We start from the raw sequence: 267,570 nt of genomic DNA, 5'->3' as shown, positions 1-267,570 counted from the left end.
CGCCTCACACAGGCTAATGGCTAGCTTGGTTAGCAGTCATGTAATAAACCTAAATTAATATATCAAATAATAACAAACCACTATGATAAAAAGAGTACCTATGGATTATTCTCCAACAAGGGCATCTTGAGAGTAGATGCCTGTCAATATTTGCTTGATCTCAGATCTGACAGGCTGCATAACAATGCCAGTTAAACTGGAACTGTGGGATGCTACTAGCAACATAATCTGCAACTGTAACCTATGGCTGAAGAGTGAAAAACTGCACATTTATTTTGAGAGCTGTCTGTTTTTTTCCGTTTAAAATCCTTTCAGAAGTTTAGTTACAGGTTACCTTTCCAATTCAGGTTGTTCATACAAAACATCTTCCTTAAACTACCCCACACTATGCAAAATAGTTCTTATAACCCTTTTTTGTTATGTAATAGGTAACAGGTGGTGGTGGAAAGTAATGAAATAAATGTTCTCAAGTGTTGTACTTAATGAAAAAATTATTGTTTACTTTTCTCTTGTATATTACCATGTATGTGTATTTTCTTTTTTTATTTTATTTCCTTGTAAAGCAATTCGTAATCTCAGGTTTTGATAAATGTTTATACATAAAGGTTATTCTTATTCTTATTATAATATATAGCTCCAGCTAAATTAAAATGTCGTTTATTGCATAAGTAATAATAATGTAACTGTTTGAAGGGGGTCATTCTGTCTAGTGAGTACTTTTAATGTTATGCTTTAAGTACATTCTGGGCGGCGCGGTGGTGCAGTGGTTAGCACTGTCGCCTCACAGCAAGAAGGTTGTGGGTTAAAACCCCGGTTGCCCCGGCCATTCTGTGTTTGCATGTTCTCCCCATGTCCATGTGGGTTCTCTCCGGGTGCTCCAGCTTCCTCCCACCATCCAAAGACATGCATGCTAGGTTAATTGCTGTCTCTAAAATTGTCCTTAGGTGTGAATGTGAGTGTGACTGGTTGTTTTTCTATGTGTGGCCCTGCAATGGACTGGCGACCTGTCCAGGGTGTACCCCGCCTTTCGCCTGATGTCAGCTGGGATTGGCTCCAGCCCCCCGCGACCCTGTACGCAGGATAAGCGGTTGACGATGGATGGATGAAAGTACATTCTGATCATAATATTCATGTCACACTGTCACATAAGTATATTTTTGAATTCAGGCCTTTAAATAGAGGATTTTTACATTGTGGTCCTGTATTTTTACTTCATTTAGTAAAGAATCTGAATACTTCTATTGACCATTGCAGTTTTGCTTGCTAACTGACTGTTTCGGGCGGTCAGATGTCCCATCATCCCAAAAAATTTAGAAATGGTTGGATAACCAGGGATAACCCTAAGCGTTCACAGGGTAATGTAGCATGTGGATTACTATAGCTGCAGTGGTAGCTCACTGCTCAGCCCTATGCAGGTCCATGGGTCTAATTATCATCACCATGTGGGATGGGAGGATCCCTCCTTCACTGACTCACTCAGCCAGCTGTCGTATTTTGATAAGGTGTCTGATGAATGTTTCCTGTTTCCTCTGTTGGTCTGTCATTACAGTGTTCCTCAGTAAGACTTATTCAGAGATGCTCCCCATGAAACATGCTACTAGGGTCCATCACAAAAACACTAAAACTAAGAATTTGTTTTTATTGATTAATCTGCCAATTATTTTCTTAATTAATCAATTAATCTTTGGTTTCTAAAATGTCAGACAGAAGTGTAAAAAGCCCATCACAAGATCCCAAAGTCCAGGGTGACACCCTCTGTTGTCTTGTTTTGTCTGACCAACAAGCAAAAACCTAAGAAAGATTTTAATTTTACAATGATATAAAACAGAGAAAAGCGGGCCGCCACAAACACATCAATGTATGGGAAACACTGACTAAGTGATGACGTAAACGCGCTCCGGCTCAGATCGTCAGGTGCAATGTGAGTGCAGGCCAGCGGGTAGTGGGGAGGGGGGACCATCGTGCTCGGGCACGGTACAAGGCAACCGGGGCTAGTGTTGAGTAAGGCCTTACATGATTGCATTCACAGATAAGAGATGACATTTGAGTACTCGTTTGCCTGACTTTACCAGAGGCTAATTTAAGCAGACAGGAATACAGTCTTCTTTGTTTGATTTGTAACAGTGGTGGAATGTAACTAAGTACATTTACTCAAGTTCTGTAATTAAGTACAATTGAGAGGTACTTATATTTTATTTTTACTTATTTCCTTTTCATGCAACTTTATACTTCAACTCTCTGCTACAATACATAGAGAATTTTTATACTTTTGCCTCCACTTATTTCACAGCTATAGTTACTCTTCAGATTATGATTTTACACGCAATGCATTGTTTCAGATTATACTAATATTTTACACTAATATTTAAGTGTATAAATGAATTCCACCTCAACCAGTTACAATATTCAAATGTTATTTACACATTAATCATGCATTAATTACTAGTATAATAATTATCCAATGATAAGATATCTAATACCATAAAACGGTGTAATATTTGAGTACTTTTGATACTTCCACACAAGATTTGATTGAAGTGACATTTTCAGTGCAGGACTTTTACTTGTAGGTGGAGTTTTTACAGTGTAGTATTTTTACTTTTACTTAAGTAAAGGATCTGAAAAAAATTCCTGACCACTGAAAATAAAATTTTGTGGTCTGATGTTACCATGTGCTTTCTTTTAGCTGCAAAGCATCAAGTTGTGTCGAAATGATACTTTACTACACAAGAGGGCAGCAGACCTCTGTTACGTGAACAAAAACTTGAGTCTGTCCTGTGTGCAAGCGATGTTGCTGCCTACACCGCAGTCACGGGACTTGATTTAATTTCTTGATTTAAGTTAATTGTGGCCAGTTTCTCATTCTCAGTTCAGTATCCCTAATTGCATTGCATTTGGTTGATGCAAGTCTGCTTCTGGTTGTTTACTGTGTGAATCTTAGATTTACAAGCAGGGCTTTCTCTTGTAAGCAAGTTGCACATTTTGTGACAAACATGTGGCAGTGCAGCGTGTCCTGTTAGAGCTGTGGTATGTCTGATGGTTAAAAGAAGAAGTATTCTGTGTATCCATAGCTGTCCAAGAGTTTTTCACTCATCAAATAAAGTACAGTGCTTCATGTTGTTTTTCACAGAAAAATGCATGCTAGCCTGTGAGGATATATTTTGTTTATTGAATGTGACGCTCATCTGTTTTCACTTTTTTATCTCCACATTTCTATATTTTTTCCCCCATTTTCTTCCCAACAAACAACATGTCATGTTCATCCCAGCTGACCAGCTGCTCTCCATATTGGCTTTCTTATGTTCCTAGCAAACAGGCTCGGCTGGTCTTCAAAGGGAATGATTTATGCCCTTAAATGAATGAATGAAAAGCCATATCTTTCCTGTTTTCAGATTTGGTCTGTTTAGAAGCTTTAGACTGCGCTGCATCATTTCAGCCTAACACATTTATCTAGTTTTAACAGCACAAATGCTAATTATTATGATGATTTGTTTTTCGCTGTAACCAAGCATATAGGGTTACTTTTTTACAAAGACGGTCAGAGTAAAACATAATGTAACTTAAACACTATTTTAAGCCTTCATTTGTCCAGGCAATTGAAATATTGGGTCGAGTGGCTGTATTTCAGACACACCCTGCTACACATTCACCCAGGAGCTGCCTAGTACAACCACAGATTTCCTCTGTTGGCTACCGACCAACTCCACTCCAGTGGTTGGAGCTTGAGTGCCTTCCTCCACAGCACATCAACTGAATTTATAGGGAGTGGGGTGTGGGATATTTGCAGCTCTCCAGCTTCTGGCTGTCACTGGATACCTAAATTTCCACTTACAAAACAACATCGCCATGGCCAGCTTACTTCTATCATTATTATTATTACTTTTACTACTAGACATGACATTGAAAGAACGGGTTACAGGTTACAGACAGACAGAGGTGATCTGGTTATCTCCTTCTTATCAGTCACCAGCTCCTATTAGGATGTTCCATGTGGTTCCAGGACATTACCCATTTCCTCCTCTGTATATCAAAGCCTCTAGGTCCCCCTCCCTCCCTCAGCCTAATTCACTCCAGATGAGCACAATGGGACATTTGATTTAGTGTGCAAAGACACATGTATACAGCTGTGTCAGCCGGCCTCAAACAGCTGGCGTAGAGCTCCAGTACAACTTTTAATCATGCATTTGTTTATGTAATTAAGATTTTATTTTATTTTTTTAAAACAGCACTGAAGGCTGTATTGTATTGTCCTCAGCTGCGGACCGATCAGATATTTCACTGTGATGTAGGTCCTGTCTTTGTTGTAGCACACACTGCTTGCAAACGCACATGGTTTAATGATATGCAGGTGATACAAATCATGTGCAAACTGCAGAACGTCTTCCAAGTGTGTGTCAACACGCGTGACAGCTCTCCCACCGAATATATTTATGCTGAATATGTACTTTGGATCCCGGACAGGAGGCTCAAATGACCTGTTGCAAAGGCCTAAAGTCTGATTTTCTAACATGTAGTTCACTTATTTATCGGCTTTTAAAAGATGTTTAAAACTTGAGACAGGAAAGAAAAAATTGAGGAAACATGAGCTATAGGTATGCAGAACACACCTTATCTTCACTTCCCATTTTTGTTTTGTGGCCATCAAGTATTAATGCCTTTATCAGCACCTTGCACCCTATCCATGTGTTAGTGTGTGACCTCATGGACATCAAGAGTTATCATACATACTTCCTCCGTCTGGGAATGTTGATCTGAAAACCATAAGGGCTTGTCTCTATTCAGCCTTTATTCACTGTACCAGGTCTCCTTTGTGGCTTCATGCAGGGCATATCCACGCTTTTTGTCCTTTGGCAGGCTCAGTGGTGCACTACAACATAAATGCCTGTAATTTCACAACCACAAGATAATGTATTCTTACCAACAGAGGATGGTCTCAAAGTGCTCAGACAGTTGCACAGGCAGCTAATTTGGGATAGATTCACAATATCCCTTTGAAGTCGTGCTTTAGTGCTAGTGCTTAGAAATTCACCCCCTAGAAAACAGCACATAACAGCTTTTCTGAAGTATACTGTTTTAGTTGCTTAAGGGAAGGTAATGTTGCATTTGATTAAGCGGAGGGTTGATTCATTAACAAAACAGGGCATGCATGAGGGAGTATAAGTATGGCAGGAAAGTGATCCAGGTCACCTTGCCAGAGTTACACCTCTATGTTCCATTTCAAAGAATTGTATTTTCTTCTTTAGCTGACTGAACCATGTGGGGGGTTTTTTTGTTAGTTTTTTATTTTTATTTGGATGTATTCAGTGTTGCCTTAGAAGTTTTTCTCCAGTTTTTCTCCAGTTTTTCTCCAGTTTTTCTTCATAGATAAGGCGATTCATTCTTACTGGGAGGGGTGAAAATATTGGCCAAGGCAGCGCAGACACAGAGAAACCCAGTCAGTGTCTTTTCCACTGCAGCGTTTCAGAGATGGCAGAGATTGTGGGAGGATAACACTGCACAACATGGCCGCCCCAAACCAGATCAAAGCAAAGACAATCAAAGCCAGAGTGAAAGCTACAGCAGTAAGCTCTTTTAAATGTCTGCCTCCCCCGCCCCAACTGAGCAAAAGTGTAACCCTCAACTCAACTATTTCCATCCCCAATCTTTCCACTTCTGGGACCGACATAAGCCCCTTTTGCATGAATGCTGGACAGTGAGTAAGGCCGGACATAAATCCTTCAAAGCAATGCAAACAGCACAGTAAATGACCTATGATAATATTAAACCTGAGCCGCCGTGCTGTAAAGCCTATGTAATGCCAGTACTGATAAGACATGACACTGGTCATAATCATTTATGGTTCTGGGTTTAGGCTATATAAGATCATCATGACAAACGACTTGTCATGACTCATGGATGGTTTTACATGAAAGGGTGTAACCACAGGGCTCGCACACTGCACAGTCAAAGCAGAGTCGAAGTTTTTTGACCCACTTTCTCACATAAGTTATAATGCATGCTTTAGAAATCCAGAGACACCTCACCATACATCTCAGAAGTCAAGCCTCCTTGACTTTTCAGCCTTTGACATTTGACCCCTCTCACTTGTGCCCATATGGTTTTAGAATGATGAATGCATTTTTTCTACCTCCCAGACAGCTACTGGTTTCAGTCCATTTCAGTGTGGTATGAAAATCAACATCAGACGCTTGAAAAGCGTAATCCATCATAATGGACGTTTAGTCATCATTGTTCTTAGTCAAGGTTATGTTAGTGGTTGCATGGTAATGCACTTGAAAGGCTTGGATTGTTTTGAAAACACTTCGATGGACGTGCTGATAGGAAGCCAACAGGATGGCCAAGTTCCGATGTCAGCTGCTTAACAGCAAATGTTTTAATGCGTTATTTTCATTAAGTGAATTAAAATTACATTAAATCTGATTTTATATTTTGATATTGCATTTTTAGGAATAAGATCTAACTCTGCAGCTCATAGTCTGTAGATGTATTTAGTTCACTGTTTCTTTTTTTCCATTCCACAGCAGTACTGTATGGTTGAGTCTCAGTGCTCTCATCAACCCTTCTGTATTGAATTCAAATTCGATATGATAAAACCTTGAGATGTATCATCTCATTTTCGAGGTGGTCCTGCAACATTCATGCATGTACAGACACAAAAGTAAACCACAGAGTACAGATTCATAGACATACACACAATACACAAACATATATACAAAATAATAACTCGATCGCCTGCCCTTACTCCCCCCACAATTAATATAGCAGAGGATGTAAACACAATCACATTCACTAAGTGATTAACAGAGTGCAGTAAACAACTATTGTGTCTCTCTATGCCTTATAACAAATGTACCATACAGGATTAAGTCACATCACCACAGGAACAGATCAAAAATAAAAAAAATTATTATCATACTGCTGTATATCCCACGTATACCAATTCTTATTTGTAATACAGTTGGTATCCTTTGTAACAAGAACATGTAGTTTTAAGAAAAGAAAAAAGAGATTGTTTGAAGAAACAAAAAGTAGAAATTGATCTCAAAGAAAGAAGAAGGGTTATTCCAGTCTTGAGGGGCTTTGTATTGAAATGCTTTAAGGCCAGCTACAGAAAACAACCTTGGTACCTTAAAAAAATTTGCACATTGCAGTTGTCTAAGTGAAAATACAAGGAATTAAATACTGTTTCAGGAACGCAGGACAGTTGAAATAAACACATTTGAAGATAAACACAATCCAGTGGAATTCCCTTCATGATTTGGGGTGCAACCTGTTGAATGAGTCATACATCAAACAATGATGTGTTTTAAATGGACAATTCAAAATAATTCTGCAAAGGGAATTAAATACAGCATTCCGGGTCTAAGGTTGGACTTGGAGGTATTAGTGTAAACTATGTCTGCATAATCAATAATTGGTATTACAATTTGGGAAATAAATATATTAAATGCAAATATTTTTCAAAGCAGTTTGTGGACAGTTTGTGTCTACTTGATTTGTTGACATGTTAGCATATTAACATGATAAACAAAAATGATCTCAGGGCTGTTCTTGCATTAGTCCATCTGCCCCCTGGTGGTCATAAATAGCTTGACGCACCTTTAACACTTTAAACCCAATGCTTTATCTCTCAGAATTTTATTTAGGCATGCTACATATTGTTACTTTCAGGATAAGTTAGACTCCTCAGTTTGCATGAGTTGTATTAGTTATTTTTTAATCCAAAAAAGGTTTATGATCTAAAATTGTTTGAGTTGTTTGTCTGTAAGTCCACAGGTTTTGTTTTTTACACATGGCAAATATCTGTATACGAATGAGGTAGGTTGTCATTGTTCCAGGGATAAGACAGCTGTGTTGATAGGACATGTTGAGCCTTAGTAATGTCAAAATATATAAAAGAAAGAAAGAAGTAGAGGAAATGGCAGGAGTATGTTTATTTACAAAATGTTTGTCTTCAGGTTAGAATCAGAGACTCCTGCCAACATTTGAATGCACCACCTGGAATACGCTTCAAATCAATCAATAGTGTCAGTTGTATTACCATGCCGTGCTACTATTAACTCAATAATTCATAAATAATGTCAAGAAATATTTGCTATAATAGATTAAATATCTGAAGCAAGTTTCAAATTTGACATTAAACAGTAAACAGTGGCTCCCTAGAAGGCATGAAAAACACATTGATCAATCTAAAAAGCTTTGGTATGCTTTGGGAAATGTTTTCCAGAGGCAAAGAATATAGACAATTTACAGTAAATGGGCCATGTGCAAAAACACACATACAGTCCTGTAGAAATACCTAGACTCTACCATCTGACTCTCCTGCCTTAGATGCTTGATTTCACCTCAAGAAAGCAGTGATAGGTTTACTTCAGAGAGCATGGATCAAATGTTTCACCTGGACCTGCAGCAGTGGGGGACAAACCTGTATCAATTAAGAGCATCGTAATGATTAAGGCCAAGATCAAACACCCGACCTGGCACTGATTGTCAATTCCACAGACAGCAGCTTTTGGAGTGCCTGTAATGTCTGTGAGAGCAGGGATGAGCATGCTGAGGGGGAACTCTCATTTTGATGATGTTTCATAAATCTGTTTGAAGTTTTTTTTTTTGGCCGCTTTTTCTCTTTGACTTGGCTCTTGCTTGGTTTGCAAAAGCTTTCAGTCTTGGTGACTCATAGCAATATTTTGCTGTCCTAAGTGTCTGTGAACCTGGATAAAAAAAGCAGACAGATATTCATGGTGTTACCAGAAATTCTGTAGTATCCAAATGTACAATTCATTTAAACTGAGCTACAGGTTAAGTGGTTTGCTGGCTGGTTTGTGTAGAAGTTTCCAGAGATAGGTTGAATGGAAAATGACTATATAGATGATAGAAGTCTAATCGCATTCATCTTGGGTAAGGTTTTTGACTTAATGTTAACTCTGCAATTTTTCTCAGTAGTGCTTGAGTTACCAGTCAGTCAGCTGCTGCTTATTTTTATCTACAGAATGGCCTTGGATTATTTTAATTATTAGTCTCATAGTCAATATAGTTTCTATGTGACAGTTGTGTTTAGAACTTTTGTATTGTTCTGTTGTCCCACTTCTTGGTTTTCCAAGACTTTTTGGCATCAGCACAGCAGACTGCGGTTGTGTGTTTCAAACAAACAAAACGACAGCTGCCTCTGCTCTAAATATTGAGCCACTGCGATCCTGCAGTTCATGCACTGCGTCTGCTTTAATAAGATGTGACTATGTTTGGATTTAAAGTCCATTCACATTATTACAGTTTTCAAATAGCTAAAAATTTTGCCATGGACATGAGAGACAGTTTTTGCCTTAGGTACCGGTGTTCAGCAGGGAATTAGGTTGTTAAATAGCTTAAAATCAGAACTGAGAAGTCTGCACAGGCTTCTCACACATAGTGTTCAAGACATTGCCAATTCCTGGACTACTTTCTGATCTTTCAGTATCATGACTCGAACGTTATTCTCTCCTGATAACTCTGCTTCCTATGTTCAACATCTTTTTGTAGTCCAGGTCTGCCTGCTACCGTTGCAATTAAGACCAAGAATTATCAGACCCGATTCCTGAATAATATGAAAGGCTCATAAAGCACTGCTGTATTTAGAATTCAGTATGCCAGAGGCCAGTTCAGTTACAGACTTAATTCATATTCCCTTTGTTCGTCTCCAATCTTTCAGAGGGCTTGGGGCAGCTGAAGGACTGGTGGGTCTAGTGACAATATAACAGGTATTAAATAGATCATTTCCAGTGTCACCATGTGGTAACTCAAGGCTTCAAAGAGCCAACAATTTGCTATGAAATTAAACCAGGGATCAGTCTGGCCCACATGATATCTTCAGCACTGCAATGTGAAATGTTATGATGCAGACATTTAGCATGCCCACAACAGAGACCCCTAAACAACATTGTTTTCTTGAAGATATTAGTCCATGGTGGTAATCATGTGAAAGAGTTATGTTCCCTTGCTGTATATAAATCATGATGTGTTTCTCGAGTACGTGACGTGGACTGGAGCGTGTTTCATCCTCCTTTTTGTTTCTTTCTCTTGCCTCAAACCCTCTAATAGGCTGTTTCAAGTCTATTTCTGTAAACACGGCAGAAATTATGCTAGCTAACCTCGCAAGCAAAATGATTCTGTTTGTAAGGCCTGTTTGGTATTCCAGTCATTCCCAGCTGAACCATCTGGTGGTGGTCTTTGCACTCTCCCAGTGGAAAATTACTCTTAGTGATCTTGTTGTCCTATGACTTGCTACCTCATTAAAATGAGTGATGATAATAAATCCCACAGGCCTCGTGCAATGAAATCATATTGATCTGCAAACACACACGCATGCAGATCACCACCGTCATGTGCATACATATCAGTTCACAAACAAGCCCCTGCAGAAGCAGTATGAACCACTCCACTATTAAAATATTTCATTTGAAATTCCTTTTCACAGTCCAGTACCTTCGTAGGTGCTCAGTACATGCACACTATAGACACATAGAAGGTTGAGTTTTCAGAATACAAACCAAAGAGGAATATTTAATCAGCCAAGGTCACTGTGTGTTGCCATACACTGTTGTTGAAGGAGGATGTGGGAAAATGGAGGGAACATCTCTCATCTGTATTCTCCTCAGATGGCTTGCGTTTGTAGGATCATGCAGATATGGGATTTTCCTCCCAGAATTAAAACCCAGATGTCATGCTAACAGACACACACGTCCTTACCACAGTAAAATAGTATTTCTAGTGCTGCAGTCAGCAATAATGTCTCACACTCAGCAATCATTCACTGTGAACAATGCAAAAATGGTCTTCCATTTGAACAATAATCCACTTCCACCCATGTACCAGAATTGATCTGTCCCCCTACCTCTGCACACACACACACACACACACACACACACACACACACACACACACTCACACACTCACACTTGAATGGTTAAACATTAGATGATTTCACAGAAAGCAAAAAGAAAGATTTTAATCTTATCATGGCCTGTCATTTTTAGATGTTAGTGTGGTTGTCAAAAACACTGAATAAAGGGACCTTTACTGTCCACTGCACAAATACAGTAGGTTAGACTGGTGAGTAAAATAATTCCTTCACTTTATTATTATCCATAATGTTGAATGTACACACTGCACATTGCATTGAATGTTTCATGTAATGTTTGAGGTGAAAAGTGTGAAAAGTTAATAATTTCTTACTAAGGATTAAAATTGCTTTTTTCGCTTTTCAGAAGGGATAAGTTACACATATACAGAAGCTCTTCTCACAGCGATTTTTTTAATGCATTTCTCTTCATTTAATGTAGTTATGATAAATTCATGTTTGCAGAGCATCACTGTTTCTGCAGATAAATTTGACAATATGACATGTTCATACATTTTGTTGTGTGGCAGAAATCCCAGATCCATCTTGAAGTGGCAATTGACTACAGCTACAGATATGACGTCTGTTTTACATAGAGAACAGAGGCTTTGATGTCCCCCAATGAATTGTGCTGCAATAACTGTGTCTGAACATAACAAATAACATCAACACATCGCAGGTACAAGCAATGCAGCAATATGACAACTGTGTTCCATGCAATATCTGATTATGCTAATGCACCAAACAAATAAGGCCATGGTATGAATATAGACACCAAAGAGAAGTGTAATATGTCTGTTCTTTTGCATTGAGACCATCTAGAAGCTACAGCAATTATTCTTGGAATTTCTCTTCTGCAAAAGAGAACAAATATCCGGATTTTTCACCCGATAAAACCCCAACTTGTTTTGAAACCACTGATGCAATAGTACAAACCAACTCCCAGCTAGTGTTTTCTTTCAGCACTCTTGCGTTAGCGGTTACTGTGGCAGCCTATACTGTATGCTCCCCAGCTCAGTATCCTCTCTGAGGTCGATCATATGATTATTCGTAATTGATATGTTATTCGATAGCCTAACAAGTTGATAGTAGCCTATTTCCCAAGAGTTTTCTGGCAAAGGAATTAAAGGCTTGTCCCATATAGAAGTTTGGCCCAAATATAGGCAGGGTGAGTTCAGTGATTTAAGCAAATAAAAGCCCAGGATGCTATCAGTTGAAGTTTTACTCAGGTCATTTTCAATTTTGATCAATGAGTGCAACCAATGACAAAAAGACAGACTACAGCATGCAGAGGTGACTTGTGATGTTGTAGCATCGAAATATCTGTGAATGAGTGTGAACCATTTTTGCCATCAGAGGTCCAGTTTGTTTAATACTGACGCAATAGCGGACTCATCAGAAGGTTCTAAATCAGAGGCGGCCATCTTGGTTGTTCACACAAATGCCTCAACGTGTTCTTCTGTGCAGTCGTCCTATGAAAACTACCCCATATTAGAGCTTGTAGATTTGTCTGCTTCCCAGGCTAGTTATAATGACATTGATATCCACTGATATTGAGATTCACAGTGGCTGAACTGATTTTTATCATTCAAACTGATTATGAAACATCCATTTCCCCTCCTTCTTTTGCAATGTGAACTGTGAAGATAGCCCTATCACCTACAGCTCATACATAGGACCCTGGGAAGATGGGCACTAGCCTGTTGCGCAGTACCTGTATTCTTACTGTGGTTTGGTTTTTAGCTCTTTTTTGTAGTGGTTTTCACAGAAATTACACATTTATATGGTACAGTACAATATGTTGTTTTTTCATAGTAAAACAGAAAGTCATATTCATGTCTTTTGACCAAATACGTGGAGACTGCATTTTGCCTTTGTAGGGCAGTATTTATGTATGTTGAATTAAAATACTGATGCAAAAGAGATGAGGGTCTTTATCATTTTAATGTTGTCCTGACATTTTTTGAGCAAAATAGTTCCTTTTGGGTACCCTGTGAATAAAACCTTTTTGAGCGTATGCCAATTTTATTGCTCTCTCTCCTGTCATTATAATTATACATAACGGGAAAGCACTCTGAGCTTGTGCCAGCCACCTATACTTAGAGCGGAAGACATTACATTGAGACATACCTGAAGTGACACAAACTTGGCAGGGCCAGAATAGTTTCCAGATAGTTAATTAACCTCAGTGACTGGTACAGCAGTCATGCACGGCTGGTCAGTTGCAACCTGTGCCGGGATAAATACAACCAGTCATGTTGACATGTCACAGTACATACATGTCATGTGTGTACGGCCAGACTTTACACTTTGTTTAGAGCTGAGCTCACAGGGTATTTTCGTCAAGGAGGGGGAAACGGTGCATAGCCGTAATGTTATGCAAACATACCAGAAGTCTCTCTACCCATAATTAAGCCATGTAGCTTGTAAAATAGCATTTATGTAGACTGGTGAGACAACCTATGTTTTTGCTAATTTTTGATCGCCTTAAAAAATATTTATGATATATACTTAAAAGGTTAGTTCACCCAAATGACAAGAAAAACGTTTGTCACTTCCCTAGAGCGGTATCTAACCATAGAGTTAGGCTTGGATTTACTTTCCCAGGTTTTGAGACTTTTGTTTGTGGTGCCAACAGCATTAAAACATTCAATTTAAAACATTAAAAAGCAATACATCTCTTTCCAGAAACATTGTCCCATTATGCTAAATAATCCACATACCTCTGTCAAAAGTTTTAATTGTTACTTTCTGCATGTCTAGATACCACTAGAGTTAAGTGAGAAAATATATTTTTTTTGGGTACTAACTAACTAAACATTTAACAGCACAAATTACATTACATCAGTTTAGAATGTAATAACTATATTATCTTGAAATTAGAGCTGAAACAATAAGTTGATTAGTTAGTCTATAATGAATCGCTAAATTTTGATGTCATCATGACAGTAAACTATATATCTTTGGGACTGTTGATCCTGTTGTTACCTGTTGGTTGAACAATACATGACATTTAAATGTGTCAAACTCTGTTGTGGGATATTGGGACATTTTTTGGCATTTCATAGACCAAGTAATTAATCAGTTAATTGGGAAAAGAAATGGCAGATGAATTGCTAATGAAAATAATTGTTAATCTTAAATGAGGTTCTTTATTTCTAGGATGGCGAGTGAGTAAATACATTATTGCATTACTCTGTTGGAGAGCAGTTTTAGTGCAGTTAGGTTGTGAAAGCCACCCAGATGTTTGAAGTATTACAGTGGTTTTCTGCATGAAGTCCAGATGTCACTCTGCTGTGATTTTATGGAGAGAAAATGTCAAGCTAGGAGGTGGCAGCCCAAAGTAACTATTAAGTCCACAGTGCGACATAAATATTCATGTGGATCACTCTCCTGGTTTTGAACATTTCCATGTTTCTCACAACCATCACACACATAACTGCATTTCGACAAGTTCTTTAAAAGCTATGTCTCCAAATCAAAACGTCTTCATGAGTGAAACATCTGGTGGGTAACACCTCACAGCTCCTGGGGGGAAAGAGATCGCATGTGTGCGAAAAATGGATATAAATTTGATAGAACGAACCTCAAACTGAAACGAGCGAATGATGACACTTGCATGGCTGCGATCACACAAATGGATAGAAAACAGGTGGAAGTGGCATGCACCCACCAGAGACGCTCAGTTTTACTGGTGTTAAGTTTTGAAGGCTGTATCCTAACCGAGTTTTTGTGAGGAGAATTCATCTTTTTTTGGTTGTGCACAAAGAATTCACACGTGCTTTCTTAGCCGCAGAGCCTCCATTTAGCTTTCCAAGTGTATTTATGGCATGGTTTCTCGTACCAGTTTCATCCTCTTAGTTCAAACGCTGAGGATTGAGACCGCTCTGTCTAGACCTGGAACAAGGCCAGTTATATCAGTGGAAAGTTCAGCACATGACTGTTCAATTCCTCAAATAGATGCCTAAAGACTCTTGTCCAGACAAACAAAATGACAGCAATATTTTGTAGCAATTTGTTGAGCAAACCTTGTCAGTTTGAAAAGGTATATTAGCATGATATTTATGCCAAGAACAATCATGGCTGACACGTTGGATATTCTAACTTATTTCCTATGTAAGCACTATGAACGTCATACCCCTACGTCCACTGCCTGACTTGTCCATGTCAAATTGCACCCTGATATTTTGTTTTAACAGAGCTGAGGTGATTTAAGAAACCCTAACAAAAGAAGACATGCGGTTTGTATTCTCATGGCTGTCTCAGCTTAAATGTCTCCAGATTCTTTATGGAACGGATTGTAGGGGGTGATTTGCTGACGTTATTTACATGGAGAAGGTTTTGTTGCCTCCCAGTTGGCCAGAACATCAGGATTTCGGAATTTTTTGGCAGTGACCTACATCTGGATTTCTGCACTAGAGGGTGCCCCACCCCCTGACAGCCTCTCGCAGAGCCACAAGCCTGATTTCTCTCTCTTTCTCTACACTGCAAGCCACGCAGTTGTGAATGTAACCCTTCAGTATTTCCTGTCACTCCTATCAGAGCAGAGTCCAGTTAAGTCCTAAATCAACACTTCCTCACTGCATCTCTGTTACAAATGTGAAGCAAAGGAGAAAGAGACAGAAAGCCTCCTTCGGGCTCTATGTGGAACAGTATGTGGAGCACCCAATCTGGTTTTCATCCTCAGTGCCCCACCCTGGCTGAAATACAATGGATTGGGAGCAGGCCTGTGACTTTTAACTCACTCTGCAGATTCTATGCTCTGCCGCCAGTCTGGCCAATCTGCAGCCCAGAAAATTCCCCTTGATGTGTCGGCCAAAGCAGCTTTGAATCCAATCATAAGGCCATAGGTTCCCTTGTAATCGTGCATCCATGTTCTTTCACTTAGACACAGGGGAATTGCGTTTATGGTCAGCAATGTGGGAAAAGACAGATTGATTCTAGCCATGAATCTCGGCTCCCAAAGTGATCTAATGCATGACACCGTTAGCTTAGTAAACCTTCTCAATAGTTAATCAGTGAACTGCTTCCCGTCCTTTGGCTGGAAAACAGTTAAAATCAAATTTCTTCTGTCAGCTGTTGAATTTTAATCATATTTTTGATACACAGTCAAACACACTGATTGGCATACCGGCCAGGGAGTGTAATCAAATCTATATTTGTCTTTGTTACTCCCAGTCTGTTATTGAGGCACAGTTTTCCATAATAGAACAAGAGTGGACACTTTAATTAAAAAAAGCTGGGATGAATGAGTGAGTGATATGTCGGTCTTTGAAAGCCCAGTTGTTTGCCTGTCTAACTTTGAAACGCTGTTCTACAGACTTAAGTGTCACCGCAGTGGGTTTTGAATGATTTTCTTGTTGTAGCCACCGTACAAACAAAGGCACCCCTGTAGATTTATGCCTCATCCCTCTCTCTCATATTGGACTCTGAGGGCTTTAGGGCTGTAATTAAATTCCAATCCCCACTCTCACTTCTCCACTGACTGTCCCTGTCTCTGTGGGAGGCTGAGAAGCTGGGTTTACCGCCTGTTGTGGTTTGTTTGAAAGATCCAGAGTTCTCTGGAAACCCCAGCCATTACAATAGAATTCACACATGTGGTGCAGAGAGAGAAAGAAAAGGCCTGTTCCTCATGCACAAATGCAGGACTGGTGGGACATCCGGTCTGGTCGAGCTGTTGAGACGTGTGTGCGTGTTTTACCCACATCGCAGTCTCTCCCTGTGAACTGCAGGATTTGAGCATTCTCACGTCAAAGTCAGAGACTGCCATTCCAGCACGCTGCTATTTCATGCATATGATAGTGCTTTTGGGGTGTTAAGATGCCCATATGAATAACTCCATCACTGTACCTATCAAAGCTTTTCCTTACCAGACGGCCACCCACTGCCAAAGCACAGATTGCTGGCATCGGCCCATAGCAGGGCCAACAAACTGGAATCGGCTGCAGCAGCAGGCTGTCAGTTGGGACTCCTGACAGCGATATGAGGGGCTAGACTGAGCAAGTCCAGTCCAGTGGGGACCAGCGGGAGAGGAAGGATGAGTTCTGCACCACTGATCCAGAGTGACAGTGATGGACAGGTTTAGAGAGGGGAGTTGATGGCCAAGGTTTTTCTCTGTCTGGACAGTGTTTGAAAAGATGGACATGACGGTCGCAAGGCTCCGAAGTCCAACAGGGCATGTGTGCCTGAGTGCATGTGTGTGTGGCGGGTACATGTGCATGAGTGCCTGTTCCAGAGTGTTGATGTGGGTGTGCATGCGTGTCAAACAGTCAAGTAGAGCAATAAATGTGAAAAGTGACACCGGAATCTGAGATCAAAAACTTGCTCATGTTCAATTGTAGGTCAGGTTTAGACAGAGCGATGTAGTAAATTCACAGCATGCGATGTGAAAATACAGGAGGGCTGCAATTAATTGCCATTATCTATCCACCAATTATTTTTTGGATTAATTAATTGCTAATTTGGTTCTATAAAATTGTGAAAAATAGTGAAAAAAGACAAATTACTGTAATCCCAAAGTGATATCTTGTTCTTGTCTGACCAACAGTCTATAAAATGAAAGATGTTCAATTTACTATCACGTGATAGAAGAAAGAAAAGTAGCAAATCCTCACACATGAAAAGCATGAACTAGAGCTTGTTTGGCATTTTTGCTTCAAACCTTGAAATGATTAATCAATTATCAAAATATTAGCCAAGTTTTATTGCTGTTAGAATCGATTAATTCACTAATAGTTTCAGAAATGTATATAACAACATTAAAATTGAACAAGATTTTGATGTTTTTGGCTTAGTCTACGCTAGAGCTGAAATTGCTGTCCAAGCACCAGTAACGGAGGGACACATTTACTCTTTATAGTGTTGGGAATCAACTCTGTCTTGTTAAAAACCTGAATTATTTGTCACAAAGCATGCTTCTCCACAGCTCATGCTTCATAAGAGAGTCAGGGTTCCCTCTGACAAGTAATTACGTCAAGAACAAACGTTCCCAAAGGCAGCAATTAATGCTGAACTCATAACACACAATGATGCCCCAGGGCCCAGGATCTAATATGAACGTTGGCACCCCTTGTTATGCCATTTACCCAGTTGTCTGCTTTGATGACTCACATTCTTATTAAGTTGCATGCATGTGTGCGCATGTTTCATTCACTCTCAATATTTCTTCTGTTTCCTTAATTCTATGGACTGACTAGAGACACATTATACGTGCTATGATACCCAAGGACGAGTAATATAACAAATTTTATTTCTAAGGGAACGGATTTTTTAGACACATACATTATATAAGGGCGCAATTTCCAGAGGCAGCCTGGCTGTATTTCCTCTTGACGACAAAATTAATCTTTTTTGACTATGACTTCTCCTTTAAGATTTGCTGTTCCTCCAGGAAATATATGCCCAGTACATCCAGGACAGATCCCTCTCCCCCTCCTCTGGAAATAAGCTACAGCACAACCCCTTTCCTCCCCATTTCTCCTGGATGCCTTCAAGGTCTCCACTATATCTCACACACCACATGTCCAAGTTTGAATTATGTTTATTACAATTCAACCGTGGTCACAAGATGCTTTCAAAATCAATACTTGATAGGCTCGGTCAGGAAAATGAAAGTGAAATGACCATCACATCTGCCCGATGTGGAAGATTGACATACAGCATTTGGAGCCTGCGGTTTGAGAGACTGCTTCCTCTTTTGCGTGAGGTGGTCAGAGGCAGCTCTGGGTTTAGGCTTTAGGGGCTTTGTGAGGTTGTTAAAAAATGTTCCTGTTCACTTTTCCAGCTGCAGCCTTTTAACGGTGCATTAAACGACAGTTCTCTCCAAAAAGTCACCAGGGAAAACAAGAAATGCCGTTTGAAAATCAAGGAAGGGTCAAGAACAATCCTTTTTCACTAGTCAATCTTTTTGGGGGGGAGTTGCTTGGACGTGAGAAGAGAAAAAACAGATATACTTTTAAGGCCATCTTAGATAGGAAAAATATAATTTCAACTTCCCAAGTCATCAAGAAAGAACCCTCTGAATAAAACACTTTTATGAGTGTTTAATAATTTTAAGTGTTTGTCAACAATTATAACTCCTGTTAAGACACATTTTATATTATTACAGCTTAGTTTACTTATGGGTGCCCACAGGAGGAGTCATAGTTGACAAATATGTCTGCTTACAATTGCATTATAAGTCATTATTAATTAAATGTACTGCTTATATGCTAAAAAGGAGAACTTAGAGGGTTGCCCAGGGAAAGCACATTATTTTTATTTCAACTTTACAAAACTAGCATAATTTAACTTTAAGGTTGCATATTTACATTCTAACACCTTAAAAGAATAGCATAAGCAGGCATGTTTAGAAAACCATACAAACAAGACTAACTACAGCGCAATGCTAGCAGCTCTGCGAGACAGTGTGCATTGGGCTAAATGCTAATGCCAACATGCTAAAATGCACACAACGACAATGCTAACATGCTGATATGTTTACTATGTTCACATCGTACTTTAGTACAGTACCATGCTAAAATGTGCTAATCAGGACTAAATGCAAAATAGAGCTAAGAGTGTTTGCATGCTAACATTTTACAATTTTGACCTGATAAGGAGCTAGTGTACATGAAGGGATCACGAGTTCCAGGGATCATCATGTGTTACAGTTCATCCTGGACGGGAAGAACCTCTGTACAATACTTGTCCAGACATTAAATCTCATGGTGGCACCAAAGTCATTAGAATTAATCGCCTGAGAACAATAGCTAGTAGATGTAAACATATTTCACTGGAGAAAATTACAGGAAGGAGAAAGTGAAAACTACAGGAAAACACAGGGGATCACTAAAATTAAGTCGGAGACCATGAGTGTCTGTACAAAATATCACAGAAAATGATCCAGTAGTTGTCAAGATATTTTAGTCTGTACCAAAGTGTTGGACATTACTTAACCCATAGAGCCATGTTAGGAGCTAAGACTCCACTGTTACTCAATTCTGCACATTATATATAATATTTACTATATTTTGCTGTAAAAGCCTCAAAGCCATATTTTGATTTGGAACTGCTGAAAGAGGTACATTTCTTCTTAGACCTCAGAGAAAACACACTCAAGGCCACATACTGTATATTTATCTTCTTAATGGGTATAAACCCAAAGAGAAATTATACTGCCATTGCTGTTTATTTCTGTTATTTCTTTCTTCCACAATGTTTCATTAAGTTAACGTCACTGTACGTAGCATTCTCAGCACTCTTAAAGCAGTCTTGAGTCAAGACCTTTCTCAATGTAGAAAAAGCAAAGGGATAAAGCAAGAAACCAAGGGCACACAAAAACGGCACAGAGACTAGTGAGAGATTTTCCTTTATACATTTACTGAAAAGACCCTTCTTGCTGACCCTTCTTGCTCTGCCGAAGTTAAAGATGTGAGTTCCTAAAATGCACCTCTTCAAGAAGTTTATTTATGGGGGGAATGTGCTTAATCACTGCGGGAGATGGGGGCTCATGTGACGGGTGCTCACGTCCCTCCCCCCAATAGTTGTAATGACGAGTCCTCACATGCCTCCATAAGCAGATTTTCTTCTCTCAATATTTAGAGTTAAATATGTAGTGTTAGTGTTTGTGTTCATGTCAGCCATTGAACACAACAGCTGTGCGCTTGGCTTTGTAAGCTTGTGCCAAAGTTTTTGGCCGTTCTGTATCCTTTGCGTGCCAGCGTTGATCACTCACAGGTCTACTATCCAGGTAAAACACAGTCTCAAAACACACTGCATCACAGATGGACACGTTAAATATAAACCACTGTGTTCATGTTGTTGATTAACACATCTGGTCGGGTGTTTTTCAGTGCAACAGTCCGAGATACAAGTTTCACGCACATGTCTTGTCGTCTCTTGAAAACAGGGTTGATTTGTCACTAAACTGACCAGGTTATCATGTGTTGTTGGTCAAAACCATAGACTGTATATACACACATGCTAGCAAAGCAAAGCACCTGCAGCACTCATTGTCTGTGGTGCACAGTACTGGCAATCTTACCTGAGTGTGTTTTACTGAACATCCAACATGCAGCTGCTGGTTAGAGGGTTAGTAGACTGAAAACAGACTCAGGTCTGTGTACATTTGGATACCAGTATGAGCTAGTACAGTGCTTTATTTTTATATAAGTTTTTTTTTTCAATTACTAACATGCATTTTTTATACAGTCTATGGGTCAAAACTGAAGCCACTGTTTCGACTCAACTCTATACAGTTAGCAGCTACCAGAATTACAATGTTTCTGCCGTTGCTGTAAGTCATTAAACCACGGTTATGCTGTGCAGTAGACGCTGGTGCCGACAAGAAGTAACCCTGTAGTAGTATTTTATTGGTCCAAAACTGGCTTCACTGCTCTCCATTCAAATCTACGGGGTGGCTTCATCCAGTAATATGCTGTCTATGCCTCCAACTCCTACTATTCCTCTTCCTTCATCTCTTCCTCTTCTCCATACTGCTCTTCTTCTTCCTCCTCCTCTCTGGTGTCCTCTATGTCTTCCTTTAGATTTCTCTGGATCATTGTTCCAAAACTGAATGAACTGACTCCGGCCCTTTAATCTATCTATTGAAGGTTCTGATTGGTGTGTTATCAATTTTGACTATTTGTGTTTCCATCTGGGTAGCTGTGTGCTAATTGAGCTCACCCTGTTCTGATTGAGTGAACAATATTGAATGTTAGTGCTTTCTCAATGACCACATGGTATAGGCAATGAGAAATGAAGGGGTTTGTGTGTAGAGTTTAGGGAAATGGGTGTTCTTTTTGAAAAATTAAGTTATGGTTTTTACCTCCAAAACTCACTCAAACCACCAAAACACTTAATTCATGTCTCAAAATAAACTTTTTTGACCACAGTTCTCTGTGCACATAAACATAAAATCTACTGCTATGATTTTCTATATATTTCAGTCCGGTTACTGAGAAATGCATTTGACATCATTCTGTTTTATATGTTTTTGTCTGTTTTTTTATGTTAGCATTTGAAAAATGTTTTGCAGCTGGTGGAGTAGTAATGAGAAAAGAGATCATGAGAAAGTGGTCATTGAATGCATGTTGTGTTAAATCAAGGAAAATTGATTCACAGTTTGGTCCACATACACTTCTGTTTCGATGACTGTATGAAGAGTTTTGAGAATGGGACTTCAGTTTTGCATGTTAGCAGTTGAAAAAAACTGTAGTTTATTAGCACTGTTCATTACCTTAACATTAAGGGGTTGTAAATAAAAAAATCCCCTCCCCAACACACAATCCCGGTCTGGTTGTCTGACTGAAGATTTAGCCCCTGGATGTGACCGTGGGGGCACTGACAAGTGTTGCACTGGGCTTTCCATAAACTGAAATGTGAAAGACATATGGAGACTTGGAGATTTCTCGGGCCGCCTCAAGCTTTCTTAGTCTGATCTCTCACAGAACAGAGAACACAGAGCTGCAGCTCAGAGTGACTTTACATACAATATCATGTTTTTCTGCTGTTGAACTCTGTTGAACGGTTTCTCTTTCTAACATTGCAATCTGATTCACAAACAGTAATTCACAACCGGGAAAAGAAAATGCAGCAAATGGAGGAAAAATTAAGAGGGTACCTCTTGTCTGGGGACCCCCAGGTCTGCGAGCCAATGAAAATAGAGTAGGGGTCCGCACAAAATGAGGTGCGTGTCTTCCTTTTAATTTTTTTTAGTTTAGAGTTTTATTTGACCAGACTTGAAAACCGCCACATTTCTCTGCCCAAGACATTACAGTTTTTTTGCTAAAATACACTGGTCAAAACTGAAGTCACATTCTCAAAACTCTTCACACAGTCAGCGAAACAGAATGTGGACCAAACTGTGAATCAGTTTTCGTTGGTTTCACACAAAATGCATTCAATGACCACTTTCTCCATGATCTCTTTTCTCAATACTTCTCCATCACAATAAACCAAACACTATATATTTGCAGCATTTTTCAAATGTGACACTGTGTCCAAAACTGTTAAAAACACATTCAAAACAGAATGGAGGCAAATGTCCAGCATTTCTGCAGTAACCAGACTGAAATATATTAAAAATTCATAGCAGCATTATGTACGGTAAAGTTTACGTCTATGTGCGTAGAGAAATGTGTGTAGCTTTTTAAAAGAAAGTGTGGTTTAAAACTGCAGTCTGAGTGTAAAACAGGAAAATATGCTTGTATTTAGCCAAATTGGTTCATGGGGTGCTTACATGAATTACAGGTTGGAGTCATTGTCTCCCAAGTGCCAGTGCTGCAATACAAATTGTATTACAACACGTAAATTTTAGGAATTTGTTTTTTCGTTTTAACTTTTTATTTTTTAAGTTAATTACTATATGCAATGATATAATAATAATAATAATAATAATAATAATAATTGCTGTATTTCTGATTCATTCTTGTTACATTACACTTTAGTACAGTCAATAATGTGAAAAAATGTCATTCTTATTCTATAATAAAATAATGATTTATGTAAAAAAAATTCAATCAAACTTATAAGATAAAAGTTCATCATTTATATAATGCTCCCTGTTGATAGTGTTTTGTAGGTCGGTGTGTTATGAGTGACTTTCTGGGTGAGAATTGTTGGCAGTGTTTGGTTGAACGAGTTTATTCTGAGACATGTATCAAGTGTTTTGGTGGTTTGAATGAGTTTTGGAGTTGAGATTAACTGTTTGGCTAAGATGCATGTTGGTAATGCAGACTGTTTAAAACGTTTTTGGGAAACGTGGCTTCAGTATTGACCAATGCTTTTTAGCAATTGAAAAAAAAATAATTAAATTTTTTGTTGTCAGGTTAAAAACTAGATAATCTTCTTGTAATTTGTTAGGTGTGGAAAAAAAGACTAAATTACAGTATGCTAAATTATAACATAACATGCAGGTGATATTAACCTTGAAAATAAATTGTAAAGTAATATAAACTCTGGAATAAAACAGCTCTTGTTGTAGTGAAAGTGTGTGATTTTAGTAAATTATGTGTGCCTAAACTCACACTGCCTTCTAAACATATACATAAAATATTGAAATATAAAACACAGATTCCCGAGACCCTGGACGCAGGATAAGCGGTTGACGATGGATGGATGGAAAATACAGTTTTTCCAGTATTTTTTAACTCTTTGCTGCTCAGGATAAAAAGGTAAAAACACACACCAAATCATTATATACAAACAGCATTTAATTGTGTGGGATCCTGCTCTATTTTTTCGCACCTTGAGAATGTTAAAACTGCCAATGTTAGTTACAAACATCTTTATTAAAGACTGAAGATAAACTTATATCTGATAGTACTTGAATATTTAACCGGTTGTGTGGCAGTAAAACTAGTAGCCTATTTGCTTTTACACTTTTCTGGCAGAAAAAGAAATGTTGCCTCTCACTTCTGGGGATCCTACTCTCCTTCCATTGGCTCACAGATGTGGGGCCCCAGATGTGAAGTCCACAGTTGGACCTTTCTTGGAATGATGCCTTGCTTCCATGCACGCTGATAGCAGGAAGGTGAAACAGCTGAGGAGCTCCTTTCTGAAATTTGATCTTTACCTCCTATAAAAGTGTCAGGAATTTTCCCAGAGCATTGAAGTAAAGAATATTCTGTTTAGTCATGAGTCCAAAGAAGATCTTTTCTAATTTTTAAAAATGTTGTGTTTAAAAAAAAAAAATTGTTTAAATAGCAAAACATTTCCCAAACAAATGTCACACTGAAACATTTTTAGTTATTTTGTTCTAGTTTTTCTTTTATTTGTGGTTTGGAGCATATGTGTCTGTCCTAAACCAAATATTTGGATGAAATATGAACCTTTGTTGATGTAGTCTGTAGTAAAGGTAATTTAGTGACTACATGAAAGCAATAATAAAACATGTCACCATGTGTAGCAGCTCAGTTTCATCACAGCCCAACAATGTGAAGCCAAACCTTTATTCAACTCACTTTTTTTTCTCTTTGAAATGCGTCGCTTTGATTTTCAAACCAATGGCCCAAGAAAACATTGCTTTGGGCATCCTTTGAATGAGACTTAAAGCATGACATTGATTATCTTAGCTTCATAATTATCTCCACATGCTACTGTACCACTGTATTTCACGTTCAGATGAAGACCGCGTACATCCTGGGTGAGCGATAGTAACAACTGTAAGTAAATTAGCTGTGAATAAAACCCCTTTAAATAAAGCATTTGTCAAAGACACCCTGCAGTTTGATGTTATAAATGTTCTCAGTCATCCAACAGTGAAGTCTGCGGCAACACAAAAAAGCAAAACAGCAACAGTGTCAGTCAGAAAATGAGTTATGTACAACTTCTGCAGCAAACCTGCTATAACATTCAGTTTTCAGTCTTGCACTTTAAATTTGAAGCACTATTTTAGAAAAAAGAATCAAATCTGACATTATTTTGTCTCTCCTGTTCTTTATTTTGTGATAAATTGGCAAATGCAAAATAGGTACAGATGTGTTTGTATGATGGTGGTGTTTTAACTAAATAATGTCTATACTGTGTCAGAGATGATTTGCGAGAATGATCTGTAATTGTCACTCCGAAACACAGCTGAATAAAACGAGAACTGGGCTTTTTCTTAAAACATTTATATTCTATACTATCCGAGTTTCAATGAGGGGGAAAAAAACCCTCTTTCTTATTTATGAAAGATTTTTCTGTCAGAGTTGTTTTTGACAAATACTGTCTCCATGAACTGACATATCAAAAGGCACTTTGAAGGGGGGGATATACAGTAAAAATGACCATATTTAATGTTCAACTGTGATTTTCACATGTTTGAAGTCATGTTGAATATGATTGACTGGAATTTAGTCACAGTTGGCGTTTTTTTTCTCCAAGTTCTGCATCTTTAAATTTACTTTTAGTCTCTAATGCTCCAAAAACTGTGGGACCAATTGCTTAAATATGGGAAAATTCCTCTCTTGAGCGTTTTACGAATAGCATTCATATGTAGTGTTTGTGTCTCAGGGGAATGCATAGCTATTATTTTAATAGAGACAACCTAACAAAAACACGGGGCTCGGTTGAGTGTTTACTGTATAATGGGCGTGACAGTCTACCTTAGCCCAATTCTGAGGTCACTGCTGGTGTTTCCTACGAGGTACGACAGTTTTATAACTGCGGGGCTCAGACTCGGATTGTTTCTGACATCTTAGACTGCTGCTGCTCTCCGTCTGCCTCACGATCTCTCCCATTCTTTTCCTCTCACTTTTTCCTCTTCGGCCTCTCTGACTCTCTGACTCTCTGACTCTCTATCTGAAACACTCTCCTTTTCTCTCTTTCATTTCCTCACGCGTGCGTGCGCACACACACACACACACACACACACACACACACACACACACACACACAGGCGAGAAATTATATCAAGCCTTTCTCAGCCGGACTCAAAGAGGACTCTTGAGCATATTTTAAGCCTAAAGTATTAATCTCTCATAATAGGCTTCTTTGTGGAAGTCGAAGAGGAAGCCCACTTTTCTTTTTAAACCCTCCGTTGGAGGGGACTAGTTGTGGTGATAATCCTAACAAGCATTAAAACAACAAACTAGAAATGCCATAAGGCTGAAATTAAAAATTTTGCAGCACAGTTAAATTGCAATAATTGCATCGGGAGATTATGCAAAAGAAACCCCACAAAGGCTAATTTGAACAGGGCAGCAGCATTTTGTGGTTACTATATTGGTATGGGCAGCTTTTCCTCAACACACATGCTCACAAATTTACATCCACCCTATAACGCAGCCTGTAAGTGTTATATCCATTATGTGCCAAGCAATAAAAATGTGAGGGAACCTGATTTCGGCTTGTTTTGCTGTTTCTGCAGGCAGCAATCCTCGGTCTGCACAAGAGCTTTACATGCACACAGGGAAGCAGAGTCAGCCAAGGTGGTGCAGTGTTGTTCGACGGGATGGTGGCAGCAGAGCAGGAGCGATTCAGATGTTCTTTATCTTCCTCCCGCAGAATAAAATGTAGAGGAATGTAAGCTGTACATTTACAGAGGCCTTGAGGAAATACAATACTCCTTCTACATTGTGGCAGTGCTAATGTAATTATGCATAATTCCTGCACTAGCTAAAGAAAAGATTGCATAAAATATTGTCTACAAGAACACCTTTTCATTTTAATAATAATGTTGTTATTATTATGTTGTTTTTTTTCTAAAGCAACACATTAGTGATGCGGGTCAAAAAGCTGATTCTGTAAACATAATATTAATTTCAGTGAAAAGTATAGGATAATTCATGAAGGGGGGGGAAATGTACAGGCTACCTCAAGTGCACACACACACACACACACACACACACACACAAGTAAGTATATGCGTGTATATATAGGCTACATGAAGTCAACACACACACACAAACACACACAAACACACCCACACACCCTTTTTGGCTCAGGCTCTGTGATCTGATTCTGAATTCAGCATCTTGTTTGATGTCTTTTTGATGATGGACATGAAATAATGTCCAAATCACCAGAGGCTGGAACATCAAACAGATTCAAATGAAAACACGGTAATGTCTTCTCGGACTGAGCCTTATTGCGCCTTCACTTGCCACTGCCCCATGGAAGCAGGGCTTTGACTGCGCTGCAGATAAAAGATGAGTCGATAAATGAAGCACTTTCATCTCCAACAAACTTTGACAACTTTTTATTTTCATTTGCAACGCAAACACTCCACCGCTAATATGCTGCATCATAATATAATCAGATAATCACAGATGGTAATGTCGCGACTCAATGAAAAGTCAAAGGTGGGGGGGAGTATCTTTGAAGAGGATGAATGGCTGGAAATCATCGCAGCAGGATAAGTAGAGCTCGGGATATGCTGATCTCTTTATCAAGAGCCCCCAAGTCTTATTGGGGAAAGGACGTGATCATCTATATATTGTTCAATTTCAGAATCCAATGTTCTTAAAGACAATAGGGTGAGAGAGCTAATACAGAGCACAGGTGACTTAGTGATAATGAACCAATATATATGCATCATGCAAAACTGATCCTTATGCTCTGCGATGGAATCTCTGCACATTCGTTCATCCCAATTTTGTCTGTTATGAACACGCAGATGGGGGAAACTTCACCTCCTCAAAGTGACATCATCGCACACGGCCTGGAGAGTTAGTAACCCTAACCCTAGTGTCACGTGAAGCCGACTGTGAGCTGCCAATTCTGATTCTCAAGTGTTTACGGGAAAGAAGCTTTCACAGACATTGCCGGACCGTGAAACGGTGAAACGTGAGCGGGTCATTGACTATTGCATTTAATTTAAATTTATAACTGAACAGAAGCCAAGTTTCCCTATATATCCACAGACCGGTTCTCTCCCTGTCTCCGTGGGCTTTTGGACGGCTCTGTGTAAACCGAGAGGCTGATGTTCAAACAACAAGGCAGACAGCCATGGTGGACTCATAGCTTTGCTTTGGCCTCCGTGTCAGACTCTTGACAGCAAACTGGCGCCCAGCTCCAACTAATAAAGTGCACCACCCAGATCCTACTGCATGTACTGTACGTCTGAGTGTGTGTGTGTGTGTGTGTGTGTGTGTGTGTGTGGTCAGTTGGAGCAGCATACTCCTGGAAAGCCACGAATGAAAGGCATATCAAACGCGAAATCTGCTAACTCTATGATGCGTCTCCTCTTCGGATGATGTGCTACAATTCAGCACATGGAATGATTTAGACACTGATCAAAAATGATTATGTTACATCTTGTTAAACTTGCATAATTACTGTCATCATGTATTCTCACAGTGGCAGTTAGCCTAAAGGATGAGGCTGGAAATAGTCTATATTTTAGTTACTGTTGACAAATCCCATGAAAAGAAAAAAAACAATAATGAATTAATCCTACTAACAAATATGTAGCCAAAGCCTCATGTAGCTCATTCCTCTGTACCATGGAGCTTCACTGTTGTCCACAAACTACTTGGCGTTTTAATCAGTTGCTCTGGAACAATCATCGACTGACGGGAGGGTATCTATGTTCCTAGGGTCCTAAATTTCCTAACCCCCCAACCGTAACCCTAGCACTGGGGAAACATAAGACCATTTGTCATGTTCCCATGATGTGCTATGGGGTGCTATGTGGGTGACACAGGACTCTAGGAACATAGGAATGACCCCCCAAAATACAATCATCATTCTCAAAACACAAATCTGTTGTTCACAACAATTTGTACATTTCTTGTTGCTCTCATACAAAAAGTTAAATGTACAAGGACAAATATCTTCATATAAGCCAGTGACGCACTGCGTTAGGATCTGCTTTTCTATGTGTAATTCTCAGACGCGTTCATCAGCATACTCGCTGTGTAAATCGTCACGTACAAAATATTGAGCCAGCAGTCGTCAAAGTGTTTCATAGGTTTAATTATTTTGGTTTTGACATTAAAATGAGATGAATCTTTAAATTCAATTAGCAACATGTTCATTCTGAACTGTTTGTGTTATCACATGCTGTCACATGTAGAAAGTGTATTGCTGTTGTAAACATAACTGCTGCTTTAGAAATAACATTTAGTTATATTTAAAATATTCAATTCTAATTCTGTTCTGAATTTATTCTTTTTTTTTCTTAAATATATTTGTAAAGCACTGTTAGTGGCCTAATAAAAAAGAACCAATAAGTATTGCTAAAAGAACTGAACCAGTAAGAGTAGTATACCCATGCCTAAACACCACTATAATTGGTCAAAAACACATTTTAATGGTGACCCACCATTAAATGATCACCTGTGGGTCACGTGGAATCTCTACATTAAAAACCTATCAACATCACTGAAGCTGTTGAGAAACTTAACAAATTTACATTATGTTTTTAATTTCTAAACAGTTCATTATTTATATGAATTAACTGCACTGAGACGTTTGTTTTTTCTGTTCTTTCATTTTATCTATTTCCTGTTTTACATTACTGTCACATTTAATGTACAGAAAGGTCAACAGTGACAGTGAGAAGCCCGTGAACAGTCTGTTGAAGCTTGTGTTTGTATGTCATTAGTTAATTTGTCAGCTGTAGTGAATATCTGGCTTCATTATTGGGATGCTGCATGTGAATACATCCCAATGAGAGATTACATAAAGAAACACAATTTTAGTGTCTTCTGTCAAAATGAGACTGTTCCTTTTGACATTTGACCATTTTAACTAAAGCAACGATAAAGGGACATTTTTCAGTTTTTAGGCAGCATTGATGAAGTTACTGATGAAGTTATTTATTTTTGACACACAAGTGAAATGTTTTGAGTGTGCAACCTGCTTTTTAGAGGTGAAGCATTGTGCTTTCTCAGTATAAAATGTGTGGCGTTTGCTGTGAGTTTTGAGAACTGCAAAAGTATTTCATAAAATGTGCTAAAACATTGGAGAAAAACTGTAAAACATATCACACTGTTGCACCGGGTGACTTGTGTCATTACAATGAACACAGGGCACTGAGTCGAACCCACATACAGCGTCCTGCTGTTATAAATCCCCACTAGTGCATTAATACGCAGCAGAAATACCCCCCCACCCCCCCCCCAAAAAACAACAACAACCCCACTATACATTCCTGTTTGAATAAAGTTTGATTAAAAAAAACAATTAACGGACAGGATTCCAACAGGCTTGGAAAGTTAGACTAACACAGTGTCAGTCTGGGTAATATTCTCAGCCTTATTTTTTTTGTCATTTTCCTACATGAATGGATCATTGCAGATTTTTTTTATGCAAAGCATGAATAAACAGCCAGACATCTGCGAACAAGAAAAAATTTCACATTTATTTGATATCAAACAGGAGTTGAATTAAATATCAGCGGATGATGGGCTCTTACAAAAGAAATAAAATGAACCTAATCAGTGCTGCAACAACTTTTCACACTTTCCAACCATGTTCTTTTTTCCCCCATTTTCTACGTTAATAAATTAATTAGTGTCAAAGGATGAAACATGTCCGCAAAAACTGCAGTATCGCATTGACACGAACATAAGTCTTTAAACCTGACAATTTCCTTCAAGTAAAATAAATTACACAAGTTTCCAATTCACTCCAAATCTGTGCATGGCCTGGTGTTAACAAATATACTACTGGCAAAAACTCATCATTCATGAAAGCAAAAGCACTTCACAAGCAGAGACGTGAGCATGATTTCATTTCATATGGATTGATATCTCTCGAAACTTCTTCTTTTTTTTTTCATTTTCAAACATACTACAACGAGTCAAGTGTGAGAGGAAAAAGGACATTTCCACCATTTTGATTAATTTTGTTTGAAGAATCTTATTAACATTGAAAGGGCATAACTACTGAATGGTTGCCGTTTCTATTTTTTTTCCCTTTATTTCTTTTTTTTTTTACTTTTTACACTAGTGGTACAGCAAAATATATTTTCTTTAGCTGTTACTTTGACAACAGTTAAATGTGCAATAGAGAAAATATAAGGCCTGAGTCTGAATTAGTGGTTTCTTAACTTTACAGTCCTGACTGTGTAGTGGAGCCACACTAGTTCTGTACTTCATGACTAAAAAGACCCTGGCTCTGCAAAGTCCTCCAGGAATATGACAGGAGTTTCATAGTTCTTTGCTTGGTGTATTTATTTTTTTATCCCTTATTCTTTGACAGAACAGAACAACAGAAATGCCAAACTTATCTCTGACACAGCGGCCTGTGTGTTATTCTCTGCACCTCTTTAGTCCAACAGCAGAGCTTTCACAGTCCACATTTGTCGGGCCTTGGGTGGACGTGTTTTGTGTGTTAATGAGATCTGTGTGCAAAAGTCATTTGTTCATTACTTTTTTCCCCACCCAACAACATTTCACTTCCTGTCCTAACAGGAAGGGCATGTAGAGTGTGGAGCCAGACTTGCCGGCTCTCTTGACATCAACCGAAAGGACCCATCTGTTAAAACCTGTGCAAACAAAGATGGCCGGCTCAGAGACTGGTAATGAGCTGCATCTGTCCGTCGCTGGGCGCCTCGCCCTCCTGGGCGCAGCCTTCATTGTTGGGTGGGAGGATGCACCCATCACTGGTGCCTCGGTTTATGTGGTAGTAGGACATGGGCTGTGGAGCATCACCCAGCTCTGGCATGCTTTTATGATATGCGTCCTCGCTCTCGCTTTGAGGTGATGGGGAGAGCTCCTCCTCCTCCTCCTCCGGGGGGTACGGCGAAGCTGAGGGCGAGGGTGAGTCTCTCAAGTTTGGCATGCTGGTGTAAAGGGAGTCTCTATTATTGTTGGGTGAATGGGAGTCCATGTCCTCCACCGTAGTAACAGTCTCAGAGCCATGGCCGCCCTGCCCCTCTAGACGCCTGGGGGCTTTCTGGGCGCTATAGAGCAGGGAGTGAGTCCTCTGGGGCAGGAGGGGGGCCTCTAGCACCTCCTTATGATTGGGGTGCAGGAGCAGCTCCAGGGTGGCATGGCCTCCTATTCCGCTTCCTCTTTGGGGGGATGAGGCCTCGGCGTGATCCGCCACGATGGCGTCATCCTCACTGCCGCTCCCACCCCCTCCTCGGTCCACTGTCACCCTGGTCTGGGGAGGCAAAGCTCTGTCCCGCTCCCTCTGGCCGTCGCGACCTTTGGGGGCCCCGCGGGGCCTAAGATTGTTGTGGACAATCTCAGATATGATCATCTTCTCAAAGGCGGCATCGTCCAGGTTGAGGCCCCCCAGTTCACCCGGGGCTCTAACGCCCACTGTCTCATAGTCGTCGTCTCGCAGGGAGTAGCTGTTGTTGAAATTGCCATTGAGGGGGAGGGTGTCCATGGCACTGATGTCCCTGCTGTTGCTCAGAGAGTGCTGTCCTGCAGAGAAAGGCAAAAAGAGTGCGTGAGGTATAACTTTTTTGCCTTTTGAAAGAACAAAACAGTCTCCACTATGCCATCCACATACAACTTGATACTGCTCAGGACACTTCCCTCTTGTGCTGTTTGATCTCGGGGTGAATTTTAATTTTATGCAAATACAGAAAGTTTTACAATTCAAAAGAAAACCCAATTAGCTTCCCACCATGTCCATCCTCATCATGGCTGAATATCATTATAGCCAATCTAAGAGATTATCCTGAACAATATTGGGAGAAATGAGAACAAAAGATGAGTCAAAAACTTGGAAAATATAGCACGGCAACACGCTACAAAGTAGCTGATGACCAGGTCACAACACGGCAGCACAAACGACGGGGTAGGATGGGAGTTAAAGAAATATATAAATACAAGCCGATGAGGAAGTGTTGTGACATTAACAATGAATAAAACATTCCACCTGTTAAAAGAAGGCAAGACAAAAGAGTAATGTCCAACACAGATGGCCAGCCACCTCTCTGCACTGGGGCCCCAACAAGCACAGCAACAATCCCCACACACCACGACAGACAGGCACGGTGCAATGACTCACTTTGCCACCACTCACATCAAGTGTGTCTGCTCAGGCTATCTGGCCTAAGAACAGCTGATGTGCAAAAAAAGTAAAACAGATGCTTTTTTTCAATTGCAGCAGAAACAACAAAATCACTGAAATAAGACAAAAGTGGAAGCTTGTAACATCCAGCCTGGATTCAGTCGATCCCACTCGGATTGTGTCCTTGCAATTGGATGCTTTGCTTAAATTGTTGTCGTGGATGGAGAATGACAGCGAAATGATGTGTTTAACAGTTTGTGAGAGCTAAAGGACAAACCAAGGACAACTGAATCCTGGACTCAGCAGGTGACAGGGTTCAGCAGCAAGCGCAGTCTTTTTCTTTTTTTTTTTTTAATCTACAGTAAAACGAGGAACATTTCCTGGTGAAACAATTTCTTTCTGAACTCTACATAATTTTTTTCTCCTTTTATAGGAGTGTACATCTATTACTTTTATGTGAACAAAATAGACACACACAAATACACACACACACAGACAGCGGAGTACTCAAATTTTGTGCAGCCCTGTGACTAAGCTCAAGTAGCAGGATGGAAGTGAAGGGGGCCAGTTTGATTTGATATGAGGATTTTATTTACCGGGTACACTGTGAAAGGCTGACATTTTGTAGGGTGAGGGGGATGTCGTCACAGGGAGTCATTGCACACACAAAAAAAGGGGAAACTAGTCTTAGCTTTCAAACGAATGTGTTAGAAAATGGATGATAGCGACTAAAAAAAAAGCTCTAAAAACAACATCACAGACATTTCTAAAACGGGTGAAAGGAGCACAGAGAGCAAAAGGGCCAAAAAAAGGAGAGGGGGGAGGGTGAGGGTTATTAGACACATCTCTGAATAGAAGCTACTTCCAAATTTGCATTTGTTTATGCGCAGGCAGTGATTTTCATTGCAGACAGGTATTGTCTACCGGGAGCAGGGGAAATGATGTGAACAGAATTCAACTGGACACGACGACAGCTGCACTCTGGGAACCGTTCCAGCAGAGATTCATCCAAGATGTTCCCCTTACCGATTTTACTGCATCGGATGAACATCTGCAGAGTATTACTTAGTATTAATACACTTATAATGGAAGACACGCTCATCCTTTTGCAGGAGCTAAATGTAATGACTATAGCAGACAGAATTTCTGACAAAGCTTATGTTAAACTTGACAGTCTCTCGACGCGTATTTCATACTTGGTTGGTGATCTTCACACCAGGTTTTGACATTTGTGTGTCATACTGTGCCTGCTACCCTCAAACTAGTTTCCACATGTTAAATCTTTCAATTCTTTTGTCACTGCTTCCTGATCTCCTGCTGCTCCTGTGTTTGAACACGGCTAAGTACAGCGTTTTCGCCTCAGGGGGAGAAGAAGTGTTTCTACAGGTAAAAGGAGGATTTTTGTGCTGACTTTAAAGATGACCTGCTAATTAATTATCACCACTTCTTTTTCCATGTCCTGAAGTGCGCCAGCGCTAACATGCAATCATCCTACAATGATTAAACAGGTAAACATTTTGGGGCAATAAAGCACAAGCTGTCTGCACACACACACACACACACACACACACACCCCACACACACACTGATTTCAGAGTCTGAGCTGCTCGGTTGCTGCTGAGCTCACACACACACGCGTGCGCACACACACACACACACACACACACACACACACAAAAACATTCACAAAAGGTCTTTGATTTTCTGTGCAGACATTGTTTATGTTCCATCCCTTCTTCATTATCTCTGAGTTTGCTGTAAGCGAGCTTGCAGCACAAAACAAGACCATGATGACTGTAGCGGGTTAAAGCTATATGTTCCTGCATATCCTCTCCTTACACATTTTCGCCATGCTGTTTTTCTATATTCTCTTTTATCATCAAATGCCTGTGAATATCTGAGGGCTATGACTCTGCCCGCATTGCGTCATGTGCTTCTGTTTTTTTTTTGTCTTCTTTGATTGGGTCTCTTCTGCTCTGCCAGTGAGGAACTAGGTCATCATAAACACTGACACGATTTAAATCGGTATAATTTGAAATTAAACTAAAGAAATTGTAAAGATTTCAACATTAAAAATACTGTATCATCCATGAATGCAAGGTAACTGCATAAATAATCTGCACCATCGTGTGCAGCTCACATTCAACAGAGAGGAATTCTCAGTAGACGATAAGATAGCATTGACGTCTCTGAGTTTATCTCCTTCTGTGTTTACAAAGGACAAACCTGCGTAGATAAGAACTACTGGAAATACAGAGGAGGTGTGAATGGAGAAGAACAAACAGTGAATCTAGAGTAATCATTCTCAGCATGTTCAATGTAGGCTGTGTCAGAGCCACAGATTTTCATGTTTTTAATAAATCCAACACACTTAAAAAAGGAGAGAGTTAGATGAGAAGATACCACTCTCATATCTGTCCGTTTGAAATTAAGCTACAGGCAGCCGCTGGTTAGCTTGACTCTGTCATTTGACATCAAAATCCACCTATAAGCACATCTAAAGCTCACTAAGAAACACATTATATGATCAATTAGCACAAAAACTGATTTGTAAAAAATCTAATTCAACATTTTGTGCCCAGTAACTTCCCCATTGGTTACCTAGCAACTGCTTACAGCAAAGAAATAGTCACATAACACCCCCTCCCCATAAAACAGTGAATTGTTAAACAAAACAAACAAGATATAAACTATAAGTGATCTTTAAAGGTGCTGGTAGGTGGAGTTGCGATTTCAGAGCCAGGCTAGTTGTTTCCCCCCTTTTCCAGTCTTTATGCTATTCTAAGCTAACTGGCTGCAGCCTTATATTTAACTGACAGACGTGAGAGTGGTATTGATTGATCGATGTGTATTTTCCAAAATGTGGAACTTTTGCTTTAAAACAAAACGCACATCTAAACAGAATAAAGGTGGCGGGTGAATGTGCACCTGGGGAGTGAAAGGCCGGTGGAGAGGGAGTGTTGCACACCACAGTTTCAGCCAGCAGGTTGTTATAAGGGTTAGTGTCGTGGGTTCGGAGGAGAGGGTTAGTTAGGAGGTAGTTGCCAGTCATCCCTGAAATAACAGGAAGAGAGAGAGAGAGGGGAGGGGGAAAAAACAGTTGAGGAAAAAGAGCTTGAGGTACTGTACTTCATGGTCTGTGGTGGTGCACTGTGTCGACATAAACAAACACTGACATTTGCTGTCCAAAATCTGACACCGCAAAAGATTTATGACCTGCAATCTGTCTGCCTTCTATTATGGACAAAGCAGCCATAGAAACGTTGCAAGACATTATCCAAACAGTCTGCTGATGTAACTGACAAACAATATTGTCACGACAAGTGTTGACCAAAGCATAGCAACACAATCAACTCCAGAGTTTATGTGAAGCAAATTCATCTAAACAAACGCATCCAGTCGAGACAGTAGACAAAACATGTCTAAGTGGCCTGCCATGAATAATACAGTATCCCTATCATCGTCAGCATACTTGTGTAAATTCTCAAGAATGTAATAACTATCCTCAGTCATTTGGACAGATCGTTGAGACACTCTGCCATGTGTGTGGTTTTGAAAAAAACAAACTAAAACGATTCATAACTACAGCCAATCTGCACTGGCACAGTGTGGATCCTGAGCTCCCCCAGCCCTACCTTCATCCTGAGTTAGGAGGCTGCTGCACAGTCAGCCTCTCGAGTCATGCTCGTTAGGATTTGAACTCAAGTCCTCATCTGTAACATTTTATGCCACGCTATATATCGCACCTCTTTTCTGCCTCTATTCCTCTTCTATTTGCAAGATCCTAGTGAAGCTGGAAAGTGCACGAAAAATGCTGTGAACTTTGATACACAGGCAGCATTTAACACTGCTTTTTTTGATTGCTTAACAGTAAGAGAAACGCAACATTAAATCTGGTCTTATCTTCCTCTTTTTATCCAAGCTGCCACAGAGCCATGTAAGCTGCATCCATTGAAGTGTTTATTGTGAATTCAGAGCTTTGCTACAAAGAGAATAGCGTATGTGTCTCGTCTGGTGGCAGTGAAAGTAGCGGTTGCTTACCCTGGTTGAGTGTGGAGGTGCTGTTTATGTCTCCCGAGATGAAGGAGGACTCCGACTGCTTCCTCACAGTGTCGTTCCACATCCGCCTGATGCGGCTCTGGGTGGAGAGAGAAAGCAGCCATTGATCAGGGCTCAACATGGTGCTGCTGTTATTCAAGGCTTCGGGCCCCGAGGATTGAATGGCTATGTGGGTTCGTTGTATACAAGATTCAACAAACCCACTGCTCAATGACAAGGCCGTGCAACGGTAAAACAAAGCATGAGCTATTGATTCAACTAACACCAATAATTGATACTACGAGAATCTTACAGCTTGTAATATGAGAGATCTGCCCTGAGCTGCTCTTTTTTTCTCTGGACAGTTAGTGAAGAAAACACTACCAAATTCTCAGACGTCCTCGGTTTCTCTCTTTAAATAGGTTCTCTCTCCCAACCATGATAGGTATAAAAGAAAAGTTCATATATATATAAATACTAAACTACATTTCCTAATTCCCATCCCTTGTTATATAACCCCGTCAGTCTAACAGCTTTATAGCAATGTCAAACAGTACTAAGTGAAATATGAAATTTCAATGTTAAAACTGTGTATTTAGTTTAAAAAATCAAAAGGTTCTGCTATACAATCATAATAAGCAGATCATTTTGCATAAGGCTGGCAATATCCAATTTTTTTTATTGTCAACAAATCCTATGAAAAGACCAAAACCAACACTGTGTTAGTCCGTCTCTCAATACTTTGACTTCCCCAGCCTCTCTGTGGCTCTCACCCACAAGACCATTTGTCCCTTAGGACATAAATCTTTAGAAACGGGGGGGAACAAATACATATTTTTTTAAAAGGCTCAATGATTTCCTAAAGCAGCTGGTCCCTGTAGTTTTTTTTTAACAAACATTACTCAAACAGAAGTAAATAGTGCATTCGTTGGGGACTAGTCTCAGCTGTGAATTAATACACATTTGGTGCTCTAGTGAGTATTTACGGCGACAATATGGTGTATGTGGGGTCGACTCAAAATTAACTACAGCGCTCCTGTTTATCATAATGAAGGAACATGTCACCCAGTGCGACAGTGTGGCTCACTGATGTGTTTTTACAAGTTTTTAATAATAATAATGGAGCTCTAAGGCACAGAAAAATAAGCTACAGTAAATTAGGATGTGAATACACAGACAAAAACTTGTTAGTAGGATCAATTCATTGCTGTTTTTTCTTTTTTCATCAGATTTGTTGACAAGTAAAAACTAAAGAATATCACCAGACTTTTCCTTCAGATCTTTTTTTGCTAAAAACCAAAACAGCCCATAGAACACTGAAACGAAATCCCCTGACAAATAATTAATTGGAGTTCATTTACATACAAACCTTTTCGCACAATCCTAAACCCTGACACATCTGTTACCGGTGGTGTACACATACCTGTGTTGCAGATGAATAGCGGGCCGTGGATCGAGACGTGGCTGTCTTGGCTGAACTGTGGGGGCCCTCAGGCGGCAGCGCGCCGCAGCACTGGGACTGACGGAAACATTTGCTGTACTCTTTGCGGACCTGCAGAGGGACAACAGATCAGGACGGACTGAGTACACACAGAAAGCGTACCCCCCCAGCCAATCACAGGGCTGACACCTAGAGACAGACAACCCTTCGCACTCACATTCACCTACAGGCAATTTAGAGTCGCCAGTTAATCTAAATAGCAAGTCTTTGGATTGTGCGGGGGAACTGGAGCACACAGACACAGGGAGACAAGTCCACATCCAGCTGACCGGCCGGCAGGTTTGACCAAGTGGCGACAGTGCTAACCGCTACACCACCATGCCACCCCCCCATGAGAGATGCAAATCCCCAAATCTTTATCAAATGCCATCCAGCTGACAGCGGTTTAAATGCCATATCTGTGTGGACAGGGATAACAAACACCGTGATAACATATTGAAATTTTGTAGAGAAGACGCCCTTTGATATCGCTGTTGCTAAGTGAGAATGTGTAAAATATGATGAAATGCCTTGTGTAAAAACTCAAAATGTCACAATATAAATATTTACAGACCCACACCTGCAGTACGAGGATTAGATAGATGTGGAATGAAACAGGGAATTTTTGGCAGTGCCATGTTTCAATTATCTGAAAGTTATCAATTAATCTGCAGATTATTTCCTTAATTAATTACTCCATTTGTTTTGTCTATAAAATGTCAGAGAAAGAATACAATCAATTTCCTGATCCAAAGTCTAAAACCTCCCAAACCTCAATTTACTATATTTACTACTTAGCAACAAATGCTTGAAAAGCTGAAACAAGCTCATTTTTTTGTATTTTTGCTTACTTGAAAAGTGGCTTTTATGATTAATTCAGCTCTATTATACTGTAGATCAATCAATCACATTTTTTTTTATTAATTCATTAATTGTTTAGTCTATAACGTGAGAAAATAATAAAAGATGACACAAGGTGCAGCCTTCACATTTCTTGTTTTCGATCCAAAAACCAGAATGTTAATTTTACAGATATTGTTGGCATTTTTCCACCATAAACAAAATTAGTTGTGTAATTGATTAGAATTAATCCACAACAATTTCAGAATTGTGATGGAGGATGAAATCATACCTTTTTCTGGAGAAGGCAGTGGAAGATGAAGATGAACATCCCTTGCAGAGTGTTGAAGATGGTAAAGAGGTAAGCCATTACAATGGAGGATTCATTGAGGAAGAACAAGCCAAAGGACCATGTGAGCCCCAACAGACATAGTAAAGCAAATGCTCCCAACACCCACGACCTGCGAAAGAGAAAAAAGAGTGATATTAACTAGCGAAACAGCAAAACTGCAGTAAATTTCATCTTTGCTATATTTGACGACTTGTTAAAAAAAAGCAATACCCTCATTTGCTATTTTCCTTTAAGACAAGTGCATAGTGTATAAATGCTGATACAATGTTTTAGAATGAATGTGCATTCTGTATTTGACACCGAGTCAAAAAATATTTCCTTGCTACTCTTCGGAGTTGTTGGCTACAGAGACTGCAAGCGCAGCAGGTTTCTCCTTGGCGGCTTCCAGGAAAGCCTAGAGGAAATAAGATAACTTCTCATTTTCAATGACGACGGCTGGTCGTTATTGATACACGAGAGAAGTGAGCCATCTCGAGAGAGATATGACGAGCATCGAGAGGAGAGAAAAATTGGGACAGCGGCGTGTCACTGAGGGAGGATCCACAGAAAAACCAGAGGCAGTGCTGATTAGACTTGCTGATCCGTTTTTGGTGCTTTTTATACAAGAATACCATTTTTTGTCTGAATAATCTCACAAAATGCAACCAATTATTTCACCTTTTTTCCTTTTTTTTTACGTTACTACACTTGCCACAGAAACTAAACACAAAGCAGATTGAGGAAGACCCTAATTAATGACAGTTAATGAGTTTTGACTTCTTAAAGAGATAATGTGTGAAATCCAGCACATCCACAAATGCAGGTTTTCTGTGTGCTAAAAACAAACCTGAAAGCTTTAATGCCTCTTTTTTTTTTGGCTAAAAAAATCATGCGCCCACACAACATGTGTTGGCCTGCCCTCAAACATATTGTTGAACAAGAATCCAGGCATAGCAATGTACAGGGATTTGTGTCTTTATCAAGGAAATGCAGCCCAGTGGAAGCGGAAAGATGGAGGCGGGCCCTTTTTTTCCCGTTTTTACCATCTTTAAATCTACGAGGCATGTGGTTGAGTCTGTCGTCCAAGGAAGCCTGTAAACTATGCCAGCGCAGGTGCAAAAGGATTCCAAAGGTCAGAAATGCAGTTATGAAGAAATAAAAAAAGGCAATATAACCCTGCATAGTGCAAATACTGAAATCATAAACTGAACTAAAAAGGCACCACCTATATGGACTGAAATAAAATCAGAAAGGGAAAAACATATTGGTGTGGTCGGGTTTAAGAGAAGAGAAAATCAAATAAACTTGTCTGTCAAATGCAGCTTTTGCAATTTCAGAATTTTTTCTTTACACACAAAAGTGACAAACCACTCGCAAAACACACAGAGGCCACCTAATCTCCCAGAGCAACACCCCTCACCTGATACCCCCAAGCCTGGACGAGTCGGGTTTCATGGAGGTGGAGTGCTTCACCATTTTGAACATGGTCACCACCAGGAAAATGACGTTGACCTGTCAAAACAGACACGTATCAGGGTTAACAGACTGCATTCAGAAAGGTATTAGGCATTCAGATCCATTACTGCATCTAAAAGAAGAAGAATATATCACAATCACTAGTTAACAACAGAGGACTGACAAAATAAAAATTGTAAGACAATTGTCAAAATGGCACCGTACAGACTGACAACAAACAAAACAAACTAAAGACAAACTAGATACATTAATTAATGAAAACCCTGAAAACATTGCAACCACAAGGTGGCCAAAGTAGTCAACAGTAGATAAACAGTAGAGTGTGAGTGGATCACCTACTGCAATCAGGTCTAAACATATGGTATAAACAGGGACAGCTTCATTGATAACAGGGGCAGTATATCTAACATTAAGAAGACAGGGCTTGCTTAAGCATACCAAGTGATGAAATGTATATACACAGACCAGGTAACTTATTCCAATCTGCTGGGGCTTTAAACCAAAACGCTTTTGCCAATTGTTTTCTTAACACAAGGAATAGAGCTGAGCAGAGTGCCTAACTTGAACATCTAAAGTACAAGATACAGTTCTAAATAAGGACAACTGAAATGAATACATTTAAATGTAAGTTGAAGCCAGTGACTGTCATTGTATCTTTTTACAAATGGCCATTTAAGTGAATTGTACATTGTACAATGATGAGTGAGAAAAGCACAGCCAAGGACAATCTGCCTCTATAGTCTATTATATGCTGTGTTAAGTGGAACAAGGTCTGATTGAATGCGTTTTGATAGACAATATCACAATAGTCAAGGAAGTCGGAAGTATAAAATATATAAGAGTAGTAAAGATATGTACAATCAAGAAAATGTACTTCTAGTTTGCACAAAAATATCAGAAAAATTACCCAGAGCCCAAAGTGACACCCTTCACAATGCTTGCCTCAAACAATTTCAATTATCAAAAAAAATTATTGGAAGGAAAAGCAGCAAATCCTCACATTTGAGAAGCTGAAACCATGAAATATTTTTGCATGAAAAATGACTGACATTATTATTAAATTAGATGTCAATTGATTTTCTGCCAGTCAACTAGTTGATTAGCTGACTAATTGTTTCGGCTCTACTTGTATATCATGTTAGGTGGGTTCATCAATAACAAAGGATCATATTTTAAAATCTCTTCATATGTTTTGAATTCAAAACTCTTCATTTGTAAGCTGGAGTGCAATGTGATTGTAGCTGAGTGGAAGTATAAAGTGGCATGAAAAGAAAATACTCAAGTAAAGTACAAACACCCTCAAATTTGTACTTGAAAGTGTGCTTATTTACATTCCACCACTGGTTGCTAACCCCTGTAGACTTAGACTTTGACTTAAGAGTACTGCTTAATCTTTGGTGGTTTTGGCTCCATAGCGAGTGCCAACACCAGCATACCTTCACTGAGAGGAATAAGAAAATGTAATGCCTCAGTGCATACCATAAAGTACACTGCCTTCCAAAGAGAAAAACAACAGTAAGAGGTAAATGCTTTGGTCTACTTCACACAGCTCTCGCCTTCAACATAAGCTACACTGGAAGTTTCTCCTTCCTCTCTTGTTTGACATTATAGTTAGTCCCAAAGTACAAATCCTCACCGAATATGAGAATGTATATCTGATGATGTCCAAACACATCTGATGTACCGCGGACAAAAGCTCCAGAAAAATACAGAGAGGAAAAAACGGAGCTGAGTGCCATATTTTAGAAAAAATTTTTAGTGAAGGCAGGAAAAACATTTAAGTGATTCAAGCTATACGTCCAGAAAGGTTTCCATTCTCTCAGGATGTCTTTCTGTAAGCACTGGAGGGCCCGTGGCCTCTGAGGGAAAGGGAGGAGATGTTCTTCAATTTGGGTCGATACCATATTAAACCTTTGAAATGCACTTATGTAAATATTCAATGAAAAATAGGTATATAGCCGGATTTTATATGTTATTAAAAACTTCTATTCCATATCTGCTCCGAGCGTGCAGTTTGAAAGCGTGACCAATCTGCTGTACAAGAAGGAAAATAAACGTCAGAAAGCATGCGCTAGCGAGAAAACAAAGCATAATGATCTCCATGTAGCGCTCTCAGTTTATCAAATACTTCATTTTCAATTCTTCATTCACAAATAAGCAGAAAGTCCTTGTTATATCCCATATTGATGCCTTCTGAAAAACTACAAGGCAACAGAAAAAGGCCTCTTTACATGGAAACAAAGAGAGTGTGAGTGGAAAGCAGATGGGAACCAACAAGGGAAGATGGAAAAAAACGAGTGGCTAAGGACACAGAAAGAGGCTTTTAGATCACAGCTTACAGTAATGCAGAGTTTTGTCTCCCAGCCACTGGGGCTGATCTGTGTCCCCATGAGTCAAGTGGCTGGAGATGCATTTAATGCAGCCGCAAGAGATGACACAGATCCAATGAGACAGACAAGCGGACAGACAGCGAGGCAAGGACGCAGTAAGGTATTCTGCTGAGGCACACTACATATGGACTCCCCCTCATGCCTCGTCTCCAAGGGGCCGTCCTCTACAATATTCAGGTCCCTCACTTCCCTGCCAAATATAGTGAAACAAAACCAGCACTGCAGATGCAGCGCTTCTCTGGGTTTTACATGTATTTACAGCCTATGGACAGATTTACCGTATGCGCCTATATGGAGACACAGTTTGTGTTTGTTCAGGGCTGGGTGCAGGCGTTCCTGCATGCATGTGTGCGTATGTGTCTATGTGCATTGTGAACAACCAGCCATCATATGAAATATTAAAAGGTGAAGATGGAGATGTCCGTGGCTGGGATTGGCTGGGGATGTGTCATGATCCTCAGCAAGACTATGAGCTATGGTAATGGTTGTCTGGCCCACCCACTCATTACTTCCATGTTCGACCCCCCACCACCATCACCCTTGTTTTCCCACTGAGCAAATGACCTTCATGCCTGAGATGATTTTTCCTCCTGATTGCTGGAGGGGAGTATTCTCTACAGCAAGGACCAAACAGCTTTAAGTTGTTACCGCTCACCAATTCTGATTTCAGAGGATTTCATAGCTGAGTGGACAATGATGTCCTCGTGTCAGCTATAATGGGACCACTTTCCTTTCATGCAAATTGATCGGAGAAAGCAGAGTTAAGAGGCTGCCAGCACTGACAGTAAGAAAATCTATGAACTGTTTTCAAAGCTTTTCTTTGAAAGATAAAAAAGCAGAAAAAGTTATCACACACGTGCACAAAACTACAACTTACCACAATTATGAAGGTTACGGGTCCAATGAAGCTCCAGATGAAATGGTTATCAACCCTCAGCCAGCATCTACAGGGTGCAGAAGATGATACTCAGTCCATTAAATCATCTCATTGCCAAAACAAAGTTGTGTCTCATCGATCAGGGCCCAGCAGAGCTGGCTGGATGATAGGCCACAGCAACAGAATAGAGACTCTTCTGACCACAGAGAAGAAAACCCGACCTTGAGGGAGTATTGGCCGCGTGCCATGAGAAGCTGCAGTCTAAAAGCCAGTGGTTATTGGACTCATGACTTCACAGTCTGCAAATGTCTACAAATGTGGGATGTCGGACTGTGTACCAAAGACTCTGAACAGTAAACAATGTATTGTAGAAGAGAATGAATTGCACCTCTGTCTCTGTTTATCACCAGGAAACAGAAATGAAGTGAATACTATAGCTATAAAATAGAGTTTGAAAAAAGGCAGTTTACTTAAATCCAATAAATTAGAGGATTGCAGTCTTACAAATCATAAAGCTTGCTGCTTGGATGAAGACCAGAGGAGAAGTGCATAAACTTTTAACTGACAGGGGCAGCAATTATCCACATGCAAAGAATAAAAAACCAGCAAGCCAGTGCAGCAAGCCAGCACATTCATTAATGCTGCGGCTTTGCTCGCAGCCTCTTCTTTTTGCTGTGACAGAGTGTAAATTTGCCAGGGGGAAGAGGTGGACTACTCTTTGTGATATTACTATCATTAGCACATGTATGCATGCTGTGGGGGTCTGTCTTGATGGGGAGAAGGGAGGACAAACACTTCTCGTTTTTTTATGCCACAACAGAAGAATCTCTGCACACTTACGCCCGCTGTGTGCCGTAGCTCCTGTAGTCGATGGCTGCTGAGATGCCCACCACCACAGCCGGGATGAGGTACCCAGACACGTAATAGTACTTCCTGCGCGAGAACTCGCTCTCGAACACCTCAACCAGCATGAGGTACAGCTGCACGCCCTCCAGACACATCCAGGCGAACGCACCCAGGAAGCAGAAGTGGAGAACGCCGGCGATGATGGAGCACACAAGCTGACAGGAGGACATATGCAGGGTTAGTTGAATCTGAGTTACTCAGAATCACTTTTTGGTACTAGTCACCCAGACTGTAATGCTTTTGCTTAGATTTTGAAAGAAGGACCAGGTAAACCCAGCTTCACTAGATTACAAAGTCTATGGGTTCAAGCAGTGGCTCTGTTTGCAGCTGCTCTAAACAATATTTTTGATTGGATCAAATGACTACATGTAATGTGAAAGGGATCAACTGAGCTTATTAGCATCTTTCAGGTCAATATTTTGGAAAGCTAAACAATAAAGGCAGCTCTTTTAAACAAATACCCTTTGATAAACCTACTTTGCGCTATCTGCCAGGAACACAGGGAAACTTAGTTACCAGCTGGTGAACACACTGGAGCATTAAGAGCCTGATATTTCCCCCAGGAGTTCGTGGAGACAAAATCAGAGCTAAAAGGACAGTGATTATTGGCCTTACATTCATCAGGTGGACAGAAACAATGCTCCAATTGAATGTTAATGTTGCTAATGTTCTTAGGAAAGAGATTACAGTATTTGTGGAAATACATATTTGGTAAAAAAAAACCCAAAAACATTAATGTTAGACCTAAGAGCATCAACACTTGAGAATTTGATAATGTGTATATTCCCACCCTAAAAGGTACAGATCCTATAACAATTCACTAAATCAGCTAAGCTAACTATCAGTAGCCCACAAACAGCATACAATATTATACATACATATACACCCATCGATTTTTCCTCATTCTGGGTGAGTGGAAGAGGGTGGGTGCATTGTTAAAATGTACTTTGTCCCACTAAGCTTTCTTCAAAGCCATAGCACTTTATTTTCAGCTTTCGGTTTTTGTGAAGATCCCAACGTTTCTAAAGATAGAAATGATCTAGGAGAACAGTGTATAAAACCATGCAGTGAATGTTTCTTTTTTTGATAAAATGGTGCAGCTGTTAAAAACAAAACAAAAAAACCCCGAGTTGAATAATTGAATATTTCACTGAGAATCGCAGATCTTCAAATGTTGGAACAAGCATATACAGAATAGATATGTGGTATTATAATCTAATGTAGATTTATTGCTATCTTTAAAGACACTTCAAGGGAAATTGAAGGAGGAATTCAAGTGTTTAAAGGTTAATCACAGCATATGAGCCCATTCATCAGTTGCATGAACATTAAACCCTCTGCAGTATAATTTCCACGGTACCTTTGGTTCAGTCATGTTGATGCCCACAAGGTAGACGAGCTCGCCAATGAAGAGGTTGAGGCAGAGATTTTTATGGATAGTGTTGCGGTCACTTTGCAGGCCTCTGAAGAAGCAGAAGGTGAAGAGGCTGATGGCGAGGCAGACAAGAGACACGGCGATACCCATCCGTGTGATGACGGTAAGAAGAAGCTCGTGGACGCTACCATCCCCCTACAGACAAAGAGAGTGACCTTCAACTCCACACTTTTCATATTGATTGGTGGCATTTTATGACGTTGTCATCACCCAAAAAATAATAATAATAATCCTTGAACAAAGACTTCAATTTGAATAAAGATGATTCCAGCAAGCAAAACCCATTTCAATGTTGGCACCTGGCTATTGTTTTAAGACACACATGAATAATAGGGAACCTATCCTTTAACCTGATCGTACCTGATGACATCTGGCACTCAAACTGAACATGCTTAGATCACATCACGGGGCCCGCGTTGCAGAAAGTGACATCAGCTGAAAAACTGCCACAAAGACAGAGCGACCAAGTAATGTGATGTCCCCATGTGGGTTCCCTTTTTGAGGTAAAATCTTGCCGTGTTTCAGAAAATCTAAAACTGAGCATGTTTCAAGATGGGCACCAGGCATATGTGAAAATAGCAGACCATGCAAAATATCACTCAAGGACATGGTGGTTGAAAGAGAGGCAATTCCTTCTGCGATATTTGTAATTTTATTGAGGGCAGGAGTTGCAGTTGAGGTGATGTGTAGGGAATTGGTGTGAGGCTAAGCCTAGCCTCGGGGCTCTGGTTTCAAGCTGTGGTTAAGGTTGAGGTTAAGACAGATGACAGGGACAGAGTTCATGAGTTGGGACATATTATTAAAGCAACCACAAACTTATCCTCCACATTTATTACTGGCTAGGTCCTTGCTACACATGCTATTTATCATGTAATTGGATTGTAATTGCATTTTGCGACCAAATAGATCCTACACCACTTCAAGAGAGGTGGAAACATAAGTTAAAGCTGAGGTTGTACTGTTTCCCATGATTCTCAGGGACATACGCATGGTGGACGATTAGACATGAACCATAGGTAAAACATAATTATTTCTGATAACGGTATGACACTTCCTGTCCTGATCCACATTTTCACTCTGACAGCCCAGCTTCCTTTCCTCCACCTCTCCCCTACCTTCTCCTCCAGCAATAATCTAATTAATTTCCGCTGAAATGCCAGTCTTGTTCTTGCCGTGTGTGCACAAATCTATCAACAAGACGGGAGAACAACTAACTGAGACAGAAAAATAGCTTGTGCAAACCACAAGGAGAGGGCCACTTACCACATTTCCCCGATGAGCCATGAGGATGGCAAAGTTGGTCAAGTGACTGCAGGAGCAAGTGGTGTGGCTCTTGTTGGTTTCCAGCAGTTTACAGCCCTGAGTGGACCAGTATCCCATCATGCTTCGCTCTGAGTAATTCCAGAAGGAACAGTTGGGATTGTAGTAGTGCTCTTTCTACAAAACATAAACAGAGAGAAAGAGTGATGAAACATATATGAACATGCACTGCAATATGAATGACTGTACACAGGCACACCTTGTATGTTTCATATATATAACTGGAAGAGACAGATGTCAATGCACCTGATGTGTAGACTGTGTGACTTTATGTGTGCTTGTTTCACCAATTAGTACCCGCGCAATTAAAATGATGTAAGATTGTTGGGAGAAAAGGGATCTAAATATATAAAACTGAATCTTAATTTGTTGAGGTTTGAGAAGGGTTACTATGGCAGTTACCAAGCACAAGGCGAAACAAGAGACAGAAAACGCTCAAAGTGATTCTCTAACTCTTCTAGTCTACATCGCTGATTGGTGCTAAATCACCACCCATGACACACTAGCATAATATAGATCTCTTTACTTTTTTTTTCAACAGTAACACATCAAACTGCTGTCCTGGCTGTGCAGACGTTTGAGTATTTTAACAGCCCAGCTGTATAGTGCAGACTGGGGGAGTCTCAGGAGGAGGCTTACATCCAGGTGTTCCAGTGTGAATATCACAGGGTCGGCCACAAACACACGGCTGGACTCCTTGGTTATAGAAGCTGACAGGATGTGGGAGTTGACAGTGAGGGAGAGGTTGCGTTTGTTCAGGTCCCCCATCCCCCTCAGTGTGGCGTTCTCAGTGCTGAGGAACTGACCCAGGTGTTTGTAGAGCACAAATACCAGCTTGGCCACACCTGCAACCGGCAATAATAAGTCATCAGACATACAGAGGGAGCATAAACAAGCAATGTTCAAATGATCTAGATATGGAGGCGTGCCAAAGTCTGCTTATAGTCCTCAGTGGCCAATTGAGGAACTCCTACAAAATGTGTATAAAAGACATCTCCCCTAGCTTGGCTTTTACATTTTAGCCTTATTTCAGCGATGCATTAAAACAAGATTTTTAGACAATTTTTAATCATATGCGCCAGTATATTTTAACTTTGGAAACATCCAGGCTAAGCAAAACTAATAATCAGAATCAGAATCAGGTATGTGTACACATACAAGGAATTTGACTCTAGATTGTACATTGCTCAGGATGTGCTTACTCATACAAAAATACAAAATCACAATAATAAGTATAAAATAAAGTCAGACACAGACTTCAGTGTAGACAACACAAATATACACACTATGAACAAAAACAATATATTGACATATTGACAAATAGTGCAATGAATAACCTCATGCCTTTAGCTCTATAGTTGATACAAGAGTGGTGTCAATCTTCTCATCTAACTCCCAGAAAGAAAGTGAGTTTGCGTATTTCCCAAAATCTCAAAATGTCTGTTCTTACCATTTTTGCTGTTGACTTTGACCGTGTTGGAGGAAAGCTGAAGAGTCGCTCCACCCTTGCTTGTCTGAGGAAACCTGAAGTCTTGCACCTGACCATCGGTGCTCAACACGTACACATCCAACACTGTGATATGGTAGAAGGTGAAGGGAAAGCGAGAGAGAGAGAGAGAGAGAGAGAGAGAGATGTATTACTCATTTCAAAAGCAGTACATGGAGTTTCATACAACTCTACCCAGCAGGGTATGCTTAAAGACTCGAGGTTCATTGTACCAGGAACAGAATCCAATCTTATTGGCAAGACCCCGTAGAGTCATTTACTTAAAAAAACATGTCACTAAGCTGTTGGTTGGCATTGAGAAAGCCTCCGAGGCAAGAGCAAAAGAGAAAATAACAACAAGGGCGGCGATAGAGGATGAGCAAATGCAAGCACACAGCCTACTGCAGCATGAATGTCAAATATTCATAGGATCAAAAATATCATTGAGCTTTTACTTTTACTTTTTCTTTCCCCTGTGGGTTCAGATAACTCTGGGCTCGACGAGCAAATCTCTGAAAATCCTCCAAATTCCTGCAGCCCCTCTCTCCGGTATGCCAGCTGCCGGGTGGTGCTCCCTTTGATGTGTGAAATTACTGAAGGGTCAGGAGGACACACGTATCAGCACACTCCCTCCCATCAGAAACGGCCTCACTTCCTCAGATAGATGGCTTCTGACAGACGGAGATGAGGAATTGTTCTCTAGTTGCTCTCCCCCTCTAGTTTTTAGCTCTCTCTTTGCTTTCCCTCCCTTTTCCCTCGTCTTGCCCTTGATGCTCGCCTGGAGGTGCCATTTGGGCTTTCGACAAACTGCTAATTAGGAGCAACAATCATTTTCACATTTTTTTCAAACTCTTCAAGGGAGGTCAGATAAACTGTTCTCTAGGGTTGTGTGTTTCTTCATATGGTTGTATTTATGTTTCTCTGCTGGAATATTATCTCTATTGTGCAGATAAGCGAGAGCTTGACAAGCTCATAAAAACTGCCTGAATGCGGTGATTAAGTAGCCAATATACAGCATATTACACAATGTATTAATCGGTGCTTTTGGTAGAGACAGAGCAACTAGTTCTTATCAGCTTAGCTAACTACCACTTAATGGGAAAGGCTTGGAGAGAACAGATAGAGTGCTGTGTGAATGGAACAATGACATTCAATTGGTTTCTTTGTTTTCCCCCAGAGGTCTGGACAGTTCATCTTGCAGCACACATTCAATGAGGTGACTTTACCATGCAAGAAAAAGATTAAAAATCAGTGAGGTATAAGACAAAAAGGTTGAGTCGGAGACCATAACCATAGCAACAAAGAGCTATGAGTAGAAATATGACAGTTCACTGCATAAAGGTGACTTAAATGAATGAGATCATGTTGCAAAAATATTGCCTATGAGGATACACTAGTTTTTTGTTTTTTTGGTTCTGTTTCGCTAAATCTTATTCACAAGATGTGGCCATTTTTAAAATGATATTCTCTTTGATAAAAAAAAACAACAATTTTACCACTGAGTTTGAAACAATTTTACTGACAGGTGGTGCACAGCCAAAAAAGAAATATAACTGTCAGCATCATAAATTGTGACTGACAGATGTGTGCGTGTTGTTTTATCTGTTTTACAGTTATCGGAGAGGAACTTACTGATATTCTCTGCCGGCACTTTTACGATCGCCGGCTCGATCAGGTTTTCTGCAAGGACAAAGGCCCCTTCCTCCAGGGTATCCAGTAGCATTGTGGCCGCATGACTTTGTTCTGTGGAATTCATGTCTTTCCAGGATTTCAGAGCTTCTGGCCTCAAGAGGTTGTCAACAGTGTCCACAATTGCCTGTATCCATGGAGACAAGTGAAATGTCAGCATGCTGTTTCTTCCCATCATAACTTCAGTTTAATAACAATGAGCGGGGACTGGGCAGCAAATGGTAAAAAGGGCATGCATGGCCAACAGTGATAGTAGCAACAACGAGTGAAACTGAAATATCAAGATCGCTCCTGCTGAAGACACAAGGGTTCAAGGAAGTCAGGGGTAACTAAAATAATAATGATGATAAAAAATGCAGTATGTTTTATTTAATATTCTGTTTACAGAAAATAAGCATAATCTGAGGAAGCCTCTTTTGGACCAGTTTCTTTATTGAATAATGTAAAAATGCTTGAGGGGAAAAAGAAATACAAACCAAATGTGTTTTTCCCTTCAATGAATGAAGCTGTCTATAATGCTGAATTCACTGTTTAAAGCAGCTATTTTCCAGCAACAATTATCACCATGAACAATATGCTTATTTCCCTAACAGGATCTGACCATAATGGCCTTGAATACCATTCTCCTGGAGGTAAGAGGGCATTATCATGAAATCCATGTCCAAAATGGCCATCTGAGTCAAGATTGGGGGAACATTTCTGCTTGTTTTCAATGGCAATCCTTTCATTTCCTGCTTTCTGATAAGCAGTAAGAAAGCAAAACATTCCACAAAACCCACACAAGTATCATATGTTGATAAAACAAGACTTTCCTGTGACCCTTGAAGAGTGAGTTCATGACTCCTGCGTGACACAATCAACCACAACCTTGCTAACTTTCTGAAATCCCACTAAAAACTGACAGTTGTACAAAGATCCAGAATCTAGAGCAACCTTTTGGTATGATAAATCAGAGTGACAATTTAACCATAGGTGCCATTAACCACAGCAAGGCCCACCACAATAACTGTAATTAACCACAACAAGCCCTTGCTCACTGTACCAATTAGTCACAGCTGTGATTATCCAAAACACTAATTGACCACAGACAGGATTATCCGTTTGCCTGGAATAACAAGAAAGGGCATCAACCAAAGTCTGAACCAATAGATGATTAACCGCAACATTTAACCACTGAGCTCATATCAACCACAGCAATGATCACTGTATCCAGACACAGGGCTCTCAGCGTGTCTTTATATCACGGGCCTAGTACAGAAATCAATCTCTGTGGCCCTAACCTTGCAGGCAACTAGAAGCTTGCGAGCTGTGACTATGATGGAAGTTAAGTGTGTGTGTGTCTGTGCAGGAGAGAGTAGTGGCTATTACAGGGTCGGAGCCATTACAACCAGACAGACACTAAATGGTCCCCCCCCCCCCCCTCCCCCCCCCGGTGAGCCATCCTCAAAGGAACCATGAAATCCAAAAGGGGAGAAAAAAAGGTCGGAGCTGTCTCTAATTTGTGTAGCACAGAAAGAATCAGTGTTCAGACTGAATCCTCTTTAATTCTCGCCTGGGTGGAGGTCACTTTACAAATCACAGGGGTGCTACCAGCGGAGCCCCCCATGGCTCGCTCTCGCAAGAGAAAACAAATCACGAGCTCGGTGAACACACCAGTGAACACTCAAACAGCGCTGACTTCAAGATGATGAACAGAGACAACCTAGAACCCAAGCTGGCAGCCCTGTGAGGCTGTACTTACAGTAAGAAGTGCTTTGAGCTAAATGCTAACGTCAGAATGCTAACATGCTAACAAATATAATGCTCCCATACAATGCTGCGTGTTAACATGCTAACATTTGCTAATTAGCACTAAACACAAATTACAGCTGAGGCTGATGTAAAGTGAGAGTGAGAATGTCTGTGCCAAAGTTTATTTAAAAAAAACATTGAATAGTTGTTGAAATATTTTACTTAGAGGGGAACTGGTTTTACACATGAAAGTCTGTTTACAGGTCTTGGAGAGCCATAGCGCACTTCATAAGTGAAGTAAGTTGTATATTGCATTTTGTCGCTCCAGAGAGAGTGGCACACAAGTTTGATAAATTAGAAGAGAAGTCGGGGTATCACCAAAGTCATTAGGATGCATCCTCTGGGAATGAATGTCTGTACAAAATTTCATGTTCATCCAAGTCCAGACAACAGCAGTATACATAATCCATCATGAAGGAGTCATGAAGCTAGCATGCCTAAAAAGACATTTCTAAATCAGTTAAGGGAAATGATTGCCCTTTTCTGTCAGTAAAATGAGACCTTAAGTAAAAACAACCCAAACTTATAGAGAGCCCCTGCGAGCCACTCAGAAATACAAAATCAGAACATTTGTTTTATGCAATGCAAGGCATCTCCTCTCAAGTGTTTACACCCTGCCCTTGTCTTTCAGCACAGCCTACCCAAGGAAATAAACTCTGCCACAGCACAGGAAAAGCAAAATGTCTGGGGAAGAGACTGAAAAATCAGAATGGATCACAAACATATTAAGGGGCTCAGAAATTAATCTCACAGATAAAACACAACTGCAACATGAGAGAATTTTTTTTGCTAAGGGGACAAGGGATACTAGAAATTGTACAATGTAAGCAAGTGAAAATTGAACACGCTGCCACTTTGATCACACTTCTGGCTGACAGGGAGGTGCAATTACTACCGTGGGAAGGCAATTATTCACACAACTTATAAAAAGCAGACAAGAGAGATGGGGAGAGAGAGAGAGAGAGAGAGTGGGGGAGGAAGAAAAGAAGAAGAGAGAAAAATGAGAAGTGATAGCACACAGAGGAGGAAAAAACAGGACAAAGAGTGATATTGACAGGATTGGTGTAAGACAAGAGAACAGACAACTGACTCAGATGAGTGAGCAGCCATATTTTGTACAAGCAGATTACCAGGCACATACTGTAACAAGACAATGAAGGACACAGAGACAGTTCTGCATGCTGCTGGTCAGGTGTTGGGGATGGGGGTAAAAAAAGTAACATGGAAAGCCTACAGTAGTAGTTATACCTTCATATACGCCCTGCATGTCTTCTCTCTTTTTTGAAGCTTTTCCACACAACAAGAGGATCAAGCACAAAAGACAGATCGTTGGAAGAGGTGGTAAGAAAAGAGGAAGCATTAAATCATGCCACTTACCATAAATAACAGAATTAATGAATAGAAGAAAAGGCACAGTTCTATAAACGACAACTATAAAATGATGCGATAGCTCTAAATGCTTTTGGGGGGGGGGGGGGTTTGTTTGAATTCTAAATATGAATATGGATCACATAATAGCGAGGGGGAAGAGATGAAAAATGCACAGCAGTGTGGAGGAAAAAGTGCTGAGACCAGATTCTGATGCTCCCTATTAGTGATGCTTTAAAATACATTGAGAAGATAAACAATGTAGGATGAGGTCATTTGTACTTCATGGCATGGAGAGGATAATATACCATTCGCACTTTTTGTTGGTCTCTTGGCATTAAATAAGTTGCCTTCGCCTCCTAATTGAGTCAAACCAGAGAAAATCATACATACACACATACTGTAGCTCTCACACAGAAATGGAAAACAAAGACATAAAATGTTCTTGCTATCCAGACAACCTCCACATCATAAATACCTCTAGCAAACACACACAGGAATCAAAAATGTTTCTTCAACCAGGACAAAATTGCTCCCAAGGGCTGCATGAAATTTAAAGGACCATACCAGTGTCTTTGTAAAGCTGATTTCTTGGCCATATATATGTATACGTATGTGCGCGACAAAGGCTGCAGATAGGTTAACAAAATTAAATTAACAAATACATTAAAATTAAATTAAAATATGAATTAAACTAAACATTGAAACTAGCTAAAAGTAGCTTCTTTAAAGTGCACCACCATGTCAAAAGTGTCCTCTGTTGCACCTATAACCACACCCAACAGTGATGTCACAGGGTACTGGGATACACCTGTACATCACTGCAGAAATGTTAAACTACTGGAGTGCAGCAAAAACAAGATTTTCAGGGGCTGTATAGTTTAAGTATAAATCAGTCAGTTTTCATTGCTGAAAAGTTGTAATAGCTGTAAGGAAAAACTGCGCTCTACCTTTCTCTTACAATAAGTAAGCCATGGTTTCAAAAAAAGGTCGGGGTTTAGTGGAGAAATCGGATTAGTGGCCTGCTGCACGTATATGTGGTTTCTTGTGTGCAAGTAAACATCAATGTCTGCATTCATTTTTGTCAGAGTTGCATTATAGTTGCGGAGTAAAGTAGTGCATACTTTTTAAGTCAAACTGCACTAACAAGCAGCAATAATGTCATTTTGACATTAATGCGGACTTGATGTTCACCACATAGGACTGCACAACTCACGTTTGCTAATAGATTTTCATATGAAATGATTGAAAAGCAATGGCTGCCTGGAACAGGAGAAAAAAACAACCATAAAAAAATCTAAAACTCAGCAGCTTGCTTTGCAGAATATCAAGCTGTGATGTAAAGTGTATGTGATTTCTAAAGAAGACAATAAAAACAACTGGTATGGTCCTTCAACTTTTGTCATTGTTGCTTGTAATCAGCCATGGTGTTGTGATGTACAACTCACCCTAACACTATCGATCCCACAGTGAGAAACCTGTTAGCTCTTATCTTCAAATGCACAATAGCAATGTATCTGTCTGAACATTAATGCACAAACGACGGGCGTCATGTTGCTGCAAATCACCTTGTTTACAGAGCAACTGTTTTGTAGAAAGTCTGAACAATGTAATTTTTCAGACTGTCACTCATTTCTTCATGGGACTGCCAGCAGCTGAGAGATGCAGGTACATCTTATGCCTACTCTTTTTTCGCCGATTGCTTGCAGAGGCTCTGGGGGAAAGTAGTTCAACACTTGTCAGCAATGAAGAGTTATTCTTTGTGTTGGTGGGGACCTCATGGCCATTAGCTCCTTAAAGGTAGAACTGCCAGGTGAGCCTGTGCTTCCAAAGCCAGTAATTACCAGCGAGCTGTAGAGGAATGAGCCTCCCCTGAGGGCTAGACCTGCCTCCCAAGCCCCCTCACCTGGGACTTTGTGTGTCCATGAATGTGTGTTTGTGCATGTAAGTGAGTGCATGCATAGATTTGTGTTTGTTGCATGTTGGTAGGTGTCCTGCTAATGAATATCCTGAGTCATGCTGACACAGAGTTGGGCCAAAAGGGGGACAAAGTTCAGGCCAGAAAGGAATTTTCACAGTACCTTGTTGAAGCTGCGTCCAGCTGAGTCCTTCTCGCTGGGCCTAAGCTCCTGCAGCTGAGCATCCAGGATATCCACGAGCTGCTCCATCAGGCGCACCGAGGAGCTGACGTCTCCGGCAAACACCGGGCCCTGTGTGTGGCGTGCCAGCTCATTTGCTAAATTAGCAGCATTTTCGCCACTTCGAATCTAAAAACAGCAGCGAGGAAAAGATGGGGGTGTCACTGATCCATTGCGACAGTGCTTATTCAGAAGGAAAGTCAATGTGTGCAGAATTAATGTAAATGTGAAGATTGCATGTTAAGCAGGGAACATAATAGCATAACTGTAACATACGTGCTGAAGAAAAGAAAAGAATAAACTGACTTAGCTGTGACCCAATGTCATACTACATACTAATTATATATAGTATATACTATGAACTAATGTTTATGGTATGATGCTTTTGTAGTTAGTGTACAAGAAATCAGCATACTTTTCCTTTTTGTACTGTAAGTGGAAATGAAACAATACATGCACAGGCATCAATCAAAATGCTACTTCGGAATTCCACTGCCAATTAAAGTTCACATAGAGAAAGTTAATGCAGCGATCATATCTTATCATCAAGTGGCCAAGTGGGAAAAACATTCATACCATTGAGCCTCAAAGGTGTAATTCAGAGTTAGAGATACCAGAAATCTCTGACAGCTGCAATATCTCCCACTTAGCAAAAAAAATAACTACAGAAGTGTCAACAAACCAGAGGCAATTTATTTGAATTTTTGCAGCTTCTATATGTTCTTTGTGCATTGCCTTTTGGGTCAACCACACACTCAAACCTGCATATAATTAGTAGCATAGTACGGACTTGGGGCACAGTTTTTCATAAAGTCATGTCTACATTTCCAAAAATGACCACTGCCAAAACTCAGGAACCCTTTACGCTGCACATGGAAAGTGTTATTCAGGTTAAGAGAAAAAAAGCATCTCTTCCTTACAATGCAATATGTTGTGTGTTTGTGTTGCATTATGGTCCGTTCAGGCAACTGAAACTGGTATCTGTGCATCTACATTAGATATCCACCTGCATGGCTGTTGAACATCAAAGCAGTAGAGTGAGTGAAGAAAGAAGCTTTGGCTCTTTGATTCTCACTAACTGACTGCAGAACTTGGCATTTATTCCTGATGTTTTAGATAGGTAATTTATTTCTGCTACCATGCTGTACTTTAGCTTCACTTGAAAAAAGCTAAAGTACTTTTATATGTAGCCATGACCAGTTCTCTGGTGGTATATATAAAATACACCAAACCAGCAAAAAGGTAAAAAAAATAAATGCTATAGATGTTTGTCTTTAGCCGTGTAACATCTTTGTTTGCTGCTATATTTTGTAATTGACAAATTTCTGTGTTACCTTTTGTGCCACTTGAGTCACCCAGTGGGAGGTGCAGTTGCTGAGGTCTGGGCCTTTTGAGCACCAGGTCCCGGCCACAGTGCAGAGGAAGGAGGCGATGCCTGCAGTACCACAGAATAAACATGACAGTTGGAGAGAAGCCAAAAACATTGCTCAGATAAAGTTTCTCCTGCTGATCCTTCATTCATACACACTCTCTGGTGCAGGAAACTAACTGTTAGGCATGAACAACCATTTCTAAACAATTTGAAAGCCTGCAAGCTTTGTACAGTCTACACAAACAAAAAAGATAAATGTAGAAGGGACACTAAAACACTATCAGGTTTCTACATAGCTTGGGCAAAACTGACAGAAAAAAAACCCCCAATGGACTCTGGATTGTAATTGCCTGTAAACATTTCAGAACTGTAAACATTTTATATGCTCCCAAACTATGCTTGTCTAAATAAAATACAAGATTAGTCCTTATGAGTGCCTTATCACTGACAACAGCGACAACATATGTAATCGAAGACACATTCCCTTTTTACCCCAACATTCAAAACATTGTCTCTTTTTTGCTTTCATCCTCCAATAGCCCTGCTTTATATTTTGACAGTTCTGTCACTCTCAGTGATAGGGTGTTAAGGTAATTTGTGAGACATTCCTGTGTGAGTGTCATTGTCAGCTGAACTGGTATAACGATCATCAGCAGAATGTTCCTCTTAGTGCCGACTTGCTACACTTACAGACACAAGCAATTTTAAATGTGAGAAATAACTGTGAATATACTGTCTGGATGTAATTAAGATTAATTAGTAGACTTTGGACTTTGGTAGAGTTTTCTATTTTATAACTTTGCACATATTGTGCATCATTGTATTGGTTTCTGCGCTTTGTTGGGACGAACATGGGCAACAGTATTTTTGTCCCTCCATGCACTCTCAGTTAACAGGAATAATTTACATTATGCCATTATATTTAAAAAAGTTGTGTTACCTATTTTCAGAAAGTGAAAAGATCTACTCTGCTCAATATATAGTTTCAAATTTGACACATATTTTAGTTCACAGAAGTAAAGAAGGCAATAGCAAATTTAAAGCTGGGGCACAGGGACATCTTAACATATTTTGTCAGAATCTTTGAAGCTTTGTTCTTGATCATTTGTATGCTGAAAGCGTGATTATGAGACTCTCTTTGAAATATTTGATTGTTAATGGAAAAAGAAAAAAAACACTATGCCTTTTAACCCCCTACAGAGTTTGGTGGGGAATAATCAAGATGAATAAAAATAGTGGGACTTACACAAGATGAAAAAAAATAGCAGAAACACATGCACATGCAAATACATTCAAATGTTGTTGGCCTTGTGAGTTTCAGCAACAATGAGGTGCTCGGTTATTTTGTCTTTTAACTTCCTGTCTACAACAGAAGTGTAATAGACATTAATGTGTTGGTATTTGTGTTTTATCGTCTTTTTTAATCCAATGTCTCAGGTAGATCGGATGTTATCAGGCAACATGACCTTTTCAAAAATGTGGACCGATCAGGACTGGAACTTGTATTCACTATAGCCAGCAGAAATGGCAACCGGAAGTTAAGAATCAAAACTAGAAATGGAAGGAATGAAGAAAGGGGCAGTCTGCATAAGGTCAATGGCCTTGCAAACATAAACAGTGAGCAGAAAATTTTGTTCTTAAAGCACTGCTGTGATTTAGCCTTTAAAAAAGTAGTTGGACATTTTGCTAGTATATGCTAGTATAAAATTCCGCCAAGTAGCGTCTCCTCTAAAGTTCACTAATTCTTACACATTGTAAGAAACAGTTACAGCACAAAAAACACAACTTGTCTCTCTACAATTTCTGTTCATGTCCAGGTGAAACAAACAAGGTACAACATGTTAATTGGCAGACTTTTAAGCTAGCTCTTTCCCCCTGTTTCCAGTCTTCCCCCCCTGTGCTAAGCTAAGCTAATCACCTCCTGGCTCTAGCTCTCCAACTTTGCTTAACGCACAGACATGAGTCGTATTGATCTTCTCATCTAAAGTTCAACAATGAAGCACATAACCGTATTTCCCAAAATGCTTCTGCGGAACATGTTTAAATCTATGTAATAGATTCAGTAGCTGTAAAACAGTCAGTAGCTAGTGCTAGCATCCTGCAGTGGGTGGAAAAAATAATAAAATACGGTGTAAATTTCAAGAACATTTTGGTTTTCAAACAGTTTTCACATGTCATCACCATGTGTCAAACACTAAGAAAATCACACCAGATGGTGGCCCACCTCTGGTTCCTTTGGGGCAGGGCCTCTCCACTGTGCTTCCAGTGTGGGTCTGGGGCCAGTCAATGGCTCTCCTCCTAGTAGCATCACAGAAGCGTCTGGGCGTTGGTGGCAGCTCAGGGACGGTAGGTTCTGCTGTACCTGTGCCACGATTGTCCTCAAATGGGTCCCTCCCGTCTCTTGGATCTGCGCCAGCTACAGTGACGTCAACCGGCCCCTTTGCAGTGGACACGGTGGTGGTGACAAAAGAGGTGGTCTTGGGTATTGATGACGAGACGGAGAAATCCTCAGTGGTTGGCACTAGAATGAGAGAAGAGAGAAGCTGTTAGAGCTCGATTCATAAATGGCGCCTTGAACTCCTTTTGATTCTAGCAGTGGGGGAACTGCAACTGTTTTGAATCCCATGGCTTGTTGGTATTGCTAAAGTTGCTGCTGCCCATAATTCCTGGAAATAAAAAAAAACCATGCAGCTTTCAGCACTCCACCTATTTTCTGCTATCTCGCTAAACAAAATCAAGGCAAACCTGCCAAAGCAACACCACATTATCTATCTCTTGCTATTTTAAGGTTTACTTGAGCCCATAAATAAGACAAGCAGTGGCAGTGGCATCCTTTGACATAGCGGTGATTTCCTCCCAACAGAATCAGTACCTTGTGCTGATTAAATGTCAACAATGAAGACAAAGCCTGCCTGCATTTTACTTTATTTCTGCCTAGTTCATCTCTCTCACTTTGATAAAGCTAGTGTGCGGAAGGAGAACTGCATTGCTCAGAGCAAAAACCATACATCAGCAATAATCCGATTCCACTGTATTCAGTCCACGCCTACCCGGCAAAGCAAATCTATGTGTGAATGTGCACATGCACGTGTGCAAGTGCACTTGTGTTTGCTCCATTGCTCAGGTGTGTTCCTGCTTAAGACCACTGCGTGTGCAGAGATGGATATCTGCTACAGAGAGCCTGGAGATAACTAGGAAATGAGAGCAGAAATAGGAAATCTATCAATTGTATACAGTATATGAATAGCAAATATGAATACAAAAGAAAACACAGTGAATGTTTGTGTGTATGTGCATGTGTCTACATGGATATACTAGTCCCCTGCATGAATGATCATACATTTTTACCCACAACCCCCGATTGTATTTGGCGATAAAAGCAGCTTCCCACAATGAGATCTGCCCTTGTGAAAGGCACTATAGTGTTTTCTTCAGGTACCCTGGGTGTTTCTGGGAAAATGCAATATCATGCTATCTGATGCTCCATCATCAGACACATATCTCCATTTCCTGAGAGAGAATGGTGACAAAGCCCACATTTCACATTTCACCCTAATCAGCCAGTCAGCAGGATCTTTGCTTTTTCATTCCAGTGAAATCTCTGAGTTTATTACAAAGCTGCTATCTAGTGATGTGACCAGGAGCCCCATCAGGGAGAGAACAGTGTTCTTGTGATGCTCACTATAGAAAAAAACAAACAAACCACGCTACAGTGAGGCTGAATTGTGACATTTTACTTAGTGACCTTTTCCCCTGGCAGGAGCCCGGGCTAATTACCTTACACTCATTCAGTCATTGTGTGTCTGTCACCCAGGCATTCACAGGTTGCCCTGGCCAGCATGGCTATAAAAGTAACAGCTGATGTGCGATTAGCATGAGCAGGTGATCATGAAGTCTTCAGTTAGCACCCACAGCTATGAAGGTGTTCAGAATTACTCCAAGGAAATCAAGTAAATATAACAAGTTTTAAATATGACCAAAGTTGCTGACAGTTACATTACATTACAAATGGCATATTATATGTTTAAGTGGAAAACAGGATTTCCTCTTTTTACTGTTTTTGAAAGATATATAAAGTACACTGAGGGAAATGTGGTAAACAATGTGGTAAATCTGGTATTTTTTCCTAAATAGAAACATAATAGTATAACAATGCCACATTGACAAAAAAGGGTGTTTCAAATATATTATGTATTGCGAGTGAAGTTTTTTATTGACTCAGGAAAAGTGAGATGATTCATAGGCTGACTCGGTTGATTCAATATACGCATATAATGCAATACAAGGGCAAGTGTAATTGGGTTTCAGAATATTAAACCTCTCCATACCTGAGCAAACTTCTGCTTTCCACAGGCTGATATGAGCCCTAATATGCATTTGCCTGTAACAGCATGCTTGCATCACCTGATTAACCTGCTCCTGAGACCATATTGCTCCAACTTAAGAGTCCAAAGTCCCATAACACCCACATTTCAGCACAAATTATCACACAGTATTGAGAAATATTTTCTATGAAATAGTTTCTTTGTCATTTTGACATATGCAGAGTTTTTGGGGGGATTGCTGCAAATAACTGGGAATAGCAAGTCCCAGTCAAGGAAAAAAAAAATCTGTCCAACTATTAGGGCTGCAACAAATGACTAATTTCATTATCAATTATTTGAATCATTTAGTCTGTCACAAAACTGAGATAAAATGTGCACCATGGTTTCCCAGAGCCCAACGTGACGTCTTCAAATTCAAACAAACAAAATATTCAATATGTTATCACTGTAGACTAAGAAAAACAGTTAAAATTCACATTTTAAACCAGACAAAAGCTGGAGTCAGTGTCTTTTTTTGTTTAAAAGGTGACTTTAAAGCCTATTCTAACTTGGCTTCAAATCATAGGTATTTCTCTGTAACACTAAATATTCATGACTAAAAAAGCAACCATAAAAGTTAAAAAACAGCTTGAACAGTTTCACCAAGTGTCATCAGATTCTGATTCAAATGTTGCTCATTCCTGATTGGTGCAACGGAGTACGTGACGTGCATTTTCTAAATAAGCCCGGCCAACTTCAAACCAGTCATAAGAGCCCTACTCAGCTCTACTTCCTGTGTCAAAGAAATTCTAAACAACAATATAGATGTAATTCTTGGTATTTCCATCATGTTCATGTTTGTTCACACATACATACATTTCCAAATGATAACCCATCCCGAAATATGATTTGCTGAGACATTTTAAAATTAACTGGCATTCCTGTATGAGCTAAACAATTAGTTGATAATCACTTAATCGTTTTTCCAAGCATAAATACTAAATATTGCCTGGTTCTATCTTTAAAACAGGGTGAAGATTTTCTGCTTTTCTCTGTTTATTTCATTGTAAATTAAACGCTTGGATTTTGGACAGCTGATTGGAAAAAAATTACCAATTTGAAGACATCACTTTGTGATCCAAATGAAAATATTCGTAAGTTACAGCCTTAACTCACAACATGTTCCATCCTAGTTTAAGAAAAAAGTACATTTTCATGCTATAAGACACTAGGTCATTATCTCTCTCATGTTCATTCTTAGGCAGAACCATGTCATTTTAATTAGGAGGGGCACCCAAACGTCGACTGAGTGATTTTTTTTTAAAGACAAGTCACAATCTTTTTGGATGTTGTCAGTCAGCATGTCTTGGTTCATCAGAGTGTGATTGTGAAGAACATCAAAAATACAACATATCTATTTAACACTACAACAGATATGCTTGTCAGATGTTGATGCATTCGTGGGCTTAATTTGATGTCTCTTCACCAGGCGCCCTACAATTTTCTTTTGATTGCAAAGAGCAAATTCCCGTCCAGTAAGAGCCCTGTGTCCTCTGACAGCACTCAACCAAGAGAGGGCTGCACCAATTAGTTATCATTTCTCTCAAGAGGCAATGAAGTCACTCTTTATGGGCAATCTGACACCAAAGGCATACTGTTGCCATATGCCGAATAATACCTCTTGTAAATAATGGAAGCGTTTGAGACTGAACACTTGAAAAATGGCTGTCACCAGAGTCTAAACAGAGTGTGTAAATGAAAACTGAGCTAAAAAGGAAGGAAAACCATAACGCATGCATGACCATCAATCAAGACATCAGAGATGAAGCAGAATTAGTTTTATCACTTTATAGCCCCCCAGAGTCATTTAGATATTTGCAAGGAAGATGACAAAAACATTTCAATCATAATCAGATGATCAGAGGCCTAAATATTATGTTTGTCCTTGCTTTTGCAGATAACACCCCTGCACCAAAAGAGCATTTTTATCTCAAATTACATACATACTTTCAGAGCAATAACAATCTACCTGTCCATACAAACGCCAGGATAAATGGATCATGAGCGGCCTAATACCTGCAATTAGGTAAGAGCAATGACAACTCGCAGCCAAATCAAGCTGTTTTAATTGGTTTACATTTTGAAGATGAATGACTTACAAGGCTAATCCTCATAGTACAATAACAAATAGACACATATTGAATAAGCAGGGCTCAGTTAAAAATCATCCTTACTTTAGCAGGGTGTTATTAAATGCTCCAGTGTCCTCCAGTCCCCTTTTTTACCTTGGAAGTTTGCTGCCCTCGAACAGAGAAGCACCTGATTCAAATCTGTACTGCTAGAAAATGAGCGATGAACCTTGTGTCAGTTAGCAAGGATCCATTTCTAAACCATATGAGATGGTGAGCAAACTCCCTATTGTCAATCAAAATGAAAAAGAAAAAAAACATGCGGCAGCTGTGGTATAATTTTTTTTCTTCTCTTTTTATCGCACTGTGACCATGAACAAATGGAATAACAAAAAAAGAGCATGATAACTACACAGCACCGTAATTGTAAGGCCATAGCCAGTAACTGGTAGGATTAGCTTAGCATAAAGACTGGGAACAGGAGAAAACAGCTAGCCTGGCTCTGCCCAAACATAACAAAATCCAACTGTCAGAACCTCTAAAGCTCACTAATTAACACATTATGTCTTGTTTGTTTAATCCTCAAAAAAAGTGTAAAAATGACAATTAGTTGTTTTATGGTGGGATATGTGCCAGACTATTTACTGGCCAGGGACAGTAACTTCCTGGAGTCTCCGCTGGATACCTGGCAACTGCTCAGAGCCAAGAAAACGTCCGCCATATAACCCCCAGTAGAACAAAAAACTGTCACAAAAAACACTCTTTTCTAAGGATTAAACAAACAAGATGTTACGTGTTAATTAACAGTGTTCATAAGTTACTGGACAATTACTCACTACATATTACTTATTGAAAAACAAACACTAACCATTCATTACTTTCATTCTCTCAGCTCCCCTCTGTCAAAGGAGCATTTAAACAACACCAAATCCCCCACATCACATATTGTACATTTAACACCTGTAGAAATAGGAAACGAGACATTGTGGTTTAACAAGCAGTATTTATTGATCATCTACAGCTAGTTTAATGTTAACACACAGTAAGGCCGCCTGGTCCACACCCCCTCCAAACAACCGATTCTTAAATGTTGGATTACCAGTGTGGTGGTGAACGTTAGCAAGCCAGCTAAAACTCAAAACATGCAAACTATAATCTCTTACACTGCGTGTTGCTGAAAAAAGTAACCACCTTACTGTAACAGGTAATTAAGTTATGCAATACTGCCTAAACACTCTTCATTAGTGAGGTTCTGGTAGGTGGATTTTGTAACCTTGGGACAGAACCAGGCTAGTCGTTTGCCCATTTCCAGTCTTTGTGCTGAGCTAAGCTAACAGGCTGCTGGTGGCAGCTTCATATTTATTCTATTCATCCTGTCATCTAATCCACAGAAAACAAACAAGAGTGGTTCCCAAAATGTCGAACCTTTGCTTTAAACAAACTAAATGTTAAATGTTGTTACGCTAATGATATACAACAAGTAAGATGTGGTATGACTCCATGTGTCTTTATTCATTGTGCATGCATGCTTTATGCATTCTAGCTTAGACTCAATAACAAGACTGTCTCAGAGGATATGAACTGTGTAAGAGCTACAGTTGGCCTTTTTTCCTCTTTACCTAGAGCCAGTGCTGGTAATTAATGACAGAGAAACAAATCCCACAAGACATGAATTTTGCATTAGGCTGTTTATATGCACTCATGATGTTCTGCTTCATTCAAGCCTACGTGATGGGAGTACATGGCCTGGCATAGAAGGTAAAGGCCAAATCATGTGCAGTTTCTTATCCAACGCTGCACACTCCTGCACAAACTGTACCGTTCTTTCATTCTGAAAAACAGATATATTGTAAAACTTTTTTTAAATTTTATTGTCAAATTTGCAATGTATTTTATTTTTGCAGTACTTGTTTTTTAAACTTTTTTTCTTCCTATGTTTATTCTTATGCATCAAAACACCAAAGCAAATTCCTTGTATGTGAAAACCTCCTTGACAATAAACCTGATTCTGATTCTGTGGAATAAGTCACTATTTCTGCTAAATGGAAAAAACTCAAGCCATCAAGACCTCGTTGCAGGCCTCACCGCTTTACTGGCACTTGTTCTTTAAAGAGCAGTAGACAGAAAAAGCTCGGCCGGACATATCCTGTGTCTGTGCCGGGTAATTTATGAGGCCTGAAACGGAGTACTGTGGAGGAGCAGACATAGTGCAGTCACAACTAGGCGGTCTGAGTCAGAGGAAGGTGGCAGAGCAGTTCACAATAAAGACACACACATACAGACAGGAAGATATATGTGCAAACAGAAATACACCTCAGAGCAAAAATACTCCAAAACTCTCTGTCGTGAATGCCTGTAATGTCCACTTAAACAATTCCCTTCCATGTTCTCGCCAGAGCTGATCCATGGCAAAAAGGAGAACAATTAGAGCTCTTGCAAATCTCCTGACACCTTTACTTCAGCCTCTATTTCAGTTGTCGAACAGCATTCTTCAGAGGGTAGAACACAGGATTAGTGCATGATACATCTATAAATGTCCTCTGTCTTGAAGTCTCACCTGGAGGCGTCTGGGATATAAAAGCAAACCAAAGTGCAGCAAGGTGCACAGCTGGGTTTAGCCACAAAATGGCTGAGCAAAAAAAAGAAAAAAAACAGCTTTGTGTTGATAGATATCTATCATGTGGCATGCAGGATATGAAATAATGGTTTTTCTTGACATTTCAATTCAGCGCAGAGCCCACTTGCTCACTGCTACCAGATTACACCGAGTTGCAAAGCCTTTCGGACAAAGTCATTAATTTTCTGCCAATCGTCTTTAAGGCCTCAGATCAATGCTACCTCAAGACAAATTAATTTTCTCTCCTTCTTAGTTTGAAATACTGTCGACAATTACCAGCTCTTCTGATTGGTTTTTTGAATTCATTGGACTGAAATCAGTTACTGCATCTGCACATCACAGAGAATAGTAACGGTTGGCACTTAGGTGTGCTTTTTATTGGCATGCACCTCTTTTAGGGAGACCTCTGAGGAGGGGGACTCTCTATTAGTATTGATCATTGGTGTTTTGTGTTCACAGTGCATTAACAGAGCATAGACATTTTCTTTAAATGCGTGTGAATTGTTTGGAACAATAAGCAGAAAGATCAATATGGGGAATGATCTTAGCTAATGACTTCAAACGGGGCGAGAATTAAGAAACCCGCAGTGTAACAAACACTCTACATAAGGTAAAGGCAATACCGACATGTTGCTAAGGTCAATTATTTTCTGCTTTGATCACTTAGTTGAACTCCCTTAATATAAACCCCTAATCCTGCCGGCACTTCAGTGCCTCTCTAGGATGAGCACTATAGCCAAGGTTGATGCTTCTGACAGAAAAGGACACAGGCGCTCATTGTGTTACATGAGTTCTACAAAGGAGAGAAATACACTGGGTTTGGTGTTCGACGTAACTTCACTCTGTGGTCGATGAATCTTAATGGGCACAATTAATTTCCTTTACGCCTCAAGTGGCCCTGAGTTTCAGAGAGAGAGAGACATTATTTCAGCGCCATTAGATTACCCTGCAGAATAGGTTGTTTAATTCAACGCCATATCATGGGCAGCAATAAATCCTAATAGCTACACAGTAAAGAAGTTAAAGGTGTCGATCTGAAAAAACCTAATAAACAAGAACCAATTATTTTCAAGTGCCATTCACAAAGCCCGACATGCTGCTGCTGGCCATGGCATCTCGAGATGCCTCCTCTCTCCTTCTTGTTGCTCACAACATCCCAAAATGTTCCCATAAAACACACTTAATGATCCACAGTGACAAGTTCTGCTGCAAGGATGCATTTCTGATTGGTTCCCAATAACAAAACAGTGGCAGGACGGGTACTTAGAATAATGAGTGAAATCAACAACTATGTTCTGTGGGGTTCCTTGATTAAATGCACTGTTCCTGCACCAAGTGGCAACACTAAGCCTATGTGGCATTTATGTTTACCGAGGCATTACAGTAGCTGAGAGAGCACATTAAAACCCATCATTGAAAATGCTCTGTGATGGCCACTTTCCTCCTCTCCCTGAGTCTCTTTTGAGACAAGGAGGGTAATTATGATAATTCAGTTGTTAATTACATTTACATACATCAGGACGTGAACAGTCGAGCAGGCAGTTTGCATGCATGGAGAACTGATTAAAATTTGAGTATTTTTCATATCTTGTCTAACATACTCTTAATTGAGGCTGTAGTTGTTCAGCAAAACAGACACAAACTTAGAGCCCCCCCTTGGGTGTTGAGTTTTCATGCTAGGGAGATTCCAGGGAACGGCAGGAAAACAAACAGACGTGTTGACAAGAGGCCAGAGATCAGGAGCACACAGCCACCATTGAGACATCAACGCCAACCCGCCCCCCCTTCAATAGCTCAGGTCAAGAATCAGATTTCCCCCTGCTAGCCCCTCCTGAATATCCAGAAGTTAAAAATCATAAGCTAATCCAGACCAGTGCTCAGAGGCAACCTGAGCCTCTAACATAACATGAAGTCGGGTCAAGCTCCTTGTTTCCCCACTTCATACAGGAGACTTAGCCCAGCAGCTCTATGGGGTAAGGTGGCTGCTGTCAGGTAATTAAGCCCATCATCACTTTAATGTAAGGTCTCTGTCTGATGACACATATGTCGCCTCTCAGCACTTCACAGATTAATTTAAACCCCCCTAACCGCCTGACAAGATCCTTCACTGTAATTGATCTCTGTTTCTAGCCTCTCTTCTGCCCCGATTCACCATGTGGTCCATAATTTACACACACTTCAGGCTGGTGGTTTTAGAAATATTATCGCACAATAGGATGTCCATTATCTCCTGATCTATAGCAAAAAAAAGGCTTCTGTGAAGTTGCCGAGAGTAACCATGGCAACACAACTTGAAATCCCAATGTAAGGAGGAGAGGATAACCTCTGACATACTGTGCACAATACTTCTTAAACGTATTCCCAGAAGTGTATATATAATGGTTTTGGATGAGGCCTGAGATTAAAGAATTTGATAGGGTCCAAGCTTCAGCTGCAGCGAGTGCCTCAGTTTGCCTCATGGTAATAAAGACACGGGGATTTGAAACGGCGCAATCCCACTGGGAGCTATCCCTCATTCTAAGGTGAATCTGTAATTTCTGTCTGCAAATTAGCCCTTTCCCCAAGACTAACACAACCCTCTTTTCTTTATCACACCTGAATTACATCCAAAATTTAAAGGCAGCCATCTGTAACATGCCACGCTGCAACCAAACAATAGAAGAATTTCACAGAGACAATGAACTGCACAAATATAGTGGAGCAGCACTCACCTTCAGCAGGATCTGGTGGCCCGAAGTCCAGGTCATAGCGCAGGGTATAAAAGTTATTCCACACGTATAGCTGGTTGTCCCTGGGGTTGTAATCCACTGCGGTGATGTACTGGTACTGGTTGGGGAAGAGAATGTCAGTGTACTCGCCCTGGCTCAGCTTGGTATTGTAGATGTAATCAATTTGGCTCCTGCTGGCCTCGCTCTCGTTCTCTTCGTAGGTCGAGCGCACCACATGTAGCACGCCGCACACCATAAAGGCGTTAGAGGCAGAGCGCTTGTCGTACGCTGTCTCCCATGTGGCCTCAAAGCGGAGAGTGTACGGGTTGAGCTGGCTCACCACAATGCGCCCATTGTTCTGCTCCGTGGCGTAGATTACCCATAAGCCCCTCTCGTCTACTGCCAGGTCAATGTCAGTCTTGCCACCCCAGCGATAAGGTGAGGTGTCATGATAGTTGGCATTATTAACAATAGCCTCGCCACTTTTGATGCGGGTGCGCAGGTCAAACTTGACAATGTTGCGAGTGCGTTCCTTGTTAAAGAAGATAGCACCATCATAGGCAACGAAGCCTGTTCCATCAACACGGTGCGGCAGTTTATAGGTGGTCGTCTGGCGACCATTTTTGAAGTCCTCCAGAGAGGCATACTCGATGAGGGTATCAGTGCGGTACGGCGTCCACGGCATGAAGAAGACTTTGTCACCGGCCTGCAGCGGGTCCTTGCACCACGACCCGGCTTGCTGCTCTGCCTCAAACAGGAAGGTGGCGTCTCCTACACCCTTCAGAGTCCCGGGACAAATGAAGACTAGTGACAGAGAAGAGAGTGAAACAAAATCCAATAAGGCAAAATATTTCACAACACACATAACACATTTGACACGCATCATTCTCGCTGCTGTACAACTCAAGTAAAGGACAAAAAGATCAGGGACTGTGGATTTGGATGATTTTTTTAACTAGTGCTTTTGAACTATTGCTAACGAATAGGGAAAAAGGAAAATAAATGAATGTGTCATAGTGATGATTCAGAATGACAAATGTGAGGTTGAGAGAACTTGCATCTCAAGGGTCTGCCGCTACATCCTAACAGGGACAAAACAAAATCAAAACGTGAACAAAAAAGGTAAAAATCCTGCAAATGAAAGACAGGGAAAATGGGAGAAGTAGAGGTCAGGTTTTTTTCTTTATAAATACCAGCCTGTCTCTGACGTCAAATACCACACGAACAGCTGCGTATTATGGACATACTGCACATGCATATTCACATGACTGAGGTCATAAATCAAAATGATAAGGGAACAGACTTCACATCTTGTGATAAGAGTGAACAACAGGTTGTCAATGGTGGTGGCGGCAGCAAAGCAGAGGTAAAATGAAAGTGAAGGTTGGGGAATAGATCAAACAACAGTGGTAAAGGATTTTCACTACTTCTGTGGCAAAAGACAAGAGTAACCACTGATGGGTGAGGGAGGCCATGGCAAGGTTCCCATTGAGATGGTTTTGAAGTAATTGGTTCTGGATAAAGAAGGGACAAAGTGAATTCTTGTTTTCCTTTCAAAGTTTTTTTTGTGTCTGTGCCAATCTCACTCAGCCATCACTGCTATTTCACATCACGTGCTATGGGTGCAGCAGAAGTTGGGCCAAGCAAACTAAGACTTGCCAAACAGGAATATATAAGAATATATATACACAACTACTCATTCTTCAAGGGTTAACACAGGACTAGGCAAGAGTCCCTGGAACAAATCAACACCTAACAGTTGGTGTTTTCTTTCACGTTGCGAGAAATAAACTACATTTGATGACCGTTGGTGTCATTTGAAATTCTGTTTAGAAATTCATTTGGACTCCATGGGTGCAAACAATCCTCCTACAAGTTTAGCATTTAACAGGAGAGGCAATCAGGAGAACGGGGAGGAGGAGGAGACGTGAGGGGAGCTGTACTCAACACCACAGAACAAGGAGTCAGAGGAGGAGGAGGAGGGGGTGGGGGGGTGACCAGACCACTCATTTACCTTTTTGCTCCACTTCTATTTCAGGCATTGGAAAAGAAAGCAAAAAAGAGTGCAAAAGGGAGAGAAAGGTTATCATGAGTCAACTACCAGGTACAAAGAGAAGAGTTAGTTGGAGGTTATGACCATGAGATGAACTGCAGGGCTGCTTAGAGAAGAAGAGCTGGGTGGGGTGGGGGCAAAAAAAGGTTGTTTGTTAGTCAAACGGCCTCTCATCCTAGGATATAGAAGCAGACAAGTTATGGCTGGAGACAAGCTATGTGCCATGCTTTCTAGCACATTAAACTTTTCATCCCTACTTTTAACTGCCAACAAAGTAATGCATTGGCCACTGTAAAAGCAGAAAAAAAACCCTCTAAAAATGCTTCTCCTAAGTGGCAGGATTAAAAAAAAATCTCCTAGTCATATTTAGATGGATAACATTCTTGGAGAAACAGCACAAGGGTTATTTTGGCATGTACTGACTGAGGGTGGAACTTGTTCAAACTTTATAAACACAAATCAAAACTCGATTCCAAACTCGCTCGCCCACACACGTAAAACATGACACGGTGCTAATGTTACAGACCAAACTCTTAAATGAGCCAAAGAGAGCAACAGCGCATGAGATGACTGATGAATAGTCAGCCTAATATGGAGTTTCTTTAGTGGACTGTTGAAGCTGCATACACTGGGTGGAGGGGGAGAGGCTGGAGACAATATGTGAAAGATTGGAAGTTGAAAAAAAAATGAGAGCCAAGAGGTTAGTCGGAGGGGGAACGGGACAGGAGGTGAAAGGGAGGTCTGTTTGAAAGAAGAAAAAAAAAGAGGTGAATATTTTTGAAAATGTTTATAATTCATCAATTTGAATACTAAGTACTTTCACAGGCGGGGATGAAGCCCAAAGCTGCTCTTGTAAACTACTCTAAAACACAATTTTAAGGGAGATTAACTCAAATCTGATACCTTGGACAGTTTAATATAGTGCCGGATTTAACCAACTCCACAGTACATTTAATTAACCAACTCCACAGTACTTTTAATTAAACCATTTTTACAGCGAAACACTAAAGCCGATCCATGACCGGATACAGGAATTTGGTTAAAAGATGTAGAATCATCTCAGACTTTTAGGATTTTTATCATTTATGCTGTTTTACTCCAGTATCCTCTGTACTATGTTTCCACAGAACATTAGTGAACATAATTAAATAATGTAAGACATATTAATGTACCCATTTCTTTGTTGTTATCTCCCCTTTATTATCTGAGCAAAAAAACATCAAATCTAAAGTCACGGTTATTAACGCCATTTAAAGGATCGGGTCACCCAAATTTTATATATATATATGTTCTCAGTTACCCCCAACGTATCTAGTCATGCAGTTTTATTTGCCCAGGTTTGGAAATATCTGCCTCTTAGATTTCCCCCACCACCCAAACACAGCAGAGGTGAATGGAATTTTGTTTGTGGTGCTCACAGCAGTGAAAAAGAAAACATTTTTATAGGGACTATTTCTTATGTAGGAAGTTGTTCCAATCCAAACTTTTCACAGAGAGTTATGTGGATTATCTAGAGAAACAGGGTTCCTGAAGCAGAAATCTTACACAAACATTGATGGGGTTCGTTGAAACTGAAATGAATCCAAATTCAGTATTAAGCTAATCAGGTCTAGCTTTCAACATTTGTAAGTAACTAAAGTTATGTATAACTAAAACTGAATCGGTAACCAGTCACCTACTGTGATCTAAAACACTACTGTTTTAGAGGCTGCCAATTTGCAACCTGTAGCTACAACCTGAAAAGACATGAAGATTACTACATTTTAAAAACAGAACTAATAAGTTGATGAGCTTCAAATATTGATGTGATGTGTATAAAAGTAGGTCATGTTGAACTATAAAAATATCCAGTCTACTCGTGGTCATAGGGTTGTGTTAGAGTGATGTTTTCCTTCACAAACCACTTTGGCTGAGAACCGACACCGGCTTGCAGAGAGCACATTACCCAGACAAAAGCTATTAGTTACATTTAAGCTATTTCAGAAATAACAATATGTCTAATGTAGTCTAGTTTGGGACTGATTCGGCCCTCCCGACAATCGTGGGTTGGTAACGACTGGTTGGTAACGATTATCGGCCCAAATGATCCTGTAGTGAGAGGGGTTTACAAACCTAACTTTAACAGCCAATGAGAGCTGACCAGGAAGCGTCACTAACGTGTTTGCTACTCGCTCACACTATAAAATGTATAAACCATGCTGATTCCCTCTTCTCAATCCTTGAGTTTATCAGTCCATCCACAGTTTTATTCTCTTTTTTTGTCTTGTGCAACTAGCTGAGGAAGACAGTCGGGCTCCATCTTTGTTTATATCTGAAGTCATGTTTGTTCACGCAAGTTTCTGTGAGCTCCCAAGTCCCCAGAATCGGCACTCTGAAATCGTTCAATATAAAGTGTGTGGTCCTTGCTTTTGACAGAACCTTTTGGTGGGTGTGTTCTTAAGATTAAAATATAAAAAAATCAGTTAATTCTGTCTTTATTTCTGTGATATACCATATATTTTTTAAATCGGTTAAGATTTAAAAATCCTCTAGTGTGGTAGGGTCTTTTGCCGACCGGGAAGCAGATTCAAAATGGAAACAAAACCCAACCTGGATAAATAAAATCAAAAACTAGAGGTAACTGAGAAATTTGCTTTGGTTTGTTTTTAATTTTGGTGAACTGGCCCTTTAAATGACTGCACCACGCAACCCTTCAACTTAATTTATCATCATTAATGCTAGTCTCGTTCCAAATCCTTCCAGTTTCCAGCTGAAGCATCATCTGTAAGACAAACACATATTTGCAACTGGAGAGAGACTGTGGTTACAGCAAATCTGTCTATTCTACACACACTTTAAAAGCACACAATAAGAGTTCAGTATGAGATTTGGATGGCGATACTTACTATAGGGAACACACTCATACTGGACCTCTAAGTACTTGTAGGTGCCAGGGCATGGATCAGGAAAGACATCAGAGCCAGTGACAACCACACACTGCGTACGGTTGTTGCACCTAGAAAGAAAAAAGATTGACCAGAGATTTCATCATGACTACCCACACCAAGAGTACTCGGCAAAGACAACATTAATAACACAGAAGGGGGAAAGTTCATCATTACGGCTACAAAGGAATTGACGAAATCCCAGCCAGGACTGTCACATATGCATTCTAGTTTAAACCTTGGCAAACAGAGAGAGAGGGATGAAAGCATTAAGGAAGAGTAAATGAATGTGAATGAATGTGGTAATGAATAACTGAGCGAGAGAGCAGCGAAAGGCATGTTAAGAATTAGCGATGGCATTTCCTTTAACAGCGTCTTCATAGCGCTATTGAAAGGGAAGACATTCATTAAAACACACACGACAGGTGGCGGTGACATGCAGTGGACTGGAATGGTGGCCTCTGGTGAAACGGAGCAGCTCCTCTGCATGTATGCAACAAACACGACGTGAATGTGTCGTTTCTATGAGAGGTTATTTGCATCCCAGAATGAAATAGTGTCCCTCAGTGAATTAACAGTCTAATGTGTGAATTGCAAAGTTAGTGTATGTGTGTGTGTGTGTGTGTGTGTGTGTGTGTGTGTACGTGTGTGTGTGTGGTTGCAGATGTTTCTGGGTAAGTAAAGAGGGAGAGGGAAAAGAAGAACAGCAGAGGACTGAGTTTGTGCAAATACTCTATAGGGTGAAATTGGCTCCACTTCAATCAAGCTCTCTTGAGGCCGAGGGATTGAGAATAATTTCAGCAGTAACAGAGGCAAACTGGGAAAAAATTGGCACCAAAATAGGACATTCAACAATTTGCAAGCTTGAGATAAATATTACAGAAGGTCAGTAGCAGTCATGCAAGTTGGACATACATTTCAACATTGGACATGACTTTCAAAAAATCATTAGTAATTCAAGAGGTTTTCTGTGGCTGCAAAATGGGATTATGTTGCACAACCACACAAAGCCTTGACTGTGCACATTTAACTATGAATGAAGGACTATGAAGAATAAAAGGTAAATATATGTACAAGCCACACTCTAAATCCAGCTATGCATTCTCATAAAAAAAGACCTTCCCTTGAAACTAATGGATTATTAAACATTACATATGAATAAAAAGGGGCAAAGTCCATTATGAAGTTAACAAATAGTATCAGCATCATCAGCAACATCACTGACAATATGGTGCCAGCTGCACTTAATAAGATCCACTTTTATGGCCTCTCTGCAGTGGGAGCTGCTGCGGGAGAAGGGTCACTGCAACAAAATGTGAATGGACTGACAGCAGAAACACTTCTAATCCATCCGAGGTACTCTATTTAATTCTGTGTTTAGAGTATAAGTCTGACTGACACTAGTTCCAAATAGCAGAAAGAAAGTTTGCTAAAGTACTGTACTTATGTACAATTTTGAGATACTTGTTGTTTACTTGTGGATTTCATTTAGTGCTACTTTGTGCTTCTACTCTACATTTCATTTTATAGGAAAATAATCCACTTTACCCATCTACATATAAGTGACAGCTATAGTCATTTAACAGATGAGAATTTAACATACAAAATGTATGATTAGCTCATTAGATATAATGCATTGATATGTGTTATTATAATAACAATTACACATTGTAAAATTTGCTTCACTTCCACCAGTTATAATATTACACTGCTGCTTACATGTTGCCGCATCTGTGATAATCATCCAATTATAAAATACATATAATAATGCACACTTTGAAAGAAGGAGTAAGCATCATAGTTGTTTTTACTTTGTGCTGTTAACAAAAAAACTTTTAATGCAGGGTTTTTACTTGTAATGTAGCATTTCTTTCATTTCTTTACTACTTTTACTTAAACCTGCATTAACTAATAAACCTTTTTTTTGCCACATGAGGGGTGTGCAACAAGCTATAAACACAACGCAGACATATTAACATCATATCATGTGTTTGCAAAAAATTGCCTATTTACACGTACATAAGGACCCAGAGCAACATTAGCATTCTTTTGGGGTCGTGTTTCTGGCCACCTGATGCATGTAAGTACAATATTCACTCTCCTTTAGTCCTGTTTTGGTCCCCACCAACTCCAGAGGGAAATGTCTGCTTCTTTAGCTGCTAAATGTCTCACTATGTTCACCAGCTAGTTGCTGAGCAGGTAGTGTAAGGTCAGTTAATCAGACATTTTTCACTGAAAACACAAAGAGCACAATGAGGGCGGTTAGACTGAACCAAAACAAGTTGCCAGCTAAATAACCAAAACACTGTGCTGAAAAGGGAACTGCAGAGTGTGTTTCTCTGCGGGCTTGTCACTACAACTGAGCCTTTTCACATTGCCCAAGGTCATCTCATCCATTGTTAATATACAAATACTGATTAGTGCAGCTTTAAGTAAAAGATCTAAATACTTCAATGCTACCACTGCTGCTAATTTCTTTGAGATTCTAAGAATCCACACTAGCATTTATTGTACTGCAATTTTTGGATGCTCTTGTTTTGGAAAAAGGGGAGGTGTTGTTGCTAAGCATTTTGTCACACTTCCGTTGTTTTAAACTGCCACTGAAATCACTGCATGTAATCTCCATTGCACTGAGCACAATCACATGGTAGTAAAGCAAGCAGGATTCAAAGAGCTGCACCTCTGACTGGGTAAAAGATTTATTCTGTTACTTTCACTGGGTCGGAGAATAGATGGCCATTGAAATAAGGTAATGCAAGTCAGCAAAGCAGCCTTATTTAGATTGTCCTCTTCTGTGTGAATAGTTTTTTGTACCTACACTAGTAGGAAACAGAGAGGTTGAGACGACAAGGGCGGCGGAATGAGAGGACAGACATACCGTGCATTCACAGTACATCTCTGACGGACTGATCGCCTGAAAGGCCCAGTAACCTGAGTTTCCATCAGTTCCTTCATACATTTTTCATCCAGCCAACAATCAAATATTTTTCTTCACAAAACACTTTTTGATGTAGATGTTGAAAATCAAACCGTTTGATTCCTATGCAGTTGTTTTCGTTGTGAAAAACCGGCTGTTGATGAATCCTTGGTGTTCGCAATTTTCAACCAAGACTGCCACTCTGTGCTGCAGACGTCCCACTGTTTCTATCTCCCCAATCGTGTTTAATATGTTTGTTTATCTGTCTGTGGTGCTACTGCCTTTTGTTAATCTCCCCAATATTGGCAGCACATTGTTTCTTAATGTGACGCAGTTAAACATCCTCCTTGCTATTAGTTTGCTGCAGACTGAAGGAGGACTGATTAGAGTCTCCCAAAGCTTTGTGACCGTCCCTGGTTATCACATCAACCTTAATTATGGTCAGGAGCCCATTTCCTCTGATCTGAATCATTAGAATAATTCTTTTTAAGGGCTTGCAGTGCAGAGTCTTCTCAAAGCCTTCGCTCGCTCACTGCCTCCAGGGGATATTCGATGGAGATAAGTTTGAAGTGCAGCTCTAGCAAGTGAGAGTCTGACTTGTCAACAGATGTGGTGCACACTGTAGCAGGTTGCAGTCAAACCAAAGGGCATGGACCCTTTCAGAACAGTTACTATATGAGAGTACTGGGACTCAGCTGTAAATTTAGAAAGACAGCGTAAGACAGGAGGACTTGATCTATTCCTGAGATATTCTGTAGTGCTGCATCTCGTGGGAGTAAATACAGAAGTGAATGAATCAGGGTAAAATCCAGAGGTGTAAGATTGTGGGCGATGATGCTCAGAAGCTAGCTTCAGGGAGGCCAGGTTAGGACAGATCAGTGCATTAGAACATGAACTGCGCTGGTTACTATTTATGAATAGTTCATCCGGTGCCCTTTAAAAATACACACGCCTCTAGGGGTAAGCAGCAGTCAAGCTGAAGTGTTGCTGTGCTGTCGTTTGACAGGAAAGCAGCATTCTGTGAGAGGGTAACCGCGATAAAAGGCATGATGATGGGCATTGCTCACTACCTGAGGCAAAGCCACTTCAATGCAGTGTGAGTGTTTGAACAAAGCAAGTCCAATGTTCCAGATAGGGAATTAAGAGGGTGCTCATGTGACTCGCAGTGTCTCTGAGCTACGCTGATTATGACTCAAACAGGAGCAACAACGCGCAGCTGGTGTGAAGAGCTCTGCCGCACGGATGTCAATTCCTGCCTGTCAAGAATTAATCCAGTTTTCTGAATTTCAAAATGCCACCTACATGATTGGGGTAGATGAAATAAAAAAATTTAAAAGGTGTGAGATGTTGATTAATTGTCCGGTATGTAGGTGGCTGTACGAGCAGGGTGATAATTTAAACATTTCTTTTGTGTGCAGAAATGCTAGCGCAGGGTGGGGTGGGGGTGGGTCCATATTTTGAATCCCCAGCTCCTGGATGTGTTTGTGAAATCAGATCCCTCCTCTCCCCAGAGTCTTACCTTTGTGATATAATCTTGTAGGCATCGGGGAGGTAGCAGTTGACGTTCTCCATCTGGAATGGGTCAGCGTCACAGATCTTGTCATCAGTCCGGCCGTAGTTGGCCGTCTCGATCATAATGACATCACTCCCCGGGCAGCGGAGATCAATTGCATATCCCTCACACGAGAGCTCCCTCCTGACCAGCCCGAAAGGCAAGGCTGCCCGGCTGAAACCTGATGAGATACAAAGACAGAGAAGAAACTTTAGGAAAATAATAAAAATTGATGAGTGAAAGGGATCACTGCTTCAATACAGTAAGACCACACATCATGTGGTAAAAATCCACTGGCACAAAATAAATAGGCAACAGGCGTCCAATGTTTACCACAGTTTTAAACAGACGGGCCATTACATGCGATACAGGAATGAAGGAAGACGTAACAATTCATCTCTCTGTGGTCTTGGATGTTGGCTAAGATATCAAATCTAAGTCATTGGAGAGCAATGGTAACCTCATAAATTCTTGAGCAAACACAAAGGCTACAGAGCATCAGGAAGGCCTCCACCCAGAGAACATCCAACGCACAGCCAAACCTTTCTGGACTGAGAATAGTTTGTTTTACGGCCGTACAAGCCCCCTCATTTGTTTCTTCTGTTTTAGTTGCCCTGTAAAGGAAGATAGAGAAAAAGACAGAATCCCGGCAGAATGAAGTGTAATATAATCCATTTTATAGTGTCGGCGATCGAAGAGTCCACACAGGAGGAAAAATCTATACATGGAACACAGCAGATGGGAGCGCAGCCAAATAGCTCTACATTGGGGAAAAATGAAATATTTTACTCAAATTTGCTGCTCACATCCCCACCCCCTTCAGCAAATTACAATGAAATAGGTTATTCCTCTGTATTTCCTCTTTCTAAGTAATAAAATGTCATGTCACAAATGGGGTGGAACTACAGATAGGGAGATTTGCAAAGAGAGAGAAAAAAGAATACTACAGAAAGAAAGAAAACTCCATTAGCTGAGTTTAAAATGATCCAAAGTTAAAAAAAGAAATGTAACTGTCTGCAATTCTGAGAAAACAATTAGGTAAAATCTAAGTAGAACATGCAAATGTGTTCCATTTAAGAAGTGCAAGCAGAGCGCTGCATGAACTGTCAATAATCGCCGTTGTTTGCAGCAATAGTGGGTCCCTGAGGGGGCAGCTACCATTTGTATTTCCTGCACTGCTCTCTCCTAATTAGCCCTCCTTTCAGCCTGTTACCTTTTCCATGCTCCCATTGGCTCGCGAGCATTGTCATGTACTAACACTTACCACCCCAGGTTCACTTTGCCCCCTCACTCTAATTATCCTCACACTTTTGACAGTCAGGGCCTGACGCAATTAGCATTGTTTGAACTGCTCGAAGTTGAAGTGATACCGGCTTGAAATTCCTACCCTGAAACCCCAGACGCAAATGTCTGCTAGTCATTCCAGCCTGCTGTGCCTGGCTCAGTTATAATGATATTCTATGTCAGTCTGCACATGTCACACTACCAAACAGAAAAAGAAAATCCATCCACTGTTAAGAATATAATGTTGAAGACATCGCATATTAGGAGAAACCTCTGCACACACAAGTAGTGGTAGCCATATAACAAAATATGAAACTAATGGCATAAATTCTCTGGCATTCGGCCACAAGACATTTCATTATAATACCATGATCTATCTAATGGCCAGTAGATTCTGCTTAGCTGGACTGTTTATCACCTCATTAGGAGACGTCACTGTAGCCGAACCATAAGTGGAGGGCTGTGGGGTCACTCCATCTATTCCAATAACTACTACAATTACCCAAACCTTTCAGAAAACCTGTCCAGAATGGTGAATGATAAAACACAGAGTGAAGTCGCCGGCTTTACTGCGAAGACTAATGATTGTCCCGCCTGCCATTGCTCATGGAAGGAGTGACGGGTTTATCACGGCAGCTACAGAGAGCAGACAGAAAGAATGCATTTCATGGGGTTTTAAAATTCTGAGCCGAGTCTTTCGGCTAAAACACCCTGACGGACACACACTAGCACACGCCATCTGCCTTCATAACCTCCTTTCTCTGGCTGTCCACTGGCGAGCCTGGCCATCTATCAGACCACTATGGCATGATGGCATGCTGCTGTCAACGGAGTCCTAGCGATTGATTAGGCTTGTGCCTCACTGGCCTCCTCCTCCCTCGCCTGTATAGATCTCTGGTCATAGGCTAACACTACATCAATTAGGGGGAGTTTCGAGACCGTACTGGCCACCTAAAGAACAAATTGCTTCTTCTCCGAACTGCGGATAGTCTCTGTCTCATTAATGACTGTCTTGTCAACTTGTAATTGGGCAAGTAATGACAAATCTGTCTAAAAAGTTAAAATATATATGAAGGAGATTTTTTCGCTCTGCATGAGGAGGAGGAGGAGGAGGAGAATTCAAAGGAATATATTTTTGGTTGACTTAACTTGATGTTGCTTAAGATTTAAAGATTTAAGCACAGCTAAGAAGGAAAAGCCTTGCGACAACAAAGGTTTCTGGATGTAGGTATTCTTGATTTTCTCGGTTTTAAACAAGTTTTGTGAGATTTTGGAAAGAGAGGAGGATTGTTTGTGTGCACAAATGTCAATGTCTTAGGGAGGTATGAAAAGCTTTTCATCTCACACTCTGTGCTTTGTTTGACTGCACAACTTTGCCGAAGACTGCGACAGAAGGGCACCAGCTGCAGGGAAAACGGTGTCAAGAAAGCTGCAGGAAAAAAATCCATAACACGATCCCAGTGTGTGCGTTGAAAGAAAAAAGCAAGTGGGCTGCTCTCTCTGTATCTGTACCTCAGATTAAGGTTAAATTACTCAATCAGTGAGGGAACTGAATAATGCTTTATTTAGAGCATTTAGTCAAATTGCCATGGAAACCACTTTGACTAGAATTATCTGTGATCCCTATTCCTGGCCTTGTTGACATGAAACCTTATCATGCATTCTGGTCAGAGAGTGACTGTGAGGAAAGTAGCTTTTCAGATTCCTCCCCCAACCTGCCTGCTAAGCCATCTATTGAGCTCAAGAGAGCAAAGCATGGGCCGGGACCGCTTCTCAATATGTTGCATTCTGGGAGTTTTTCTTCTCCAGTTGACAGCCTATAATTCACTGGCGACAATTCCCCCCACCTCATAATACATATTTTGTTTTCTATCAACACCCTTGAAATTGGAAGTGGCACTGTGGCTCAGATGGGTGCATCTGAAATCATCTGCAGAGTTACACTCGGTGGCTTTTAAAACCCTGGAGATGAAACAAAGATATAATAGAGGTTTGGTGTCAAGATATTGCCATTTGGTGACTGCAAGCACCAGACCATAACACACATGGTGAGGTTCACTGTTGCTGTTCTGTGTGTTAGCTCTCAATAGTGCAGTCGTGACTAACTTTTAACCCTTCAAACTCCACTGCATCAGGCGATCAGACGGTGGGAGACAAAACCGGAGGAATGTTTGATCAGTCAAAAAAAAAAAAAACTGGGCCACTTTTGGAGGCTAGACAGAGTGGCGAGGGCTGGCACAGACAGAGAGCAAAGGCGTTGGTTGACGCTTGTCATCCTCCATTAAGGTTCCTTTGATTGGCCTTTGTGGTCCTGGAAACGGCAAACAGCTGCATGCAAATAGCCCTGTTTCCCCAAGGCTGGCCCCCATTGTTCTGGGCTTGGGTTTGACAGGGACGCTTTCTCTGCAGCATAAAGGAGGGTGTAGCCTTTAGTCAAATAAGAGTGCCCCCACCGTGGTCACAGCAGGAGTGCTTCAAGATTGTTTGTCTTTTTAAGTTGTTTTATTCCCGATATTACTGGTAGCCAACATCTTTGGAAGAAAGAGCAGATCTTAGAGTCAAGCTTTTCCTCCAACAGCGGGGGATGCCTCCATAATCCAATATCCGGAGTGACAGAGTGGTCATACAGAGTGTTTTGCTCTGGTGGAGTAAAGATTTTCAATGTGTGTTCATAAAGTAGGACAAAAAAATGGAAAACACATTTGAATTCTTAATATTAGGGAACAAAGCATCATCAGTGTTTTTCCTCTTTTTTCCCCCTTTGTTCTTCACTGCAGTATTTCTAATCTGTTCAGTGGAACGTTTTGATTTCTGGCCAAGGCATAAAATTAGTTTAGAAAAAATAAAAATTCAAGAAACCACTGCGGTAACCCTTTTATGTATTATATAAAACAAAAGTACACTTCACTGTACCTACACATGCCTCTAACCTGACAAACTAAGTACTAATTCAGCTTACACTGTACTAAGACAGCACTCAAAATGTCCATTTACACATCCCTGAATTTTTAAGGTATCCAGTGTGCAAAAATGCACATGACCGCCCATCACAAGTGACAGACACAGGAGCAAGGTGGGAGATGAGAAAAGAGATTTGGGACTCGCAAAATAACACCTGCTTTTCAAATACAGTCAACACCCCAAGATCTTTTCACTATGCCACAGCGGCTCATGTTTCATTTCAACTGTCGAAATGAGGTGAAACACTGAGAATCTAGTTGGACATATGGCACCATTTCCCATGACACTTTAGTCCCTGCTCTAGTCCACCTTGCTGGGAATTGTTTCTAAAGACAGTGTCAGACAAGACCACAAACCCCGGGGCTACACCCGCCTTTCCCAGACAACTGCTATCAGACACTCTTGATTCCGATACAAGTATTCTAAAATAGAAACTGGCAATATAGGACTGAGTCCATTTGTGGTTAGACGAAGTGCTCTGAGTCATATCTCTTTTCTCTTTCTGGTGATACATGAATTCAGTGTTGCCACTTCAAATTCCAAAGCCATCATTTGTATTCATGGCCATGGCCTTTTCTCTACCGCATCTCTTGAATGTTTTCTTGACTTAAAAAACCCACAGTAGGTGGGAAGAGAGAATCACATGCTCCATGTTGACGCATGTCTTGTTGAAGAGGTTTAGGGGTACGGATTTGTCAATTTGCTAAGGCTAAGTGTGACAGACCCTGCTGCTACCTCTTAACTCCTCAGGTGGGTCCATTTAGAGACAGCTAGATCCTATCACGCTAGATGCAGGCGTGTAATGCCTTCTCTTTTAGGTGAGCAACAAGAATTTAAAGGGAAAATCCAGTTTTCAACCTGGGTCTTATTCTTGTAATTGTGGCCACTTTGACAACTGGGTTATTCTAACTTTGCACAAACCACATACATTCATTGTAAAGATTTGGGAGACGCATCTCAAAACAAATGATATGTGGGCTAACTGCACGAGCACGAGAAGTAAATTTCAATTTAAATAAATAGCATACTTTCAAGTTTTGGGGAAATATGCTTTTTTTTTCTTGCTCTGAGTTAGATGAGAAGATTGATACCACTTACGTTTGTACAGTAGAATATATAGCCAATTAGCTTGATAAGCACCAGCAGCCTATGACTAAAAACAGGGGAAACAGCTAAGTTAGCCTGGCTCTCTTGGAAGGTAACAAAATATCCCAACCTGCACGTTTGGATTGTGAAACAAAACCCATTCAAAAATGTGGGGGAGATTCACAAAGAGTGGACTGCAGCTGGAGTCAGTGCTTCAAGAACCACCACGCACAGACGTATGCAAGACATGGGTTTCAGCTGTCGCATTCCTTGTGTCAAGCCACTCTTGAACAAGACACAGCATCAGAAGCGTCTCGCCTGGGCTAAAGACAAAAAGGACTGGACTGCTGCTGAGTGGTCCGAAGTTATGTTCTCTGATGAAAGTAAATTTTGCATTTCCTTTGGAAGTCAAGGTCCCAGAGTCTGGAGGAAGAGAGGAGAGGCACAGAATCCACGTTGCTTGAAGTCCAGTGTAAAGTTTCCACAGTCAGTGATGGTTTGGGGTGCCATGTCATCTGCTGGTGTTGGTCCACTGTGTTTTCTGAGGTCCAAGGTCAACGCAGCCGTCTACCAGGAAGTTTTAGAGCACTTCGTGCTTCCTGCTGCTGACCAACTTTATGGAGATGCAGATTTCATTTTCCAACAGGGCTTGGCACCTGCACACAGTGCCAAAGCTACCAGTACCTGGTTTAAGGACCATGGTATCCCTGTTCTTATTGGCCAGCAAACTCGCCTGACCTTAACCATATAGAAAATCTATGGGTATTGTGAAGAGGAAGATGCGATACGTCAGACCCAACAATGCAGAAGAGCTGAAGGCCACTATCAGAGCAACCTGGGCTCTCATAACACCTGAGCAGTGCCACAGACTGATCGACTCCATTCCACGCCACATTGCTGCAGTAATTCAGGCAAAAGGAGCCCCAACTAAGTATTGAGTGCTGTACATGCTCATACTTTTCATGTTCATACTTTTCAGTTGGCCAACATTTCTAAAAATCATAAGTCTTAAGTAATATTCAAATTTTCGGAGATACTGAATTTGGGATTTTCATTAGTTGTCAGTTTTAATCATAACAATTTAATGAAATAAACATTTGAAATATATCAGTCTGTGTGGAATGAATGTATACATTATACAAGTTTCACTTTTTGTAAGGAATTACTGAAATAAATCAACTTTTTGCTGATATTCTAATTATATGACCAGCACCTGTATAACTGCATTCACCATTCACACTGGTGGAACAGCTACAAGGGGCAATTTCGGGTTCAGTATCTTGCCCAAGGACACTTTGACATGCAGCCTGGAAGAGATAGGGATTGAACTGTTGACCTTCCGATTAACGGGCAATCTGCTCTACCTCCTGAGCCACAGCCGGCCCACCAGGTTGTAAAGAACCAGGATGTAAAATATACCAGAATTCTCCTTTAAACCGGCAAACTTCTTTATAAAGTATCTAACAACCCCACAACGTAAACAAAATATTTGACATGCAAAGAACATTCTGTTTTGATGTTGCAGAAAACCAGTCTGGAATTACACAACACACAGAAAATGTTTAAGTTTTGCCACAACTGAACAGTCGACACGGTGGATTATTTTGGTTCAACAGAACAGCTCAGCTGCAGAAGACTGCAGATGAAGAATTTCCCCCAAGGGAGTGAGCACTAAGGAAAAAAGCCAGAAAGTGGAGGCTATAATGACTGTGTCTTAATTTGGCCGCAAGAATCAAGGTTTTCTTCTCTGTCGATTGATTGGATGATCCTTGACCCTGTGGGCACACATCAAAGAAAACTAGCAAGGAAAGAGGGGAGCATCATTACATTACTAATACGTATAATCCGCTAAATGCAAAGACGGCCGGTGCTTAATGTAAGTCACACTGACAAAAATTATATAGTTGCATAGACATTACCAGGTGTCTTCTTTTGTTCGGTCCATGGACACATCACTCGGATTAAAGCAAAGTATAATTCAACACCTTGTATAGTCCACTGAGAAAATCCTTTCTTTATAATACAAATAACTGTCACAGAGGCTAAACATTTGAAAGGAAAAAAAATGTTCGAAGATGGAAGATGAAAAAACCTATATGTTCCCGGGAGAGTGCCATTTTGACAGAATTAGATCATTGCTTGTTCAATATGTAACACATTGTTGCATCTCTTTTTGTTGGGGAGTTGATGAAACACACAGAAAGAGGTGAGTTAAAGAAACTCTCCCAAGTGCATCAGAGGTATAGTTTCACAGGTTTGATCTACCCTGAGTGATGCTTAACTCCCCTCAAAGCCCATATTTTACCCCTGCACTTAAACCCCAGCTGGATTTTCCGCTCAAGAACACATCTCAGAATAAGTCAGGTGCCTCCCTTAGGGTGGGGATGGAGAGGAAAAAAACAGAGGATGAAGAGGGGGAAAGAGGAGGAGGATGTGGGTTTGTCTCCATCACATGCTTATGTCTCTGTTCTTGTTTGCTGGGGCACAGTCTCTCCATTTCACCCTCCTAATCAAACCCCCCCATCCCTCCACCCAACCATGCCTGTACAGAGCCAAGCCCAGGAGGCTTACTCAGTACGTCACATAGACAAGGTGTCAGGAGAAGCTGCAACTGGAACACGGATTACATGAATAATGAACCAGAGACTACAAGGATGACTAGGAACAGAGATCAGGGTCTTGAGACGATAATGAACCGACAATTTCGATAAGAGACACAGGCTTCCTCTTCATGGAGACGCAGAGCCTGAAGTAGCCTTTAATGCAGTGGTGTTATCACTTTCATTGGGCACAAGTCCATTTCGCTAATTTCGTGTCTCTACACAAACCCACTTGTGTTGAAGTGGATGGAGTTGTGTAGTTGAGGTTTTGCTTATACAGTTTCATCCCAACACAAGACATTTTTGTGACTTTAGTTTGTGCACACAAAAAATAAACCCTTTGATGTATGTTTTGTTTTTCCTCTTTCATTTTGTCATATGTTTTTCATCTAGTGCACATTTCATTGCACATTAAAATACAATTTTTAATGCAATTAAGGAAGAGTCTGTGTTGGCTTAGATTAATGGATGATTCTTATCAGGAATGTCCTTAGGACACTTCCTCAACTTCTGCTACCAATGTTTGTCCTTCTGTAGCCCCTTTTTCAGATTGCATATGGCTGCACCAGGACTGGTCAGACAGATTTGTACTGGCACTCCATGTTTCCGGAAAAAACAGTCTTTGGTTACAGAGCAGACTCTCACAGACTCTGAGTGCTGCAATCTGCAAGGCAAGGGTCCCATGACGATGGTAGCCGAGCTAACATTACCATCAGCAAGCTAATTGGGTAGCAGGTTTACTGCAGCAGGTTGGTTAACAAAATTGGCTGAATTTTTCCCTTTGCAGTACATTTTCAAGCACTGTTGGAATGCCTTCCATCAGTGTTTACCTTCTTCTACAGTAGTAGCCAAGCTAGCAATGCTACCAAAAATTAGCCTACGGACACTTTGTTCTCCATCGAGCATGTGATCGAAGTAGTGCCTCGAGAGTCTCTCGTGCATACAAAGGTATTGCTAACACACTGCATAGTACACATTCAGATGTACATACGTACAGGGGATGCCTTTGTGGGTTTTTATACAGCTCCGTTTGAAGTCTCTCTGAGATGTATCAGGAAAGTCACAAAAAAACACATCCATGCGCATTCCTTGGCAATAACCCCCTGCTATCTCTGGAACACTGACCACTTTGATTGGCTAGAGCGTGATGACCTTGCCTCAATCCCTTCCACCAGCATTCCGGTCAATGTGAGCAGAAAACAGGAGCACTGATAAGAGATTCACAAATGGGGAGATCTTGATGACAGACAGTTTCCTGCACCTCAACTTCGATGAAGCCATTGTGCCTCGCACAATCAAAGGGGATATATGCTACAAGAAGGGGTCAATGCCGATAGCGCAAGGCAAACAAAAAGGTTCTTTGTGCTTCGCTGTTTCTGACTTTTTTCTTGCTGCGTATTTATTCAATTTCCTGCGCGGCAGGAGAGGGCTTCCTTATCTTTGACTGTTTATACCTGCAAATCGGGTGGTGGCCTTTTGTTTGCTGGTGACCCACCCTGAGGTGACATTTAATTCCTGGACAAAAAAATGTGTGGTCATGCTCTATGGCGCAGCCTCTCAGCCCGAGGAGATTACTAATATAGTGAATGCAACAGAGCTGCATTCATGGCCTGTAGTGAGAGCTAGCCAGCAGACAGAGAGAGAGAGAGAGAGAGAGAGAGAGAGAGAGAGATCCAATACAAGCTACTACACCAATTCAAATATGACCATAAGCCTTGCAAAAGTGAGTGAAATGAACAAGAAACTATTGGTAAGCAAATCAAAGTGGAACCAGTTTCATATATATTACTGATGACTGATATTTACACATCAGTACCTCTCTGTTTTTTTTTCTCTGTCTCAAGAACAGACACATCAGAAAATCTATGCGTACACTAAAACACACACTTGATTTACAGAAAGCACATAAAAGCACATTTACAGAATCCATCATAATTTATTTTATTGATTGCCATCCTTTTCCCCACTGCTGACATTAGTTTTAACACCAGCATTTACTGTGTAAATCATAACCAGCAGTAATAAAAAAAAAATGCGAGACCTGAGCTGTTATGACATTTCTGATAAGGAGCGAGGAGGACAGGCAGAGACAAATGCATCATTTTAAAACAATTTTCACACAGAGTAAATATAATTGTAGCCTTGCTCTCTTTTTCTTTTCTAACAGTGAGGGGCTTTTGTTCAAATGGCCTTTGTGGTCTTTCACACATGTGACGTGTCTCCAAAATCAAGCTCTCTTTAACAAATTAATGCTAAAAATGTATGTGACTAAAAAACAGCTGGAGTGGCTGTGCTTAAAAAAGAAAATTCACTGCCGCAGGTATTTAGTCAGAGCAACAATCTGCTTTGATTGCTTTAGCACAATGTCCCTTTGGTGTTAAATGTTATGTGCCTGCTTTTGTTTTTGCATGTTTGTTTAGCTCTTGTACTCTTGTGTGTTTTTTGTTCAAATTAAATTAGTTCTGACATGCCTCCAAGCTATTTAAAAGTATTGGGTGAACGTTAAAACCACACTAAAATCCGACAGGTTCCTGTTGCTTCCGTAAATACTTTTGTCTCTGTTCCAAACATGATTTATATTGTTGGCAAACACCTCACTCACAAAGAAAGAAAAAACTCTACATCTTCTATAGTGCAGACTTGATTTTATTTGAAACCCCTCTGCTTCCTCTCAAGATTAAATGCATTACTTTGTTATGACAGCTGAACCCTCCTGTGAAGCAGTTACACCGAGCAAATCCAAAAGTTTAGATTCTGAAGGCAAACTACTTCGTGGATGTAAGCCGGACTCATCTATTATTTGAAATAGGTTGCCTGGAGACAAAAAAAGGTGTGGACAGCATTTAAGATGTGAAAGAGTGCAGTGGGCATCTGGTCCAATGTTTATACAACTTGTTAGCATAAGGGGTATGAATTGAGCAGCTCTGTGATGCTGCGAGCGAGTGGGATTTAAAGACTGCTTAACAAATGAAATCAAACTGTCAGAAAACTGTAGCTCCTAGCCCATTAAATTAAGTGTTTGTTCATCAACTGACTGTATAACAGCAACTTTTCACATCCAAACACACAATGAAGATCAAGCTTCTCTCATAAAGGGAAAAGAGGTTTGCTCTCACATTCGCATACTGGATGGAAACATTTCTTGCTGCTTTTTGCTTAACAAAAAAAACGCACTCAGGAAATCGCCATTGCAATAAATCTAGGATGACCCTTTCAGGGGTGATATTGTATTTCATTTCCTCTGCGCAAAAAACTGATCCTTGGATTCATGTGACTCTGGCTCATTTCAATTTCATGTTCTCTTATGATTCAAAACTTTCCAGGTTCCCAGTTATTATAAATACAGCATTTGTTACACAACGCTATACAAAAATATATCTGGTGCTCTGTGTGGAAACCGAAAAGCTGCATTCAGCTACATGTTGTGGAAAAGTGCTGACAAAACTGTAGTAGAAATAAAGACAAAAAACAATCATGATGATTTATCTGCCTCCATATGGCTCTCAATCTACAAGAAAGTCCATTCCAGATGATAAACCCCTGCCTTATTTCTTGAAATGCCTCCAGTTGGGCAGAATTTCCATGCAAGACTGATACATTAGAATTTTTTTTCTCCCTCTGTGCTAGTTCTCACCACACAGATTGACCAGTCATCTGTGAATCTCCCATGGTTTAGCTGATAATTCATGATCGCCCTGCCACAGGCCCGCAACATTCAATATGAATTATAAAATGGCAAGCCAAGCATATCAATGGATGACAGGCTGGATGTGTATGGCCCGGGGCCAGAGAGGAGTTACAGCACAATAGCTTCCCCATTCAGTCAACCCCAGGACTGGAAATACCAGTGTGGCATGAGGGAGGGTCTTCCATCAGCACAATGTATGGCACTGCTTTAGACAAATGTTGTGCTGAGACATATTGTTAACCTTTACAACCTTTTTGAAGGGAAACACAAGCATGCTGGTATGCTCAACCAAGGAATATTTCGCAATCAAAACAATCTCCCTAAGACAGAAATGTATGATGTTTTATCCAGAGCAGCTCAAACTAATAAAAAAAAATCATTTTTAAGGAATCTACTGTTCCTTTTTGAGTCTACTGAATGGATTATTGAAAAGCATTATAACGTCTCTCATTCACTCACCCTGCCTATGTTGGAACACTTTAGGACCTAAACAAATACTCTTCTGATCCCTGTTTCTGCAGATATGACACAGCTATCCAACATAAACCACTTAATCTTTTACATTTCCCCTTTGTGCTGTATTTAGATATCAAGACAGAGGTGCCTGTTCTCCTTTTGGCATTTAAACACAACAGTGTTGACACTGACTGCACGACATAATCCCCCCACAATCTGGCTTTCTTTACTTTAAAGACTCAGATAACAGTTCTCATTCACTCACAGCAGGTATGTGCCTGTACACTTGTCCAACCTTTGTGGCGGCTCCCTTTGATAGTGGTCATCTTCTTTCATATGTGTAGACTGGGCGGTCTGAAACATCTAAAACAAATCTGATACCTGCATGACCTACTTTTGCCTAGCAGTAGCGTCATTTTATACATCTGTTATATAATGGCACAAGGAGGTGGGAGAAATGTACAAATACAAACAAGAAATAGCATCTATGGAAAACCAGTGTGGTGTGTGTTTTCTCTGCACCATTACACCCAATTAAAAATATTAAAAAGATAAAAATTTGACATTATTTAAAGTTATAATCCTTATGATTTTCAGGTGATCAAAACCAATTTTTGATGGTATTTAATTATGGCCTGCAGTTTTTAGCAATAGCCATTAAATATATTTACATTCTGTAATTATTTTTCTATATATTAGTTTTCATTGTTAGTGGTGGGGTCCGCCATTGCTCCACTGGATTCAAACTGCCCTTGCCCACAAAATAAATTCACAGGAAAACAACTAATGAATGTAATCCAGCATTACAGTTCAATTTTATGTCAATTATATCAGCCTCACTGTTTACTGACTTTACACTGTATCAGGGATGTAGGTCACTGCCAATGCAAACCTAACATTTTTTTACCTTAAAGATGGGATAAGCGATTCTGGAGAAATCAATTTCCATGACAAATACCATGATATAGAGCAAACAACGACACAGTATAATGTAACTCATTGTAGCTAGGTTGTGGGGTTAGCAAACTGCTGATACAGTTGCTGGTGTGAAGCTAACACACAAAGAAGAACGAGACGGTCCCAGAGCCAGCACAATAGCTCCAAACAGCGATACTCTCAACAGCTATCTTATAACTATAGCTAACATCAGAACAACAGCACATCTTGGCAAAACACACACACAGAATTGACAGCTATTGGACTATGAGGAGATATTTGCTGAATCTGACAAAAAGACGTGTATTGTAAAGTTGTACTCCTTAAGATTTCAATCCCATTTGATTTGGCGACACCTGTGGTTACTTGTGGTAGGACTAACAACATGTGCGGTTTAATACTACAAGTCACAGAATTCAGGGTGCAGCAAACCAAATTATTCTCATTTTAATAATGAAGTCAAGCAGTAATTGGCAACTGTGATCTGATTTCATGCTGCACACAGCATGAGTCTTTGTACAGCAGGGCACAGTGAAGTGGGTTGGTTACCTAGAGAAGTTGGTGTACAGCCTGTTGCCTGCAGCTATTCATCTAACAGCTCACTGTGGCTGCCCCATCTTGTTGAATTACTCCTTGCAAACTAATCCGCTATCATAAAAATGGCCAAAATGACATTGTTTTTTTGGCGCATGTTTGATGAACAATAGCGGTCAGTGCTAATCTCACTGGCAAACACATTGCATTTTCTGTGACTATGTCATAATAAATGCTTAAAATGTGAAGCTGCAGCAGTAGGAAATGTTCAGTTTGTATTAGCAGTAACTTACAGATACAATTTTTTCCGCGAAGGTCGCCACTAACACCTTGGTCGTAATACTGCAAATGTAAGGGCTTTTATCAGTGGGCCATAGACTCAATCGTCATTGTGTTAACTCATTCTGCAATAGATAGTCACTTAAGAAATTCATTTAAATAGAAATCTTCATGATCATTACTTTAATACTTCACATTAAAAGCATTCAATTGGCTGAACACGGGGTGGCTTTTATAGTAAAGCAGTCACACAGAGGTCAGCACTAAGCGCGACTGTTCATAAAAAGTGCATCTACAAAACAAGAAAACAGATCTTTTCTGCATTTTTTGTCAGCTTATAATATTGTGCACTGTAAAGCACTGTAAAGCCGAGCGGAGCTGCCGATTCAGGTGATAATACTGGGTTCATCACTACGCGCAACCATCATCATTTGATACACCGTTTATATAAAAATATTGATTGATTATAGACACTTTAAGGATTATAACTTTAAATGAATGCCCCTTTATAGAAAATACTAAAATAATCTATGCTCGGCCTTTATATGGCTTATGAAAACACAGGCCCGTCTGATGTTCATGTTTCTCACTGGCCAGGAAAGTCAACACCGGGAGAGAGAAAAATCACTTTCTTTTCACGAGCATTTCAAAGTGTGAGGAATGTTTTGGGTGAAGATGATAACCTGATTATAGTCTCTCCTGGTGAGGGACAGGAGACAATTATCAAGTAGAGTTTTTGTTGCAGGGAATCTGATGGAAACGTAGATCATAAGCGCTGGGATGCAGGCCCTCAGGGCTGGACAGGCTGAAGGTGAGTGGCATGTGGATAGAATCAGATATTGTTTTCAGAGGGAGCCACACACACACACACACATTCCTTTATTGACAGATGGGCAAATATGCATTCTTAGGCCTTGAGAGTCCTCACATCAACTGAAACTCAAAACCTGGACTTTCTGCATACCAAAGCAGTATTCCTATTTAAGAAATTCAACGGGACTATTCAACTCAGTTTCAAAGCCAGACCAAATCAGAGGGCTATTCTTCAAATGCCTCAGTAAAACTCTTCCATATTATCTATAATTGCTAATCTACAAGAAAAAAAACCATCTCTGCTTGAAAGACTGCTGGGATAGCCTGTTCCATAGCAGTATGTCTTTGTTAACAAATTGTAGACCACAGACAGACCTAAAATAAAACGGCAAGAGAAATCTATCACAGAACAAAACAGCAAGAGAGAAGAAAAAGCAAAATCTAAATTGTAAAGGAAGCACCCCAAATAACGTGCTTCAACATCTATCCGTAATCAATGCTTGGCACACAAGCATGTGATTTTGGGTTACTTTATTTCCCGGTACAATGGGACTGAAAGGGGGAAAAATGTAATGATCATCATTAAGCAGACATACCAACATCAGTGGTTTTGATGGGCATGTAACAGATGGGAGTGTTTTGTGACAATACGTGTAATTACAGCCAAATGTACTATAAGAGCCTTGGGATGTCATTGTAGACAATTAAAAACACTGACACATTCTTTCCCAGTTCCTGAGTCTGGCTCTGAATCAAGAGCCCTGCATTTGATGGTTTCAGGTGTACTGGCTAAACAGAACGATCTGACTTAGACGCAAATAAAAAATGCATCTATTCTCTGCAGCGCCAGTGCCTGGTGCACACAATCTGTTATAAAGCTCTTAGTGGAGAAAAGGGGCAGTTATGAACCTTTAGGGGAAGGTCTCTGACACGCCGTTTGAGTGTTGTTCTGTAAGTGGAGACGTGTACCAGTCAATGTGTCCATGGGTTGCCAGGAATATTCAGTGTACTCAGTACAAAGTGTTTGAAACACCTTTTTCAAACTCCAAGGGTAAAACCACTGAAGAGGAACTATTAGCACACACTGAAGAATGTGTGCTAATACATTCACCACATTCATAAGCTGAATAATAAGTGGCTTCTTTAAAGGTTGACCAGAATCACATTAACACTACTCACCGCCACGTAACTCCATGGTAACTCACCTTGTGAATAGTGAAAGCAAAAGAGAAGGAGCAAGAGGCAGCTAAACACTGGACACCTCCACAGTGCAGAGGCCATTGTGTGCTGTATGCAAACGATCCAGGAGCCCAGTGGCTAATAATCGTGGTTCAGTGTGTTGCGGTGGGAGAGTGGAATGCTGGAGCGCTGGATGTCAACGATCAGTAGTTCTCGACGAAGCATCACCAGTCATCTTCTCATCTGGAATAAAAGGAGAGGAAAGAGCATGAAAATGGGGGACATTTGTGGTGTTTTATGTCCAAATTCTACACATGTGCATTGCAGTAAAATTAGTCATGCCTAAGTAGCTTATGAAATGTAGTGGAATACAAAACTGAACACCATTAAAAACAAGACTCCTGACTGCTGTTTGATTGAATACACAAAAGCATTTTTCATGTTCAAACTTTGTTCTCAAATGTTTATGAGATGAAAACAAAGCGGGTAGCGCCCGGTGCTCTGCACTTATTCAGAACTCTGCGGTGTGTTACAACTGAATGTTTACACTGCCTCATTCTCCCACTCTTCCCTGTTCCACCTTCCCCTTTTACTTCCAGAGCCCCGCGGGAGAGAGCTCGTCGCTCCGGCAACACGTTCACGCAGGACGCCATTAGAGACACAGCTGCTTTGTGAGCTACATTTGCCTCCTTCCTTATCAAGGGGTGGCAAAAACAGCCCTTTGTCTGCAAAAGCAGCAAAAGGTTAGAGCCTGAGACAGACTAACACACCAGACAGATAAGCCGCTTACCAAAGTCAAACACGGTGGAGGGATGTGTTGTGTCATATGTGAAATGCCATGCACACACACTCTCACACATTTGCATGCCTGCACAAACAAATAGCCAAGGACATGCATGCTCCCGCCGACACAGACCCACATGCAGAGATATCATCAACACACACACACGTGCTGACATAATATATTTTGTTTATTCCCACATGTGGTTGCCATCCAGCATCTCCCCAGTGCGCGTACACACACACACACACACACACATATCCATAAACAGGATTGGTCACTTGGTAGCGGTCTCTATGCAGACAAGGGTGAATGTTTCCTATTTCTGAATGCTGCTCCTCCAGAGCCACCTGTCAACCAACCTGATTATTTTATAATGAACCTAAATTTGAGCAGCAGAGCAGTCATCTCTGATCGCCTTCCGGGCCTCGCTAATGCGCTTGGATATTTTTGGCAATGTGAAAACCCACAAAACAAGGGAAGCTTTCATATTAGAATACCGAGTAATAATTTAAGTCACTACTGGATTTATCCTATACATGACCAATGCCTGGTCACGGCATAATAGCTGAAAAAAAGCCCTACTGGATCTGCACCTATAGCCTGACACAGCCTGAGAGTGTTTATTGTTATTTGAGGTCACACTGGCCGAGCGGTTCTGCAGCACAGTCTGAGCCAAGGAAACACACATATGGCTAACTTATAATTTATCAGTTAAACTTGGGTGGTTTTTATAGGAATTGTGGTTTTATTTTTCTTCCAGTTGTTTATCCGCCAGTGGCGCCGAACCAGATCAGATAAGAATGAAATGGAGGGTACAAGCTCTCCTGCACGGAAAGTCTCGCACCACAAGTCTACTGAGGCTGCTCATACTCTCAGGTCTTCAAACAACACTGCCATCAGTTCAATATTGGACAGAACACCAAATATCCAGAGACACACGTGACTTCTTCCTCAGCCATTTATCTTCTGCAAATATGAGGCCTGGGGCCATGGGGTAACCATAATGGTGGTTGACAGGAGGAGATTGGAAACTGTTGGGGGGACATCCCCCTGCCCTTCTGGCCTGCTGAGCCCGCTGAGCCACTCAGCCCATGCAGACACCAGGGGGCGAGAGCCTGCCAGGCCTCACAGATGTAGACTTGCCCTCACCACCCCGGGGTTCTTTCTCCTGATCAGCCGTCGCCCCGCTGAGTAACATGTCTCCTTTCTCCCTTAAGCTTGTGGAGGACACAGCAATGCTCATCTTCCCAAAAACACTGTTTTGTTTGGTGGGATTTCTGCACTGACTCGGTCTGGACTTGAGATAAAAGGATTAGGCGATTAACATTGTGATGCTTTACACAAGTACTGACAGACGTATCATAATTTCACATCAGGGGGGGGGGGGAGATGTTCTCAAGCAGAAAATGATTTTAGAGGTAAGTGAGGCATCGTTAACCCCTCAGAGATTGAGCTGAGGAATTATCTACACAACCACCCCCCACCCCCGCCCCACCCCAGAAGTCTGGGAATTGAGGTTACTTGTTTCTTGGCCAGCGATTTTCGCATAATGATCAACGTGTTCCAGTGAGGCAGATAAAAAAAGGTACACAGTTATGACTAACTGTCACCACCTACACTAAATCTAATGAGCTCAAACATATAATATACACCAGAAGACCACTGACTAAATAAAAGTTATTCATTTTCATCTGCGCCTTGAGCTCCTCTTCCTAAAAGAAAAAAAAATCCAAGTATATATATTCCCTCAGGCTTTCTCTCTCTATTAACAGTATATCTTTCTGGAAACCAGGCAGAAAAAGACACCAATAAAATGAAAAATGATATGCAAACATTCACGACATCTGTTTTTCTTTTGTCTCCTATACATACAGAGTGGAAACCCAAGGAGAGAAATCTATCATCAGTTAAGATAATGGGGAAAATCACAGTCCACAGCCAATTTTTCACATTGGCCTGATAGAAATAATAAGCAAGCATTTAAAAGAGGACGGCGGGCAATTAAAACATAATTAAAATAAATGGATAGAAGGAGACAGCCCACATGTCTTAACATGCAATACAAGGCTGTGTGCAACAGCCGGCTGAATGAATGCGAGTCTCCTTTGACAAAGCTTGTGTCTGCCTCACTCAAGCTGGAGAGGCGTCCAGTGAAAGAGAGTGAGAGACAGGGGGAGTTTGGGAGTTTCTAAGCCAGGAGGGACTAAATGGATGGGAGAGGGAGAGCAGAGGAGGAGAAGAATGGAAGGGGGAGAAAAGAAAGGGGCGGTAGGGTCACCGTGGAGGATTGACAGCCTGTGAGTGTGGCCTGACCTCCTGGGTTCGCCTCCAAGTTTTCTCCACAGGCTTAGAGAAGACAAAAATAAAGCCCAGGAATGTTAATTTATTTTCAATTGTCAACGCCGAGAAGAGAGAGATAAAGAGCGCATACATACATATCAAGTAAGACTGGAACAAAACTAATGCACCAAGTCCAAGTGTAAGCTGGAAACCTACAAGTGAAATAGAGATGTGGCTCTGTTGAGCTGGATCTTGCCAACACAATGATTCGTCTTCCACACTTTGAATAACTACTAATTTGGAGAACTTTCTGCTCCGCCCCCATGCCCTACATTCAGGGCAAAAAAAAAAAAAGACACACATGTGAGAGTGGAATTTCAAACATCAGAAAATGGTTGATGGGACAGAGGAGGGAGATGGGAACTACAGGAACTAAGAAAACACAGCCTCCAGACAATTTTTTTCTGTCCTCGGTGCACCCTGATGTTCCCAAGGAACTCTTTTGTCATGACAGTCCTGTCAGGGCTGCGCTTTCAACCCCTGCAGGGACATGATGTCATTTCCTTGGCTCCACCAGTGATGTAGAGAACTTGCCATCAACTGCCAGAAACAGAGATGGGCCGACACCAAGCACGGTCTGCAGACAGTTTTCTCAACACAGTGCTGATAAGATACTATTAGGTTAAACAGGTTGTAAACTGTCATTTACAGCCGTACACATTGAAATAAGATTTCCTAAATGTCTTGACTAGATGTGAAATGATTCCTTGACTAATTCATCAGGCAGTCAGCAGGAAAGTAAAAAAAACACTGGTTACAGCTTCTTAAATGGGGGTATTTGCTGCTTGTATGGTATTTTGTGATAGTAAACTGAATATTTGGGGATTTGGACTATTGGTTGGAGAAAACAATTTGAAATATTTGAACTTTGGGAAAATCTGAAGGACATTAGACATTTTTTGGACCTACTGATAACGTGAGACAAGTCTTGGCTAGGTGTAAGAGCAGTTTTAACTTTTAAGAGCAACACGATATCCTAAAGAAACCTTTTTTATGCTTTTTTTGATGAACGATTTTTAAAAAACATAAAAAGAGGTGACTAGAGAAGTGATCAAATAAATAGGTGACATCTTCAAATGTCTTTTGTCAGACCCACAGCCCAAACCAGATGTTCACTTTATTCTTAAGAAAGATTTCAGTAGAAATCAGTAAATATTCACAATTATCGACTTATTTGGCATCGATTAATCATTTCAGCTCAAGTTTGCTTGAATGCACTGAGGATTGAGTGCACTGATTTTTAGGAAAATTTAGCTTTGAATTAGTTCCTAGAAGCCAGTGTGTGCTACTTATGGCAGGTACTAATTACAGCTTGGTTCAGTACCTATAAATAATGTATATGTCAACAGGTGTTTTTACCTCTTGCATGTTCTGTTTAGGTCTGGGTCAGAATGACTTCCTATAACATTTAAATATGCAAAACTCTAATTCAAGGCACTTAAACTGCAGCTTTCATGTCTTGTTTTGTTTTGGGTTATAAATGGCTCCACACTGAAAGGCATATTAAAAGAAAAAAATGCTTTAAAGTTGAAATGTTCATCAGTGCAGTTCAAAAAGCCTAAAGATAAAGCCACTGAAAGGTGCAATGTTTCACTATTTTACTGAGAGTGCACAACAGTTGGTGTGTTCAGAGGCTCTTGGCCAAATGATTGAGGCAGCAGATAAGATAGAGTGCCAGCGGGCAGATGGACATGGTGAAACAGAGAGGGGTTAGCAAAGAAGCTTAGTAAAGTGAAGAGAACAAAGAAGACCCAGACTGAACAACCAGGTTAGTCTTCAAAAAGGAGTTGTGCGGAAGAGCAGACATTTGGACAAAAAAATGGATGTTTCTGTCTAGGTTTGTAGTTAAAATCACCTGTCAACCAAATAATGAAACATTCCTGAAAAATGCACTACTATTGGCTGTTTTTACCGCAAGAACACAAACAGGTGTGATTAGATGAAACAGTTGTACAGTTTGTTGCATGGTTTGCAAATGACAATTATTTTCATTATAGATTAATCTACCAATTATTTTGTCTAAATAATGTCAGAAAATAGTAACAAATGCCAGTTTCCCAGAGTCCAAGATGACATCTTCAAATGTCTTCTTTTGTCTGACCAACAGCTCAAAATATTCACTTTAGTATAATTCAAGACTACCAAAACACATTTGAGATGCTTTGAAAATATTTATTACCAAAATAGTAATTCTTCTTTTGTTTTTTTCATTAAATGTTTTTTTCATTCAACTAATTGATTAATTAACTTTCATTTCTGAAAATTGTCCACACGGACTGACATTATTACAGACTTTGTAAGTATCACTTTGTAACCAGTAATCTTGACATACAACCAACTGCTTGTTGCAGAAATGGTTTATGGTAATAAAGCTCATTTTTTATATTCTCAACTTGAATGTTTTCTAAAGGTTACTTGGGCTTATTGGGACCATGTGTATTCAGCAATAACTGAACTACAAATTTGAAAATGTGTAAGGGGGAATAAATTACAAAATTGTCTGGTTTATTCTCTAATATTCGGCGACAGGTTACTCTGAGCCCAAATAGCCATTCCTGCTTGGCATAGAAATGAATAGGCTGACCTCAGAGCAGTTGGTTAAGCAGTGAGGTCAACGGAGAGGAGCAGAGAGTAGCTCGACACTGACATGGAAAAGAGAGGTTTCTCCTTTCAATCAGTCTCTTCATAAATGCACTGACAGCCTCACTTCTCGCCTCCTCCACAAATAATTCTAGCACTCCCCTGCGTGCTGTCTTTATCCACACAAACACCAAACACACCCACACACACACACCCACACACCCACACACACTGCTCACCTCCAGCTTGCTCTAATGTTAAAACACATTTCTAACCATGATTGGTCTGGCAACATCACCCCCACCTAATCTCACCACGCACACACACACATGCACACACAACAAATTCATTCACTCCTTCAACACGTTTCAAAGAGGTGATGTGTTGATGTTCACACCTTCTGGGGGAAAATGCCTTGACACGATGTTAAATCCTTACACACTATAGCCCCATTCAGGCTGCATTAGTTTTCAGCAAACTGTATGCAAAGTAACTGCTAATACATACCATCTGTGATGTTAATGAACAACATGCAGGCAAGGAGAAATCTGTGTAATCAATCTCCAGTATTGCAGAACTCTATTCATGTGCTGCCATCACACCAAAAATGTATTATAATAATCAAACATAATTTCCGCAACTGACAGCAGCTTGTTTAACAATGACACAACAGCAGAGCAGAAGAAACGTTGCATCCGGACCAGAGTGATCTCAGTTCAGGGTGAAAGCCAGGGGAGCGTGCCGAGTCCTCCTCTCCCCAAAGGATATGACACATTATTTGCAAACTATCTCGGGATTGTCATTTCGGATGGGACCAGCTGAGGTTTTATCAGAGGTTATCTCTGCCAGCACAGCAGGTCCCAGATTTGGCAAAATCTGGGACCACGAAAATCCGCACAAGTTACTGACATGGCAAAATTCAGATGGGGCTAAAAATGTACAGACATGCTCCATTTTTTATTACAACCCCCCCACACCAAAAAAATAATAATCCCATCCAAAAGGAGGTTATGACAGTGTGTACAATGACAAAATAACATGTTTGTTGCCAAAAGTGAAGAGTAGTTAGTTTTTACTAAGAAATATATGCAAATTGACCAAACACCATTAATCCTTGAGGGGAGCAAGCTGTTGGTGGTGAAAAACAAACTCTGAATGCAAGGGTGTGGATTTGGTTTCAGAAGTGTAAGGGGGAAGGACACATAAAGGTAGAGGTGCAATTTCCTGTATGTTTCTATCTATTTAACAAATAACACATAATTAGGAAAATTATTGATCTTCTTCATTTAAAATGCTATGTAAATTGCGGTGTTAGTTTCTGTTGATAAAGACTTCTGAAACAATGAGTCAATTAATCGGCAACTATGTTTATAATCGATTAATTATTTAGGTCAGGTTTCCACGTTACAATGCCCCAAAATGATTCCAATTTTCAAAATTGAGGATTTGCTGTTTCTAGTAAGCTGTATATCTCCGGATTGTGGACTATTGTTATAATAAACGTCACTCTGGGCTCAAGTGATTATTGATTAATCTAGAGAATAATTTGCAGATGAATCAAAAATTAAAATAATCGTAAATTGCAGCCCCATTGCTTAAGATAGATAGATAGATAGATAGATAGATAGATAGATAGATAGATAGATAGATAGATAGATAGATAGATAGATAGATGGCTTTTGATAAAACTCCTGTAACACTTACTACAAGTATCTCAGATCTGCCCGTTGTAAAAGCATCTTCATCCATCCTTGTATTTCAGCAACACAGCTGCTTTGTCAGTGTCTTGTTGTAACATACAGTGAGACTTGAACATTAAGTGTTAACAAGACATTTTCCATCAGTCAAACAAGCATGAGACATGTCTCTCCTGACATCCTGATTTACACTTCATGCTCAGTGCCTTTTCTAACTGATTGTAGAAGCCATTTAAAGTTATTGGCTTCTTTCGGCTGGAAACAATTTAATGCAGTGACTGTTTTGCCACAAACTTCATGGCTCGCTTCGCACCCACTGATACATCCATCCTCCTGGTTTCATCACCCTGCTGTAGTGGATTCATTGTAAAGTCTAAAGTTTAGTCCAACTTAAAGCACATTCTTGTCTGCTTTGCATTACCTATGCATGGTCAGCACATGGGGCTTTGCATTCTGTGGGACAGTTTGTGTGGTCTCTATTCATTCAGTGTCTTTAGTGACTGACATGCATTAATTTGCCTTGATTCAGTGATAATACTGTAAGCGTGTGTTACAGTTGTACACAAAGTCATCAACAATTTGTTGTTATTTGTGTGAAGCTGTAAAGCACACACATCATAGTCACAAACACACAAATCATTTTAAACTAGGGCTGAAATCTATATAAATTATCAAATTAATAAGAATATTTTTTATTTAATATGTAAATAACACAACAACCTCTAAAATGACCATAAAGGTCAAGACAAAAACTGAACATCTGTAAATAACATCTCTTGGACTGTTTGTCAGACAAAACAAACAATTTGAAGGCATCATTACTGACTAAAAACATTTTATAAACCAAATGATTACATGATCAATCAAGAAATAATGGAAAAATCACTAATAATGAAAATAATCATTAGCTGCAGCCCTAAAAATTATAACATTTCTGTTAAAGTCAATTAACTGTTTTAGGATATTATGTATTTCATCAGGCAACACTCTTCCACTACTCATTGTGTTAGGTTTTAATTAGAACTTCAATGGAATAGTTCATTTGAACAACACAATATTGTAAAACAGCATCACAATATGCCCCGATAGAATTTAGTCAATATATCATAATATTGAATTACTGTGAAGAAATTAGTAAATAAAAAGGGTTAATTACGCCTTTAAAGGAATGGAACCCTAAAAACAAATGGAAGAGCAATATTGAGTGAAAACCTGTTAATATATAAAAATCAAGATCCTAACAAGAGGTAGGGCGGGCTAAAGTTTCTTCAAGACCTAAAGTGTGTAATTTTCTTTTAGGAGTAAAATCTTTGGTTGTGTGAGAACTGAAGGAGGTGGAAATTAACTCCACACTCTGCTCTGCATGATTTCTCTAGATGTTAAATAGTGTTTAGATCTAGTGACAGGGGAAACCATACCAGGAATTTGATTTAATTCATGAAACCACTGTGAAACACAGTGCGGCTACAGTAGTCCAATATAATTGCCTCATATACCTTGGCCATTACAGATGCGGAGTAATCGTTGGTCCTAATGAGTCCCACGAGATGGCTGCCAATGCTATTAGACCCACCACCATGTTTAACAGTTGACAGCAGTGTTCTTCTGGCCTTTTCTGCATGTAAACACATCAGAATCCAGCAGGGAAAAATGCAAGAAATGTTTCTTACACCAGGTAAACCTACTATTTGTGTCTTAGCCTTGGATGAAAATGTTTGCTTCCCCATCATCTATACCTGTTTTTTAATATGAAAATATATTTAGCTTCTTTTATTTTTTACAAAAGTGTGTCTACAGCACAGAGTGACAAACAAATTAATATTTCAGACTCTTTCAGATTTCAGACTATTATTATTTTATTTTTTTTAAGTTTTATAATTTGAAGCAGTAATAATCAATTTAATACTATAGCTGTAAACACAGCACTACCATATTATCAACTCATAAAGTTATAGTGAACACGTTTGCACATCCAGCAGACACCAAACAGCATTATCATTCATTTGTAGATGTGTTTCTGCCACCCGGTGATTGCAAGTCCAATATTAAATCACCTTTTAGCTCTGTTGTTGGTCTCTACCAACCCCTCAGGGAAATATCCCGCTCCTGGCTAACTGTGTCTGTCTGCCGTCTGGTGCTGAGCTAGTAGTGAACTGTGGGTTTGTAAAGCTTTTTCACTGAAAGTGCAGAAAATGATACTATGAGAGCAGTGAGAGTGAATCAAACCAGTAAAAGGTTGTGGGCCGTAAAACCAAAACCACAAGCTGAAAGACACTAAAATGCTACGTTACTATGAGCGACCTCTTTAACATTCCATGTAGTACTTTGATCCATTGTTCATGAAAAAATGTTGATAAGTTCAGCTTCAATCCTAAGTTTTGACATACTTACATACTATTTTTGTTCGGTACGTGTGTACATTTTTTTAAACAATATTCAACACTATGTTTCCAGAATTTTTGGATACTCTAGCCATTGGCACCTCAAAATTTGTGGCTGAGACACCTGCAATTAAGGCAGTTTCTGTTTGTAATTGGTAGTTGCATCGTTTCAGTATAAAAAGTGGTGATTCGCCTCTTTTGAAGCAGACATATTACAGATGATTCAACTAAATAACAGTCACCCCAGAAGCAACTAGAATTTGGTTACATTTCAATAAAAAGAGAAATAAAGGCATGCTTGATGACATGTGAGATTGTGTACTCTGATTTGGGAATTGGGGAACATTGAAAATATTCTATGAATGTTTGCAAAGCAGTTAAACAACATTAAGTTAATAGATGTGATGAATGTTCTGGTTCAAGTATTTTGGGCTATAATAATCACAAAAAAGCTCTCCCATGTCCTGGAGGGACTGGCTCGGACGAAGAACCTGATTATTTTGACTTTAAATTTTAATTCAATTTGTCAAAACATTATTAAAAATGCTTTATAATCTTGAATAAAAAACATGTTTGTACAGGCCTGCTCAAATCTAATGGCATTTATTACAGGCAGATTATTCAGAATTACGGAATTACCCTTATTAGAAAATCCTTTTGTAGAGTATTTCACCAAGGCTTAAAGTATCAAGTTTTTATATTTTTGCCATATTGCCCAGCTCTACCATTTGGCTGTACTGATTTGGCCATGAGCCATGGCCTTAATATACACACACACACACACGCTGCAGTGTGTGTATATTAACCTCGATGGGTTTCATGCTTTTTGTCACTTGGTGGCAGTAGCTCAGTCTGTAAGGATTAGGCTGGAACCAGAGGGTCGCCAGTTTGAATCCAGGTCGGACCAGTTCACCTCCTGGGCACTGCCGAAGGAGGCCTTGAGCAAGCTCCTGAACCTCACTCTAACATCTCTCCGTGTGTTGCTATGGGTCCTGTTTGTGTATGTGTCTTTTGGACCTGTGTGTAAAATACTAACATAACAGAGTGAAAACATTGAGTTTCCCCTCGGGGATTAATAAAGTATATCTTAACTTCAAAGTTGTTTCTTCTCAGTATTGGTTCCTATTAATGTGTCCACTCATTTCCTTTGGAAATCAGGACTCAGGACATATATCTGCAGCATTTCCAGTGGGAAATGGGAAGCGTCTGGACTGCTTTTCTTGTTTCTTTGTCCATAATTTTTTGCTCTCTTCCTGTCTTTGCTGTGACAGTCTCAGGGTTATTATTTAAGAATTACTCACTGATTCAGCTGTAAACCACAGCAGGTTTACCAGTGGGCTTAAAATATGTCTTCCTTGATAGCAGTTAGAGTCATCCCTGCTGTTTAAAAAAACTGAAAAAACACTTTTCTTATGGACTCCCCACATATGCAACCTGAATTTAACAAGTCATAATGGACAAAAATACAACACAATTACATAACATAGTCTCTAAACAACTACGTTTCCAAATATTTTGGTTCAGTCTTGGAACGCAACATTGGCCAGACTTCATGTATTAAATGCACCAAATCTGTGAGATTACGACAAAAGACTTTGGGGCGATTTTTGACATGAAAATTTCCACATCTCTAAAAAAGTGTTTTAAATGGAACCTAAAATGACAATACAGCTGAATTTCAACATGCCAAATTATACGCTTTACCAGTATTTCCATGAGCTTGATCTGCTCGCTCCATTGTAATGCAAACAGGACGGCCATTCGAGTGCAGGAAGAATGAATCCGAACAATGATGAAAGTGCTTTAAGAATCAGGACAGCTGTCAGGGTGTACATTTAGCTGTTAAGGACTGATTTTACTGAAATGCAGCTATGTGTGTATGTCCAGGCAATCATTCTGTCTTTGCAGCATGTTTCACAGTTTGTCTCTTTGCTGTGTCCAGATATACTCTTTATGCTACCCTGGACCAAGACTTCATATAAAAAATATGTATTTTTTAAGGTTTGAAAGAATTTGCTTTGATTAAACCATCTCCCGGCCAGTTAACTGCAACTAACAATTACTTTCATTATCAATTAATCTGCTGATCATTTCTACATATTTTTTCTATTAAATGTCAGAAAGCAGAGAAAAACGCCTGCCACAATTTTCCAGAGCCCAATGTGAAATCTTTGTATTGCTTAATTTGTCCCCCCAACAGTCTGAACCCCAAAGATATTTGTTTTACTGTGATAGAAAACAGAGACAAAAAAAAAGACAAAAAATCCATCCAGAGAATGAATAGTGATTTTAGAAAAATGTCTCCTGATTCATTTTCTTTTGACGGACTAATTAATTAATTAACCAATCATTTCAGCTCTAGTGGCTGCAAAGTTTAATTGTCCACTTAAACTCCAAAACTATAACTTAGTTTGTTCTTCACCTGACAACTTCACATTACATCACAATTTTGTTAACAAAAGTCCCTAACTTGAAACATTTGTCTGTACAAATTAAAGAAGGCTGAGCCAAAGTGTCTCTGTGTGTGCTCCCATATAAACCAACAAATATAAGCAAAAAATACACAGCCACCATACCATCCTCAATGCTTCAAAAACAGAGACAAGGCTTCTGTAGATGCAATGCTTTCCTCTGCTGCCAAGTTTCCCTTGTGCTGTGGCTTAGCCCAACAGTAGTGTAAAGGATGCATGCTTCTTTTATTTTATTTTCAGCCCCCTGCCTCCGTTTTTTTCCCCCTCTCCTCCAGTACATCATTCCTTTGGGTGTTTGTGCGGTGTCCCTTAGTTACAGGATAAGAGACCCAGCAGCTCAGAGAGTTAAAAGCCTGCCCCGTCCCACTCATACGAACAAGACCATCAATAATTCACCCTCATCGGGAAGCATTATCTAACAGCCTTATAAAAATTTAAAGATTGTGGGTGACAACACAGAACCATGAAGAAAGTGCTCCGTAAGAGGACACTCCAGGTGGAAACAATGTATGTTAAAGTGGAAGTAGAGGAAGACTCATCTGCACCGCTGTGCTAGCTGGCCCTGTGAGGCTGATTTAACCATTACACAAAAAAGACAGACGCCTCAGTGAATTAGGGGAGAGTCAAGGAGAAGACACATCTCCACTCGTCCCCACCAGCCATGTCTATGTATGCGGGTGGGAGAGAGTGCAGCACAGAGGTGGAAGCATTTGCTCAGCTGTATTAACGCCCAGGCTCATTCTCATTGACAGTGAAATCCCTCTAAGCCTAGATCAATTACATCCAGCTCTGCTGTAATTAAAATGTCCTAACAAAGGTCTTAGGAGCACAGCACAGAAACATACACACTGAAAACAAGCTCCATCCAATCTATAGCACCATCTCCAAGAAAATAGTATGGTGATAAGTGCATGATGAAAGTGTCCAGGCATGGCTGCTGTGCTCAAAATATATTTTTTATTATCCCTCAATAAAGTCAGGATATGATTTAAGATAATGTGTAAAGTACATAAGCTTATATGACACAATTATGCTGCAATATTTTTAATCAATGCAAGCACATAAAATAAAATATTCATTAATCTATATTCCAAACAAAACTGCACTTGTTTGTAGCCCTAACTACTAAGAAAACTAATTATTTGTTCCCTTAAGTACATCTTGCTTGACTATGCTCTGCTATGGAATGACATAACGCTTACGAGTCTCCTAATTAAAACACAGCAGTGGAGTGATTAGCAATCACAACTCCACTCTTCAAATATCAAGATCTGATTTGCTTGGCTGATCAACAACAAGCCTCCTTCTCACACTGCATCTCTCAGAGCCTGCAGTCCCTCTCTCTCTCTCACTTTCTCTCTGTTTTAAGGAGGCTTTTGAAATGGAGGAAATCAGCACACAAGTCCACAAGAAAGGGCTCAGTTGAATTTTGAGTTCTACATTGATTTTTTTCTTTTTCTTTTTTTTTTGCCAGGATGCCATTTACATTGAAATACTTTGCTTCTTCTTCTTTTTTATGTTGACTGCCAGCAATCATAAAACGGATTAGACCTCTGCTGATGGGCACTTAAATGTTTTACATGATAATTCATCACTGTATGAAACCCAAGTATAAAACTTAAAAAACATCACTTATGGCAGCCACCAAAATTAAATTTGAAAGCTGTCCCCTCATTGCGCCAAGGAGGGACTATTCCACCGACACAGAGAGAGCAAGATGGCTGACTGCACTGACACATTGTGAAAGCACGCCTTGCCATCCTAGGTAATAGATTCTCTTTGCTGTGTGACTCCCACCGCTTCTCATCTTCAGTGACAACGCCTGCCAATCAAAGCCAAGGGAACGTTCAAGGGCTTTGACAATATCTCCTCACCTTGAAAACACCCTGGCTTCATCACAAGACACCAAGTGACACCAAGTAGGCATAAAATAGCCATTAGACATGGCAGACAAAGAACTGGCAGACTAAAGGTGATCCTATGACTCTTTTTCAACGTAGAAACAGCTCTCTGAAAATAGTCTTAAAAGCATTATTTCTATACATAAAGATACAACAACAAATGCCAGCAGTACAGTGGGAGGTGACAAGTAAGTGCTGGACAGAAAATGCACTATGTGAATGCACTAAATGTGGAAGGATTTTATGACCATTTGAGGGAATCAGCTGTAAAACTTTTAATTTAGCCTTTCAATACACTAAATGTATATGTAAAGCAAATGTAAGTGCCCTGTTCATGTGAAGCATTTAATAGAAGAATTTGAGTTTTCACATGCGGAGTCTCCCCAGATTTCTAATTTGGGAATAAAAGCATGGGTTTCGGTGTATACCTGTTACAATTTCTTTCTTTCAATGTAAAATGAGAAATAATCACATCAGACAAGTGATTTACATTTTTATATGATTCATGAATGCCACAAAGGAGGACGGGGAGATTTTTCGGCAGTGAAGCATGGCCTGAACCTCAATTTCTAGGATAATTATATGATACTATTTAGGAATTTGAGGAGGAGAGAAGCACTTCCTCAGCTGAAGACAGATGACCTGTCAGATGCATCTAATACCAACACAAAGCCTTCAGCCTTTAATCTGCACACTTCCTGTGACCTATACTATGGCAGAACCAAATAAAGCACACTATCTTTGTATCCCCATGAGACAGAGCAGTGTCCTTATATGCTAATGCCAGTCAGCATTGGAGAAGAAGCTCCGAGGGCGGCCCAGACAACTCACAGGTCAGTGCTAATCTTCTGATATATGGAGCCTAAAGACCCGGGAAACATCCATCACGCGCCGCCAACGGTCCCCAACTGGGAGAGATCTGCACACACTGAAGGGTTAACACACACCCCAAGGAGACCTCTGATGATCCATCACTCAAGAACCAGCCTCCTTTTGAGCAGAGCGTCCTTTAACAACACCAAAGGAGTAGCTTTCTTAGCAGAGGTTCGCCGATGAGTGCATCCAGAGCCAGCGTGACTGCTAGACCTAAGCTCCGAGCCTCTGTTGATCATTAAACATCCATTTTAAACCAGTGGGGGAAAGTTAACTGTCATTTTAAACACAGGAGGTGGTAGTATGGGAGAGATTTTTCTCCCTCTGATGTATTTTCTCTGTGAAAAGGAGCGAGACCATATATCCATCCATCGGGTTAACTACCCTAACGCATAATCATTCGTTCCAGTCATCTGTCTCTTTATTTTTGAGGCGAGCCGCAAAACAGCTATGATGGGCTTTTGCAGTTAAATGAGAAACTCGCCCTGAAGCACTTTGTTAAATAAACAAAATGCCCTTTGCTTTTCTTCTTTTTTTTAAACCCATTCCTCTGATGTGTAGTTTTCTTTTAGGGGGATGGGGGTGGAAGGAGGACTTCACAGCATCACCGGTAAATGTCAGATTCGGTGTCACCCCCTTAGAATCAGAGACTACTTAGTAGACCCTAGACCATTTAGCCAGGGGAAAAAATCCACCTTAGAAGGAGTACTGATGCCAATTTCTCCACCGATGGCAGCCTCGACGGACGCGTTCCTCTCCTCTTCAGCAGCTTTTTAATAATTTGAACGACCAGGCTCAGCTCAGCACACATCAGCATGGTTTCCACCCCACTCTCACTTTTTCTTGCCTTGACAAACTTGCTATTGCTATTGCTCCTGCCCTATCCTCCTACACATATAAACGCAGACAGCCTTGTTCTCTTGGCTTTGTCAGAAAAGGACAGTGTAGGAAACACTAACAGTAGAAGAAATGGTGTACATTCAGTACAAGTGGGAAAAGAAATTACACCATTCTGCAGAGAATGCACTGAACATCACAAATTGATTTGTAGCCGATGTAAAGTGTATTTCTCCTCTACGACCAATACAATCAAAAGTGTCTCATCCACCATTATTCATCACTCCCTCTTCCCCCTCTCTCTGTCCATTTGGTTGTCCAACTTTTCACAGCGAGCGTGTCAGAGGAATTGAACAAGACAGCTGTCAAACCCGTCCGCCATGAGTCAAGATGGCAGGTGAAGTCCTCTTTTTTTTTCTCTATCTCTCTTTCCTGCTCTCTGGGTTCAAACCCCCCCCTTTCACTAAGTTCTGTGATGCTATTTTGTCCGAACAAAGGAAGGAGAGGAACAAGCAAGCTCTCTTCTCTGGCAGGTTGGGGAGCAGTTGGCTCATGTTATTACCCAGGAGAGGGATGACCATGAAGGGGCCACCGACCCCAACTGCAATCCCAATGGCATTTACATTCCCTGTCTCTGTGTAATAACATCTCACACGCTGCACTCTCTTTCACTATTAACCTATGCTGATCCTCCTTCCAAAGTAAGGGCATTCACAAAGGCAACAAGGGGGCTTTATTGTTTCTCTATGTGCCTGGTCAAAATGAGTCTGAGTGTTTATTTTGCAATTAAACTTACCTATAACTGCAGTGAACATTGGGCCATGTGTCATAACACAAAGGATGGAGGGAAAATGGAAGAAATCCTTCAAAATAAACAGTGTCTTGCCGCATTCTTTCCCTGACAAACAACAGCTGCACAGAACGGGAAATAAATATTATCTCTGCGACAGAAAAACAATCAGACACCGCAAGGTACTCAGGGTCTCTCGCAAAGGTTGAATGCTCTACGACTTGACGTCTACAGTCCCTGAATGTGGAATTAAACCATTTATTTAGCAAGAAAGCACTTGAAAGCAAACAAATTTTGAGGCATTTTAGATTTAGACTGCTGCGGCCAAAATACCAAAGTTATTTATGCTTGTTTCTTTTCTCGCCGTGGACGCTGTGGGTTCTCTTTCCCCTTGAAAATAAAATACAGCCCTTTGTTGATGCTTTACGCTCATGTGGAAATACTGAGGGAAATGTTTAAACAGGCGAAATCTTTTTAACATGACCACGTCTCTGAATGGCGTCCAAAATGTCCACTAAATACATGGCTTTTGGTGTGAGATCATGGCCAACAAATTCTCCCAATCCCCACTAAATCTGTTTCTAACACTTGGTACTCCTTTTCTCTCTCTCTCACATACACACAACCAACTGCAGTGTTTGACCAGCAATCCTTTCCGTAGCCTTCTCCACCACCACCACCATCACCAGCAGCAGCAGCACTCTATCAGAACAAAACTGCTAGAGGAAGGGGGCTGGTAGCTCAAGTTCTCCCTATTGAAATGCCGACACTTTGATATGGAAATTGGCAGTTACAAAAACCCGCTAGAATTCACACTAGCATGCATTGAAACCATTTGCGCAATGTGAGATGAGATGGCACTTCCTCCCAAGACAACACAGACAAATGGACCAAACCAGCCCGTCTGGGGTGGGTGAGAAAAGGAGTGAAGGTAGAGAGGGTGGGGGGAGGAAGAGGCAACAGAACATTTGTTCCCCCCTCTCTCTTTGAATTCCTACAACCCACTGTCCCAGCATTTGTTTCAAGAAACAGACTTAGCCTGAGCCGAAGCGCAGGACTTTCATAGTGCAGCATTCACCAGTAAAACATCCCATTATGGCCTATCGGCAGGGGAATAAAATGACCTTTTCATCCTCAGGAATCACTGATGGGCATGTCAGCATCAAGCAGCTACATTCAACATCGTCCCTGCCAAGGAGGCTTTTTTTTTTTTTTTTTTCATCTGGTCCTCCAAAATGGCTGTCATGACAAAAAACTTCTCCGCCACGGTCAAAATATGCTTTGGATTTGTGTGGTGGCACATCAATTTCTTAAACTGTGCATATGGCTTGTGTGATGTTGCAGTTTTCTCAGGTCAGAACTGAACAGCCTAATGCTTTGGTTTGCTTTTATTCCCCCCTAAAAAAATATGTTTTAAAAAGTCATCATCTATACCTCCCCGAGTGAAAGTTGTTATATAAGTATATGCCAGGGAAGCTCTCAGTTCCCTAACTTGTCAGTATGGCTTATATAATGTTGCACCACTATCCTGATTTGGCATTGACAGTATGGATTATGTGTAACTGTTATTTAACCTTGATATTTCATCTCAGCACAGTTCCTTGTCCAGGGTTTCTTGCTGAAGCTCATGCGGCCCTATCTCTAAAAGCTTCACATGAGAATGAGATATGGTTCCCTAAGCCTGTAAAAACTCTATGTCTATGTGTGTGTGTGTGTGTCTTTGTGTGTGAGAGTGTGTCCCATCATCACACATGACTGGCTCAGGTCTGTGAATTATACATGCTCTGTGAAATGATCTTATTTTATAGCCGCAAAATGGAGAAGTAAATGGAGACAACAACTGACATCCAACTACTTAGCTCCTGGTGTTCTGGACTGGGTGGAGATGTTTGTGTGAGCTCCATCTTTTCACCATGTTTTCACGTTCATTATCATCGTTGAATATCTAATAAATCAACTCCCCTTTGGTCTTTAAAGGGTTTTCATTCCTATCCAGGATTTTTTTTTCTTCATAGTGTTCACCTTTTATAAAGATAATCCCATGTGTAACATCTGAAATTATAAAATACATCTGAATATAAACATTTTCACAAATGTATCATGTACTGATGACATGATTTAGTGGGCTTTTCATTTAAATCAAATATATAGGCTATTTATGATTTAAATACACTAATATCCACATTGGGTTGATCCTAGTAGCCAAACAACTTCACATTAATTAAAAGTCTGGAGGCTCAAGACACTACAAAATAACATCATACACTATGGGCTATGTATTGATCTCATCACAACAGTTTTAAACTGCTGGAGGAGCCCGCGGGCCTGTTTTCTGACATTTGCCTTATCATATCCAGGGAGTGTAAATAAACGGTATTGATTCAGCGAGGCATAACCCAGCATCTCCCCAGAAAGACTCAAAACATCCGCTTTAAAAGGCTACTTACAGTGGTGAGCCGTGCCAAAATATGGATCCCGGCATGGGAGTGTGAATTTCAGATCAACACCAGGAGCCCCCTTTCTCTTCTCTCCTTTTTTCAGAAGAGGCCCCCAGAAACTAAGCAGCGGGTCGCACAAAGACGGCTGGGGTTCGGCTGTATGCTCCACTTTCTTCACAGTGGACAGATGGTGGGGTTTCCTGTGGCAGGTATCTGTTCTTCTTCAAGCCAGTACGTCCGGGTCCGGACAAATAGCTCCATGACGAGAGGTCTGTCGAAAAGTAATGCTCGTTACTTCAACTCCCCCCCTCCTCCTCTAAGTGCGTGCGCCCAGGCTCCTTCCGACTGGAGCGCTACGGTCAGACTGCATAAAAGGATCACTTCAAGGAGACGAGATGCGCCCCAGTCTCGCTAAAAAAAAATGAAACTCCAAGCACGTCTTCCACACATTCAATTCTGTCTGAAAGTCTCCAGCGGCCTGGTTCACGGATACAGCCCGGAGAGCGATTATATGACTTCTTTAGTCTGGCTTTCGGTGCGCAGCCGGTTGTTCCCTCTGCGCCTCATCCACACGCCGTGCAGACAGTCGGAGCTACAGCCGGACTGGAGGCAAACAAGGCGAGGAGAAACGGCGCACCGGTCCCCTGCTCTGCAGCAGCTGGCAGTGGAGGGCAGCACAAAAAACCTGGAGCAGATTCCTGGCAGGACACGGACCGGATCCTAATGCTAATTATGACAGCCCAGCCGCATTAAGGCTAATATTAAACTCCTATGTCAGTGTGCTCAGATTTTCACGCATGTGTTATTAAAGCACAAACACTTTTCTGCTGTATTTTTCTCCAACAAATCCACGAAGCACAGCATTTTAATCAGGATTCCCGCTGTTTAATGCGTGCATACAAGTGCAAGGCCATTCATTACCAATAAACACGTTTCTGAAAGCAGCCCACACAAACAGCATAGGCCTACACATTTTTCCATACTGTGGGCAGTAGTCTGCACCTGGATAATTAGTATTTCATAATAAAAACACAAAATAATGAGGCTGAACTAAGGCTTGTTTTAATTGGGTTTTTATGAATAAAGCATGTGGAATAAGAAGTGCACCTTTTATGAAAAGCATTTGACTTTATTTAACAAGAAGTACTCTATATAATGGGGCCATGTTACCAGAGAAGAAAAAATCCGCACTTGAAACTCTTCTATAAGATTGATGTAGATTCACCTTTACTGTCATAGCACACAGTCAGTAGCAGTTTAGCAGCAAAGAGTATAGGCCTATAGATACAGCCTGCGTGTATAGATGAGTGAATGTACAGTGGAGTTGAAAGGATAATACATTTAAATTAATCTCCAACTATACTATTTGATATCACTATGAATGTCACTTTGGGCTTAATAAGGAAATGTTGATGTGACATTGTTTAGATCTAATGATTAGTCAAAAAAATGGCAGATTAATTTATAATGAGAATAATCTTTAGTTGCAGCGCTATAATGTACAAAACAACAATCAGCCCATGAGTAGAACCGGACCATCCTAGAGCTCACTATGCACGATGAGCAGGGCTGCGCAAGTTAAGCAAGGCCCTGCCTCACTTTCGTGTCAAAGCGAGTGTCAGTGTTTACAACTTTAATGAGAGGATGAAGCTGGACTATCCTTCAGGGTATAAGAAGAGAAAAAAGCTCAACAAGAGTGAATTGAGGGAATAGCAATCAGGTATAACTCCTCAATAAGTGTGATGTCAGCAAATAACAGTAATGTTAAGTAGATGTGCTAGCTTGCGGTGAATCTCTCCCTAGTCTGTCTGTCTTGCTGACCTAGCTGGGCGACAAATCTCTTGGTCTGTCTGTGTCTTGTGGCTCGTTTGCTTGCCTGCCAGACTTTATGCCTGACCACTGTTAGAGTGAAATACAACTATTTGATACGTTTAATAAACGCACACAGGCAACAGTGTTTATAAATTGCAGCTTGGAAAAGATAACCTGGTCACGCTTGAACATGTGTTTGGGGTATAGATAGCATAGTGGATAAGACATCTGCCTTTGGTGTGGGAGACCCGGGTTCTATTCCCACTGTGACACATCGACCAATGTGTCTGTGAGCAAGGCACTTAATCCCCAGAGGCGTGTAACCTCTGACATATATTGCAATTGTAAGTCGCTTTGGATAAAAGTGTCAGCAAAATGAGAAAAAATGTAAATGTGTTCATATATACGCATGCAAGAAATAAAACGCACGCATTCCAGCAGTGACCTCTGTACGGACCAGTCCAGTCAATACACGTATGTGATGGTGCTCCATATAGGCACACATCATTTTAAAACAAGACAGTGATTTTCTAGTGAAGTTACAAGACTAATGCAAGGTGGAAAGCAATTGATTGAAATTGATTATTGACTATTGAAATGTTGATTAGTGGGGCAGACTGGCCAGTATGGATGCACATAGCTCAGTAAAAAATTGTATTCAGCCAAGTCATAGTATAAGTAGTATGATGGCGCTGATAACATTAATATCTAGCTAGTATGGATATATAATTTAGAGGTTCTATGCTTTGTCAGTAGAGTAGATGCTGGATTGTCAGCCAGTACAAGCACAGTTGATCCACATTCAGCCTCAGCCAGTACTAGGACAGACCCAGTACAGACGTCACACAGACCCAGGCGAAATACAGGCAGCCTCAGCCAGTACGAGCACAGACCCAGTACAGACGTCACACAGACCCAGGCGAAATACAAGCAGCCTCAGCCAGTACGAGCACAGCCAGAGATGTACAGCCAGCATCAGATACAAGCAGCTCAGACCCTAATGGAACAGTTTCTTCTCCACCAAATGACCCAGCAGTTTGGCCCCCACTCTTAACAAACTTTATATAGACTGAGTTAGTGTGCAGAGGTCCATTTAAACCAGCACTGGATTTTTCTTAGCCTAAAGACAAGCCTAGAGGAGGTTTCCATTCAGGCTTATTACAGACTAGTTCCAGGCAGATTGTTGTGGGAGCACTGCGGTGTCAGGAGTGACGGTGCAGCAATGGCAAATTGTTTACATAGCTTACGAGTCAGGTAGGAGGTCCCCATAGCAGAATTTTGCAGAAGAAATGAGTGCAGATATGGTCAGGAATGTAAGTGTGACATGTTTAATATGGCAAGAACATAATAGTGTATATAGTAGAGTGAGTCTAGCTATGTTATCTGCAATATAACACGCAAACAGGAATGTAATATGTACAGTGTTACTATATACATATATAAATGCATCAGACCTGAAAATACTTTCTGCAGGAAAACGGAAATATACACTTAACCCTCTACCTTGAATTTGCACAAATTAAATACAGTAGTCACTCAAACATGCACCTAAACTACTAGTACACAATGGTTTTCAATCAGTTCCTCAGAGCAGATGCTCATAGACCTTGTGTGCAAACACTCAGTATCCATCCATATGCTCATGACAAGTTTGCAGTATTCATCGTCTAGCTTTGAATTTTATTCTTGTAGACATGGAAAAGTACCTGAAACAGGATTTAGACCACGAGAAGTTACAATGCCCCACTAAAATTGTGGAAATATTTAAATACATTTGATTTAATGTATAATCCCTTACAAATGTCACACGTTAAAAAAAAATCCCTCAAATCAAATGGTGCATTTTTCAGCTATATCCCATGTATCCCCATTATACTGTATATTAACATATATATATGGGACTACTTGTTTCACATGTGGAAGTGTGTGTTTGAAAGTCCATTTCGTGTATACTTGTAAAGTTTAAAAAAAAGTTTTGCTGACAATTTTCCAGTGCATTTTTGTATATTATGAAAAAATGCCAATGCTACAGGGCCAATAGCTTTTCCTACAGGCACATTATAAGTCCTCATAGGAATATTACGAATTATCTTTGGTCACTGTTTGTTTAATGAATGGAAGAACAATATCATGCATATGTTGCAAGTCCAGTGTATTGCCACAGTGTCTACAGATGATTGCCTTTTTCTGAAGAAATGATCTATATTGCAAAAAGGAATTTTGTAGCATTAGCTCTGCCTTCATTTTTAAACCACACCATGCCTCCTCTGTTGGTTACAATGGAGACGGAGCAAATTGAATCCTGATTTTACGGTTGTGAATGGAGACCAGAATTGCAAGTGAGTTGGCACCCCAAAAACATGAAACTATAACTGAGTTGACTGGAAATGATTTGGCTTTGTCGATGAAATTACACTTCAAAGCTGAAAGCCCATTAGAATTTTACTGTAAGCTGCAAAACATAAGCATTAAATTTCCATTTGTGAACAAATATGATATAATCTTAATGACAAACTGGACAACCACATGTTTGAGCACGGCAGATCCCCAATTATTTAGTCATCATTTGTTTACTGCTTTGGATATGACTGCAGGCTACATATTTTTCTGTGTTACAAAAACAGGAACAAATAAAGAAAGAAGAAATAAATGTATTTGAAAACATTCTGATTTATTCAGTCACCACACTAAGCCTATCATTAGAAACCATTATAGCCATGAAAAGCCAGAGCACAACACACTAATAGTTCAAGAAATGCCTACCTGTGATCAGCTGTGTCCTCATTGTGAGCGGAGGTGTCTCTGCCACCTTTCTGCCGAGACAACATGCAATTTCTAATATGCCATCTGAGCTCTGTCATTTTTCCTCTAAATATCGTGTGAAGTCTCTGTTGTCATTTCTCAACAATCGATGTACTGGAAGGAAAATGATCTGCCCAGCTGGAAGGAGGTTTATGGTAACATTTTCCTCAGGTTTCTAAAGTTCAGCCCCATGCAGCTTTCTTTTGAACATGATATTTTACTGTTAGCTTTCATTTTTTCTATTCCTATTTTTGGATCCTCTGTATTGTAATAAAAGAGCTACCTCAGTGGTGCAAATGCAGGCGGAAGACATATTTTCCTGAGAAAAGTCTGTCTAAGAACAAACACTTGATCACCAAGTTTGGAACTATTAATGCTTTAAATATCACTTCTCTTCTCTTCCTCTCATGAGCCAAAGTACATAGCCAGGTCAGTGGTCTCCGTTACACGTGGCTTCAATAAAAAAATAGTCCCCTGGCCACACAGGGGAAATGTGAATTTGGGTCAAATTCGCCAGGTGGAAAGTGAGAGGATTAGTGCAGAGCTCGCATGTTTTCTGAGGAGTAGTTTTACATAATAAAGAAAAGCGGAGAAAAAGAAAACAGATGTAATGATGCTGATCCACTGGCACATATACTTATTTAGAGAAACAATGTTTATGTATGGCCTACTACTGAAAGTGTAAACTCTATTTCATTTGAACTGACCCAGGAGAGCCTGACTTGCTGGTGTTTTATTCATTGTGGTCAATACAGTATATATGTAAATACACACAGCCGGCCCTTGTCTCTGTTTTTTCTTCTTCTTTTTTTTCTCCCAAGGACTGATGAAGTTGTCAGAAAATGCTTGGCTTTGCTTTTTTGCTGCAGTCTGTCATTCCTTTCATTGCCTGTGTTCAGTGTGCAATCAAAACCCTAAGTAATAGCACAAAAGAACTAAAAGGGAGTCTCTGTTTTGCTGCTGACTCATCTAAAGAGTGTAAATAAGTTTCATTGGGAGAGATCAGACTTTATCATAAGAACAGACTTCATGCAGTAAATTATAGGTCTTTATGAACCTCCAGCATAATGAAATTATAGAAGCACTGAAACAACATGTGCCCTTTTTCCTGTATACCTCCCTCTCTTTTTGCTATAGTTTAACGTCCACATTTGACCATAGCTTTTGCTTACTCACTTTGCATTAATTAACAATGGGGAGAATAAATACCATCCTTACATACATATTACATCTCCTATGATTGCTCATGATTGCCACTGCTTTCCTCTGCATTACAGCTTAAAGCTGGGGTAGGCAGTGTTGGAGAACTAGCAAGGGACAGTTAGACTTTGAAAGTATGCAACTGAAAAAATCCCACCCCTTCTCTTCAAGGCTCCCTCTGAAACCACTCCCCCAAAACACATTTTTATGCACGGGCAGTCTGCGCGCAGGTAGACAGGTATGTAGACCAACCAAGCTTTTCATGATTAGATTGGCCGCACTTAATATTCCGATGACAGCCACAGATGCCTGATTTTAATTTTTGCAATTCTTTTTTTTTTTTTTAAATGCGTCAGAGCATGTTATTTGTTGATCATTGTTGGGATGTTAAGAGGATTTCAACAAATATAACAAAAAATGCTTCTGAAAGAAATTGCTTAGCCCAGCTTTAATGTCAGACAGAGACAAACATCCTACGGGTGTACCTAGTTCAGCAACAAATACAAGATTGGTACAAATACATTGTGATTACATTGTGTTGTTGTGGGAATACAGATTTTTATTAGCTTTACTAGTCATTCAGATGTTGATTTATTACAATATCTTCACAATGGCACACTCAATTACTTTCAAATTCTACTCATGTTGCCGACTATTTTACTTGAAAGTTAGCTCCAGAAACACAAGAGAACAGCAGCCCACAAATGCCTTAAAGTACAAAGTCAACTCCACGTCTTGTGAATCCAAACTTCAGATGTTACACTGGATTATAAGAGTGATAATAAACTTTTGGTGGTAGAGTTTCTGTGGTACTTTTGCAGCCACAGAGACCCCCACAGTTTCAGAATTCAAGTCGCTTCACCTCTACGATTTTGTCCTCTCATGCATTGTGTGTGTTCCCCTCCAAATGTGTCATTCACATTATGGGCAAAAACTTGTCATGTAATAATGTGGGGTGTTTCAACAAACATTCATGCAGTAAATAAGAGGCTAGCTGGGAATGCTGCGGTAAATATGTCTCGAGTCATTATTAAGTGGTTTTACTCATTAAGATCAAAAGCCACAAACTCAAAGGCAATCTCAATCTTAAAAGGGAAAAGCCATTTATTGAAAAAAATCAAAGGATCTAAACTGAGTTTTTTGAGGATTTTCTTTGGGATTTGATAAATGCTTTTGTTCCACGCAGACAGAAACACTCTCTGTTCTTTCTGCATTCAGCAGAAGCTAATTCTTTGCGGCACCCATTTCCCAGCTTATTGTGTAGAGTAGCTTTCTATAGTTTTGTAATCATAGGGCAGCATGAAAAAGGGTGGGAATTGTCATGATCTAGATGGTCATATAATGGCAGTTTCCATGGTGGAATGGGCTTGATTATAAGGCTTAACCACGAGTGAACTCTCCCAAATTCATGATAAGACAATGACTTAATTCAACGACGACCAGGAGGATTGCTTTGCACTAGCTATTTGTAAATCCATTACTTAGATTGTTTGTATAGTCTATAAGTATTGTTCATGCATTTTAGAATGAGTGGGAAATATCTAATTATGGAACATAGTTAAGTTACTACAAGCAAACAAGCCATAAACGTTAGCTAGCATTATGGCGTTAAGATGTTGGTGACATATATTGTGCGAGATGAGAGATGTAGTTCATTGAGCGATTTCACACAGAACTAAATGTTACTGTTTTTACAACAAACTGCGACTTTCTTGACAGACCAAAATATTTTTAAATTGACAAACATCATGTGTAATTCATGACACAGTACAGGATTTAAAAAATTGTTACTGCTTGCCATTAACCGTACATGTTCTTTCCAAAATACGGTCCTATGGGACGGAAGCGGAACGAAGGGACTTGCAGACCCCACCGTTAAGATTACAGCTTAATTACCGGCTATAGCTCTAACTAAAAAAGACACATTTCTGAGCCTATAGTAGCAGATAACCAACATAAATTCTTATTTCCTACATTACATGTCTTGTGAAGTAAAAACTATATCACTCCCTCAAATCTTTATCGTGCAAAAATGCTTACAAATAATACAAATAACTAAAGGCCAGCTAATTTCGAAGCTACATACTGTTCGTCACAGTATAAATAGCATATTCAATTATTCATTTAGGCCTTTAAAGTCGCTTGGGAGGTGGCTTTGAATTTCAGAACCATACAGTATATTCTGCCTTCTGGAAGTTTTGTAGTCCTCCCTTTTTACCCCATGAGACTTGTGTCGACTGCAGACTCTGCTGACAGAAGTTAGATCAAGCATAGAAAGCGAATTCAACAATCTACAATAGATAAAATCTGACAAGCAACATGGATCCAGACTTGTCTCCTCACTAGATCTTTTTGGCTCACAGAACTTTGCTTTCCCTCTGTCCTTGGGATGTCTGTAAAAATGCTCTTATATGGAGAAAAGCACAGAACAAATAAATGTAATGTACCAGAGTCACTGCTTTCCATCTGTGTGATTTGCTCCAAAAATATCAGCGTGTCTCGGCCCAAAAACAAGCTTATCTGAAAAAAGCATCTCAATCTATACTTGAGCATTTTAAAGCACTTGGTAAAGCATTTGGGAACATTTGCTTTAATTTAGTTTCCAATGGTGAATGTTTATCTTAGGGTGTAGTTGTACGTGTTGTTGCTCTGTTGTTGTGCAGCGAGTCTACCCCTCTTCCACATAGAGACTGAAACACTGAAAAATGGAAACAGATGCTCATTGTTCCAGTGTGAAAAGACAGGCAGGACAGGAAGAAAAAAAAAGATTTATAGCATCTAATAATTTCATTCAACAGTAGCTGATAGTTTTAATATAAGTAGTTTTATTCACACTGCTGAGCTGTTTACTTGCCAAGTCAAACCTTTATTTAAAAAACAGACAACAGAATAAACTATATAACACTAAAAATACCTTTTGAATAACTGGTCTGGCAGAAAATACCATAGTTGTAACTAAAGTAGTAACTTTATTCATGCAGTGGGTGGTGGTTGAGTTTTTAGGAAAAGAGGAAATGGGTCATCTTTGCGTGCCAGTGAAAGGAATCCTGTCACTCAAGTAGGAGCTCTGGGAGTGCCTCTATTTTTAGTACCTGGAGCTCAGACGCATACCATACAGTTTAACCCTGACACAAACACAGATGCAATAAATAATAAATCCACCAAACAGGAAGATATTATCCTCTCAAGGATTGGTTGGAAGTAATTAATTTGCTAAGTAGCTCACAAGTAAAAAAAAAAATTGGGTGACATAAACCCTTTATGCCAAAATACATGGAGGAATAAATGCTAGTGGAACACAAGAGATAAAGAGGGATTGGGACTTCAAATATAGTCCTTCCCTCTTTTCAAGCTAGCTTCTTTTCCTCTTAATATATTCTCATGAAGGATTTCTTGAACTGCTACAGTAGCAGTTCAAGAAATGTTTTACTGGATAGTAAAATATTTTCATCCAAGATACGCAGGTGTTTTCAGCAATGCCTGATATGACATTTCCTCAGGGCTGCGTGGGTGTGGGACAAACAGTGTTTGATTGACATCTCCCTCTCTACCCTTTGTTGTCTTACACCTGTTGGGGTGGGACAAATTACAAGTTTGTGAACCCACCTAATTACCAGCATTACTCCACCCAAGTTCAACATGAACAGAGGTCTAGTCAACCACACCGACGCCTGTAATAGGTGTGGTTGTGTTTAGCAAGGCCCTTGAATAACATTTGTAATGAATCCTATGTTTCAATTAGGGAGTTCCTGTCAATACCCTTTGTTCACGTAAACATCAAAGTTGTAATTGGACTGCATTTCATAATTGTTCATTCGTAATTAAGACTAAAAATTATTTTATTTGGAGAAGAGATGTTCGACTTGGCTCTTCATTTATATGTTGAATCCCGGAAAAAGCAAACAATTGTGGATGCCTCAGGTCAGCCAAAGTCTGCTGTTTAAGGTAATTACACCCAAATTAAATGAATATCCCTATATGCACACGTCAATGCACATGACCACTTTTTTTAAATCATATTATCTTCAGTTGTCCAATAATGTGATCGCAGGTCACCTACATCGCTTCCTTCAGGCCGTGCAGGGCTGGGAATTTCTGAAACTAACCATTGCTAGCACTGACATTAAAATAAAGTCCAACATTAACTCTAATTCAGTCAGTATAGCTGATTAAGCTATAGACTGTATCAGATTTCACTTGTTAGCAAACTACTACTAATATGTAACATGATAAATATTAGCCAAGTGTGTGTAATCACTTTGGATTAATGCCAAACACAAGTCAGAATAACAGGTTTTCCTGATCTTACAGACCTGCCGACATTGCCTGAATGCAGCATGTATGAGTTGTTGAATCCTAACACAACAAACTGTCTATCTTTGTTAAGAGGTGTTTTACTTATTTTACAATGTTTCTATGCGCTAAAGCAGTAAATACCCTCTAAGTTTAGAATATGGACAGAAGACCATTGTACTGTGTTTTCGCTTTCCAGAAAGAACAATAACAAGTCCTACTGAGCAAATGCTTGTAGTCCAAAAGCTAGCCTAGAAGTTGGTTCTCCATGTTGATTCAAAATATCAATAAACACTACAGGAGCAACAATGGAACAATACATTTTTTCCTACATTGCCAAAACTGTCAAAAAAATCTGAGTTGCTTGAAAACATGCATCCAATCAAAAAGTGAACCATAATTGTGCAGCATGTAAAACATCACTGCCATCTATGACTTTGAGAGCCTTTGTGTAAAAATTACTTTCATGCTCAGGTGAATATGTTCAGAGAAACATTACTCACTTCTTGACCGCCACTCAGCCGTTAGAAGCCATAATTTCTTCACAGCACCTTTCTGCGTGGCATTGCCTCAAATGATAATCACAGCATTTCACAGCAACAGGTATGTTAGCGTGGAGAGACCCGGCAAAGAGGCTATTGGAGCACAGGTTTCAGGCAGTGTGTTCTTTAAGTGCAGGCTCTTGTTGTCTGAAATGCGATGAATTGATGGAAAAATACAGGTACAGTGTGCTACCTGGTGGGAGTAGAGGCAGAGTTAGTGTGATATTGATTTGATGGCTCCATTATAAATGGCATATTGTCTGCCGTGAAAACACACAGCAAAGTGAACATGGTTGTTTGGCCTGATGTAGTACATTTATACATTTGTAGTACTGGTATAAAACATGCTATTTTTTTTTAAATCGTGTTATTACACATGCAAGAACAGTCTTCCAAGGACCTATGGCAATAATAAACAGAAGTTAAGTTACGCACATCTATATACATACTCAACTCCATTAGTCTCACTGACGGTTGAACTGTGATAGATATAACGTAGGAGGATAAGAGTAGCAAAGGTGTTAGTTTTTCAAAGCATTCATGGCAACCACATCAATCTGGGCCCATGTCAGACATGTTTGACATGATTCAAGAGCGCATTTCATGCCATGACATTTGTCTCAGGACAAAATTGAGACAGAACAGCAGGACGAATAAATATGCCAATCACAGCTACTGTCAAAATCTCATTGCTCTTGAGTGTTTTATGATTTATGCCTTTCAAGTGGGATTGTTTCCCATATCAGTTTTTCTACCTTTCCTTTCATGTGCATGCCATGTGTGGAAGTCTGTGGACGCGCAACTGTGGTAGTATTCAGGCATAAGGCTTCATGACAGATACTTTACACATGCCAGACTGTAAGACGATGGAAGACAACGATAAAATGTTCATATTAAAAGCATTTACCCCTCTCCAGGCGCCAGACTGTCTGACACTGGCTCAAATTGATTCTTAATTGGGTTTGTATGGACCCTGGATCTACTGTTGATGAGCACAGTGAAAAGCGGACATCTACAGCTTCTACTCGTGCTCCGCGGGAACGTGATAACACAACAAGCCTACGGAGGGGAAAATTACTTCTCATAGTTCTCGGCTCCGTTTTAAAAAATAATAATTATGAAACGGATAATCTGCACATCTTGAAAATGGTTTTAAAAGAATGATCCATCATCTAGACACGGCAGAACAAAGCTACTGACTCAAAGGGATGTCATTACTCATCACAAGTCACAACCAGTTGGCATTAACCAGCTGCGTAGCTAGATGTCTTTTTGGGAGACTTGTTTTTTTTTTGTAGTAATAAATCACTCAGAGTTGCTATGGAATGCAATCCAGTGCTCTGGAACAGCTTGGTCTTGGTAGAGGTGATTTTCTGTTTCTAGGCTGACATTCCGCATTATCTGTTTTGGCTTGCCTTGCGTGCACACTCGGTCGTGGAAAAGTATGGTTAAAAACTGAGGAGTAAGAAGGAGTGGGACTTGAATGCCCCCTAACCCCCCACATCTCTCCAGTGAAGCTCAGCATGCCTCTTTTTGAAGAGGAAGGGAGGGAGGTTATCCTTACCTTTGCCTTGCTTATGATTTTTTTCTCCCTCGGTCACAGAAGAGGCTTGTTACCAGAGCAAGCAGACATAGTGGAAAGCCACGCTGCAAAGTCTTATTCAAGCTGAGGGGGGAATCTGCTGTGGATTAAGCCTCGTCCACAGTCTGGTCTGGTCTTAATTTCACTTCTTTTGTGCAGTCAGACCGAGGGGGTGCTTCTGATTACTGCCTATACTTTTGAAGGCTCACTGCAATTTAATCAATTTCAGGTGTCAATAATAATAAAATGGATAATAATAATAATAAAAGGTATTTGACTGCTGTGTGCATTGATGCTGATTGGCAAGATTTTTGGATGACTTTATGATAATATGAAAACTCACTGACCTTAAAGTAAATTACCTGAGTTATAGAAGCAACAGGAGTGAATCAAGACTATGAAATACTGCTGCAGAATTGTATACATAATGTATTATATAGCCTAACTCATAATAAAACTCATAAATGAGCTTATTAACACTTTAATTACAATGCAAAACTGAGCATTTTCCAATTTGAATTAAGTGAATTTATAAATACAATGGAGGACAAGTAGGCTCCATTCAAACTGTACACGTCATCGTAATGAGCTTATTTAGAGTTGATCAGTGGGCAATACTGAGCATTAAAACTGTTAATGGAGGTTGTCCTGTATACAAGTCCTGAGTTATTAATTCAATGGTCCTCTTTAGGTCTTCTTTAATGCAATGTAACTCATAACTCACAACTGTATGTTAAATTAAGCTTATGTACACTTGATCAGTGTATTTTGGAGTTTGTACTGTATACACTGACTAAGATATAAATGCAATTTATGTATTTATGAGATGTTTTTAAATCTTAGTAATTCATACAATGTCATCTATCAATGAGAAAATCTTGTTTTTTTATCTAGAAGGGACCAAAAGAGGCACTGAAGAAGTAGTATACATGACAATATGATTGCTAAAGCATAGCAATCACAATTATAATGGCAACAAAGAAATCTTTTGGCATAATAAACAACCAAAAATACCCCTTGAATGGAAGCAGGAAGCAATGGAGCAGGTCTATGACTCAGCCACTTGCTTTCTAAAGTGTCTGCAATGCAATCTCCCCTTGTAGGTGTCATAAATTGGCCAAGGCACCCTGGGCTTCGCAGCCTGCTGGGGTGGTCCTCCACCAGCCTCATCCCAGGGTGGGCTAATGTCAGCCTGCAGGCCCAGTGGGCTCGTCAATGTCGCTTTGCTGCTTCTATTCTGGTCGCCAAGTGGAGAGGAGTAAGTGGGTGAGTGTTTGAGTGGGAGTCAGAAAAAAGGAAGAACCTGTTGCATGAGATGGTATGTTCTAAGCACATGGTGGTCTCTTCATTTGCAAAGCAGTAAAATGCATTTAAAGCAAGAGGAAGGAATTTACAAGGTGACACTGCAAAGAGGAGTGGGATTCACAAACTGATATTGCAAGAGTGTCGTGTGGGAGCTGCAAAAAGCCTCCGTGAGAGCTCCGATTCCGTTTCTGGCAGGAGGAAGTGGCTACACGAAAGTCAGATCTTCTAAAACTAAGCGCCCTCCTAAACTTACAATTTACCACACTATTGTTCTGACTTTGTCTCTGTTTTAAAACGTCGTAGTCATTAATCTTCAAAACAGACATAACTACGATTGTTGCCAATAAAGCTAGATTTGGGTGTTTTCCCAGCAATGGGGTTTTTGTTATATTAAACTGTGTTTAAGCCATATTTCATCTGTGCTGAACAAAGGAACAAAGTGATGCCAAGCCAAATGTTTCTGTTTAAAGACTTCCATTATGATTCTCTCAGTTTGTAATGTAACACATTTTCAAAAAGGAGAGTATTATGTTCTAATTATACCCTATTAATTAATATGCAAATAACAAGTAGTAAAACTGCCAACATATTACTGTTTCCACGACCAGTTCCAAATCAGGATTAACAAATTGTATGATTTTATGTGCCACAGTTTTCTTTCTTCTCTGCAGACAGAACATTCCTATGTTATGTGATAACCAAAACCCCATTGCAGGATGTGACCGCCCCTTTTTTTATACCCCATAAATAAAAAGATTGTGATCTATTTGTTCCTTTATATCCCTCGTTTGGTTCGGCGTCATTCTTAGATCCTTTGTGTAAAGTCAAATTTGGCTTTTTTTATACATTTTATTGCATTCCAGCTCTAACCAAATTCCTCTTGTGCTTTAATGGGTAGATGTTCCTCTGTATTTTCACTGAGAAAAAGCTGCTGCCAGATTCGTGGTTTGTTGTGGTCCAAAAGAACAGCACCACAGGGACCTTCAGAAAAACTCACTCAAATTTCAGTTTTTGAAATACAGTCGTGCCCAGGGGGCAAGAGCATCTCCCGACCCGATATTTCAAATCAGAGATGGAGTGGTACTGTGTTCTGAAAGGAAGGGTGAATGGCCTCCCATAGAATAAAGTACAAAAACACGAAGCCCCATGTACAATAGACTGACTGCATGTTGCTGGGTGCATGTAGTTATAGGCTGACACTTAAGTAACCCCTTGACAGGTGCTGAAGTCTTATGTGTCTGAAGGGAAGCTTAAGAGTTTTTGCTTTTTTTTACAAGCCCAGCCTTAGTTTGTTCACCCTACACATGACAGTGTTTTACGGTGCTCAGGCACATGGCACGCAATCTGCCACTGCACTCCATAAAGCTACAGTGTCCGCAGAATGAATAGAGCCCTTGTTGACTTCTGGAAATTTGTAATCATTTTTGCAGCATCTATTGTACAGTATATGTTGTGTAAAAACATCTTTTTTTCCAGGTATATATTTATATTATTCCTGTGTCTGCGTATGTTGTGAAAAGAACTAAAATGAAAACTGAATAAACATTTAAGGAGAATAGAAGAGCTCATTTTTGACCCGTCTATGTTTTTTAAAATGTACTTGTTAAAGGAATAATTCAACATTTTGGAGAATTTCCAGAAATTCCAAAATGTCTGAACTATTCACAGTAACAGAACAGAAGTCTTTATAACTTATTGTACACTGAATGTGAATAGATCAAACAAAACATAAAAATAAAAAAACTGTGTTTTGGTTGTCTCCAAGAGTTTGAACTGTGGACCAGAATATTTATATTTATGCAACACCCCCTGTATTTGTTTGAAACTAAGGTCTATCCAACACAGAATGAAGTTATAATCTAGTATACCCAGTATATAGTAAATGATGTAGCCTATTGTATATGTAAGTGAAGCTTGCAGTATCATAATACACAGCATTGATTAGCTCCTGACTGGGATACACCCCCAACTCCCCCATCCCAACTTCTTATGTTGCTCATTGGAAATATGCTAATGAGATCCGTCACAATCGCTGATTCCCTTTGAACTTTTTATTTCGACACGGGCTGACTTAAATCACAGAGGTAGAGAGCAGGAGGTTTTCTGCCGTAAGCCCACAGCCCCTCTTCCACCATCTGCCGGACCTCATTTCATTTGAATAATAAATGATAGTCTTTTTTTTCCCTCTCTGCTACACAGAGGCGCCTCAGCTCTTCATATGTTTTTACAGTTCAACGAAAAACGGCCACCAGCCATGACGGAGGATTGTTGTCTCTCACTGCAAATCCCTGCCCAAGGTCTACAGGACACACCAGCCCGTAGCACACTGAATTTACACTGCGATTCAAAGCGGAAATGTATTCTTCTATGCCTCACAGTGAAAGGATTGGATTCTTTCTTTTTTTTTTTTTTTGAGTAACGGCACATGAATTGAAAAAAGGCATCCTGTTTTTCTTACAGAACAAAAACATACTGAAAAATATTTTCATGCTGGGTTAATTCCCTCACATGAAAAAAGTTTAGCTCCAAAGAACAAGACCAGAAAAAGATTTTATCTGCAGGATACGCTCATGTGGTTGCGTTCTTGCTGTTGATGGCCACCAGATAAGAAAAGGAACGTATTCAATCAGTGGTACATGACAATTTATAGACTAGTCACTCAGTGTAGAAGACATAAAATGCTAGTGCCCGTGGCTGTTGGGCTGATGGTAGAGCCTTTTTGTGCACAGATATGGTTCCTTACTGTCAATTTACATAGTTCCCAGCTGGAGATGTGCTGAAGCAAATCTAATTCAAACTTTTCAAACCTCAAAGACACACAGCAGTGCTCCAAATAGCAATAAATCCACTGGCCTCTGCCCTCTGGTGTACTTCCCATCGCCACACTTTATAACCCCAGTTCTCAGTGTTAAGATTGGAACATGTGCTCACCAATGGATTCAAATAGAGTCAATAGGCGCCTCTTTCCCCTTCAGCAGTCAGCATGTGGATCTGAAATAGCAAAGCGGTGTGATTAGCATGCATATACTTGGTTAGAATTCAATCTATTATCATTTCCACTTCATATGAAACAGAATGAGAATATAAATGTTAACAGGATGCTAATCCTCCTTTTGTCAAAAAGAAAACAAATGATGTCTGAACCTCACAGTGTACATTTTCTTTGAAGAGAATATTTTACAGGACAGTAAAAGCTGTGGTATTTATTAAGAACAAACGTCCCAGCCATTCTGTCGAAGGGAATATGGAGAGAGTACGTAATTTTTGGTCCCCTGCTGTGCGTCTCCACCAGCTTTTAGAGTGATTGTCCTCTGCAGGTTTTCAGAAGCCTGGAGACAGGGAATGCCCTTGACACACTAGGTATGAGAGAAAAAAGAAAAAACAGCCCAAACCCGAGGGATCAGCGGGGGCAGTGAAGCAGGTTGTTCCATTTCCCCTTCGTTTAAAAACTACTGCCAAGCTCTGCGTAGGCTTGGACCCATGTGCCTGGCCAGGAACAATAGGAGCCAGCTAGAATTAATGAAACAATTATCGGCAAACCTTGCAATTAACCAGCTCTCCAAATTTAACTGCATGAGTTGCTGACAGAATATCAGTTTGGTTAAAATATACATAGGTGCCATAATAGAATACCCTCTGAGGGATTGGCCTCCCTTTCCTGTTTCCCTTTCTGATCTAAACTATTAGTAGTGATAATAGTTAAGCACACATCCCAGCTGCTACCTTCCACCAGCATTTCAATTAGCTTAGTGTTTAAAATCTTTCATTATCATAGCTAAAATGTGATCACTGGTGTACCGAGTGCAGTCAACACTCCTGACGATGGCATGGTGCAAATTACTGGGAGAAGCACAAGCCCTACTGTGAAAACATTCTGCATTGTCACCTTTGATCAAGTACAGGCCAGATGTATGGTATAAGAGGTAATGGCACTAACAGCAGGGGTTGCAGCATGTTGCAGCATTAGCTAGTGTTTTGAATCATTCCTGATACTCTGTAACAGGTTTTTCGACGTCATGTCACATTGTGGTGCAGCACCTTTGGGTACCTATTAAGTGTAATTTCATGGTGAGTGTGAATTGTTAGTTATAGTGGTCAGCATGCCAACTGAGCTAACATGCTGGAAATCTATTCTGCTCTGCAAAGACACAGAGTCAACATATTTGGTCAAAACTGAATCTGATATTTTAATCAATTTTACAATATAAAAACACATTATACCACTGAAAGATACATGTGAAAACAGCATTTTATATTTGCAGTCACAGAGCAAAAAGCCAAACCAAACAGAAGAAACTACAGCTGAAGCAAGAGCGCTATATCAAGCAAAAGCAAGCTGGTGAGAGAGCCATGGCTAGCCTTAGCTAAAGCTGAAGCTCATTCATTTTTCTGTGGCTGTTATCTGTAATAAAAAAATTTAAATTTTAATGAGCTGACATCTTGGTTATTCAGTTACTGGTTCCACAAATGAGGCAGAGGCTAAATGCAATCATTGTGGAGAAAATATACCCGGCTAAACTCTTGCTAAAGCTAACATAACGAGCACAAGCAGAGTGGCAGTGACTCGCAGTGACCTTAGTGGAATTCATGCAATTTGGTGTGGTTAAGCTACCATTAAATCACAGATTAAATGTATTAAATTGTAAATTAGTTTATAATATTAAATTTATTACAATTGTAGTTGGATAAATTTCACCCAGCAAGCAGAGATCAGGCAGAGATAGATTTGATTTATATTAGCTGTGGACTGTATAATCAAAATAAAGTTTATTTTCTGAAAGAACACATTCTGTATGTAGATACTGCGATTTCCTCTGTGAGGATTATCCAAAAGCAGAATGCAGGTATTATGTAGGTTTAATGGCAATAATTAAAATCATTAAAATAATCAGTCTAAGAAGACAACCTTACATTACAGCCTTTATATGTTAGGCGGTATCCCAGCCAGTCCAAAACTTTTTTCTAAACTTTACTGCCTCTGTAGGTACTGGTCGCTGTTTTTGGAGCGTTGTAGAGACACAACTTGCCAATAAACATAATTGCAAGTGTATATTTCAGGAAAAGAAATGCACATCAAATGTTTTATGCACAACTGGTACTCTATCCCCTGGACAAAGAAGCTGTAGCAGTTGTTACACTGACTAATAAACAAACATATGGACATTATGTTTCATGACATGCAGTCAAGCAACTGTTCAGGTGATTGTGTTTTAACAATCCTCTTGAGGCAGACCTTTAGTTTTGCATTTCATCTTCCTTTACTATTTTCAACAAATTTGAATTTGTCTGTTGCACTGCCAGGTTCATGGTTTCTGTGTACAAATGCAAATGGAATAGAGAGACTTGTGGTGCATTGGCACACATTTGTCTGACAGTCCAGAATTATGGTAGGCAGACTGGATCCGGGCTGTGAGCGGGAGGAAAGAGAGAGAGAAAGAGAGGGCCCCCGGCAAGCTGCCCTGGCTTTGTTTACAACAAAAAGCTATTGTTTGATGTGGTCGCGCAGCCGGCTCCAAAGCTCCCGCTCCCACAGGATGTGCTCTGGGTAAAATGCCAGACGGAGGCCACTGCTGGATGACTTCGACCTCGCCATACTGGAACTCCTGAGGCCTCTAGAGACTTAGAGACATACATAAAACAACAACAGTTTGATGCAATTTTGTTTTGTTTTGTTGTTTGTCTATTAGGGGAGAAACGTGTGACGAATATTTGTCAGTTCAGGTGTCTTAGTTTTATCAGAGGAAATTAAAGGTGACAATATCAGCTGTCCAGGAGGTAAAACTAATTTTGTAAATCTTTGACAGTTTGAGTATTCTTAATTTCTTTTTAATTCAAAGACCTTCATATTTGTCAATTTTATTGTGTTCCTTAAACGGCAGGCTTGTTGACATTTTAAGTGGCGAGAGTCAAAAAGTTATTAATTTCCACATCACATATCTTCTATTCACAGTCCCCACTCCCCAGAAACATAATGACTTTCAATAGTTTTTTCACTCACAGGAAGAGTTCTCTTTCAGTCATGCTCTGCCTGACGCTTCTTTTCTCTGCCAAATCATCAGGACAATCAAGCCACATGCTACCAGTTTACAAACTACTGCAAACCCAGAAAGCCGTCATTGTGTTTATAATACAACTATTCAATTGAAACAAATGTAGGCCATGTAAAGGATGTGCCATCAAGGGAGACTGCAAGCGTACCCAAAGCTTTTTTAATCTTTCATCACACACAGTGTTCTTAAATGGGTGTCCAGATGAATGCCTGGCTGGAAATGATAATAATAAACAAACAAAAACAAAAAATGGTTCCCAAAATGTTTCCCAACATTACATCAACCATAGTCTATGATATCATCAAAGAAAGGTACATTGTTTATTTTGTATTGCTGAAGTAGCACACAAATAGGAAGTATACTGAAGGGCTTTCAATCCACACAGGTAAAGGATTTCTAGCTAAAGCTCTATAAATGGCTTCCAGCTCTCCATTGGTTATGTATATTTAGGTTGGAAATCCTTTAAGAAGCTCTTTTAATATCTTTATGCTAGTGTATACTTTTATCAGTGGTGCATGTATACATTTCTATCAGTGAAGTAAAGAAAAGGGGCTTTGGTTGCATACATATGGAGGGAAACATAGGGAAGGAGAGACTCTTGACACACCCATCAGGATCTCTGGTGGCACACAAGCCAGGTATACTGTAACGGTAGCTGGTATATGGTAATAATCTGTGCCTAAAGCAAGACTGGGCAAGCAAAGAAACATGTGGTGGTGAGCCAAGCTCAAATCCCCTCCGACCTTGCCCCTTTCCTGCAGCCAAGATGAGATGAAAGGAAGTGTTGATGTCTCTACTGCCCCCCAGAGGTGCTGGCTTCACAGGCAGGAAGGGGAAGCATCTTCAAGGCTTATCTTCAAAAATATCGCTAATAGCTTGTGTGTTACATAAACTCCACTTAAGATGATGAGGCCTGAGTTTAGGTTTGGAGTTATTAAAAGCAGACTCCAGTAGTTTAACATTATGATTTACTGCTCTTGGACAAGCAAGGAGATCTAGACAAAAGGTTTCCAAGTCTCAACTGTTTCATGCAGGATCCATTCCTTTAATTTTTCATGTCAGTGGAAGTAGAGAGTAAGCACTAAACCCCTGAAAAAAGGCTACCTGTACGGTCCTTGAGGAATCCTAAGAAACAGTCCTAAGTGAACTGTTAGGAAATTAAATATGCTATCTGTCCTTCCTCTTAAGAAGTGATGGCTCTGGCAGAGTTGGGGAAATGCAAGCGATGATAGTTGAAATAAAAATCACTGACACAAAGACTGTCTGAGTTCTGTCCTTTCTTTTCTTTTTTCCACATAGCACACAAGTTTGTCAAGATAGTTTATGGCCAGCTGTTTCATCTTTCAGCAGTCATGGTTGGAATTAATAGACCCTTAAACACAGACAGCTGTGAATTTTCTATACAGTGGCTTGTGGCATCGGGAATAACAGTTGTTATTCTGATATGATGAAACATCCCTCTACAGTATGGCCACATTGTTTCATCTCGCTGAGAACATGGCAGCAGACAGACAGCACAGTATGCAAACTCAATCCAACAATCAAAATGTTCTGAGGTGGCTTTGATGAAAACTGGTGATCTCACATTTGTTTTCTACAGTTATTAAAGAAATATATTGTATACATATAAAGCCATGCAGACATCTGATTGGCGTTTTGCGTGGGTGCATTTTTAATAAAAAAAAAAAAAGGGATTAATAAAAAATGTAAGCAATGTGTGAAGTCATTATGCAAACACAAGGGTGTCTGTTTCACAACCAACTGTCATATGTAAATGATTGATTTTCTCTTTGTTTGCTGATATTACTGACAAAACTATAAGCAGATTTTCTTCTTCCCGTGATATGCAGCAGCACTCTTAATACTTCTTCCTGTACCATGATGAGTCAGGGTAAATCTATACACTGAATATAAATAAGACTGTGCCTGCAGAGCTGTGTAGTCAGACTCTCCTCACTGCAGGACCAGAAATCTGGGAGTCTGAACTGTCAGTGACCTGAGCAGCGAGCAGCTCCTCCCAAATCTGCTTGGTACGTGTGTGTACAGAGGGCTTGTAAGCCTCACCAGGAGCCTGTTTTGCCCCATGCTGTCAGGACAGCTGCTTCTGAACTTGTCATGCCAACACTTGCCATCGCAAGCGTTTCACTTCCTGATCAATACACTATTGGATGCTGCGCAGATATGAGCACAACTATGCATGAGCAAATAGGCTTCAGTCAACACCCTACTGCACGCCACTTCCACCTCTCATCATTAATTTAAATCACAAATTAAACATCTTGATCATTGCTGCAAGATATATTTATCATATTTCTTTTTTGGGGGGGTTTCGGAACTGGGAACAACAAAATGACCACACGCACATTATAACACTGAACAAATAGATCAGTGTCACGTTCTTATTTCCAGTTATTCCAGATTTGAACAGTTGAGTTACTTGTTTGCCATCATGTTTTGTACAAATGATCCATTTTCCCAACTGCTGTCAAAAGATATTTCCTTTAACTCAGCAGGCAGGTCAGTTTTTCTACTTATACATTTTCCCAAACATTTTCAAACAACAGATCCTTCCCTTGTACCTTTACATTGTTTTGTTGTTAAACTGGAATTACGTGTCTCTGAGGATCCACATAAACGTATCTGGGTCCACGCATACCTTCTCTAAATCTCAACTGAACACTGTGGATCTGTGTGTTAAGCAAGTTAGTTGGTTGATTCAACTCCTGTTGGGAGGTGGAATAGACAAAAACAAACACAAACGTGCTACCTACAAATATAAAATAAACAGCCATGCGGGCGTATCCAAGTGACCCCCATGCAGGCTTACATTTACATTGTACCAGAAAGGCTTTACAGTAGTGCAGTTCCAAAAGACATCCATGACCTTCTGGTCTCCAATGAGCCTCCAACATGATTGCTGGGTGTTTAGCTGTCTACTTTTGATCTGGGCTTTTATGAACAAGGTTAAATTCTTCCAACATTCAGAAATTATATTCGGCTGTATGCAAGTATTCATTGTTTGTATTTGTGTTTATTTAAAGGTTTCTAACAATGACAATGCCCGAAGACAACCAGCAACAACAACAACAACAGCAATAACTATAGATAATAAGCCATAATAAATTACTTAAAAATACATAAAGTAGAGAAATTAGCATTCATTTTCCCCATCTACATCTTTCTTTGACTACTTAATTAGAGCTTGTCTGTTAAAAGGTAGCCACAGGTGTCACAGAACAACAATAGAGGGCATTTTGTTCAGCTAGTGACATTCCTGACACATGCGCTTGTCCGAACAGCTCATTTTGAGCCAATATGTGTATTATCCTGCATGGGCGTGATTGACAGCCCCACTGCTTTTAAAACTGCGATTAGGATAATTACAGAGGGCAGCTTTTCAACTGATACTGAGGACAACTTTGAATGTAGCACTGGAATTTCAATCAGCCTCATACACAGGATACCACCTCACCGTAAAACCATAGGAGAGCCAGAAACTTTGGGTGGAAAAATCACTTTCATATGAAATTTGTAGAAGTGAAGCATCACTTTGCAGTCAGAGTATACCAATATCATGCAGCTGAGTTATACAAGATAAAAAGAACTGATGATACACAAATCTCAATGGAAATGCATCCATATCAAAGCCAGTGATTATATGGGCAAAGCCTTGTCTGATTGCAATAGCGCTACTGAGAAGATGAAAGAATAGTTCACTATGTGATGTCTACCTGCATGCCTTTGAAAGAACACCACATGTGCTACAGGAGGTAGATTGTTTTTACCTGTAAGTGGTGTCAAAAAACGTGAAAGAGGCACCCACGAGTCAAATGGACGTTGTGGCAACACATCTTGTGTTAGCTACAGCGAGGCTGCAAAACACCAGCCACGACGATTTTTACTAGAAGAGAGTAAGGTAGGTAGGTAGATAATGAGGGATGACTAGATAGATGGATAGTATGTATAAAAGTATGTGGACATTAGTGTTCTTCTGTCTTTGTGGCAACAGCTACTGTTTTAACATGCCCATTCCCCCGTGCACAAAGCCAGTTCCCCTAAAAAATTGTTTTCTGAGTTTGGTGTGGACGAACATGACTGGTCAGCCCAGAGCTCTGACCTTGAGCCCATTCAACACCTTTGGGATGAATTGAAACACCGCCTGTGAGCCCGGCCTTATTGTCCAATATCAGTGCCTGACCTCACTAATGCTCTTGTGGGTGAATGTAAGCAAATCCCCGCAGCCAGCATTCAAACTCTTGTGGAAAGGCTTCCCAGAAGTGTGGAGGTTAATATTGCAACAGATCAATGCCTGTGGTTCTAGGAATAAGATGATCAACATTTACAGCACATCTGGGTGTAATCTTTGGGTGTCCACATACTTTTGGCCAGGTACTGTATCTCGATAGAGAGATAACATTCAAATGTAAAAAAAAACAAACATAATTTTTGCCCCATTACGACCGTTTTCTCAGCACCATATATTCCAAAAAAAGCAAAGCAGTGCTTCACAGTGTAACACTAACACCAGATGTGCTGTCAAAAACAAGAGATGTGATCTCATCTAAGCAACCACTTGAGCAAGAGATTTTGAACAAAATGCATGGTGAATTGAACACCACATGCATTGAATAGAGAGCCTTGTGCTGAACAATCCAATATAATACAACTTTTTGTTGCACCACTAATAGACAGACAGAATAATATCAGTAGTAGAGGTAGGTAGTAGTAGTAAATGTGCCAGTGCTAGTGTAGAGAGGTTCTCACAGCATACAAAGGGAAAGTTGTTAGTGTTCATTGGCCCGGCAGCTCCGCAGAGGCCTGAGGATAAGCCTTAAGCCAGAGCACAGCAGATAGCCAGGGGTGAGGTGAAAGCTCAGACAATACAGTTAGGCTCTGAGGCAAGCATCCTGCTGCAATGGCAGACTACACCAGAAAATGTGTCACACAGCAGTATGTTGGGTGTCGCAAGCAACAAGACCTTTATTCACACTGTCAGGGGACACTTCATGGAAAGAATGAAAAACTACGGAGCGAAGAGTTTGAGATGGAAAGAGAAAGCAGAGGGAGGAATGAAAATCTCTTGAGTGGGATCTTAAGAATAGGTTAGTAAAGGTGTGATGCTGCTGGCATAAATAATAGATCTAGATTTCTTTCTGTCCTTCCCTCCGTAGGAATTGAAAGGGCTGAAGGGCTGGCCGGATAATATAATTGGTTCCAGGAGTGGTGAATGATGCAGGGAGGGACTTAAACGTACCCCAAGAAACCTGACAGTACATGCCGGAGAAAGAAAAGAAAAAAGGAAAACAAAATAAATGCAAGTTGACAGGCAAAATGGGGGACAGTTAGGCTTAGTGTTATTACCATGACAAAGAGAAAAGAGCACAGTGTCTACTCCCTGCATGGAGGGTGAAAAGGTTTAAGGACAGAGCAGCAGGAGATGAGGAAGTGGCACACTGAGCTGTGCGTGTGTGTCTGTGTGTGTTTGTATCAGCCTGCGGGTGTGCGCGTGTGAATCTGTGCTCTGTGCCGCTCTCCGTCTCCCTCTGTCATGTGCACCTATGTAATCATACCCCTTGCAAGGCGTAGCACTTTGTCTGCTCTGCTATTAATACTCTGCAACTAGAACATAACTAGGAAGGCTCACAGAGGATTTTCTCCACTTCTAACGACAGAAATGATTAAGATTGTTTGTTATATGCTCACACGAGGCCTAAAGTGATGTTACAGATTGAATCAGCTGCAATAGAGACAACTATCAAAGACTGATAACTCCTAAGGGGCCCTTGAGGCATGCAGGAGACTGATTACTCCTCCGCGGGACAAGGAGTGACATCATCCTTGGCTGGAAGCTGTTAGGAAGATGGCTAGCAGAGTGCATGCTTCATATGCCATCTTCACATGCCTCACACACAACTCCAAGCATTAGCATGAAGACTGGTTCGTGTATCTTCACGCAGTTGACTTTACATCAGCCGACCACATCAAACAGCAGAGGACAGGGTTAATCTCTCCCCATGGTAATGCCCAGAGATCCTCAATGCCAGATCTAATGACATGGGCAGATAAAGCCCTCTTTCACATGCTCGCTATTAAACATTAAAAATAATTCTTTAATAAACAGCAAAAAAAGAATTGGTTAAATCTGTATCAAGTGAAAACTTTCATTCGAAAATAACACTTCCACAGAGCATAAAACATTAGTTATTAACCAATGAACAGCAAGAGGATGCAACCTTTTGTTGTATTTTTCAGAATTTGGGGGCTTTGAAATGTTTGGAAAATGTGTGAGCAGGAATTTTTTCATTTCACATTAAGATAAATGAATAGATAGATAGATAGATAGATAGATAGATAGATAGATAGATAGATAGATAGATAGATAGATAGATAGATAGATCGATCGATCGATAGATCGATAGATAGATAGATCGATAGATAGATAGATCGATAGATAGATAGATAGATAGGTAGGTAGTTGCAACTGCAAGTGGAAAAGTGGACAGGTAAAAGCTTATGGTTCTGTTCAACATAATTTCATATATATCTTTCAGTGGAAGCTATGGAGCCCTGAAACTGCCAACATGCAGCTACATACTTATCAGACAAGTCAAAAATACACCATGGAACAAAATGCTTCTATCTTCATAATATTATCTTCATCTTCAAGTGTATGTCTCTTGTGTTCATCGAGGATCAAAAGGAATGATTTAATATGTCTTTTCTCATAGTGTCAAACAAAAAACAACCCCCCCCAAATATGCCCATAGCACTAAAATTCGGAAATGTGAGGAAAATAGAGAATAGATAAATGACTGAATATGTGCCACAACCAGACAAATAGTATAATGAATTTGAAAAACAAAATAACAAAAGCTAATGAAAGACAAATAAAAATGTATTTGGTGGTAAAGGGAAATTTTTTTATTTATTTTTTTGCTTTTTTGACACTTTATTTTAGTTATTTAACTAACAATATTATCCATTGCTGAACTGGGTTATATTTCTGACTTGTCTAGGAAAACATTTTGTTACATTTTGTCAGTTTCCACAGAGAGCTGGATTTTTGATTTTGTCAAATGAAATCCAAATTTAAATGTATTACTTAATAATAGCAGAGACTGGTCACGTGTACAGATCAACTTCTCCCTGGGTTATCTATTATGTTAAGTAATGTGGTGCATTCAGGATGGCTATCTTGCCCCCATCTGTCAGAGCCCTGCAGAACCTCATCAAAATATTATGATGTTTTTAAAATCAAAATTGCATGGTTATCACCGGCTGTGACACAAACAGACGGGTAATTCATTCTGTCAGTTTCTGGACCCAATTATCTGATTAGGCATTATGTTTTCTTGTCTGACTCTATTGAGTGTGCAATAGAATCAGACCCACCGACATTTGTTATTTTCTCTCGCTGGCACAGACTGATATTTTTGTACTTGTTTGGATTCCTCTTGCACCGGGAATTAGCAGAAACAGCAGGTCATTCCACACCATATTGCCCCAGACAGGCAGGTTATGTTTTCCTAACCTCTTGTTTTTAAGCACCATACGGTATGACAAAATTTACTCTTCAGCTCTAGAAATCCACAGTAAGTGATCCACAAAAAGTAAGTAAGAACAGCAGCAGCACGGCCCCACAGTTTGTACAACAACACTGCCCAGTTTTACTTTTTGAGATTGACCTATCAACATGAATTTCATTTTATACAATAAACTGAGCACCTGGGGCCTTTTCTGCACTGATTATACAGTAGACCCCGAGTGTTACCAGACACCTATTATAGGAATTATGTTACTGTGAAAAAGACATGTGGTGACAACATGCAGCGATATGGATTTTTACATAGGGTCTATACTCACAGCAGTTAAACAGACTACCACAGTTGTGTTAACAAGAGAACTGACACTAATATCAGTCAATTGGACAGTGTTGTTGTATTTTACTGATCGTGTACCAGCTCGTTGTGGCCGAAGTGTACTCTGTGACTTGCTAAACGATGTTAAGTGGCGTTGTACTCATTGCCGTTGAGCATCCCCGACACAGTTTACAGCCCTGACAGTCACATTTCTAAGTGCCCAAATGTTTATCCAAACACAGGATGATGGGAGGGACAAACTAGAGGGTGTGAACTGACAAATGCGTTGTGTCATTATCAGCATGACATATAACACAGCAGTGGCACGGTGCGGTGTGAATTATACAGCAGCAAGACATTTATTTATTTATATGAACGTAAGCAGTGCAGGGATTATGGTGCCGGGTCCTGGGTCGCCTGAAACATGAGTGTCAAAAGACATTTCAGTCACAATTACTGTGTTTTTTGTTACCACTGTTAAATCTCCAAGTTGTTATTAACTCTCTGGCTTATTACCATGTCAATCGTGAAAAAAATATTGACATAATCCTTCACTTTTGCAGGAAAATTTATATTTTTGCAGGTAAGACGCTAGTGTCGGAGTCTGGACATTAACAACAATACTGACAAAATTGACTACTGATATATTTTTGACTTAACACCTTGACATCAAGAATATGACACATTTTGGGTATGGCTATTTGTAATGAACATACTTAAATTTAAAGCAGATGTGTGTGTTGATTTTACCTAATTAGGAAAAAAATACATTATCAAAATCTTATCACTTACAATACAGCCTTTAAGACTAAGGAAAGTAAGTATATACAGTATATACACTTAAACAAAAAAAAGTATATTATATATATATTTACAGAAGTATGTACACCAGATCAAGTGCAGTGTGACAAGGTTTAGCACTTGTCTTAGTAACTGCAGCTGGGTTTATTAGTATGTTTTTTATTACCCCGCGACCCTGTACACAGAATAAGCGGTTGGCGATGGATGGATGGATGTTTTTTATTAATTTCTTTGAGTGTAGATATACAGTATGTCACTGCTCTAATTAACACATTTGTATTTGGCCATGTTAACTGTTATTAAATTTAAGTACAACTGCTATTAATACCACTATATTTTTATGGACCGTGTAATGCAGTAAAAGCTACAGTAGATGTTGAACTTTGAAGGCTTTAGACTGAAAAACTCTGTCAAAAGGGCTTGAAAGTGTTGAACTGTTTTACCTGAGAGAGAACAAAAGGTTATGTTGTCTATTTTTGGAAGGTTTTATTTATAATATTAATGTTAACTAGGACACAAAGGAAGCAGGCATAGAAGAAAAAAAATTAACCGTCTTCTCATCTTTTTTTCTCCTCTCTTTCTCATCAAGCAAAGGTTAACCTTCATCTGTGGCTAAAAGGAGGTTACAACGGAAATATGCACCATCACTGATTATTAAAGAAGAGACAATTAGATTTACAACATAGCTAGAAAATTACAAAACTTAGAAATTCGACATTGAGAAAAAAAAAGGTCTGACATTTTTTGGCTTCCCTGTCAGGTTACATTAGGTCTGATCTGTGCTACGTGCCTAACTTTGAACACAAGGAGAGGAGCAGCTTGTAACCCTGAGCGACAGGCAGCAGTCTCACTGTAGCCTATGTGAAGGAAGTATAAAATCTCAGATCTCACTTGTGAAAGCTTTCCTAAATTTAGGTCTAGCGGCCATCCTTCACCCTGTAATCAATTTGAAATAGTTGAGCACATCCAACCCTCTGACCGACACCTGAATGGTAAACACTTTTTGGCGCAGTTTGCCTCTACTGCAATTTAAAAACAAGCTGAGAAAAAGACTTCACTTGCTTTGCCAACTTGTTTTGTCACTTTGCACCCACATGACAATAGTGTAAAAACAGTGACAGCATCAGTAGCAGCAGTGCTCGTATATTTAAAACACACAAATTAATGCTAACAGTGCACCCGCTATTTATTGAGTAATATTTTTTACACTCCTGTAGCAGTGTTAAATTGAATCAGCATGACTGTTCGTTTCTGACCATGCAGAGGAATTCATTTTTTTTTTATTTCTCCTCCTGAGAAGAATAAGTGCTTTCATTTTATACCAGGTATTGTTGCCAAGGAATGGGATTTGCATGGAATCCAAAACTTGAATTTGATTCTTGGGCATTGTGCCAAATGCAGGAATATAGGAGGTGAAAAGTGGAAGAAACGCATACATGTCAGAGCCTTTAGATCTATATTTGTATATAGAAAGCATAGTACATTTTCTATTAGTTATATTGAGCATCTTTTAGAACAGACATTTGGGATTGGAATGGTTATAATTCTATCTCATCTTATAAAATAAATGCAGCTTTGTTTGTTTTATTAGTTCATCCATGCCCATGATCTCCTCTGCAAGCATTCATATCTGTACAGGCAAAGTTATCTACAATGTACTGCTGCATTATTTCCTTCTTCTGTTTTTGTTAATCAGGTTTAGTATACCTTTGTGAATTATAACACTGAATAGTCCAGTAAATAAAAAAACAAACATTTTGTGTATATACTGAATTGCTTATTTACTGCCAGTTATAGAAGAAGAAAAACAGTAAACATGATTCATGTTTAATGTGTTTTCGATCTACATTTCCTATCATAACTAAATTGTTAATGAAATACTTGTGAATTAGCATATGGGATATCTATAAAACAGTCTTCCCAGTGTATGCCTCGTTTTGGTTTTACGTCTAATATAATGGAATATCGGCAGAAGATTGGCAGAGTTTTGCAATTCCGGCAACAGTATGTCAGACAAAGGCAGAAGTTGAGATGCTGCTTGGCAGGAGATTCTCTATTTCTGCTGGTATTATAGACAAATTAGATACGCCGCAGGCCTACTTTTTCCCCCTATGGAAATGACCTGCATAGTGTAATTTAGGAAACATGCAGTGGACGGCATAAATGCTCTACCTTCTCTCGTAATCCCTTCTGCTGAAGGTTTTCAGTGCAGACTGAGCAAACCGTCTGCACTCATACACAGCAGCGAGGTTTCTATTCAGAGCCGCTGTGGCTATTTTGTTCATTGTTTAATGGAGATTTTCCTTTAATCCATTTTAGCAGTTCGGTGGTAATAAGGCTGGCTCTGTAAACTTTTTATTTCATCTCAGATGAATTCCGAGGATACTACTCCTGTTAAGAGACATATTACCTCTTATATTAATTACAATTTCACCTGCCTGTTATAATTTTTTAAAGGAAGAAAAGTTAGGATTTCACACTAAGCAGAGCTCATTATTATGTGGGTCTTTATTTAGCAGGAGATAAATCCAGCAGGATGGGAGCTCAGGCTAATAACTATTTCAAGTCCCAATAAAACCCAAACATCTGATATGACTTAGGAAGCTGATAGAGGTTTGCGAGGGAGCTCGCACAAAATGTAGAAACCCTTTTGTCTGAGCCATCCTTCTACAAAATCCCCTCAGACAGAGGGTAATCACCTTTCCCCCTTTTTATTTATTTATGTCTTATTAATGTTTGTGGATGGCACAAATGCCAGATCTTTCACTCAGCAGGCAGTGATTTACCGTATGTTAATATGGCAAGAGAGCAATTCTCGCTGCTCTGCCAACGTCTTCATCAATCAATCCTTTTATTACCTGGATTTGATAATAAGGCAAGTGTGGGAAGAGTTGTTTTTTTTTTTTGGCATTTTCCAATCACATTTGGCTTCTCTGCCTGGTCTTTTTAAGCAAACAGACACATGTTCCACTCAGTTTACTAATTACTTCAATTGCAAAACTTGGACAGAGTTAACCTTGAGCAAAACACAAATTTTTTTGCAGGAAAGTATTCCAAAACACTAGATTGCAAGTAAATCCTTTGCATATGGTGAGCAACAAGGACAGTGATTTACAACTGCACAAAGTCTTCTTTGATAACAACATTTCTTAGATAATTTTTTACACTCACAGGCTGTTCATTAAGGTCATGCAATTCACTTTTAAATATTTTCAGGACGCTTTAAGAGCCCATCTGCTGTTAAGGTGTTTTGCCACATTTACTTGCAATTTAGAATGAATAACAACAAATTACGTTGTAACAGCAAAAGGGTTGTTTTTCCATTCAGCATATTATGTTTGTGCAATTTACCACTAAAAATATGGGCTTCAAGAAAACAAAAGGATACATTAGCCTTCATCAGTATTGTGCTGTAAGCATCTACAAACTGTTGATGACCTTCAGTTCTCTACGTGTGTATTTTATGTAAAGAAGATTGTATCACATCTGGCACTAACACAACCTCCACCAAAAAAACAAAATGCTCCTGCTTTGTCTTGTGAATGTCTATGAATCCATTGTAAACAGGCCCTTACATGAGCCACAGGTATTCTGCAACAGGGTACACTTAGTGGGAGGCTGCACACACATTATCAGCCCTAATCCTCTTATTTCCTTTCTTCTTTAAAAAATGTGTCTTTCCTCTCGACCTCATCAGAGGAGGTAGTATTTCTATACTACAAGCCATCTGGCAGCTGCTGCAAGCTCTCACTTCATTTTGCGAGGGCTCGGTGAACCTCAGGGTCCGGAGAAACACAAATAACACATGCTGCCGAAAATATAGAATATCTTTTTCCATGTGCTGCTCGTCTGCACTATAGGCTGAATCACAAAAAATATCTGGCTGACGGAGAACACTTTGAAGGTTTTAGTCATACCCAAATCTGCTGGTTTTCTTCTCATGCGCCTCGTCAAGGTTTCTCCCTCGTGCGTCTGGATCGTAGATGCTGGGAGAGGATCTGGTACAAAGAGAATTGCAGATCAACTTCAGCTTGACAGTAGATGAATACAGCCAAGCACAAAGAGCCTAAACAGCGTTGCCTGCACCTCAGTATAAGTAAGAGGCACATTGCATTTGGCATCCAACGTGCAGAGGACAAATTATGCTAATACACAACAACTACTGTATTTTTCAAATTTCTATTTTGTTTGTTACTGTTAAAAAAACAATACTAGTTGGGGCACATTCTTGTTACTCTCAATATTCAGCAATAGTTATAAGAACATTTTTGGATACATTACACCATTCCTGAAAGTGAATAGCTTCTAGAGACAGTGAATCAGAGACACATGGCCGGGGTTTGCAGTACAAAGCAGGCAGACGAGGCATTGCAGAATCAAGCGACACTGAGAATGCTGCTGCGATTGTCCTTGCCAGGCATGATGGTTACACTATCTCATAAACAGACACCCCTCCTGCGCTTTTCATGCACTGGACAACCCGCAGCCCTCCAGTCAGCAATAGTTTTGAGGGCAAAAAAACAACACAAACCCAGCTCATTAATGGCCGAGATTGAGGGAGACTAGCAGGAATCGAGCAAGGTAGAGGATCGACCACAAGCAAGCAAATAACAACACAGTACGGCATTCAGATAGAGGAACTGCATGATGTTAGTGACAAGCTTAACTTGTCTGTGTGAATGTTTTTTCTTGACCAAACACAGCTGTGACTAAGATGACGTTCAGAAGGCAAACAAAAAAAACAACCTATTTTTGCCACTTCATGTTTGTTTACACGGAAAGAAACATGAACTGACCTGCTTTCTCTATCATCCAACCATCCAGAAAAATATCTACAATTGAAGCTTAAACGTTATTTACTTTTATCTTGTTGAAAATCAAAATATATAATAAAAAGTGTATAATAAGTGGGTTCACGCACGTTTTCTTGAATAATTCCAGGCTAAACTACAGCAAATGAAAAGTAAATAGTGTATTAAGGTTGAAATTATGCCATGACCACGTGCATGGATGTGATTAGACCATTAGCTCGCTGTAGTTGTAACACTCCAATCAGGTGCAGGCTGCATTAACACTGAGCAGATGTGGCTGTTAGTTCAAACCCCACATGTATCAATTCTCTGAGAATGAAACAGGCAATCTAACAGTCAGAACTCACACTTATACATTTTGTGTTGAAATCAGTGGAATTATTAAAGTGAAATTAGGATAATTAGACTTCAGAGGGGGAAAGCATGCGATTAGGTGATACTGACATTACAAGGCAGTTAATGCATACACATAGGCAGATGTCCACACATATTTTCCACATGGAGACAATTCTGCTAAAATGCGTAAGAACTAGAAGTAATCTGGAGGGACTGTGAGCAATATGTGCACAACAAATATATTACTCATTCTTTGAAGTTAATGTTAAGCAGTACTGTGGTGGGAAGTGAGATTTACTCAAGTACTGTACATTTGAGGTAATTGTACTTCTACACTAGTATTCAGAGGGAAATATTTTACTTTTCACTGCATTTATTTGGAAGCTTTACTTAGTAGTTTCTATGCAGATTCGCTTATTACAAAATACAAGTAACAGATGGATTATGATGTATTATTATAAATTAAGCTAAAGTCGTGCTTACACATTATTGCATCAATACTTGTAATGCAATTATACAGTATAATATATTATTCTGAAATGGCTCATAATAATGAGTACTTTAACTTTTGGTACTTTAAGAATATTTTTTAATGCCAATACATCTGTACTTTAAATGCAGAAAGATTTTGAATGCAGGACTTTTACTTATAACAGAGTGTTTCAACACTATTCTATTGTTACATTTACTTAAGTACTAGATCTCAGAAGTACCTCTGCCAGTCACATTTACTGTACACACACACACACACACACACACACACACACACACACACACACAAAATCCAGTTCATGCAACTGCCAATAGAACTTAAAATTACAGTGTGTGGGATAGGATGTCACATTTCCCTCCCTGTCTTTGAGGAAGAAAATAACTCTCTCTGTATTTGCCTTGGAGATGTTTTTTTTTAAACCACTCAGTGTGAAACAGACAGATGTAAGCTGTTAATAGTAGATTTTGAGGAAAACTCTAGAAAGAGGACTTAAATAAGCAAGGAGACATGGGCAGAAAGATAAAACATGATACAACCATCACACGTCTAGCAATACAATAAAACTACGGGAGGTACAAACTCAGAATTTCCATCTCTGATAACAGCAGCTACAGCAAATGCATAGCCGCATTTCACAGCATAAAACCCATCAGCCCGTGTCACAGATGAGTTGCAGTAAAGGGAGTCTGGTCTGCTGCAAGCTGGATGTTCTTCATAAAATAGCCGCTGTGTGAGAGAAATCTAGGCCAGAGCAGTATTTCTGTTTACCACAATTTACCCCCACCATGCACTCTGAGGGGTTTCTTGGAAAAACAGGTACAAGGTCTGCAAAATCCTGATCCATCTTATTAGAACAGTGAAAGTGAAAGTGCATTGTTACTGTCGTCTCTGGGGTGTCTGCAGATATGCTGCCATCAATAAAATCTCTTCCATCTCTGTGATGCTTTAATCACTAATATAAACCGTTTTTAATCAAATTTGCAAAATGTCTATGAATTTTACCTCTTCAGATGCTCTACAACCCTTCTCGCTCCCATTTTTCTGTTTTCTGATTCCCTTTACATGTCAAACGTTTTCTCTTCTCCTTGTTTGCCTTTTATTCTTCCTTTATTGTCTTTTGCTGTACTTCTGCCCTCTCTTGACTGTTCTGCAAATCAGTAACCGTGCTTGAAACTACTTCCAAAAAAACCAATTATGTCGATTTCAATTGTCTCTTTTTTCTTCTTCTTCTCCTTAGCAAATAACAGAAGAACTGAACAAGAAGATGCCTAGCGGACTGGAGACATTACCAGGAAAACGAAGGGGCCTATTTCACAGACATGGATTAAACTAATCCTGGTCTAATACAGTGAAAAAGAGAACTTTGGCTGTCTGTCTGTGAAACCAATCCTTAAATCTCATTGAATTTAAAATGTCTGATATTTCTGCCTTATACTCATGCTGCATTACACAATATGGGAGACCCATCAGTACAACTGCTTCATTAATAGCATTGAGCTGGGTTGTATAAGCTTCCATGTGGATTTACATAAATGTGTTTACGAGTGATATGAGGAGCAAAAGATTTACGATAATCAATAAACTCAAGACAGGTCTTGAATTTACTGCCCATACAGTTTGAACTTTCCATAAATTCAATCAAATCAGTGCTCTCCCTGTGTGCTTTTTCGTCCCTCTCTCACCCCTTTCATTTGCTTAGCTTATTAATCTATTCTCTTTTATCCATTTCAGATTATATCAGATCTTTGCTGTATCACTGCAGTGGTGTCCTCTACAGTTAAGTGTTGCCACTGTGGGATTTCTGGCAGAAGACAGAGAATTAATCGCTAAATCATGATGTTCCTGTCCGATACATGTTCTTTTACTTTAAAGGCATTTAACTGACACTTCTACACTATGGGAGTTACAATGGAAGCTGCAAATGGTCGTCAAACTGCCATCTCCCTCTCTGTCTTTGCTTTTACTCTGAAAATAAAGATTTCCTGGCTACCCACAATCGTGTTAATAATTAATGATTATATGATCTCAAATGCATATTGCTTCCCAAACATAGCTGACTGTGTATGTGTGTGTGTGTGTGTGTGTGTGTGTAATGTTGAGTCCGGCAGTGTGTAAAATATTTAGGTGTACAAGTCCTTTACAATTATAAGACATCTGCACAGGATACTGCAGTCATTGATACAGCACAGAAATCATCAAGGACGACTGCTGTGCTGGATATAAAATATATTTTCACTGCTGCCATTAGACTGAGCCAAACCACTGATTCAGAGCTCATCTGTCCTTAGCTCAAGTGTTGCCTTTATTCTGCATGTCTAGTATTGTTTGATGTGAGAACATTGCCCCCTGCTGATTCCCTTTTGTACACTATCAGAGGCCTATAAGAGCCAGACTGAGTGACACAAGACATTTGGAATGGGGGTCACGCAAGTGCTACAGAACGATCACTCTTGGCTTTGACAGCTACCTTTTCGGTTCACCCTACTCTCATGTCAAAACTCTGTCATTTCCATATGAGTGTCATCTGCAGCCGCAAATGTATCATGTTCTGGATATGCTGTTGATGTATGACTGAACTCCCCGCACCAAAGTTGTTGGAGAAATCAGACTAAAGTTTGAGTAGTCTAAATAATTCAATCATATTCTAAATAAATTACATAAACATTTCATAACAAAAATACTTTTTGGTTAATGTTTTTTAACCCTAACTTTCTAAAAAAATATCTACACAGTTACAAAAAAAGGAACCAACAAACAAAGATAAAGGTCACACAGACTAATTTAAAGTATTGTTTAGAAGTGGACAGGGTAAATGTATGTCTAGGTAAAGTATGTAAGCTTCTTGCATCTAAATCAGAGGTATTTTATTTATTCAATTTTTACTATGGATTCTTTTATATTTTATTATAATTTTATTTTCTTCTACTGTATTTACTGTACAGTATAATCTGTATCTATTTATTAATCAGAGACAGCAAACATGTAAAAACAGATGAATAAAATAAAAGAAAGAAAACTAATAAAAGCATAGATCAGCATTTGCTGGATTACAATTAGAATTTTTAAAACTGGCAGTGGTTTTTGATACATAATATATGTGATATTTATTTTGTTATAAAGGATTATAAATATCATGAAATTAAAGTAACTTTAGTAGTTTGTTAAAAGGGGCAGAGGGTTATTGATCTTTAGTTAACACTAAATATTAAAACTAATCTGCTCCATCAGGACTGTGTGACTGTGGTTTGATCCGATTTGATTGACAGTTCCCTGGTAACATCAGCAAACAAACCCCGAACTGTTATCACATTTTTGATTAAGAGGTTGCCAAATCCTTAACACATTTTATAGATCAAGCAAGTAAACGATTTATCGCAAATATAAACTGCAGATCAATCAACAATGAAAATAATTGTTAGTTAGTAGTTGCAGCCCTGTTTTATTTTGAGCTAGCCAATCAGTAGTGAGTGACATACGCTAGCGTCAGTGTCATTTTCAGTTGACACAGAAGGTGTATTTGTAGTTTATAGGTGCAATTAATCCAATGTTTTTTTCAACCATTAAAACAAAATGTCGATAAAGGACTTGTAATTTCTGTAAATCGACTCACAAGAGCTATGTCGCCATTTTTCTGTTGTTATTCAGAGGTTTAGCTCTGCAGTTAGCTAGCTATCTATTAAGATGACGGCCCCTTTCGTAATCCCAGCCCCGATTGGACGACAGATTCTCCAAACAATACAGAGCTAACATTGGTGCTCCACTGAGTGAATAGCTAATGTTGCTAAAGGTTATCTAAGATACTGAGGATCAAAACACTATATACAAAAACAAACAAAACTATTAACAGTATCTACAGAGCTAACTGTGAAAAGTGAAAGGTAACATTGCCGTTGAGCTGACAGGAGGTAAACAGACATGCAGTTCATAAAACAGATTAACGTCGCACTACATTGTGCAAGCAGAGAGTAGTAGGAATGAAATAAAGGAAATATGTTTTGAGGCCCTTTAATGTGAAAAAGAATCAAGAACAAACATTTAAAGCGAATAGAAAACAAAGCTTGCGTTCTACTCTACATGATGCGTTTGATTCCTGATGAAGCATCAGACGGCAGCTGTCAGAGATAAAGTTCATAAGTTCAAGCATGTGTCACAGTTCTAAATACCATGTGGGTCCCATTTTATCTGTCAGCCAGCATATATTTTATGATGAAATTTTCATGTCTACTAGTTGAGTCATCCAACATAATGGTTGAAAGATTCTAAATAAACGGTAAAAATGCCTGGTGAGAGAAATTGGTATTCTAACAGCAGCCCTGCTTCCAACTGATGATGATCTGCATTCACACAGTATGCCATGTCAGATGAAAGCCTTCAATTAGCAGTCAATTCTATTCAGTATTTCCTATCATGCAACCGCTATTTACATTCTCTGTCAGCACCCAAGGCAGCTCCCTGCCCTGACGGTTGCAGGAATCGCTCCTGGTGAGAATGTGAGAACCCCTGCTGAGAACAAAGTGTGAAAACAAGTGTTTTGTAGTAATCAGAGTTTTGGGCTTCTAATGCCTGATGCTCCCTACCTCGTGGCTGTAGATGTGAGGAGCCATAAGTTGAAGTGTCATCCTTTCAGTCTTAACCCTGGATGAAAAACCGAGACTCCAGTGAAGAGATGAAACACCTCTGGTGCTTTGATTCACAGCCTCGTGCCTGCGGGGGTCTGCGCAGACCCTCAGCGTGATGCTTGTCCCCACACCAGGTGTTCTCAGTAGAGATGAGCCACTGATTGAATTTTGCACTTCTACCTACACGATGCTGCTGGATTCACAATAAATGCATTCAAAACAATACAGTAGATGCCCCAGTTTAGTGCACTTAAATAACAGGGCAGGCACAAGAGTCTGACTACGCTATAACATTAGCTTTGTATTTGTGTGGGTGGCATCATGCTATTATTGTGAACTGACAAGCATCGCCTTAAGAAATTCTTTTCTGAAGATAATAAAGCATCAGCAGTGGGCCTCATCTCCTGCAACTCAATAACAAAGCTCATACTGAGATGCTGAGGAGCATCTCAGTTCCTTTGTGTGTTTGTAAATTGGTCCAGTGTGGAGATTTTCATTCAGTGTCATTATTATTAGTATTGTACTGTGGTAGTATGGGGTTCCAGGCACATAAAGGAACATATTTTCAAAGCCAAAAGCAGGCCAGTGGGAGTCCGTTTTCAATGAAAAAGAGCTAAAGGCCAGTCTGCAGCAACTCTGCTTCTACTCAGCCCATGTATGTGTCTTGCTGGGTCAGCCCAATAGCGCTCCAGGTCAGCTGGATTTCTAGCGGACCCCTGCTGGAAGAGGCGAATCGAAACAAAAAATGAAATTCTGTTTAATAGAATCTGGTGCATTCTTTCTGCAACATTAAGTAAATACTAAAACACACTGACACAAAGATGACAAAGGCCTAAGGGATAACTTGTAGGTATGAAAATATACAAATTAGAGCTGTAACAATGTATGTACAGAAAATTATTAGATAACATGAATTTTGATACTTAATTTATCTTTAGAGTCTTTTATCAATGGAAAATGCCAAACATTTGCTGGTTCCAGTGCCTCAAATGCTAGGATTTGCTGCCTTTTGCTTTATATCATTGTAAAATGAACATGCTTTGGTTTTGGACAAGACAAGTAATAAAAAGACATCTCACAGCATCATGGCACAAACATTCTGATAGCCCTAATTTTCCCCTATCAACTGACAAATAATTCACAAATTGATCAATAAATAATGTAAATAATTAGTTTCAGCTCTCTACAAATGGCTCTGCTTAAGGCTGGCAATGTGGTTGGAATAATAATCATCATGTTAACACAGATATAGCCTATGACAATAAGCAAATGCTAAATACCATATAAAGTCGCGATGCTCAGATGCATCACAACACTGTCATGTAACGTTACCATCTATTTTTTGCTGAGAATCATTAATGTCAACAACAGGATATCATCACAACTAGACCACAAACCAGATTGAAACTGTTCAAATATTTTGTTATTTTCCAGTACAGTGAGCAGCTGTTTGGACACAATTCTTTCTAAAATCTTTGCAATAAAAGGCAGTTTTGAAATTGGTCTAAAATTTTGTGGGAGGGAGGGATCTAAACCAGGTTTCTTAGTGGGTGGGTTCACGCAAGCCATTTAAAATAATAAAGTTACACTTCACAATAAAAGCACCCAATGTAAAGTAGTTAAATCAAATAGTTGAAACAATTGGTTTTGACAACAGCCACTCCAAATAAACCTTCCCCTGGTTATTCTAATGAGCAAAATAAAATCAAAGTGCAAAATACCACACGTGGTGTTTAACACAAAAAGGGAAATCTAGGGCTAATTGAAATGTCGTTTGAAAGGGGGACATAGGGACTGACTGGCTGTTTGGCTAGGAACTAGCTAGTGGGTTACTGTCAAGACTGTTTCTTCTCACGTTTAGCTTGGTCCCAATATATTTAGATAATATTTGCCGCATTGTTTGAAATGCTAATAATACCTTCTTGTTGTCTTTAAACTATTCAATTCTAACGTGTTTTTCGTGTCCATCCAGTTTTCTGCAGTTGCAAATTCAACTTTCTTGTTCTTGACTTTCTAATGCGGCGGCCTAAATTGGCTGTCGGTGGCGATTGGTGTTGCGCACTATGTCGCTCCCTACAAGAACAGAGAAGAGGAAGTTGTAGCAGGTCTTTGCACCAATCAGCTGTGAGGTTACTTGGACGCCCTGCCCAAACAATACAGGCTCACTGGGTTGGTGAACAGAATATGAGAACACCTTATTGAGGTTGATCTCTGAGTGATGTGATGTTACACACTCCAGTACAGTAGGTGGCGGTATGCACTTAAAAGTTGTTTGCAATCCGCCATTAACTAAGAAGACGAAGAAGAAGAAGAACAATACAGACTGCTGGACAGGCAGTGCTGCATATTTTGATTTTATGATAGATAGGTTTTATACTGTTTTTCTATTTAACGACCCCATGCAGTGTTTCCAGAATGAGTGACGTCGGGGCAGCTATTTTTAAACCGCGGAGAGAAACGACGTGGTAGTCCAAGTAACAATACTCAACCCTCGTTAGCTAACATTAGCAGGTTTCAGGTGTTAGCAGACTTAGCTAACGTATGTGATAACTCGGTAGCTAGTAGAAAAAGTTGTTTTAGCGACGTTTTGGGGGGAGAGTAGGGTAATTCCGATCGCCTGTTAAACATTTCTTTGTATTAGGTGTAAGTCAACAAGGCAACCAACCGGCAAAGCCTGATGTGTTTATATTCGTTAGCACCGTTGCGTGGTTGTAATTCAAGCTAGCAAGATAACATTAAATTAGCTTAGCTGCTACAAACGACAACATCCACCAAACTGGACAAAACTTTGGATTTAGTCGGGTTTAAATCGGGCTCAGCGGGTTCGCTGACCCCTCAGAAGAAGATGAAGAAGAGGAAGGAGCTGAATGCCTTGATCGGGCTCGGGGACAGCAAGAGAAAGAAGACCAAAAAGGGGTCCGGTCACCGACTTCTCCGAACCGAGCCGCCGGGTTCAGAGTCCGACTCGAGCTCGGACGACGATGAGTTTAACAACCTGAGCAGCGGAGCCAACTTTGGGAAGTGAGTGGCCGTTTTAATAACGTTTTGTTGTGGTATAAGATGTAGTATTTGTGTGTTTTTTTCAGTCAATAGTGTCAGTAATTTGCTGCTTTAACGTTATAGTCATAATACTACTAATAATATTAATCTTTATTTGTAGAGCACTTTTCAAAAACAAGTTACAAAGTGCTTTAACAAGTGTAAAGACAATAATACCCCAAGAACAATACAAGATAAAGAAAAGACTAAAATACACGTTTAAGATAAATATAAAATTAGTAAATATATAGTAAATAGAATAAAATAAAAGGGATAAAATAAAGTCATAAGATCGGGAAAGGCTCTCCTATAAAAGTATGTTTTAAGAAGGGACTTAAAAGAGTTCACTGACTCAGCAGGCTGTTCCAGAGCCTCGGGGCCCTGACAGCAAACGCTCTGTCCCCTTTAGTTTTCAGTCGAGACTCTGGAACAGACAACAGACCTCTGCCCGAGGATCTCAAGGTACGTGCTGGTGGGTATGGGACTAAAAGGTCAGAAATATAACAAGGCGAGAGGCCATGACGAGCTTTAAAAGTGATCAATAGAATTTTAAAGTCAATTCTAAAACATACTGGGAGCCAGTGTAATGAAGCTAAAATAGGAGTAATGTGGTCATATTTCTTTGTTCTGGTTAAAAGCCTGGCAGCCGAGTTCTGGACAGTCTGGAGTCGATCAATAGATTTTTGGGTTAAACAGGTGAAAAGGCTGTTGCAATAATCCAGGCGTGATGAGATGAAGGCGTGTAAAATGGTCTCGGTGTCCCTAAAAGTTAACATAGATCGAACTTTTGCTATATTTCTATGTTGATAAAAACATGATTGAACAAGCTTTGTGGTGTGCTGCTCGAAATTTAAATTACTATCAAACCAGACACCAAGGTTCTTTGCCACAGGCTTAATGTGATTTACTAGGGAACCAGCAGATGGCAGTATTTGTTTTGCCATCTGCTGGGACCCAATGACCAGGATTTCTGTTTTGTTTGACGTCCATTTTTTAACTTCACAAAGGCAGTTGTTAAGTGAACTCAGCATTCCAGGGTCTGTGGATCTGACGGGCAAGTATATTTGTGTGTCATCAGCATAAATATGAAAAGAAATGCCATGTTTATGGATAATATGTCCAAGGGAAAGCAGAGACGAGGAAAACAAAATGGGTCCTAAGACCGACCCCTGAGGCACACCATATTTAACTGGACAGAACGAAGAGACATAGTTGTTTACAGACACGCAAAACTTCCTATTTGACAGGTAGGATGAAAACCATTCTAGGGCAGTACCAGAGATTCCCACCCAGCACCTCAGTCTGTCTAACATGATGTTGTGATCAATGGTGTCAAAAGCAGCGCTAAGGTCCAGGAGTACCAGGACTGAGCACAGACCTTCATCAGCAGACATTAAAAGGTCATTGGTGACTTTAAGCAGGGCAGTCTCAGTGCTGTGGTACTTCCTGAAACCAGATTGAAACTGTTCAAATATTTTGTTATTTTCCAGTACAGTGAGCAACTGTTTGGACACAATTCTTTCTAAAATCTTTGCAATAAAAGGCAGTTTTGAAATTGGTCTAAAATTTTGTGGGAGGGAGGGATCTAAACCAGGTTTCTTAGTGGGTGGGTTCACGCAAGCCATTTAAAATAATAAAGTTACACTTCACAATAAAAGCACCCAATGTAAAGTAGTTAAATCAAATAGTTGAAACAATTGGTTTTGACAACAGCCACTCCACATAAACCAGTATCTTGGAAAAAATGGACTGTTTATTTTTTTCTTTGTGGGTTATTACTATTTAATTTAACTTATAGATCATTAGGTTGTCAGCACCTTGACCCGAGAGTACATACTAAGAATAAAATAGAAATATTGCCAAATCAATCAGCTTGCTCTTCTTCTGTGCTCAGATTAAAGCAAAGCCTGTCTGACACGTCTTGCACACTAAGAAGATAGGCAAGCGTTTTTCTGAAGCTTGATATCTGCCAAATTCAGCCGAATAAGCAGCACTACATTAAGCATGAGTATGATGTGGTGAAATAAGTGTGTAGCAGCCCATATGTTGAAGCGCCAGTATTTATACGTAATCCTCATAATTCCCATGACACAGCACACAGACTTCTGAAAATATCTCTTTCATTAATAATGGAAGAGGCTGTTCAGTTATAATGTCTAACATTACTGCGGTTCTTCTCTTTACAGAAGAAGCTACACACAGTGCTGCAATGTGTGCTACCCCTTGTTTTTGTTCATCATACTAGCTGCCTGCGTTATGGCCTGTGCTGGACTCATATGGATGCAGATTGCTCTGAAAGAAGATCTAGACACACTGAAAGAGAAGCTGCATAGCAGTAAGACTCACTGTCACGCTCTCTCACACATACACACAGTTACCTTGGGATGGTCCTAAAAAGCACACTTAAACCTGTTATATCTCAGTTAGACAGTTGTTTGTTATTTTGTTTTTAACACAGCTGTCAACAGACTGTATAATGTTTTTGTAACAGTGGAATCCAGCCAGAAGGTGTCGTCAAGTGAAATACCCAAACTAAGCGAGGACCTTAAAAACAAGGAGCGAAAGCTTGACGACATTGAAAACGGGGACAAAGGGTTGAGCAAGCTCTGGTCTAACCTAACAGAAATGAACAGAAAGGTCAGTTCTTTTCATCTCAGGTTACAAGTACAATTACAAGTACAAGTTGAGCAAACGTGCAATTTTCTCGGTGTTGCTACAAAACCAGTACTGGAGTTTACACTGGAATAGTTTGAGTATGTAGTATTTTTACTCACTGTTTGTCAGTGTAGAATGGCAATATTCTTTTAAAATGACTGACTGTGCGTGACAACCAAACAGGGGAAAAAAAATTGGTAATTCTGTCTGAGAGTTGTAACTAAAGGTCTTGGGTCATTTTACTCCTGCAGATCAGTTTGCTGGAATCTGCAGTAAACCATTTAAAGGCCAACTTGAAATCAGCGGCTGATTTAATCAGCCTTCCCACCACGGTTGAAGATCTTCAAAAGGTAAAGGGCAAAGCAAGATGGAATTACAAGAGAAATTTGGTTGAGAATCTATCTATTAATATTCAAATGTTGGTTTCAAAACTGACCTTGCAGAGTATTTCTCTTTTCCAGAGTGTTGCTACAATTGGCAGCACACTAACAAGTGTACAGCACGATGTGAAGACTATGCAGGCTGCTCTTGAAAATGAGAAAAAAGATGACGACTTCAAGAAGAAAATGGTAAATTAACGATGTACTGTGGGTATAACAACGTGGTCAGATATGCAGCTCCATGTTTATTTTGAGATTACGGTGTAGGCTTTCATCTTTCCTCCTTTTTATTTAGATATAACATTGTTTATATGTATTATTATGTTTTGGCTTAGTGTTAAGCTTTTATTTTTGTAACTGATGTATAAGGAACCTTTTTTCACATGAAGTTTGTGTGTCAATCATCCACTTATATCTCAGAATGAATCAGCAGTTGTGACTTCTGTTTACTGCGATGATAAATGTTTGCAGTGAGAGGCAGAATATTCAGCGAGAATAGCCTTACCTTTCACAATGATTTTTTAAACTGTATTTTACTGAAATGTCAATACAGTGTTTTGGGCAGCTGACAAACATCACAGAAGAATCTGATACTCCTGTTAGCTCCAGTATTTCACAGGGGCAATGGATTTTTTTATAAGTTGAAGTCAAAGTTGGATTTCACTTGTTGTTCTTTTTTTACATCTCTACACTCGCTGCAAACATTACTGGAGGCTGCTTTTCTCATTTATTATTTATATATGAATGTATGGAGAGTTAACAGTGAATTACTTAAATAAGTTGGCACATCGTTATTTAATGTACTACTTCTCAGCTCCTAGTTGTAGTGGTGCTTGTGCATATTTGTCTCACTCAGAATTGAGGCAAATCTAATTCCATATGGCCAAGATGAGTCTGTTGATGAAATGCCGGCTGATCTGCTTAGCTGTGGCAGGAATCCAAACCCGAAGCTGTGGCGAGCTTTGCCACTGCCCGATTAATTTGTTTTATTTGTTTACCCACGCACGCATGGATGTTTTTCCAGTTCCTGTCAGGCTTACATTGAAAGGAGTCGTTGGGTTAAGAAGGTCCTGTCATTTCTTGGATCCACGCATTGGGTTTTCATTCATAATACATGAAACACGTGCCAATCTATTTTGGGAGCTTAGATGCTTCAGTTCACTGAGTAAAACTAGGTCGGATATCTGAGACAACTGCAGAATATTTCCTCCACTATATTTTTTGTAAGAAAAGTAGGACGGGGAAAAGAGGATCGGGAAATGATTACACTTTTATATAATTATTATACAGTGGCCTCAATAATGATGTGGTCAGTGATGAAGTGCTAGCTGGCTGAGATCTCCTTAGTCTTATAATTTTGGATTTTGACCAACACTCTTAGTCTCTGTCGACCTGCCTAACCTCCCAGGACGCATAACCTGATCTGATATGAACCTATAGAAATCACGACTGATGTCCTTTTGGTTTCGAAATTGGACGCCCATGAGAAACATCATGTAACAGTAAACTGCGGGTTGTTGTTTTTTTGTCATAGGACATAACAGACCTGAGAAAAGCAATGAATGAGGCTAACAAGACAGAGGAGCTGCACCATACACAGGCTGATGAGCAGATCCACATTCTCCTCTCTACAGTTGCAGATCTTCACCAGAGAGTGTCGTCATTAGAGAACCGGTCAAAGGAAAGCGTGAGTAATATGGAGCTTCACACTTTATTTCTGCATTTTAAGAGTTGAGCCTTTGTGGCATTGTGGTCAGCATATTTGTAACCCACAAGCAACTGCAGAAGTAAGTAAGTAAGGTTGCTTTAATATAGCACTTTTCACAGACCAAAGTCACAAAGTGCTTTACAAGAGAAAAATATTAAAAAAATAGAACAATAAAATAGAAGCAACATTGTAAAAACAACGGACCTTAAAACACAGATTGCACACAGCGAGACAAAGGCCAGTTTAAATATGAGAGTAAACAACAACTTAATGCATTTCACATTTCATCTTCCATCTGTTCTACAGTCAAAGGACAACGAGGCAGCAACTCCACTGCCAATCACCAGTGAAAGTCCAGCTACTGAGACGGTGAACGAAGCTATGACAACCAAAGTATCTCCTGGTGATTTGCAAGGTACAGAGCAGTTTATTACAGTGGTTTTCTTTGCCTTATGTTACATATTTAATATTTCTTCTCTTATTTTCACAGAGAGAGCCACACCACTGACAGAGCCTCAGAAAAACAGACGTCCACGCTTCTCAACGTCAAACCGCTCTAAGAGAAATGCTGACATAACATGCCCAAAGGTGTTCCTGCCTGGTGTCAATTCTCTGAAAGGTGCACACTACCACTCTAAAGCTTTGTATCATTTTAGAAAATACACATATTTGCTTTCTTTCCAAATCCAAAAATAGTTTAAAACCACTCTCGTGTCTGTCCAGTAAACATAAGGCTATACTATATGAAGTCTCCACTTCACACAGTTAAGACAAGACTTCAGCAAGTTACTATTCCAAGCCAAGAAATACACCCACAACACACCGTAAAACCTTAACTTGTTTTGTGTACACTTCATTTTCTTGTAAGGATGAACAAATGAGTTATAACATTTTCATTAGTGTGCTTTTGAGCTGCTGGTAGAGGATTTTTTTACCTTTGCAGAGCCAGGCTAGTTGTTATCACCCATTTCAAGTATGTCACGCCTAGCCAACAGCTTAGGTTGACATACTGTAGCTTCATATTTAACGGACAGACATGAAAGCGGCATCAGTCTCTCGGCAAGAAAACAAATAAGGGTATTTCCAAAGATGTCGAACTATTACTTGAAAGAGGTAGTATTTTGCTTTTAGGCTTTTTCCACTTGATTTATTGTGTTATATATTGTTTTTGTGCATGTAATAGGTTTGCAAAGTAATAGGTTTGCAAAGTGAAAACCCCCAAAGTCCATCCTAAAGGGCGTTACCCTCTACCACAGAAAACACTGCTCCTAAACTGCCTGCAAACAGCTTCTTTGTAGTCCAGCCTTTAACCTGTCTGTGTAACTTTGTAACACGCATCATAATGCTCGCCTAGCAGTTAGTGTGGCACGCCCTCAAAAACATGGGTGGAAAAGCACTGTGAGCTATAGCCCTGCCCTACTCTACTCTCTAAATGAAATTATGGAACCTGAAAATTAGCATAATATATACCATTTAAATGCTATAAATTATATTGTAAATAGTAAGGATATTTTCAGTTTTGCAAAGTGCCCTCAAAGACAAACCTGCGTTTGCATGTTTCTGAATCAAACTGTTCTATTTACAGATTTGGAAGACATCTTCCAGCAGGCAGGCATTGGACGTAATTCACTTGGATTGACCTACTATGCCCTGAGTAAAGTATTTGGAACATCAACTCCCAGTGCTCGTACCATGGAGTGTTTTGACAATGACGGGGACCAGAGGTACTCCCTGATGGAGCTGAGAGCTGCTGTAGGTTTGTGATCACATTATCACTGACAGCAGTGAACAGTATTGACTACCCTGGGGGTTCGGAGATCCCGGCCCTTTTCTGTAATCGCTGCACTTTTGTGAACTGAATATTTATCATACTGATTGTGGAACAATGGCGCTGGCATGCCCCCCATACTCACTCCCTCTGCCCAGTCCATTTTGACACAACCTCGTCCACAAAACGTACGCTTACATTTTAAAATTAATCTATAGGAGTTCTGTATGCAGAATATTCAGCTCTTATTTTAGAAAATCCCATGGTTTATATGAAATAAATCATGAAAATAAGTGTTGTGAATAATTTTGAATCCCGTTTTCCACCCTCAATTCTCTCAGTTGCTGTTTTCCTGCACCTGTTTTAAAACAATATATATTATTTCAACTGATCGGTGTCATCTTGATGTAACGTTTTTTTTGTATTTAGCTTCTCTGGTGGCTGTACTTGTCAGTCTATTGCAGATGTCCCCACCCATCTAGACAAACACCTGTTGCAACTCACCTGAACCTTATTTATAGAACCCGAGATAGAATTTAATGAATGTTTACAAATGACTACTAGAAACTGATTTCAGTCTTTTGTTTTGTTTTTAGACCGATTCCTAACTTAACTGAGAAACAACTGAGCATAAGAGTGGGGATTTACATAATGCTCTTTTCTTAACTTAAATTCAGATTTCTTTCTGTTCAGTGTGTTTTTTGTTCTCATCTTCAATTAGTTGCTCCATTTTCATTGGGATTGGTTTTTAGTTCATCTGTATATTTATCTGTATTTTTTTGCAGCTTTCAGTTCTACAAGTTTTGAAGGGCTATGAACACTGAATCATTCAGAAAGATATTTGAAGTAGTAAATTATGAGGCATATGTAGCAATAACAAAGTGACATAGATATTGCTTGTTTAGAGTTGCAGCAGACAGAAGGCACACCTAGCTCACAATGTGTAACAGGTAGCATACGCACTGACTCACTCTTTACTTGATTTATTTTATTCCATTTTATGGGCCTAATAATGGTGTATTTACATAAATTTGTCATACTCAAACATTGTTGTATACTGTAAAAATGGTTTAAATGTATTCAACACATGTTGTAAAGGAGTTCGGGTTTGCTTTATAGTCTTAACCTCAACAGTGTACATCTTTTAAATAATTCTGTTGTGCTTTGCATGTTGCTTATAATGTAACATGAACAAATTATTTATAAATGTAACATAGCAAGCAGACTACTTGTTTTTCTGCAGGACAATAGTTAGTTGAGCTCAAACAACAGCTTTGGCCATCATGACAGATTTTTGCATCCATGCTGCTACTGTACATGGGAGATTTTATGAATGTTTTTGTGTGAGCATCAATGAATAAACAGTTAAAAGGTTTGATTGTGGTCCATCTGGTGTTTTAAGTCGTGAACTGAGACAGCACAGTGTATAAACAGTGTTTTACAAGAATGTTGCACATGACATTGATCTCATTTTGAAACACCGATGTGGTGACAGTATTTTAACGAACATATTTACAATTGTTGACAGATTTGTACACGAACAATCCCTCCAAGACCAGTGTTATCAGCATTCTGGACAAACTTTGGGTCTGGCCTCTATCTCACGTTTACACGAGCTCTAGAGCAACTTAGGCTAGTGCCCCTTTAGCCCTCCAGTCCCGGGACAAAAGCCCCAGCAGCTCTTCTTCATCCTCCTCCTCTTCTTCCCCGTTAGCATCTGTCTCCATAAGTTCATCCTTTCTGGCAAGAGGCTTGCTCTTCACCACCACGTCCCGCTTGTCTCTCAGAACTTCCACCCTTTTGTAACACTCAATTTGTTCATCGATTTCGTCAATCTGGCGCTCAAGCCGCCCCTCCTCGTCGTCCTCCGCCACGATGGCCTCTGATTTTGTGTTCACCTGCCGTATCTCCTTTTGAAACTCTTCCCACTCCTTGTCCATTTGATCTTTGGGTGCGTCGACGTTGCGCACTTTGGCATCTCTTACAGGATCGTCGAAGAAGCCCTCCGGCAGGGCCTCGGCTGTGTTATCTTTCTTTTCTGTGCTTTTCTCCTGCACGTCTGCTTTGAGGATGGATCCTGAATGGGAAATGGCAGGTGTGGGTGGGATGGAGCTGTCAAAGAAATCAGCTGGTAGTCCTGCAGCTTCAGCCTTTTCAGGAGGGAGGATTGTGGTTCCTGACTGACCTGCCTCTTTAGCGCCTTCTTCATCATCATCGTCGTCGTCCTCTATGTAAACTCCAGCCAACAGACTCAGACCTGCAGACTTTTGAGTAGAAACAGTTTCCTTTTCACTGGGTTTCTCGAAGAAATCTCCTGGCAGCCCTGATCCAGACTGGCCTGCTCCTGACGAGGGTTTCGCTTTTTTCCCGTTAACTTCCGCGTTGTCTTGTACTTTCCTCTTCACTGGTTGACTCTGTGGTGCGACTGCCGGACTCTTTCCTCCCTTCAGCTCGGCAACTTTCTCTTTGTGCTGTTTTCCAAGAACATGAGCTGGCCACAGTAGCTCGGACTTCACCTGCACATTGCACAGGACGCAGCTGAGGTGCCCGAGACTGTTGTATTTAGCAAAAGGAGACTCAACGCGCTTCTTGTCTGTTGTTTGTCTTTGTTTTTCCCTCATAAGGCGCCGGAGTTCCTCCTGATTTACAACTTTCTTCCCTTTCTTAGAAGTTGCCATTCTTCAAAACAACGCAGCTTGCTAGCTAGCTATTTGCTTGCAATGACGTAAAAGTGCGTCTCATGAAGATGACGTACCCTGCATGAACTCGCGCTCAAACTGTGGGTTGTAAAGAAATCTCGCGAGATGTGTTGCTGGTAGCAAGCTATCAGAGATGTTAGCTCAGCAGGCTATTCCCCCTGTCCACCTGGATTTTGCCGCAAAGCAAACTGAATCGGTACAATTGTGAAACGTGTATCCAAGGAGCGGCAGACGACACAATAATGTAGTCGTTTTATATTCGTTTATATTCTTAGGTGTATGTTAATTTAGTGCGTGCGTGTTCTGTTATGTTTAATATTATTTTCTGTTTTCATCGCCGCACCCACTATATTAATTTTTTGTTGTGGGCTAACAGCTAGCTAATGTTTGCGTTTGGAGCTGGACAGCAGGTAGCGTTATTGGAATCAGAGAGAAGCCAGCTACGAGAAAGCGTCGCGATTGGCTACTATTACTAAGAAGCTAATTTGAAATTATATTTGCAGATATTGCTAATGCTGACTAGTCCCTGTTTTCTGCCACATCTTCACCAGCCTGTAGACCAGTAAATTAATTAGTTAGCCTGGTAACGTACGGTAACGTTAGTCATCATGACTGGTGAGAAGATACGCACCATGCGAAAGGACCACAACAAACCAAACAAAAATGAGGAGATAATGGAAACCTACGATGAAACGTCAAAGGAGACTATCCCTAACGAAACCGGTAACCATCTCAAATCCAACAAGGCTTTTCAGAAATCTGTCAAAACCTCGGTACTGCAGCAGCAACAGCAGCTCAACGCAAACAACATTAACGGCAATTCATCCTCAATTGGCACCATTGTTAATGATAACAACAAGAACCCAATTATCCTGACAAATGAGGACTTGGACTTTCCTGTTCACGAGTGCGTGTTCAAGGCAGATGTGCGGCGGCTCTCATCTCTCATCAGGACCCATAGCATCTCCCAGAAAGATGTACATGGTAAACTTTTACCTATTTGTCTTTTAAGCAATTAGTTAAAATGCATTATATAACAGGTATCTCTGATCACAGGTGGAATTACTGATCAGTATTAATATTTCTATGTATGGAGATTATCTAAAATGCCTCTCTTTCAGGGAACACACCTCTTCACCTGGCTGTGATGCTGGGCCACAAAGGTAAAGCTGATAAGCATTATAAAAATGTATTGACCTCGTTATTTAATCTTAACAGCCTATTGTCATAACACAGGATTAACCACAATGAACAAAAAGTTTCTCAGTGGGTAATCTACCTCAGTTTGAGCCCAGATATTACAGTAAATCTGCTGTGCTCCATGACCTTGCATCTGTCACAATGTCACTTTATCACCTCATTAAAGGCCCTTTTTAAAGCACTTCAGTTCTCCTTACTTTTTTTGGAGTAGCCTCCATACTCTCTGACCTCTGTAGTGATGTGATAACACACTGTTGGTATAACATAGTAGTTAGGCTTAGAAAATCCACATAGATTACTGTTTGCATGCAATGCTGCCAGTTTATTTATTTAAGGACAGCAATACTTGGTTTTGCAGTGCAGAATAGTCAAGTCAATTATATATAACCCTAATTCACTATTTTGCCTAACAGTGCTTTACACCCTCTATCATTAAGCCCTCAATTTGGATACCAAACACTTTAGCAGGGAAAAGTGTGAGAAATAGTACAACAGAAGAGGGATCCCTCTTCCAGTACAGAAGTAGTAGTTGCTGATGTTATTGTTGATGCTGGCCTTGATGAATGATCTGAATGTACAGAAAAATATGCATAACGAGTCAAAAATGAGTAGATCTTAAAATCTTAACATTTAACTTTTGTATTCCACACGACTGCTCAAAACAACATAGAAGGAATGGTGACAATACACAGAAATGACAATAATGTACACATAATTACATTTGTCTCCATGTTAATATTTTGTGTTTTCCTTTCAGAATGTGCCCTCCTACTCCTGGCCCATAACGCTCCTGTAAAAATAAAGAATGCACAGGGATGGAGCCCTCTAGCAGAAGCCATCAGCTACGGCGACAGGCAAATGAGTAAGTTATATAAACACTGCACTGAATAGCTGTCTGCTGCCACAGAGTTTTTGTATTTGGGTGTGTTTATGATAATCTTATGGTGTACCTGCAGTCATACACTAACATTTATAACTCCCCCGTATGATGGGTCTATAGATTTATAACAGCGTCATGATGTCAACTCTAGTCACTATTTGTTGGTTAGTCATTCTGACATCTGGAATGGCTTTCTGCATGACTGCTATATCATAACAATACAATACAAAATCTTATTGTAAATTAAATCTCCATAGTCCGTGCAGAAACATTCTGGCAGTGTGAACGGTTTAGAGTCTTCTCTGATACCTCTGTACAAGCTTGGCATCTGTGGGTTTTGGGCAGAATTTTTCACATTCTTCATCAGTCCATTCAAGTTGCAAAGAACATGTCAAGATTACTACTTCCATATTCTGGTTAACAATGTGTACATCATTAACAAATATCGTCATCTTAGTTTTTTACAAATTGTGGAAAAAAGCAAATATTGTTGGAGAGCACATCATATATGTGAGTGTTCAATGGACCTTTTATGAATCATTTAATTGTTTAAAGATGGCAACTGCTATACGGCTGTTTAGCTAAAAAGCTAAACGAGGGGATTTTCTCTGAGCCCTCGTCATCCAGATGGGCTGGAACGCAGCCTGAACGACGGCTTAGTGTTAGCAAACCCTGAGCTTACAGCCTGGTCACTCCCCTGCTTAATGAGGCTACTGCTTTTAGATCTGCCATCCAGTGAAGAAGAGTCAAATGACATGTGAAAGGCACCAACTAATGCCTTTCGGATGAATTCATTGCTCTGTCCTTTTTTAGGTACGGTGCTAATGTTGCATACCGAACTAAATATAAAAGATAAAGGCCAGGCTAAGTGTCCAGTAAAGGGGCTGTATACTAAATGATTTATCTCCGTTTCTGTGATAAAGCTGAGCTGACAAAATTTCTGTTTGGCTGTAAAGATAACCCAACTGTGAATGATCAGCATTCACTTCTTATACAGCCTGTGATGGAGGTTGTGAGGCCCAGTAGTTTGAGGAATGACCCTCATCCTTGTTAGTATGCGTCCCGACTCTTTGTGCCTGCTGTGGCAAGCTGGCTTGGGACTGGGACCAGGAGTTTTGCTTTGAGAAGGTCACATCACTCTCAAGGGTGATGGGGAGGCAGAGAGGGGGCTGGGTACATTCACACCATCAGCAAGGACATGCAAAGAAAGCAAGGCATGGGGTATTTAGATCATAGGGTTCAACAACATGCAGCACACAGCTGGCTATCACTTAGTGAGAGGGCCAAATAGACAATAATGGGTGCTTAGTATCAAATGCGTGGGTTACAGCTTTTCATGAAATACTGCAGTCTTGTCATCAGTCATCACCTTTTGCTTTTACACATGCGCACATTGTGTCAGCAGCTCGCTCACTGTTTGCCTGTGTGTGCAATGATGAGCTGCCTGAGCGAAGCAAGAGAATCAGAATCCGCTTTATTGTCATGAAGGTTTACACATGCATAGAATTTCATATGGTATTTTGGTGCATAACAGTAAACATAGTAGGTAGAAAATATTAGAAAGATAAAGCAAGTACTGCAGGTCAAGAATCATAAATATAAAATTGTAAAATATCCAATAATATATAAAAAATGTAAAAGAATAATGGGGGTTGGGGTTATGAGAGTCAGTGTCAGTGGTTGTCCTGATGAGTCCAATTGTAGAGATGGTATATTGCAGTCAATTACCTTCTCTTCCGAGTGAATGATAGGCTGCAGTCTGCCATTGTCCTTGGCAGTGGAAGCAGGGTCGAGATGGTGATGGAGGAGGTGAGGATGGACTCTGTGATGGAGGTGCAGAAGTGCACCATAATTGTCTTCAGCAGGTTAAACTTCCTCCACTGTCGCAGGACTTCCTATGTGACTCCACAGTGTTGACTGGATCACAGACTTCCTCAGGCACACTCAGATGGGAGAGCTTGTCCTCCAGCACTGCCAGATGATGGTGTTAAAGGCAGCGCTTAAAATCCACAACCAGGATCCAGGCATCGGTTCCTGAGATGTGAAGGCATCATCTACAGACCTGTTTGCTTTGTAGACAAACTGCAAGGGATCCAGGAGTGGGTCTGTAATGGTTTCCAGGTGGGACAGCACAAGGCGCTCAAATGACTTAATGACCACAGAGGTCAGGGTGACAGGTCTGTAGTCGTTAAGTGCTGTGGTCCTTGTTTTTTGGGGACAGGGATGATGGTGGAGGATTTAAAGCAGGCTGGCACATGGCATGTCTACAGTGAGGTTTTAAAGATGAACACTGGAGACAGCTGATCGGCACAGTGCTTCAGGGTGGATGGGAAGACAGAGTCTGGCCCAGCTTCTTTGCGGGGGTTCTGCCTCCTAAACAATTTGTTGACATTCCTCTCCAGGATGGAGAGAGTCGTCGTTGCAGTATGGGAGAGGGGAGCCTCTGGGGTGGGCAGTTGTTGAAGGGCCAATGCCCTTGCTGAGGTGGAGCTGGTCGATGGAGTCACAGGGGGGTGATGTCAGAACTGTGTCATTGTCTTTCAAAGCGACAGTTGAACTCATTTATTTCGTTGGCCAGTTGTAGATCGTTAGTGGATTTTGGGGGGGTTAGTTGGTGACCTGCGCCCCCTATAGAAGCAGACTTGTTGGCAGAGAACTAGTGTTGAAGTACAGTAATTTAGCTTCTCTCCCCGCCGTGCTAAACCTGTAATTTGACTCCCTAAACCTGGCCTTGTTTTCACTCCAACTCACCCTGGTGTGTGATGGTACACAGCTGTCCCCACAGAAGCTGATGTAGGACATCAACACCCTCTGTGTACTCATCCTGTTAGTAGCAGTCCTTAAAACATCCCAGTCAGTACAGTCCAAGCACATCTGAAGAACTGCTGTAATGTCTGCCTGCATGCAGGAATGAGGTGGACCATGATGTGGTCACTGTGTCCCAGAGCAACACGGGGGACGGCGTGATAGGCACTGCTTACTGTATTCACTGTGTTTCACTGCATGAGCAAAGATGAGAACTTTAACCAAAATGTCCAATTATTCCACCCATGACACAAGAAAAGTGGAAAATCAATCCGCTGGTGGTGTTTCCCTGATGTTCATGAGCTCGTCTCTGGTGAGAGAGCTCTGGGAGCCTCGTCACAGCACACCTAGGAAAATTTGATGAACATTTTTCAATATTTTCTGACACTAAAGAATTTATCAATGCAGCCCTACATTTAACTGTATATTTCACAAACTCTGGTGGAGCAGTGGACAAATGGCTATACAGGTGGCTTGAAACTAGAAGGTCTCTGGTTCAGTGCTAGCGCCAAAAACCTTGATAGGTTAAGTCATTAACAAGCCGGCATGCAGCGCACCTGCTGCAATGAAAACGGATCGTGGTTGGAAAAAATCCGGGAAAAGATACAACCACGATGACGGCTCAACATTGTGATGTCTGCAGCCATCGGCGATGGCATCGTTTACTGGCCCAGCCCTAATACCAATATATCTGTGATAAACTAAGATCTGCCAGTAACGGTGTTTCTTTTTTTAGCGTGGCTATACTCAAAGGATATGTAGAAAATTAAACCTCATGCTTTTTGGGTGTTCCAGGTGACCTTCAGGTGTACATTTGTGTAACTTTTCCTTCTCATCCTTTCCTCAGTCACAGCAATACTGCGGAAGTTAAAGCAGCAGTCCAGGGAGAGTGTGGAGGATAAGAGGCCAAAATTACTGAGAGCTCTCAGGGAGGTGAGGATCACACTGGCTTGACTTCCTGAGATGCCGCTGCCACGCCAAACTGAAGTTTGCAGCTGCTATTGTTCTGCGTCACTGAACTTTCACGCCATTTGAATTTTCAAAATCTCAGCAGGCTTTGATTTGCATAAGTGACTATTTCCTGAGGATGCATACTAATTGCAGAAATGCATAACGTGAAGTCTCTGCTGTACTATACTTTTCGTCTGATATTATAATATATCAGTTAAATCCTTTAATTAGTATATAATAAATCCGTTAAATTCTTTAATGAGACATTTGTATCTTCTCTGTAGCTTGGTGACTTTTATCTGGAGCTGCATTGGGACTTTCAGAGCTGGGGTGAGTTTTCATAACGTCATACTCTCAAGTGATACAGCAGCATTATTGATAAGACCAGCTTTAATTTAAAATCACTTTGCTTTGAGTTGTTCCAAGTTACTGCTGGATGGTTCGCTTGTTGCTTTACTGAGGGATTTTATTAAAGATAAATCAGTGTTTTTCTTCTGTTGTCAGTTGAATTTATTCACACTCTCTTCTGTGTTTTAGTGCCTTTGCTGTCCCGAATGCTTCCATCTGATGCCTGTAAAATCTATAAGCAGGGAATTAATATCAGGTAAAATGTCAAGTATTAGGTTAAGGCTGTTCCTGTACCTATGAGAGAATGTAATTCAGTGTTTAAAGCAGCAAATAGCTGATAACCAGGTCGAGCACTTCTTTTAGATCAAGAAAGTAGGGCGTAACAATCTTCATACACCTCCCTCTCCTCTCTTTTGATTTAGACTTGACACCACTCTCATAGACTTCACTGATATGAAGTGTCAGCGCGGCGATCTTAGCTTCATTTTTAACGGTGAGGCTACACCCTCCCAGTCCTTTGTGGTTGTGGACAATGAAGCAAAAGTGTACCAAAGAATACACCATGAGGTGAGTGAGTGGGAGGACCAGACCTCCGTTTAACATTGTGTCATGAGCGGGTTTAAAATGAATAGCAAAAGCCTGACTGTCATTGTCGTACTCCTCCAAGGAGTCAGAGATGGAGACCGAAGAAGAGGTGGATATTCTGATGAGCAGTGACGTCTACTCTGCAACTCTGTCCACCAAGTCCATCTCTTTCTCTCGTAGTCAGATTGGCTGGGTGTTCAGAGAAGATAAAACGGTAAGCTTAAGGGGTACAAAGCATTATTAACACGTTGCAGAACTTAAAATTACACGTTCAACAACATAAAAGAAGAATGTGGAAATAAAAAAAAAAGTTTTATATATTCACATGAGCTCTTTTTTTGAATGTGTGATTTATGTAAATGTAAACTGAGGCATAGTTGAATTTAAAATGAAGGCAAACAGCGGGAAACATTAATAAAGGGTTATATATTAAAACATTGCATGTAAGCAGGTCATAAAGGTGTCTCTAAGATTATTTGATTTGAATACTTTTACCTATCCCTGAAGAGGTATAAGTGTCCAGATTTCGCAAGAAACCATCAGAGATTAGAGAAAGTTTAGGAATTTTTTTTTATTGTATATATGTTTTGTTTTTGCTAATGTGTAAATCATCTCTCCAACCCCTCAGGTTTATCTCGTGACCCCTTGGAGGGTCCAAAACCCCCGGGTGGGAACCTATGGTCTATGAGTTCCCTAATGCAAATAATATATCCATCATAGGTTTGAAATGTTTTGTTGCACCATGATTCTGAAAGACCTGTGTACCTAATTACTTTGATCAGTGGTTTTATAAACTTCAACAGAGGTTTTCTTGCAAAGGGCGTAAGTGAAAAGTCCCGCCATCAGGCTGCACCTTGTCACACTGTAAGAAATCAGCTGGGTTAACTCGTGAATCAACACCGACGTCTGCTTGTTTTCTGTAAAGGAGAGGGTTGGAAACTTCCTGGCTGACTTCTATGCAGTGAATGGTCTGATGTTAGAGTCACGGAAACGGCGAGAACACCTAAGTGAGGAGGACATCTTGAGGAACAAAGCCATCATGGAGAGCTTGAGTAAAGGAGGCAGCATCAGTGAACAAAATTTTGAGGTGAGAAAGAAAGAATTCAATGTTCTGACTTTATCTACAAATAGTTAATGGTAACGCTACCCAGAGGACTGCGAGTATGCCACTGACTGATATTTTCTTGTCCTCAGCCTGTGAGAAGGCTGTCCCTCACAGCGCCAGCGCCCAACACAATTACTTGGGAAGAGTACATCACGGCAGAGCACGGAAAGTAAGCATCTCATTATATTCTACCATTTCATCAGTCTTTGTAATGAGCAGATATTTTACCAGGGCAGTTACAACGTCTTGGTGTGTTTCTGTGTCTCTTCTCACCTTCAGGCCCCCTCATCTTGGGAGAGAGCTTGTGTGTAAGGAAAGCAAGAAGAACTTCAAAGCAACTGTAGCCATGAGCCAGGATTTTCCTCTAGGGATCGAGTCGTATGTACATCCATTCCTCCTTTAGATGTGTTTACAGAGCTTCCTGCACAGATTGATCGCGGGTGAATACACTTAGGATTTTAGAAAAGGGTGGTATAGAAATGAGCCTGATTGTGTGGGGGAGCCACTGGTGAGATGATTGTAAATCAACTGCTCCACCATGTGACAACAGAATGTCAGTGTTCTACATTATCTTTTAACTCCACTAGGCTGCCGTGTTAGCTATGCTTTTTTTTTTTTTTTTCTCATTTCCTATCAATCAAAAATATGGCTTCATGCACCAGCAAGCTAGTGTCATTTATTTCTGGTTAAATTTGGAAATGTAGACATTAGAGCCTGACCTAAACAGGGTTCTTAAGGCTGATATAGCTAAACAATATTTTAGAGTTGTAAAAAACAATAACAATATAGAGTTACAACAATTAATCGATTAGTTGTCAACTATTAAATTAATCGCCAACTATTTACAAGACAAGACATTTGGGACTTTGGGAAACACTAACCGACATATTTCACATGTTTTTTACATGTTATGGACCAAAGAACAAATCGATGAATCCATAAAATAAAAGACAGATTAATCGACAACGAAAATAATTGTTGGTTGCAGCACTAAAGAATATGTTGCCCAATTTTTTTATATTTATTCAAAAACACGTAACAAATCCCTTTTAAATAACTGTCTTACAAATGAAAATTCAACTTGTCAGTGCTCTCTGGTAGACAAACCACGTAATAGACACTGTTTCTAAATGACATTAAACTGACTCTTTGACAGTTTGTTATTGGTATTTATTTGATACTGATATATCAGCGATAAGCTAATATTGGCCAGTGTATCTACCTGATTAATTTATCGGTCTAGCTGTAGAAGATAAACTGTAGTGTAAATCTGCAATTGAACCTGAGTGTGATTGCTGTAAATTTTCCTGTTTTGTTAAATGCAAGAAACATAAAATTATGTAACTTTTGAAATCTAAGTTTTGATTTTATGCAGCCAAGAACGGTGTGAGTTTGTCTGAAGAACTCATGATCATGTAAGGGAAAGGTTAATAGAGAAGAAGAGGAATTTTACTGGATAAAGATAAAGATGTGGGATTCACACAGGATGTGGTTTTGTATCTGCCTGTAATGGGTTACAGGCAGTATTGTAAAATATTACTGGGACATAATGTAGTAAATTTATCTCCTCTACTGAATGAACCTTAATGGAGCCAGCAATAAAACCCCACCCTTAATAGCTAATGTTTTTTTATTTTTTTTTATGTGATTCCCCCCCTTCACATTCTGTGCTTTTGTAATGTTGTTTGTTGTACTTGCTGCTAAATTTTTAATTGCCAAAAAGAAGCCAGTGATTGTAGAGATTTTTGCAACAGCAGCAGATCACATTATCTCAAGTCTTGAAAAAGTCAAATTTTACTGTGCTGTATCCTGGTGGTTTTCAGCCTCTGCCCACTAGTTTTCAGTCTAACCATTTCTTTATAGAATACAGCTGGGATGTAGAGTGACTATAATTTACTACTTGGTGAAGATAGTAAACCAGTGTTTGTCTGGACCCTGAGGACTTCTGTCCAAGCTGATATATCAGGATACAAGTTATTAATTTATTCCAGTGGTTTCCAAACGGGGGTTGGGGACCCACTAAGGGGCCACAAGATAAATCCGAGGGGTTGCAAGATTACACTACACTATTTTTCAGCCATTGCAGTGTTGCTCTATCAGCCTACCACTATTAAATGGATTGCCATGAAATTGTTTACTGGCAGTCATGGTCCCCAGAGGATGTATCCTCTATCCTCTAATAGGTGCGTTCAAGATGACTGTGGCTGACTTGATAGTCTAACGTGAGCTGCAGGCGACTGCGGGGAATAAAAACGGTGCCGTCAAGTCGGACACATTCTACCTGCTTGAGCTTACTGTGAGCTGAGATCAATGATTGATCGCAGCATTTTTCTTTGCAAAAACCAGGCAAGAATGTGGTTCCAGCTTTGTGCTGCCACAGAAAAGCAACTGCGGCTGACGGACTTGGCACCTGCAGCCGCCTTGCTCCCGCAAGGTTTTTATGTCATGTAACATGGTGACGTTTTGCAGCGCCGGCGAAAGACACGAAAACCACAATTTCTAATCAGCATGCATCACTTTAAGGTCATTGTAATTTGCCCAATACTTTGATTTATGACCATATACCTGGAAAAACTAGTGACATGCACAGCTGTACTTTTTGTTGTAGTGCTAATTAGAAAAATTGGCATGCTAACACACTAAACTAAGAGGGTAAACATGGTGCCTGCAGACCATCAGCATATTAGCATTTTCACTGTGAGCATCTTAGCATGTTGACTTGAGCATTCAGCTTAAAGCAATACTGTGCCTAAGGACAGACACAGAACTGCTATGCTGTTTACTGACTTCTCTCTAATATTTTTTTTATTGTAAAACAGTGAAATCTATTCAAAAGAAAGAAAATCTAAGCAGGGGACATTACTGCTTGTAACTCTTAGACATACGCAATCTGTGACAAGGGATAAGAAGTAGACTAGTAGACTAGTAGTAGTATTTTTTACTAAAAGCTCACTAGCCACTAGGACTGACCCCGAATAGTCGAAGATTCGATTTACTTTATTTAAAAATAAAGTGCATGAATAAATCCAAAATTGTAACCTTAACCCTGAGTTGTCAGTGCGCATGTGTAGGCGTAGTGTGTAGGTGTGTAGTGGCAGAAGAGGTAACACTTGCTGAAGAGACGGAGCCCACGGCTTCACTTGTGCCGAGTTGTCCGCACCTCGCAGGGTAATTTATCACTGTTGATTAACCACACAAAGAATATTTTATTGTTTTTATATAGCCGGCTACTTGAAATAGACCCGAGAGGAACCACGACGTGTAGGCAGTTGTTGGCAGCACGGAATGCATGCAAAACAGCAAGACCGGTGAATGACAGGCGAGAGAGAGAGATAGAGAGAAAAAGCTTAGCTTTAGCTGGAAATTTACAGTGTAAGTTGAATGAATAGAGACTGCAGCTTAAATTGGAGCTACCGTGTGTACCCCCCCCCTCCCCCCCGCAATCGGCGTGCAAAAAGACACGCATGATTCGACTATCAGTCGACTATAGGCAGGGACTTGACGATTCTAATTCAACTATGTAAATTCTTACAAGCCAGAAAGGTTGGAAATCACTGTTGTATTCCATGCTTATTTTATACATGTTTATAGTCTTGTTCAAGTGGTGAAACAGACTGAAGCCTGCACGAAGATTCTTTATTCACTCAAGATCTGCAGTTTGATTCAGTCTCTTTTTTTGTTCTTGCTCAGATTTTGGGAGGTTGTTTGTACCTACTGGGAAACTTGTTTTCCTCTGCCCCCAGGTTACTAAATGTGTTGGAGGTCATAGCCCCGTTCAAGCACTTCAACAAACTCCGGGAGTTCGTTCAGATGAAACTTCCGCCTGGGTTCCCAGTCAAACTTGGTATGTGTGTCGACCTACCACTGTGTTCCTGTGGGTGGGTGAGCTTGAGGGGAATGATCATAAAATAACTTGTCTTCTTCTGTTGTTTTCTCCCTTGCAGACATCCCTGTCTTCCCCACGATCACAGCAACTGTCACCTTTCAGGAATTCCGCTATGATGAATTTGAGGAGTCTATTTTCTGCATCCCGTCAGAATACAAAGAAGATCCCAGTCGCTTCCCAGACCTCTGACCTGTAAACACATCTGACACAGACAGGAAATGAGCAGCGAGCTAATATGTTTGGGAGGTGGGAAACAAAAATATGAGGAATACTGTATTATTTTGTTGCTATAATATTATCTGTTTTTACTATAAAAAAAAGGCGGGGGGGGACAGGTCTAATTGATCAGTTATTGTTCATTTTGCTGGTGGATCAAAAGCAAATCAATGCAAACAGATGTTGCAGAGCGCCATCTCAGACATAGATGCATATCGGCAGTCAGTTTTCATGAAATGTAGCTTTCATCGTACTTGCTGTTCACTACCTGAGCAGTTAAAGCTGCTGTTCTCTCCTGTGAAAGCTGTCAGAAGACACAACCTGGACTCTTCATCGTCACTATTTTAATATCTTCTTCACCCCCCACCCTCCAAAGACTGATAATTGAATTCTCATTCTTGAAACTGCACTGACACCGTCATCTGTAAATAATTCACATCTCGTCTGTAATTCATACAACATAAAGAATCACAAATATATCTATATCCTCAAAACTGAGCTTAATATTCATTTATAAATTATATACTAAATACATATATAAATACTCAAAGGAGTAACACTGTGTTGCAATACATTTCCAGTACTTGAGAATGTTTTTAACCAGCTGGGAAAGGTTTTTCGCATAAAAATACATTCTTACCAGTTTGACATCCAAGCCTTTTCCCCTGTGCAGGACGCAGTCTCCTGTGTTTTCAGGTCCGCTCATGTTACCTCTCTGCTGTCTCCATGTATGCTGTGATAGTATGGATTCTGTACTCGGTGTGAGTGAATAATTGTACTGTATCAAGGTTTTGTTGTATGTACGTTTGTGTGTGGGAGAACCCAGATGGGATATCAGGTAAACTGTTCGTAGTTTAATACTGCACTGATATTAAGTATATTCAAGGCATGCTATGGCTGTGTTGGCCTACTGGATCACATGCATCTTTAAGATATATTCTCTGAGCGTTTGTTACATTACCTGCAGACTTATTGGTAGTTAGATTAAGGAAAAACTGAAACTTGTAACACTAACACTTTTTAAACACCTTTTAGTGCTTATAAAATCTCTCCTTGATGGTAGTCTGTGCAGTTTTTATTTATTTTTTCTTCAAATCTAAGGAGAGTGAACTAAGCTGTGAAGTTGATATTGCTGAATATCCCAAAACTGTCCAGATGGAAATAATCTGATCCATTGAGTTGGCTTCAGCTAATATGTAATGCAACCATACCTACTTCACGTCCCTTTAAATAAAGCACCAGCATCATGTTTCAACTGACTTTGTGCAAGTCTAGTCTTCTATATGGTTTCCAAAAAAGCGGTGGGTGAATTTGTAAACCATCACACATCAGTCTTTTTAATGTCTTATTTTCTCCGATCAACATCCGATGATAATCAGGTTACTCATTTAAGTACTAAAAGTACTCATCAAATGTTTTGCTTTAAAATGACCTTAAACAATTCAGTTTTAAAAAATAGTTGATTAATTTTGTTAACTGACTCATCAGTTAATCAACCTATCCTTTGATCTCCCGTCTGGTTATTGTGCCCATTAACCATTTCTCAATATATATATTTTTTAATGTGTTATTGTGACTTCCAATTAATTAGACTGAGGATTATAACCCTATCAACCCACCCCTTCTTCCAAATTCCTGGGGTTAGGTTTGGCCAATGTACATTTTGTCACACTATGTCTATCCTTTCCGTGTCTTAAGTATTAGGGGATTGTGGGAAATGTTGCAGAACACTGAGCAGGAGTGTTTTATCGTAATATTGAATTTTTATGATTGTTGCGTCAGTGTGAGGAAGTTCTTTTGTCAGGAATTTCATTCACCGGATTAGCCAAAAACAGACATTTACGTCTGGTCTTATCCAGAGACACTGATATCTCAATAGAAAATGACATATGCCATGATGGATTTTATGCATATAGCCCCACCCTACCTGAAGTAAATGACATCCACCCATACAGAACTAAATTCAAAGTCTTGGTTCTCCAAATAGGCTTTATTATAAAAGAAATCCTTGATAAAACGATCAACACTTTCAACTAACAAGAATCCAACGCACAAACTTATTTTGAGAAGGTGGGGAAAGAGGCCTGAGCAACACCTAACAATACTAAAGAAAAAGATAAAGATAAAATATGCGAAGTGACAAAACCTGACAACACAAGCTCAAAAAGCAAAGCAAGCCCACTTCCAGTTTTCACTGCTTACGTTTGTAGAAGCCAAATATATATATATGGGTACCTATAAAGCAATTTGACAGTGTCTTTGGGCAAACTAGGCAAAAAATGAAAATTCTGCATTGTACATTTGCAAAAAGAATAGACGACTCTTCTGTGAGAAAACTCTACACATTTCACGCTCACTTCACATTATAAGAACATGTTCACAACCAAAACGGAGGGATAGTGTGGGACAAAGCGGGACGGACTGCTTAATCGCTGACGTCCATGTCCTCTTCGTGGTGATCGTCCGCTCCGTTAACTCTGGCCTGCTTCACTGTTCCGTTACCTTCTACAGAATGAGGAGACAAAGCAGAGTCGTCAGAATCCTTCCTGTCCTCCCGCTCTTTCTCGCTGTCGTAGCCTTGTTCTTCTTCATCATAATCTCTGGTGATCTGTGAAAGGACACCAATGGATGGGACATTTTAAAGCACCCCCAGTCTGGTCTACACCACAACTGCAATGTTCATAGTGTGTAAGAATGAAGACTGTCACATATTCTACACAGACCTTGACATCTCCTTTCTCTCCGTCTGATTTCCTCTCCCGCTCGCGTTCTTTGTCTTTGCTTTTCTTTTTCTTGCTGGTGGAGCGTTCACGTTCCTCACGAATGCGCTCTTTGTCACTCTTGCGGTCCCTGTCCCTTTCCTTGTCCCTTTTCTTTTCCTTTTTGTGTCTGTAGAAGGGGGAGATGAAAGTCAGGTGTGTTTTAAACTTCCCCCGATGTACCCACACAAAGGATTTTTTGTTTATGTGGCCTGGTCCAAAGAAAAAATGCCACATTTTTGCCTTTTAGAGCTGGTCCAATTAGTATAATTGAACCATCAGCCTAAACAAACTGAAGCAAACACATCAGAGTCCATTTTAACCGAAGCAAACGGGATAGACACCCTTAATCGTTGTTTTAAATTATAATAATCTTAAAATAGGCGTGCAGTAATAACCTGTTTGTATTATCTCAGTATATTTCACATCAGTACACCAACCTTCGAGGAGATGGAGACCTGGAGCTTCTCCTTTTAGGGGAGATTTTAGGTGATCGGGTGCCGCTTCGACTTTTCCTGCGTCTCCTGTGAACGGGACAAAAAGCTGACAACTTTAATACTGAAATGTAAACGAAGTTTGGGTGGCTGCGGTATAAAAGTTTGTATATACTTTCAATTGCCTTCTGCCTGAGCACATGAAAACCTTTGCTGTACTCACCGACTCTGGCTGCGTGACCTCCTGGCTGTGCTGTAGCTTTTAGGTGGCGTTTTGGATTTTCTTCTCCCTGAATCGTCTTTCTTTCTATCTCTGTGGAGACATTTGATGGAAGATCTCAGTCAGACTCAATTACATCTGTAACCATTATTGTCATAAAGCATTTACACAGTAAACACACCTGGATCTACTTTGAGATCGCCTGTTTCGCTCTCTGGAGTGGTTGCGTTTCCCTCGTGGGCTTTTGGAGCGCCTCCTGCTTCTGGAGTTTGACGGTCGTGGTGATCTGCTCCTGGTTCGCCTGCAACCACATTTAACCCATTTAACTTTATCCTCAAACTAAAAATAAAACACTTCTCAATCCCAGCTCTTCAGATTAATGAACAGTAGTCATCACCTGTGTCTTGAATGTGATCTGGACCGCCTCCTTCTGGACCTGGATCTAGTCCGCGATGGAGCTCGTTTCTTCTTGCTCTCCTTATCTGCAGGGCAGAAAAGAGAAATTGCTTACTACTGTCAGGGTACAGTGTACAAAGGACCTTTTCTGACTGAATGACTGCTTAATACTGCAATAATTTTATTCTGCAAAGTCAAGTCCTCCAAACATTTGTGTACTTACGTCCAGGTTCAATAGCAGCAGAAATGAGCGACTGGGCCTCTCTCACTCTCTTCATAGCCTCTTCGATTTCTCTATTAGATGCGTCAGCCTTCAGGCTTGCATTCAGGTTTAATCCTGCAGCCAGTGGATTCAGTCTAAACAAAGCAATATGAATTAGTTGACTCATCATTACTAGAAACACACCAACACATCTAATTCTTTACTCTGCAATTAAATACTGCATTCAGGAAAAATTTTCAGAAGACAAAGGAGCCTCGTTATACTGACTTACTTTGGATCTGTCATGAACTTTAACAGCTGATCAGCAGCCTGTAAGAAACAGGGGGGTGGGGGGAGAAGTTTTAGATACTCCGCATCTAACTTCACAAGTTTTGGGAAAGATTTACGTGTCAGTGTCAATCGTGAAAACCTCTCACCTGGGGATTCATATTATGGCCTGCGAATCCAAATGCAGCCATTGCGTCCATGTTTGGATTACCAAAAGGGTTCCCTCCAAGCTGCAAAAAAACAAACACACAAGCGTGTAAAAGGCACTTTTGTTATACTAGCCTATCGTGGCTTGACATCTTACAAGTGTTCCTATACTCATGCTGGGTGTTCATATGAATATTTCCACATTTTGACAGATGAGGCCACGCATCATGTTCACACAGAAGACATCATCCACAGTTTTAAAATGTGAAAACAACTGACTCCTTGCTCTCATTTTTAAAAAGAAGAAACTCAAATTACAACCAAAAAAAATACTTCGAGTTGTTTTGTCTACTGCGGCTTCAAAGGTTAAGAAGGAACTTTTACACCGACGAGAACTGCTTAAAGTGTACAAAACAAATGCAACAAATGCAAACTAGAACATCTGTTATTTCCATGATAACTGAGCAAACGAAGGTCCAGAACAGCTACCAAATGGACTCTGAGGTGAGACTGTTACGTCATGTAAATTAACGCCAGTTTATGTATAACTCATAATTTGATGCGGTACAACATCCCTGCTTCTGCATGTCAACAGCAAATCTTCTTTGTCAGCGGAACAGAAAATATGATTTAAAATCGCCTGGGGCATGACTTTCTGGTAAAATGCATCACAAACCACTGCTGAAGTGATTTTTGTAAGGTGAGTATTTTTTCCAGTGAATTTGAAGACTTACAGATTGATTCATGGGATTGGGCGTCGGAAGAAGACCTCCTCCTGGCAGAATTCCTGCAACGGCGTTTGCTGGCGCCAACAGTGACAAAGCTTTAGCCTCATCTGGAATAGATCCTATATGAAAATAAAAACTGACATTAGGAGAGAACGACATCTTCACACACACACACACACGTGTACAACAGAGAAGACATTTTGGAAAAGACAAAGAAAACAAATCTTCACATTGCATTTCTTCAAATTAGGTTCAACAAAATGGTTACCTTATAGATCACAGAAGTTTTCCCTTAATTCAACATAATCATTGCAGTGACATAACTATTGCTGGAATATATCACACTACTCCAATGAACACTGCCAAGAATATATCACCTGAACGTGTTTTTTAAGTCATGAACCAAACGTTAGCAAGCACTGCTGCTTCTCCAGTTGGGTGTGCCCTCAATTTTCATATAGACGTTTACTGAAACAAGCGACTCACGCTGGCGGCTTCGCTACTAAAAGCACACAGAGAAAAATCGAGATACAAACAACAGAGAGAATTTTAGGGATTTGGCAAGAACACTATACAAGCTATCAGTGTCTACTTACCAAAAACACAAATGTCAGATTTACCAAATGACAATAGCAGAATTCAGGGTGGGTAGCGTTCCTGCTCTACATCATTATTCTTGTATCCTTACCTGCTACTGCATCAATTAACCAAACCTAAGCAGAGGATATCTGGTTTGATTATTTTGCGCTACCAGAGTCTAATCAAAAATGTATTTTATCATCTTCATTTGCAATATGTCACTGTTTTTATTTGTAAAGAGGCGCAAATTAACAAATAAACACCTTATAATCATCTCACAGTAAACCTCCCAAAACAACTCTTTCACAAAAAGACATGACCTTCATACAGACACACAACAACATTTAAATAAAACAGCACACTGAAGAGAGAAATTGCTGCAGGAGACAAAACTGTTGGATGGTATTTTCAGCAGGGCCTGGTATACAGGACTGGCTGAGCCAGGAAAAAGAACTGTAAAACACAACAACAAAAGAAGAAGACCACTGTTAAAGAGAGTATATTTTACCAACATTACGTCATGTCGGGTGGGCATCTTAAGACAACTTATGATGAGATATAGTATGACTATTATAGAAGATAATAACCAGCCAGTTGACCAGTATTCTTTTTGTTAAGTCCCAAAATTAGCTGCTCGCTTATGGTTAAGTATGTATGTACAGTGTTGGCTGCCGGGGCATTGTGCCTTTTGCCACCAGACCCAAATATAGAGATTGCCTTTCAAAGCTTTTTTTTATTTCAAGAGTTAGTTTACACATTTTATTGCCTGAGGCTGGTGATATTCCATTTTTGGTCACGGTCAATAAATCCCATGAAAAAACAGAAACCAACACAGTGGTAGTCTGACTCTTGATGCTTTATGACTTTATATTTACACTGTCTGTAGTTTACCACTGAAATCTTCCAAAAGAAAAAAAAATTATATATATTTACATTTTTTTCATGAAAGGATATATAATATCATTAAACTGGGAACTGTAGTTCTCAGCAAAAGTTGCTCAAACAGGAGTAAATAGTCCACTTGGTGGGGACTACTTTCAGTGGTGGATTAATACACATTTGGTGTGCTAGTCACTATTCATGGCTGCAGTACAGAGCGTGTGGTGGGTCCTGAATTCATCATAATAAACACGTCACCCAGTGCAACTGTGCGGCTCAATAATGTGCTTGTAATAGTTTTTAGACCACAAGGGTCTTTCATGGGATTTGCTGACATAAAAAATGAATACTGCCAGCCTTATCCATTAAGGAACAATGCTTTAGCCATAAAATGAATGGCTAAGCAGCGTTCAAAATAATGGAAAATGGGCACTGTTTCAGGGTATGTGCTCAAAATCTGACCTTTATACTAAACTAAACTGCCTAGAATAGATAAATTAGACAGAAGGAAAGAAAAAGAGAAGGCAGAGAAAGAAGAGAGGACACAAAAGGAGTGGGGTGGGACTTGAATGCTTGCTGGCCTTTGCAACTGTCTATAATCCCCTGTTGGCAGGCAGAGGACCACTTTCAGCCATCAACGAGGGGGCTGCCTTTGCCTTCTTCACTACAAAAATCACATACACACACATACACACACACAAATAACAGAGAGAAGTTTAACAGAGGATAGTCCAATATGGGGGAGAAAAAAAAATGCATATGGTAAGAGTTTACACAACTTCACTTCTTAACTTTGAGGTGTCTGCGGTGCCCGCAGCTTGGGAATGTCCCAATCTGTAAAGCAGATTTTGGTATACTGTGCTGTGTGTAACAGCTTGATGTGTGTTTTCCCAAAGAAATAAAAGCCAGTTTATCAAGACAATGTCATTGTGGGGGTAAAACACATATGGGATGTGCTACCACAGTATACCAAAAACCTGACAATATACAGCAGGTATGCTTTAAACACTTTTCATAGACAATGGGAAGGAATGGAATTACCAGTATCATTCAAATGATCTTAAAAGGCTTTTACATTTTCACTATTTAAGAGTCATGTCATTCAATCAACAAGTACCACTCATACAAGGAATGAAAATGATGAGACAAACCTTCAGCAAATGGGACCACGATCAATGCCCTGTCCACAAACACAGTGTTAGTCAGATGTTGAGACACTCCAACAGACTCTGGCTCCTGGAACTTCACAAAGCACACCCGCGATGTCACCGGCATCTGAGAATCACTATTGTGAAAGTAAAAGGTATTATATTAAATTGCACAAAATTCTAAACTTTTAATGTGGTCCAACTATACCCACGTGCTTTGTTATGCAGGGAGTTGGTGGATTTGGCACTATTTAATGTCCAAAGGCATACATCTTTCAAACCAGTTTACCAACACACAATACTGCCATAATAATAATAAATACATACCATGGACCTCAAAACACAAAATTTCCCATCACTTTCCCTGCTCCCAATTGTCCCCATGAAATGATAAATATTAATGCTGTTAAGAACTCGTTAGACATATAAAATCTAAGCATCTGCTGCTGTTCTCTATTTAATATATTTGGGTTGCAGACATTTGGTCAGACAGGCATTTTCCACTATGTTTCAAATAACGTTAATACAAAACATTATAAACAGACCTATCATTCATGGAAGTAATCGTATTCAAAACATTTGAGTCAAAAACTGTGATAGTAGATAAAAATAGATCAAAATTGACTAGTCTCATCATTGTGACTTAATATCGTCATTCCTAACTTATCCACGCCTATGCTAGTTTATGGTTTCATTAACCCAACGTAACTTCAATCATTGGACGCCCCATTTAAGCCTTTAATATTTTAATTGACCTTCATTACTAGCTACACTTATAGAACAATTTAAAGAAAAGTTTGTACGTGCATATATCATATTCATTAGACAAATTACGCTGAATATAACACCAGTGGGTTGTTAGCAAAGTTAGGCGTAACGTTAACGTCATTAAATTACTGTTAGCTACAATTCTGGTTAGCACGTTGGGCCTATTATCAACCTACTTTCGTTTCCGTTCTACATCAAGTATCCACGCAGCGAATCTGTGGCTGCATTACCATTACAGTAAACTAGTAAAAACATCAGCTAGCCAACTCACTCTGGTGGAAATAATTTCAGTTCTTCGATGGTTCCCAAAAAACCGAACAGTGTTCTCATCTGCTCCGATGTTGTGCTTGGCGACACATTGGTCACCTGGACCACCTTTGTGGTGTAATTCATTTTCCAGGCTACAAAATGTTTCAACAACAACACTACCGTTAACAACTCAAATTAAACAATATAACGGGTATCCGCTGGTTATTAAATCAACTTGTTTTGTAGGTAATTAGCGGGCTAGGTGTTAGCTATCGACTACATCAACAGACTGAAGCATTTCGCCGCCATATTGTAATTCCCGAATAAACTGCGCATGCGTATGGTTAAACTCTTGCTTTGAGGGAAAAAGGAAAAAAAAAACTAAAATCTTTATAAAAACATCACAGGTTATTAGGTTATTTATTTTTTTTACCTCGCTTCACATCGATCGACGTAATATTAGTCACTGATATTTTAAAGGAAAAGTTTTGAAAAGCAATCAATGACCAACAGAGGTCTCCCTCCACTTTTCTGCATGATAAGGATGTGGCACAACAGGTCGCAAGGAAAAGGTAAAGCATCTTATCTTTGCCATACCTATAACATGTGGATTTCTCTTCTCCCTCTGCTGGAATACAGTTATAATCTAGGACAGGTATTAGATTATGGTTATCCTTTCATGTTTGTGTGTGGGATTCTTTTCTTCTGATAACCTCTGCAAATCCACAGAATATTCTACAACTCACAGTACCATCCATTATATATATTGTATCTATTTTTAGTTTTTGTATAAATATAACTTTATTCTAGACCAGGGAAATACTCAAACCAACTCAAGGTCCACTTATGAAGTTTTTCCTGGGATTTCAATCAGGTTATTTTTCCTCTTATGATGGCTCAAGCACAGCCAGATCCCCACACTTTGGATTTCAAATCACACAAACCCAAACAAACTTGTCAGCCAAGAATATTTTTAATATTAATTTAATATTTGCTCACTAGCTCTTTCTGGAGCTTTCAACCACATCATACAGTTTTGTTTTCAGCAGATAGTGTTTGTTAAACTGTCCATGAGATTAATCTGTAGAGCTGCAGTTGTAATGATCTCCATAAGTCATCATTCACTCCATGACAACTGAGCAACCTAATGAGGACCATGTCAAATAGTTGAAAGTCCCAGCAAAAGTTAGTAAGTGTACTTTCTGTTGCGATTGCTTTGTCAAACTGGGTATACATTGTTTTCATTGTTTTTCCACTATTTGGTTACAATTGGCGGAAACATTTGGGCATCTGATTTAAAATCTAAATCTTCTTCCCTCCATGGATGTGTTTGGTCCCCTTGAACAGCAAAAAGAAATCCTCCTATGGGGTGACTGAACACTGCCTGAATGTCATTAACACTGGATAGTATTCAATCATTGACCCTTTCTCTCTCTCTCGATAAATAGTCATAAAAATATAGCATTTTGCTAATTAAAATCAGTCCACGTGTTAGCTAAGGGAGCCACATCACAACAAAACTGCTTCTGGTGAAACTCCCTCTACTAATGGTGTTTTTTCCCAGGAGAAACAATGCATCATTTGTCTTCAGGCCACGTCGAGTATAATCCCTACACCTGGATTAAAGTTGCACCGAGGCATTTTTTTGTTCAGAAAGAACAACTGGCCACATTTCGTCCAATTAGCACTGCGCGTAACTCCCATGTTGTTCAAGATCACCTAATAATAGGTGTTATTCTGATCCCCATTCTATTACTGTGTTATTTTAGAAAACCCACATTAAAGTGGTATTATTGTTTTCTTTAACTAAATCTGAAAGTGTGCAATTTACGCACAAGCAAGGCTGTCAGTTTTTACTGCCTATTAATGTGGATCCCACATTCACTTCTGTTGACTTGCTCCATGATGTTTTATATCCCTACACATTGTATCAAGACTTTAAAAAATACTGCACTTAGTATGACTTAGCATAACTTCTATATTTTAAAGCACAACATCAATTGATACAAATCACATGCACTGTTGCAACACATTTGCCAATTCTCTGATAAATATTCTCTGCACTAAATCCGGTTTTAGAGGGGTGGCCTTTGAGTCATCAAGCAGAGGATATTGACACAATGGGATTCTTGTTCACGGTGCGACATGATTGGCCAAGAGAAAGGTTTACAGCGCAGACTGCAGTGACGGTGGGGGGGGATTAGATGAATAAATACCCCAAATCCACTGGGAGACCAGAGACTTCCAGTTCAGAAGTGACCAGAGGTTTTCTTAAGAGTCAGCTGCTTGTGGTGCAACAACAAGAAGGAAACATGGTCAGCCGGTGAGTTCCTGATGAATTATAAGAAAATGTTTTATAATTTGCCAGTTTCTCTCTAATTTTATTTAGCTCTTGTATAGCCATTTCTTTAACTTTATCCTGTCACTTTTAATCATAATCATAATCATTTTTATTTATACCAGTTACAAAGTGCTTTCACAAGTGTAAAAACAATAAAACACACTGACTTGATTGGTCAGCTGATCGAGCAGCTGATTAAGCTACTAAAGGATGTAAAAGTTCATGCCGAACTCTTAAACTATGAACTGCATGCACTTGCTGTAAATTTCATTAGGTTTAATTTACTTGGCTGCACTGCTGGTTGATGTCTTCACATTTTGGTAACAGATTTGAACACCCAGCTGGTGGCTACAAGAAGATTTTTGAGACATGTGAGGAGCTGGCTGAGCCTGTTCCAGCAACTGTCACAGGTTTGCTTTCTCTTTTCAGACAGAAATAGACCGCACGCAGGCAAATAAATCTTTGGCATTCATATACTGATTACACACATTTCTTTTTTATCTGAGATCACAGAAACGTATATCTCTTCAAAACAATTTCTGATTGTGTTCATTGTGTTTCATAGGTAGGATTCCTTCATTTCTGAAGGGAAGTCTTCTCCGTTTGGGACCTGGGCTTTTTGAGGTTGGAGATGAACCTTTCTATCACCTCTTTGATGGCCAGGCCCTCATGCACAAATTCGACTTCAACAATGGCCAGGTCACCTACTTCCGAAAGTAAGACCTTAAGGACAATACTAGTGTTGGTCATTTTTCATTCTGTTTGCATAATTTACATTACTGCCATATGGCAAATTCAACCTGCAGACTTGAAAATTAAGCAGGTGTGCACGTCAAGTCTCCATTTCTTATGTTTTTATGTTGTTGTATGTTTAAATGTATTTTTTTATAGGACTCAAGCAAGTTACAGTTTGCTGCAAGCTGATTTTTCATTCTTGTGCTGAGTGAGGGGTTTAGGTTTTGATTTACAGAGATGAAAAACTTAAAGACCACTATTTAGCTGACGCTTTTATCCAAAGCGACTTACAATTGCTATATATGTAAGAGGCTGCACACCTCTGGAGCAACTAGGGATTAAGTGTCTTGCTCAGGGACACACTGGTGGATGTGGGGGTATTGAATCTGGGTCTCTCACACACCTAAGGAATGTGTCTAATCCACTGCACCATCACCACCCCATTGCTGCAGACACTTGGCTGTATTCATTTATTTGTCAATATCACACCTTTATTCAATAGGTAGCCCCAGTTGGGGATAGAATGAAGGTTTACAAGATGTTGGACGATGAATTTCAATAAAACATTTTTGGTTTTCAAAATGGATGTATTATGTTTTCGGATAAATTTCTTTGTTTGTTACACCAGATTTATCAAAACAGATGCCTACGTAAGAGCCATTACAGAGAAGCGTGTGGTGATCACTGAGTTTGGTACCTGTGCATACCCAGATCCCTGCAAAAATATTTTCTCCAGGTGGGTTACATGTAAACACACAGGATTTTCTCATCCTCACTATCATCTGGAGGCTTTTTAATTGTAAAACTGAAATGAGTACTCTGTCTGTATTAGTTTCCTTTGTCTTTCTTTCTTCATTACATTACTGAAGGTGCGATATCTGCTTTTTAAAATCACCTCCATTACCTTTGCCCTACATCTTTATGTGAAACGTAATCTTCTTTTGTTTGCAGGTTTTTCACCTACTTCAAGGGTGTTGAGGTCACAGACAACTGCCTGGTGAATGTTTACCCTATTGGTGAGGATTTCTATGCCGTGACAGAAACCAACTTCATCACTAAAGTGAACGTTGAAACTTTGGAGACACTGAAGAAGGTACATCAATACAAACGTATCAAAGAATTTGAGGTGTAAGAAGCCAATCTTACCGCTTTCAAATGTCAGAACGGTAAATTTCTTCATGTTAAAGTACAGCAAAGCATCTTTATTTTTAATGCAGGTTGATATGTGTGACTACGTCAACATTAACGGAGTGACAGCCCACCCTCATATTGAGAAAGATGGTACTGTGTATAACATTGGAAACTGCATGGGGAAAGGAGCATCCCTGGCCTACAACATTGTCAAGATTCCACCCACACAGAAAGGTTTGGATCAGCGCTGGCATCACTACATGTAACAGCAAACTCACACAGGCACTTTAACAGCAAGGGCCTCCCCTTTAACCATGGTTAATTCGGGGTTAAAGGAATCACTGTGACCTCTCTCTAAAACCAAGCAAAATGTTTTATAAAAGAAGTATTGAAATCACTTCTTAAAGATTATTGGGAATAAATAATAATATAATAATAATAATAATAATAATAATAATAATAAGTGTTTTAAATATCATAACCTCTGCCTTTTTATTAGATAAGTCTGACCCCATTGAGAAGTCCAAGGTGGTGGTGCAGTTCCCCAGTGCTGAGAGGTTCAAGCCTTCCTATGTGCACAGGTTTGTGTTAAGACTCTAGCCCACAGGCTGTTTGACATTAATCCATTTGGTATGCTATCAGTGTTGGCACTTCACTCTTTTAACAATTTCAGCTTTGGCATGTCGGACAACTACTTTGTCTTTGTGGAGACCCCAGTGAAAATCAACCTGCTGAAATTCCTTGGTGCTTGGGCCATCCGAGGCTCCAACTACATGGACTGTTTTGAGTCCAATGAGAACCAAGGAGTAAGAACTTGGAGTAGATTAATATCTTTTGCAATTTGAAGTGTTCTAACCCTTGATATTATCGTCGGCTCTGCACCTGAAATCTCATTATATCTATTCTGATGTACATTTTACAGACCTTGTTTCACATTGCCAAGAAAGACCCGGGAGAGTACATTGATCACAAGTTCAAAGGGGGAGCCATTGGCATGTTTCATCACATCAACACCTATGAGGACCAAGGCTTCATTGTTGTTGACCTCTGTGGATGGAAAGGGTAAATGAAGAGTTAAATGTTTTAACGTTTTTAAATCTTCATGTACATCTTCTGCAGATTTGTTTGGTACAGGGATGTGTACATTATCCGTTCATTTGTGCAGTTTTGAGTTTGTTTACAACTACCTCTGGTTGGCCAACCTGAGAGCCAACTGGGATGAGGTGAAGAAGGCAGCCATGATGGCACCACAGCCAGAGGTCCGCAGATATGTTATTCCCCTGGATGTCCACAAGGTGAGTCACTTGTTGTTTTCATCAGGAGGACACAAGTTTCCACCTACAGTAGTCTCATATTCTTTGCTCTCACATCATTGCTGACGTGATGTAGGAGGAGCAGGGGAAGAACCTCATCAGCCTGCCGTACACCACAGCCACCGCGACGATGCACGCTGATGGGACGATCTGGCTGGAGCCGGAGGTGCTATTCTCCGGGCCTCGCCAAGGTGCAAACCCATTTAATTTACTCATACATGGTGGACACATTACTTTTTAACATATACTGGAAACATCTTCTTTATGTAACCATTTTCATGTTGTTTTGTAGCCTTTGAGTTCCCTCAGATCAACTACAAGAGGTATGGAGGGAAGAATTACACATACGCCTATGCCCTGGGTCTCAACCATTTCATACCAGACAGGGTAAGTTAACAAAATACCTTAAATTCTAAGTGTGTAAAACAAGCCTTTACATTGCCTGATTTTTCTTCTCCACTTGTGTGTAGATCTGCAAGTTGAATGTCAAGACCAAGGAGACCTGGGTATGGCAAGAACCAGATTCCTACCCCTCAGAGCCCTTGTTTGTTCAGACTCCTGATGGGGTAGATGAGGATGACGGTACGTCAGCAGCAATATAGTTAATCCTATGCTTACTGTGATAGAAATGGTTTTATGATAATGTGGTGCTGTGCCCTCAGGAGTGCTGTTGACCATCGTGGCAGCCCCAGGTTCCCAGAGACCAGCATACCTCCTCATCCTCAACGCCAAGGATCTGTCGGAGATTGCCAGGGCAGAAGTTGAATGCAGCATCCCTGTCACCTTTCATGGGATGTACAAGCCCTAATGACGCTTTTCTCAGGGTGTCAACGGTAGTCCGCCATTACAGGGTTATCAACTGTCAATCAGTATTAATTAGTGATATTGTATCAAAACAAATAAAACTTTTCAATTCAGCCTTATCTGCAGTCAACGTGGGTTGCTAAGCAAATGAAAATAGTAATTTGTGAATTTATGTGCCTTTTGTGTCTAATTGCCATGTCCCAATTTGATTTGTAAGCACTGTTTTTAAAAAAACATAGAAAGGATTTGTTCATGTGACATGAATAATTTGTGGTTGGAGAAATAAATTTGGCAAAATCAAAACATATGGTTGTTTTGTATTCTTCTGTTATGTGGTATGTTCATTGGCTATTTACTAGGTAGTGGCAAACTAAGCAAAGGCATTGTCTGTCAACCGTAGTTCAATCCTCTGGAAAACTCGATATTTACTGGCTTAAAATACTTTTAAACAGGACAATGGAATTCCTGCTCCAATCTCCAGAGATGTTTATAGGGATTAAAATAGCTTAGATGTACATTTATGCTTGGTGATTCTTAAAACTAGCACATATATCATTACATCAATTCAGCAAAAACAACTAGTACCAATAATCCTTCAGCCTAAATTCCTGTGGTACTTGTAAAGATTGGTTATATTGTCACACAAAATCATTTTACAGTTGCGTTTGAACAAGTGACCTTTCCATTCCTGTCCTTATTGTGTTGCTTAAAGTGAACTGAATCTGATCTCAAATCTTGCAGAACTGCAAAGCTGATTAACTGTGTCACTGCTTAATCTGAAGAAAGGGTATGTTGCAACCAATTGTGTGTCCAATTATATCCTTCTAATCAGTGTGATATGAACCACATTGCATTAGACGCAAGATTCATGTACATAAACAAGGCATCCACTTGGTTTGAATGGATCTTGGTCTGAACCTGTCCACACATTTTACCTGTTTTTGTAATTACAAACCCACTCCGTTTGTGCATCTCATATTAAACACTCGACAGTCCATTTCACTCACATGTTCCCCAGCTGACGCAAGCACAGGGAACAAAGCATCAAACATTATCAATTTGGCTCGCTTGCTACATCATCAGTTGAATTGAGAACCCTGATTATGTAGTCATGTTTTCCACTCCGTTGCCAGATCTTAGGATCGCATTCATAAAAGGCTCAAAGGAATATTTTGCAATCATGTATTCGGTAATCTCCTATTTTGGTAATCATAGGGCCACAAATCTGCCCTTTGGCGTGCATTTAATCCACTTTGTCTGACTGATACCAACAGCTTTTATAAGATGGAGTGGAGTGACTGCCAGATGGTAATAAACAATTTTTAAAAAATACATATATTTTGTCTTCTTTATTTATTTTTTTAACATGATAGCTTTTTAGCCTTCCAAAGAAAAAAAAAAAAGAAAACAAGATTACAGGAAATATTAATCTTCAGAATAAACATAAGCTGAAAAACACAGCAAAGGAAAAGCACGATGGAAAACTTGATATCTCAGTTGTAACTAGCACACCATAAAAAGAAGTCTCTCTCACTCTGAAATTCATTGGAACAGAGGTTTGTACAGTCGGGTTTAAACCAGTGTGTCATCTATTTACGGTCCTAAGTACACAGTGGATTTTTACACAAATGTAACATATAATGTGAAGGTAGAAGATAAAACACAGGTAACAGGAAAATAGACAGCCACGCTATCACCAAACACACCACAAATCAAAAGGAAACCAATGATTGTAACTAATCCTACAGTGAATGGAAGTAAAGCAGCACAAAACAAAAGATGAGACGTGTAATAAAGAAAGGGCTTGAAGGACCTCCACTCTAAAAGGTTTCTTCACTTTCTTGACAAAGTTGAGAAATTTGATACCGCTCTCATGCAATATTATGAAGCTAGACGAGGGAGGAAATTTGCGTAACTTAACGACAGGAAGCAGGGGGAAATGACTAGCCTGGCTCTGTCCAAAGTTCAAAAACTGGCCTACAAGCACATGTGCAGTTCATTACTTAGCACATTATATCTCATTTGTTTAATTTAAGTACATAAATGGCTGACACAATTTGTTGTCAAACAGCACATAACGCCCCGTAAAACCGAAAATTACTCGAGTTCGTGCTAGGCAATTTTTGAGCTTAGAAGCTATTCTAGCTGTTTCCCCCTGATTTACGCTAAGCTAATCGCCTCCTGGTTGCAGCTTCTTACTCATCTCAAAGAATCAGGATGATTATCAATCTTGTCATTTAACTCTTGACAGGTAAGCAGATAAACTGCATTTCCCAAAATGTTGAACTTCTCCTTTAAACTGGAGCAAGCCTCTGTCCCTTCACTTCCACACAAAAATCAAATATCAAGCAGAAAGAAGCAGAGATTCACTACTGAATCACATGTTTCACGAAATACATTGTCAGGCTTACTTTAACGTGATGAGTGACTACTGACAGCTCTGAAAATATCAGCGATATAACTTTTGCATCTCAGGAAATAAAAGGAATGAAGTATTGATAGTGCAAGGTTATAAAGGTACATATATTAATATATTGTTTAGATACTGTCCTATAAGTAAAGTGCAAATCTCTGGATCAGCTGAAAAGTGTGTGCAAGCATTTCTAATTTTTGACTGACTGATCCACCTGCCCATGCACAAATGAGCCCTTTACATTGGCTGACAGCTACTTTACACACCGTCTGATGAAACATTCAAGTTATACAACATAGTTTTCCCTTTAATTCAAAGCATTTTCTGTCTCGCCATCTGGAGCGGCCAAATATCATGTAGCCTTGATCTTCTTTGTAGTTGTAAACTTTGGGTGATTTCTGTTACGTATGTGCACATTTTCTTTTGTAATCCTGGCTAGCTGGACAGAAATATCTTATTATCCAATGCCAAAAGTAAACTATAGTTGTGAATTTCCGTATCTCCAAAGTGTAGGGCCATTTTGAGGAAGTCTTTGCCTACTGTCGCCATAGAAAACCTAAAATTAAATCCATTCTCTAACAACACCTTGCAGCATTTTGGTCAATACTCTTAACCCAATTATCCGTTTTAATGACGACCAACTGGGAATGTAGATGAGCTGGTGTCAGTTAGGGAGGAACACCACTGAGACCGGCTCAAGTGGAAATGCACAGTCATCGAGGAGCCCAAACAGCTCACACACATCCCACACACATCCCACATGCTCACTCAGCATGACGAACACACACAGAAAATTGTGAAGGGTCACCTGGAAACACTTTACCAATTTCTGTAAATTAAGTTTAAGACCAGCTTATTTAGACCTGGGGGCATGGAAGGCCAACGTTAGGTGAATAAATCTGAATTTTTCAAAGTGCAAGAAAACAGCAAACACATTTAGCTCAAATTGTAGCTCCTCCCACTCTATAAGAGGGCAGTTGTTGGGTATGTGTGTGTTTGGGTCTGGAGGGGCCATGATTGGTCTAAGTTTGGGGGAGGAGGGATTAGAATTAGTTGGTCTCATAGGTGGAGAGAAGGGCAGCATCCACAGGCTCCATGCAGGAAGGGCAGGTGAAGGATCTCATCAGCCAGTCGTCTATACAGTCCATGTGGTAGATGTGCATACAGGGCAGGAACCGGATGGGATCCCCATATACAAAGTCCAGCATACAGATCACACATCTGAAAATGGATAAAATAAAGAGCTTAAACAGACACCAGAATAAAGTTGATATTGTAACATTAGACTCGAAATCAACTAGGACTTGAAGTAGTTGTTTTTTAGGATGCATTACAGGTGTGGAACTGAAATGATTTGTCAGTTAATCTAGCTGTGTGACAAAGGAACATTTGGCAACAATTTTCAATCATTTAACTTTTTTTTTTCCCAAATAAACATGAGAAATATCTGGTTCCAGCTTCTCAAATGTGAGAATTTGCAGATTTATATCAACGTAATTTATATTACACATTAAACAAAAAGTTCTCCTGGTATACTGGTCATTATATCCACATTACAAATTGTTTTAATGATATCAGTGCTGTGTGGCAGTTATTATTTTCAAGGACTGATTATATGTTTAGCCTGTAAAATACAGTACAAAACCACCACCACTATCCTGGAGCCTGAGGTTAAGAATTAAATTGCTTGTTTTGTTTGACCAACAGTCCAAAACCAAAAATATATTTTATTTAAAATTATTTAAAACAGAAGGGAAAAAAACAGCAAATCCTAACATTTAAAAGCTAAAACAAGCAAATGCTTGTCCAAGGAAGGTTAAAATCAAGGAGAACTGGACAGCTTGAAGACATTTTGCCTCTCATCCAATTGGCTTCTTTAGTTTGGCATTTCTGTGACAACTGACTTTCAAGTCAAGTCGATTTAATTTATACCGCCCCAAAAAACAACAAAACACATTTAAAATAAAAAAACCCAGCTTTATCTGTACAATACATGCCACTCTCAACTCAGACTTAGACAATTAATAGATTATCAAAATTGTTTTTGCATAATTTTCTGTCATGCACTTCCATTAATCAACTAATCTCTTCAGCACATATGTGAAACAAGAACAGCTTCACCTGCTTAATGTGCTGTGGATTTGTTTCCCATGGACCACATCATACATTCTTATTTGAGATTAAATATTAATCACACATAAGTTTATAAAATATGATGTCTGAATTAATTAAGACTGCTAATGGCCTGCAGCCTTCCTCTGTGTAAATCACATTGAAAAATGCAAAAAAATCTCACTCTCTGATCTTTTTCTCTGAGCCGTCTTGCCCTCCATCATAAACACCCTTAGGGAGGTGCTGGATGAGGCCGATGCGCTGAGCAATGCGGACCTGCTCCTCCTCTGTCAGCTGGGTAGCCAGACGGGCCTGACTAGGCGTGGGATGGTACATGGGCATGTGAGCCTGCTCCTGGTTTCAGACAAAGAAACACCAAAGTGAAACAAAAACTGTTATCCTCCCATACCAGCTCACTTTGTCCATACAAAGCGGTCTGACTGGTCCGGATCGCTGCGCGGATAAACTAAAAAAAATAAAGAAGCTGTATGAACATTCTTGACAAGCCAGTTAGAGGGGATTACTTTAAATCCAGTTTCCGTACTCGGGTATACCTACTACTGACTACACTGGACCCGAGGCAGTCTTATAAATAGGCCACAGACATGAAACACTAGACACAGGGACCGCAGTACTGCAGAAGGATAACCTACTATATATTAACATTCAGGCTTTTAACTAATATTATTCTTATGGCCACTTATCCTACTCGTGCCATACACTTTCTTTTTCTTGAATCAATACCTTGAAAGTTGAGCGTTTGCTGTCTCTCACCTGGTACGGCGGAGGTGGCTCCAGGTCTGCATCTGTCCCGTCACCGAAACTCGCCCTGTCTGACTGGGATTCATGAAGCAGAGAAATGTCGTCTGATGTCGGAGACTTGAGACAGTTGCCCATATCTTCGTGTCTCTAGTCCTGGCCGACGTTAAAAATCAGACCTTTGCTGCTAAAGTTGCTCTCGGTGGCTAATTTTGTCTAAATATCCCAGAAACCAGTTCAAGTACCTACTAGTACAAAATATACAATGTACATGATTATAAAACTCCTACATAAACGTTAAATGTTAAAGCAAATGTTCACACTAGTTACTCTTCATGTTTACACCACAGACTGTATAAGGTTAACACGGACGTCCACCTGAAAAACAAAACAAAGAACTCCCTTGCTAACGAAAGCTAGCAGCCTAGCTAGCTACTTTTTCGCTAGCCAGCTGAGCGACTTCCTTGATAAGTATCGCTCATTCCTTTGTAAGAAACACAATTTCTTCTAAATTTCTACTTCAGCAGCAACTGTGGCTGTAACACTGAACGGTCTGATTGCTGGACTGTAGCGACATTTCTGTCTTTTAACTTCGTGAGTAACATTAAACAGTTTGCTTCCTTGCTAGCTTTTTCTTCAACCAGAGGACATGTTATCAGTCCACTGGATATGACGTTAGATGTGATTCTGAGCGGTGATTGGATGATTTATTTTACGTATTCCGCGATAGAGTCAAAGTCCCACCCCTTTCGATTATAAAAAATAATAATAATAAACAAAAAAACAATGATTGTTCAATTGTTAATAATTCACGATGGATTTATTAATAAATTAATCATTATAATAAACAAAAAATCTGTCAATTTTACATTCAGATGTGTTACAAAAAATTAAAAATCCAAGCGATAAACATATAAATTGGATTAAACCTTGATCATTACTATATGCATTCTGTATGTCTAAAAAGGTTTGAGATATAGCTAAATGTAGGCATGCCACATGGTATACCTATACTAATTTGTAAAAAAAAAGTTCATTTGTGATTTTGTGTCAAATGTCAATTGTCATTATCATTTTTAACACCATAAACTAAATGTTAATATTTCTACCTAAAGACAACCCAGTATACAATGTGGTACAATAAAACGTAAAAAAATACAATTGCACCTTTATCACATGTAGGTTATAAACTGTATATCATATATTACATACTGTATCATATTTTTTATTTATTTATTTCATTTAACTAGTTCTTTATCATTTCCTCTGTCTTATGTGCTGCTATCATATATGAATTTCACTCTTAAAACATCTCTTGATGATATTTTATATGTGATCCTGTATAACGTATACCCTGTTAATGTTTTTATTTCATGTTTTGCTAATATTGGTAGCAGTTGTCGACCTGTCCAGGGTGTACCCTGCCTTGCGCCCGATGTAAACTGGGATTGGCTCCTGCCCCCCCGCGACCCTGTATGCAGGATAAGCGGTTGACGATGGATGGATGGATGGATGGATGGATGGTAGCAGTTGTATTTTTGGTCAAGATAAACAAGAATTTCTCACTCATGTTTTCTTTAACTGTAAACTTAAAAACTTAGTCGTTTTCAACGTAAGGCCCTGAAGATTGATCTTACTGTAAATGTTTTGATCTTGAGTGGTAATTTTCATTCACAAATGTTTTTATTCACAAAAGAGTGAAATGTGTTTTCACTTATTCTGGCTGCTCAGGCTGAAGTTTGTGGAGCTAAGTATGTGATGCTTACAAACTACATGAACCAATAAGGATGATTAAGGTGCAATTGTTCATTTTGACAGGTGCAACAAAATGAATGGAGAATTAATGGAGGATAAGTGAGATGATTTTGATATGGCTGAATTCCATTTAGCTGCATCAGTTTTGTGGTCATGGTATAGTACATGCTGGCTTTCAATAAAACAGAACCAATGTTAATGTTATTAATAACACCTTGTACTTAATGGTGAAAAAGGATCATGCATGTCTGTACACTGCCACACAGTTATAGAAGATTGATCAGGTACGGGTGAAAACACCTGTGTGGGTGAACATATGTGTTTAGAGCCTTTAAAAAAGCATTTTATAATTTTATGTTTTTAAACAGTTTCTTGCTTGTGATCAGTGTTAAAAACTAATAAGTATAGTAAATCAAGAAAGTACATTTAAGAAACAGAACAAACAATCAATTTCCAAATGCACTTAAAATGGTTTCGGTGGGAGTGTTATTGTGTTGCTCAAGGCTTCTCACTTATAAAAGGTATCTGATGTTTTTCCAGGCTCTATATAAAACATTTAAAAAAAAACAGTGGCAACTTGAGGACAACTTTATTTGTATATACAGCTATTATACACATAAAAACCCACAAAGTATTTGCATTCCAGGAACGTATGATACAAATCTCCATGTTTTTGGTTAAGTGAGTTTCACAGAATTGGCCTTCTTTAGGCAAATAAAACAAAAACACAAACCTTAAAATGAACATTTCCAAAGATTCCTTTACCTTTAAAGCTCATCAGCTGATACAGTTTAATTTTATTTTTTTTTCTCTTAATGTTACAAACAGCATACGTTCTCTGTACATTATTAGTAAGTAATAAGAGTAATGTTAATTTGTGAAGCAAATGTGTCATGGTGTGTCTACAGTGTTTCTACAGTCATTGTCTGCAATGGTACATACAATATTCACAAGGAAGAAAAAGGTGAAAATAGATTAAAGATCATTTTGTTTTCATATCAGTTCATGGTAAAATTACATGCCAACAACAATTCTCAAACTCAAATGTTAAATATAATTGTTGGAAAGTTTCTTGTTTAAAGGGTGTTCACTGGAAAAAAATAAAAGCAAAAAGCTGTTTTAATGGATAACTGAGGTTTGTAACAATAACACAGGGTGAAACAACAAATAAACCTTTCTGTGTTATCCTGTAACTGTATTCATATCTCACAAGTTATTGTGTCCAATACCAAAAAGAAAAATAAATCAGCAGTTTTTTTCACATTCATTCATACTGTAAAAAAATCCAGCATTATTGAGTGTTACTTATTAGTATCCACATTATCTGGTATATCAGATCGCCTTCACACAATGGCTTGTTGTATTGATCTGGTCTAATAAATGGCGATGGTGTGGTGATCACAATGTATGTACAAAACAATTAATTTATAAGAAAATGTAGTTACATATTCACACCCCACAGATAAATACTGTTAAGAGCAACACTGAATGATTTAAAAACATCTTCAGAAATGAAAGTACCTATTGACACAAATTACATAATTTGATCCATTCATTTCTTTTCTGCATCCTGCAACTATTTGAGATGTATTATTACTCTCTGTCATCAAGTACAAGTCAGGAAATAGACCTTATTTATTGTCAGTATTCTGTGTGAATTGGCAACTACAGTTTCAGGAAGTATTGTTCTTTTCGTTTCAGGTTCACATTTGACCAAATATCCAGAGGACTCATGGCCTCGTAGCACTGATGCAAAAAGAGTCACATTAACCTTGATCCTGTACACTGTCGTGCAGAGTCCTCTAACACCTCTCTGGGATTCCCCCTCCCACCTCACGGTATGCCTCCTGTCCCTAGCACCTGTCGTCCTCCTCTGTATCGCTGAGAGGATCACAGCCTGCAACTGAGGCTGTCTGCGCCAGACGCTTCCGAAAATGTCCGTTGGGGACCTGCCAGCCGGTCCGCAAGCGCGGGCGGGCTGAGCTGATGGTGTTAGAGCGTCCCAGGCTGCAGGCCACAGCCGCCTCAAAGGTCAGCGTCTCCATGGGACCAGAGGGGTCTGGGCTGTGGTCGTCCTCTTGGGAGGCCAAGAACGGCTCGGAGGGGTAGCGTCGAGGTGGGGACGGGTGACGGCCTGCCTCGCACAGCCTCTCACCTGCGACCCCCTCTTGGGTGTCCCAGGTGGGCTTGCCCCGTCTCATGGTCTCTGGGCTACCTTGTTCATCCTCGTCTTCACCGACGGAGGGGTGTGTGCGACACTCGAGCGGGGAGTAGGAGATGTGAGGGCGGGGGCGAGTCGGGGTCTGTGATATAGGTCGTCGGCCGCTGGGAGTGCTGGACTCTGAGGTGGAGGGCACCGGACTGTCCGAGCTGTTGCCCTGAAGATGAGAATAAACAATGATGTCATGGACTGTCGCCTTCAAGGTTATTGTTTAAAAAACGTATACCTGTCAAAATGTAAAGGGGCATTCCACTAATTTAGCATCACACTTCCACAAAGTTGTGAGGCCTGTGAGAGACACATAAAAGATAAATGGTCAAACTGGCTGGTAGATGTTTTAAGCTGCTGTCCTCAGTTTACAACACAGCTCAACAAGCCTGGTGACATCATCAGACTTAACTGGCTTAATCTAAACTAGCAGTTTTCAGGTTAAATTAAATTGAAGTTTAAATGGAGTATGTACTCCTAGCTGGTGCCGGATTGCAAGACATTGCAAAAACAAGATGCAGCATTCTTTTTTCCCAATCCCTCGCTCCAGCCAATCCATCTTTCATTCTGCTGACTCCTTTTTACATTTTGTTTGGGCTGGGCAATTCAATATTATTGTATACAATATTTAACTTGTTACTTTAAAAAAATGTTTTATTCTGTTATCCACATAAATGACTCCCAGAAAATCATACAGAAGTTACAGAAGGCTTTTGTTTAACATAATGCATAAGTGGAACAGTGTTAAGTGTCTTTTATTTATCCCCTGGGAAACTGTTGAACTGTTTGTGTGATTTTACATACCTTTACCATATTGTGACACTGATATCAGAAAAATATTCTTATTAATATTGTATTATTTCAACTACAGCAGCGTTTGCAGTCTTTTTCTACAGATTTAGGCTACACAGTCAGCTGTTTTCTAATCACAAAATGCAAAACTGTTCTTGTCCACAATACAACTAAAAGAATCCCTAGGCTCACCATCACTTTGGTGACCTGTGGACAACAATTGTAGCGTTCACTTGACAACTCACCAGAAAAAATACAAACAGTTGACTGGAGGGAAAATTTGCTTTTTCATTTTTAATTTTACTTTAAAGTAATTTCATTTGTGAGCCTGCTTTTTTTGCTGTCCCTGAATCGGTTAGCTGGACATTTAGGCTTTTCTGACCTACCTGTTTATCTTGGGTGTGTGCTCTCTCTACACTAGAGGATCGTGAGGGCTGCAAGCTTCTTTCCTCTGAGTTACAACGAGACGTGTCCGGAGAGAGGAGGTGACAGCGTTCCTTAGACCGGCCACGCTCCCTGTCGCTCTGCTGCCGGTGCTCAGACCGAGAAACTAGAGGGGAGACATAAAACATAAAATGGCAGACAAAGAGAAAAAGAGATAATGGGTGACAACTAAGGCTGAAACGATTTATCGAGAAATTCGAATAATGTGATTACTGAAAAGCATCAATGCAAATTATTTGCATCGATGCTTCGTTTAATCAATGTAACTATACAGCGCACTGCTTCGCACAGACAATTATTACTGTCGCACAATGCACTTAGGCTGTGGGCAAGTGAAGACAATGTGATTTGATGGCGCTGTTTGCAAAGTGGAGAAAGAGAGAGAATTTAGCGAGGGATAAAAAGAGAAAAAGACAGAAAGTGTTCAAGGTATGGGATTATTTCAAGCTAAAAGAAAACAACAGATCTGTACAGTGGGTCTTCTGGAAAACGGAATAACCAAAACAATGCTTTTGTTTTCCGAGCAGAAAGCATCCGGTGATATGAGTTACACAGCTGGTCCCGTGGGGTGCCAAGCAAAAGTATTTCTTGTCTGATTACTCGATGAATGGATGAAATAATCTGTAGAATCATCAATTATTAAAATCATCATTACAGTGACAACATAATTTTGTTCCTCAAAATGTAATGGTAAATATAACGCAGTTGGTATCCAGCCATCTAATAGAGAGAAGTGTCTTCGACAAACCAAGAAACTTAACATAAACATATTTTCCTCTTATTGGCATGGCCAACCAGAATAGGTCTGGCTTGGCCTCTAACCATATAAATGTACCAGTTTTAGTATTTAAGATTCAAATTCTTTTACAAATAGGATAAATAATTATTTTATGTTGCTGGGGTTTGTTCGACCAATATCAATTCCACCTACCACATCAGTAAAAAAAAAATTCATTAACTTAACATTTTTACTGCAACAATAACAAGTTGATCAACAAGACACATTGTTACTATGGACCTTTCCTGTGTTTTATCACCAGTTATCTTTGGTTGCAAATGGTAGGGGGGGAATATCACTTCACACTGTATGCAAACAAACTAACCAGCAGCCTTGTAGCTTTTGTGACGAGGTCGATAAACTCGCTCAGGACTTTTCTCCTCCTGCCAAAGACCGTTCACCCGCTGATCTGCAACAGTGGAGGCTGAACGCTTCATGGAGCCACTTGCGACCTCCGTCTGCTTGTATGTGAAAACACAAAACAGACAAAACAGACATTAAACATTAAAAATACTGTAATTACATTCAGATTATTTCATTCAGAAAGCAAGTGAACCATTGCAGAGAGGCTTAAAAAATAAAATGTCATGCTTTAGTAAGTGAAACAAAACAGTGCATCGTAATAGTATTGTTAGGTTTAGTTTCCTCTATTCTGGAGATGAAAGAGATCAACGTAAGAAGGCGATGCATCAGCATTCACAATATCACATCCCATTTTAAAAATAGTTTGAGCCTAAATCAAACTCCCAAAGTGGCAAAAGACAAGCCAAAACTCTACTGATTTAAACTTCTCGGCATCTCGTGCACATAAGGGAAAAGGCGCTTTGGCGTTAGAGCCCATGCAGCCACTGACGTCCGTAAGATCCAGCACAGAGGCCGTGTCGTGGAAGTTGTGTATACCTGCAACTCTACAGCCAGACGGGGCATGGAAGAGGCCCGCACACACAGGCCCCTCCCTAGTGGAAGCTCCAGAGGGGCTTCAATCCCCCTACTGCACTCGCCCACCTAGGTGGAGTACAGAAACAAGAAAGGAGGGCAAGAAGAGACAGAGCACCAATCAGGCTCGTCCCCGCCAGGACTGCTTCTATATTTACGGAGGTCCAGTTCAGGTGAGAGGAGGGCAGACAAGCCATTTCATCACTGAGGGTCATCTATCATAGCCATTTCAATCCAGTCAGAAGCCATTCCAGCCAAAAACGGACAGGTTAAAAACTAGCAACAGGAAAACTGACTCCAAGGGGGAATAGAAACAGTGTGAGGTTGTATAAAAGGAGCAAGGAGTGGCGAAGATAAGTGAGAAAGGACAAAAAACAAAACAGTTCACAGGGAAAGATGGAATCCATGTTTCAGCTGGGAAGTACATTCAGTCATGCATGTTCAGGTCTTAACAGCTACACAAACAGAGCCACACAACATCTGTCTAGGGGCCGATCACATTCCTATGCAAGAACAAACACTAATATGCGGGTATTTTAGAATCATTTCATATCATTCATCTAGCAAGCAAGGTAGATCGGTAAACACACAGCAAAACTTTGACAATCTGCCGTTGCTATTTCAACCTCCACGGGACTAAAAGACAGGAGCACAGAGAGCAGTGATGCTGTGCTCGGCAAGGCACTGAGAAAAGTCACAGGAACAACATCCATTAAAAAATGTTTATACACTTGGATAAAAGTTGAGCCTTATGAATGTTCAGAATGAAACTCTAAGACAGTGGTTCCGAACCTTAGGGATCACAAGGTGACCCTAAAGGGCAACACACAACAGCGGTGTACGATGTGTGTCAAAACACACATATCCATCGTTTTCTATTTTCTTGTATTTCTATTGACAAATCCTACGTAACATAAAATACTTCAGGGAGAACGGAGAATGTTTGCTTTTTGGTTGTGTTTTATCAGAAGGCAGAAGTTCAGAGATGTTTTCTGTGAGTGTGTGATGGTGGGTAACGAATGGACAGTGCAAGCTGCACTTTCTGCTTGAAGTGGCTTCACTTATTGCTGAGCGCTCATCCACAGTGGGCTACTATTAGCTACTATTATCCTGGATCATGGCTGGATTCTTAAACATGATGGATCGGTTGATACAGGAGCAGAATCGTGTTTTTGTTGCACCAAATGCCTTTTTATACTGATGGTCTGTTTACCACAGCATTATGTAATGCATGTGTGTGTGTGTGTGTGAGTGTGTGGCACTGACAAAGAAAGAAAGGGATCTTTTTGATATTGAAACTTGGCTTCAGACTGTCGTGTTCTTGCACAGGCTGCTTTTGTGTGTTTTCCTAATTATAGAAATTGCTCCTCAGTATTTGGCTAATACTGTTACATTATCAGTATTGTAACAGCTTGATACAATAACTACTTGTAAAATCTGAGTATCCCTATACTATATATATATATACTAAAACGTCTTTTGTCTGGTGTAATGTAGGGATGGGAGCCCAATGTGTGCTATGGATGTCAAGTGACATGACACTATGTGATACCACAGATGTGTGTTGCACTTTTTGTTGTGAAATTAATAACAACAGGACAAGAAAAAATAACAAAACAAACATATTTCATGCTAAAATTATGTTTTTCACTTTGACTAACTGGTCACACCCACTACACAACCTGTGACAAGGCAACAACGCTTTGTTTTCAAGAGTTAAAAAGGTTGAGAACCACTGTTTTAAGAAATTGTCGTGGTATTAATGGTCTTTTTGGTCATCTTTCTTACAAGATTCTGCTGTTGACTAGCATCAACGTCGGAGCTTATGGGCTGCAAAAATAGTTCCTGGGGTGAGATGGGGCTCAAAGCCACAAAGCCTCCTCTGGTCCTGTATGGGAACAGAGAGAAACAGTAAAACAAACAGATAAATAGAGGCACAGGTACAAATATAACAAAACTGCAGGTGTTCACAGACTCACAGGGCTGAGCCAGCACTGTGGGCCATCATCGGCAGTGTCTGGGTGTTGGACAGAATGTCCTCGGGGAGGGTGGAGGCATCCAGACGCTTGAACATTAAGTTACTCTTCTGAAATGAGAGAAACAAAAACACAACAAATCAAATACAGGTACAGGGGCTTCCTTCCAATTGCTTTTTCACGTTGCTGAAAGGTGCAGGAAAGACATACATGTGGTCAGAATGGATCGAGTACTTTACGCTCTAAAGACATGACTTCACATGAAACACAATTAAGTCTACATATTGCCATCCCTCCCTGTATGTACATACTGTAGTTCTGTATAGTACCAAAGGATGCTTATCTATATAATATTATTAACATTTTAAAAGTGAGGTGATAAAGCATTACAGCTATCAAAGCTTACGATTTAGATTTTATTTTTTTCCCTCCATGTAACTGTTCTAATTGGGTCTTAAATGTGTTTTTTTAGTTTTGCATCTCCTCCTTTTTAAAAATGTATTTATATATCTATCCTTCCTTGAATACATAATTGTAAAACAGGGTGAATACAGTATATCGGGGTGCCAGAAAGTTCATAACAGCATGCAGAGCTGACCTGAGCTTCAAGTTGCTGCCTGAGCTTCTTGGCTTTGTTTTGTTTGAAGTAGTCCATTATCATCATGGAAGCGTAGATCTTCCCCACTGTCATGTCCGTATCTGTGAGGGCAGACACACTACGTTAACTGTTACTGCTTGTCTCTCAGCAGTACACTGAGTGTTTCCTCCATAGTTAGAGCCAGACCTTTGTTGATAGGTACCAGTAGATCCAAGTTCTTCTGGGGCAGATAAGGCCAAATGATACTGATCTCTTTTTGCAGTTCACTGTCCAGACCGATACGGTCCTCCCCACCTGTGACAAACATCCACATTCATCACCTTTGCAAATATATAATATATGTCATATTATGACAAGTCATTTAAGCCTAACATACCTTTCTGAGGATGTGTGCATTTGTTTGTTTTGAATGATAGGGAATTGAATATTTTTGAGTTTTGGTTTGTTGGTGGAACAAAAAAAAGCAATTTGAGGAAGTCACATTGGGCAGTGGACATTTTCTAGAACAAACAACTAAACAACAAACCAAAATAATAAATTAGCAGATAATTGATAATGAAAATAATTGCAGCCCTAGATGTCATATCACAATCATACTATGTTTATTAGTGACACTGACCTCTGGCTATTTTGATGTCCAAAGCAGTGCGGATGAGCGACATCAGGGTGGATGTGAAGTGGACTGTCATGTCCTCATCCACAGGCATGTTCATCAACACCAATCTCTGAGAGACAACAAGGTACGGAGAGAGGAAGAGAGAAGGAGATTCATTCATTCATAATTTATTTTATCCAAATAAGAGAACATGAACTCAGTTCTATTACCCTTAACTTAATAAAACGTCTGTCCACCTTATTTATAATTCATACTGCTCTTTTCTATACATAGGATTTTACCTTATAGGCGATCTTAGCAGGACATTTTTTGCCCAGGCCCAGGGGTGGTGACATGTGTGTTAACATCTCATACATGGCAGTGTAGTGGATACGACCACTTCATGGGAAAAAAAGAAGCAGAATGTGGAGAGGTTAATGAAAGTATAAACTCAGATCATATAGAGATGAAGACAAACGGCTCATTCATTTTATACTTCTACTTCAACTTGTTATGTGGCATCAAACTTAAAGAACAATGTTTTCTTTTTCTTGCAAAAAAAGTGGACTTTAGCATAGTCAGATCAAGTTGTGCTAAAGAGTTCAATGCAATGAAAAATGTATTAACATTTCACATGCTTTGATGGCCCTCTGCTGGATGAAGATAGAACAGGATGTTGATCAGGTCTGCTTGAAACTAAATAAAAATAGATAAATGCTGATGATCAAGTCTCACCATGCCAGACGATCATACTCCCCCCAGATGCGAACAAACTCGTCCAGGTGATGGGGACCCAGGATTGATGAATCTCGTGTCAGGTACTCAAAGTTGTCCATGATCACAGCCACAAACAGATTTAGCATCTAAAAAAAGGACATATACAACAGATTTTTTTTTTTTGAAGAAAAGCAGTGTGCAAGACAGCCAAAAAACTGACAAACATAAACAGAACGTTATTGTTCTTAAGCCCTGACCAGGAAGGAGCTGAAGAAGATGAATGAGACGAAGTAGCAGTAAGCAAAGTCAGTCCCGCAACCTCCCTCGTGGTCTGGAGACATGGTGAGGGGGGCTATAGAGGGGTCTGGTTCACATTCCTGCCCCGACAGACACGAAAGCATAATCTCCTGCCAGGACTCCCCCGTTGCACTCCTGGTGGTTTAAACACAAACAAACACCTATGTGACATTGAATTTAAGATCCATTTTGAAAACATCTAGAAATGAAAAGGAATCTCGGAAGATATTCTTTGATAAGCCCACCTGAAGAGCAGCATCAGCGCTCCGAAAAAGGTCTTAAAATTGTTGTGTTGATTGATGTGACTCTCATCATTCAGCTTGATGTTTCCAAACACCTGCAGAAAACAGGTAGTAAAATAATGACTTCTGTTTATTTCATTGGATCCTCATTAGCTTCTGCCATAGCAGTTTGAATCTTCGTGGGGTCCATACATATGAATCCAATCAATACCACACCACTATTAATATCAATAAATTGTTAAAATTACCTCACATAATATGAATAAAAGTAAGGCAAAGAATGTGTCTAAAAACTCATACAAATTACATTAATACAGCTACATTTGAGCACATAGCCATCCATAAGATTTGTGAAAACTAAGATGAAATCAGATTTTAAAAAATGTGTATATTTAGTCACAGAGTCAACATTTGTTTCTTAAAAGAGTAAGCACTCCATTCCACAGAAGCCCTGTACATAATGTATAATTATAATGTATGTATTAAAAAATCTTGGCTCAAGGAATAAGTAATGGCTTTCCTCATAAAAGCAAGCACTTTAGTCTGTTATGTTATGTTATTTGTGATATATTAATGAAAGGATACCTGCATTCCAATTATGGCATATATGAAGAAAAGCATAGCGATGAGAAGACAGACATAAGGAAGCGCCTGTTGGAGAAGAGACAGCAAGGGCGGTTGTTTAAAACTCATCATAAAGGCAAGAATTTGGAAAATAATATCAACATCTTTGTGCGAGGAATCAAAATGACAAGACAGAGGAAGCTGACTGTAAAATTTTCCAACCTTGAAAGATTGCACAAAGGTCCATAGCAGAATACGGATGGTGTAACCTTGTCTCAGCAGCTTGATCAACCTGGCTGCTCGAAAAAGCTTCAAAAAACTCATGTTGATGGTGTTCACCGACTGGGACAGACGTGCAAATGGTTGGAGAGAGGGTGACACAAGAGAGAGGGAGGGAGGGGGAGAGTGGCAGACAGAAGGGAGAGACAGGATGTAAAACACAGATGGCGAAATTCATCACAACATGACTTAAGTTGTGTCTGGAGGCAGGGATCATAACACACTAAACTTGGAAAGAAAGAATGCTCCATTTGAAGACTATTTGTGTCTTTCTTTTTAGGTTCACAACATTGCGAAAATGAATGTTGTCTTGGCAGTAACTTACCTGTAAATCCACAATTATCTCAGTGATGCTGCCAAGAACAGTGATGAAATCAAAAATATTCCAAGTATCTCGAAAGTAGTTCTACAGAAAAAGAAAATGTTTTAATTCATTTGAATAAACATTGACAAGTTCTTCACTTGAGCTAGATGTGCTTCTGCCTTCAATTTATGTCTTCTTGTGTTAATACTCACCACAAGACCAAAGGCCATTATCTTGAGTATACACTCCAAGGAGAAGAGGACAGTGAAGGCTGTGTTGAGGTGTTTTAGGACTGTGTCATAGGCTGTTGGGGCCGAGTAGTACTGAAGGAAAATGTAAAATAAAACTGTTGTTACAGATCACATTGAGTGTACTAATTAAATTTTTTGTAGACATGACACTACCTCCACACACACATTTAAAGTTCATAATAATGGATTTGCATGACTTGGCCTGTGCAAAATAAACTTAAAATGTGTTTGCAATTGTTAATCACAGTTTACATTTCATTGTCTTTATTCATATTTGTTGTTATTGTCATATGGTGCAGCAATTTTTAGGAGTAACTCTCCTGGAAAATACGCCTGTTGTGGTGCATTCAGGTGCTTGTTGGAAGATCCAATTTCTGAGGAGAAGCACAGCCTATGGTATGAAGTCGTCCAATGAAACGTGAGCACTGCAGAAAGAATTGTGTGAATTTTGTACGTTTCTTCATTGAAATGTTTCTCTTTGACATGTATGTCTCAAGTCTTAAATGTGTCTGTTTCTATAAACGCAACAAACGAAAGAGATTTTTTTTTTTTAAAGTTCTTCCCTGTTCTTAAAACTTTGGTTTTAATTTTCGTATTTTTGTTCCATCGTTCCATTGTACTACCCAAAACACGTGCTGAGATCTCGAAACGCAACGCTCACAAGAAGTACGGGGCAAGAAACAAGATCAGATACGTTGTAAACAAATTGACAGTTTAGCCAGATTAACTAAACCCCTTTCTTTGGAGATAAAACCCAAGCGAGTGTACCCAAAATGCTGCTCATAATCCCTCATTGCACAGAAAAAACAATGAGCGTGCATAGCATCAGTAAGTATGGAAGGTAAAGGTTGAAAGATGTCAGTCTGTAAACTGTGAATGATGGTCAGAGCTCAAAAAATAAAAAATAAAGCTGAATTTCTACTAGAGATGATGATCAATTTTTTTATTGTGCTGGACTTATGTCAAGCAAGTCTCTGCAAGTTGATTTTCATTGTCAGCTGTAGCTCACAGTTTGAAGCACTGTAACACGGTACAGTCCTTCAGAGTCAAACTGTTTCATGACTCTCCCCTACTGTACGGAGGTGCTTTACCTTCATCATGAGGACCACAGTGTTGAGAGCAATCATGACGAGCACCGTGTACTCGAAAGAGGGCGATGCCACAAAGTGCCACAGTCTGTACTGGAAGGTTTGTCTGTTCTGGGGCATGTAGCGGGTCATCGGCTTGGCGCTGATGGCAAAGTCGATGCAAGCCCTCTTGTGGAGATAAATTTAACAAAACATTCATACAGAGAGACATTACATGAATACGTGCAAATTTATCCGTGTGTCTACATAGACATCTACATATATATTTCAGTGCTCCACACCTCGTTCTTCTCCAGACTGCACTCCTGAATCATCTTGTCGCCCTGCTCCTGGAAGGTGATGATGATCAGAGCCACGAAGATGTTGACAAAGAAGAACGGGAAGACCACAAAGTAGACCACGTAGAAAACAGACATCTCCATCCGGTTCCCTCTGCTCGGCCCCATGTTTTCCTCTGTTACATCGGTAGAGTGCTGCAGGACCCTAGCAGGAGAAAAGGAGAAAAAAGAGGTCATTTAGCCTTCTTGGGCAATTAAAGTTTAAATTTACTTACATTTCTATTACCTAAACTACATTGCACTGATGGTCTAAGAACTGTTCATCAGAGTGAAAATCCACTTACTGAGGCCATCCCTCTCCAGTTGAGACGGTGAAAAGTGTGAGGAGGGCCCAGCAGACGTTGTCGTAGTGAAACTCATGTCTCCTCCACTCTCTCCTTTTCACCTCCTTTTTGTCTCTGCTGTAGTCAATGTAGTAGCCTCTGTAGGGAACAGAGCAGCCCGGAGGTCATTGGTTCACTTAATTCACTGATTAAACCAGCAGTTTTAATGAAGAGAAAGAATGTAAATCTGGGGATCTGCAGCCAATTGTAGGCCATCTGCATAATGAGCTATTTGCATCAGGACCTTTGTGTAGAATTTGTTCATTGATCTCTTATGTATATCAGAAAGGTCAGAAATGTTTTAGTTATGTTTGTTTAATCTATTCATTAGTTAATTATACTGAGTTTTTGTTGTATATGTTAACTCCTTGCCAGACAGTTCTGTAGAGGAGAGACGTCATCAAGGAGTTAGGTTTAGCATTGTAACTTTATTTTTTTACTCTCAGCATAAAAGTGAATAATCGTATTTCCTAAAATATCAACAGTTTGGCCCTTCATTTTGTATGTTACTCCCTTCTGCACTAGTGCAACCTGGTACAACTTAACGGTCATGTAATGTGGCAGTACATGTTGGATTGGATCCATGGAGGATGTTCAGTGGTTTCAGTGGTGTAAAGCAAATACAAAAAAATTACTCATGTAGCCTACTCTACTCCACTACAGCTCAGAGGGAAATATTGTACTTTTCTACATTTATTTTATAACTTACTAGTTACAGTATATTGTAGATTCAGATCACTAATGTAAAATATAATCAACAAATATATTATGATGGTGTATTACAATAGGTCTAGATATTATAAGACAAAAGTCAAATTTTGAATGCAGGTGTTTTTGCTACTTTTACTTAAGTAAAAGATCTGAGTACTTCTTCCACCTCTGGTTTAGCTATATCCACTTACTGGCATTCCTTCTCCGAGTTCATGGAGCTGTCAGTGCAGTAGAAGAACTTCCCCTTGAAGAGCTGCACCGCAATGACAGCAAAGATGAACATGAAGAGCTGGTACACAATGAGGATGTTGAAGACGTTCTTCAGAGATGTGACCACACAGTCAAAAACAGCCTGCAGAGAAGAAAGCCACAAGGGTTGGCAAAGTAATCACAACATGTCAGAGGTCTGTGAAATAACACCAAAAGCCAAAATACTGGAGTGAGTTTGCAGATTTTTACATTGTACCTTGAGTTTAGGAAGCCTCTTGATGGTTTTAAGAGGCCGCAGAACTCTCAAAACTCTGAGAGACTTTATTGTCTTGATGTCTCGGCCTTTGTTGTTTCTGTTGACATTGGAATACAGTACTTAGGAACATAGTGGTACACTCAGACTAAGGCACAAAGACACATGGCATAGACACATTTAAAACGGTGAAAAAGAAAAGTATAAGCAGAATGTCACAAAACACAAGTGCATATCAAAAAACACAATGAAACACAGAACTTCGCCATGAGTATGTTTGTATGGAGCCCAGCAGGTGTCGCCAGTAAAAATGTTTGAAATTTGTACCCTTGAGTTAATTATTTGTGAACAAAATTAGTAATACATTCACTTGCATTTATAAATTTAGGCCTTAAAATGAAATTATGCCTTAGTATAAAGTTATTATAGGTTAGAAACTGTTTTTATTGAAGTCCTGCTCTCAAATAGCTGAATTTATTTTAGCAAGATCAGAGCATTAAATTACATCAATCAATCTATTTGTCCTTGTCTTGGTATCAAAGACAAGCTTTAGCTGTGTGTGTGGTAAACTGAGATACCTGGATATACACAATATACTTCCATTGTTAAATTTTATAGAATGATGGATTCTTTTCTATTTATTATTCTGCAAAACAGAGATTTTTGTAAACAGAATTACAGAAACAAATCATGTAAGTTGAGGGTATAAATCAGTAAATTAGTGTACCCATGTTATCAAACAATTTACCCCTGATATCTGTCGGGCTCTGCAGTTTAGTGAGATTTCGAAAATAAAAACACACGGAAATCAAAAAGGAAAAAATCATACACATGAAAATAAAAGGAATATATGACAAGCTTTATGTAAGAAGTTTACATTTAGTGTGACTTAAATTTTTACCCCATCACATTCCTGGTAGCCCCAACAGTGACAAAATCCACAGGAACAACATAGAAAAATTGAGGCATAAAGAGAGATACACCGTGAGCAAAGCTCAGAGGATCACAGCTATATTCACAACAGAGAAATTAACATACAATACGATCCTCTACCTTTTGTGCCAACAAAAGGCACAAAAGGTTTAGTAAGTTATTTGTCACAATCATGCTGGAAACGACAACAGAAAGAAATAATGTGGAGGCTTTTTAATATCAGTCATGAAACACTCAACCTGTGTGTCAACCCTAATATAACACAGAAATCCATCTTTCCCTTTAGTTGTGGGACCAAGGTTAAATCTGAGTTACACACTATACAGGACCATGCATGCCTTCATATTTGCAGGTTTTTTTGGGAAGCTGCAAAAAGTGTCTTTGAAGGAAAGTCGTTTATAACAATACAGTATGTTCAGAAAATGATTTGCTGCAGTGAGTCAGTCATTAGTCATCGGCAGGCAGCAATATATAGTGACTCACGTTAGAGCAAAGGCAATCAGAGCTCCCACCACCACAATGAAGTCCAGGATGTTCCACATGTCTCGGAAATAAGAGCCATCGTGCAGAATGAGACCCTGGTCTATCATCTGGAGGACAAACACACCACACACAGAAGGACAGGTAAAGTGGACAGATTAACACACACAGGGCCAAACACATCTGAGTAATTTAATGTGTGATTGTTGAGTCAAAGTTTCAGTTGCCCACCTTGATGATCATTTCAAAGGTGAACACTCCAGTGAAGACATAATCAAAATAACGGAGGACCTGGAACATTTACACACATAAAAAAACACAAATAAAAAAATCATTCATTTAAAAAGACTGCATACTATGCATATACTACTATTCATCCTTCTGTCACACACACCCAAATCCATACTGCAAACTAATTGTCATAGTGTAGAAAATCTTTTTCACCACCAACCACAACTTATTTCCATTGTGTCCGAAGCTGCATTTGTTCATTGCATTGTGGCAGAATAGCATCCTTCCTTCGACTGCACAGTGAGTATACTTTACTGCATCACTTCTCCAGCAAGACTTAGAATTAGTATGGAGTTTGAGACTCATTGCTAGTGGTACAGTTCCAAAGAAGTACATTTACATTTACTCATTTGGCAGACGCTTTTATCCAAAGTGACTTACATTTGAGGAACAGCATACAAGCATTAACAGAGCATCAATACACCACGAGATCTACAACTGACAACACATACTATTAAGGGCAGCAATAAAAAGTAGTAATAGCTAATAGCACTTATGGCATCATTGGGGTAAATACCTAGGGAAAGAAGTAAGAGTTAACAAACAAGTGCAATCAATGCAAGAGAATTGTAAGAGGATAGAAGAAGAAGAGCACAGGAAGTGCATGTAGAGGTTATGGGTTACAAGTGTTAAAAGAAAAAGTGTTCTCGGAAGAGATATGTTTTCAAGAGCTTCTTGAAGTTAGAGAGGGACGCCCCTGCTCTGATGGCATGTGGTAGCTCGTTCCACCATCATGGTGTCACAGATGAGAACAGCTGGGACTGAGATTGCTTTGTGTGTAGGGATGGCAGAGCCAGGTGGCGTTCGTTGGTGGAGGGCAGTGGCCAAGAAGGAACGTAGGCTTGTATTATGGAGTTTAGGTAGATGTTACAGACCTGTTTCTGCTCTGGTTGGTTGTGGTCAGAAATTTGCTTGATTGCACCTGTCATCACACCCTACAGTGATGTCACAGGGTCCTAGAGTCCACCTGGACATCACTGCAGCAAGGTGATAAGTTAAACCACTGGATGTCAGCAAAGACAATATATTCAGGGGTGTATTTTTTAAGACATTTTTGAATTAGGATTATGTACTTCAAGCAGGGCCTGATGTTGAGTAAAGGAGTAGGCAGATGGTGCTTGGAACATTTATATTTTGTGTGTCCTTGGTATAGATCTTTACTCTGTCTCTTCTCTCTCACAAACTAAAGCCAAATACAGTGCTGATTTTACTAGTTTGTGCTTATTTGGTTACTCTTGACACTTTCCATGATGCCGAGTTGTGAAAAGCTGTGAAAAACCAACTGCACAGCTATTTCCCAGGCAAAACTGCAGATTCTCACCTTGTATTTGCGTGAAACCAAATGTACCACAACACATTGTTGCTGACACAGTGTTATGTCAACTTGAGATCAAACACTAAACCTGAAAGCTAAAATGTATCAGTAGTAATTTAGAATTGACAGAGTGAGTTCATATATTTAATTCATTCTTTTAGTCTTATGTAAATAATTTTTTCCTTGAGGATTAATATCTGTGAAAGATGGACCTAAACTAGCAGGTTCGTTCACAATTTCACAATGACCACATTGTTGTTAACACTGGCTAGTCAGATGACATCACTGTTTAGTACAATAAACCATGTGTGAACACATCCAGGCTCCACACGGAGCTTTGGGCTCATTATGTTTGTTACCATGCCGCTCATATTGAGGAGTAGCAAAGTGGTATGATGACAAACAGCGGGGAATAACTTTTGAGGGGGTACGGTGGTGTACTAGCCTCTCATCCAGCTGTTAGAGGTTGTCGCATCTGTCTCTGAAACCTGGGGCGCTCTGCCCTACAGTGTAAAACGCTGGAGGGGCGTCTTACAAACTTGGGGGTTTGGTGGGAGGGGCTTAGTGGAATGATGCGAGCAGTAGAGAGAGAAGGGGGGATGGTTTTGCTTTGTTCAATTGCCGACTGCAGCTTTAAGGTGTCAAAACCCCACGTACACACACCTTTCTGACATCAAAACGCCTTTTGTCTTGTCTCGTTTTGCCTGCAGATGTGGTAGACATGTTTTACAAACTAGTTTGTTTTCAAGATTTCCCTGTTATTTAGTCTACCAGTTCTTTCTAGCACTTTAAATCACCTACAATGCACTGCTGTATAACATTTTTGCACATGGTAATGGGTTTCTTGTTAATATGACATCCAACTGACTCATCTTATACATCCCAATTTAAATCATGAGTCAAACACTTTAGGAGAGGTGTATTTTGATCTCACCTTGTTTCTGTTTGAATTGGTACACACGGGGTCCTCAGCAGCCAGTGCAATGCTGCTTGCCACAATCACGAGGAGGATGGTCATCTCAAAGTAGCGCAGAGTGACCACGTAGTGACAGATCCTCCTGATACTGTGGATAAACAATAGGGAAGGTGTTTATTGTTGGCTGATGGAAGAGCGCACACAAATAACCCAAAAAGAAGGAAAGCCTTGTCATGGCAAAGATGTTTTAAATTAAACCAAGCACTACTTCATCTCATTTGATGATCAGTGATTTAACGGATTTTGTAGCATCTTACGGGTTGGAGGCCTTGAAGATGAACATGCTGTCTGGAGCTACACGTTTGGTAGGAATTGGAGGCTCCTCCTCCTCAGTTTCAACATCTTTCTGGTCAGACTCGTATGCCTCCAACTCTTTACTGTTCACTAAAACCCAGACACATATGCGATGAAGAAAGAACAATGTGAGTCACCAGCACAATGGACTCATCAAAAAAAAAGGACTCAAAGTGTGGCACTCTCATCAGATGTCAGAAAGACCTACACAAAGTGATCCAGAGTGATACCAAATCCCACCTTACGATTCAATTCAATTCAATTCAATTTTATTTATATAGCGCCAAATCACAACAACAGTTATCTCACAGCGCTTTTCATAAAAGAGCAGGTCTAGACCGTAATCTATGATGTTATTTGCAGAAGCCCAACAATTCCCACCAAGAGCAAGCACTAAAGGATGCAGAGTAAAGGAGTGTGGCTGCAGCAAGAAGTAATCACAATGCTACCTGTCATGGGTGCAAGCTCCAGCAGTGGTTGTGAAGACATTTCGATGGCCACACTTCCCTCCAGGTTGGACTTGTTACGTTTGATGGAGACTGGACGGTTCTCAGACTCCATGGCCCTCACAGTGAACTCTGTGGCCTCTAAGGCCGGCTCTACTGGGATGTTCTGGCTGCCTTCACTCTGCTCTGTCCAGGTACAATCAAGCAACTGCTCACACTGAGGAGGATCTGGAATGTCCTCACCGGGCAAAGCAGCTCTGTAATGGGGAAGAAAAGATCACTGAGCTTACAACAATAGATATGTTATGACGTTGAAATCTTGTAAAAGGAACTGTGCAAAAGCTCTGATAATAATAAACTCTAGAATATTTGTACCATCCTTTTCTTGTTGTATAATTATCTGATAAACGTCCATCTCATCTGAAATGTCACTGGATATTTCCAGAGGGAGAGACAGAGAGAAAGAGATAGGATCCTACCTTGAAATCTCTCTCTCTCTGTTTTTAGCTAGGCTACACTAGCAGCATGGCACTATAGATGGCAATGTCTGTTGCTCAGACATTCTATGAAGAGATCCCTTCCTAATGTAATTCAGCTTAATTACTGTAGGAACATAAGTACAGCGGGACATCCATTAATCACAGGGTTGGTAGTTTGATCCCTGACTCCTCCGGTCCACATGTAGACGTGCCTTTGAGCAAGACACTGAACCCCAGGTTGCTCCAGATGGTTAGGCCAGTGCTTCGCATGGCATCTCTGCCGCTATTATTGTGTGTGAATGGGAGGAAAAATTAATTTTGTAGCGCTTTGTCCATTAACATAGAAAAGCACTATATAAATGCAGTCCATTTACCATCTCTCAGGGAAAAAATATCCCGTGACATTTTGGTTAAAATGGCCTTTACCAGATAATTACATACAGCGAGAACAGGGATATAAAAAAAAAGTTGAGTTCACAAAAGACTGCTGAACCTTACAATCCCTCTTTGAAATTTCTTCATCAAAAAACGAGAACAGCCTTACCTTCTACAATCTTCTCCAACTTCTGCATACGGGTTGATGATGCATGTTCCACAATCATCTTGGGCTGACCCTCCTTCTCCCTCCACTTTCTCTCTCTCCTCTCTTTCTTCCTTCTCTTCCCTCTCATCCAGTATCTTCCTCTCCTGGCTGAGCGACCTCCTGAGTTGTGGCACCTCATGTGGCGTCTGGGTACAGTCCAAACTCTTGACCTCAGAGCGAGCCTCGCGGTGGCGGTGCCGTCTGTGGCGTGCCCCTTCATCCGGCCCCTGACTGGGTCTGAACTTGCGGGCCAGCCTGTGCCTGCCCCCGCCTGTGTTCCGGTGATTAGCTCCTCCTGTTTTCTCCTCACTCAGGTTTACCAGAGGCTCCGCCACTGGAGGATCTGGGATAGGGACGGAGACGGACATCGGGGGCTCAGGGAGGGGCATCCCTACAGACATAGGAGACTCAGGCAGGTGAGCCGGGCTGGCCTCTGGAGAGAGGGTGGGTCCGTGGTGGGGGATGGTTGGAGTTTCAGCGGTGTCCTCAGTAGGGCTGCTAAACAGCTCCTCTCTGCTTGCCATCTGGCGACGTTTGCGTAGCTGGTTGGCTCTCTGCTCCCATACGGACATGTTAACCTTTCTCCTCCTCTCGCGGCGGTTGGTGAAGGCATTGGAGCTATTGAGGGGCTGTTCGTCTGCAGCCCCTGTTGGACCCTCGGGCTCCTCTGGGAAGTTTGGTCGACCTCGGTGGATGGCTCGTTTCCTGTATAGGTAGGGTCTTCTTCTCCCACTAAGGATCATAATATATTGCACATCAATATGTTCCAGCAACAGGCCCAAATTAAAGGAATTGGTGACAAAAAACATCAAGACGAGTACCCATTTAGCATACCAGTTATATACAAATAAATAAATTTAAATAATAAAAATTGCAAGAAAAGGATGGACCTTTTCTGTGTGTTTATAATGTTTGTTGATTAGTTACAAAAGAAAAAAAAAATACAAATACATCCAAAAACTGAAATTAAGATACCTGAGAGGACAGATCAAAAAAAAAGGAGAAAAACAAAAACCACAAGAACAAAAAAATGTAAGGTGCAGGATTTAAGTACAAACATGTGTAACATCTAGAAAATAATCTCAATAATTCAGTAGGAAAACTCAAGGGAGAAATTCTGTGAGACAGAGATGCATCCAATTATACTTACTGGTATTCAGATTCTTTTGTTGTCCATGTAATCAATGAGTGATTATTTGAAAACAAGACATTAGTGTTTTACAACATACACAGAACATTTGTTGTGGCACAGAACAAAATACATAAAGGAGATGCAAACTGTGGGCGGAGGCTTTCCGGTTTACACAGGTTTAGAAGGGATTGAAATCAGTACTAAGAAATTAAAATGTAGAGTTTTCATTCATGGAAGCACTCAATTTTATAGCCATTAACATCAGTATTATTCTTAAGTTACAGTTTAAGGGTTAAAATCTGACTGATGTACACAGCATTTTGGTCAGTGCCACATAACAGGCATAAAAACAAGACAACGTGATGGAAGCAGCAAAACACTGTAAAACACTTTAAAATCTGCATCTTGATCGCTGCAACACAGGACTAACATTCAAATATGTAACAGACAAATGATACATTCAGTGTCCCAGCTACAGAGTCAGAGTCTGTGCAGTCACCTTTTCCGTAGACTATATGCTCTTTTCTTTTACTTTGTGGAGTAAAATAGTGTATACATTTTAATACCTTGTACATTATTTGCTTTTGTCTTTTCTCTGTAATATACTTTGTAACTTTGTTAAGAAACGTACTCTTTATTGTTATTATTATGATTTTTAGGGGAATTTGAAGGACCCACCATAATTTCAAAAAGGAATTTTGCATGTTTAACTACCAATCACGTAAACATTTATATCATTGCCTGCAGTAATATAAATGTTTGATTTCTTGCTTTCAGGTAGTTTACTGGTGTCTTTCCATTTAGATAGGTTACAAAAATCTGGAATAAGTAATTTTATTTAATTCAGTAATTTTTCACAGTGAACATTTAGTCGTTCATTCACTTCTTTTTGGAGAAGTTATTTTGGTAGAGTAGGTGGTACTTTCTTGCTGGTATTATCGGGTGTTTTGGGGGACCTTCAACAATCCAGACTTGAAGATCTGATGCACAAAAGAAAAACCTCTTTAATTCAAGAACCAACAAATTCCACATTGACCTTTTCCCAATTGCTAGAATTTGTCTTCAGGGCTAACAATTCAGCCTTTGAATTTATCAACAAGGTGAAGCTTTGCTGTTTGCTGCACCTTACCACACAATGATATTATATAATATATTTAATAGGAAAAACATAAGCGGGCCAAAAAGAACAGTGAGATTAATTACCTGTGTCAAGTAAGATTGATTTTCATATTGTACTGGAATCAACTACAAATAAAAGGTCCACCTGGTAAGCAGGGAAAACACATGCATATATCTACTGTATAATCATGTGACATGGTTTGGAATATCTAGCCAGTAATGCAAAAATACCCAGAGTTTTGTAGATAATGGTGTAAAACATGCAAAATAATGAGTACAGTCCTAATCAAGCCAGGCCAGCACTCTGAATGAGACACCTACTCAAGTATTCTTGACAGGAATAGCTGTTTTAGGAATCGGTCACTGATATTTTATTTTTTTTACAATAACTCCATTGACACAGTGGCGACGCTGATCAGATAGAGTCATACTAAATAGGGAATCTTGGTCAAAATCTGACACACTCCAAAGTGTGCCTCCTCCCTGTAGAGTGACACATTGACACGTCCCACTGTTACCAACAATTTTTGAAAAATACCTTCTGCCCTTCTCCTCCCAACTTACTGGATCATTAGACCTGTGGGAAAGCCGCCAGGTCATCGAAAGGAGCAGCAAATCAGTGGTGAATTACTTCTCTCATTAACAAAAGAGGCTGCCTGTCACCGATCATAAGTCCAAACAGTTTTAGAAGGAATTTCAGTAATGCTGCAAAATCAGTCTGTAAGGGGTCATGCTTCTAAACCAGGCACATTCAGCAAACATTCAGGATTATGTCATCAATGCCTCAAACATGCCTTTCTTACTTTGCATTCACCATGCGACTGAAGGAACTGGTTCTCAGAGAGTTCACAATCAATAACATTGTGGAAGTATAGATCTTATTACCTAGACCCTATTCATTTTTAAATGCCTTCTCTCCAATGACAGAAGTAGCAAGATGATCAAATTCGTGACCACCACCAGTTCGCACACAGCACCCATACTTAATCTTAAGTAAGTCTTAGTTTGATTCCATTACTGACAAAAGAATTTGAAGAATCATGACAAATTTTCAGCCCAATCTGAATATTTCATTTGCTGAAGAGGAGATCTGAGAAGCAGTCGCACACTGAGAGCTACTTGAGAGCTCTGAATGCTCTGAGTATTTCATACTAGAACAGTAATTTTGTCAGATGTTAAACAATAACTTACTCAGATATCAGGCCATCTCTGCCTCTGGCATATCTCTGGTTGAAGAACTCTTCCTCCTCCTCTTCATCCTGATAAAGACCAAATATACACACTTAATGCTTACGATAACACATTACTGTTACACCTCACAACTGTAACATACATCACTGAAGGTGCGCGCTGGTAACAACAGTACAAACCTTTGTCAGTTCCTGTGCGTTGGCCAGATTATCCACAGCGATGGCCAAAAACACATTCAGCAGTGTGTCTGTCATGAATGCAGTTAAGAACAAACGCACCAAACTGTGGGGACCCATCAGGGTTGGCACTTCCCTTTCCCTTTAATGAATGCATATGGAGTTTGTATGACCAAATCAATCTTGATTTTCTTGCTTTTTGGGGGCTGTCAATCACATCTCATGGTCTTCATCAGCCAGTAGAGATGGCTTAAGTGTCATCATGTGCAGTGCTGGACAAAGTACACAAATTCTGTACCTTGCTAAATATTACTCCACTTGACTTTACTTAAGTGAAAGTACAAAAGTTTAAAAATACTATAAGCAAACTAAATATCATAAGCAAAAGGTAATATTAGTATGGTTATTATGTTTGCCAGTGGTTGCTGAAATGACAAAAAGAATTCAAAAGTACACTAGGCAAACTTTCCTATTTTTTAGACAATGGTATTCATTATACACAGGTTGCCCTTTCAATAATAACTCAAGTTGTTCAGTTATATGTGGTGTGTGTTAGTGGTGGACTATTTGGATCCTTTGCATGAGTAAAAGTAATAATACCACACTGTAAAAATACTCTGTTACAAGTAAAAGTCCTGCATTTAAGTGGTTACTAAAGTGAAAGGATGCACAAGTACTCACTGCACAAAGAAAAATGTCCTGTGACTACTATATATTAGATTATTGTTATTACTACCAAATTTATGTAAAAACAGTATTTTACTGTTGTAATTGCTGAGGGGGAGCTCATTTATAACTATTTTGTATCAGAGTGCAAGTAATGATTATTTTCATTATGGATAAATCTGCTGATTATTCTCTCCATGAATCGACTTTCAAAATTCTGAAAATTGTGAAGATGAGGGCAGTAACAGTTACCCAGATCCGAAAGTGACCATCACAATGCTTGCTGTGTCTAACCAACAGTACCAAGCTCAAAATTATAACAAATAAATTAAAATAATTTAAAGGAAAAGCAGCACATCTTCATATTTGTGAAGGTGCAACCATGAAATGTTTTTACATGAAAAAATGTGTTGTCTTGTTGCCAGTTAATTTCAATGTCAATTTAGTAATCGTTCAGCTGTACTTGTAAAATGTTGGATAGTTTAATTTATAACAAAACATATTTTATTAAGTCTTCATATGTTTGGTGTGTAAAATCTGTTTGTAATTTGTAAAGTAACTAGTAACTAAAACTGTCAGATAAATGTAGCCTTTATGCTAATCTAAGCTAACTGGCTGCTTGTGGTAGCTTCACATTTACCTTACAGACACTAGAGAGGTATTGAATATGTGTATTTACCTTTCCTTGTGATGGAATATTCTCACACTGTGGTATTACTACTTTTAGTCAAGTACTGGACACTTCTTCCACCTCTGACTGTTTACAGATTGAGACACTTTGACCACTTGTGAAGGGCCAGTAAGGATACAATTTCCAAACAATGTAAGCACTATGAAGTAGATTGATGACCACATGCCATACTGCACTCCACCCTGCGAGCGGATCCCATTATACATCACCTCGTTCCAGTCCTCACCAGTTAAAATCTGTAGGCAAATGCACAGAATATTTTCGCATAAATAATTGCATTGCTCATATTTAATTCAAGAGAGCACCTAAAAATACATAAAATAGGAGACATATTCCCTGTCTGCAAACCAGTTCAAGATATGGCATTAAAAATGGCAGCAAGATAAGTAATTACTATGTGTGCTGATCAAAACACTCTTTCACAGTGCAGTTGGATTTTTAGCAGATCTGATGTGGATTCGTTCACGTTTCACTTGTCTGATATTCATGTGCGCATATGTGTGCATGGATGTGTGGGATGATAGCGGAGGCAGGGGGTGGAGAGCGAGTGAACAGAGTTGTTTAATCTGCGCCTGGGGTGAGAAATATCCCAGGGTGCAATGTGTAATGGAGAGCAGGAAGAACGAGGGGATCTGTGGGAGCCAAACCTGAAACACTGTCATGATGGCAGCTGGAAATGTGTCAAAGTTGGTGGGAGTGTAATCTTCAAAGATGAACCTAGAGGGAAGGCAGATATAAAGCAGGGTCAGATATGACCAGGGAAGAAGAGGAGGAGGAGGATGCATATCTATTTTCATCTGGACATGTCATTTCCTCTCCTCTTCATTATAGACACCATTGAAGAAAGTGCTGTTCAGTTTGCAGGTTGTAGCTACCATTTCAAAAGCGCGGCACTACTAGGTTACACATGTGGGTTAAGAAAATTTTTCTGCGAAAATCAGCACCACAAATCTAAAGAAACTGAGAAGTGAGGATGTCAGTTTTAACATCCTGAAGGCTTTACTCACCTTCCTCCAAAAAGCTGCATACCCAGCAAAGCGAACACCACAATGAAGAGAAAGAGAAGAAAAAGCAAGCTGATAATGGACTTCATGGAGCTCATGAGGGACACAACCAGGTTCCTGAGAGAGGCCCAGTATCTGACAGAAAGAAATCACAGACATATTTGTCTTTTTGAACGGAGCTCTGTAAAAATATACACACAAATGTACTGCAAGCCGGGCCTAATTTAGCCAAAATGTGTTGTCCCACTTACTTGGTGATCTTGAAAATTCTCAGAAGTCTCAGTGCCCTCAGCACACTGATCCCAAATGACATGCCAGGCCTGAAGAAGCCCCAAACCACCTCAAAGATGCTGCCAACAATGACCTGCAAAACATGTCAAACCCTTGCAACCAAAAAAGCATGTCCAATAGGCACCATCCGACCAGCAGCACATTTGCAAAACCTCTTTTCTTTGGAGTAAATAAGAGTGGGCCGAGATGTGGGCATACTGCACGGGTGTGTTTAATACCCTCTCGAATCTATGTGGCACAGGTATTGAGCTTAACCCCTTGTCGGCCATGTTCAGGGCTGTGGAGGACTGAAAGATGTTGACCAAAGCTGCTGTTTTCGCCTTCTCTACTCTGCTTGTTCGACGACTGAAAAAGACCATTTCACCATTTCGTAAATGCTGTTTGGAGAATTTGTTAGCACACATCAAATTCAAACAGCTAAAGCAGACTACTCAAGGGTTTTATAAGTTTTGGCAACTTCTGTGTCCTATTTTTAAATGAATGTGCACAATATAGCAAGGAGGGCTGAAACGATTAATCGATTAATAAAATGCGTTTAATCCATTTAACAATACAGCACACTGTTTCGCACGGACATTTATTACTGTCGCACGACGTGATTATAATGGCGCTGTTTGCAAAGTGGAGGAAGAGAGAGAAAATAGCAAGGGACAAAGAAGAAAGTGTCCAAAGTATGGGATTATTTTAAGCTAAAGAAAACAACAACTCGGTAATGTCACAGTCCGTCCACCGTAAAACGAAATTTATGTCGCCTCAGCGAGTTGAAGGCTAGCCAAAGTAAGCTGCAGTCCTCAGCTGAAAATGTACACACATGCGTTCTCCTTCTTGGGCCATGAGTTGTAACGCCATAGTCATGAGTTAACTGGGTGTCGGCGGCCATTGGCCCACGTTGAAAGTCGTGTAGTCTGCACTGGTGTTATACTAAAGGCTCGTGAGCCGCCGTCGCCAAGCAAAAGTACTTCTTAAACGACGCATCGATGAATCGTTGAAATAATCTATAGAAGCTTCAAATACGGAAATCATCATTAGTTGCAGCCCTAGTAGCAAGTGCTACCCCCTCCGTAAATTTGCCCTTGATATTAGATGGTATATGTTGTGTCTACAGGCCATTGTTAAAGTTGTATGTTTGTATGTGATTAGTACATTACAGTGGTTTACTTGCTGATTTATATTCTGAAGAATTTATTTAAATATTTGAATGATGAAAAGAATCATGTCTTACAAGTAGTCATTGCAAGAAATCTTCAATCCTTTATCATTTAAACAGGATATTCCAAATTCCTCATTTTGGACCAGAAATAAAATTTTTTCCTTCATAATCTAAAACAGAATTGATTTCAGTCCAGTTTATTTCTAGTGTAATATAGAGTCCGAATACAAGATGAAGGACCTCACCCCACAGTCAAAGCAGTTGAAAGATGAATGGAAGTAGAGCCGGAAACCCAGACCGTACATTTTCAAAAACATCTCAGCCAAAAACAGCCCCAGGAAAACAAACTCTGCATAGTCTAGATATGAGAAAACAATAAGAAAAGCAATTACATCAGAGGAGAAGAAGGCATCTGCCATTCATCAGACATGTTTGGAATTATTATTATTAAAATAGTAAATTATTGAATAATGTAAACAGAAACATTATAAACAGAAACCCACAGAGGAAGATGGTCAGCCAGTCGGGCTGGTTGTGATGGACGATGGCCACACAGATGGTGTTGAGAGCCACAAGACTGAGCACCATCAAGTAGAATGTGTCTGTCTTCACCATGCGGCGGATGGAGATGCGTAACATGCGCTCTTTACGCCGCAGGTAGGCAGCGGGGCCACGCCGGCCGCTGCGGAAGTTCATTCTCGATCGCGACATGCCTGAGAGAGGAAGAGGGGAAGTGTGAGGGAGTGGTTACAGGTAGGTTAAATATACAGTATATATACAACTGAACAGACTGAAATGGTTAAGTTCTTCACTCACTGGCACTGGCAGCAGACGTGTCTGTAAACTTTTCATCCCCTGGAGCCCCTCTCCGTGCACCAGTTTTCTTACTCGCTCTCTTTAGCACTAAAATGTTCCACAAAGGTATAAGGTTGTTAAATGAAAAATGAATTGGTAAACTTCAGTGCAGTTAGTGGTAGTACAGTACACTTTTCTGTTTTATTTACAGACAGATTGTGGAGTATTAGTTTAAAACTTTATTTTCATTCTACCGCCTCTATTTTAATATCCGACGGTGACAAGTTGGGACCCTTGTTTAATTCCTACTTGGTCACATGCTGAATGTAAAGTGATCTGCAGGACCAACCTGCAGTTGGCATGAATGAAAGCTGAGAAAAAAAAGCGGAAGACTGCTAGTCTGATGAATAATGTGGTAGTTTATTTTTCTCTTCGCACTGCAAGAGGGGAAAAACAATTTTTATAGACTTTTCTGACACGAAAAGAATCTCCTCATAAACTGAAAACTGACTCATTCACAGTGTTTCCTGGTTTATTAAAGTGTTTTTTATTTTCTTTGTGCATAAGAGCTGATAATAAGTGATACATGTATTACAGCGGGTGCATCCATCATAGTCAGATTGCTGTTGTGATTTTTTTATGCATGAGTGAGTCATGAGACCAACATGTTAAATTCCCAACATGTTCACGTAATGAGGTGCATGTCTGAAGGGGGCTTTAGTTTCACTGGTGAGACTGAACTGGTAATGTTAAATCAAGCTTTAGTAGCGTTGTTATGGTTACCTGCAGCTTGCACAGAGACTTACAGTACAGAGGTGGTTAAACTGTTGACTGGAACAAGGTTTGACATGTTTCGGATACAGTTAAAACAGACACCAGTTAATCTGATTAGAGTATTTTCTGAGACCATTGTACAACATGTAATAATCATAGATCCATGTAGATGTGTGATTAGTCTAAAGTGTGTGAACTCACCATCTAACGGCGATCTCCCTGAACTTTTATTCTCCTCTGCAAGCATTACCTCCTCTGTAACACAATAAAACTGGAGGTTATACACAGAGATATTTTCATTATAGCACAAATTTAAATCACCAGACATGGAAATGTACATTGCAGGTTTGTATTCTTTAGGATGTCTGTTACATTCTCTTACATTCTCCCAATATCTCTCTCTATCTCTCTCTCCCTTTTCTCTCTCTCTCTCTCTCTTTCTTCCCACACTCACCCACAGCCATGCACACATAAATGTGCACCGCATCTCTCTCACATACACATACATGTAAACACGCACACTCACATGCACACACATTTAAGTCAGTGAGTCAGTATCACCTTTTTCTCACCCTCTACTTGCGTGGGAGACCAGCAGTGTAGATTGCCATTACAGCTCTGTGTGTGTGTGTGTGTGTGTGTGTGTGTGTATGTGTGTGTGTGTGTGTGTGTGTGTGTGCGTGCGTGTGCGTGTGCGTGTGCGCAACTCAACAGAGCTACAACTCTGAAAGTGTCTGTAACAGAGTGATCACTTTACAAAATCAGTTGGAAAAAAAGACTGACCATTTAGCTGTTAAATTATTGTAATTGTACAGTAGCTGCCAGTACACTTTAATTCTGTCTCACAAAATGTTAATGAAACAAAATTAAAGGAAATATGCTTTCCTGCCTTTTGAGGGTTAGGTGAGAAGATTGATAGAACTGTCATGTCTGTCTGGTAAATATTAAGCTATAGCCTGCAGCCAGTTATCTTAGCATAGCATAAAGCAACCGGTTAAATTAGATTTGCAGGGAGACAGTTGTTTCTGATCAAAGGTAACCAAACCCACCTACCAGCACCATCTAAAACTCAGTAATTAACACGCTTGACTATTGTTGACTATTGACACCTGGCTCCACCACTGTATTTAATAGACAAGTTCAAAGTCATCCACAGCTTCATTCTCATTAAAAATATACTTTTAGATCATTTCTGTGCCATTTAAACATTTTAGAATAACTCTCACACATCAGGTTTTGTCAATTTTGATGATAGCAGGCAAACATCTGAATCCAAAATGAAGTACAGCGCTGCTCATAAGTTGAATTTAGAGCAACACTCAGCCCAGTCATTTGGTGTGTCCATAAACAGCTGTATGTTTTCTTGTGTCAAGAAGTCCCTGAACTGGAATAGCTGTAGCTGGCCTCACTCACTGTAAGCATCTACATCTCTGTAAGCCATGTGTGTGTCTGCAGATGTAAAGTTGTTCTGCTGCCCAGTACCTGCCCTGTCTATCCAGGCTCGGTAGCCGTTCAGTTCTCTTTCCACCTGCTGCTGGCGGCGTAGCTTCATGAAAGCCCGCCTGTTCTCCACCCTCTCCCTCTCCTTGGCAAATTCTCTGAAGAAGGAAGCATTAAAATCTTCTGTCATAACTCATAACACAGACAGAAACATCAATGTTATTCACATAGGAAGAGTCACGCTCACCCGGACAGGACACCCAACACCAGGTTCAGCACAAAGAACGAGCCAATAATGATGAGAGGAATGAAGTATATCCAGTTCCATGTGGGACCCAAGGCATCGTTGGTCTGAAATCCATAACGTTCGTTGATTATTATATATACACAATAGCTGCAAGATGTTATCTTACCTGAACTTCTTGAGCTCACATTATAGAGAACGGCTGTCCATCCCTCCATGGTAATACACTGGAAGACAGTGAGTACAGCAAACAGGATGTTGTCGAACTGTGTGATGCCGTCATTGGGCCCGATCCAGGTGTCGTTGCAGTCGTACTTCTCTGGGCACTTCCTCACTCCGCAGGCGAACGCCAACTCTGACGAGTCAACAGTCTCATTTTCTACAAAAACAAAATAAGAATCATATAGTTACTGTTACGGTGTTTTGTTGATAGATGCTAAACTAAGCTAATTGGTTGCTGGCTGTAACTTTATGGCAGACATTAGCGTGGTATGGCAAGAAAGCAAATAAGCATATTTCCCAAATCTTTTTCCTAAAATATCAAACATTTCTTGTTGCGCCATGGTGATGTCAGATACACTGTATGTAATTTCCCAAAAACTTTGAACTAAAAACAATTTACTTAAGAAAATAAAACACAAATAAAAACTTTATTCCCATAGTCTCTGCACATTGTGTGATCATTTTCACTGGATGCTTTCAACCACATTTTAATCTCTTGTCATTGATTTTATTGCTTGTTCTTGTTGCATAACATTAGATGAGTACTTTATTACATATTATACGTTCTATGTAGATGGAAAATACATCTACACAGTCCCCTTTCACTCAAAATGTGTTTAGCTTATTGTTACTCACCTGGGTTTTTGAGCTTCACTGTGCAGAATGATAAATGGAACGTTTGAGACAATAAGGCTGTTTTCTTTTGAAATGAAGAGAAAGTAGATGTACATTGCTATAACTTTTTTAGTGGAAAAACAGACACAAATTATTATTCAGCATATGATTTCATATGTCTTAAAACGTCTGGAGAAAATGTCTGGAGGGTTCCTTTAAACCTTGAATTTTGGGAGACCATTAGTGAACCAAGAGACAGATGTATATATTTTTCCTGCTCTAAATACAATGACCTTATTCAGGTTTTACGTCTCAGTCCATTTCTGAGTTGTGTTGGGCGATGGCAGTAAATGCTGTGGTGTGGCGTGTGATTACAGAGTAGTTGTTGACTAATTAAGCAGTAGCTATATCAGCCAACAACTCTAATAATACCTCTGAGCTCAATGCTACTGTTATCTATGAAAGCCTCAGGCTCGCAAACAATCATTTCACACCCTCTGTTTGAGAACAATGAGTAAACCACACATTTCGTATACCTGCTGGTAAACCAGTCAAAGTCAATTATAAATAACTCAAAAACAAAGCATGACAAAAAATCTTCTAAAAGTACTGGATAAAACAGATGGCAAGGTGATCAAGCCATAATCTACCCATATACACACAAACTGCTGGACATCATCATAAAGCCTTTCTTGAGTTAAAACTAGGTATAAACTGTTGAAATTTGATTGATCTACCTATTATTATTATTAAACAGAAAAATAGAAAAGCAGGGACATGACCAACAGTAGTGAAAAAAGTGTTTTGGAAGACATGTACCACATGAGTGGACTTTCATTTCCAACTGCAAGAGACAGTTAGCCGTGTCTGTGGACCATACCTTGGATATCGACAGATGGCAGGCAGGTGTGGTGAAGCTTCCCGCTGTAGAACTCCAGACCGATGATGGCAAACATGAGGATGGCAAAGAACAAGAGAAGGCCAATCTGGAGCAGCGGGATCATGGCCTTCATGATGGACTTCAGCACTATCTGTAGGCCTTGAAGTATTCACAAAGAAAAAGACATCCTGTTTAGGAACACACAGCGTTTGTCCTGTTTAAATTAATGTAACTGAAAAGTAAAAGGTTGTCCCATCCTATCAAAACTCAATTTAGAAGATTAAAGAGAACATATTCGGGAGCCTCCCACTCTGCCATCATTTTGCTTTTACACTTCACTGCCTAAAGATGAACAAAACACTATATACTATAAACTCCGTAATTAGCTGTCAAGAATGGAAAGAAACTGCAACATACTTTTCAACATGTTTCTACATGTCTTTTTGTGTTTTTAACAGGTTCTTATTAAACATAGGAGCCAATGACGTGCATCACACAGTAGCTTCTGAATGTGGCAAATACATTGGTGGATTTAAACTGTTAAATTACTCTGATATACCGATACGAACTTCTTTCAAAGAGTACGGAGATTAAATAAATATTTCTGACGTACATGTTAGACTTGAGAGCTGAAAAAGTCCTAAAAGAGTAATCACTTGTTATTTGCAGTACCAGTTTGTTCGACCTTACGGTGCAGGATTAGAGGTTAGTAACTGACTCACTGGGGATCCCGGAGACGAGTTTGAGAGGTCTCAGTACTCGCACGGCCCTCAGGGTCCGAAGGTCGACTGGGATGTTCATGTGGGCACCAGCAGTGGCCAGGATCCTGACAGACAACGCACATAAATATACTTTATTCAGAGATATTTTTAATGGTAGGACTGTTCGGCAGATTTACATTGTACATCTTTCTGTTAGTATTTTGTTAAGACAGTTAAATTAATAGCTACTTGTGATGGCCTGAAAAGGAAAAAGACATTTGGGTTAAAATGGAGAAAATGCAAGTGGGACATGTAAAAACATCCATTAGGAGCTAAATCTGGTACAAAGCCTCTCTTCCCTTTCTTGAGATTAATGTTTTTTGTCTGAGGCGTCTGACAAATTTAGTGACAAAAATAGGTAAAAGGCAACAAATGGATGTAACTGAAGGACAGTTTTGGAGATGAGTCATTTTAAAGGAAAAAGGCAAAAAATAAAAAGTGATTTGATGTCATGCAGCGGTACAGTATATCCATTTAGTGTACCGTACTTGCACGGTGGGAGACAAAGAATGCACAGCCACATACACCTGGCAGGCATCTCTACTCACATCTGCCCACGCACACATTGATGTCCCTCCACCTACACAAAAACACTGAAAAACAGCAGCCGACAGGCAACCTCTTGCCAATGCTACACCATAAATTACATCTGAATTTTTATTGTAATGATGGCAAAGGCAGATTTTGTGTAATTTTTCTAGTTAGGAAAAGATAATGTTAATAATAATAAACAATACAAAAGTGCTGTGATAACCCTGCCAATTAATTTTTTTACATTTTCATTTAGGCTGCATTTTTGGTGACCCATAACCATTAATCCTTTCACTGATGAGAGGTCAATATCCACTGCTAATTTGATAAGTAACATCCTAACTGAGCTGTGAAAATTATCCTAGAAATCCTGATTATTTTCCAGATTTCTCTCTCACTCTGTTACATGCACACAGATAGAAATATACAAAATCATAAAATCTTTGGACAGTGTTAGGAAGTGTGGGGGAGGGCGTGTGTGTGTGTGTGTGTGTGTGTGTGCGCGTGTGCGTGTGTGTGTATATATGTGTATATGACAGAGAGCAGGGGGTAGAAAGCACATGGCAGAAATTCAAGTGTAAGCCCACGCAGAATCTCTCCTGAAAGCAGTGGGCGGGAGAGAGGCCGAATGAGCGAGTGAATGAGCGAGGCCACGTTCACACTATCTGCAGATAAACCTGAAAGCGCTGTTCAAAGTGGCGAAAGCTGTCCAAAGCAAAGTGTTCAGGACCTTTTTGAAAAGTTTACTGTAAATAAATACTGAATGCTACACTATGTGCATGATGACTGAGTGAACAACTGTTTGCTGCGGTTACAGATAATCTAAAACATGAATAGATTGTCATGATTTAAATGACCATATTTTCTTTCTAGCTAGTGTCTACAAATTTGAGCAGACAAATGTTGGAAAAAAAATATGTTTCTGGTGGCTTAGTAGTCCCCATTACAAGTAAACTGAATATGATGTGTGAAATCGTTTTTGAGAAGAATTTGCAACATATTTTAGCAGAAATTCCTTTGTTGTCCTGTGCTGACCCAAACTCACTTAGAGTAAGCAGAAGGCCACTAGTATGGCCTGTACGAGGGAGTGAATGAGTATGAGAGTGAAGTCTCTTAATTTTCTCAAAAAGGGTGCAAGTGCAATTGGATGTGACCAACTAATTTTTGCAATTTTTGGGACCAGAGTCCAAGCAAAATGTAGCACGATGCAATCTGGACAAGAGGCTGAAGCACAATTATTAAATTAGTAGGAAGAATCACCAGACCAGGCAGAGTTGTAATGACCTTCAGTAATGACCAATTACATCTAATTCTCTCATCCCCTTTAAAATCAACAACCAGTTGAAGGTGCCAGGGGACTCTAGACCAGCTTCATCGCAAACAGTGTATATAGCCTACTTTAGAACCACAAGTATTAAAGTGGTGCTCCAGCGATTTAGTGTTGTACTTCTGTAAAGATGAGAGACTCCAGTTTTTCATTGCCCTCTCCCGGTTTTGTTGCAGGGTCAAAATTCTCCTGATTTATGACAAATGTTCACAACTTTTTGTCCTGTTCATCACCACATCCTGTTTCTGGCACTGTACAGCGCATATAAGCCCTAGAACTCTCTCTCTACTGTTTCCACCCGGACAACAATACACCTACACCAAATGTCATCAGGTTGTAGTTTGTGGGTTGTCAGGTTGCGGTGACAGATGGGTTGAAATGTGTTGTCACAATTGTTATGTAATTATTATATTTTATTATATTTTGTGTAATATCCTGTCAAAAGGGAGCACAATGTGAATGTATTTTTTGCATGGGGTTTGATTAGTATTTTTGAGGGTGTAATCGCTAAATGACGCCACAATAGGTAGTATCCCCCTATGTGAGCGCTTGTAGGGCTGCGCGATGCTTCCGCTCAGAGAATAGCCTTCTGAACGATCACAAGTGACATCTCCTGTCTCTGCTTTTCCTGTACAAAACAGGTTAGTAATGTGTGATATTTTGCTGCGATACATTCCTAAGGACTTTTAAAGCCTTTGTTATGTTGTTCTGACAACATTTGATGTGTAAATCAGTGGTTTATTCAGTTAAGAGACTTTGAATTGAATTGTAGCTAGCACCCGTGTAAAAAGTGTAACCAACATGGCGGCCTTCCGACGTTTTGTTTGTTGAGTTGAGAATGTGTCAAGTCCTGCATTCAAGTCATGTCAACATGATAATACTGAATATAGTGTAACATGTTGGTAAGGTTAAAAAGACGTGCATTTTGTATAATGTAGGCATGTTTTTATATGTTGTATCTGAGAATGTTGTAAAAGTGTGAAACAAGTAAGCTTAACAGTATCAAAGCTACTGGATGTATGATTTTGGAGCTGGTAAACAGAAGTAAGTGTGAGTTATAGTACCAGTTGAGCCTGGGAGAGGTGAATTATTTCGGTTTAATGCATTAACATCCATGTTGTAATGTGAACCTAAAAGTGTAATTTGTTAAAAGTAATATTGTCAACGTGGTTTAAATGAAGAAGGGAAAAAAATAGATATATTCTGTTTAATAAAGACAGCCTGCTGAACGATCACAAGTGACATCTCCTGTCTCTGCTTTTCCTGTACAAAACGGGACACAATATCTGTTCACAGGTAACTCAGGCTTGAGGCCTGTAACATATGTAGTGCGTGGATTGTTTGTGTAGACATCAGACACACATGCAAAACATAGGGATCCGTGTAAGAGGATTATTCATTATAGAGTTTGAGGGCCATGTAAGATGTTCTTGAAATACTGGAGCAACCCACGAAAGGGTCTGCATTTTCCATAATTCAACTCAGTGTCTTCTTTCAGAACCTCCCTACCTGGGAAATGCCATGACTTTCAAACTCTACACATCCATATTATAATGAAGCCTTTCAAACTCTACACATCCATATTATAATGAAGCCTTTCAAACTCTACACATCCATATTATAATGAAGCCTTTCAAACTCTACACATCCATATTATAATGAAGCCTTTAAAACCAGTTTGTTTTGACTGAAATAAACTAATGGATTGCCATTAAATTTACATTCATCTCCCTCTCTGGATGAACTGTAATTACTTTGATGATCCCTTAACTTACTCCCCAGTGCCATCATCAAGTCAAAATATTTATTTGTCCAGTACTTTGGTTTATGACCAAATACCTGCAAAATCAATGACATTCCCATCTGCCCCAGCTGTACTTTGTTTGGTGCAAATATAAGCATGCTAACATGCTAAACAAAGATGGCTAACATTACACCTGCTTAACATCAGCATATTAACATTGTCATTGTGTCAACATGTTAGCATTTAACTCAGCATAGTCGCTAACACGGCTGTAGACTCAAAGTCTCTTAACTGTAGTCTTGTTTTACACTTGACATAGCTCCTCCAGATCCACATTAAACAACATGATAACTGTTTAACAGGCTGAGCGTACTCCTCAAGGACAAGAAAGTTGAACTTGATGTGTAAAATCTGTGAAATTTAATTTTTGGTGTTAAAGCACCTTGAATATTCTTCTTTCTACTAAGAAGAAACTCCTGTACTGTTCTGTGATGTACCAAATAGGCAAAATCGTTATGAAATAAATGAAAATGGTATTACTGCATATGCACTCCTGTTGTCTTTACTCCAGCACTAAATTATTGAGTGTTTATTGGCACACTGACAATTTTCAATAAGATTAAAGCAACAGACAGATTTCAGCAACTGCCTTGAAAACATTGTTATTAATCAGATTAAGGTTGAAATTGGAGCATACTGTAACTAATTAGCATACCTGCTGTCCATTACATGTCAGTCATTCAAATCACCTTCGTCTGACTTTATTTCTATGTCTTCAGTTCGTGCATGTGTCAGGAGTGTTGTTTCTATACACTAATAACGACACAGCAACAGTGGAATCAGCGGCGGTGGAATCAAATCATATCAAATTAATTTAAATAACTGAACATGACAAACAATCACTATTTAGTGTGGATATTAGCAGTAATTTGGTTTTAGAATGCATGTAAATTTATTGAGTGAGTGAGTGAGTGAGTGAGTCAGACAGAGATGACACAGTGAGAGACACTGAGACAGAGCGGGAGCAGGGGAGTGGGAGTCTGTGGAAATAGCCTTCAAACCAAACACGCTTAACAAAGGCAGGCAGCAGCACAGCTCCTTCAAGGCTGCACTTTGAACACAGCAATTCAGTGGAGGCTCCCTCAAAATTAAAGCAAATATTCTGTCTGCTTGTGGTAGCTCATGAATCATCCCTGCACACACAAGGAGACCATTTTCTTTTGTTTAGTATGGAAAAAAGAAATTCCACAGAAACAAAATTTACTGACACAATCAGTAAACCAACAAGGCTTTTGTGTTTCCAATATCATACATATATTTATATGCATTATATATATATATATATTATATTATATTATATTATATTATATGTTTACTTGAGATGCTGTATGGACCAGTTTGCATCTGACCTCTTTGGGACCACAAATTCTTGTTGGATAAATTCAGGAGTAGTCCTAAACTGGTTTAAATTACTTCATATGGGGTTCCACAGGGTTCAAGTCTTGGTCCTCTTTAATTTCATCTCTACATGCTTCCACTAGTTCATATTATTCACAATAACAATATCTCCTGTCATGATTATGTAGATGACAGTCAACTTTACTTATGACTGTCTTCTGATGGCTTTCTGACGATTGCATTGTTGTTGGTAAAAGATAAGTGCTCATCGTACATCAGTGACAATTGAAATCGCAAAACAAATCAGGAATCTCAGCTTGATAAACTCTGATCTAAACTTTGGCAACCACATCAGTTCTTCACCAGTAAGTTAGATTACTGTGATCCCAAGTTTCAAAGTTAATCACAAAACCCTCAAAATACTGTATCTTATTCATATTAGTACTTTAGAACATATTATATAAATCAATTATTGTACATTATGAAACAACCTCTTAGGTTCTCTGAAAAAGTTGCTTTGCCATTTCAACAGTATAGAACAAAGACTGGAGAATCTTCTTTTAGTTTAAATGCGCAACGCTTGTGGAAGAAATCCCCAATGGTGTGTCACATTTGTTCTTAGCCTTGCCTATACTGCATTTTGCCAGCACCTTCAGAAAAAAATCCATTTTCAGAAGTGAAAATTCACTTAGCATAAAGAATATGTAATGAAATGAAATGAATTAATGCAGACAAACAACACATGTCAAAACTCAGTACAAACTCTCATACGCTGTCAGTACAGTAAAAGACACTGAAACACACAGGACAGCTACACACCACATACACCCCTCTACAGATTAAACTCTGTAACAAGCCAGCGGCAAGTTAAGGTGCATACTGAGAGGCTAATCTCTTCCTCGTTGGCTGTTTAAGTGAAGCACTGTTGCACAGTACTGTACCAAACTGGCTCTGGAGAGGCTGAATTCATTACATGCACAGAATGCAGCCTCTCCCACACACCTCCACCTACACAAGAACACCACCAAAAACTACAGTAATCAGCAGCATCACGTTGCTCACCATTCCCGCACAGCTCCACATATGGTAATGTGCAGCTGACTCAACACATCAACATAATGCATCAAGAAATTAATGGCTTTGAATTAAATCTGAAAAAAAAAAAAACATAAACCATGCGTGTAATGGCAACATTACTAGTGCTCTGTTGAATTGGGATTACATTAAAAAAAGAAATTTATTCACTATTAGTCATAGAATAAATGGCTGGGTGTATATTTTCCCAAAGAAAACCCACCTGGGACTGTAAGCTATTGTTTGTTCAGTTCAATTATAAGAGCAAAATTAGAGCTGAGACCGCTGCAGCCGTCCTTTAAAGCTCCTGGAATAATACACATGATTTTGAAGTTTTACTCTTAATACCTGAATTACTTTTGTGAGTCACTGACGTGGTTGGAAATACTTTTGGCTGCAATTTCCATTTGCACTTTTGAGATTACAGATGTCCTTTTAGACTGGATGGGTTTAAATGCAATCCCAATCATGTGACACACAAACAGGTAGATGAGACTAATTAACAATGGACGCAAGGCTATCTGCCCTGGAGCCCTATACCTCAGACCTCCAGAATTAAGTCACACCAGCTCTTTGTAAATCTGTTACTAAGTTTGTGTGCAAATTCACATGTGACTCCTCATGCCTGCCAGCTCAGTCCCTCACATAGAACATGAAACAGTGGTGCCAGGCTGTAGTATTCAAAAGTAGGAGCACTGGTTGGTTTCTGGGTTTCTGGGCAAATACTGAAGTTGCCTTGGACTTCTCTGTGCACCGCACTTGATGGGAACATGGAGTCAACACGCTAGATGCACAGTGAACAGGAGATGGGTGCTGAGGTGGAGGGGGTTAACAGCAAGTTTCCCCCCGTGGGCCCCCTGATCCGTTAATCCGGCCATTTATGTACATACACATTGAATGCTACAGATGAAAACTGCTTTGGCGTGCAAATACAGACACACAAGAATGAGACTTTTCTCACTCCTGTGCGGCTGTCTTTGTGCCAGATGGCTAATGAATCACTCCCAACTCCCACCCAGTTGTATTATTCATCCTGTCGAAAGAGCAACAATTTTAGCAAAGTGTCACACTCTCAAAGAGTGATGTGAAGACTAGGGCAACAGAGGAAAGCTGATATCCTTCATACAACATGATGGGATGCTAAAAGTGACATACACACACACACACACACAAAGGGGTACATGTGCACAACTGGGGATCAATATCATTTTGGTGTGATGAGGGAGTTGCCAGAGCTAATTTAACAGGCAACAGGTTCACTGGCAACGATGTCTAACTTCAGCCTTATAAATGGAATAACAAGCACAAGCACACACACACACACACACACACACACACACACGTCATTTGGGAGACATTTTATTGCTAATCAAAGCATCAAGCCCACCTGTGCCAATCTGTTTGCCGCAGGATATAATTGACCATTTTAGGAATCCCAGAGAATTAAATTGGTTTGTGGTTAAGTTGTTCTAGCTGTGGTCCTTTTTGCTACACACTCTTCACTCAGATTAAGGATTTTAATTGAGCTCAGTGTCCCAGCAGATTCGCTTCTAGCAATTCATTAATATGAAATGGAATGAATGCCGCCAGCGCTGGCCCAGTGGCCTCGATTTTATTCCCAAATGGCCTCTATGACACATGTGTGTTTTCTTTTAAGTCTGACTTACTTGTACTGTGCAGCCAGAGTGAGAGAGAGCCAGTGTGTGTTTGTGTGTGTGTGTGTGTGTGTGTGTGTGTGTGTGTGTGTTTGAGAGAGGAAAGGAAAGGAGAGGAGAGCAGCACATGTGCTACCAGAAAATGTGTCAGATAGGTGGCAGGAAACCAGGTCGTCAGTACCAACCAGCTGTGGCTGGAATTGGGCTGCCAAACAAACACTGACGACTTTGTGCATTTTATACTGTAAGTGACATGATTTCAGTTGTATTAGAAGGCCTTATCTCCAACAGTTGAGTCTACAGAAAACCACAGAAATTATATAATTCTTAAATATATTTTTAAGAGCACCTTCAATGCCGGGTGTGGTTACAGGTGCAACTGAGCACACCAAACCCTGGTCACGCTCCACCATACACCTCAGTGATGCAGATTGTGGTCAGAGGTGCAACAGGCTTGAAACTTTAAACACAGAAAGCATTATCATTCATTCGGAGTCGTGTTTCTGGCTACCTGGTACATTTAATTATCTCTCTTTTACCTCAGTTTTTTGTCTCTACCAACTCCTGACAAACTCTCTGTGTCTTTAACTATGTTCACCAGCTAGTCACTTATAGTACAGTAAAGTTTTTAGAGCTTCTTGCTGTCAAAGACATTCTGAGAGCAGTGAGAGCTGAACCCATTATAAAGCTCCGTAAAGCCAAGGGGAGCAGCAGATTCAGGAGATAATTCACTGTAGGTCCATCCCTACAAGCAACCTCTCTCACACATTGTCACACTGTTGTCACATTGTCATGGCACATTGTTATTTAATCAATTATTATAGATTATAGCCTCGTTAAGGTGCTGCACATTGACAACCTGAGTTTCAAACTGTTCTCCAGTGACCTTCAACCACTGTTGCACAAACATTTTCTCCAATCTAGCACGAAGACTCCTTGTGTAAATTAAATGTATAAACATTATTGGACTTAAACACAACCCAGAACATCAAAATTTACAGGTGTGTGTCAAAATATACAGTATAATTGTGTCTTTACTACTGGACAACCATAGATACACAGTAGAACTTAATTGATTAGTTGATTAATTCATTTGTCGATTTTTAATCAGCAGCCAAGTAATTGTTTACAGGTACGACATTTTGGCCACATGCTTCAAACAAATAGGTGGCAGCATTTCACCTCCTCCTCCCCTTCAGCCAGGCTCCTCTCTAAGAGATTCTGCTCCTTTCTAATCACATGTAACATTAGAGTTTATCGTTGTAAATAAATGACGTTTTTTATGTCTTCCTAGATTAGCGGGCGTTGCTTCTTAAATACAATTCATACAATGCAAGGCCTCATGTGATGATCTGCGGTGAAGGGCTTTTCTCCTTCCTGTGTGTGTCTGCTCCTCTCTGTCAATTTGTTTAGACACAACTGACAAGTATGTGCAATAAGTATGTTATTTAGAAAAACAAAATAACAATACAGCAATGACAATATTTCTAATAATTATAGCGGTTGGGCAGATATTGATATTTCATCATGTGGGGGGGGCGAATCGGGGAACTGAAACTCCAGCAGAACAGTGGGGAGAGGGACAGAGATATCAAAAGGATTGGCAAGAATGGGGCACAAATTCAGAATCGGATCATTTATACCATATATATATATCATATTTATTTTTTATAGAAGATTATCAGTGTGTTTTCTTGCCAGATTCACTCGTGGCTATACCTACCCTGTCTCACTCTGTCTGAACAGCCCAATTGATTAATATGAGAGCTGAAAGGAAGCAAGCAGGTTTTTAGGCACTTCTAGCTCCTGTGCATCCCCGTGCAACAACAATTTCTTCCCAGCCAGAGCCAGGGAAGATCAAGTGGTGGCAGGAGACAAAAAAAAATAGAGGTAGCGGAGGAACGAGAGGTTGAGGAGCACAAGGGAGAGGGTGAGCAGCTTGTGCAGCAGCACTGATTGACAAGCCCTCAGGGCAGCTCTACTTCGTCGTCCTCTCACGTTGGACTGAGGACAGACTGGATGATACAGTGACTCACTATTGCTTCTCAAGGGTCAAGTGGTATTACAAGACAGGAGCTGGGGCTAGTGTGTCAGCATGCTAACTTTAGTAGATATCTCCGCAACACAATACGTAGACATCTTTGACATGACGTCACAACTGTTGCTTCTTCACAATCTGTTGATCATGTTTGTTCTTTTTTTGTAAAAAAAGAAAAAGAAAAAAAGAAAAAACCCTCAAATTAAACTGTTTTTAGAAGAGCAATTTAAATATGTCTACTTGGTATCCTGTACTTTCTCTTTTATGGCACATGTAGGAGAGGGGGAGATGGGCGTAAGCAAGGATATGGTGTTCTTGGAAAATGTGCCTTTCTTGTTTTGATGAATAACTGATTGATTGCCCAACAACATCAATAAACACTGTACCACTATTTTCATAGACCAATCAGTTAATTATAATGAAAATAATAGTTAGCTGCAGCCCTATGTGTATGTAAGACACACATTCCCACCGATGTGTTTTGGAGGACTGTAACGGGTCCACACCACGGCTGAACTCCATCAAACTGTTACACAACGTGCACTACTGGCCTTCAAGTGACATCCTACGCCATCTCTATTTTTGGTAACACTCACTTTTTGTAGGCTTGACAGGAGGCGGATAAAAGACAATAGTTTCCGTCTCCAGATAGATTCTTGTGGTGACACAGCAGAGTCAGAGTATTAAAACCTACATGCAGCGTATTTATTTAGCTATACTCTGTTAAAACAATGACCGGACCATACTGAGCATATGTCATTAGAACCAAGCCCCTTGGTTGCGCTGTTTGGGGTCATGGAAGGTAAGGCAGAGTTAACTACAGAGAAACTACGCAACTTATCCTTTGCCTCCTTGCTCGGCGGGTAATTCTGCGCAGGTGGAGGGATGCCTCCCCTTTCACCCACACACAATGGCTGCAGGACATCATCTCCTGCTTAAAAATGGAGAAAATTAGATACTAATGTCAACAATCAAACGGGAAATTCCAGAAGGTGTGGGGTCCTTTCCTGAGTGCATTTCCAGATACTGTAAAGTCTTGACTTTAATGAGCAACTTTAATATGCTGCACACTCTTTATCCATTGCGAGCGCAAGCTTTTGGTGTGACAGTGAGCATATATGATTTCTAATACACTGGCAGTGACTGGGGAGGAAATATTTTATGTATTTTTATTTGTGCATTCTTACACCCCCTTTATTCTTTCTTCTTTTTAATTTCTTTCTGTTCGGGCCATGTCTACCTAGGTACATTGGTTACTAGCTACTGTATACCCATTTCATATTTTAAAAACCATTCAGCTTTGCACTTTTTGTACACTGCAAATTCTTTAATAAAAACATCTTGTTTGAAAAAATGATTGTGCCTTTGCATTTTCATATCATAGGAAGAGTGTACTTTAAGGTTTATGTCACAGATTGTCCTTAATGCCTGGGAAGACTTGGAAAAGATATTCTTACTGAAATGTTTCTCCAGTCATGCGTGGCCAGCAATGTTGTTGTTTTGTTTTTTTTAATCTGTTTTGAATCGACAAAGGCTTGTGAATAATGAGCTTTACTTTGCACCAAACTGTGCTTTCTTTTGGCTAATGAGCTATTTATTGAGAGCCTGACAGCAAAATCTTTTGTTGCAAACTTTGAAGGATGCCTAATGAGAGAAAGTATCCTACTAAAGCAACCAGCACTGTTAATAAGGTAACAACTGTTCAGCACAGATTATTAAAAACGACTGAACACTTGTAGATTCTGTGGAAATCTGTCAACATCACAGCTGTTCAGCGTTCAGTCCAGCACTAACTGTTCTGTAAACGTGATGGCGATGTGGCTTTTATGTAAGAGGCAGTGAGAGAGAGAGACAGACAGAGAAATAAGAGATACTGAGGAAAAAGAAAGATGTGGGTGTCAGGTTGAAATGAGATGTCAACACGCCAACAGCAATCTTCCCTGAATGTTGAATACTGTACCCTTAAACCATAAACAGCATACCAGTGGTAACAATGCTTAACTCCTGCGCAATTAATTCACTAAACCCCAGTCTTAAAGGGAAGAAATGAAGTCTCTTATTTTTTCTGAGTCTGTCCCTCCATCTTCTGTCCTCCCCCTTGTTTCTCCTCTCCTTTCGTCTCTCTTTCTACCATCCATCCGTTCTTTATATGCTTCTGAATAACATTTACAGCGCTGCATTCACATTTAATTCACAGAGGTCCTGAGGGCGAACCGAAGCAGGTTTTCGACACAACTGCCAATCCACTTATCCACCCACCTATTACTGACTACAAAGCCTGACTGTGCCATGGAAACACAAATTTTCCTGCATTAATGTGTTGTGTTTTCCTGTGGATATTTGCAGTGTGTAAATGTATATGCTTAAATCACATCAACAATAAAAGACCCGCCTATAGGGTCAACGATTGCTAACCATGTGTCAGCCATGAGGTGGAGCATGTAGGGATTAGAAGCCTTTAAAATGCAGCACAAGCATGCGTGGCGACAATATTGATAAACGTTGACACAAGCAGCGTCACATGCATGAATGCACCAACATAACTTCACAATCAGGGTCTTGAAATTAATCTTTTGGTTCACCAGCCACAGCTTGGTAAAGTAAAAATGAATTCTGTCAAAACTAATTGCAGAATCAGTTGCTGAGCATTAATTTAAAAACTTTCTTTCACTCTGTCATACAATCAGTGAAGTTTGTAATTCATCATGGAGTTCAACCAATTTCAAAATTAAAAGAGAGCAGCTGGAGGCATATCTCCAAACACACACACGCACGCACTCATATGCGTGTACACAAATCAACTCTGCTAGAGTTACATAATATTAAAAAAGGCTACTTTGCTGACCTTCAACTAGAATCTTAACTTTCTAATGTGGGCGGTGTGAGATAGTTCAGACCAGGCTGGCAATATTACCTAATCCCATGAAAAGACCAAAAAATGAATTGATCCAACTATGCAGGGATGGATTGGGAATGAAAACGGCCCTGGACCTTTTGATTCAGACCGGCATAGCCAAATAGCGAAACCCCAACCTTGCTTATCTCATACCTATTGTCTTCTGTCTTACAGCTTCATCTGCAAAAACAGTTGTTGACAAACAGTTGAACTGGTATCGGTGGGCTCAGTGGGCTGCTTTCTCTGCTGCCAGCGCCTTTGGGCTCACTAGGCTGAGAATTTGCACATTTTTGGCAGCATCTGCCTGAAGGGGGGTTTAAAGTGTCAATTAAGAAATAAAAAAAGAATAGGCCGAAATACCTGTTTTATGGGCCAGTCAGACGGGAAAACAAGGCAGTCAGCCCTAAAAGCACATAATGCCTGTGTAGCCAAATCCAGATATAGCCTATATTGCTCTGTGCCATAGAGATACATTAATGAGGCACTTTGTTGCACTGGGTGACTTGTTACTTTATTACAATGAACCTGGCTTTAATCTGCGGCCGATAATAGTCCTTTAATCTGCGGCTGATAATAGTCCTGAACAAATACACTATTTATTCCTGTTTGACTAAAGCTTGTTAAAACCTACAGTGCAGAGCTGTTTTAGGAAATTACAGAGCATTTTAAATAAAATTATACTGTACATCTTCAGTAGCTTGGGGATGTAAATGTAAATGCTCCATACTTGTATAGCGCCTTTCTAGTCTTTTCGACCACTCAAAGCGCTTTTACACTACATCTACCACTCACTCACTCATACACTGGGGGCAAATCGCGGTTCAGTATCTTGCCACACTTTGACACGCAACCAGGGGGAGCCAGGGACTGAACCGCCGACCTTCCGATTAACGGATCAACCCGCTCTACCTCCTGAGCCACAGCCGCCCCTTGATGAATGCCACAAACAGGCTGTGGATTTTGGAAAGTATTCAGAGACACATTTTCGGTTTTGGTCTTTTCATATGATTTGTTAACAGTAGCGTTTCCATCTGTTTTTTACGCGCATTTTGAATTTGCGCATAAAAACAGCTGGATGGGGAGGGACTCGCTTTTAGAGCCTCAAGTGGGCATTTGATGAACTGCAGTTTTGGCACTTAGTGTTAGCATCATTTTTCAGCCCCAGAGAATGTTGGGCTATAATAAATAACATTGACTACTGCCAATCCAATGTCTAAGTGCTATTGCTCTGATTTGATTGGCTCACAGTTAGAGCATATGGCGATTATTTTCAGAGAACTGATATTTGTTCCTCCTCCAAAAACAGATTTCACCAGTATGCTTGGCAAGTAGCAACTTAGGAATCTGTTCACAATCTTCAAAACAAACATTTCTCACTTTGTTCAAAAACTCAGGTCGTCAGGGAGACAAACTCACCCACTGAGCACGACTATGAAGTCCATGACATTCCAGCCGTTCCTCAGGTACGAGCCTTTATGGAAAACAAAACCGAGGGCCACCAGCTTGATCCCTGCCTCAAAGCAGAAGATCCCAATGAAGTAGGGCTCTGTTATCTCCTGTGGAAATAAGGTACAATAAACAGGTCAGAAGAGTCTGTAGACGACATGAGTTGAGCTGATTAACAAACTACTGTAAGATATACTACAGTCGTGAACAATGTCAAACTATAATCTGTTGGGTGTGATGCATGTACACAGGCTTCACACATAAAATCCTGTAATTACGCACACTCTAATGCACTGACTATATCCCATTTAGAAACAATTAAGGAACTGCAGCAGAGGGGTATAAAACACACTGCCATAATGTCATGATAACTAATACGTGGACTTTCCCACTATTTTAGAGGTAAACAGAAGGGAGACTCTTTAATTTAAGTTTCAATTCATTCAGTCCAAATGAAATGATTGGCTGTGGTTATTCCAGTCCTGTGACAGCCATAGATACCGGATTTTTGCATCAGAGCATTTGATTTATAGATTGCTGTCGGGATGTAAAGAGAATTTCAACAAATATAAAATTGCCTACCCCACCTTTAAGTAAAAGTAGCAAGTAAACAAGTAAAAGTACAGAAGTATTAGCAGCAAACTGTACATAAATAAAAGTTTTTTATTTCTCATACATATATTATTGGAATATTATTACGGATTTTTTAATTTGCACATATAAGCAGGATTTAAATTTTGTGTAGGTGAAGCTAATTTTAACAATTTATACTGTTTTAAATCTATCGTTTACATATAAATCCGTAGTACAGTACTGGACTTAAAATATTTTAAATATATTTTTACTTTTCACCACTGAAGGTATATTTGTATGATGCATCCGTCCTCCTTGGTAACATAGTAACAGCATAATTTCTTCCTCACAAATTTCTGTGCAAAACTATCCACCACCTTCCTAAAATCCACCATGTACCCTTAACATAGAGGGAGGTTTCCTTTTGGGGCATTTAGAACTTACGGTTGTGATCACTGTAGTTTAAGGCACAAAAACAACTTGATCTTCTCATGAACTCATTCTGATTAGTTTGCATCTCACATTAACCTCGCTCACAGCCCCTGTCTATGTGTTGAGGATATGAAAACAGATTTTGTCCTCACCAGTCTCTTTGCCATGGGGGTCTTATCCTCTCCAGGGAGGTGCTGCTCCAAGGCCAGGACAACACAGTTGGCGGTGATGGTGGCCAGGATCATGTACTCAAATGGTGTAAAGGCCGCAAAGTTAAGGAAAGCACTTTTGTCCCAGCACAAGGGCAAAACTTATACATAAAAACAAACAAATGATGCTTAGCGAACACAGGAAAAGCTAAAGAAATATCCTCGTAGTCACGATGATGACTATGTAAACACTCTTATGTTAAATCATTATTTTCAGCACTACACACACATGACAACTTACTGTACATCATTACACAAACAGGTGTTACCTAAGATCCTAAAAAATGTTCTGATTTGAACAAGCTTAAATGTTCAATACACTAACAGCAGTAACCACTGCTGTCATGATTTATCCATTTATACAGTACAGTCTTTTATTATTCCACATATATTTCAAGTACATGTTCAACGGAATGGAAGAAAAAAAAACTTAGATGGATGGATGATTAAAAATGATGAATTATGGCGCGGTTCATATTTTCTGGTCCTGGAAGCAATCTGTTAGAGAGATTGCAGTGTCCATGGCAACCAGCTTTTAAAAGTGCTTTTCATGAAGAGAAAAAGAGCAGGTTAGGGAGGGAGAGAGAGCACTGCCAAGTCACCTTGGTCTGACTGGTGTAACTACACAAACTATAGCAAACTGTTCTCATAACTGCTTTCGCTGCATACAGCTGACACCACAGTAGACTCCAGTAAGCCAGTCTTAGTGTTTTTGTGTGACAAACTCACATCTTCAAAGTATTAACTTGAAGTGTTTCATAAACCAGACAGTTGTGTAAAAACAAATCTTAAAGCTGGAGCAACAAAACATTTGACTATTTAATTTAAACCTAGAAAAAACAGATGCTGGAGTGGGTTTTTATGAATGTATACAATGTAATGTTGAAATGATTAGTCAACAGAAAATGAATTAAAGAACTTTTATAAAGGCTTAATTGAGTCTTTTTTTTGTTTAGAGAAAATGCTACGTTGACTGTTCATAATGAAATTATGTTAATAATGTACAAATTTAATGAAAGCTGCAATCTTGCATTAAACCATTTTAGCGTTGAAATGATTAGTTGATTAACTGACTAGCAAAAAAATATCGGCGAAACTGATCAGTCATCTCACTCATTTTTCAACCAAAAGTCCTCGCTTCTCAGTTGTGATGATTTGCTGCTTTTCTTTGTCTCATGTGAAAATAAGATGAATATCTTTGGGTTCTGGAGTCTTAAGTGGATAAAACAGGAAGTTGGATGACATCACCTTGGGCTTTTGGGAAATTGTGATGGGGATTTTTCACTTGACATTTTATAAACCACATGATTAATGAATTAGTTGAAAAAAGGAATCAGACTAATTAACAATGGAAACAATCAATTGTTGCAGCTTTAAATCTCAAATCTGACAATCCAAAGTGTACTCCTGCGCACATGTTAAATATGACTATAATACGACTCCCCACATTTCTTGTGTTGCAGAATCGATTTGTGTAGCGGCAACTTTGGAAGTGAGAGCATTTGTACAGTCTTGTTGTGACTCCAAATTCGTAAACATAATCGTCTGAACATTTTGTGTTGGGGTCAACCACAGCTTTAAAGTTCATATTATTTCTTTGCATCATGTCTAATATCTACCTTGGCAGATGTTCTCGCAGCTGAAACATCTGTATGAGCGTGCACATGCAGGTACAGTATGTGCACTTGTGTGAACCAGCATGCACGGCGTCTAACTATATGTGCCCCGACACTTAAATGTGCTTGTGACTTTGAGAGTTCCCATGAGGCAGCCTTGAGAGAAATGGGGTCACTGACTCACAGAGGAGTGCTGAGATGGGGGCCTCTGGGACCCACACTGACTCACATTGACAAGTCTACATTGGTGCTATTGAATACAGCTCAAAATAGCTAAAGTGGGAAATACTTAATAAATTTCGCCCACTCTGTCACTACCTGTAACCTGTTACCATGCACACCAGAGAGCACGTTTTAGACCATTCAGGACGAGTCACATACAGTTAACCATCTTGCATACTATGCTGTTCTTTTTTACATATTTTAATATGTTTCTGACCTTCCAAGCATCCATTGGCTTACATTTGTTTTAGTACAATATGAAAATCTATTAACTTGCTCTTGAAATATGTATGTTTCTATGTCACTTACTGTTTTAATGTTAATGGATACATTTTTATCATATCTTTTGGTTTAATATGATGTAAAACTGAGCAACAACTGAATCAAGGTAGGCGGCAACTGACAATTATGTGCATTACTGATTAATCTGACTAATACTTTCTAGATTAATACATTAATCATCTGCTCTAAAATTGTGGCCTCTTCAAAATACTAGTTAGTTAATAATAGTTTTATCTGACCAACAGTCCAGGACGCAAAGAGACTCAGTTAATAATCACAAAAGACAAAAAAGGAAGCTGGAATTAGAAGGTGCAAATTATTTTTCTGTTGACTGATCGATTCTAATCACATCTGTATGTGAAGTGAGCTGCTCAATAAACATATATTTGAAACTGACTTTTGAAACTCTCCTGGGATGTGCAATCCACCACAGTCAACATCAAGCCTACATTTATTTTGTCAATGTCACATTAAGAATGTAACTTTGACAGTAATTAATGGAGTGTGATGGATTACATAACTAAAGAAAGCTTTAGGAGGTCTTCATGCTGTATGCAAATGAAAAGAAACCAGTGGCTGTCTGGAAGGTGGAAAAACTACATAAAAAATCTGAAACTTTTCCATTTAAAAATGGTTAGCGGTGATGTATATAGGTCTACAGCTAATGATAAATTTCATAATCCATTAATCTGTCGTTTACGTTCTAGATTAATTAATCTATGGTTTCATTTTATAAAACATCAGAAAATATCCACTCTAGTTTCTCAAACTCCAGGGTGACATCTTCAAATATGTAGTTTTTCTGAACAACACTCTGAAACCCAAACATATGTAGTTTACAATGATATAAAACAAAGAAAAGCAGCAAATCCTCACATTCATTCATTAAAATTAATCAATTATCCAAACAGTTGCAAATTAATTTTCTGTAGATTAATTGTTGCAACTTGAGTACAAACAACTTCAAGGAACACAGGCCCTTGAACATTCCTCTGGTGCAGAGACTCTGGCCTACATTGGGGAATAATGGTCCAATGTGCAGGAACATACAACTAAAAAAATACCATTGATACGAATCCATATGAATCTGTTTTTCACTTGCGAGCTCAGAACTTGGACGCTACGTGCAAAAATCTGGGTCTCACCCAGGCAATACTCTGACATGTGCTGCTTTCACAGCCCACGATCCACCACGGTACTACTGGCCAGCTCTCTCCCACATACCTCTGCCTCTGTGATACCGACAGTCACATTACTGTGCTGCCAGTGGCCAGCTAGTCTTGACCACTAGCCCCACTCCCACACACCACACAGAGCCTGCGTTAGGTAACAGTGGGAGACTGGCACGCTGCACTGAAGGGGGTGTAAGACAGGAGGAGCAGTGGGTAGATATGGCAACTCAGTGACTGCATTGAACTGATTATGCTATTAAAATGTCAAGTATGTACACGATTTATCGGGAAATTGCTTCAAACATAATTAATGTAATTTAAAATAAATACATTTGTGCACAACACAAGTATAGATTATAATGTTTGGCCTGTAATTAGTGATTGTGCCTATATTTAGCATGCACTCTGTGTTGACATTACATGACTTTGCTGCAGTTCCGGGAAAAATATAACTTGCCCTGAAAATCTTTGTTAGACCTGTAGAAGTTGTGGAGAAAGAAACTGTTGGCCGATGCTACAGCAGGAAGCAGAGAAATGCTGCCTGGTGGATTTGAACTGACACCTACTCATAGCCAGGTTCATATTCCAATGAGCACTAAGGCAGCAGAGATGTGCCTACATGCCACCCCCACAGTGAGCAGAGCTGCCTCTAATGATCACCACATGCTAACTTTCTGTCTTCTGCCAATACCAGAGCACATGGAGCCCACAAATGAATAAAATCAAGGCAAGTTACTTAGCAGAATTATGAGCTGGTTAAATCCAGAAATTCATTAAAAAGCTGATTTTAAATCTGGTGATTTAACTAACAGCTGGGGAAAAAATCATGGAGAATGTTATGCAGATAAGCAAATATTAAACAAAGAGGATGCAAGGCATCTCAATATAGCCTATGTGAAGGAACATAAAATTCAGGAGAAGTCATGCAAAACAAATTGACAGCGCTGAGGCTGCACTTTCAATTGAACTTTTGGCGCTTTTTAGACATGATGTAACATTCAGGAGTGAATGGGAGTTGTATTTCTACGCTGCAGCTGTTCGTGGTGCTGGACTGACTACATCCTACCAAGCACTCACTCTATAAAAAACTGTAAGAAAAGCAAAGACAAGTTTAAACATAGGCTAACGCTTATAGGTATCTTTTATGCAAGGATATGGCCATTCAATGAATCGCCTTGCGTATTTCCTAATGATGTTGTCCTCTGCGAATATGAAGAGTGACCTGTTGACGGTGAGGCAGTTCTGCCGGTGGGGGACGGGGTTGTACAGAGCCATGGTCCGGGCTCGTTGCGCTTTGGCTTGTTTCATGGAAGCCGTCAGTCCCGCCGCCGCCGCGTCCTGTCCGTCCCCGCCGCGCTCCAAGTCCCCGTCTCCGGAGTCCACCGTGCTGGGAGCGCACTCGTCTCCGAACCGAGCCATTCTACAAAGAGATGAGGAGACCGTCGGCTTACAGTGTGTTACTACAGGACGACTTCTAGTAAAGGATAATGTGAAGAGGAGCAAGACGGGGGAAAAGGATCCACCTTCAATCCACTGACAGCTTTTCGAGAGCAAAGAATCCCCAAAAGTTGCAGATTCCTATCACTCCATATCCACAGGGGGGAAATGATTATATCATTCAGATGGCTTATAGGCTATTTAGGGGGAAAAACATCCATTTACTTAATGACGATTCAGGTGCACGAACTGCAAAACATCAGCATCTCTGTTATCCCATCTGTTTAACAGCGCGTTACAACCAGCTCAGGACAACTTTTAATGTGTGCGCGTCTCTAAACTCGTGCAGCAGAGGGGGGGGGAAAAAGATCCACCGACTTTACACCTTTTCTATCAACATCCAAGCTCGTTTTGATCTGAAAAACCGGCGGCTGCGTGATCAAAAACTACTCTGTGCTCACTAGATGGAGAGATCCAAGAGAGGTCTTCGCGAACTTTACGCATCTTCTCAACCCGGTAAACTTGACAAAACGGAAAACCTCGGGAAGCCCGTTGAACACGTCTGAACCAGATTCTTGAGGGAAAAAAATGCACGTGAAGTTCTCTAATTAGTCGAAAACGTAGCAAGAGAGCAGCTTGATCAGATAGTAAAATCTTATCACCTGCTGGAACATTCGCGCAGCCAGGAGCGCATAAGCACCAGCGGCCCCCTCCCACAGTAATATTTCATGATGGCGATTTCAAAATTCATCTGAATGAAAGCTGGTGGAGAGGAGGGACATGTATTTTGTTTCCATAGCAATTAGAGTTAGAGCATGAACAGAAACATTTTCCTTAAAAAAAGAAAAAAAAAAGAAGCCTATATACAGAAGTCTGTGTGGGTATGTGGTTCTAAAACAATTATGTAAAGATGTTAGTGGGTGCAGTGGCAAAAGAAAGAGGTGTGAATATACATTTAACACTAATAGTAGGAGCAGTGATGCTGCACATAAAAAGGCAACAAGTGTGTGGATATAGGACAAGTAAAAGAGCTCACAGAGGAGAAATAACCTAAAGGTGATTTATTGACTCATTGCCAACATTTCCATAGACAGACAGTGCTGTCATATTATCATTAATGGAGACAGACTTGTACTATTAAAACATTTAAAAACTAGGCCACTGTGCTAATATTGGAGTAAAAGTCTGGAGTAAAAATAGAGCATGAAATAGATCTTTGGGCTGCTCCCTTTTTGAGGGAGAAGAGAAGAAAGCAGGGTTTTTTTCACACTCAGTGCCACAAGTGAGACCTCATTAGGCAACTGGGCTCTCTCGCTCCATCTGCTGCTCTCCTCCCTTCCCCACGGTTGCCTGTTGATGACCACTTCAGCCCCCACAGACATGATATTATTCAATTGTGGCTTGTTTTTGTGCAATAAAGTAAGTAAGTAAATGCAATTAAAATTAACCACGGCGTCGGTCCACTTGAGATCCTGACACAAAATGTCACTGCTGGCTGACAGACCCAACTGCGCAGCAGCACAATGCAGGTATCACAGTGTGCAGACGGGCAAGCGAGTGAAGGCACAGACGAGGGTGTGGGGTGGGGAGGGGGAGTGAAAGCAAACCAAGAGAGAGTGACAAATTTATGCTTGGCAGACAAGTCGAGATCTCTAAAAAACGCAAACAATTTAACAAGATCTATGAATAAGTCCCTAACTGAGCTCCAAAAACTCAGCTATGACTCTGTTACCTCCTCTTCTTACAAATCTGCATGAGGCAGGCGGGCGTGTCACTTCACGCAAAGCAGAAGAGCAACATCAGGCGACACTGACCTATTGAGCAGCAGAATGTAAAAATAACAGCATGATAATTAGCATGTGATATGTACAATATTCTGATTGTTAAAGAAAATATCTGCACAGTATATAAACACAGCTCACATTCCCCTCCGCTTTCTACTAAAAAATGTGTTACATAAGCACTCATTACCAAAAAAAAACATAATCTACTTGTATGTTGCCCAACAAAAATATTTGTCCATCTCTGCAAACAGTATATCTCTCTCTATCTCTGCGTCTCTGGCGCTCTCTTTGCTGTTGTTTCCATAGCGACATAGCTCTCTTGAATTCCTGCTCCGTTCTTTTCATTTCTGCCAACAAAAGCCATGTTGCACAATGGAGCAACCTCTTCCTAGAGAAATCTGTTTCTCCCAACACACACAAACACCTCCCCTCCATCAAGGTCAGTGGACATCTTCATGAAGCTAACAGACCGACTGCACAGCACCGTCAAGACTGATGCTCCACTGTTCTGCATAGATGACCAGATGTAGTCTGCTTTAACAGTGTTTGGCTTTTGTTCTGCTCTTGCTCGCAGCCTACTCAAAGGCTTCTAAAAATAACTGTAAACTGTTAGCGGAAAAAGCATAAAAGCTCACATCAGTTTCGATGGGCCTAACCAAACTTTGAATAAGACGAAGCTAAAAGAAATTAGGGTCTTTCTTAGCTGAAAGACAGAAAGAGAGAAAAGTCACAGAAGCTTTCAATGCATTTTATATCCATAGTCCAACAAAAATACATCTTTATAAATACCCTATAGGGGAAGACAGATGAAGTGAGGCTGCAGGTGACATGCACTGTGAGTTAAAACGTTAATGGGCATACTTTGTGCCAGAACTCTGAAGAGCATTTATATAATTGCAGAAAGGCTTTCATCCAACATTGACTGGAGTGGTTTTAGCATTTTATTTTTCTCTCTGTTCCCTAGCAACAGGCATCCTCTAGTACTGAGTTATGTCAGTTTGATTCGACCAATAACTGCCGCTTATATCATTGCAGATTGGTGTGACACCGTGCCAGTTTACCTGGAAACATATTAACATCATTGTTGCTCAAAATGTTGCAAACTGAGACTTCTAAAAAGTTTCTGTCGGGAGGATAAAAGCTTGACTCGCTCTCAAAAGTCATATGACGCAGATATCACTCACTGATTTTGATCTTTTCATAAAATTTCATATGACAATTTTACAAAATCATTGATATTTCAGTTGTGTAGTTGTACACATCAACAATGTCCAAACCCCACCGCTTAGCTCTAAAGACATCATTTGCAGCTTCCCTGTGGCTCTCTACTTTGATTCTCTAGCATCCCCTAATGGACAAATAACAGCAAGACATGTACAGTAATGCTCCAAAATCAATGTTCAGCTGTTCTTTTTTTAATCCCTCATTTAATACTTTGTATTTTCATGTGCTATAGTTGTTCATGTAGTTAATATTTTACAGGTTGAAAATAAGAAATAAACAGATTTAAGTCCTGCGTCTGTAGCTAAATGAGAGAAAAACTTTGACAGTAGTGGAGGTATAGTAGAGCAAAGAGAGGAGGGAGGGGTCTTGTTGGTGGGTTCGGGGTTACGCTGATGGAGTACCACTCCACATTCAAGTGGTGGGAAGCAGATAATCAGAGCGATGTGGCTGCAAGAGTGCAAAAGTTCACAAGCAAGCACTCTCAGCTCCGCCATTAATAACGCTATCCAGTATCTGATTACAGTAAACCGCAGCCGACAATGTAACAATGTTCCACAGGCATTAAAGAAAACACATCACATTAACTGATGAAAGCTGTGGGGACTGATTTGGTGATTCACTGGTGCAACTGTAACAATACTGGAAACAAAGGTATCTGCATACGTTTTGCTACTATGGAGCACCCTTTGAAGTACTTTGTAGCTAAGCAACAAAACAACAATAATACCTTGTACACTTTATACAGTAATGATTAATCATTTCAACCCTTGAACCCCTGTTTTTTTTCAATATTCTCGAGTTTTTCACCATGGAATGTTTTTAAGAGTGGGTCCCAGTTTTTTTGGTAGCCCAGGGATGCACATTTGTGATGTGATAGTTGGTGGCAGTAATGCCTCAAAAAATGTAGCAATGCACCAACAAAGGCAAGGACAAAGATGACTGCTACCAAGCAAACATAGATGTAAACAATGCAGGTTTAAAATTCTTCAAAATTCAGCACTGTCTATGTTTTATGAGGAGGAAAAATGCATTCAACATGTCCAAGGATATAACTCCACAGGTTGTTCGCAAGCAAACTCAAACTTACACATCCAGTAGACACAAAGCAACCTGAGCATCCCAGTAGACCAGACTATTGTGAGTCTTATACTTCTCTCACCATTTAGCTCAAGTTTAGCTGTGCTCCTGAGAAAGGTTGCTGTGGGTGTGCAAGTTGACAACAGCAAAGCTGACTCTTTTACATCATGTGATGTAATTACATTCATGTTAATGTAAAAAAAAATTATTTCCAAAGTTAAAACTGCATTAATGTATTTATTTTTGGCCACTTGGGGTAGTGTAACCAGCTGAAAATAAGATAAATTCAAAATTTGATATGGCGAAGGTGTTAGCAGTTGCTAATTGACATTTTCAGCAGACATGGAGCACCATTAGCATTCATTTGACGTAATTTTCTGGCCAATTAAAGAATGCAAGTCCAATATTTGCACCGACTTGGCCTCCACCATCCACTCCATCAAATTTTTGGCTCTTTTATATAAACTTTGTCACTGAAAAAAACAGCTCCCTGCTGCAGCTATAAATGAGGTTGACGAGGGCTATGAGACTTATTCAAATCAGTAAAGTTGCAAAAACCAAAACAATGAGCTGAAAAGGATGCTATAATCGTCGGTACAGCTGAAGGGAACGGCAGAGCCGGATGATAATTTTCTGTGGGTCAACACCTTTGACCTTAAACACATAGTTAACCCATTGTTCATTTTTTAGCAGTAATGTATATACTGGTTGTATTCTGTATCTGCTTGCTAGCTAGATGAAGCTACAGTATGTCACACTTCTACAGGTCAAGCCATGACAGACGGTTTGAAACACTAGGGGGAAAAATTGGTGTAATTAATAACATTATGTAAGGGTAGATGGAATGGAGTCATCATTAATGTTATTAATTACACCCGACAAGTCAAAGTGTCTGCCATGAAAAAGGTTTATTGGCTGAAATATTGATATCAAAGATCCCATTTTTTACTGTCTGACACCATCACTACTTCAAATGGAAAATTCTATATCCTTTTGCAAAATTTTCTTCAGCATAAATATTTTATATCTTTATTTGACTGTTTTACATTTAAAAAAGGTTCTGTGGCTTCACAGTATGTGTTTGTAATGATGGACCCACCAAAGAGGTTCAACAAGTTGAATAGTTATACTGCATACAGTATGCGCATTATTTCACACTGGCACTTTCATCCTCCTCCATGAAGACTTACCATCTTTACACATACAATTTAAGAGGAATCATTTGCCTGTGAATCTCTTTTATACTTACTCCCACTCCTTCCTGCGGGCCTGCGGCGTGCTCTGGATTTTGTGAGCCTGGTGAGCCATGATGATGTCCTTCTGCTCCACAAGTCCCCCGCGCCGACGCAGCATGCAGAGCGTGCTTAGAGACCCTGAACCCTGATCGGACGAGCCCTCTTCCAGACCACAAGGCACATCAAAGCTGGCAGCTCGAGGGGGCAGCCCCAGGTACTCAGGGACAGCATGGGGGACCTGCAGGGAGGAGGAGCGGGCCCCCTGAGCTAGGCCGTGACGGGCAGCGGGGCTGGGCTTCCTCCAGGCCTCAGGCTCGGGGAGGGACAAGGAAGATTGGACGCGCATCTCTCTACCTGCACCACAGCTGGACGGAGAGTGGAGGTTGGGAGTAAGGGAGCGAGAGAGGGATTGGTCCGAACTGGTGAGCATCTCTACAGAGGATGGTAGCTGGCTGTTTCACCATAATGCTAAAAAGAAAAAGGACAGAGAGGCAGAAATTTGAAGTGAAAGTTGGTTAAACACATTCATGAAACATTTCACATCCTGCCTTTCCCCTCTGTGTTTGCCTATTTTTAGCCACGATAGCAGCATAGCTCCAGGGACCACAATGTTGGTCAGTTGGTCAGTCCCTCTCTTTGGTCCAGACTGGAATATCTCAATAACTACAGGTCAACCATATATCACCATGAAATTTGGTACACACATTCATCATCCCTATCAGAATGAATAGTAGGTGGTGATCTCTTCACTTTTCATTCGGTGCATCAGGTAAAAATTTTAATTTGGTTAATGACCAAATATCTGCAAAATAATGACATTCCTATCAGCCTTAAGTATAGTTTGTGTTAAGTGCTAATTAGCAAATGTTAGCATGCCAATAAGTTTAACTAAGATGGTGAATATGGTAAACATTTTACTTGTTAAACATCAGCATGTCAGCACTGTCACTATGAGCATGTCATGTTAGCACTTGGACATTAGCATTTAGCTACAATTTCTCAATGCTGATATTTAAAAACAGAGCCCTTTAAATCCTGAACCAAGCACCAGGCCGAATAGGTTTAACCTTTCTGAATGTCTCACACACACACTGTTAAAATTTAAATTGACTTAAGGGTGGCTATGGAATATGAGAAGCATGTAGTAGATAAACTGACAGTTCCTAGAACAAAGACTGAACAGCACTGCTTAATTTGAGAATGAATGCCACCATCTAATTATGATCTCTTTCTTCTTGCCAGCCAGTGGGATCTTTGATGCTAGTAGTGCATGCGACTGGATGAACAATAGCTTTGAACCCACCAGAAATAGTACCAGTAATCATACTGGTGAGCGAAATAAGACAGAGAGGTGAGAGGTTACTATAGCCTATCTAAAAAGCACTGTGTGTGTGTGTGTGTAAGCTATGAGAAAAGGTGGCAAGTCTGGAAAACGGCAAGTTTAAGGCAAACCAGTCAGAGACAGACGAAACAAGGCTGTTTCCACTGAGCCAGAGCTGAAAAGAAGATGAGTGTGGGAGAGCTGAAGCAAAGGCATGGTGACTCACTCATCAGCAGCAAGGCTCCTCAGACATGAACTGGACACAGTCTGAGTTGAGCCCTGCCCTCGAATACAGCACAGCGCTTGTCTGAAAGCCGGGAGAGGCTACAAGGTCAGCGCACACAGCTTTATGCTGCTGATGGGCAGGATGCACAGCCATGCAAGTTCAAAAGATATGTGATACCTTGTATTATCAGACTGTATTTGCAGCCAGAGTTGTGGGGGAAATTAAATGTCAAGGCTCTTGTATCGCAGGCACACCTTCAGAAAGCAGCAGGGGCAACAATGTAGGATGATATGCAAGGTGAATCAATGACATTTGTGTTTCTTATTCAAAGATGGAATGAATCACAGATGGCAGGATTGATTTATAGGTAAGAGCACCAATAAGCCTACTGCAGTGTGCCCTACAGACAATAATTTGGGCTGCAAGAGGCCTCCACTTATCTGTTAAATTCATTAAAGTTAAAACACCTGTGTAAAGATGCTCTCCTATCCTAAATTCAAATTTCCTGCTCCTGATCTCCTTGGCTTTAATTAGTGCAACCACTGAAGAGCCATACAGGAACAGCTGCCCATCCCATTCTAATATATGCAGGTCTGCAATCGATTTATGAATACATTTACTAGCCTGTTAACAGGTATTGCTAATTAGGATGCTGTTGCTTTGTCCTCGTGGAGTTAAGCGTTTGACGCACAACCAAGTGGGAAGAAGAAAAGAAAAGAAAAAAATAACACGCAGCAACAGCAGTCAGGACAAGTAGAAATAGATGAATAAGATGCTAAAAATGTTCACTGGAGGAAGACGGGTCAATGCTGCGCGCGCGACAGCAAGTAAAAAAATAAATAAAATCAATTAACTGATGAAATGATTAATGAATTTGACAGCCTTTACCTTGAGGTGACGCGCGCTCCTTCATCGCCAGAGAGCCCAGATCAGGTGGATCCTAAACGCAGCTCCTCTCACTCAGTCCAAGTTTAGTGGTTCAGGGAGGATTTGGCGAGGATTCCTTGAGTGATGATTGCCTCTGTTTGGCTATAAATACCGTGGGGTGGCTGGGAGCCAGGGGAGCGTGGCTCTGATTAACGTAAACATGCATGGGGACAGGCGCGAGGCATGGAAATAATCCCAGTCATCCTCGCTGACTGGCTGCGGTGATGTGAGTCAGTTTATGTGGGTCAGGAAGAAACGCCTGTGTCTTCAAACTTCATTTGAAAGGGATTGATTGAATTGTGCGGTCCGAACAAGTCGTCAGCGGCTGAGAAGTTGTTTACCTGCCCAGAGATCTGATGAGTTTTTAGTGAGGGAGGTAAATGCAACAGGTCTGCCTCCCGCTGTTCGTTTAAAACGGTGGTCTGGCGTGAGCACAAATAGCCTACACAGTCATTTAAATTTACCACTAGATGGTGGACTATAGACACGTACCTGATACCCAGCAGGTTCAGTGAAGAAGGAACTGTATTAGGCCTACCATCAATACACTATAGGTTTTATCTTCACCTTCATCCTATAATATTACTCTTTTTGCAGGCTATTCCCCATGTTTGTGTAAAAGCAGGGCCGTCCCAAGCCTTAAGGGCGGACCATGTACTTATTTAACCCACCCCCCCTAAATTAAGTAATTAGTAATTATTTAAGAAATATTCATATCCTTTTCTTAATTAATAGAAGTAATACAACGGATTGAAAATTCACCATTATTAGTAAAAGGAATCATTTATAAGGCTTTTTAGAAGTACTATAAACGAAACACTTTAAAATTAAGTAAATGCGCAGTACTTTACTAGCAGAATGGCTCCTATCATCATAAAGATTATTATTACTGATCATTAATCTGTATACTGTACAAACTGTTGGGTCCTGTTATCCAAAATATATATCAATTTAATAAGATGATGATAGGGCTTCTGTGTAAAATCTTGATCTGTAAAGTAACTACCAAATAAATGTAGTGGTGTAAAAGTACAATATTTGCCTTTAAGTTCTACAGATACAGTACAGATACCTCAAAATTATGCCTTAGTACAATACCTGTGTATATGTACTTTACTACATTCCACCACTGTTAATAAAATAAATAAATAAATAAATAAATACTGTAACTTACTCTATGATCATACCGTAAGTGACACAGAGGACTGGATATTCTGTAACTGGGAATGTATTATGAAACCAAGAGAATAACTTTAAATTTCAATATTCAATATTAAATTTCTGAGATGGTTAATTAGTTGTATTGAGTTTAAAAGCAGTTATTAATCTCCAGGAGGGGTTCCTTGAAAGAACTGTTCCAAGTAAATGTATTTTTGTAATTATTCATATATGTTTAAGGAATGCTTACTTGTAGACAAACTGCATATTTTTGCATCTTCTGGCTGCAGCGCATTCACCTACAAACTCTAGATGAATCTATAGTTTAGCATTTCTATGGAATAAATCAGTTGGAAGTGTGACAACTGAATTTGCTTTACTTATAATTAATGCCAAATGATTTTGTTCTTTCCAGGAAACCTCCTTGGTAAAGGATTAGGGATATGCACTCATAAAATATAGTGTTATCACAATAAACTACAAATTAAAAACATTAAAAGAAAGAAAATAAACAAAGCTGCTGGACTTCACATGTCTTAAGTAATTTCCTTTTTGAAGAAAGTAATATGACTTTTATAAGATGATCCACTTCAATAAATATGTAAATGAGCAAAGATGTCATGTTTTTAGTTGATGGAAGACTCAAAAGAGTATCCCTCAAGAAGTGGCATTTGTTGCATTTCTTAGTGATTAAACTGCTGTATGTAAATGACAAAGATGCATGAAACTGTATAAACTTACAACTGATGTTATAATGTTGAAGCATAAGAAGTCTCATCCAACTTAGAGTACAAAAATTGCATTTCTGTGCTGTGATTGAAGATTAAGAATTACTGTTGTGTTGCTCAGTTAAGTGAGAAAGGATTTTTTGGTCAAACTATGTTGTTTTATTTGAACAGGGACATGTATGACAACAATTTTAATAAAAGTTGTAAGGGTGCCCATTTCCTAACAAAAGTATTGTCTGTTATCATCTAAACAGTTCCACTATAGTGCATTTCTACTTGTAACTACAGTATTTTAACAGTCTTTGTGTTCCCTAATATATATGTCTCAGTGAAGAAGAAAAAGTGGACTAATGAAGAGTAATCGGAGGTGCAGAACAGCAGAGGGATGCTGCATACAAGGAGGAAAAAAAGAAACAAATGAATGCTAAAAAGACGCAAGGACTGGTACAGTAAGTACAGTAGGATTAAAGATTTATGCTGTGTGTTTTTCAACTTTGTCAGTGGCTGGCTTGGCCTCACAAATTAGGATGTTAATTTCATCAAAATAAATCCATTTTGTCAAAAAAACAGATACTACTGAAACTCAGATGGTGGAATGTAACTAAAGTACTCTACAATTTTGACGTACTTGTACTTTACTTTAGTAGTAGTTTAGTTTTTCCATTTACTGCTACTTTATACTTCTACTCTACTACGTAGTTACTTTTTTCATAAAAAAAACATGATGTGCTGCTAATCTACCCAGTGGTATACAAAGTATCTAAAATTGTCTCCACACATGATGAACTACAACACTGACATATTCTTACATGTATTTGTTAATGAGAAAAACAGACTATAGACTTTAGACTATGGCTTTTCTGTTTTTACTTAAATAAAATATTTCAGTACATCACTGCTTAGATGAATGAATGAAATAAATTGTTACTATTTTGTGTGGAAAAAAAGTCTTCAACTATTTATTGCAGCTCTGCATAGATGGTAGAAATGTTCATGATTGACAACCTAATATTCTCAGCTTGATATATATGCACTGTAAAAAAGTAAGCTTTAATAATATTTACTATATATATACCTCTGTCAAAAAACCATATATTACATATATTACAAACCCTTTCCAGACCACAAAAACTGTGTCATGTGTCTGTAGTACTATTGAAACTGGAGCCAAGGACAGAGAATACATTTTCTGTGATTAAAACAGAGCCATGATGGTCCATGTACTTAATTGAAAGGTCATCCTTGTTATTTTTAACCAATCCTGCAATTCCCTAAGCTGTGGAAGAGGTGTTAGCAGTGGGACTGAGAGCAGTGCAGAAACCATCTGCCGCCAACCAACACTGAAGGGTAAATGAAGACTTCAAATCCACACATGCTACACACTCAGTATTTCTTTCTAAAGCTCTTAATGTTTGTCCTGGGACAGCTTTCAAAATCTTTGTCTTAATCAAGATGATTTTATTCTTTCATTGCCCCTCAGCTGTGTGTTATTAGTGATGACATCTACAGTTATTGACCAGGGGAAGCATTTAAAAATCTCCGCAGTATCTCAGTAGTTGTTGTCGGACACGTCTCTGAGGATTTTGTGAAAACATAGACCACCTGGTATTTTCTGATGTCCCAATGCCATTTTGTGTGAATTAGATATGGATTTATGTAATCTAGCAGAGTCATCTCAGTGAGGAAATAATTGCCGTCCTCTAGGCACATGGCCAAGTGGATGCATGAAGTAGTGACGCCGAGCAGAAAAACTGCTGCCATTGACAGGGGGAGAGAAAAAAAGACATTAGAAGCAAACTGTCAGGTGTACAGTATGCGTAGGGGGGAGAGTGTGCTGTTTAGTGAATGAGACAGTTGGTAGTAAATGGTTGGCAAATCAAATCTGGTCTGGCATGAAAGTCTGCCCTGAGGGTAAACATCAGGTTCCCTTTGTTTTCTTCCTGTTTGGTGTAACACTGTGTTTTTTTGAGTATTTAAAAAAAAATCTTAAAGTGTTTCAAGGTCAGATTTATTAATAATCTTACCTTTTGTAGACTCACAGTGTGGAGATATGTCTTTATTGGTATTATCTACTCTTTAACTCATATTGACATTAATTAATCTGCAGCCAAGGCAACTATAGTGGAGTCTTCAGTGAAGTATTGAAAGTTAGCTCTAGTTTGACGCACAAGTACAAACTAAATGCCGAGCAAGCAGAGCTGCCTTGTTTCTGAGCTTCATTCTGTCAAAATGTGAATATGTGTTTTTATAATTTAAATGAGTCATTACAAAGATTTTGATGCGACTCTGTGTTCTGTGGCTCTAAAACTTTTGGTTCATGGTTAAAAGTAAAGCTGTTCTTACCTGCATGATGAACAGTCCAACTACGGAAAGATTTTGCATCTTGTGTGATTAAATTTTGAGGCGGAAAACTGTACAGAAAAACACAAAAATTTGCGAATGATTTGAAATATATGATGGTAGAAATATGTTTTCTTATGTCGAAAGCTCATCGCATAATCTAAGTAACTTTTAGCACAGTATATGTAGGAAAAGGGACAACTTTGTCTTTATATGAGACCTTCTCCCATCACCAGGGTTCACAATAAATTCTAATTTCTGTCTAAAATGTCAAAAGAACTGAGAAAGGTACTTTAATCATCAAGAGTCAATTTATTTTCATATTCTAAAATGCAAAGGACATAACAGGATTTGAGAATAAATCCAAGGTTGAGTGCACAAAAATGTTTCACTGCAAGCGATTATGTACAAGAATAAAATCAACAAATCTTTACAGAATTCAACAGGTACTGCATCAATATTTAGAGTCAACTTTTTTAACTTAATAACGTAGACTAGACTGGACTGAATCTTTTTTTTTTTTTTTTACACAGCACATTGATTAATTTACATTTTAGTGAGCTTTGTTTGCTGAATTAAAAGTTCACTATTAGTGCATAAAGGACCACTGTATGCTTGTTTGTTTTTCATACATCAAAGATTAAAATCCAAGGTCAAGGTAATGCTATGTGGCCTCATAAACAGGCCAGCTGTTAGCAGTTACTTGTGAAGGAGAACAAACCACACTAATGTCCTCTCCGTCCGTTTACCCAAACATGCCACCCATAAATATATTGGCTAGCAATTTCAATTTGATTGTACCATCACTGTATAATTAATGTGAACATTAGTGCGTGATAGGAATATTTGAGAATCAATGATAAACCTTTTGTTTATCGTAAATTGTTTTGCTTGCAGCATGAAGAATAGTTGCCACAAACATTTGGCAAGATTTTTTTTTGTCAAGCAGATAACCTGTAGGGAACTCTCTGTTCGACAAGTTCTACAGAAACACGACTTTAGTCTGGGTGTAAATCATTAAGATAATTACTTTAAAATTAGGGCTGGGTGATCTAGACACATTCTCATAAAGATCATTGTGCAATTGTGTATTTCTTGAACAGCGTATGAACCCCAATATACCTGTGTGCAGGTCTAGTTTCCATGTACTTTTGTTCAAACCCTGTCAGTTAAATAATAACAGCTTCTGTCAGGAAAACTTTTAGACACGTAAATAGAAAACAAACCAGTTACATAATGATCTGACGAGGTGACACAGCAGGATAAGTGCACAATCCAGCCACAGAAAAATTTGTTATATCATGAGTGATGAATATTTATACACTTTGATCATCACAGTTAATGTAACTCACCCAGCCCTAGTTTAACTCAAACCCATGACAATTTAGGACTGAGCACCTTTCCTCCCAGTGTCAGTCCACGAAACAATGCTGCATTTTGCTGGAATTATGCCTCTACTGAATACAAGATACAATGGATTTGAAAGCTATTATTCAGTTCAACACTATGCGTGCTATAGAAGAGAAGCCAAAAACACTTACTATTAGTTTAAATTAAATCAAGTATGAAACTGACCATTTCTCAGAACACAGATGAGCTTAAATACAGGAGTAACACAATTTTTTTTCAAACCTTCAGTAGGGAATAACGAAAGTGCTCTGGTCAAACCTGTAAAAAAATAATTTATACACACACCACCGTTGTCTGACCGGTGGGTTTGTGACAAAATTGTTGACAACCATTTTGCTTATTAATGGTCCTCCCCCCATTCGCTCTGCTGCTCCTCGCTCTCTCTGCCTGTCCGTTGGATTAGTTGTCATTTGTTAAAGGGAAGGCAGGCGGGCAATATGACGTTGGAACAGGCTGGGCCCGCTAAGGGCTCCGCCACCTCTCCTTCCAACTCTGTCCATGTTCCTTTCTCTGGGCTGTAGCAGATGGTAGAAGACTTATAGGCCCCCTGAGGAAAAAATAAAATGAAGTCAGTCCCTTGTGGAATGTAAATGCTCAGTTTTATATAAATGCATGTAGTCAAAAACAGCAGGGACAACTTTAAAGATTAAGTCTGTTTCTATATTTTTTCTTTGTCGACAAATTTCATGAAAATACCAAAACCAACAACCTTCTAACAGGTACTGCCTGTGTAGCCAAATCTAGCTTATTGCTCTGTGCGGCAGACCTTCACTTCCTTCACAAAAATTATTAAAAACACATCAATAAGACGCACTGCTGCGCTTGGTGACACGTTCCTTTATTACCACAAACACATACTAGTATATTTTGAGTCAGACACACATGGAGTTCCTCAAGGAAGCTGCTTAGGTCCATTGTTATACGCTGTGTTTACAAATGAATTACCATTAATCATGCATAGGGCAAAAGTTAGCATTTATGCTGATGATACAACAGTATACATGGCAGAACCCACGATTGAAGAACTTGCAAGAGCTTTAAATAGGGAATTGCAGTTTGTAGTTGACTGGGTAACGAATAACAAACAACTTCTTAATGTCTCTAAAACAAAGAGCATTGTATTTGGGACAAGTCATTTTTTAAGAAATGAGCCTAGGTTAAAGTTGCATGTTAATGATGTTGCAGTTGATCAAGTCCAAGAGATTAAACTTTTAGGTATTACAATAGATAGTAAATTATCATGGACAACGCATATTGATGAATTGGTGAGCAAGATGGGAAGAGGTCTTTCAGTAATTAGGAGATGTTTTAAATTTTTACCAAAAAATGTAATGGGACAGATTATTCAGGCATTAGTTCTATCTCATCTGGATTATTGCTCAGTGGTCCAGTGCTTCCATGATTCAGATGAAAAAATTGCAAGTTGTTCAGAATAAAGCAGCATGTTCGCACACTTCGATACTCATATAAAACACATGTAAATACAATGTATAGCTGGCTAAAGGTAAAATATAAATGTACTGCCTCTTTGCTTCATTTTATAAAAAATAACTTACTAAATTACCAAGGGTACTATATAGACAGCTATGTTGGAGCTCAGATGTGCATGGCTATTATACCAGGCATGCTACTGAGGGCAGGTTTACACTACCCAAAACGAAAACCAGTATGATGAAGAACACTGTAATGTATAGAGCCATGGTTGCATGGAACACCGCATATTATTCAGGAGAACAGTAAAAATAGCTTTAAAATGTCACTGAAACAACATCTCCTGGCGAAATCTCCTGGCGTCCTCATCTAAGGACGCTTAGATTCTAGATAGTGCAATATGATGTCTAGATAATATATATATATATATATTATTATATATATTTTTTTTCTTATTTTCTTTTTCTTCTGTTTGTTCTGTTGATTGATTGTTACTGATGAGAGCTGGGTTATGTAGTGTGTTATATCGTGTTTTTGTATGGTTGTATTGTCTTTGACTTTGTTGTGTTGGTGTTTGTGACTTTCTGTAATTGTGTACTACACTGTATA

General features: G+C 39.8%; 9 protein-coding genes across 24 annotated transcripts in view; 3 read left to right on the top strand and 6 right to left on the bottom strand.

The window, feature by feature from the left end:
* Positions 1–30,623: 30,623 nt before the first annotated feature.
* On the bottom strand, positions 30,624–154,854 carry LOC119902022 (adhesion G protein-coupled receptor L2-like). 10 transcript variants are annotated; one of them, XM_038717887.1, is made up of 26 exons: positions 154,729–154,854; positions 152,769–153,529; positions 146,469–146,549; positions 130,773–130,832; positions 95,240–95,456; positions 79,365–79,578; positions 74,890–74,999; positions 71,966–71,980; positions 69,955–70,755; positions 60,418–60,714; positions 58,156–58,256; positions 56,765–56,950; positions 54,564–54,602; positions 51,468–51,651; positions 49,800–49,922; positions 48,989–49,194; positions 48,293–48,466; positions 46,955–47,164; positions 45,529–45,749; positions 44,689–44,755; positions 41,366–41,457; positions 39,907–40,075; positions 38,718–38,846; positions 37,298–37,394; positions 36,185–36,310; positions 30,624–32,661 (listed from the first exon to the last, which is right to left on the bottom strand). In XM_038717887.1, the coding sequence occupies exons 5-26, from the start codon at positions 95,313–95,315 to the stop codon at positions 31,796–31,798; spliced, it is 4,503 nt and encodes a 1,500-aa protein (XP_038573815.1). In that variant the 5' UTR covers positions 95,316–95,456; positions 130,773–130,832; positions 146,469–146,549; positions 152,769–153,529; positions 154,729–154,854; the 3' UTR covers positions 30,624–31,795. The 10 variants fall into 10 exon arrangements, with proteins under 10 accessions (XP_038573815.1, XP_038573814.1, XP_038573819.1 ...); XM_038717894.1 differs by lacking the exons at positions 130,773–130,832; positions 146,469–146,549; positions 152,769–153,529; positions 154,729–154,854 and adding exons at positions 33,254–33,307; positions 114,315–115,161 and having other exon boundaries at positions 32,525–32,661; XM_038717886.1 differs by lacking the exons at positions 130,773–130,832; positions 146,469–146,549; positions 152,769–153,529; positions 154,729–154,854 and adding an exon at positions 114,315–115,159.
* A 246-nt stretch (positions 154,855–155,100) lies between these two features.
* On the top strand, positions 155,101–163,735 carry efcab14 (EF-hand calcium binding domain 14). The gene is made up of 9 exons (XM_038717900.1): positions 155,101–155,831; positions 158,036–158,184; positions 158,341–158,486; positions 158,756–158,854; positions 158,966–159,073; positions 160,419–160,571; positions 160,899–161,007; positions 161,083–161,211; positions 162,178–163,735. The coding sequence occupies exons 1-9, from the start codon at positions 155,656–155,658 to the stop codon at positions 162,354–162,356; spliced, it is 1,248 nt and encodes a 415-aa protein (XP_038573828.1). The 5' UTR covers positions 155,101–155,655; the 3' UTR covers positions 162,357–163,735.
* znf830 (zinc finger protein 830) lies at positions 163,734–165,106 on the bottom strand. Its single transcript, XM_038717901.1, has one exon. The coding sequence runs from the start codon at positions 165,036–165,038 to the stop codon at positions 163,989–163,991; it is 1,050 nt and encodes a 349-aa protein (XP_038573829.1). The 5' UTR covers positions 165,039–165,106; the 3' UTR covers positions 163,734–163,988.
* Positions 165,100–178,294, top strand: LOC119902024 (ankyrin repeat domain-containing protein 13C-like). Its single transcript, XM_038717896.1, has 13 exons — positions 165,100–166,043; positions 166,181–166,222; positions 167,017–167,121; positions 170,792–170,877; positions 171,180–171,225; positions 171,433–171,499; positions 171,666–171,810; positions 171,911–172,042; positions 172,754–172,915; positions 173,023–173,102; positions 173,213–173,311; positions 176,677–176,777; positions 176,878–178,294. The coding sequence occupies exons 1-13, from the start codon at positions 165,668–165,670 to the stop codon at positions 177,006–177,008; spliced, it is 1,572 nt and encodes a 523-aa protein (XP_038573824.1). The 5' UTR covers positions 165,100–165,667; the 3' UTR covers positions 177,009–178,294.
* Positions 178,295–179,004: 710 nt separating this feature from the next.
* On the bottom strand, positions 179,005–186,161 carry LOC119902025 (serine/arginine-rich splicing factor 11-like). Of its 2 annotated transcripts, none has more exons than XM_038717899.1 (12): positions 185,855–186,161; positions 184,819–184,952; positions 182,216–182,328; positions 181,484–181,564; positions 181,339–181,376; positions 181,068–181,201; positions 180,846–180,930; positions 180,630–180,749; positions 180,452–180,541; positions 180,235–180,318; positions 179,759–179,924; positions 179,005–179,540 (listed from the first exon to the last, which is right to left on the bottom strand). In XM_038717899.1, the coding sequence occupies exons 1-12, from the start codon at positions 185,974–185,976 to the stop codon at positions 179,523–179,525; spliced, it is 1,185 nt and encodes a 394-aa protein (XP_038573827.1). In that variant the 5' UTR covers positions 185,977–186,161; the 3' UTR covers positions 179,005–179,522. The 2 variants fall into 2 exon arrangements, with proteins under 2 accessions (XP_038573827.1, XP_038573826.1); XM_038717898.1 differs by having other exon boundaries at positions 179,005–179,643; positions 185,855–186,160.
* A 1,833-nt stretch (positions 186,162–187,994) lies between these two features.
* On the top strand, positions 187,995–192,461 carry rpe65a (retinoid isomerohydrolase RPE65 a). Its single transcript, XM_038717885.1, has 14 exons — positions 187,995–188,155; positions 188,501–188,583; positions 188,739–188,889; positions 189,537–189,644; positions 189,860–190,001; positions 190,126–190,273; positions 190,539–190,620; positions 190,713–190,845; positions 190,962–191,101; positions 191,205–191,334; positions 191,429–191,543; positions 191,645–191,739; positions 191,823–191,934; positions 192,015–192,461. The coding sequence occupies exons 1-14, from the start codon at positions 188,037–188,039 to the stop codon at positions 192,158–192,160; spliced, it is 1,704 nt and encodes a 567-aa protein (XP_038573813.1). The 5' UTR covers positions 187,995–188,036; the 3' UTR covers positions 192,161–192,461.
* Positions 192,462–193,542: 1,081 nt separating this feature from the next.
* On the bottom strand, positions 193,543–198,114 carry LOC119902020 (RING finger protein 11-like). Its single transcript, XM_038717884.1, has 3 exons — positions 197,456–198,114; positions 196,866–197,035; positions 193,543–195,790 (listed from the first exon to the last, which is right to left on the bottom strand). Exons 1-3 carry the CDS (start codon positions 197,576–197,578, stop codon positions 195,619–195,621), a joined length of 465 nt encoding a protein of 154 aa, XP_038573812.1. The 5' UTR covers positions 197,579–198,114; the 3' UTR covers positions 193,543–195,618.
* A 1,653-nt stretch (positions 198,115–199,767) lies between these two features.
* cacna1eb (calcium channel, voltage-dependent, R type, alpha 1E subunit b) lies at positions 199,768–260,331 on the bottom strand. Of its 6 annotated transcripts, none has more exons than XM_038717877.1 (49): positions 259,856–260,331; positions 257,435–257,888; positions 251,820–252,083; positions 247,315–247,420; positions 246,128–246,267; positions 232,010–232,113; positions 231,288–231,446; positions 229,759–229,949; positions 229,574–229,677; positions 229,369–229,484; positions 228,088–228,141; positions 227,134–227,220; positions 226,821–227,030; positions 226,563–226,675; positions 225,128–225,240; positions 224,880–225,011; positions 224,520–224,589; positions 223,991–224,108; positions 222,519–222,586; positions 222,340–222,407; positions 218,859–219,629; positions 217,839–218,092; positions 217,353–217,479; positions 217,054–217,183; positions 214,745–214,804; positions 214,517–214,623; positions 214,002–214,013; positions 213,104–213,200; positions 212,829–212,989; positions 211,888–212,025; positions 211,547–211,748; positions 211,269–211,433; positions 210,139–210,249; positions 209,948–210,028; positions 209,566–209,685; positions 209,365–209,430; positions 208,783–208,874; positions 208,498–208,672; positions 208,259–208,386; positions 207,826–207,922; positions 207,548–207,653; positions 207,115–207,222; positions 206,929–207,029; positions 206,334–206,440; positions 206,143–206,242; positions 204,319–204,423; positions 203,744–203,879; positions 202,583–202,746; positions 199,768–201,573 (listed from the first exon to the last, which is right to left on the bottom strand). In XM_038717877.1, exons 2-49 carry the CDS (start codon positions 257,848–257,850, stop codon positions 201,049–201,051), a joined length of 7,179 nt encoding a protein of 2,392 aa, XP_038573805.1. In that variant the 5' UTR covers positions 257,851–257,888; positions 259,856–260,331; the 3' UTR covers positions 199,768–201,048. The 6 variants fall into 6 exon arrangements, with proteins under 6 accessions (XP_038573805.1, XP_038573806.1, XP_038573809.1 ...); XM_038717878.1 differs by having other exon boundaries at positions 203,744–203,876; XM_038717881.1 differs by lacking the exon at positions 204,319–204,423 and having other exon boundaries at positions 203,744–203,876.
* A 4,095-nt stretch (positions 260,332–264,426) lies between these two features.
* Positions 264,427–267,570, bottom strand: part of klhl14 (kelch-like family member 14) — an 18,998-nt gene continuing 15,854 nt past the window's right edge. Inside the window, exon 8 of the mRNA XM_038717876.1 lies at positions 264,427–266,077. Coding sequence (XP_038573804.1) covers positions 265,937–266,077 — 141 coding nt within the window. The 3' untranslated portion in view covers positions 264,427–265,936. The remainder of the gene's footprint in view (positions 266,078–267,570) is intronic.

This window comes from Micropterus salmoides, unplaced genomic scaffold (assembly GCF_014851395.1).
Source record: "Micropterus salmoides isolate LMB-PRFRI ecotype aquatic unplaced genomic scaffold, ASM1485139v1 Ms_hic_scaffold_14, whole genome shotgun sequence".
NCBI classification, from domain to species: Eukaryota; Metazoa; Chordata; class Actinopteri; order Centrarchiformes; family Centrarchidae; genus Micropterus; species Micropterus salmoides.
This window is presented reverse-complemented; position numbering and strand designations above follow the sequence as displayed.

Coding starts and splice junctions, on each gene's coding strand:
- LOC119902022 (XM_038717887.1), bottom strand. CDS start 95,315: ATGGCCTCTGCACTGTGGAGGTGTCCAGTGTTTAGCTGCCTCTTGCTC. Junction 56,951..58,155: donor TGACTCAAGTGGCACAAAAG/GTAACACAGAAA, acceptor TGCTGTTTTTAG/ATTCGAAGTGGCGAAAATGC. Junction 44,756..45,528: donor AGCTACGGCACACAGCGGGC/GTAAGTGTGCAG, acceptor TGCACCCTGTAG/ATGCTGGCTGAGGGTTGATA.
- efcab14 (XM_038717900.1), top strand. CDS start 155,656: ATGAAGAAGAGGAAGGAGCTGAATGCCTTGATCGGGCTCGGGGACAGC. Junction 155,832..158,035: donor AGCGGAGCCAACTTTGGGAA/GTGAGTGGCCGT, acceptor TTCTCTTTACAG/AAGAAGCTACACACAGTGCT. Junction 160,572..160,898: donor AGAACCGGTCAAAGGAAAGC/GTGAGTAATATG, acceptor TCTGTTCTACAG/TCAAAGGACAACGAGGCAGC.
- znf830 (XM_038717901.1), bottom strand. CDS start 165,038: ATGGCAACTTCTAAGAAAGGGAAGAAAGTTGTAAATCAGGAGGAACTC.
- LOC119902024 (XM_038717896.1), top strand. CDS start 165,668: ATGACTGGTGAGAAGATACGCACCATGCGAAAGGACCACAACAAACCA. Junction 166,044..166,180: donor CTCCCAGAAAGATGTACATG/GTAAACTTTTAC, acceptor CCTCTCTTTCAG/GGAACACACCTCTTCACCTG. Junction 173,103..173,212: donor ATCACGGCAGAGCACGGAAA/GTAAGCATCTCA, acceptor TCTCACCTTCAG/GCCCCCTCATCTTGGGAGAG.
- LOC119902025 (XM_038717898.1), bottom strand. CDS start 185,976: ATGAATTACACCACAAAGGTGGTCCAGGTGACCAATGTGTCGCCAAGC. Junction 184,953..185,854: donor CTGAAATTATTTCCACCAGA/GTGAGTTGGCTA, acceptor CTTTCACAATAG/TGATTCTCAGATGCCGGTGA. Junction 180,750..180,845: donor AGATCACATTCAAGACACAG/GTGATGACTACT, acceptor ATGTGGTTGCAG/GCGAACCAGGAGCAGATCAC.
- rpe65a (XM_038717885.1), top strand. CDS start 188,037: ATGAATAAATACCCCAAATCCACTGGGAGACCAGAGACTTCCAGTTCA. Junction 188,890..189,536: donor CAGGTCACCTACTTCCGAAA/GTAAGACCTTAA, acceptor TTGTTACACCAG/ATTTATCAAAACAGATGCCT. Junction 191,740..191,822: donor ACCATTTCATACCAGACAGG/GTAAGTTAACAA, acceptor ACTTGTGTGTAG/ATCTGCAAGTTGAATGTCAA.
- LOC119902020 (XM_038717884.1), bottom strand. CDS start 197,578: ATGGGCAACTGTCTCAAGTCTCCGACATCAGACGACATTTCTCTGCTT. Junction 197,036..197,455: donor AGCCACCTCCGCCGTACCAG/GTGAGAGACAGC, acceptor GTCTGAAACCAG/GAGCAGGCTCACATGCCCAT. Junction 195,791..196,865: donor TCAGAGAAAAAGATCAGAGA/GTGAGATTTTTT, acceptor ATCCATTTTCAG/ATGTGTGATCTGTATGCTGG.
- cacna1eb (XM_038717877.1), bottom strand. CDS start 257,850: ATGCTCACCAGTTCGGACCAATCCCTCTCTCGCTCCCTTACTCCCAAC. Junction 225,012..225,127: donor AGAATTTTCAAGATCACCAA/GTAAGTGGGACA, acceptor TCTTTCTGTCAG/ATACTGGGCCTCTCTCAGGA. Junction 218,093..218,858: donor GTTGGAGAAGATTGTAGAAG/GTAAGGCTGTTC, acceptor TCCCCATTACAG/AGCTGCTTTGCCCGGTGAGG.